Source organism: Lithobates pipiens, unplaced genomic scaffold (assembly GCF_037356315.1).
Source record: "Lithobates pipiens isolate NorthernLeopardFrog02 unplaced genomic scaffold, aLitPip1_a1.2 Scaffold_18, whole genome shotgun sequence".
Lineage (NCBI taxonomy): Eukaryota > Metazoa > Chordata > Amphibia > Anura > Ranidae > Lithobates > Lithobates pipiens.
In genome coordinates, this window is record NW_027507758.1 from 283,692,722 (window position 1) to 283,981,079 (window position 288,358).

General features: G+C 43.3%; 1 protein-coding gene across 1 annotated transcript; it reads right to left on the reverse strand.

Moving 5' to 3' along the window:
• Positions 1-44,476: 44,476 nt before the first annotated feature.
• On the reverse strand, positions 44,477-220,607 carry RFX6 (regulatory factor X6). The gene is made up of 19 exons (XM_077487064.1): positions 220,084-220,607; positions 218,074-218,230; positions 213,543-213,666; positions 176,402-176,463; positions 150,241-150,318; positions 149,774-149,801; positions 107,397-107,504; positions 94,827-94,904; positions 94,623-94,736; positions 94,481-94,530; positions 89,155-89,314; positions 76,993-77,137; positions 72,243-72,337; positions 70,158-70,275; positions 63,346-63,468; positions 61,596-61,805; positions 59,432-59,938; positions 49,441-49,659; positions 44,477-47,834 (listed from the first exon to the last, which is right to left on the reverse strand). Exons 1-19 carry the CDS (start codon positions 220,304-220,306, stop codon positions 47,650-47,652), a joined length of 2,784 nt encoding a protein of 927 aa, XP_077343190.1. The 5' UTR covers positions 220,307-220,607; the 3' UTR covers positions 44,477-47,649.
• Positions 220,608-288,358: the final 67,751 nt, after the last annotated feature.

A 288,358-nucleotide genomic window follows, 5' to 3' on the forward strand; every position in this document is an offset into this window, starting at 1 on the left:
TTTTTGACACTTTTTTGGTGAATGGGTAGGGATACAATGTACGATCCACGGTACCCCCACGCCATTTTTTTTATTTAGCATGGGGTTCCCCTTAAAATCCATACCAGATCTAAGGGGCCTGGTATGGATTTTGGCCGGGGACCCCCACACCATTTTTTTTTTATTTTGGTGTTAAGTTCCCCTTAATATTCACATCAGACCTGAAGGGCCTGATAATGGACGGGGGGGGGGGGGGGGTGCCCACGCAATTTTTCAAAGATTTTAGATTTGTTATGTATATTGCCAGGATCAGTCAATATATTACAGCCGTGAGCAATTTTAAATGAAATTTTTTCCTTTAGAAATATAATTTTGCTGCGGTACTTCTATAAACATGGGAGGTGCTACTTTACAGGCAGACTAAGGGGACCCCCAGGCAAGATATTTAAAGGAGTATTTCATTTTGATTGTTTCACTTTAAGCATTATTAAAATCACTGCTTCTGAAAAAAACTGTCCTTTTAAAACCTTTTTTTTTCATTGATACATGTACCCTGGAGCAGTACCTGGGTCCTCAAACACTTTTTGTGGCAATAACGTGCATATACAGTGCCTTGCGAAAGTATTCGGCCCCCTTGAACTTTTCAACCTTTTGCCACATTTCAGGCTTCAAACATAAAGATATAAAATTTTTATTTTTTGTGAAGAATCACCAACAAGTGGGACACAATTGTGAAGTGGAACGAAATCTATTGGATTTTTTAAACTTTTTTAACTAATAAAAAAATGAAAAGTGGGGCGTGCAAAATTATTCGGCCCCCTTGCGTTAATACTTTGTAGAGCCACCTTTTGCTGCGATTACAGCTGCAAGTCGCTTGGGGTATGTCTCTATCAGTTTTGCACATCGAGAGACTGAAATTCTTGCCCATTCTTCCTTGAAAAACAGCTCGAGATCAGTGAGGTTGGATGGAGAGCGTTTGTGAACAGCAGTTTTCAGCTCTTTCCACAGATTCTCGATTGGATTCAGGTCTGGACTTTGACTTGGCCATTCTAACACCTGGATACGTTTATTTGTGAACCATTCCTTTGTAGATTTTGCTGTATGTTTGGGATCATTGTCTTGTTGGAAGATAAATCTCCGTCCCAGTTTCAGGTCTTTTGCAGACTCCAACAGGTTTTCATCCAGAAGGGTCCTGTATTTGGCTGCATCCATCTTCCCCTCAATTTTAACCATCTTCCCTGTCCCTGCTGAAGAAAAGTAGGCCCAAACCATGATGCTGCCACCACCATGTTTGACAGTGGGGATGGTGTGTTGAGGGTGATGAGCTGTGTTGCTTTTACGCCAAACATATCGTTTTGCATTGTGGGCAAAAAGTTCAATTTTGTTTTATTTGACCAGAGCACCTTCTTCCACATGTTTGGTGTGTATCCCAGGTGGCTTGTGGCAAACTTTAGACAAGACTTTTTATGGATATCTTTGAGAAATGGCTTTCTTCTTGCCACTCTTCCATAAAGGCCAGATTTGTGCAGTGTACGACTGATTGTTGTCCTATGGACAGACTCTCCCACCTCAGCTGTAGTTCTCTGCAGTTCATCCAGAGTGATCATGGGCCTCTTGGCTGCATCTCTGATCAGTCTTCTCCTGGTCTGATACTCCTTCCATTTCAAAATGATCGCTTGCACAGTGCTCCTTGGGATGTTTAAAGCTTGGGAAATCTTTTTGTATCCAAATCCGGCTTTAAACTTCTCCACAACAGTATTACGGACCTGCCTGGTGTGCTCCTTGGTCTTCATGATGCTCTCTGCGCTTTTAACAGAACCCTGAGACTATCACAGAGCAGGTGCATTTATAAAGAGACTTGATTACACACAGGTGGATTCTATTTATCATCAGTCATTTAGGACAACATTGGATCATTCAGAGATCCTCGTTGAACTTCTGGAGTGAGTTTGCTGCACTGAAAGTAAAGGGGCCGAATAATTTTGCACGCACCACTTTTCAGTTTTTTATTTGCTAAAAAAGTTTAAATTATTCAATAGATTTCGTTCCACTTCACAATTGTGTCCCACTTGTTGGTGATTCTTCACAAAAAATAAAATTTTATATCTTTATGTTTGAAGCCTGAAATGTGGCAAAAGGTTGAAAAGTTCAAGGGGGGCGAATACTTTCGCAAGGCACTGTAAGCCTTTATAATGAACATTTTTTTTTTTTTTTATGTTTGTGTCCCTTAGACTTTAACGGTGTTCGCATGTTCGCACCAATTTTTTGCCTGTTCACATGTTCTGGTGCGAACCGAACCGGGGGGGGGTGGGGGGGGGGCTGTGTTTGTCTTATTACCAATATCCATACCTGGAATTCTTCTTAAACCACTAAAAGATCAAACTGTTTCTCCCCCTTCTGCCCAGTCCTTTTTTCAGATTTCAGTGCTGTCACACTTTCACTGACTATTACTCACTCATGCAACAACTCACTTTCTTTTGGTGATATTTAATCACCACTGGATTTTTATTTTTTGCTATATAAAGGAAAAAAGACCACTTTAAAAAAGAAAAAAAAAAAACTTTTTTATTTTTGTTATAAAATGTTGCAACTAAATATTTCTTCTTAAATGTAATAAAATGTAATCTGTTATATTTCTTTGGTACAAATAACCCAGATCAGTGTATATTATTTAGTCTGCCTCCGAAATGCCATATTCACTTGCCAGAAAATACAGGAGGCTGAAGAAATGAAAAACAAAGGAGTTCCTGTGGCTCCAGGAGTGCAGATGTCCACAATGGATGGCTGGGACTGGTGCCTCACAGGAATGTAGTCAGTCAGACGTGCAGATGGGCCAGTTCAAAGGCAGGTAAAAACATGGTCAGCAAACAGTCAAACATTCAGTCCAGACAACATGCAGAAATTGATTGAACTTCCTTTTTTAGTCCCGTTGCACATAATCATGTTCAAAACGAATGGAGTTTCGAATGGACTTAGTCCTTTCATGTGTGGGCAAGTCCATTCGTTCGGAAGGTCCATCGGAACTCCGCCGAAAGTCCATCGGGAAGACCGTCAGACCTAGTCTGCCAGAAAGTCCGGTCGTGTGTATGCGGCATAAGACTATTGTGGTGGCGATAAGGAACACTGGGCTCCAGTCTTACCGCATCCGAGTATGTGGTAAGATACTGCACAGCGTTTTTCAAAAAAAATTTTGATATTCACTAGGGATGAGCCGAACACCCTCCGGTTCGGTTCGCACCAGAACTTTCGAACGGACCCCAAATTCTAACGAACTTTAGAACCCCATTGAAGTCTATGGGACTCGAACGTTCAAAATTAAAAGTGCTAATTATAACGGCTAATATGCAAGATACTGTCCTAAAAAGGGTTTGGGGACCTGGCTCCTGCCCCAGGGGACATGGGTCAATGCCTAAAATGTTTTTAAAAATGGCTGTTTTGGTGGGAGCACTGATTGTAATGACGATTAAAGTGAAAAAAAAAGTGAAATATTCCTTTAAATATGGTGCCTGGGGGGTGTCTGTAGTATGCCTGTGAAGTGCCACGTATTTCCCGTGTTTAGAACAGTCCCTGCACAAAATTACATTAAACGGAAATAACACCATTTAAAACTGCTTGCGGTTTTAATGTTATATCTGGTTCCTGCAATATGGTTGAAAATCATTGAGAAAAATGGCATGGGTAGCCCTCCCTGCCCATTACCAGCCTATTTGGGTCTTGTACGCATATTAAGGGGAACCCTGTACCCATGTTAAAAAAAGGAAATGCGTGTGGCCCCCAGGCCCTATATACTCAGAACAGCAGTATACAGGCGGTGCAAACAAGACAGGGACTGTGTAGGTTTGTTGTGTTAAGTTGAATCTGTTTGTAATTTTCAACTGGTACATTTTTAAAGTGTAGCTGCAGTCAAAAAAACTATTTTTAAGCTTTTTGGAAAACATAGGGAAGGGTTATCACCCCTGTATAATTTGTTTTGTCGTCCATCTTTTTTCATCTCACTTGCTGTTGTCTCCTTCCGTTTGCAAGTAGGAGATGTTTGTAAATTGGATGTTTGAAAGTAGGGGCCTGCCCTATATGCTCTGCAGAAATGGCGGAACAAGGTGTTGGTTTTGCCACAACATTGTAAGCCCTCAAAGTGACTCTTGGTGGGCGCTGGAGCACCCTGCTGTGAACGATTATATCAAGAATTGTAATTACATGCCATTGTTGAACAGTGGTAGAAAAATTGACCTTTGGTGGTTGTGGTGCTGGTGCCACAACACTATAAGTCCTCACCGTTACTCTGGGTGGGCACAGGAAGGGGCCCTCCTGTGAAATATTATATCAAGAATTGTAATTACATGTCCCTGTTAAACAGGGGCAGAAAAATTGCACTGCAACCTCTTCCATATACTCTTGTTTTATTGCAGGAATTAGCCCTGCTGCAAAGCATTGCATCCAAAATTGTAATTAAACGCCCCTGTTAAACAGGGGCCGAAAAATTGGGCCTTAGGCACTGGTGCTGGTGCCACCACACTGCAACCTCTCCCATATACTCTTGTTTGAGTGCAGGAATTAGCCCTGCTGCAAAGCATTGCATCAAAAATTGTACTTAAACGCCCCTGTTAAACAGGGGCAGAAAAATTGTGCTGATGGCATCAACCAGAACCAGAAATGTTCTTCCAACATATCAGCGGAGGAGGAAGAGGATAGACAATCAACATAACAGGACAGTCACTCAGCATCAGCATAGGAAGTCTTGAAGGGATGTGATATTTCAAAAAAAATTATTCTGTTACATCAGCTTCAGGTGCTTGGTAGCTGTGGGTGATCCAAGACTGATTCATCTTGATGAAGGTCAGTCGATCAACTGATTCGGTGGACAGGCGCACCCTGTGATCGGTAACAAAGCCACCAGCAGCACTGAAGTTGCGTTCCGAAAGAACGCTGGATGCAGGACAGGCCAGTAGCTCAATTGCATACTGTGCAAGCTCTGGCCAGTGATCCATCTTCAAGACCCAGTAAGCCAGAGGATTTTCGGTGGGAAAGGTGTCCAAGTCTGACCTTGCCTCTAGGTATTCCTGCACCATGTAAATCAGACGCTGGCGATGGGTGCTGGAACAGATCATACCTTGGGGCTGCGGACTAAAAAATTGTCTGAAAGCATCAGTCAGATGGCCACCTTCTCCACCGCTCCTTCTGACCGATGCCTCAGCAACACGTTGTCCAGGACCAGGAGTTTGTAACCTCACAGTTTCCGGGAACGTGTTGCACAGACCTTTCTGCAAGGCCTCCCGGAGATGTCTCATCCTCTGCTCCCTCTGCGATGGCAAGATAAGGTCGGCAACCTTACCCTTTTACCGTGGATCAAGGAGAGTGGCCAGCCAGTAATGGTCCCTCTCCTTGATCCGAAGAATACGAGGATCCTTCCGCAGGCTTTGCAGGATCAGGGAGGCCATGCAGCGTAGGTTAGCTGAGGCATTCGGTCCGCAGTCCTCTGGGTCACTAAGGACAACATGATCCGCAGCTACATCCTCCCAGCCACGTACAAGTCCACGTGTTTCTTGGGACTGTAAATCATCCCTACAAGACTGCTGCTGCTGCTGCTGCTGCTGATGCTGAGTGCCAGCCTCCACCTCCATGCTGACACAATCATCCTCCTCCTCCTCTTCTTCCTCCTCATCCTCTTCCTGTGTGATGGGTGGCACAGCAGGAACACTGTCTGGATAAAGGGGGCCTTGAGAGGCAAGGAAGTCCTCCTCTTCCTGCCTCTGTTCTGCCTCAAGTGCCCTGTCCATTATTCCACGCAGCGTATGCTCCAAGAGGTGGACAAGAGGTACAGTGTCACTGATGCATGCACTGTCACTGCTCACCATCCTTGTGGCCTCCTCAAACGGTGACAGGACAGTGTATGCATCCCTGATCATGCCCCACTGGCGTGGTGAGAAAAAACCGAGCTCCCCTGACCCTGTCCTGGTGCCGTAGTCGCACAGGTACTCATTGATGGCCCTCTGCTGCGTGTGCAGCCGCTGCAGCATGGCCAACGTTGTGTTCCATCTGGTGGACATGTCACATATAAGGCGGTTCTTGGGCAGGTTCAACTCCTTTTGGAGCTCAGCCAGCCGAGCACATGCATTAAATGATCGGCGGAAATGCACACAGACTTTCCTGGCCTGCTTCAGGATATCCTGTAAGCCGGGGTACCTGCCCAAGAACCGCTGCACCACCAGGTTAAGGACGTGAGCTACACAGGGCACATGGGTCAGTTGTCCCTGTCGGAGGGCGGAGAGGAGGTTGGTGCCATTGTCACAAACCACCATTCCTGGCTTAAGCTGGCGTGGCGTCAACCACCTCTCGGCCTGCCCCTGCAGAGCTGACAAAACAAACCAGCGCAAGCACGGCATGGCATCATTTTGCCTGCGTACTTGCGTAGCCCCTGGAACGCCTACGAAGCACCGCTGGTTCTGAGGACAGAGCACTGGAAGAGGCCATGGAGGAAGAAGAAGAGGAGAAGAGGAGGGGGTGGAGGAGAGAGGTGTGTCACAACCAATAGTAGCATTTTGGAGGCGTGGTGGCGGAACAACCTCCAACACTACTGCACCTTGTCCTGCATCCTTCCCAGCTGCCAGAAGAGTGACCCAATGGGCCGTGAAAGACAGGTAACGTCCCTGTCCATGTCTGCTGGACCACGAGTTAGCGGTAATATGCACCTTACCGCTGACCGCCCTGTCCAGCGAGGCAAGGACATTGCCTTCCACATGCCGGTATAGAGCCGGAATCGCCTTCCGTGAGAAAAAGTGGCGTTTGGGGACCTGCCACTGAGGAACCGCACATTGTACAAACTCACGGAAGGGGGCCGAGTCTACCAACTGAAAAGGCAGCAGTTGAAGTGCTAGCAATTTAGCCAAGCTAGCATTCAACCGCTGGGCATGTGGATGGCTGGGAGTGAACTTCTTTCGCTGATCCAGCAGCTGCGGCAGGGACATTTGCCTGCTATAATCGGACGTGGGTGTACCGCTAGCAGAGTTCCCGGAAGCACTTGGCTGTGACACACCTAATTCTACACCTTCATTCCTCTCAGAGCAGATTTCAAAGAGGACTGAAGGTCTAGTGGGGTTGGAGATGCCAGCTGATGAGGAGCAAGGAGAGGTCCGCTTTGTTCTTTGGTGTGGGTCTTTGAGGTACGCTTGCCAACGAGCTGCATGGCAGGTCAACATATGTCTGGTCAAGCATGTGGTGCCCAAGCGGCTGATGTTTTGGCCACGCGAGATATGCTTGAGACATATGTTGCAAATAGCAGCGGTGCGATCTGATGCACTCGTCTCAAAAAAGGCCCACACCAAAGAACTTTTAGAATAACGCGCAGAGGCAGCGCCCTGCACAGGCGGAGCTCTGCGGTGTGAGTCAGTCGGTGTGCTGCCCCTAAGCTGGCCCCCGGAGGGCATCCTGCCTCGTTGGACATGTGCCTCCTCCTCCTCCTCCTCCTCCTCTTCCTCCCTCCTTCCAGGCACCCACGTGGAGTCAGTGCCCTCATCATCCCCTCCCTCTTCATCGCTGTAGCAAACCTGGCAGTATGCTGCAGCTTGTGGAACATGACTGCCAGATTGCTGTCCTTCTTGAGCATCCCCTCTCTCTGCGCTCACGCTACTGCCTTCCTCTAGCTGAGTGTCATCATCAGAGCCCACAAAACACTGGGCATCCTCCTGGAGCATGTACCCAACACTGTGCTCAAAGAGTTCAGGAGACTCCTCAGGAGGACGTGGTGGGTCTAGGGAAGGAGTCACTGATGATGACATTGAGAGGAGGGAAGACGCGTTGGCAGCTGCTTTGCTAGTACCCTGAGACTGGGTGAGAGAGGATGAGGAGGATGAAGAGGGCTTGATCATCCACTCTACCAAGTCGTTGGCATGTTGCGGCTCAACATGTCCAGCTGCCGAAAAGAAGGACAAGCGTGTCCCATGGCCACGTGCTGATGACAATGCACCGCGTCCATGACCAGCACTGTTGTCTCTAGACACAGAGCCTGCTTGCCCTCTTTTATCGGCTCGCGCCTGTCTGCCTCTCCTTGCTGGCCTTCCAGACATGGTAATGGCCTGAAGGGAGTTGGGTAAAAAAGCAGTTGGGTAGTGTATATTGTGCTAGAGGCACACAACACCCACTAACTCCTGCAGATGCCTTTATTATAGAACACCAGAGATAAAGGGGTATATACAGATGTATACTGTGCTGTGCTCGAGGCACACACAACTTCCAATAACTCCTGCAGATGGCAAGTGGGCTCAAATAGAGAACAGCTATGTAGGTGGATATAGCGGTATGTACTGGGTACAGAGCACGCAAACAGCACGCACTAGCTCCTAACACTACTGACTGCAAGCTCTATTATAAAAGATAGATCACTAGCTATATAGGTGAGGTGAATATAGCGGTGTATACTGCGGTCAGGGCACGCAGACAACAACCACTACACAACAGCAAGATCGAAAATCGGCCGAAAACGATCGGTGTGTACTGTGTTGAAGGTACACAGAACACCCACTGCTTCAGATGCCAACACACTACAGAAGGCCGCCGCGCTGGCGGCCTTATATAGTGTGGGGCGTGCACTACACAGCCTGAGCTATGATTGGCCACAGGCATCCTGCCTGTGGCCAATCATGGCTCTCCTCGCTGCTGGCACTGCGATTGGCCAAGCATGCGGGGTCACAGTGCATGCTTGGCCAATCATGAGCCAGCAATGCACTGCGCCATCGCAGTGCATTGTGGGCCATGAGCGCCACACAAATTTGGCGCAAACAGACCAAAATGTTCGGACTTCGCCAAACGGACGAACAGCCGATGTTCGAGTCGAACGTATGTTCGACTCGAACACGAAGCTCATCCCTAGTATTCACTAAAAAAAGGCTACTAAAATACAGCATGAATTTTTTTAATTAAGTCATGCGGTATTTTAGCATTGAAAGCCTGTGATAATTTACTGAACACAGGCTGTAAATAGCTGGTTGTTAAGAAGTGGGTGACCCGCTGGCATCCTTAACAACCACTAAATATCATGGTTGTTAAGGAGAGGGTGGCTGTCACATTTCTAAACAACCGATGAGTCCTTAGCTGAATGTAAAAAAAGAATTGTCAGCAATGAATAACTAAGCATAAAATGTAGTGGGCCCCCACCCCAATCCATGCCAGGCCCTTCAGTCTGGTATGAATTTTGTGGGGAACCCCCATACCAAAAAATGGAGTAGGGTCAGGGGTCAAGTCCTGGGGAAAAAGTCCTTCACTGCCAGTGTCATTTACACAGGAATCAGTGCATTTGTATTGTACTGATTGCTGTATAAATAATAACGGTCCCAAAAATGTGTCAAAAATGTCCGATGCGTCCGCCATAATGTCGCAGTTACGATAAAAATTGCTGATCACCGCCATTTAAAAAAAATATATATTAATAAAAATGCCATAAAACTATCCCCTATTTTGTAAACGCTATAACTTTTGAGCAAACCAATTAATAATCTCTTATTGCAAATTTTTTTACCAAAAATATGTAGAAGAATGCGTATCAGCCAAAACTGAGGAAAAAAAATGTTTTTTTTTATATATATATTTTTGGGGGATATTTATTATAGCAAAAAGTAAAAAATAATATGTTTTTTTTCAAAATGTTCACTCTTTTTTTGTTTATAGCACAAAAAATAAAAACCGCAGGGGTGATAAAATACCACCAAAAGAAAGCTCTATTTGTGGGAAAAAAGGATGTCAATTTTGCTTGGGTACAACGACGCACGACCGCGCAACGTTTTGGGCCCCCAAAGTACCTTGTCCCCATGTTGATGTGGACAAGGGCCTCTTCCTCACAACCCTTGCCTGTGGTTGTGGGGGTCCGTTGTCAATCACTATGCCTGCCACCACTGCAGACCCAAAAAAAAAAAAAAAAACACCACCCCTGATGATGGCTCCTACCATCTGCCAGCCCCATTTTTGGTAGTTGTGTATTAACTAAGGTGTGTTGCCACCTGGTGATGTTACCGGGTGGTACGCCCCCTTGTGACATCACTGACCAGGGGCATTCTGGGTCTGTGATGATTTAAGAACTATCAGACAGCAAAACTTTTTTTTTTTCTTTGAGTTGGCAGTGGCAGCAGGCATCCTGACTGACGTTGGATCTACACCAGGTGACATTTGTTTTTATTTTTAAAATAAAAAACCAACCTACCTACTTTTTTTTACACTAATGGGCATCACTGATTGGCATGCATTATTGTTTGGCACTGATTGGCATCCATTAGTACAGTATAACACCAATGCCGCCTATGAGTGCCCACCTGTGCCGCCTATGAGTGCCCACCTGTGCCGCCTATCAGTGCCCACCTGTGCCGCCTATCAGTGCCCACCCATGCCCATCTGTGCCGCCTATCCATGCCCATCTGTGCTGTCTATCCATGCCCATCTGTGCCGCCTATCCATGCCCATCTGTGCCGCGCATCCATGCCACATATCAGTGTCCATCAATGCCACCTCATCAGTGCCACTTCATTGGTGCCACATCATTGGTGCCCATCAGTGCCACCTTATCAGTGCCCATCAGTGTAGCCCCATCAGTGCCCATCAGTGAAGGAGAAAACTTACTTATTTACAAAGTTTTGAAACTGAAACAAAAAAACATTTTTTTTTCAAAATTTTCGGTATTTTTTTATTTGTAGCGCAAAAAATAAAAACCGTAGAGGTGATCAAATACCACCAAAAGAAAGCTCTATTTGTGGGGAAAAAAATGATAAAAATTTCATTTGGGTACAGTGTAGCATGACCGCACAATTGTCATTCAAAGTGCGACAGCGCTGAAAGCTCAAAATTGGTCTGGGCAGGAAGGTGTTTAAGTGCCCGGTATTGAAGTGGTTAAGGGAACCGGTGGCTGCTGGTTCCTTAAATATCGCATATCGGAACCACTACTTATTAACCACTTCAGCCTCAGAAGGTTTTACCCCCTTCCTGACCAGAGCACTTTTTACAATTTGGCACTGCGGAGCTTTAACTTGTAACTTGTCATGCAATGCTGTACCTAGCTTATACATCTTGACCCCATATCTGGCACACTTTCTGGGAAGATACTGTTTGTATGACAATCGGCCAGAAAATGTAATCAAGGACTCATCAATGTAGACAACTTGATCGGGAGTAAACAAGGCTGCAAACTGTTGGTTGAAGTGGTTTATGATGGGCCGAATTTTGTAGAGCCGATCGTATTCATGGTCACCCAGAGCACGACAGAGTTCACTGTCATTGAAATGCATGCACTGTCATTGAAATGCATGAACCGCAAGATCTGTTCGTATTGTGTCCTGGTCATGGAGGACACAGGAATATGGCGAATTGGGTCAGTGGACCAATATGACCACAACTCACTTTTTTAAACTATGCCCATGAGGAGGGATAGGCCCAGGAAGGGCTTAAAATCAGAAACCGTAATAGGTTTCCAATCTCTGGCAAGGGTCAACTGGGGATTAGTGGCGATGAATTGACCAGCATACAAATTGCTTTGGTCCACAATAGATCTATAAAGATCTTTTATGGAAAACAGCAAATAAAAATCAAGTGTAAAATCAACTGTTTCCTGAATTCCGGGTTGGCCAGTGAATGGGGGAAGTACGGGTGCTGCAGAAGTGGAGGGCTCCAAATTCGGATTGGCCAATGCAGCAAGAAGGGCACTATGGGCTCAACAGGCCTGTCTTTGTCTTCTTGGTGGCAGCAAGACACTAATTGTGGTAGCCACGTCACCAGCTTGATCTGCACTTATGGGACTTGCTACGTCACCACATAATACTGCAGTGCTGGTTTGACAACGACCAGAATGTACTAGGCCGCTGGTGCTTGCCAGTTCACCAGAGCGGCAATAGTACTGGCTCTCAAGTACCATACGAGAGCCCTGTGGTTCTTGCACCTCAACAACATCAGAAGAACAGGGTCAGGTACGCCTGACCTTGGCAGGGACCACAACTCCGTCATCGGAGCCACCTGTCAGGGTGCCGCTGCTGTCTACAGGAGTGTATTCTGAGCCTGAATCTGACAGATGGGTGACTTCCTCTTCACTTTCATCAGAAACGTGTAGGCCTCTTCACTAGTGTACCTTCAATTGGAAATTGTGGCCTCTAAATTTACTGGTACACTAGTGAGACTCACAGGAAAAAAGAGCACCCACTGTCCAGCGACTGCTTCAAACGCTACCGAAAAAACTGTTAGTGTTCGCAGGGATCAGGCCTGACTCTGCAAATGCTGCAGTTATGTGTTTAGTGTTTTGTAAGTGATAGTGATCAACTGATACTGCACTTGGATGGGCTGGGTGGAGGGGCTAAACCAAGATGCTAGCAGGTATCTGGGCTGATCCTGCTAACACTGTGTTTTTGGGAACACTAAACTACTAGTATAGATCTGATCAGATCAGCTATTGATTCGTTCAGACACTATACTACTAAGGGAGGTGTATGGTGCGTGCGTGGGTGTTAGCGCTACTGGTACTAATCTGATGCTGCCTGGGGCAGACCCTGACTGACGCTAAAACCTGACATCACCCATTGGGTGATCAGGGGGTTAAACCTTTATTTAGGTAATATACGGAAGGTACCTTGATGCTATAAAAAAAAACTAACTAACCAGTGTCTCCCGTAATACTAGTACTGTGATCACTGATGACAGGGGGTGATCAAGGGGTTAATCCTTTATTGGGGGGGTAGGGGGGTTAGGGGGGTACACTAAAGTTACCTGGGACTACCACTAACTACCCTAAAGCTGATTAGTGTCACAAATGACACCAGTATAGTGATCAGCGAAAGATCTGACTGTACTGGGTGACACAGTGACAGGGAGTGAAGCGGTTAACTGGGGGGGGTGACCAGGGAGTGACAAGTGTACCTACGTGTACTGGTGTTAGTGTAGTGTTGGTGCAACTTACTGTGAGATGTTCTCTCTCCTCTCTCTGGAACAAAAAGGATTCCACAGGGAGATTACATCAATTCCCCTGCCTGTGTTTTCACTTACACGGGCTTGGGAGGATTTCATTCACCAGAACCAATCAGCAGGTCCCTGGTGGCAAGAGCGTGCCCTGTACAGGTACGGGATTTCATGCAGCAGTGTCATTTTGCCACAGGAAATGTACGTGACACGGTCAGCAAGTGGTTAATCGCATGCATTTTTTTTTCTTTTATCTAGTGAATTGACTTTTACCCCTGTTTTGTGCGGTATTTGCCAAGCATTTTTGCCAAACATAAAGCAATAGTGAATTGACATTTGCAGGATTGATTGCAGTATTTGGGAAAAACCCTAAATACCGCATGTGATATGGTTCTATGAATGGAGTCCACTGTTGTTGGCATACACTGGTCTGGTGACACTGAGAATGGTGTGATGGTGATCAGAAAAACTGTTGCTGGCTGCACTGGTCTGGTGTGGTGGGAAAAGAGAGAGAGACTCCAAGCAGACCATAGTGTAGTAAAGCAATTTATTACGGTTAAAATAGACAAAAGTAAGTTGCACTCACAAACGTTGGATAATGAAAAGCATGTCTAAATAGTCAGTGTGAGAAGTCTGGCATCTGTTTGGGTGTGCTGGCCGGAAACCTCTGCAGCCTCATCAATACTCTGCTGAAGCCACTGTGTGGAAGCGTTGTGGAGATTGCTGAAGCCGCCGCTGGGAGACCCATGGAGCACCGCCAAGACACCTGTCAGGATGCTAGTGTGGGCAGGAAATGCTGTACATGTCACATATGTGTACATTGTGGTTGCTAATAAACTTGGCTAAGAGTTTTTATAAGTTAACTATGCTCTAAGCTGATATAACAAACTGTGGAAGAAAGTTTCAAATTTTTACTTCCCTGGCTCATGCAGTTTAAAGCTGATCTCCAGCTTTAGTTTCCAAGTAAATAGTTTGTTAAGACCAAGCTGACCCAAATTCCCTCACTAACATGTATGGTTGCTGGGTGTGCTGTATAAACTGTATGTAGCTGAGTGTGTTCCGATTGCCAGACAAGATTTTTCTATCTCACACCCAGAACAAAATAGCAAAGGTCTGAACGGCACTCTGCCCACCAATCAGAGACAGTTCCATCCCCCCTACAGTTAGAACACAGTTAAGCCCTTGATGGTCCCCTGGTGTTAACCCCTTCCTTGCCAGTGACATTTACACAGTAATCAGTGCATTTTTATAGCACTGATCACTGTATAATTGTCAATGGTCCCAAAAATGTGTTAAAAGTGTCCAATTTGTCCTCCGCAATATCATAGTCCTGATAAAAATCGCAGATCGCCACCATTACTAGTAAAAAAATAATAATAATAAAAATGCCATAAATCTATCCCCTATTTTGTAGACGCTATAACTTTTGCGAAAACCAATCAATATACGCTTATTGCGATTTTTTTTTTACCAAAAATATGTAGAAGAATACATATTCTAAACTTAGAAAATTCGTTTTTTTTTTTTAAAGTGGGATATTTATTATGGCAAAATGTAAAAGATAATGGGGTTTATTTACTAAAGGCAAATCCACTTTGCACTCCAAGTGCACTTGGAAGTACAGTCGCTGTAGATCTGAGGGGGACATGCAAGGAAAATAAAAAACATAATTTTTTCTTGTACATGATTGGATGATAAAATCAGCAGAGATTCCCCTCATTTCAGATCTTCCCCTCAGATCTACAGCGACTGCACTTCCAAATGCACTTGCAGTGCACTTGTAATGCATAGTGGATTTGCCTTTAGTAAATCAACCCCATTGTGCTTTTTTCAAAATTGTTACTCTTCTTTTGTTTATAGCACAAAAAATAAAAACCACAGAGGTGATCAAATACCAACAAAATAAAGCTCTATTTGTGGGAAACAAAGGACGTCAAATTTGTTTGGGTACAATGTCACACTTCTGTGCAATTGTCAGTTAAAATGAGGCAGTGCCATATCGCAAAAAATGGCCTGGTCATTGAGCAGCCAAATCTTGCGGGATTGAAGTGGTTAAATGAACTTGTAAGCCGCAATGAAATCAGCAGTGCAAATCGCACTGATTTTCGGCTTTGAAATCACCAGTTTGAACAGGGGCTTAAATATGTATTATTGAATACAGTGTTGCATTCATCTATGTCAAGTTCAACTATCCTGATTGCAGTGTAGCCAACCTACCAGATTGAAATTTACTGACACGACACCCAGAATTTACTGGCATTTCCAAAAAGTTACAAAATTACAGTTTTTAGTGCAAATTTCAGTATTTAGGCTACAAATAATGACAATATGCAATTAGCAATGTGATTTAAGGTAGATATTAAAGAAAAAAAGCATATTTCTTATTTTATTTTCAATATAGTAAGTACCGTATTTATCGGCGTATAACACGCGCATTCATTTTAAGAGGGAAGTTTCAGGAAAAAAACCTTTACATTTCAAATAAGGAACTTTGAAGCAAAATAAAGGTCAGTGCCCATCTGCAGCCTCACCATTGCCATCAATGCAGCGTGATCAATGCCCATCTGCAGCCTTACAAGTGCCATCAATGCAGCCTTATCAGTCCACATCAATGCAGCAGCCTCACCACTGCTATCAATGCAGCAGCCTCACCATTGTTTCAATGCAGCAGCCTCACCATTGCCTTCAATGCAGCAGCCTCACCATTGCCTTCAATGCAGCAGCCTCACCATTGCCTTCAATGCAGCAGCCTCATCAAGTAATCAGGAGACTGTCACTGTATGTAATCTGACGGCACTCATCCGGCCCCCCTCCCTGTCCCCTCCGAAGGCAGCTAAAATGGAAGTATTGGTGTATAACACGCACATGCTATTTGCACCCGATTTTCATGGGGAAAAAATGAGTGCTATACGCCAATAAATACAGTAAGAGGCTCGGGGGCAGGGCTCAGGAGGGCAGGAAATTAGAATGGATAGGCACACACATATGAAATTGAGCAGTGTGAACCTTCAGGTTACAATGTGGTGTATTGTACACTCCTATTACAGGTTCACAAGCAGCTCGGTATGACCCGGGTTTCGGATCATGCACATGAGACTCTGGCCGCTCCGCTTGGCTCCCTTGAACCATGACATCACACGATGCGCTTAGGCACCACCCCTGCCAGACCCGCCTCCCGCCAGTACCACCTGAACACACTGTAGTAGGGCACTTGGGTGGTCTCCGCCGACTCCGGACCTGTTCTGCGTATGAGCAGTTCCGAACCAAGCGTCACAGCCATATTTTTTTTACTGGCAGCCTTTTCCTCTTACGGTCATTTACTGGCAGCAGAAAAGTGCCCGTTTTTTACTGGCTGCCAGTAAAAATACTGACGGTTGGCAACACTGCCTGATTGGATTTTTGCCCATAATTATTTATTATCCTGGGATAAGGGTGGCATTAAAAGTGTCTACAGTAGATGCATGTACAATCCACTGAATCATTTGATTATGATCACAAAGTAAAAAAAAAAAAAAAAAAAAAAAAAAGGGATTGCTACATAGCCAGGTTAAAAAGAATACATATGAATAGTTAAAAGGCTGAAACGAAAGGTTTTTGATTGATTGCATTTGTGCTATAGCACTTATGTAATCATATCATCTCTTTATTTTCAAGGTGACAGGGAAAAATTAAATCTATGTTTAAAAAAAAAAAAAATGAATGCATGTGCTGCCATCTTTTTAAAATTGTGGCCTTCATGTTCCTGTCATTCTTTGTTGTAGCAACCAGAACTGAAGAGTGAAGAGAGCATGTGGTCCATTATTTGAACAAGGATAATATTCAACTAAGCCAGCAGCACAGCAAGTTGGTCCTCATATTTTGCCAGTTTATTGTAATCTTTATATGTTTTTCAAATGGTATGTCCATCTGTGCCATCAATAGAAGAGCTCAGCTACTGCCAGAAACAGCACTTGTGCAAGAAAGTAAATATAAAAAAAAAAAAAAGGTCAGTTCTTCTTCTGTCTAATGGATGTCAAGTCACTTATGTGGACCTTTTTACTGGAGAAAAATATAGTTAAACAAATGGTGATATTGTTTGCAATATGGGAAATATGACTGGTGCCACAGATGTAAGCTTGTAACACTATCATTTTAGTTTTACACACAGTTGTATTTAAATCATTGCTAACACTTAGTTTTTTTCCTTAGAAAGTCTATTTAAAATGCAGATATAAACTTAGCTAGCCGGTGGGTACTGCATGTAGACAGCCTATTTAATTCTATGGGGGTGCAGCGGCTGCACAGATACAGCTGCTCACCCTAAAGTGACAGGTGTGAAGGTGCAGGTGAGTGGCCGCCAAAAGCAGACACTGTGCACACACACACACATGCACCACAAATAAAAAGCTTACCTTGACCTGTCCATTTTGATGGAAAAAGAGACATAATTGAGTATTTATGTCCTTGTAAAACCTTATTGTGCATTGATGATTTGAGGTCTAGCATGCTATGCATGTCATTATTATAGTTGTTTCTGTGTTATTAAAGCATAATGCACTAGACCTGGCACAAATAACCATTGGTTACACAGTTTAACAAACTTCTGGAGGCAACTAATATTTCCACTGACAGTGCCCAAAACTAATTTGATCATGGGAATACACTCACGGGCCACTTTATTAGGTATACCTAATTCAATTGCTTGGTAACACAAATTGCTAATCAGCTACTTACAGGTCTGTACTGGCCATCGGGACTATCGGGAGTTTCCCGATGGGCCAATAGCTCAGTGGGCCTGTTTCAGTGACAGAAATGCACTGACACAGGCACAAATTGGGTCTCTCAAGTGAGATTTCCAAACTGGTAGCTAGCCACTTGTCACCTTGTGTGTAGCAACCAGTGACGTCAGGCAAACAGACACAGAAGGAGGCCCAGCATTCACAGCGGAGCAGGATTTAACTTTCTTGCTGAAAAAGCAGCCAATGGCTGTGCAGAAACAATGGTTTCCAGCCAATGAGGATGTAGCAATATTCCTGCATGATGTTAGCCCTCCTACTTCACTTGTTCGCTTGTTTTTGTTCATGTTTACAAAAATTAAAGTGGGCCGGTCAGGATGAAGTCCAGGGCCAAATTTTTGTCCCAGTCCAGCCCTGGCTAATCACATGGCAGCAACTCAGCAACGTGCTTGCTGAAGTTCAAACTGAGCATCAGAACATGGAAGAAAGGGGATTTAGGTGACTTTGAATGTGGCATGGGTCTTGGGCTGGTCTGAGTATTTAAAAAAAACTGCTGATCTACTGGGATTTCCACACATAATTATCTCTAGGGTTTACAGAGAATGGTCTGAAAAAGAGTGGCAGTTGTGTGGACGAAAATGTCTTTTTGATGTCAAGGGTCAGAGGGGGATGGGCAGACAGGTTCGAGATGATATAAAGGCTACAGTAACTCAAATAACCTCTCATTACAACTAAGGTATGCAGAATACCATCTCTGAATACACAACACATTGAATCTTGATGCAGATGGGCTACAGCAGCAGTAGACCACAGCGGATGCCACTGCTATCAGCTAAGTATAGAAAAACTGAGACTTCAATTCACACAGGCTCACCATGTTGGACAATAGAAGATTGGAAATACATTGCCTGGCCTGATGAGTCTTGATTGCAGCTGTGACATTCAGATGGTAGGGTCAGAATAGGTGTAAACAACATGAAAGCAAGAATCCACCCTGTCTTGTATCAACGGTCCAGGCTGGTGGTGATGGTGTAATGGTGTGGGGGAAATTTTCTTGGCACACTTTGGGCTCCTTAGTACCAATTGAGTATTGTTTAACCACTTGCTTACTGGGCACTTAAACCCCCCTCAGTCCCAGACCAATTTTCAGCTTTCAGCGCTGATGCACTTTGAATGACAATTGCGCGGGCATACAACACTGTACCCAAATGAAATTTCTATCATTTTTTTCCCACAAATAGAGCTTTCTTTTGGTGGTATTTAGTTACAGCTCGGAGTTTTATTTTTTGCTAAACAAACAAAAAAAGATGCAAAAAAAAAAAAAAAAAAAATCATGTTTTAATAGTTTGTTATAAAATTTTGCAAACGGGTCATTTTTCTCCTTCATTGAAGTGCGCTGATAAGGCGGCACTGATAGGCTGCATTGGTGGGCACTGATGGGCTGCATTGGTGGGCACTGATAGGCTGCATTGGTGGGCACTGATAGGCTGCACTTGTGGGCACTGATAGGCATAGTTAAGGCGGCACTAATAGGCACAGATAAGGCGGCACCGATGGGCACAGATAAGGCGGCACTGATGGGCAAAGATGGGCACAGATAAGATGGCACGGATGGGTGGCACGGATAAGTGGCACGGATGGGTGGCACGGATGGGCACTGATAGGTACCACAGATAGATGGGACTGATGGGCACTGATAGGTGGCACTGATAGGTGGCTCTGATAGGTGGCACTGCTGGGCACTGATGGGCGGCACTGCTGGGCACTGATGGGCGGCACTGGGGTGCAGCACCTTTGAGGCAGATTGGGTGGCACTGTGGGTGGCACTGTGGGTGGCACTGTGGGGTGGCACTGTGGGGTGGCACTGTGGGTGGCACTGTGGGGTGGCACTGTGGGCATTATGGGCACAGACGGGGGGCACTTACTTTTACTTTGTTATTTTTCAGGATGGCACTGCGGGAGGCAGGTGGGCACTGGCAGGTGGCATGTGGTGCCTGTCATTGCTGGCCGTGATCGGGACTGATGTCCCGATCACGGCCGCCGGTGATCGGCTTTTTTTTTTTCTCCTCGCGCTGTCAGCGCGAGGAGGAATAATAGCCGATTACCGGCTCCGTTCTATCACATGATCAGCTGTCATTGGCTGACAGCTGATCACGTGATAAGGGGTCGGGATCGACCCCTTACACGGATCGGTGATCAGGCGAGTCTCACGGACTCGCCGATCACAGAGCGCGCCGCGCGCGCCCCTCGTAACCAAGACGACGTCAATAGACGTAGTCCTGGAAATCTAGGTCCGCGCTAATGCCGTCATTCGGCAATAACGCGGTACCCAAGTGGTTAAATGCCACGGCCTACCTGAGTAATGTTGTTGACCATGTTCATCCCTTTATGACTTCAGTGTACCCATCTTCTGATAGCTACTTCCAGCAGGATAATGCACCATGTCACAAAGCTCAAATCAACTCACCACTGGTTTCTTGAACATGACAATGAGGTCACTGTACTCCAATGGTCTCCACAGTTACCAGATCTCAATCCAGTAGAACACCTTTGGGATGTGGTGGAATGGGAGATCCGCATCATGGATGTGCAGCCGACAAATCTGTAGCAACTGCATGATGCTATCGTGTCAAAATGAACCAAAACCTCTCAGTAATATTTACAACACCATGTTGAATCTATGCTACAAAGAATTAAGGCAGTTCTGAAGGCAAAAGGGGATCCAACCTGGTACTAGCGAGGTGTACCTAATAAAGTGGCCGGTGAATGTATATTGCACCTAACAGTCATATGTAGCCCCCTGTTCCTAAAATTGGGGCTATAGTGTATATTTAGTTTTTGGCTGAGCTGTAAACATCTCAGATTTGATTGTATATTTGGTTCTGTACTAAACTTGGCTGAGTTGTGCATTTCCCACTGTTGCCAGTAGGTGTCATCGGTACCACAGGACAGTGTGAGAATTACAACTAGGTTGAGCTGTAATGATTATTCTTTTTCCGGAAACAGCCCAGTAGGAGGTGCATGGCCACTGTGCATTCTGGGAAGGAGTATTTATTGGACAGAGGCCATGTGCTCTTGATCATTCGTTACCTCTGGGGCCCTCCTGGCCCGAGGATGTGCTGCTGCAAGTTCTGCAAGTGGGCCCAGAAGCCTGTCTGGGGTCCACTAATCCTGAGGTGGTCTTTAGGCTGTCTTACCTGTCTAGAAGAAGCCGAGCCAAGCTGAAGAGATCCAGCGGAGGACCCTTGCTGGTGAGAGCCAGGATGAAGGCTGGTCTCTCACGAGGGCCTGTTGACTCGTTTGGAGGATGCGCCTTTATCTAAACTACCCTTACTGTATCGCCGGGTTTGGCTTAAAGGTTCTGGTACTGTCAAGCTGTTTTACAATCTAAACTAGCTCCTGGTTGCTAAGTCTGCGAGAGAGACTTATCTAAGAGTTCTACTGGCTGCTAAGTCTGTGAGAGAGGCTTGTCCAGACATTCTACCAGTTGCTAGGTCTGTATGAAAGAAAGCTGTTTTGCCTTTAGATTCAAGGAGTCTTTAAGTGATCTGCTAAAAAGTGTATCTGAAACCTCCTCTAACCCTCTCTCCTATTACTTTTCTCAAGTTCTCATTAAAGCACTGGAAAATATGTGAATGGTGCCTAAATTCTGTTCTAACTTTCCATTATAGTCATGGATTCAGCCCTGTGGCGATGTAAGCTTGCTCCCTGTTTCTGGGAGTATCTCTTTGCTCCCAGAAAACTCAGGGGGGCGCTACACATATATCTGGGTTTAGTAATATTGAAACCTTAAAAGCAGTGGTAATAATATTTAGAATATCCTGCTAGTATCAGAAAAAATGTGAGAAGGTTTCCTATGGGGTTTTTGTACTGCAGAAACTAATTCAAGGTGGTTTAATAAAAAATATACATTTTAATAAATTGTACAAAAATATTCTACAAAATAGCAAGTGTCAGTCAGAGCATGAACTTTTATAATCAACACTGGAAGACATACATTGCATACAAAAGTGCCGTGTTGGATCAGTGTGATATTGCATAGGTACAATAAACCTTAAAAAATGGCACAGTGTCTGTAGAACATCATGTAATACCCAACGTGTTTCGACCACATGTAGTATAGGTCTTCTTCAGGGAAAAAAAAGACACAGATTTCTAAAAGATATATAATATTTAAAAAAGTATATTACAACAAGCCAATAAAATGTATTGGTTCCAGAGTAAAGTTACATTTCAAGGTTTTAAATATTTACCACTGACATCTGTGCATCGTAGCTTCCAGATTTCATGCCTCTGTTTGGAGCCCACCAATCCAAACCGCGCTGCAAAGCAAAAAGCACCCACACCACGGGAGAGTGTGCCCACCTGGCTAAACTGAAGACCTGCAAGAGGCTGCACTTACTACAGAAACCAGGGGGCAGATGGGAAGGGGAAAAAAAAGTAGAAAGGAGGGAGGGGATGCAGGAGCGGACTCAAATAGAGAAGGGGCACCAAACTGGCATTGCCAACAGGTCCCTGAATTTCCAAGATGCAATTCCCTTGATGCTGTCAGAATTCTATTAATAATATGAACAGACTAATGGTATCAAACCAGTGCTAAGAAGGAAAGAAAAGGTAGTGCTGAGAAAAGACAAAAAAAAAAAAAAACGGTGATCTATGTGAAAAGAAAGAGTAGATAAGTGTTAAATGGCAGCAATGGGTGAAAGGAAACTGCGATAAGAGATAGAGTTGAATTAAAGGAAAAAATACCGCAAATTAAAGATGAGAAACAAGAAAGAGAAAAAGAACAAAAGTAAATGGGAAAAGAAAAAAAAAACTATAAATTAAACAAAGAGGAACAAGTGAAGACAGATTCATATTGGGAAGTGTGGGAAATGTGGGGAGGGAAATGAAGGAAAAAAAGGAAAAAAGATGAAGGAAAAAATTGAGAAAAGTGAAACAAACTGCAAAAAGTGTGGGAGAGTGAGCGGGGTGAGCAACAAAGGGGAGTAAAGAGGAAAAACAGCAAGGGACAAAAAAAAAAAATAGGAGAAAAGAAACAAAAAAGAAAAAGATTCATAGGGGACCCCAGAGGGGACACCTGAAAAAAAGATCAAAAATACAGTGAATGAAGACTAACCTGGACGGTTAGATAAGTGATGAAAAACACTGTGTTAGGCTGGATTCACACCTATGCATTTTAGTGCTTTGTTTCCTATGGAACACTAATGTGTTCGATTGGAAACAATGTTAAATGGACTGCAGTGCAAATCTGCAAAATGCAAAAAGCACTAAAATTGCATAGGTGTGAATCCAACCTAGTCAATGGTGACAGTGCAAATGGTGGACAAAAATAAGGAGTGAAATGGAGGTGAAGACTGACTGAGTGATCCCCAGTAGTACTGACCTAGGTAGATAAAAAATGCAGACATTATAAATGATACCATATCCAATTTTTAGGTGCATCCCTCTCATTCTTTGATACACTCCCAATTAAGGGTCCTTTGGGACTTGTTCCCCTTCTCTTGAGGAAAATAACTACTTGATGAACATTAGGTATACATTTTTGATACCATCTATTTCACTGGTTATAAGTCTCTTCATGGGGTGTGGGTTTTCTTTATTTCTTTCTGCATTTTTTATCTACCTAGGTCCGTACTACTGGGGATCACTCAGTCAGTTTGCACTGTCACCATTGACTTTTACACACTGTGTTTTTCATCACTTATCTAACCGTCCAGTTTAGTCTTCATTCATTGTATTTTTGTTCTTTTTTCAGGTCTCCCCTCTGGGGTCTCTTATGAATATTTTTCTTTTTTGTTTCTTTTCTCCTCTTTTTTTTTTTTGTCCCCTGCTGTTTTTCCTCCTTGCTCTCCTTTGTTCATCACCCCACTCTTTTTGCGGTTTGTTTCACTTTTCTTACTTTTTTCCTTTAAGCCTCATGCACACGAGACGCAGTTAAACGCGCGTTCAGATGCAGTTGGACAGTTTTTTCAACTGCACCTGAACTCATTCAATGTTATCCTATGTGTCCATGCACACAGTCTCGTTTTTTTCCGTTTATATGCAGTTGCGTTTAATCTCGTTTTTCCAGAAGCAAAAAAATGCGTTCAGAAACAAAAATTTCTGCGTTTCAGACGCAAAACGCGGCAAAACGCGGTAAAACGCGGCAAAACGCCGCTACCGCGTTTAGCCGCGTTTGCGTTTATATGCGTTTTTAAAGGTGACCTTTTTTTTTACATTAAAAATCTCAAAAATGATTGCAAATGATGAAAAACCATTAGAAAAATATTTTAAACAATTGCAATTGCAAGTGGACAATCCACAACTTGTGGCAAGTGACGTGGCAAGTGGACAATCCACAACTTGTGGCAAGTGACATGGCAGGTGGCAAGTGATGTGGCAAGTGGACAATCCACAACTTGTGGCAAGTGACGTGGCAGGTGAAGTGGCAAGTGACGTGGAAAGTGGACAATAGACAACTTGTGGCAGGTGACGTGGCAAGTGACCTGGCAGGTGACGCGGCAAGTGACTTGGCAGGTGACGTGGCAAGTGGAAAATCAACAACATGTGGCAGGTGACTGGCATGTGACGTGGCAAGTGGACAATAGACAACTTGTGGCAGGTGACGTGGCAAGTGACCTGGCAGGTGACGCGGCAAGTGACTTGGCAGGTGACGTGGCAAGTGGAAAATCAACAACTTGTGGCAGGTGACTGGCATGTGACGTGGCAAGTGGACAATCCATAACTTGTGGCAGGTGACGTGGCAAGTGACGTGGCAAGTGACGTGGCAAGTGGACAATCCACTTGTGGCAGGGGACGTGGCAAGTGACGTGGCAAGTGGACAATCCACTTGTGGAAGGTGATGTGGCAAGTGACGTGGCGAGTGGACAATCCACAACTTGTGTCAGGTGACGTGGCAAGTGGACAATCCACAACTTGTGGCAGGTGACGTGGCAAGTGACGTGGCAGGTGATGTGGCAAGTAACGCGGCAAGTAGACAATCCACAACTTGTGGCAGGTGATGTGGCTGGTGACGTGGCAAGTGGACAATCCACAGCTTGTGGCAGGTGGCATGGCAGATGACGTGGAAAGTGGACAATCCACATCTCGTGGCAAGTGACGTGGCAGGTGATGTGGCAAATGACGTGGCAAGTGGACAATCCACAATTTGTGGCAGGTGACGTGGCAGGTGATGTGGCAAGTGGACAATCCACAACTTGTGGCAGGTGATGTGGCAAGTGATGTGGCAGGTGATGTGACAAGTGGACAATCCACATCTTGTGGCAAGTGACGTGGCAGCTGACGTGGCAAGTGACGTGGCAGGTGACGTGGCAAGTGACATGGCAAGTGGACAATCCACATCTCGTGGCAAGTGACGTGGCAGGTGATGTGGCAAGTGACGTGGCAAGTGGACAATCCACAACTTGTGGCAGGTGACGTGGCAGGTGACGTGGCAGGTGATGTGGCAAGTGACGTGGCAGCTGACGTGGCAAGTGGACAATCCAAAACTTGTGGCAGGTGACGTGGCAAGTGACGTGGCAGGTGACGTGGCAAGTGATGTGGCAAGTGGACAATCCACAGCTTGTGGCAAGTGACGTGGCAAGTGGACAATCCACAACTTGTGGCAGGTGACGTGGCAAGTGACGTGGCAGGTGATGTGGCAAGTAACGCGGCAAGTAGACAATCCACAACTTGTGGCAGGTGATGTGGCTGGTGACGTGGCAAGTGGACAATCCACAGCTTGTGGCAGGTGGCATGGCAGATGACGTGGAAAGTGGACAATCCACATCTCGTGGCAAGTGACGTGGCAGGTGATGTGGCAAATGACGTGGCAAGTGGACAATCCACAATTTGTGGCAGGTGACGTGGCAGGTGATGTGGCAAGTGGACAATCCACAACTTGTGGCAGGTGATGTGGCAAGTGATGTGGCAGGTGATGTGACAAGTGGACAATCCACATCTTGTGGCAAGTGACGTGGCAGCTGACGTGGCAAGTGACGTGGCAGGTGACGTGGCAAGTGACATGGCAAGTGGACAATCCACATCTCGTGGCAAGTGACGTGGCAGGTGATGTGGCAAGTGACGTGGCAAGTGGACAATCCACAACTTGTGGCAGGTGACGTGGCAGGTGATGTGGCAAGTGACGTGGCAGCTGACGTGGCAAGTGGACAATCCAAAACTTGTGGCAGGTGACGTGGCAAGTGACGTGGCAGGTGACGTGGCAAGTGATGTGGCAAGTGGACAATCCACAGCTTGTGGCAAGTGACGTGGCAAGTGGACAATCCACAACTTGTGGCAGGTGACGTGGCAAGTGAACAATCCACAACTTGTGGCAGGTGACGTGGCAAGTGACGTGGCAGGTGAAGTGGCAAGTGACGCGGCAAGTAGACAATCCACAACTTGTGGCAGGTGATGTGGCAAGTGACGTGGCAGGTGATGTGGCAAGTCACGTGGCAAGTGGACAATCCACAACTTGTGGCAGGTGATGTGGCTGGTGACGTGGCGAGTGGACAATCCACAACTTGTGTCAGGTGACGTGGCAAGTGGACAATCCACAACTTGTGGCAGGTGACGTGGCAAGTGACGTGGCAGGTGATGTGGCAAGTAACGCGGCAAGTAGACAATCCACAACTTGTGGCAGGTGATGTGGCTGGTGACGTGGCAAGTGGACAATCCACAGCTTGTGGCAGGTGGCATGGCAGATGACGTGGAAAGTGGACAATCCACATCTCGTGGCAAGTGACGTGGCAGGTGATGTGGCAAATGACGTGGCAAGTGGACAATCCACAATTTGTGGCAGGTGACGTGGCAGGTGATGTGGCAAGTGGACAATCCACAACTTGTGGCAGGTGATGTGGCAAGTGATGTGGCAGGTGATGTGACAAGTGGACAATCCACATCTTGTGGCAAGTGACGTGGCAGCTGACGTGGCAAGTGACGTGGCAGGTGACGTGGCAAGTGACATGGCAAGTGGACAATCCACATCTCGTGGCAAGTGACGTGGCAGGTGATGTGGCAAGTGACGTGGCAAGTGGACAATCCACAACTTGTGGCAGGTGACGTGGCAGGTGACGTGGCAGGTGATGTGGCAAGTGACGTGGCAGCTGACGTGGCAAGTGGACAATCCAAAACTTGTGGCAGGTGACGTGGCAAGTGACGTGGCAGGTGACGTGGCAAGTGATGTGGCAAGTGGACAATCCACAGCTTGTGGCAAGTGACGTGGCAAGTGGACAATCCACAACTTGTGGCAGGTGACGTGGCAAGTGACGTGGCAGGTGATGTGGCAAGTAACGCGGCAAGTAGACAATCCACAACTTGTGGCAGGTGATGTGGCTGGTGACGTGGCAAGTGGACAATCCACAGCTTGTGGCAGGTGGCATGGCAGATGACGTGGAAAGTGGACAATCCACATCTCGTGGCAAGTGACGTGGCAGGTGATGTGGCAAATGACGTGGCAAGTGGACAATCCACAATTTGTGGCAGGTGACGTGGCAGGTGATGTGGCAAGTGGACAATCCACAACTTGTGGCAGGTGATGTGGCAAGTGATGTGGCAGGTGATGTGACAAGTGGACAATCCACATCTTGTGGCAAGTGACGTGGCAGCTGACGTGGCAAGTGACGTGGCAGGTGACGTGGCAAGTGACATGGCAAGTGGACAATCCACATCTCGTGGCAAGTGACGTGGCAGGTGATGTGGCAAGTGACGTGGCAAGTGGACAATCCACAACTTGTGGCAGGTGACGTGGCAGGTGATGTGGCAAGTGACGTGGCAGCTGACGTGGCAAGTGGACAATCCAAAACTTGTGGCAGGTGACGTGGCAAGTGACGTGGCAGGTGACGTGGCAAGTGATGTGGCAAGTGGACAATCCACAGCTTGTGGCAAGTGACGTGGCAAGTGGACAATCCACAACTTGTGGCAGGTGACGTGGCAAGTGAACAATCCACAACTTGTGGCAGGTGACGTGGCAAGTGACGTGGCAGGTGAAGTGGCAAGTGACGCGGCAAGTAGACAATCCACAACTTGTGGCAGGTGATGTGGCAAGTGACGTGGCAGGTGATGTGGCAAGTCACGTGGCAAGTGGACAATCCACAACTTGTGGCAGGTGATGTGGCTGGTGACGTGTCAAGTGGACAATCCACAGCTTGTGGCAGGTGGCATGGCAGATGACGTGGAAAGTGGACAATCCACATCTCGTGGCAAGTGACGTGGCAGCTGACGTGGCAAGTGACGTGGCAAGTGGACAATCCAAAACTTGTGGCAGGTGACGTGGCAAGTGATGTGGCAGGTGACGTGGCAAGTGGACAATCCACAGCTTGTGGCAAGTGACGTGGCAAGTGGACAATCCACAACTTGTGGCAGGTGACGTGGCAGGTGACGTGGCAAGTGAACAATCCACAACTTGTGGCAGGTGACGTGGCAAGTGACGTGGCAGGTGATGTGGCAAGTGACGCGGCAAGTAGACAATCCACAACTTGTGGCAGGTGATGTGGCTGGTGACATGGCAAGTGGACAATCCACAGCTTGTGGCAGGTGGCATGGCAGATGACGTGGAAAGTGGACAATCCACATCTCGTGGCAAGTGACGTGGCAGGTGATGTGGCAAGTGACGTGGCAAGTGGACAATCCACAATTTGTGGCAGGTGACGTGGCAGGTGATGTGGCAAGTGGACAATCCCCAACTTGTGGCAAGTGGACAATCCACAACTTGTGGCAGGTGCCGTGGCAAGTGACACGGCAAATGCAAGTGTACAACTGCTCTCTATGCTGCTGCTGCTCACTCTGATCAAAATAGCAGAAATAGTTAAAAAAAATGCTTTGAGAGCTTGGGGAGGGTCTACATGATGTTATCTTTATAAACGCGTCTAAACGCAAACGCGTCTAAACGCAAACGCGTCTAAACGCGACATGCAAACGCGGCAAAACGCGCGTTTCTAAACGCGCGTTTCAGCTTTTTTTTAACAGAGGTTTCATCTGCGTCTCGTGTGCATGAGGCCTTATTCCTTCATCTTTTTTCCTTCAATTCCCTCCCCACATTTCCCACACTTCCCAGTATAGATCTGTCTTCACTTGTTCCTCTTTGTTTCATTCACTGTTTTTTCCTTTTTCTTCTTTTCCCATTTCCCTTTGTTCTTTTTCTCTTTCTTGTTTCTCGTCTTTAATTCATGGTATTCCACTTTATCTTATCTCAGTTTTCTTTCACCCATTGCTGCCATTTAACACTTATCCACTCTTTTTCTCAGCACAACCTTTTCTGTCCTTCTTAGCACTGGTTTGATACCATTAGCCCTTGTACACACGGTCGGAGATTCCGTCGGAATGTTTCCTATCGGAGCGTTTTGTCGGATATTCCAACTGTATGTGGTCTGCATCGGACTGTTTCCGTCAAAATATCCGTTGGACCAACTTTTCCAATTTGCCGGAAATATTTTCAGACAAAATGCTCCTATCAGACATACTCCGATCATGTGTAGCCTACTCTGGCGGAAAAAAGTGCCACGCATGCTCAGATCAAATTCCTAGACCAAAGCTATTGGCTACTAGCCTGAATGTAGTCCCGTCGTAACTAAATAACGTCATCACGTTATGTACAATCGGATTTTCCGACAACTTAGTCCGACCGTGTGTATGCAACATCACTTCCGGACCTCGTCCGGAATTAATCCGTCGGAATAACTCAGACGGATTTGGTTGTCGGAATCTGCGACAGTGTGTACAAGGGCTTAGTCTGTCAGGTTCTAGGTTTCTTATGGTTGATAAAATTATTAATAGAATTCAATTGTTTTAATTTCTGACAGCATCTTAGGATTGCATCTTGGGCCTTCAAATACCTTAGACTGGGCATTAGTGATGGACGAACTTCCGACGGGACGTTTCGCGAACGCGAAACGCGAACGGACACAAACGTTCGCGAAAACGACCGTTCGCCGCGGGCTCCATTGACTTCAATGGGAGGCGAATTTCGCAAACCTTTAGGTCGAATTTGCGGCCACGGGGTAATTATTAGGGGGTAGCACGTAGTCCCACCACCTGGACAATAGCATAATACATGTATGAGGTGAATTTGGGATCGATAACTACAAGCATTTTTTTTTTATTTGGGAAATTGTTCTGACAATTCAGGACTATGGAGCTAATGAAGGCAATGGAGGAGAGGGAAGGTCAGGGACCAGGGTAGGCAAACAAGAGGGTGCAGGAGATACAGAGCACTGACAGCAGCACCGTAATACAGAGCACTGACATCAGCACCGTGACATACAGCGCTGACAGCAGCTCCGTGACATACAGCGCTGACAGCAGCTCCGTGACATACAGCGCTGACAGCAGCTCCGTGACATACAGCGCTGACAGCAGCTCCGTGACATACAGCGCTGACAGCAGCTCCGTGACATACAGCGCTGACAGCAGCACCGTGACATACAGCGCTGACAGCAGCTCCGTGACATACAGCGCTGACAGCAGCTCCGTGACATACAGCGCTGACAGCAGCTCCGTGACATACAGCACTGACAGCAGCTCCGTGACATACAGCGCTGACAGCAGCTCCGTGACATACAGCGCTGACAGCAGCTCCGTGACATACAGCGCTGACAGCAGCTCCGTGACATACAGCACTGACAGCAGCTCCGTGACATACAGCGCTGACAGCAGCTCCGTGACATACAGCGCTGACAGCAGCACCGTGACATACAGCGCTGACAGCAGCTCCGTGACATACAGCGCTGACAGCAGCTCCGTGACATACAGCGCTGACAGCAGCTCCGTGACATACAGCGCTGACAGCAGCTCCGTGACATACAGCGCTGACAGCAGCTCCGTGACATACAGCGCTGACAGCAGCTCCGTGACATACAGCGCTGACAGCAGCTCCGTGACATACAGCGCTGACAGCAGCTCCGTGACATACAGCGCTGACAGCAGCACCGTAAGCAGCCCCAGGAGGAAGTCAGCACAGCACAGGGATGGTGTGATCCCCTCATAATAAGAACCCCCAGGAGGAAGTCAGCACAGCACAGGGATGGTGGGAGCCCCTCATAATAAGAACCCCCAGGAGGAAGTCAGCACAGCACAGGGATGGTGGGAACCCCTCATAATAAGCAGCCCCAGTAGAAATATGACACCGCTCAACCTCTTCAAAGAGGAGGGTAGGGGCATATAGTACGGTGTGCTTTTTTGGGTCAGGGAAGTGAGCCAAATGAATTAAGAAGGTCTGTGTGCTTGATTCCAAAAATTGTTTATAGACATATACATGGTCTACTGATCACATGTGTTGAATTCCTCCGAGATCCATGCCTCATTCATTTTTAGAAATGTGAGGTAGTTAACACTGTCGTGAGCTAGGCGAGTACGCTTATCGGTCACAATCCCCCCTGCTGCGCTGAACGTCCTTTCGGACAGGACACTGGATGAGGGGCAAGCCAACAGTTCGATTGCAAATTGGGCAAGCTCTGGCCAGAGGTCAAGCCTGCCCACCCAGTAGTCTAGGGGTTCATCACTCCTCAGAGCGTCCACATCGGCCGTTAACCCAATGTAGTCGGACACCTGACGGTCTAGGCGTTCCCTGATGCTGGATCCGGATGACACCTGTCGATGGGTCGGCTGAAAGAATGACCTCATATCCGAAGTCACCAACACATCTTCAAACCGGCCTCTTCTTGCAGGCGCTGTTGGATTGGTACCCGCAAATCCTTCTCTGGGAGTGGGAATTGCTCCTCTGCCAGCGCACGCAAAAGCAGAATGCAGCATTTCTCGAAGCAAGGCCTGGAAGTGCTGCATTCTGACAGCCCTCTGCGACGGCGGTAACATTTCCGCCATTTTGTGTTTGTACCGGGGATCTAAGTACGTTGCCACCCAGTACTGGTCCTTGACCCTCATGCTTTTTATACGGGGGTCCCTATTAAAACACTGGAGCATGAAGGCCCCCATTTGCACTCAAGCGGAAGGTATGTGGTGGTGGTGGTGTTGTTGGTGGTAGTGTCTTTGGGGGTGCACATAGCAGAGAGTGAAGAAGAGGGTGCAGATCGAGAGGATGAGGAGGGTGCAGAAGAATAAGGCTGAGTGAGCCACTCAACCAAGTCTGGTGCGTCCTTTAAAGTAATTGAACGCACCTTCTGCAACTTCCCACTTTGGCTCAAGGCTGTTGCTCCTGCCCTACCCCTACCACCCCTGCGGAAGGGCCTGCCTCTTCCTCTGCCTGTCATTTTTTAAATCACCCTGTGACAAAACTCTTAGTCCCTATACCGCTGAAGGACTGCTGCAGTATAGGGCAGCGGTCAGCAGTAGTGCACGTCAACCCTATGTATTGTGGACCGATAGCGGTCCTTACAGAACAGCAGACTGTACTGCACTCAGGCCTATGTACCGTAGCACCCTATACCAAGTTACCAGTCCTTATAAAAACTTTTGTGGACCAAGCAGGTTGTGTGTTAGTGTTTAGCAGACTGTGCGTCAGTCCCTATACCGCTGAAGGACTGCTGCAGTATAGGGCAGCGGTCAGCAGTAGTGCACGGCAACCCTATGTATTGTGGACCGATAGCGGTCCTTACAGAACAGCAGACTGTACCGCACCCAAGCCTATGTACCGTAGCACCCTAGACAGACCAAGTTACCAGTCCTGATAAAGAGCTTTGTGGAACAAGTGAGTTGTGAATGATTAGCAGACTGCAGCAGAAGGGCAGCAGTCAAGTATAATATTCTTTCTATATTTGGAAGAAAGAATATTATACGTGTACAAGCCTATTACCGTACCACTGATACCAGTCCTGAAAAGAACCTTTGTGGAACTAATAGTAACAGCAAGTCTTTAAAATTATCCTCACTGCCTGACACACTGCTTCCTGCCTGTCCCTATACAAATTGGCAAAAAAGAGTAGGCTGGAACGATTAGCTGGAATAGCTCTTTTGTGGACCTGATAGTAACAGCTAATGATGATGATGATGATGATGATGAAGAAAGACTAATCTGGCTGAGCTGTCCCTAAAATAGCAGCATACAGCGCTCTGTCCCTTTATCTAAACTGACAAAAGAAACTCAGGCTGCTGACCTAACACCTATACCAGTCCTGAAAAGAACTTTTGTGTACCAAATAGCTAGCGTTTTCTCTGTCCCTACTCCACACAGGATCCTTTCCCTACAGTGACAGAAGAAAGAATGTAAAATGGCCACCGGATCGGGTGTATTTATAGGTTAGGGGGAATGTCCAAGTGTCCATGAGCTGTCATGTCTCAATTGGTTGTCCTGTAACACATGATAAACGTGTCACGAAAGGTTAAAGTTCTTGTATACATTAAACACGTAAGTCCGCCGGGGCGAACGACGGAAAAAGGCGTTCGAACCCGCGGACGGCGAAAGTCGGAAATTCGCCGCGAAACGACCGCCGGGCGAAACGTTCGTCCATCACTACTGGGCATATGCTGAGGTTGGTTTATTTGTTATGCATTGACTATATTATATGCATTAAACGTGTTTTCTTGTGAAGGTTGTATATAATGGTTTGTAATAAAAAGCTGCTATGGCAATTCGACTCCAAATAAAATGTGTCCTCTGGTAATTTTAGAAGGAGGGATTGGTCAAGTGTTTAATGATTTATAGATAATCAGAGCCTCTACACTTTGCAGGTCCCTCAGTCAAGTACATGGCCTGGAGCTGAGTGAAACTAGGAGGAGGGCCAGCATATCTGGGGCCTGCATAAGAGGCAGAGTATTAGTGGGTGATTTTGATATGCTGCAGTCTGCTTAGCAGATTGAAGAGTTAAAGGCAGAGGGTGTGTCCTGTAGGGGGTAGAGAGGAGAAGGGTGTTGGAAAAGTACAACAGAACAGTTGTTTATAAACTGACTATATACTGCATATGCATTACGCCTGTCTAAGCAGCAGGTGGCGCTGTAGTATTATAGTGTATAGTTATGTTATCTATGATATAACAGGATGTTTGTCTATCCTCTCTCTATGTACTTGGATGCTCCTTGTTCCTGTGTTCATGTTTCTCCATTCTGTAAAGACATGCATTGATAAGCCATATTACTGCATACAACAAACTTCCAGCATGATTTCAATACTCTTCTAATAGAGGGGATCATGTCACAGCTCAGTCAGAGCTCATCACAGCATCAGACAGTTTCTCCCACCCTCCCTCCCTTGTTTTGGTTTGGGGGAGCCTCCTACTTTCTCAAGGTGCTGGGGTATTTGTAGTGAGTTTTGTTTTTTTTGTTAGCTTGCCATTCAATTTCTTGGTCCTTTTATGTTCTTGTCATAGCAGCAGGCAGGGGGTCTATTGGGTATTTGAAGACGGTGCTGGTTAAATATCGGAGGAAAATAGTGGGTTGGGCCCATCTGAGGTATGGGTGCACCTTCTTAACTGTGAAAAACAGTGGTTTGGGGCAATCTGAGGTATGGGTGTCCCTTCCCAACTGTGGAAAACTGGGTTGGGCCTATCTGAGGTATGGGTGTCCCTTCCTAACCGTGGAAAACTGTGGGTTAGGCACATCTGAGGTATGGGTATACCTTCCTACCAATACAGTGGTAACATCAGGGTAATAATTAGGTTGTATCTGGTCATACATAAGTGGTTAATTGTCCCTGAGCTGATACCTTAGACCGGGCATAAGCTGAGGTTGGTTTATTTGTTATGCATTAACTGTATTATATGCAATAAACTTGTTTTCTTGTGAATGTTGTATTTAATGGTTTGTAATAAAAGGCTGCTATGGCCATTCGACTCCAAATAAGATGTGTCGTCTGGTCCTTTTGGAAGGAGGAATTGGTCAATTGTTTAATGTTTTGCTCAGTAACACAGTTGACTTAGAAAAAAAAACCATGAAAAACTCTTATACGCAATTTTCCAACCTTCTGAACCAGTATAACATTCCTAGGCTCATTTTTCAGCAATGTCACTGAAAAACAGAACATCCCAGCTTCAGAATTATCTTGATAGCATTCCTGTATATTTTATGTGCAAAACAATGCAAAATGCTGCAGAATAGACTCAGATTCTTTGTGATCATTTTTGAAATTTTGCCCAAAAAATTTAAACTAAAAATATAATTGCTGCTGAAATTCCATTGGACATGCTCGTATTTTCATTTCTAAAAGGATTGATACATGACTCAAGCTCCAGAAATTCGTGCATTTTCAGCAAATGTGTTTTCTTCTGCTTTTCTCTATATTGAGTACAGATAACAATATGTTATTCACTTAGGATATAAATCAGTAATACACACTCTCGCCCTCCCACCTGTGTATCTCCACTGCGCTTATTTAAATCTCCAAAACTCCTGCTGTACAGTATTCCTACCAAACAGTGTGGAATAAGCGGTGCTAAATACTAAATAAGTGTACACCATTAGCATACAATGTGAACAATAATGTATCCAATAAAATAACAAAAGTATACAATGAATCACAACTAATCTGTCTATGAGGCCGCGTACACACGCGCGGACTGTTCGCCCAACTTTGTCCGTCCAACAGTTTCGGCAAACAGTCCGCTCAAAATTAGCATGGACGGACATGGCCACACACGACGAACGAACAGTTTGCTGAAACCGTGCGCGATGACGTGAATGGCACGTACGACGGGACGAAAAATACGACGTCCTATACACTGCATTATAACTTTCGGCGTGTAAATCCTTTCTGAGCATGCGCGGAACTTAGTTTGACGAACAAGCCTACACACGGGCGGACTGTTCGCTGAAACAAGGTTTCAGCGGACAGTTTTTCGGAAATTCCGTAAAACCTTGTTCGTCAAACTGTCCGCTGAAACTGTCCGCTGAAAGCCCACACACGAGCGGACTGTCCGCCCAAACACTGTTCAGCGGACAAAGTTGGGCGAACAGTCCGCGCGTGTGTACGCGGCCTAAGTGAAAACACCCTGTGAAACTGAGTGACTATCACCACTTCATAAATAAATACAAAATATAGTGTCCAAATTAAATGGTACAAAAAAGTGTCCAATTCCTAATCAAAATAAGTTCATATCAGTGTCAACGGAAAAGTCCATATCAGTGAACAAATTAGATGGCGACCAGTGAATCACTCGTAGTAATAATGCACAAATACTTCCAGGAACACTTCTCCACCATACCGCCGTGTCTGTGAATCCAATCCCCTTATGTGCTCACACTCACCAGCTGCATGTGCCTTAGCCCTTGTACACACTGTCGGAGAATCTGTCGGAATGAGTCTTATCGGACCGTGTCCTCGGATAATCCGACTGTGTGTGGTATGCATCGGACTGATTCCGTCCGAATCTCCGTCCGACCCAATTTTCCAACATGTTGGAAATATTTCCCGACCAACTGGGCCGGACGGACCTAATCCAATCATGTGTAGAGCATTTTCATCGGACCAAGTGCCACGCATGCTCAGATCAAATTGCTACATCAAAGCTATTGGCTACTAGCCTGAATGTAGTCCCATCGTAATGAAATTACGTCATCACGTTCTGAAAGATCTGACTTTTTGCCAACTTGGCCCGACCTTGTGTATGCAACAGTTTCGGACACAATCCGTCGGACTAAATCCGTCGGGCAAAATCCGATGGATTTGGTTGGCAAAATCTCCGACCGTGTGTACGTGGGCTTACACTTTTGTCCTTGGATAAAAGCGCTTTGACCCTCTTTTCATGGGGGTGAAATAGAGACCTCCAGTTAGAGAGTTAGTCCAGTTAGAGATAGGTGCACATTCCTTGGATTGTCCACTTAAAGAGCTCCACATGTAAATGAAAGAAAATGCTTCCGATAGTGTAGTAAAATCACACACTTTTATTCAAATAAAAAATCACTGCATTGCACTCACATGTATGAACTCAAAAGCACGCCATAAGAATAAGTTGCACAGCACTCCATGCATCAATTGCTGGATAATAAATTGCCACAGCGGACCCAGAGCATACGAGACTGCAGGACAATATCTCACCCCTCCTCGTCCCTGCTCCCACTAAGAGCTGATCGGTGTATGATGGTCAGCGTTCTGTGCCTAAGTCAAAAAGAACGCCAAGTAGCCACGCCCCAAAATGTTTCGTCATACAATGACCATGATTAATATTTATGAAGTGGTGATAGTCACTCAGTTTCACAGGGTGTTTTCACTTATAGACAGATTAGTTGTGATTCATTGTATACTTTTGTTATTTTATTGGATATATTATTGTTCACATTGTATGCTAATAGTGTACACTTATTTAGTATTTAGCGCCGCTTATTCCACACTGTTTGTTAGGAATACTGTACACAATTCACTTAGGATAGTCAGTAAATACAATGGCCACTGTGAGCCCACCCTGTTTTAGAAAGGTCGCTGGGTTATACATTCCTTAAAATTTTTGGCTCTTGTGTCCTACCTGACTATGGGCAATGGCAATGCACAGCATTACAGATCTTTCCAGATATCTGGCAGCAAACCTGCAAACATTTCAGCCCCATGTTTGTCATTCACGAATCCTGGAGATTTGATGCAAACCCACGGTAGTGGAAAACCTGATTCTTATTTGTAATGCTTTTCTAATTTGTACACACAAAGCATCAGAAGCATTGTTTGTGGCAAATGATTTCCTTTTGTGACAAAGCATTTCTCTACGCTATTTATTTTGTTTCACTCTTTTCTCTTTTCACTTTGTCAATGTGTTTTTTCTACTCTACCAATCATTTTTTTTATCTTGCTACAAGCCTTTTTTATATATTTATCCCTCATCCACTCCTCCTTAACCTTTCCATCTTTCCTTTCGGTCTCTTTCTCTCTCTGCTGCCAGTTTGTTATTCTTTTTTTCTTTTCTTTTTTTCTTTATTTGTCACAATACTATTGCCAATTTTGTGTCCACGATACAGAGACTTTATTGCATGACACTGTAACAGTTTCCCCTATATGAGTACTCACTATTAATAAAATGTTTTTGATGTACTGGCTTTAACCACCTAAGGACCGGGCCTCTTTTTTAGATGTGTTGTTTACAAGTTAAAAACTGTTTTTTTTTGCTAGAAAATTACTCCCAAACCCCCAAACATTATATATTATTTTTTCTAAAACTCAGTCTGTCACATTCTGTCACACCGTATTTGCGCAGCAGTCTTACTAGCAAATTTTTTTTTTTTTTTAAATAGACGTTTTTGAATTAACAAATTAGACAACAGTAAAGTTAAGTTTTTTATATTGTAAAAGATAATGTTCCACCGAGTAAATTGATACCCAACAGGTCATGCTTCTTAATTGCGCCTGCTCGTGGAATGGCGACAAACTTTTACCCCTTAAAAATCTCCATAGGTGATGTTTAAAAAATTCTACAGGATGCATGTTTTGAGTTACAGAGAAGCTCTAGAATTATTGCTTTCATTCCGCAGCGATACCTCCCACGTGTGGTTTGACCACCGTTTTCATATGCGGGTGCTCTTCACATTTGCGCTTGCTTCTGCACACGAGCTTGGCAGGACGGGGCACGTTTAAAAACATTTTTTTTTCTTATTTATTTTTCCTTATATTTTTAATTTTTTACACTGTTTTGAAAAAAAAAGGTGTCACTTTTATTCCTATTACATAGAATGTGAACATCCCTTGTAATAGAAAAAAATCATGACAGGACCTCTTAAATATGATATCTGTGGTCAAAAAGACCTCAGATCTCATATTTACACTACAATGCAATAAAAAAAAAAAAAAAAATTCCCTTTAAGAGCTATACAGTGTCATGGAGATGGGTGGGGGCCATATTCCCCTCACTCATCTCCATGCACAGCCACGGAAAGGATCCAATTGCCTCAGCAGCTGATGACTGCTCTGGTAAGCGACGGAGGGCACTGGATCGCGGTGGGAGGGGGCCCCCTCTCCCGCCGCCGATAAAAGTGATCTAGTGGTGAATCCGCCACAGAGACCACTTTTATCTTGTAGCCGACCACCAGCTGAATACGGGGATACTGGGTTTATGGCAGCTAGCTGCTACGATAACAACGATATCCGTCCTCAACGTGAGGACGTATATCGGCGTTCGGCGGTCAAGTGGTTAAAGGGTAACTAAACCATAGAACAAAAATGTAATATGTTGCAGCTTACCAGTCCTTCGATGTGGTGGCTGTATTAGTTTATTAGTACATTTCAGAAATGCAGTTACTTTGTCACTTTATGGTACAGTTTATTGAGGCCCCAACTAGGAATGATGCTCTGTTGGACCTGGTAATCTTAAACCATGCAGAACGTATTACTAATGTTCAGATAAAGGAACATCTGGGTAGCAGTGACCATAACATGATTTCATTTGATGTTAGCTGTAAGCAAAAATCACATACGGGAAAGATAAAAACACTTAATTTCAAGAGAGCAAATTTTCCAAGGATGAGGGCTGCTCTCCAGGACTTAGACTGGGAGAGAATATTGGCACCAATGGGCACAGAACAGAAATGGGAATTCTTCAAAAAGCTTGTTTGTGATCTCACGGCAAAGTATATTCCCATGGGCAATAAGTTTAAAAGGTTAAAAATAAAGCCGATGTGGCTCACGGCCAAAGTTAAAAAAGCTATAAACTATAAAAAATAGCTTTCAAAAAATATAAAAATGAAGGAACACTAGTGTCATTTAAATGTTACAAGGAATTTAACAGAATATGTAAAAAGGAAATCAAGGATGCAAAAATTCAAAATGAAAGACAGATTGCAAAAGACAGTAGGACAAACCCCATAAATTCTTCAAATATATTAATAGTAAAAAGGTTAAGTCTGAGCATGTAGGCCCTTTGCAAAATAATCTGGAGTGGGTGACTGGGGACAAAGAGAAGGCTAACTTATTAAATACTTTCATCAGCTCTGTGTATACAAAGGAGCATGGGGGAGCTCATGTCCACAATGGGGGTGGTACTGACGCAGCCCCTAATCCACAATGGCTCATAAGTGATATGGTCCAGAAATATTTGGACAGAATAAAGGTGGAGAAAGCACCTGGACCTGATGGCATCCACCCACGGATCCTAAAAGAATTGAGCTCTGTCATTTCAAAGCCATTGTATCTAATTTTTAGGGACTCATTAATGACAGGAATAGTACCACTGGATTGGCGCAGGGCCAATGTGGTGCCTATATTTAAAAAGGGAACAAAGTCTTTACCAAGTAATTATAGACCCGTTAGTTTAACTTCTATAGTTGGGAAGATACTGGAGGGATTAATAAAAGACCACATAGATGAGTTCTTGCAGAAGAAAAATATTTTGAGCAACAGACAGCATGGATTCATGAAAGACAGGAGTTGTCAGACAAACCTGATTTCTTTTTATGAGGTGGTAAGTAAAACCTTGGACAGAGGGGTGGCGGTGGACGTGATCTATTTGGATTTTGCAAAAGCGTTCGATACTGTTCCGCACACACGGCTCATGTGTAAGGTAAAGTCTACAGGTTTGGAAACATCAGTTTGTAGATGGATAGAAAACTGGCTAAAAGACATAATTCAGAGAGTAGTGGTTAATGATTCTTACTCTGAATGGTCTAAGGTTATGAGTGGTGTACCCCAAGGTTCAGTGCTGGGACCCTTACTTTTTAATATCTTTATAAATGATATTGGGTCTGGGATCAAGAGTAACATTTCCGTCTTTGCAGATGACACCAAGCTATGTGGTGCTATAACGTCCTTACAGGATGTCACCAATTTACAAGCAGACCTCAATGCTCTGTCTAATTGGGCGACTATGTGGCAGATGAGGTTTAATGTTGAGAAATGTAAGGTTATGCACTTGGGGGCTAAGAATATGCATGCATCATACACGCTAGGGGGAGTACAACTGGGGGAATCCATAGTGGAGAAGGATCTGGGGGTTTTGGTAGATCATAAGCTCAAAAATAGCATGCAATGCCAAGCTGCGGTTTCCAAAGCGAGCAAAGTCCTTTCCTGTATTAAGAGAGGTATGTACTCCAGAGAGAGAGATATCATTTTGCCCCTGTTAAAATCATTAGTAAGACCTCATCTGGAATATGCCGTTCAGTTTTGGGCACCAGTTCTCAAAAAGGATATCGGGGAACTGGAGAAAGTGCAGAGAAGGGCAACCAAACTGATAAGAGGCATGGAGCAACTCAGCTATGAGGAAAGATTAGAGGAACTGAATTTATTCACTCTTGATAAGAGGAGATTAAGGGGGGATTTGATCAACATGTACAAATATATAAGGGGTCCATATAGGGAACTTGGTGTCGAGTTATTCACTTTAAAGTCAACAAAGAGGACAAGGGGGCACTCTTTACGTCTAGAGGAGAAGAGATTTCATCTCCAAATACGGAAAGGTTTCTTCACAGTAAGAGCTGTGAAAATGTGGAATAGACTCCCTGCAGAGGTGGTTATGGCCAGCTCAGTGGATTGCTTTAAGAAAGGCCTGGATTATTTCCTAAGTGTACGTAATATAACTGGGTAAAGTTGATCCGGGGAAAATCCGATTGCCTCTCGGGGGATCAGGAAGGAATTTTTTCCCCTGCTTTAGCAAATTGGATCATGCTCTGCTGGGGTTTTTTGCCTTCCTCTGGATCAACTGTGGGTATAGAATTGGGTATATGGGCTGGTATATGTATGTGTGTATGTATGTATATATATGTATATATGTATGTGTATATGTATGTATGTATATATATATGTATATATATGTAGTATGTTTGTTTTTTTTTTGTTTTTTTTATTATATTTTTTTGGTTGAACTGGATGGACTTGTGTCTTTTTTCAACCTGACTAACTATGTAACTAGAAGCCTAAAACAATGTTTTATTTATTCTGTAGACTACTAATCTTCTCACCCTCATTAAGTGGAGATAAACAAGGGAAACATGTTTGAAGTCCAGCTTGGGTACCAATCTTGGCTCTCTGCGCAGATACAGTAACGTAGTGAGCACCCAGGGAATTGAAGTGCATCGATTTGCACAAATGGCAGGTAAAAATAATGGGAAGAACACTGGAAAAAGAAAACTAACAAAAGCACCTCATTAAAGGACTGATTAGCTGTGATATATATATATATATATATATATATATATATATATATATATATATATATATATAATTCTGTGTTCAAAATGTAAACACACTTTAAAGATTAGTGCATGCATAACAAAGCTACTGAAGAAGCATTCTGATCCTTGCACAATGCAACATTAACAGCTAGTGCTGCTTATCACCACTGTGGTTGTCTAACACATCCGAATGAAATAAAGTGGAGGATAATCTGACCAAGATTTTTTTTGAGCATATAGAATATCTTATACTATCTACAACATACAAAACCATTCACAACTCTGCCCCAAGTTACATCACCAAACTCCAAATATCACCCAAACCATCCTCTCCGCTCCTCTTAAGACCTTCTGCTTTAAAGCTCCCTTGTCACCTCCTCCCATGCTCTTCTCAGGGACTTCTCCAGTGCATCTCCCATCCTCTGGAACTCTCTACCTCAGTCTGTCCGGCTATCTCCTACTCTGGCTGCCTTCAGGCGATCCCTGAAAACTCATCTCTTCAGTAAAACCTGTCACTCCTCCAAATAATCTTCTATCACTTCCAGCAGCTCATTCCCCACAGTTACAACCTTTTGTACCACTTGCCTGACCCTATTAGATTGTAAACTCTTCTGGGCAGGGCTCTCTTAACCTTCTTGTATTTTATTGTATTGTAACTGTATTGTCTTCCTTTTACATTGTAAAGTGCTGCCTAAACTGGTGGCGCTATATAAATAATGTATAATAATAATAATCTTATGTAACTGACATGTCAAACTGTCCATGCTGAGTTCAGTTGAGCTGCATTATCACAAAGCTGCCTTGAATGTATGGATTGGATTTGTGATCTATCATGCAAAGAAAGAAACCTACACAGTACTTGTTTTAGTAAGTAGGCTTATGCCGTATACACATGACCGGTTTTCCCGTCTGAATAAATTCTGAAGGTTTTTCTGATGGAATTCCAACAGAATTCCGCTGAAACTGTCTTGCATACACACGAGCACACCAAAGTCTGACTGCCAAGAATGCGGTGATGTACAACACGTATGTTGGGACTAGAAAAAGGAAGTTCAATAGCCAGTAGCCAATAGCTTCCATCTCGTACTTGCTTCAGAGCATGCATCATTTTTGGTACATCGGAACAGCATACAGAAGAGCGGTTTTCCCGATAGGAATTGGTTCCGTTGGAAAAATGTTGAACATGTTCTCTTTCTAGGTCTGTCAGATTTTTCAACGTAAAAAGTCAGATGGGGCATACACACAATCGGAATATACGAAGAAAAGCTCCTGTCTGACTTTTTCTGTCAGAAATCCTGATTGTGAGTGTTGCTTTAGTAGTGTGTTTGGAGTCATTGTCCTGCTGGAAGGTGAATATCTGTCCTAGCCTCAAATTACACACAAAATAGTACAGGTTTTGCTCAAGAATATCCCTGTATTTAGCATCATCCATCTTTCCCTCAACTCTGACCAGTTTCCTAGTCCTGATTGCTGAAAAACATCCCCACAGCATGATGCTGCCACCACCCTGTTTAACTGTGGGGATGGTGTTCTTTGGGTGATGTGATAGACATAGCGTTTTCTTTAATGGCCAAAATTTAAATTTTAGTCTCATCAGACCAGAGCACCTTCCTCCATACATTTTGGGAGTCTCCCACATGCCTTTACGCAAACTCAAAATGTGCCATTTTGTTTTTTGCTGGCCACTCTGCCATAAAGCCCAACTCTATGAAGCGTATGGCTTATTGTCGTCCTATGTACATATACTCCAGGCTCTGCTGTGGAACTCTGCAGCTCCACCAGGGTTACCTTAGGTCTCTGTGCTACCTCTCTGATGAATGCCCTCCTTGCCCGGTCTGTGAGTTTTGGTGTGCGGTCATCTCTTGGCAGGTTTGCTGTTGTGCCATTCTCTTTCCATTTGGTTGTGATAGATTTGATGCTCCTAGAGATCATCAAAGATTTGGATTTTTTTTTTTTATCCTAACCCTGACTTGTATTTATCAACAACATTGTCCCTTACTTGTTTGGAGATTTCCTTGGTCTTCATGGCAGTGTTTGGTTAGTGGTGCCTCTTGCTTAGGCATTGCAGCCTCTGGGGCCTTAGAAAAGGTGTGTATATGTAATGACAGATCATGTGACACTTAGATTGCACACAGGTGGACATCATTTCACTAGTTATGCGACTCCTGAAGGTAATTGGTTGCACCAGAGATTTTTATGGGCTTCATAACAAAGGGGGTGAATACATACATGTCAATTATCATTTTTTATTTCTGAAAAATAGTTTTATATACAGTATATATTTTTCTAATTTTACTTCACCAACTTAGACTATTGTGTTTGGCTACATCACATATAATTCAGATTTTAAAAAAATTGACCCAAAGGCTGTAATGTAACGAAATAGGTAAAAAGACAAATGGTTAAATATTTTTGCAAGGCACTGTATATAGAAAACCCATTTATTAATAGTATCATCACTGTGACTATTATATGCAGCTTTCTGATTTCCCTTGCTCCCTACAATTGATCTTCATGGTGTACTTAATAGTAATTTTTCACATTCAACTGATCTTTTTCTGTAATGTTGAAGATGTTTCTCTCCCTGTGTGGATAAATAATGTAAATGTTTTATAGATAAGCAGAAACATTTTCTCCAATAAAAAAAAAAATATATTTTTTTAATTTTGAGTAACTACTAATGGCTATACCTTTTAGTTGTGGTGTAATCCCCCTCCTCACTTAAACAATTTATGGAGAGCAGTTCAATCAGCACTATCAGTTATTAGGTACCTGTAATAACCTAAAGACCATAATTTACTAAAAACACATGTAAATAAATCAGACTGCCATTCATGTGGAAAGAGCATAGTTTATTGAAGAGTAACAAGAAGCCTTATGAATTTGTAAACAATTCCATAGGAGGTAGAAAATGTATCCTGACGTTATGTCAAGTAAATTCTAGTAAACTTATTCTCTAGCAGTAATAAATATTGATAATATAATACATATCTAAATATACATATATTTTACAGGTAGACACACATATAGACACGTTAAAAATATATATACATCCAAAATGGTCAGATGTTATGATGGTTTAATGTATGCAAATGGCAGACACATCAGTGGTTGATGAAGAGCCACAGAAGTTACAGCCATGACCAGCCCAATGCATCATGTGGTAACATACCACATTCTATCAAAGTACATTCTTGGTACACCAGTGACTGCTTTCCTCTGGTCCTTTACCAACCTAGTTTTTCACAGCTTTGTAGTGGCAGGCTGACACTCATGCATTTTAAAAATAAATAAAGAGATGAAAAAAAGCAAACTATAGGTATTGTCCTCTATCTGTAATGTGCCACAGTATCAGCCTACGTTTACATAAAGATGGGTGATATCAAGGTAGAGAACAAGCAAGCAGCAGCATATTTGTATCACACTGGCTGGGCATACAGTTGAACAGTTTTTTTTTCTTTTTCTATTTTGCAAATCAGCATATGTTTTCCAGTTATCTGAAACATGTAGAGATGTGCACTATGCATGCAAACTAAAATTATTGGATATACTTAACAATTCAATGTAAAGTGCCAAAACTGAAAAGTGCAGTAACCAATAGCAGCCCATCAGAAATGTAGTTTTAATTTATATGAATTTGAGAAACTAAAATTTAATAGGCCTATTTGTCTTATATAGAGTCAAGCTGGAAATATATTAACACAAAAAGGGTTTCTTAACTTTGGCACAGTTTTTACTATGTAGACCAGACTTTTCAGCACTTAAAGTGACAAGTCAACCAGAAGGATAAAGACCCAACAAAGGTATGTCAAAACACCAGTGTGAAGCTCTGTGGGATCTACTTCTGAGCTTTGAAAACCATATTAGGTTGCCAGATTTCTATGAACATTAAAGCATGTCTAAAGTTAAACCTTTTTTCAGATTTTTTTATATTGTAGGAAATTGTGCATCTCTGAACTGGGCTGCACAGTGAAGAGTGCTAGAATGGGTGCAGAGTCAAGTATTGGACCAGGTGGTCTGCACTCGGGGGGTTGCCTTAAAGGACAAGTTGTACCAAAGTTAAAGCTGTCCAGTAAACATTTTATTTTAAAAATGTTAGAATATAAAAAATATACATATTCCAAATTCTAACTAACATGAGACCATGCGTAAGTGTGTAAATTCACTTGTATAAAACTCTTAAAGTTCCACATCCATGTTTTAATAAATATCATCAGCTGTCAAAGGATATCTGTTCACCCTCAAGATGCAATCCAGGTCAGCACTGGCCCATGCATCAAAGGACACACAATGGATATGATCTTCCTCCAGACATTGGCAATGAGCCAAATGATTTTCTCACAATTATATTTGTGAATAAATGTTGGAATATTCTAAAAAGAATAACTTACATTTTCTTGTGTTTTTTTCCTTCTTCGTGTTTATTTTAGGGGCTGTTTATTCAGTCAGCTAACTGTAACTATCTACATTTTTGTATCTAATTTTATACTGTAGGGCCAGGCAACAGGATAATATGTATATATGCTATGCTCATTACATATCTTGTTCTGTTATTCCTTCTAATGCCCCATACATGCGGTTGGACATTCCAACCACAAAATCCGTCAAATTTTTTCCGATGGGTTTTGGCCGAAAATTGTGTTGCATACACACAGTCGCACAAAGTTGTCGGAAAATCCAATCGTTCGTAACGAGGTGACGTACAAACGTACGATGGGACTACATAGAGGCCAGTAGCCAAAAACTTTCATCTCCAAATTTTTTCTGAGCATGCGTGCCACTTTGTGCATCGAAATTCTCTATACACGATTGGAAAAAGTCAAATCAGATTTTGTTGTCAGAAAATTTTAGATACAGCTCTCAAACTTTTTCGGTCGGAAATTCCAACGGAAAAAGTCTGATAGAGCCCACAAACGATCGGATTTTCCGACAAAATAATGCAATTGGACTTTTTCCGTTGGAATTTCCGACCGTGTGTATGGGGCATAATACCTGATTCAGTAATGTTTTATTTACAGTACCTATTAGCATGCAGACCTCCCTGATCAGTAAAACCAGAAAATTCAAGAATCCAGGCAATTCTAGTTCACAAATTGTATGTTTCTCTGCAGTTCAGAAAAATCTATATGTATATATACCAATGAATAATACATTTGAGGAAGTATCCCTATTGCTGATTTACAAAACCATGAATTCATCACTAGTTACAATACAAAGTTGTATGCACAATGAATATACATGTTCACCGCAGTTAGTAACAAATACAAAATTGTTGTACTTACTGTACAAAAATTGAACTAGATGGCCTTGTGTCTTTTTTCAGCCAGACTAACTATGTAACTATGTAAAATCTTTTTATTGGAGTTCATTGAGGGACACAGAACTGTAGAATAGTCTATGACACATGGGTTATACTGTTACCTTGGTTTGGATACTTGCAAAATACTAAAAAAGATAAGCCAGTCACTGTATAACCACACTTCTAACAGTCATGCCTTTGTTTTTTGAGCAAGCAATAAAAAAAATATAGAGGGGCAGAAAAAGATTTTACTGTAATTATATATTTTTTTTTATCATCCTTTGATGGACACAGGAATGTAGACTAAAGCCCCGTGCACATGGGCCGAATGTCGGGAGACATTGGCAGGTTCAGAAAAAAATGTCTGACATTCGGCCATTTGGCTGGCTTCTGTCAGACGAGCATGCTGGAAAACCAGCAGCAGACCAACTCCTGATCAGCGCTTTCAGCCAATGGCCAAGTGTCAGAACACAACAGCTCAGCAGAGGAGATTAATATAATAACTTTGCATAGCTTTTTTTCCATTCAACCCACTGGGCTGCATAAAAAAAAAAAACTCATAGTGTGTATCAGGGTTTATGTATGAGGCATGGTATGTTTAAAAGCAGTTGAACTTGGGGTGGGGGGGGGGCATCATGGTAGAAAAACAAAACATGGTGGTTAAACATACTGTTCCCAAAGCTGATTATCCCAATGTCTAATTTCCTTAATTTACAATACCAAAACTTTCAGGAATGTGGATAAAAGTATAATTTACTTGTGTAAAGTGTAGTTTTTACTTATTTTCTCAGAATTGACTTATGTATTTCCTGAAGACGTTCCCATGAAGACTGTATTGATTGGGGGTAAGGAGGACATCATCTCCCTCATGTCACTAGACTGAACATGGGTCTCCAGTGATTCTTGAGGGCCATATTGTTCTGTCATTCCATACATGCATTGGGAGGTGGGGGCAGATATCACGCTTTGCATATTTGAACCTGCTAAAAAAAAAAAAAAAAATATTTATTATGTGAGGTTCACAGTTAAGATGAACTTGTAACCATGCTATGGATATTCTTTAAAATATGCACCTTCTGATGTCTGCAGCTATAGCCACTGTGGAGCAATTCATCCTCAAAGTTCACAGCAGAAGCACTAAAGTCTTGTAAGTCCTTCACTTAGTAGCTCCACTAAGCCTGTCCCCTTTCCCCAACCCAGTTGTGACTCAGCAGCCTTTCAGCCTCTCATTTCTGTTGTTTAACCACTACAATACAGGGCACTTTCGCCCCCTTCCTTCCCAGCCCAATTTTCAGCTTTCATCGCTCTCGCACTTTCAATGACAATTGCGCGGTCATGCTACACTGTACCCAAATTACATTTTTATAATTTTGTTCGCACAAATAGAGCTTTATTTTGGTGGTATTTATTCACGACTCCGTTTTTTTATTTTTTGCGATATAAGCGCAAAAAAAGCGGAAATTTGGAAAAAAAACAATATTTTCTTTTTTCTATTTTAAAAGAAATCCAATAAAATCTAATTTTTGTCATAAATTTAAGCCAAAATGTATTCTGCTACATGTTTTTGGTAAAAAAATTGAGTTAAGTGTATAATAATTGGTTTGTGTGATCATGGACATATTTACGCAAATGATCATGTACAGATGTGTGCAGGTGATCATGTACATATGTGTGCAGATAATCATTGGAATATATGGTTTTAGTGGGACATATGTGGGGGACATGTGTTTTTTTATTTGGGGACATGTCTTTTTATTATTTGGGGACATGTGTGTTTTGGGGACATGTGTGGTGACGTGTATTGTGGTGACGTGTGTTTACACTGTGTGGTGATTTGTGTTTACACTAGACTGGTGATCAGTGAGTAAAAAGCTGTAAAAACAGCTCATACTCACTGATCACCAGCCGGCTCCAGCGATCTGCTCTCCTCTCCTCAGCGATGACTTCTGTGTGAGGAGAGGAGGAGCCCTTTGCCTAGCAACCAGCTGTTTGTTTACATCACATGATGGCCGTGATTGGACACGGCTGTCATGTGATAAGGAGGGCCAATCACAGAGCCCTCCTGCCGATCCGAGATGCGCCGTGTCCGGGTGACATGAGCACATTGGGATCGCGAAGCTGCGCGGACACGCGCACGCGCGATCCCCCTCCTTCTGAAGCACATTCCTGAATGTCCTATCAGAAGTAGAGAGGTCCCACCTGGCCGTATATGTACATTGGCCGGGTGGGAAGTGGTTAAACAACTTCAGCAAATTTGTTATAAATATCAAGGTTTGATTAGTTCATAGTGTCTGCAGCTGTAGAGGTCACTAGTGTCTTTTTTGCTTTTTTTTAAGAATATGCAAATGCTTGGATGCCCAAAGTCTGGCCATTGGCGCATTTTTAAATAGTGATTAGGGTTAGATTGTGGTCATTTATGAGGGGTCAAACCGAGAACTCAAAAATGTTCCTTCTTTGTTTTTAAGACAGTCCCTACACTCAGGCCCCAATGAAAAAGCATGATTTTTTTTATTTCTCTGAACTTGATGGACTCTATGGGTATCTTTATTCAACGTAGTTGCACATTCATGATCTTGGCACTTTACTTACCCATTGAATTGCGACAAAGAATAGCAGGTGATGCTTCTGTGTAATAAGATCCCAACTGCTTTCTTCCACTGTCTTCTAAAATATTCAGTGGATCGTGAATATCATTAAAAGAATGCAATGGACGTATTGAACTAATGCTGCTAATCACAGATACATGTTGGTCTATCATTGATCCAAGTCGATGGGACTCTGAATAGCCTAAATGATTTCCATAGTATCCTATAAAAAAGAGGGGACCACAATTATTTGTAGCAGATAAAAAAGAAAAACCTATCAGATAAAGCAGATAAACAAATCAAGTAAACTTAGGCTTAATGTACACGGGACATTTTTACAACCTCTCCTCCTCAATGATTTAACTTGACAGATAGTAAACCACATTTAAAAAGTCAGTTTTGCCATGTTTACATGCTGCGTTTAGCCTTGTTTGAGTTTAGAAGCATTTTTTTTTCAAAATAGCCAAAATTGAAAAACGCCTGTAAACGGAACGTGGTTAAATGCGAGTTACCGGGTTTAGCAGCATTTGCCATCTGAAACGCCAGAAACGTTGGCGTCTGAACTCATTTTTTTGCCTTCAAAGAAAAGCCTATAAACGCAACTAACTAAAAACGACATTGAACGAACCCGTGTAAATGTACACATAAGATGTACACAGAAGACATTGGATGAGTTTGAAAAAAGCATCAAACTGCCTCAGAACATCCGTTTACCAGCAGCAGTGTACATGAGGCCTTAGAAGTATATCTAAAGCCAAAACTATTATTTTAAGTTTTAGATGGAGTAGGAAATTCTTAAAATATTTTGTTTTGCCTCTGTACATTTGCAAAGCGTTTCCTTTACTTCCTATCACAAGACGTAATAGGAAGTGAAAGAAAATATCTCTAAATTAAGACAAATTATCTCTTAGACACTTGTCTCTGAAACAATTGAAAGATTTTTCCGCTAATTCCTGACCCAGTGACAACTCAAAAGATCAGATTTTTCCCTCACTTTCAGTTTAGGCAAATGTTTATCAGGAGTTCTTTTTCAATTCTTTGAGGTCACTTGAATGCCAAAACCCAGGAGGGCTTTTGACTTAAACTACTAGATATTCAGTTATTTGAATGACTAATATATACAGTATATCATTAGATATACATATTACATTTCCTAGTATTTAATTCAAAAATACTTTATAGATAACTATTCTAAAACATACTGAGGTTGATTTTCTAAAGTCAAATAGACTATGTACTTTGCAAGTGAAGTTGTACTCAATTTCCCCAGAACTTAGTATATATGCTGAAGTTTTGCTGACTTTCATCACCCAATCACGTGCAAGCAAAAATGCTGTTTTTTTTTTTTTTTTCCCTTGCACCTGATTGAGTGTTTTTTACAAAGTGAAGCTTCACCACATTTACGAAGATCTGGGAAATAATGAGTTAAACTGTACTTTCAAAGTGTGCAGTCTTTTTGCCTTTAGTAAATCAACCCCCATATCTCTTTAATATGCTAAGGGATGCACATCATCTTTGTAAATATACGGTAACCTTTTTGTTGAAGCATCTCTAGATATAGGCATTGTGAGATCTAATCACATCCCTAGGCCAGTGTAAACACTTCTCTGATAACATTTAGCTCTGCATCTGTACTAGAACTGTAAACAAAAGTTAGTACTAGTTAGCCACATCAAAATGGGCTTGTTCTAAGGCGGGAAGACATTTGGCCATTCATTCAACTTCTTCAGTTCTTATTGACAAGAGAAAAAAGTAACATATTAGGGGAAGTTATCAAAACTGCAGCAGCCAATAAGAGCAACACATGTCAATCAATCTGCTTCAATCCCCAGTTTGTTAGGATAGACTTTGAAAATGAAAGATAGAAATTGATTGGTTGTGAATGCGCATCTGCTCCAGATTCTGTCTGCTCCAATGTTGACAAATTCTCCCCATTGCCATGTTCGCTAGGTTTGATAATCTAAAAGAATTTAAGTCTTATGCTTAAAGCTCATCTCCAGGCAAAATTGTTTTTTTGCAGGGATGTTAATGACTTTTTGCCTTTTTATGATGTGTCCTTGCGTAGAACATTTTTTTCTACATTGTTCTGATATCTCTGTCAAAGTCACCCTACTGAACTATTTTTCCGATATTTTCTGTTCAGGAGAGCAGATAGCTGTGCCTGCTCTATGTGCAGCAGGGTGACTGGTCCCCATATTGCCCCTAGAAACTCCAATCGGTTGACATCATCACTCTCACACTGCCCTCAGTAGCAGTATCATTTCAGCATAAATGTGGAGTCTCTTTCCACCCAAACCCTATCTTTCCCCTTCTAGCCCCTCCTCCATCTGATATAATTCTTCTAATATGTGTCCTGCATTAGCTAGGGGCCCAGGACACTGATAGGGTTGTGTAAAGTATTGGCTGTATGGATGTGCTTGGTAATGTAATCAAACTTCTCAGAAGCCTCTTGCTGCCTGCTATGCTAGCTCTGCACATCCCTCTCCTGTAGCTCCTAATTGCCCAGGAGCTCAGGACACTGACCAGAAGGTATACATTTTAGGCCTGGCAGCCTCTTCTTCTCGCTGCCACAAGTCCTAGCTCAAGATTTTGATAGGGTGGTGTAAATCTTTTGGACTTCTGGTAACTACAGTCTCTCTGTTAGTTCTTCTGCTAATTGCCCAGGAGCTTAGAACACTGATAGCAATGTGTATGCTGGACAGATACTTCCTAAACTTTCTTACTATGCAGTCTTGTTTTATACAGTGAATAAAGCCACATGAAGGATAGTAAACATCTAAGCCCTTTTGCAGAGATATGCAATTAGCGGATCTCCAGCTGTTGCAAAACTACAAGTCCCATCCTGCCTCTGCCTCTGGGTGTCATGCTTGTGGCTGCCACAGTCTTGCTATGCCTCATGGGACTTGTAGTTCTACAATAGCTGAAGGTCCACTAATTCCATATCCCTGTCCTCTTGTTTTGCAGCTGTGTTCAATGTTCCAGTGTTGGCACATGAATAGGATCTGCAAAGCATAGGGGCTTTGCAGATTGCTATGCTGTTTGCTATGGGACCATAGGCAGAACGATTAAATAAATCAACTATATACTGTATTTATAATAATAATCATGAACCTAAAAACCCAATTTTGGATCAAAATGGTTGTGACCCTTTATTATGCTTTTCTTCATATAGAGGAGACCGATGAAAAGGGGACAGTATGTACAGCATCTACAATAACAAGGGAGTTTTCTGTTCACCTGTCAACACTCACAGTAATGCCCCCTACCACTCATCCTAGTTATCTGTTGATTTATGAAGATTTATGAGCACTATAATGATGTTGCAGATGCAAAACAGAAGCATATCATCCTAATAGAAAGAAGAAAGAAAAACGGGGACAAGCTCAGGGGGTGGTAGGTATGGGGAATATATTTGGATTGCCTGGAGTTCAGCTTTAACAAAGTAAATGTTCTTGGTCATGTGAAAGAAATATTAAAATACTGAATTTTTGCTTGCACACGATTGGCATATTAAAGTGAACACAACTTCAACTCATTTACAAAGCTAAGTAAGCATTCTCTTTGCAATTGTACATTATCTACTCTTTAAGTAGCAAGAGACAGAAATTACAAGTTGTTTTTTTTTGCAATTCACTTATGCAATTGCTGGAGACCACAAACTATTAGAAGCAGACAGACCCTGTATAAGTTGTGCTGCAGTGCGGTAAACACATCTTCAAGTCAAAGTTTAACCTTTTTTTAGTCAAGGCTCCTTTTAAAATAATGGACAGTCTCAAGGCTCCCCATTCTAAAATGTAAAAAAAACTATACTAATAGCTTTACATAATGCAACAACATCCACACGTAGGACACCCAATGCTAGAGGTGATATTTTTCTTCCAATGCAAATACACTTTTTCACAATGGTACTGACTAGTATCACAATGTTTCTTTTCTCCTTCAGTTTCTCTCCATTTGTCAGCTAATGCCACCCCGGTGCTGAGGGAGAGGAGCACAGGAGGGTCAAACAAGGATGCTGTGGAGGCAACAGACATCCTCCTTATTAACTGATGACGTATTGGTTGTTAGGATGCCAGTGTCTAGAAAGTGGTAATGGCGCATAATTAAAATCCGTGGCTTTGTGTAACGAAAAGGCAGGCTTGATCCACCGGCTGGCTTGTATACAATTTATGATTAACTGTGCCCCTGAAGTAACCTCAAGGCACCCTGGTTGAAAAAGGCTGCTCCAAGCCATTAATGAGAACATGTAAAACAACAAGTTTCCCTCTAAATGTCAATTTATTATTTTTACAACTGTCTGAAGATTATTTTAATGGGAATGGGTAGGGTTAGGTAAACTCACGCACAGGGTACATATTTCTAGCAGTTTGACATTTCCAGCATTTGCACGAGCATGCTGCAATAAAGACATCCTTACTTATGGCTCCTGACAATGGAGGCCAAAGTGTCAAACACTATGCTGTTCAATATTTTCATCAATATCACATGGTAAGGGTATCACCACAACACTCAATTCACATACCAAAATATCCCATAGGTTTGGTGTCACTACTTTTCAGAGTGAAATCATTAAACAGTAAAATACTTCATTTCTGATGTATCAGTATTTTATCTCCTGAAGCATTATTTTATTTGCCTCAAAGTTAAATTTTCTGGTATCCTCATCAGACACCTCCCTGCAACACCAGCCACAGGCTAGTGGTATTTTAAAGTGAGCTTGTTGCTATAGGGTCCAAACTAGTAAGTAAGCCAAGCTTGTAGAAAGGCTACTGTTTTTTGGTGGTCTGTGTCTTAAAATGATGCCCCGTGGCAGATACCTTCCTGTTTAAGGTATCTGACAGTTTCACCAGTGCAACTGTGGTTCCTCCTGCTGGCTCCTATATCACTACAGACTGTGGTGGTGTTTTGGACGAAGGCTGCTGGAAAGGTAGGTATACAACATCTTCTTTTATAGGATGGTGGTACTTTAGACTTGGCCCTATAGTAGTAGAGTAACTTTAACACACACAAACCAATTCATTTATTTATGTGAATTGACTTGCATGTGAAAAGTTGATAATAAGTCTACATGGAAGATTCTGTTGATCTATGCATACTTTTTTTTTTTTGTTTTATGCATTTGTGAATTGACAAGAGTTCAGTGCCATTGTTTTCAGTAGTACAGTCCTCAATTATGTATTTGTGAGATGTCTTTGCAAAAAAAAAAAAGAATCCTACTTACTGCAGTTTAGCATCAACAGTGATAAACAATAATAAATATAAAGCTTTATTCAGGCTATTCCTTTTCTGTGCCTAAGCCAATCAAACTGATTTCACCTCTAAATAATAGGCATCATAAATTCCCAAATCCTACCATTAAGTAGCAAACTTTCTGCTGGGTGCCATGTCTTCCATTAACCTCCCTGGCGGTATGATTCAGTCTGGATTTAGGTGCTGAAAGCGGTACAATTATTTTGCATGGAAATTTGGCGTTTTATATTGTAGTCCTTTAATTCTTAGAAATAACTCTCTTAAATCTGTTCAAACCAGAGTCTAGCAGACATCCCGGGTATGATTAAGTTTATAATATAATAAAGAATAATAAAAATTATTCAATAATGTAATCAAATCCTAAAACACTGAAAAAGGGATACTTTTTGGTTGCTATGGACAATCTCCAAATTTCAGGCAGAAAAAACAGTATTTATAATATAAAAGTGCATGCAGGGCATTGCACAGACCACTAGGGACAAAGGGGGTGTGTATTTTTTAATACAGTACTGTAATCTGTAAGATTACAGTGCTGTGTGTGTTTGGTGTGTTTTTACTTTTTTGAATTTGCCGCCGTTCTCCGCTCCCGTGTGCCGTAACGCTGCAGGGAACGGAGCTCGGCGGCATTCAGCACTGTGAATCGAGCGGAGGACAGCTCGATCACACAGCGCGGAGGACATCGCTGGATCCAGGGGACAAGGTAAGTAACTCTCCCTGTGTCCTCCCCTGCATCCAGCGATGTGATCCTGAGTCTGGCTCGGGGTTACCACTCCTGTTATTAAAATCCCAACCCGAGCCAGACTCGGGATTACCGCTAGGGGGGTTAAAACCCCAACTTGTGTAGAACAGGTTAAGTAGCCATTCCTTCCGAAAGAGACAGTACCCAAGCAAACAGCAGGTCCACGTTCTGCCCCATAAAGTGGCACATACTAACTTTGAAGCATTTGTACATTTGTTCTGATATGCATTTTAGATGTTTTTACTGGTTAGGAGGCTTTATGCTGCTGCATGCATTCAAATCGGTGGTGTACCCCAAGGTTCAGTGCTGCTTATTTTTAATATCTAGCTATGCAGTGGAATAAAGTCCTTACAGGATGTCTCCAATTTACAAGCCGACAGGCAGCTGATGTTTAATGTTGATAAATGTAAAGTTATGTACTCTGGGGCTAAGAATATGCTTGCATCATACATACTAGGGGGAGTACAACTGGGGGTATCAATGGTGGAGAGTGATCTGGGAGTTTTGGTAGATTATAAGCTCAATAATAGCATGCAATGGCAAGCTGCGGTTTCCAAAGCGAGCAAAGTCCTTTCTCGTATTAAGAGAGGTATGGACTCCAGAAAGAGAGATATAATTTTGCCCCTGTACAAATCATTAGTAAGACCACATCTTGAATATGCCATTCAGTTTTGGGCACCAGTTCTCAAAAAGGATATTGAGAACTGGAGAAAGTGCAGAGAAGACCAACCAAACTCATAAGAGGCATGGAGGAGCTCAGCTATGAGGAAAGATTAGAGGAACTGAATTTATTCCCTCTTGAGAAGAGGCAATTAAGGGGGGATATGATCACCATGTATAAATATATAAGGGGTTTATATAGTGAACTTGGTGTTGACTTATTCACTTTACGGTCAACACTGAGGACAAAGGGGCACTCTTTACATCTAGAGGAAAAGGGATTTCATCTCCAAATACGGAAAGGTTTCTTCACAGTAGGAGCTGTGAAAATGTGGAATAGACTCCCTCTAGAGGTGGTTCTGGCCAGCTCAGTAGATTGCTTTAAGAAAGGCATGGATTCATTCCTAAATGTACATAATATAACATATATATACATAATATAACTAGGTACTAACATTTATAGGTAAAGTTGATCCAGGGGAAGTCCGATTGCCTCTCTGGGATCAGGAAGGAATTTTTCCCCCTGCTGTAGCAAATTGGATCCTGCTTTTCTGGGGTTTTTCGCCTTCCTCTGGATCAACTGTGGTGTATCATTGGGTATATGGGATTGTAGGATATATATATATATATGTTCTTACAAACTACCAATGTAAGGGGGAATTCTTCCTGTTACTAATCACCAATTTAGGGGGGCCTTCTTCAAATGACCATAATGAACACCAATGTAAGGATCTCTCTTCCCACTGTCCTTAAAAGTAATGGGGCACTACTGCTACTGAACACCTGTGGAGGATTCTTCCCACTGACTAATAATGTAAATACTAACTGACTGATTACAATGTAAGGAAAAACATTTTCTTCCACTGAACCAACATTAATGTACAGAACATTTCTTAAACTGACCACCAGTGTAACAGGACATTTTTTCTTTACTGACCACCTTTGTAAGGGGCAATCTTTTTCCCATAGAATGCCCATTGTAATGGACATGCCTCCCTCCACTAAACACTAATGAAAAGGGTATTCTTCCCACCAATGTAAAATTGCTCCCTTTAGGGCACTCTTCCTGCCACTAACCCCAAGACTACACCGACCTGTCTATTCATTATAGAGGGTAAACGTCCAAAGACACCAGGGTAAGGGGGCTCTTCAATTTTCACTGTCTACTTTTCATTTCAGACCACGTTTTTATGTTGAATTTCATGATTATTACTGAAAATTATTTTGTCCTACAGAGTGGGGACATTAAAAAAAGATCCACTCTGGGCATCCAAAATGCTACGTAAGCCATTGTTGCAAATATTACCAGAACTTTCCCATATGTTATGTTATTTTTCCTCATACTTTGCATATAAAATTCAGTTTACAAAGATTAATGCCTAGGTTTTTGCTTACAATACCTTCTGACTGACAGTACAAGGAACTAATACACTTTGCAATAAAGACAATTGTGAAAAATAAATCAGTTTGATAAAGATAACCATCAGTGTGCTTTAATGTTTTGCGAACCTGGTTTTTATAAAATATAATAAATAAATATAGATCATGGAGCCAAATAGCAAATTTTAAATTAATCTTAATTTAAAGGAAAGGTAGCAAGAAAGATGTCAGCATAATCAGTACACTAGGTACCAGATTCATGGACAGAAGCTGTTAGGAAAGAGACGGGCATCAGTTCATGGAAATAACTGTCACCTTCATTTTACTCTGCCTTCAGTAACTCAGCAGTCTTTTTCAGCTTTTCCTCTCAGGACCTCAGCGTACATTCTTAACCCTCCCACCCCTTCCACCACCACAGCAAGCAAGTGCTGAAAGAGGTGGTCTAGAAGTAAAGTTAAAAACAAGGGTTGCAGTAGCAATAACACTGACATCACAATATTTTATATTTTGACATAATTGTTAGTACTATTGCACACAATTACTCTATAAGGCCCGATTCACACTGCCACAACATACATTTCTTGAAGCCAACATCCCAGCACAACTTCAGCATGACTTGCATATGATTTCTTTAACAGAAGCCAATGCAAGCCGTGCCAAAGTCAGATGAAAAGTAGTGCAGGAACCTTTTTCTAAGTTGAAGCGACTCAAGTCGCTGTTATTAGAATGGTTTCATTGCACTTAATGGGTGCGATATGTGATATGACATGTGCTCTCAAAGGCACAACGGCTGCCGGGGGTTTCTGTTATTCTGTCGGGTGCACATGCATGCATGGCCAGTAGAGCCAACTCGTCAAAATCTGCTTCTGGAGAGTCATTGGAAGTGGCGTAGTTGGAGATTTCGATGAGCTAGCTATTTTGACAGAACACCGGGCCTAACCATAATACAAACGTCTTTAAATTGTTTCTGTGTTTTTTTTGTTTTTTTTGCAGAACTACAAAAGCAGAAAATCTTATCACTTTTTAACTAGGGAGACACTGGGGGCTTTTTTAGCCTGGGAAAGACTGTGTTAGACATACAGGGTTAGTTTCATGACAAGAATATACAGAAGCACTGAGGGCAAAACAGCTACACTGCTAAGAGAGCTAAGCAGATCTTCTTTAAGCTGGCCATAAGACAGATAGAAATTTGGCTCATGGATCAGGGACTGGCCACATAAAAAAAAAAATCTATGGCCATTTCCATTTTTAGGAAGTCAGTGTAACGAATAACTTCTCACAAAGGTAATCTGTTGGAAAATGTAGCTTCAATCACCACATCAGAATACAATGGCACAGCGGGGAGAATTCCCATATCCACCTCAAATATGTGGATAGGGGAATTTGTTCCATTTTTACCTTTCAGAATGCTAGCTGAACAAGAAAACTGAGCCATCTATGGCCAGGTTTATTGGAAAGCCTGGAGCTGTATTTGTTTGGAAATGTCACAGAGGATACAGGGTTATTATTAACTGCAACCCTGCAACCTCTAATTATACTGTACTGGATTTGTGTGATCTACACATGCACACAGGTTTTTTATGTTTAATTTGCCTCAAGAGCCCTTCTAAATCAGGGCCCCCTTCCACCCCCAGGACCCATAGCTAAGATCTTAGCTCAAAAGTTTTAAAGCAAAATCATTTTAGTGGGTAATTAACACTGCCTCTCGTGTATAATCTACTGTATAAAACTTTACTCTTGATTAAAAAAAAAGTTACATAAAAATGCTGCAATAGCTAAAATATGTATATTGAGAAGAGCAGAAGGGGATAAAATAATACTATATGATTAAGTACAAATTAAAATGATTACATCTGTGGGCAAAATAGAAAAAACGTTCATAAAAATTATGCAAAGATCACATTACAAATATCTGTGGAAAAAAAAATCTATAATCACAATAACTATGGCAAGCTGTAAACACTACCATTAGGTGTGTTTGAAGAATAGGCTCCTCCTTGGCAGCTCCCGGAAACAGAACCATTTAGAAAATTGAATCCACTAGCATTCAAAAACTGCATGCTTTGAATTTCTTGAGGAGTTGATGAATTTCCATAATTTGAGGAAGGACGAGCACTAAATGAAGTCACTGCACAACTGTTGCTGAAATAATCTCGTGAAGCCTGCTGCTCATTTATCTGCTGGTAACGATCCAATCTGTGATGGAAGGCTCCAGGAGTAGTCTGAGCATGAGTTCGGAACATGGCTTGGTAGTTTGATCCAGGTGACAAGTAGTTCTGATTAGACTGAGGAAGGTTCTGGTAGAGTGGCTCAGAAAATGAAGAAACTTGAGAATGACTAGATACTCCTTGGCCTGCACTAGAAGGCCTCAAAGCCATTGGTCCTTGGTTTATAACACTACCACGATTTAACATAGCAGGTGACATTGGTGGGGTCATCAAATGAGCTGTACTTTGAGTAACGTCCATCTGATCTATAAACATAATTTGATATGGATAAAAAGGTTAAAATTATGCAAAACACATTATATATATTATCAACTAAATCAGCATCTTTAGTTTGAATTGCGTAGGGAAGGAAATGGTTAAACATTAATCATATTTTAAGTGCTTTTTTGGCCTGTTTGGGGAGATTTTACCTCACTTTTCTGTTTAACACCTATCAACTCCTCATTGTGGACATAACAGTAAAAAAACTGACACCTTTAACTTTTTTGCTGCATCATTAAACTTTTGGTAAGACATCCCCTTACACCTTTAAATGAACAAAAATAGAAAATAAATGGTTCCAGTGATTCTAATCTTTCCTTTTTCTATCCAAAACTAGGAATAAAAAAGTTGCCCAGATGTTGAGCTTTTACTTTGTTTAGGTTTCTAATTTCTGGCTACCTAAAAACAGAAAAACATTCAAACAGAAAGGTCACACTCATGTACCTAGACATTTTTACAATATATTCTAAAACAATACCCAAACAATAAAGTCTTGTGATCAGCTTTAAATAATCAGATGCAATTTACTCTATTAGATATTTTCTCCACATAGACAGTTAATTTACATAATTCCACTATCTTTTAAGGCATAGGAAATGTTGAGGTGTTCAAAGAGGAATTCCTGGTATGGATATTCTATACATAGTCCAAGCTGGACCAATGTAACTATGTAAATACCATATCTGGCTGGCACCCCTGGAAGCTGAAAATCATTAAAGTAGATATCACTATTCCAGTGATTTCCACTTGCTTCTGGGTCCCATGCTGAAATAAAGACTGCACTGCTGCATTCTCAACACAAAAGATTAGCCACTCAGAATGGGCACCATTAGGAAAATAGTTAGCATTTTTGGAATTCATGCAAAGTGTTCTATGATTGGATGGAGATGGATAGGCATGGCGGAGATGTCACAATCTCCACCTCACCCAGTTAGAGAACACTTTTCATTTATTCAGGAGATGCAAAGCATTCTCTGAATTGCACCTGTGCCAAGTGCCCAACCTCCAGCTGATCAGCACAGGACCTGGAAGCAAGTACTGTCTACTTCAGTGACTTCCAACTTCCATGGGCATTGGCCAGGTATGGTATATGGATATTTGCATTGGTCCAAGCTGTGTAAAGGTAACTATGTATAAACTATCCATACTTGGAATTCTTCTTTAAAAGCTGACATTTGGCCTAATGTAGGATAGTAACTTGTTTCAGGTTACTGAATGTTTGATTGATTTTGTTTCTAGTCTGTTTTTTTAATCTTATGTTAAAATTTAGTTTTTGGTCCCTCAGTAGGTGAAAAGCAGCTCTGGCGTTCTCTCTTTGATGCTTTCCCCCACAGAAATTATTTTTTGCTAGATATGAGAATATCCTTTGAATGCAGGGTCATGTGGACCCACCTTCTGAGGGGGTGACACTACAATGTCCCACTACCACATACAATAATGCAGGGAGTAGTGCGGAAATCATGTCAATACCACTTTCTGCATCAATGAGTACTGCCACCTCCTGTATTAGATCTGAATACGAACCTGCATGCTCTGGGAGGGAAGGGAGAGCATTGTGGAGGGGAGCCCTAAGCCGACAGTTAAACTTCAAACATTTATAAGCATCTGTCAGTCATCAGTTAGTTTTGTTATTAATTTTACCTGTAATTGGAATATTTTCGCTATCTTCATTCGAAAAGGTGTGCAGTCCACGTACAAGACCAATATGGTGTTCTGGTGACATTGCTTGGTAACCTTGTTCTTGCTGACACTCATTTTTGACAGCAGATTCATTTGGAAGACTACCAGATTTGTTGCGACTAGCAAGAAAGCAAGAGCTAGGAGATGCTGTAAATGTTGCTTTACTTGCATCTAGGTAGATAAAATAAATATGGCTCACTAAATAAAGTTAAGAAATCATGAAAGAAACACACATTTGTTATTCTTGAATATGGACTGAAAAAAAACAAGGATGAATAAAATGAGGTAATGGGCAAGTAAAGCGTAAGTTTAGGTATGGCAATTTTTATACATACATACCGTATTCATCGTCGTATAACACGCACCTTTTTCCCCTTAAAATTGGGGGAAAGTCATGGGTGCGTGTTATACGCCGATCCCCACTGTCTGTGAGCTGAAAATAGCGAGCGGAGCCAAAAAATACAGAGCGCCGCCGAAAAAGACCGAGCGCCGACCCTGCTGTTTCTGGAGCGAGTGCTGCCGACTGTGTACTGTACTGTGTACTCGGCTCCGGTCCACTCGCAGTCCCACCCACTGTACTGTGTACTCGGTGGCGCTCACTCGGTCTATCTCGGCGGAGGGAAATTTAAACGTGGGCAAGGCTGCAAACGGCGCTGGGCAAGCTGCAAATGACACTGGCAAGCTCCAAATGACACTGGCAAGCTGCAAATGACACTGGGCAAGGCGGCAAACGGAGCTGGGCAAGCTGAAAATGATGCTGGGCAAGCTGCAAATGACACTGATCATTCTGCAATGATGGACAAGGCTGCAGATGCACACTGATAAGGCTGCATTAATGGGCATTTAAATGTAAGTTTTTTTTCCCTTAAACTTCCCTCCTAAAACATTTTTCTTTAAAATGCCCTCCTAAACTTGGGGTGTTATACGCCAATGCGTGGTATACGCCGATAAATACGGTAGTTATGTTGGTCCAGCTAAGACACATTGGACACACTTTGGAATTGATTTACTAAAAGGAAATTGACTGTTCACTTTGTTAAGGAAGGAGCACTTTGTAAGGGAATTTCCCCCCAGAGCTTAGTGAATGTAGTAAGATTTTGCTTTGCAAAATATACTCAATCATGCACAAGGAAAATAATCAGAAAAAAAAGAACAACAGTATTTTTGCTTGCACATGATTAGGTGATGAAAGTCAACAAAGCCTCCCCTAATTTACTAAGCTATGGGGAAAATTCCCTAGCAAAGTAAACATATTTTTGCTTTTTTGTAAATCAACCCCTATGTACTTGGTGTAGATGGCAGAATAATGAAGATTTGATGATATTGATATATCATGATCACAAATAGTTTTAATCCAGGTTGTGTCTAGTATTATCAAAACCCAAATCTACATAAATAGATAATCACTTATTCAATTTAAAAAAATAACACATTAAATATGAATGTCTACCATATCAGAAATGAATTCTAATTTAAATTACAGACTAGGGCTGAAATTGGTCCAGTTAGTAACGTCCTTTTGGGTTCCTTTCAGCCCCAGCCTGTAGTTGATGTTTTTTGAGGTGCTTGGATCATGCCAATCTACCTGTTGGCAAGTCAGTGGCTAATTGGCTGATGGTAAGTTCCACAATTCCTTAGCATTTTTTCTTTATAATACTAAGTGCGGTCCTAGTTTTTTTTTTTTTTTTCTAGTTGGTTAATTTTAGTTTACCTGCATTCTTCATGTATTTATCTAACAGATTCTGAAGTTCTTGTTCTTTATCATTATTAAACTGTGTTTCAACAGCAAGTAGAATATATTCATCAAGAAGCATTCGTATTAGGTGAAATGAACCTACAAACAGAAAAGAGAGAGTGGAGTATTGATACTATCTTCATGAACATCTGACCACAATCTACAAGGGACAAGTGAAGGCAAAAAATAAACAATCGATGTACTTCATATGACCTACTAAAACCAACAAAGGATAGTTTCTAAAGTTAGATTTCTAATTCTAATCTTAGAATGAATAAACCACATGGTTAAATATATTTACTACCTCAAAGCACACAAATTAGATCAGAGACCAAGTTGATGAAAGCAAGACATGCCTTATACTAAAGGAAAAGCAAATAAAGTCATTCACAATAAGCCTGGATGACTTATATGTGTTTACTTTGTCTCTTGTCCAAATACAGCAAAGAACACCAAATCTGCAGGGCCCAGTCGAAGTATATGGACATTTGGAAACAAATTAACACCTTATCTAGCATTATTTACTTCCAGCAAAACAGCACATTAATCTGGAAGAGAGTGTTGTTTGTGTATTCTCTTGCAGTTACAGCTTTGTACATGTGTAGGGCTATTATCATTTCCTCTGTCATAATATAGTTAGTGCACAAATTGAAAGTGCGCTTCCACTTTTGAAGCCCAATTGTGATAACGCATTCTTTATATTTGTTACATGTTCAAATTCACATAGAATAACTTAAAAAAAAAAAAAAACATAAAAATGTCTGCTTACATTTTACTTGATCGTCTCTAAAAACTCCAAAACTGAAGTTTGCTATGCAAACAGCTGCAGCTCCCCTGCATAGAGGTACCTTCAATTGGTAACATCAGGAAGAAATGTACACACATGCAGTAATAGGTTGTTAGGGGTCAAATGATTGCTGCAGTAAACCATACATGGAGAATGCCAAACCAGGGGACACGTTTCAGTGACATGGATGGGTCAAGCAAAGTCGTTAGCTCAAAGGGAAAGGGGCAGAACTGCAGACATAGTACTTAGCAACTCAATCAAAGCGGAACTAAACTGTATCTAAGCATCATAAACAGAAAACACTATTTAATAATTTTTTATTATTCAAAGCAAACTCACCCTTCCATCCATGTCTCCATGCTTTATTTTGTAGAGAAATCACTGTGAGAAAAACACCTCCCTAGCGTTTCTAGTGATGGCCATTTAGAGTAAAGGCAGATGATTCATGTAGCATTTACTTCCTGATATCTATCTGCTCTTAGATAAGACATGCAGGTAGGATAGTGTGCTTATCTGAGAAAACAAGTAAGGCTGGCCATACATTATGCAATTTTCTTGTACAATTTTACTTTAGATTTACCAAAACTGTATAATATGAGGTCAAAACTAATATGAGGTCAAACCTAATCACTTTCAATTTCTATTCGGGTAGGCCCTTGCACTACATAGTTGAAGGTAAATCTAAAGGAAATTGAACAAGAAAATTGTATAATGTATGGCAAGCTTAAGTATAATATACCTTCCTAACTATTCACTAATGTTAGCAGCACAAGAATTAAAAATAGTTCATGTTGATTGAAAGAGTTTAGTTCCACTTTAAAAGACCTGGTTTTGTCACTTACTAAGACATGGGATTCTTGACTATCACCTGGAATCCTTCTGATCATCATGGGAATTCTTCTCCTCATTCTCTTTCTGTTCTTCTTCCAACCACATTGGCTTACCATATGTACAGTATGTCAGAAGACCCCCACTCAAATATAAAACAATCCCTCCCTAATATGCTTCACTATACAGTACATAAGCACTGAATGTAATCTACAGACCTAAGTCATTACTACAAATATATGTAGTGACAAAAGCTAAATACTGAAAGTAAAAAAGCTTTAGATACATGCAGGGCTGCTGTTAGAAATCACTGGGCTCCTTACAGCTTACCTGTACGGGTTTAAACAGACCCCTGACATCTCACCTTTGAGACAGAGAAAGGAGACAAGGACACAGATTCCCTAGTCCCTTTCTCTGTAGCCTCAGCTGCACTGAAGATGAATGGCACAGAAGCTCCTAGCTATATCTATATATCTATATATATAACTCCTCTAAAATAATATATGGAAACCCCCATAATAATATCTTGAGCCCGCCTTGTACACCTATTATTACGATGTATATGTATAGTTATGTCTGTGGCCCCTCTATAGTGATACATAGGGATGAATAGGGCCCCTCAATACTGATGTATATGGACCCCTGTAGCGCTCACCAGCTCAGTAACAGTCCTGTGCAATGATACCCTGCCATCTCCACTCCATATAAGCTAAGTGACATGTCTTGGTCCCCCCCTCTTCTCTCAATACAGCCTGAGTGACAGTGTCTGGTCCCACGCCCTCCTCTCCCTGTACAGGGTAAGTAACCATAGCTGTCCCCACCCCCATGCTCCTATTGGCTGTCCCCCAGAATCTGGTAGAGAGAAGAGGACAGGCCAGGAGGAGAGTGGAGGGATCAGTGTGGAGGATCTGTGCGTGCCCGGCCAGCTACTACTGCTGCTTTCCCTCGGAGGCCTCACCACACTGCTACCCTGCGGACTGAGCCTGCTGAGTCCTTACCCCAGAGTACTGTCCTTGGTCACCAGCCTGACCTAAAAGCACGTGGGGGTATTAGGGTGTGCGCACGCCTATGTGTGGGCAAGACAAGGAAGATGATTGGCACAGCGGGGCAGGAAGGGGGCAAGTACCGGAATGATACACTGTGTGTCTCTCCCTCCAGCAGCTAACAGTCAGCAGGAGGTAGAGGGAGAGAAACCGCCTTTCAGCTTCTGGAGGGAGAGACGCACAGTGCATCATTACTATAATTGCTCCGCTGCACCGATCCCCCTCCTGTCCAGGCCCCCCTGTGTGCTTGGTATCCCTACAGGAGGACCAGTGGTTCACCCCTATCGGCGGCTCTGGGAACATGAGTTAACCTATGTGGAGCGGGAAGCATATTGTTTTTAAAGGGTTCCAAAGATATTGCAACAAATCATATTTACTGAAACATTTATTCTGTTCAAAGAGGTATGCATCAATTAACATTATATTAATACTGCACATCAAGTTGCTGCATTAAAAATTTATTTTTATTAAATTCTAAAACTTTAAAATGTGATTTAAAATTAAATACAGTGGGTGTGTATATAATAAAATAGTATTCTTCAGTTTAAAGTATAACTAAAGGCAAAACTTTTTTTTTCAGTTTTGGATGGAGTGGAAATGGATTAGAACAACTATCATTTTTTATGGTCGTTTAAGCCCCTGTTAGGAAGATTTAGAGCCCTTTCACACTGGGGAGGTGGGGGCAGTAGCGGTAAAGCGCTGCTAGTTTTAATGGCGCTTTGGCGCAGCTATTTGGGTGGGAGTGGGGTGCTTTTAACCCCCTAGGACAGTGATGGCAAACCTTGGCACCCCAGATGTTTTGGAACTACATTTCCCATGATGCTCTGGCACTGTGCAGTGTAGTGGAGCATCATGGGAAATGTAGTTCCAAAACATCTGGGGTGCCAAGGTTCGCCATCACTGCCCTAGAAGGTGTTAAAAAGGCTTAAAGGCGCCTGTGTAGCATTCTAATTAGCAGGTGCGGTGCATACACCACTCGCAAACCGATTCAAAGATGCTGCATGCAGGACTTTTTCTAATGTCCTGCAAGTGCACCGCTCCAGTGTGAAAGCACTCATGCTTTCACACTGGGACTGCAGATGAGGCATTTTTCAGGTGCTTTACAGGTGCTATTTTTAGCGCTAAATCGCCTGAAAAACACCTCAGTGTAAAAGGGGTCTTACTCTCTCTATTTGTCCAGTTTACTGTTATCTTCGAAAGTGAAAGTAAAATAAAATCAGTTACACTTTAAAGAGGAAGTAAACTTCCAACTTTTGCTTTTACCTATAGGCAAGCCTATAATAAGGCTTACCTATAGATAGTGTAAATATCTCCTAAACAAGCACTCTTTAGGAGATATTTACTGTACATACAACCAGTGACATTGCTGGCGCATGTGCTCTGAAGGAATGCTGTTCCTTCAGAGCCCTGTGCCATGAACAGCGACTCCCGCGCGCATGTGCCAGAGGTACTTTTTTGCGGCTCCGGCCAGTCACAGAGCCAGAGTCCGCGAACCCGGAAGCAAGATGGGTGAAGATGGAGGAGGCCTTCAGTTTCAGGTAAGTTTTACATAATGTGCTAGTATGTGATGCATACTAGCACATTATGACATCACCTTGCAGGTAAGGAAAAAAAATGTCCAGTGGTATAGAAACACTTTAAGGCATAACTGAACCGAAGAACCAAAGAACAAAAAAATGCTTATTAAAAAGTTTATTGCAGCTTACCAGTCCTTAGATGTGGCAGCTGCTTTTTTAATGTTAAGGACATTTTCAGCAAGTATAGAATGTACCTGTTGATCTTGCCAGAAATGCATCTGTCCTTGTCACTTTCTGTGGGATGAACTGAAACCAAAAATTATGTTTTGTTTCTTGTGTAAATTATTAACCCCCATCTTTATAATGAAGGTGAACAAATTCAGCTTAGGTGGCAATAATGGCTCCTTCCAAATAGACAGTGGTTTGAATGTAGACAATGAAGGTCAGGAAAAGTGTTATTCCTGAGGTTACTAGGTAAAAATAAAATGGAGAAAAGGAGAAAAAAAGAAAATACTGTAGGTACTTCAACTAATGCCCGTTAAGCTGCAATATTTTAGATTTCTGGGGAGTTTGGGTGTAGCAGTTAGCAGCAGATAGGTGCTTTCAGCTTTTTTTTCTGCTGGCAAATCACTTCCAAAAATATTTTTTTTTCTGCTCCTAGAAGCTGAAGCTTCAAAAATAATTCTAGACTAAAATGGTGTGAATGGACACTCGGGATAACATTATTTGTTTCTTAAAGCAGAAAAATGCTGCTCAAAAGCTGCTAGGAGTGTTTTTTTTTTTAACCGCATAGTTTGGCGATGGCAGAATGGCTCCCCGTGCGAATCGCCGTAGCTGTAAGGGGTATAGGGGGCACTTGCACGCGCCCACCACGGTACTGGGGATCCAATCTGAGTGCCCAGCAGCCGCGATGTCTCCATGTAAACACACAAATCCACGTTCTGACTGGGGAGAGGAGACAGATCATGTGTTCCTAGTGTATAGGAACACAGATCGTTCGAATCCTCTAGTCAGTCCCATCCCCCCACAGTTAAAACACACTGAGGGAACACAGTTAAATTAGTGGCTATTTTTAGCCCCAAAAAAGTGTCAAAAGTGTCAGATTTGTCCACCGCAATATTGTAGTCCTGATAAAAATCACAGATCACCGCAATTACTAGTAAAAAAAAAAAATAATAATAAAAATTCCATAAATCTATACCCTATTTTGTAGACACATTAACTTTTGTGCAAACCAATCTGTATATACACTTATTGCGATTTTTTTACCAAAAATATGTAGAAGATTACATATCGGCCTAAACTGAGAAAAAAAATCATTTAAAAAAAAAAAAAAAGATTTGGGGGTATTTATAGCAAAAAGTAAAAAATATTGTGCTTTTCTCAAAATTGTTGCTCTTTTTTTGTTTATAGCACAACAAATAAAAACCGCAGAGGTGATCAAATACCACCAAAAGAAATCTCTACTTGTGGGGGGAAAAATACGTCAATTTTGTTTGGGTACAGCATTGCATATCCGTGCAATTGTCAGTTAAAGTGACACAGTGCCGTATCTCAAAAAATGGCCCGGTGAGGAAGGGGGTAAATCCTTCCTGGGTTGAAGTGGTTAAGCTACTGTGCATGGAACACTTTAAGTGATAATAAATACACAATGTATAATGGTGCAGCTATTTTCCCCAAACTGATACAATATTATATTAATAACAAGCCTATCTTCTATAACTCTTTTGTCCTGTACACACGGTCGGACATTCCGACTACAACATCCGTCTGATTTTTTCCAACAGATTTTGGTCCAAACTTGTCTTGCATACACACGGTCGCACAAAGTTGTCAGAAAATCTGATCGTTCAGAATGCAGTGACGTAGAACACATATGAAGGGACTATAAAGAGGACAGTAGGCAATAGCTTTCTTATTATTATTTATTTGGGGCATGCGTGGCACTTTGTTTGTCGGGATTGTCTACACACGAACGGAATTTAAATGATCGGATTTTGTTGTTGGAAAATTTTAGATCCTGCTCTCAAACTTTGTGTATCAGAAATTCCAACGGAAAAAGTCAGATGGAGCCCACACATGATTGGATTTTCTGACAACAAGATCCGATCGCACATTTATTTATCTAAACACTATGAAATATTTATATTAGACAAATCTTTCCCCAAAGTGAAAATCCGATCGTTCAGAATGTGATGACGTTATTTCGTTACAACGGCACTACCATCAGTCTAGTAGCCAATAGCTTTGATGTAGGAATTTGATCTGAGCATGTGTGGCACTTTGTCCGATCGGAATTCTCTACACACAATCGGAGTATGTCTGATCGGAGCATTTTGTCAGAAAATCTTACCAACAAGTTGGAAAACTTGGTCCGTCGGATACTCCGATGGAAACAGTCCGATGGAGACCACACACAGTCGGAATATCCGACAAAGCGGTCCGATCGGACACATTCCATCGGAATCTCCGACCGCGTGCACAAGGGCTAACAGGTCTAGCTGGACAAAACTGGCAACCTCCCACATACATTAACTTAAATTGTGTATTTAGCTATTGCCTGGAGTTCAGTTGAAAAATCTAGATTAAAGTGAAATATATTGTGATTCTTACCAAAGCTAGATGCGTTGTTTAATGTTAGGTTGTGCATAACTCTGGCACCAAAAAAACTCCACTTTAACAGGAAATCCTGGGCTCTCTTCTTCAGGGACTTGCCACTTTGTTTGCTCATCTGCTTAAAAAAATAAATAAATAAATAAAAAAGAATGCTAATAACATAAAATAGGCAATTCTATACATATGTACTATTAAGTTGAAGAAGACATAAGTCCATTAAGTTCAATTCATAGGAAAAATAAAAATAAATACATGGGAAACCTGCATCTACATATATATTTATAGGGCATTCATAAAGTATTCAGACCCCCCTTCACTTTTTCAACTTTGTTATGTTGCAGCCTTTCTCATGAATCTACACTCAGTACCCCATAATGACAAAGTAAATACAGAAATTTAGAAATGTTTGCAATGTAAAATGTAGGAGCTGGGAGTAATTTTAAGTAATTAAAAGTATCACATTCAAAAATTTAAAGGGGAGCCTTAGTGCCAGGATGCATTCTCACACTTTTTTTTCTGCATCAAAAATGCATGGAAAGTAGGTTATATGGTTTTCAGTGGCCTAGATGATACCAGTGCCCTCAGTTCCAGGGTGTTCCAGAAAAAAAGTAGAACATGCTGCATTTTTCCTGCACTGGACTGTACTGGAATGTGGTAAAACGCATAAAAATGCACCGGAATGCACCAGACCACAGTACAGTGAAAAGAAAAAGTGAAAAAAGAAGAAAGAAAGCATCTGGAATGCATCCAGAACCCCATTAAAAATAAACATGCAGAAATGCATCCAGAATAGATCTGGGGTGTGTTTTTGTGGTGTGAACCAGCCCTTAAAGTTTACTGAAAGCCAACGCATTTTTTTTTGTTTTGGAAGGAATTTGTGCAGAGTTAGAACCCTTGTTTGTGTTTATTATTGTCTGTGTCAACTCTGATTAATTCCACTGCCATTGGGACTGAAATGGAGAGAAAATTCTAAATTTGAAAGTGGAACTAAACCCATCAATTTAACAGTTTCATAAAACAGTTACATTCCTGCACGTGCCAGGAATGTAACTGTCACATTGTTTGTGCTCTCAGCCAAACTGTTAAACCATCAAATGGCTGGTGTCATAACTGATCATGTGCGCCATCATGGCAGTTGACAATCAAACAGAGGCCAAGATCGTAGCTTTGTTGTCTGAAATGATAGGAGGGTTCATTTCCGCTTTAAGACTCCTTTCACACCAGGGCGTTTTGCAGGCGCTATAGCGTTAGAAATAGCGCCTGCAATCCGCCCTAAAGAAGCTGCACCATTGTCTGTAGTGTGAAAGCCAGAGGGCTTTCATACTACAGTGGTGTGCTGGCAGGACGTCAGGGAAAAGTCCTGCCAGCAGCTTCTTTGGAGCGGTGAAGGAGCGGTGTGTTTACTGCTCCTCCACCGCTGCTCCCCATTGAAATCAATGGGGCAGCGCTGTAATACCGCCGGCAAAACGCCACTATTGCGGCGTATTGCCGGCGGTTTTAACCCTTTCTCGCCCACTAGCGGGGGGTAAAAGTGTCCCACTAGCGGCCGAAATGCGCCGCAAATCCAGCGGTAAAACGCAGCTAAAAATAGCGGCGTTTTACCGCCCACGCTATGGGCGGTGTGGTGTGAAAGGGGTCTAAGTCATCGCTTGAACAGAGATAGAAGGAAAATCTTCAAATAGGGGCACTTGTTTAGACAACTGCCTAAAAGAAGATTTTCCTCACGTTGATTTTTTTGCTGTGTCTATGGGACAGGAAGTTACATAGTTACATAGTTAGTCTGGTTTAAAAAAGTCCATCTAGTTCAACCAATAGAATAGAAGTGAAGGAAAGTGGTAAAAAAATTAATAAATAAACTGATGGGGTTTTAACCATGTCCTACTGTCCCCTTCCAAAAAAAAAAAAGAAATTAACATTTGGCTTTGGGTATACTTTAAAATGCAGAAAGAAAGAAATGCCTGCTCAGAATTTCAGTTGTATCCAAATATACAGTAGCTCTAGATATAGCACATCAGCCCCCTACTTTTAATTGCTGCCTCCTTATCCTAAATATGATTTGTACCTTTAAATTAAAATAATTACCTTAATAACTCTTTGCTCTACAACATTATCCAACCACTCAATGAAGGACTCCACTGTTGCATTTTTCTTCAAAAGGTCTTTTAGTTCATGAAAGACTGCAATATATTTAGGCACAATATGACATTGTTGCGGATGTCCTGGAACTAAAGTACACTTAGAATAATTGTCAGATACGTTAAAATCAATAGACATATGGGATAATAGCAGATACAGGTTATAAAAAGATAGAACAAAAGAATTCAAAGTTTTATGCCAAAGTATTTAAATTAAGATGTAATCTTGATTTTTAGTAAGCACATATATTTTTGTCGTCCATGTGATACACTATGAGAGTTGAATTACTACGAATGAGAAAAGAAAGAGGCTTTCACCATGTCAAAAAATCTATGTAATGGCCACATCCCTGGAATATGTAGATCAAAAGAATTCTTCCCCCTTATTTAGGACTTTAAAGGCCACAGACACTGACATGGGTAGAAAAAGATTTTATTACATAAAAAAGATGATTCAGGTCACAACAAATAATCAAACATTAAAAGATGTCTCGCATCTAATACTGTATGCATGTGATCAACATAACAAAGGACAATCCATAACAATACATATAAAATGACACTAGTACTCTCCAATGGATGGTAATCCCTGGTACCCAGTTTAACACCTTCATCAGGGTGTAGTATAAGTACGGTCAAAAGTAGTTTAGCTCAAAGAGAGTGACTCCATCCAGAAAGCAAATGAGGCAACAGTAAGGATGGGGGTGCAGTTAAATGCCAGCCGAGGATCAATATGAATTTAGAACTGTAGATTACCAAATCTGTTTAATAACAGGTGGGCACCAGCCACTGGGTTCCAGTGGTGTGATGTGGAAGGTACTGTATGTTCTGGCGAAGATAAAGACAGGATCTAGCTGGGGCTTTAAATAAATCTCCAAGATCAATGTATAGCGCCCGATAAACCCTGTCTTCATGCATACACCATATGTCTGAGATGGTGTGGATCTAAGTGGCTTCTCCCCTCTCTTTGCAATGCCTTCGACAGAACATATACTGTCTGCATCATGCCGCTGGAACCCAGTGGCTGCTGCTATTATTTTATAAACCATTTTATTTTATAATTATTATAAATTAAAATTTTATATTTTATAATTTTATAAAATTATAAACTATTTGTGGCCATAAGTATTTCTATTCTCTACCCCTGACAAAGGTGTTAAACTGGAAACGCGTTGGGTACCAAGGATTATCATCCACTGGAGAGTACTAGTGTAATTTTATATGTATTGTTATGGCTTGTCCTTTGTTATGTTGATCACATGCATACAGTATTAGTAGCTAGACATCTTTTAATGTTTGATTATTTGTTGTGACCTGAACCATCTTTTTTATGTAATAAAATCTTTTTCTACCCATGTCAGTGTCTGTGGCCTTTGAAGTCCTAAATAAGGGGGACTATGAATGAGAAAGTTCACTTAGCAAAGCATATCTCTTCAATAAACCCATTATGTTCATGGCAAATTCCTCTCCTTTAACCCTACACATGATTGGGTATTCAAAGTATACAGACTTAGCCTTCTGAACCTTAACTTTACATGAGCAGTCCTTATTCATTTAAAGAATAGCTAAAGGAAAAACTATTTTAAGATTAGAAGAGTTGTAAAGGGTTAAAACCACTGTCAGGCTTTTATTGCTATGTGTTCACTTCACTCATAGTTAGCTTCACTCTCTCTAATTGTCCTGCTCACCAATGTCATCGGGAATGAAACTGAGGTCATAACAACCATAATTGATCCTGCCTTCTATTCAGATGTCAGCTAACAATTCCTGGCTTTAGACGGAATATAAAGAAAAGAGACAAGTATGACCAACTGACATCACTGACAAAATATTAACAAAGCCATATTTATTCATATTTGGTCATTGGTCATGACCATATTTGGTCAATGACATGTTCATATTTGGCAACCATCCCCTGTCTATTTATTTACATTTCAGCTGTCAGTGGCAAATCTATCATTTAGTGGGGTACAATGGCAGGGTCATACATGCTTGCATTTTTTTTGATTTGGAGTCATCATTAATTGTGATTAAAGTGTAAGCTCAACATTATAGAAAATCTGTAAGGTGAACTTACACTGGACCCCCTTCCCATCGCATCCAGTCTCGCTAACATGGAGTCTGGCGACCCCCCGCACTGACAGATCGCATCGCCGCTGTATCAGTCTGGGGATTTGAAATCCCTGTGGTTTTCTCTCCTATTCGCCTGTGGAGATAGGATGGGCTACATGGGTTCAGATTGGTCGGCACCACCCATGTGATGGTGTCGACCAATTAGAATGCTCCTAAACATACCTCTTGATGAGGTACATTTTGGAGATTAAGCTGGGATGGATTTCTAAGTGATCACCTTGCTCTAGATCAGAGGTACTGGGGTGAGGTGGTCCTGTGTAAGTTCACCTTACAGATTTTTCTGTAAAGGTGAACTTACCCTTTAAAGGTTGCCCCAGTGACCATGTTCATTAGAACGAAATGTAAATAGGGCAGTAGGAGTAGCCGTGATGTCAATACATCTGCAGGGACGCCAGACGCTGTTCAGATCGATATGTCTGTTTTTATCTTACTCCTTGTAAGTATGTTTCTTTCTTAATAAAAACATTTCTGGATGTTGCGCAATGAGATTTTCCCTTCTTTTCCATGTGCAATATGCTTTATGTAGTGAATTGAGGAGTGAATATACGGTGCTGGCTTGAGGAGATGTAGTGAGATCATCAGCCTGGATTTGCCAAAAAGTGTCAGTTTATGCCTGAGGAGGTTTTCTTGTTTAAAGGCTCTGTCTGACCTGTTAAGGTCATATTTTCTGGTAGAAGGCAAATCCTTTATTGTTTGCAGTGGAGCACATTGCAGTGATTATTCTTATTATGACCTTATCAGGAATTAATTATACATTCTAAATCCGATTGGTTGCTGGGACTTTTTCTTGATCACACTATCGTTTTACGGGACTTTGTACAATTGTTTCTATATCAGCATGAACTTTCATTTATGTTATATATGTGAATTCCTCTTTCTAGGAGTTTTATGCATAATATACTCAGATATTTTTTAGAAATCTTTTATAGTTTATGTTTACACTATATTGCATGATTGATGATTTGGTTTTTAATGCATTATGTATTTTATGATTTTTAGTTAAGCGCATCATTTTTTATCTACTGTTTTAATTTATTGCTATGTGCAATATTCCTGATTGCTGCTATCCTTATTAACACATCATTTTTCCAGGTTGATCTGTCTATCAAAGTCCAAAGGGGTCGGGACTGTGAAATGAAAATCCGATAGTGATGTTCCTTTCACTCTGATGATCCTGTCGCCTGCTCTCCTCTCTTCCCCTCTGCGAGTGCTGGGAGAAAGACTCCCATACAACACACTTACAGAAAGGGCTGGACCCCCCCCCCCCCCCCATGCTTCCAGGCAGCCTGTCCTCAGCAGCCCTCGAAATCCAGTCGCAAAAAGCGAGCAGGTGAGTGGAATTTTTAAGGGCTGCTGTACTTTATACAGTTGCGGGAATGCTTCATGCTAATCATGCCACCGATACTGCCAGGCACCAAAACTCTGCCTAGTGTAATAGAAAAGCATTAAAGTAAATATGTCCCCAGTGACTGTCATATAATCTATGAACCCTCTGTGAATTCTGTTGAATTTTCGGTTCAAGACCATCTCCAGTTTTGGATTCGGATTGAATACCTGTCTGTGGTCTATTTTTTTCATTGATTGTATGACCATTTCTGATTAACTGCCACTAGGTGTGACCTTGCTTGCATTACAAAAGTTTGTTTTAAAATTGGCTAAAGCTGGTCACAGATAGATTTATATGGATCTTTTTTTTTTTTTGATCAGCTAGCCAGGAACATTGCTGTGTTTCCCATGGTGCAGGGGGATACCTGGATCCATTACTACCCCAAGACACACTCTACCTAATACCCTTTGCATTGGGATGGTGCACTGACCAGGAGTATGCATTTGTGAGATAATTTTCTTTCATACAGTTTTTGGACTGTGTTTTTGGTGCTAGTTTTGCTCTTCCTTTGCACCTCTTTGAGTGCCTTGGGTATATTGTTTTGGGCTTTGTATGGCCTCTGCAAACTGACCATCTGGATAACACCCATTTGGCACACCCCTGCCCCGAAGAAACACGCAGCGAAACACATTGTGTTTGAACTCCTCCACAGCAAATATCTTTATCTATTATGTAAAGCATACTGTATATGTCTAATTTTATTTAGGTAGCTTTCACTATGGCAGCTCCCGAGCTGGATAAATGTAATCTCTGCCATGCTGTGCATGGGTCTATACATATAGGGTTTGTGTTTTGAAGAATTAGATGTTATATATGTTTTTATTACTTTTACTTCCTTTTTAATGACACCTTGATGTTATAGTTGAGTTCAAATAATAAACAGTTATATGCATGTGCTTAGTCTTTGAGAATCTCATCAAACATTTTAGTGCCCTGCTGAGGCACCTGTTTATATGTAGGACAATAATTGATAAAAAGTGTCCAGCAATTTAAGGTTAACCTTCTGACTCATTGATCTCTATAGTAGCAAATTAATTCGTCTTTTGAAGTGTATTTAAAATAATTAAATTGCAGTACCAAGTTACTATGCAAGAATAATGAAGAAATAGATTAAACATTTTTTTATAAAATGTATGTATTTTTGAATGCTGCAAAAAAAGTTTGGTTGTAGACTCACGCTCCGTGTAGACATCACTGTCCGAATCAGCACCACTACAACTGCTAAGAAGAGCCTGAGATCCAATGCTGTACAAGTCTACCTTCTCGATATCTGCAGTCATGGAATTTACCACATTCTGATCAAACAAAGCTGGCCGTGCAATCTGATTAATTAAAATACAGGTTTTATATTAATGATTATTTCACTGGCATTTAGCAGTGCATTTAAAATACATATGAGCTACATTTTTTCACAGGATGCCTTTTTACCAGGGTTCACATGAGCATAAAGTATGAGAGGAAGGCCCCACCTTTTAGGCAATATGGATATCCCAAAAATGTTGGCCCTAATACAGAAATTCAAAGTAAATAAATAAAAGTTGAATACATACAAAACAAAATAGAATAAATAAAAAAATATATATTCAAACTTATTTTAGGACTTCACAAATAAATAGAAAAATGAATCAAATAGAAAAAAAACAAGTTAAAAATAGAGCCACAGAAAATGTCATTAAAAAAAATATCCATAAGTGTAATGACTATTGGTTGCAACTCAATTATATAGGAGACTGAACTTTCTAATATCTGCAATATGAATTTATACAGTTCCTTCAGTAAATACCATATATTACCCAGACTTCAATAGTGATAATCATCGGGTAGGGGAGAAATAAATCTTAATAACATGATAATAACATCCTTATTTGGAGGCAACAAATGTTTATGAGTTTACTCAACGTGAGAGGCAAAAAAGTAGAAGCCTGCAAATTCTCTAGAATTACTTCAAAGCATATGGTATAACACTGCCCAACTCCGGGTACCAAAATGAATACACTTGTAGTGGCTTCCCTGCATTTCAAGTTTCAAATGCTTGGTAAATCTAGGTGTAGAGAAATATACTGTAATACTTTTTTTCATCCTGGAGTTCAGTATTAAATGAACTATGGCGTTTCAGATCTTGCAACTCAGTAGTCATCAACTTTGTCCTGAGGGCCCACTAACAGGCCAGGTTTTATTTATTACCTTGGGGAGATGCAGACTAGAATACTACAATCACTGAGCAGCAAATTATATCACCTGTGATCAGGGCCGAACTTACTATTGGGCTTGACTGGGCTCAAGCCCATGGGCCCTGCCCAACAGGGGGTGTTCTCAGCTCTGCTCCGCTCACAGTCACGCCCAGTCCCACCCTATGATGGACATAACACAGGGACTGGGCGTGACTGTGAGCCAAGCCAAGTACACTCGACTACACTCGGCTCCTCTCGGGACTGCAAGAGGACCCGAGAGCCGCTGTAATATTCGGAGACCCATCGCAGTTTGCTACGGAAGTGATGTTTCCTTCGCTGCCATCTTACTACACCCCACACTCGTCCACAGTAAGGATACACTAAGAAGGGTTAAAACGGACATGTTGTTACACCCACCGGAGTTTTGGATTTTAGACGTATTATAACATTAAAGTTAGTATATAGTGAAATACAGTACTTACAACTCCGTCTGACTACTTAGATGTTGAATTTTAAAAGCAGCAAACTTCTGTCAGATTAGCAAACCTGTGAGATGAGCAGGGTTGCCGCTGCTTTTAAAATTCAAGATCTAAGTAGTCAGACGGAGTTCTAAGTCCTGTATTTCACTATATAAACTGACTTTACTGTTATAAATAAGTGTAAAATGCAAAACTCCGGTGTAACAACATCTCCGCTTTACCCCTTCTTAGTGTCTCCTTACTCCTTAATGAGTGTGGGGGGTACCAAGATGGCGGCAACAGAACGTCACTTCCGTAGCAAACTGCGATGGGTCGCCGAATATGTCGTTACACTGCCAAGAGGACCCGAGAGCCGCCTAGATACGCAGGACTCTGTATCTCAAAGGCGCCATTTTTAAACTTCAAGACTGCAATGACAAGACTGTAAAGACAAGGCTGCAAATGACACTGGGGCAAGGCTGCAAATGACACTGGGGCAAGGCTGCAAATGACAAGGTTACACTGACAAGGATGCAAATGACACTGACAAGGCTGCAATGACACTGGACAAGGCTGCAGATGGACACTAATAAGGCTGCATTGATGGGCATTTAAATGCACGTTTTTTCCTTAAAATGCTGGATCTGAGGGTCACATTGTTAAAGGGGGCTTCCAGATTCCAATAAGCCCCCCGCCCACAGACCCCCACAAATATTGGGCAAGGGTTGTGAGGATGAGGCCATTCTGCCCATCTACATGGGGACAAGGTGCTTTGGGGGCTTTTAAAGCAGTACACGACCTGACTCTACTATTTCAGAAAAGCAAGACGAATGACCTGATAGATCAGTTAGATCTGTATAAGTTGTTTTAAGATACCAACAAATCAAGACAAAATCCAGTTATCCTGTTTAAAAAACCTTCCACCTAATTTCCTTAATTGAATACAAATCTAACGCAGCTAGATTTTTGAAACAAACATTAAAAGACATTTGTAAGTTGCCACCCAAGAAAAACACTTCTCAAAATCTGTCTTTTTGATAAATACAGATCTTTGGAATCCCTGCGTAACAACGAATCGATCATAATAAAGCCATCAGACAAAGGTGGGTATGTTGCCAGCATGGACAACCAAGCCTATAAGTCGATGTGTCAGAAAATTCTAGACAACAAAGACTGGTATAGATCCATCCCGGTCAGGCTTACAGATAAACTTAATCAAGAATTTTACAACATTGTAGATCAAGCGTATGTGGGTGATACAATTTGCAAGGACCTATACGAATTTGTTAGGACCAAGTATCCCAGGGTACCTACCTTCTACAGCTTACCCAAAATACATAAAAACCCGGTAAGCCCAACTGGGTGACCAATAGTCTCCGGCAATGGAGGTATTTCCGAAAATTTTAGTAGAGTAATTGATGCATATCTTCAACCCTACATTCTGACCTTGCGTTCATTTATCAAAGATACCATTGACGATTGATGAATTAATCATCTCTGAAGATTCCATTCTTGTTACCATTGATGTGGAGGCCCTGTATAGCTCCATTCCCCACACCAGAGGCTTGGCAGCTCTATAGAGGATCCTCCAACAGGGCTCTCAACAGACAAGTGACAAGGCCCTTAATAAATTAATTCTCAGAGGATTGGAATATATCCTCAATCACAATTTCTTCACCTTTGATGGTTCCCACTACAGGATGTAGTGATGGGGACTTGCTGTGCCCCATCCTACGCCAACCTGTACCTGGGGGAGTGAGAACAATCCCTTCTCAGTGGCAAGGATTTTGCCGAGTATACGTGGCTCCTGTACATTGAAGACATCTTCGTCATATAGGAGGGGACAGAGGATACTCTTTTGGAGTTCTTTCAACAGATTAATATCAACAATCACCACCTAATATTCACCATGGTCCATGAGAAAAAAAACTATTACATTCCTAGATGTTCAGGTGAATCATAACTTGAAGGGAAAACTATGCAGCACTCTGTTTCTTAAGAGCACTGCTGGCAACAAAGCGCTGCATGGGGAGAGCTTCCATCCAACCCCTCTGAAAAATTTCATTCCACGTGGACAATATTTTTGTCTACGCAGAAACTGTTCCAATGATGTTCTGTTAAAAGAAAAGGCCGGTAAACTTCAAAATAGACTGCTAGAGAGAGTGTTCAGTTGTTCCTGTTTACATAAAGCTTACGACAAAACAATTCATTAATCACATCATGAACGTTTGCTCAAACACTAATCTAAAAGTAATTCTGATGTTGTCCTAACAAGAATAATCATGCGTTTTTCCAAACAGCACATGCAAATGAAGGAAATTATTCAAAGACACTGGACTATATTTACCGATGACCCTAAAGTCCAACAATTTGTGTCTGAAACCCCATCAATTACGTACAAACAAGCTACCTCTATCAAAGATAGGTTAGTTCAGAGTGAGTACAAAAGAGAGTAGAGAGTCCAGTAGAAATCACTGCCCACTTTATGTTTTTTTTTCCATGTGGACACTGCTCCTACTGTTCCCTCATTAGAAAGGAGAAATCCTTTTCTCTTCCCAATGGTGAGACCTTTAGACCAACACACATTGCCAACTGTCAAACACATGGCATAGTCTATCTAATGGTATGCACAGTGCCTTTTACAAAAACAAAACACTCACATCACCTGCCAAGGTAATTAAGTCTATTTTTGTTTGCACATTTTACTTTTTATTCTTTCACCTCCCGCCGTCTTTCAGTGTTTTTTTTTATTATTGTGGTTTTTACCTTAGTCATCAATACTTTACATTTATGGCCATACACCATAAATACATTTCCTCAACAATACATGTGATTTTTCTCACAAATTTTTTTCACATATTTTTATATTCTATATATATTTATATATATATATATATATATATATATATATATTGTTGGTTTTTTTGGAGCTTTAAATAAGACACACATACAAGTTGAATAGTGTGAAAAATATACATATATATATATATATATATATATATATATATATATATATATATATATATATATATATATATATATATATATATATATATATATATATATATATATATATATATATATATATATATATATATTACATGAACATATCTTACAATTAAAATCAATTAACATGAACAATACTATTCCCTTTTGTTGCTATTGGTATTCTCTGTCAGCACTACTAAAGTATGATTATCTATTACTTACTCATTTAAAGTGGTTGTAAACCCTTACAAACCACTTTGACCTACAGGTAAGCCTAGATTAAGGCTTACCTGTAGGTCCAAGAAATATCTCCTAAACCTATACGGTTTAGGAGATATTTACCCGAAGACAGCCACCGCTGTCTACGGCACAGGCGCACTGGGCAGACCGCAGATCATGGTGATATGCCGCGAGTGTCGGCTCCCGTGCGCATGCGCAGGAGTGACGTCATCGCGGCTCTGGCGAATCACAGCGCCGGAGCCGCGAGACCCGGAAGTCGCTCCGGGATCCATGGCAGCGGCGAAGAGGAAGACAGAGGACCACTTCGGGGGCTTCGTTCTCAGGTAAGTTATTTATAATGAGCTAGTATGCTATGCATACTAGCTCATTATGCCTTTGCCTTGCAGGGTGTGTTTTTTTTCCCTTTACTCCCTCTTTAATATTATTTGGATCTAGAATTTTTGGAACTAGATTCGGCCTTGGGTAGATGGGGACGGCTCATGGAGGCCTCTGAATCACTGAACTTCTTTTACATTTTTGGTTATAGGACTTTTTCCCTCTTCTACTCTCTAAAAATCACCCTGAAGAAGACCTTGACTACATGGGTCGAAACGGGTTGGGTTATTAATGTGGCTGGCATTCTGTAATGTAATGATTTGCTCCACTTTGTTAATATTGCATGATGTATGATGATGTATGATGGAACATGTCCTTTAATGTGTAACCAGAGCTCATATTTTAAACAAATTCATGAATTTGAATCCCATTTTGGTATAATAAAATACTTTTATTAAAAATCACTATTTCTGACTAAATCAATTTGCTGCTAAAAAATCCATTCCATATTGCAATTATCTAGGGTGTGCAGCCCTACTATCTCTCATGTGTGCCTTTCTATTTTCAGGTTATAAAATATCCCAATCTTTGAAAATCTCACAGAGTACTGTTCAATTCATCTTGGAAATGGAAAGAGTATGGCACAACTGCAAACCTACCAAGACATGGCCGTCCACCTAAACTGATAGGCCGGGCAAGGTGAGCATTAGTCAGCGAAGCAGCCGAGATGCCCATAGAATCTGTCCACAGGACAACTATTAGTTGAGCATTCCACAAATCTGGCACTGTATCTATGTGTATACAGTGGGTGTGTGTATGTATGTGTATACAGTGTGTATATGTATGTATATGTATTAAGTGGATGCGTGTGTGTGTGTGCACATGTGTGTATGTATGTATGTGTTTACTATGTGCAAAAGAGGGTGGTGGTGCAATGAATCATAGATGGTGCTCTGCACTGGGCTGTTTATACTTTTGACCCCTGCAGTGTGTTCACTACATATACCTGCATGTACTTTACATACTTCTGATCCCTGTACTATGTACATGACACACATTTAAATCCTGCACTCTATACATTATATACTTCTGACCCCTGCATTCTGTAAATCAAGTTTTAAGCTCCCCCCAATTTTACTAAGCCCAAAATTCCTCTTCTCTGGGGGGGTTTTTCTTGAAGAAGGAGCCCAAATTATGATCTTGAACACAGGCCCACTGCATTCAGAAAAACTCCCCTGGTATATCTCAAGGAACAGAATCCAAAAAAGTTTGCAAGAACCACAAATGTTTTCCTCCTATTACAACTCTGTTACAGAAACCCAGCTGAAGGACTTTGCTGCTATCCTTAATGTGAATAATTAAAAATTCACAAATACCTATGATCCCAAGTCCCTACCTTTATTGCTATCATAGTTTGTAAGAATAAAATTAGAAAATTGATCACTAGGTTGTACAGAAAACCTATGGTAATGGGCAGGATTCTCAAAATTACCCACATACTCCTTTTAGAATACATCCATACCCAATAATAGGGATGAGCTTTGAGTTTGAGTCAAACTCCTGTTCAACTCGAACATTGCCTGTTCGCCTGTTCAGCGAACAGTGAACAATTTGGGCTGTTCGCGGCAAATTCGAAAAGCCGGAACACCCTGTACAAGTCTATAGGAGAAATCTAAAGTGCTAATTTTAAAGGCTAATATGCAAGTTACTGTCCTAAAAAGTTTTCGCAGGTTTCCGTTACATCAGAGGGGGGCGGGGTCACCCATACGTCACTGGGGAACCCCTGGCTTCCCTCACCAGCGTCAGAGGGTGGCGGGGTCAGGTGACGGGAGGCCCCGCCCTCCTAATATAAGAAACATCAGCGCTGGGATCCCCGCAGTGTCTCCGCAGTGGAGACAGAAGACGGATGCATACATGGACAGCGCTGGACTGAAAATCACCATCGCTGGAACAGATCAGCCATCGCTGGACCCCGGATGATCATCCATCGCTGGATAGCAAGAGTGGATTACCACAGCTGGAATCTTTTATTTTTTTATTTTTATTTTTTTAATAAAGGAATTTTTCAAAAGTGTGCTTGTCTTTTTTAACCATTTTTTACACTTTCTTTGTGAAAAGGTAGGGGTACTTGTGTACCCCCTTACCATTTCAAATGGGGGGGCCAGGATCTGGGGGTCCCCTTGTTAAAGGGGGCTTCCAGATTCTGATAAGCCCCCCACCTGCAGACCCCCACAACCACCGGCCAGGGTTGTGGGGATGAGGCCCTTGTCCCCATCAACATGGGGACATGGTGCTTTGAGGGGTCACAGACGCCCAAAGCATCCTCCCAATGTTGAGGGCATGTGGCCTGGTATGGTTCAGGAGGGGGGTGGCACTCTCTCGTTCCCCCTCTTTTCCTGCGGCCTGCCAGGTTGCGTGCTCGGATAAAGGGTCTGGTATGGATATTTAGGGGGACTCCCACGTCAATTTTTTTTTTTATTTGACGCGGGGTTCCCCTTAATATCCATACCAGACCTGAAGGGCCTGGTAATTGAATTTAGGGGAACCCCACGCTTTTTTTTAATTTTTTTATCAATGAATGAATTGTCCGCTCCATAATACAGAGAACACTCATTGAGTGTTCTCTGTATTACGGGAGCCGACAATTGAAAGTGATTTTAAAATACTTTTTTTCCTTGCGAAATGACACTTTGTGCAGGGACAGTTCTAAGCACGGGAAACACGCGTCCCTTCACAGGCATACTATGGACACCCCCCAGGTACGAAATTTAAAGGAATATTACACTTTTATTGTTTCACTTTAATCATTATTAAAATCACTGCTCCTGAAAAAACGGCCGTTTTTAAAACTTTTTGTTTGCATTGATCCATGTCCCCTGGGGCAGGACCCAGGTCCCCAAACAATTTTTAGGACAGTAACTTGCATATAATGCCGCGTACACACGGGCGGACTGTATGGCCTACTTAGTCCGTCGAAACACATTTCAGCGGACAGTCCGCTCGTGTGTGGGCTTCAGCGGACTTTTTCAGCGTGCAGTCTGGCGTACTAAGTATTTCGGAATTTTCGAAATTCTGTCCGTCATACTTTGGTTTCAGCGGACAATCCGCTCGTCAGTAGGCTAGTTCGACGGACTAAGAATGGCGCATGCTCAGAAAGGATTTACACGGCGGAAGGTTGCATTGCTGTGTATTGGACTTCCTATTTCTAGTCCCGTCGTACGTGCTGTATTCGTCAAGCTTTCGACGGACTGTTTGTTCATCCGTGTGTGGTCAAGTCCGTTCATTCGAAAGTATGACGGACTGTCCGTCGGATTGTATGACAGACTAAGTAGGCCATACAGTCCGCCCGTGTGTACGCGGCTTTAGCCTTTAAAATTAGCACTTTAGATTGTGAACGTTCGAGTCCCGTAGACTTTAATAGGGTTCTAAAGTTCACACGAAGTTTAGGTCTGTTCGCTGGTTCTGGTGCGAACCGAACAGGGGGGTGTTCGGCTCATCCTTACCCAATAATCAAGTGTTATGCAAGGCAAGTAATTGAGTCAAGAAACAGGATTGTATTGATATGATGTGAGGATCAACTGTGATTAACTACCATATTTTCAATGCATAAAAAAAGGGTGTATTTATAATATATTTGCATGACAATTTGCCCAGTAAAAGTACATGTACACTTATCCTGTGCAAATGGGTCAATAACCTATTGTTATTAAGCAATTTCTTGTGCTGGACAAATGAATTTCATAGATTTCAAATGGAAATGACTTAATTTGGCCGATAGATTGAGCTAAGTGCAGCACTTTCCACTTTAACTACTTGCCGCCCGTTTTATAGCCGAAAAAAGGCTACAGCACGGGCCTTAATTGCTGGGAGGGCGTCCATGTACTGTGATTTATGAGACTCGGCTGATCGCAGATCAGAGTAAGGGGTCGATCCCGACCCCTTAGCAAAAAAATCCAGCCACCAGCTTCTCTCAGAGGGACATCGGTCCCTCACACAGAAAGCCATGGCTGCATTTTCAAACAAATAAATTAATTAATTAAATATCTCAAAAACAATGACTAAATCTATAATAAAAAAAGGCCTTAATGTATGAGTCCATAAATGCCAGAATATACTTCAAGATTTTTCATGAATATCTTCACACCAAGTGCTTCCAATAATAAATCTCACACCATGTAAAATAAATAATATAAAAAAAAAACACCTTGTGCTACCTCCAGGCTCCTGGAACTCTCACCTCCACTTAGGGAAAATAAAGCCTCTATAGATAGACTCTTAGGTGTCTAGACCCCCTGTGTGGGACCACTTCCACCTCCGTCCACTGAGGTCTCCCTTAGAACCCCACTAGATGCTTCCAAGGATAGCAGGGATACTGTTTCTTTAAAGCCGCGTACACACGAGCGGACTGTCTGTCCAACTTAGTCCGCTGAAACACATTTCAGCGGACAGTCCGCTCATGTGTGGGCTTCAGCTGACTTTTTCAGCGGACTGTCTGGCGGACTAAGTCTTTCGGAATTTCCGTAATATTGTCCGTCCAACTTTGGTTTCAGCGGACAGTCCGCTCGTGAGTAGGCAAGTTGGACGGACTAAGTATGGCACATGCTCAGAAAGGATTTACACGGCCGAAGGTTGCATTGCAGTGTATTGGACGTCGTATTTCTAGTCCCGTCGTACGTGCTGTACACGTCATCACGCACGCTTTCAGCGGACTGTCTGCTCATCGTGTGTGGTCAAGTCCGTTCATGCTAATTTTGAACGGACTGTCTGTCGGATTGTCTGCCGAACTTAGTTGGGCAGACAATCCGCCCGTGTGTACGCGGCCTTAGTTGGCCAGACAGTCCGCCCGTGTGTACGCGGCTTAAGACTTCTCTGGTGTGAACGGGAGCTTATTCATTGTTTTTGAGATATTAAATTCATTTATTGTTCTAGCACCAGAGTTATAAGTAGCACTACACCATATCATTTATCATTACAGTTTGATTGTATCTCAGTACTAACTAACAACTAACTGGACTGGTAAACCTGTCATTTTGGCAACTACCAAATTTGTTTCCCTGACATTTTGGAATTTTCTTTTGGAAGATTTGTTTTTTCCATGCTGAGTGAGAACAACAATTTTTGCAAACTGGATGAAGACTTTTGAGTCGTATCTGGGGACCTAGTCATATATCAATGATGCATCAATTCATTTATAGTATATGGCCTTTATGATGTTGCACTTTAACTGTATGAACTGACTCAGGAATCACATTTTCTTTTATATTACATGATATTGTAATCATGACCCACAGTTACAAGCCTTTATGCTGCATATTTAAATGAGATCCTGATTGGTGACACATTCATGAGTGAAGTGCATACCCTTTGGTGGTATGGGAAAATATTTCTCTCTGCAAACAACCAATATTACAGACAAACAGTATTGAAAGGAAATGTTGAACTATTGATGACTGTATTGATATGTGCAGATTCTTTTCATAATAGCAACCTGACATGTGTATAAGAAATGTTTTTTTGGCATTACATGTTTTACTTTGGGTTTGGGTATTAAGGTCATATTTTTGGGGATTTCTCTAGTGGGACAAATCATATTTTTTAGTGCCCTCTTGTTATAATGATCTAAGTACATATGTTAGACTAAATCTAACATAGGTAAAGTCACATGATGTCAGATGATGGCTGGACCCAGCATTCAATCTGCCTAAAACTTCCATTGGGTATGGATTCTGCATCTGAACTTCTGAAAACGTACACCGAATTTTCGCAGACCTGAACCCAGTACATTTGGTTCTTCTCTAGTCCTAACCTAGATTAGAATGTTAGAATATTATGTAAATAAATGTATAGGAGATAACATTCCCACTAATGGGCTTAAGAAAATTCCTAATAGTTATATAGGGATAAGGCACTACATTGCCTCTGCCATCTGTTGGCATAAACCTACTGTACCTGATAGTGAATTTAGCTTTGGTCAATCTTACACACACATCTAGTAATTACAACTGAACAAATCGTGAAAAATCTTTTAAAGGAAAATTATTTTCAGTAAAAGCTTTATATTAGAATCTCTAGATCCATAAATACAGTATCTCACAAAAGTGAATACACCCCTCACATTTTTGTAATTATTTTGTTATATCTTTTTATGTGTTTTATGTGACAACACTGAAGAAATTACACTTTTTTACAATGTAAAGTAGTGAGTGTACAGCTTGTATAACAGTGTAAATTTGCTGTCCCCTCAAAATAACTCAGTTTCACTTTTGTGAGATACTGTATATGCAATTGAAGTTATATGCAGATTCTGGCTTTTTTAGTAAAAGTTGTGCTTACCCCCTACCCTCAGGTTCATAGCTCCTATGAGTCCATGAAGTTGTTCTTTACTGTAAAGGACCAAGGTGTGAAAACGGGCAAAGCCAAGCTCAAAATATACACTCAAGATATGCAGAAAACGTAATCTCTGATTACTTTATCTCTGGATCTGCCAATTTTTCTCATATCCGATAACTGAAGACAATTTCTTCAGTGAAACTATTGTTCAGCACCCAATTTGTTCCTGTCTGAAATTAAATGCATGTGGAATCTTCTCAGGGAATCTGAAGCCTTTGGTACGTAACAGGGGTAGAGGAGAAAGGAAAGATTATCAGAGCCTAGCTGTTACTCTAACTCATAAATGCTTGTCAGGTGTATTCATCATCTTGGAAAAGGCATTTATGCACACAAGTCTCTTGTGCAAGACATGTTTATGTATAGTAATTGTAACATCATTACACAGTTGCCCATCAAGTTCAACCAAAATTAATGTAATCTTCTGAAATCATAGTTAGGAAGCCAATCCCAATCAAAATGATGTTTTGTGTTCCTAAGAGTGGGGAATTGTTAGAACTCCTGTTGGGATTATACTGCAGGCTGCGTCCACCCCAATGGGGGAGATTACCAAATTTCCATGATCATCAGAACACGAAGTGAGGAGAAACCTCTCCAACAAAAACACAGAAAGCAATACAAATCTGTAGGTACTGACCCATCCCTGCTCCATTCAACACAAAAAAAAAAAAGTATTGTATGGAGAGCCAGTCATCTCTATTATCTTAATGGTTCTGAGGTCTTTCAGTTCACTAGGAGGTAGACTATAGCCGAAGATGGAAAGTGATTTTGAGAACTTACTTGTGCTAAGTGCAAGAATGAAGTCTGTCTCTTCAGGGATGACACAAATCTTCTAACAATTGGCAGTTTCTTTTCTGAGAGTGATTCTGGAAGGTTTTCCAATGATGTAGTAACCCATTGCTCCCAGTGTTTAGCAAAGTTTCTTATGTCAGCTAGTAAACTACACAAAAAATTTGCCTTTAGATTGATACAGCAATATGTCACTAGAACAAATATGAATTAATGAAAAAAATAACATTCTTTTAAGATTTTAAGACCAAAAAGCACAGATGAAGTTGCCATTAAAGTGGACCTGACCTCCAAAGGTGAAGATTTACTATTTTAGAGGAACTATCCATAAATGTTAATTGTGTCTAAGCAGTAACCTGAAAATGTACTTGTTTTTGTTAATTCCTCCTAAAAATTAACAGTGCATCTTCTGACATGTTACTGTGCCTAGGTACCCCTGTTGTGTAGCCTAATGACTGTACATCTGCAGTGGGAGATCTAAGGTACAGTTGTCTCTGACTACTTAAGATAGTGTTTCTCATCCTTTCTAGTGCTGTGACCCCTTGATAAAATTCCCTCACGTTGTGGGGACCCCCAACAGTAAAATTATTTTCGTAGCATGGGTTGTCGGCACCCAAGGCAAGACAAGTAATTTGTGCCCCTAACACATGGACATTTAGCACTCAATCGTACAGTATTAAAAAACCCTTATGGTACATTTTAGGATGTACCGCTCTTTCTCTTTGTTCTCCTTTCTTTCCCTTTTATCTCTCTATCCTAATTTCTTGTTTTTTTGGGATGAGTGGCAGAGCTGGCGGGGAGTTGGGATGAATGGCAGTGCTAGCGGGGAGTTGGGATGAGTGGCAATGCTGGTGGGGAGTTGGGATGAGTGGCAGTGCTGGTGGGGAGTTGGAATGATTGGCAGTGCTGTTAGGGAGTTGGGATGAGTGGCAGTGTTGGTGGGGAGTTGGGAGCCAAGCTGGGTGGCCAGAGGCTCCAGGGAAAGCCCTGCTGGGTGGCTGCAAAAAGCCTGGGAGAGCGGTGTGGGCTCAAGGAACCCTGGCAAATCATCATTTGACCCCCTAGGGCAGTGATGGCGAACCTTGGCACCCCAGATGTTTTGAAACTACATTTCCCATGATGCTCATGCATTCTGCAGTGTAGTTGAGCATCGTGGGAAATGTAGTTCCAAAACATCTGGGGTGCCAAGGTTCGCCATCACTGCCCTAGGGGGTACTTACCCCCAGGTTGAAAACCACTAGCTTAGGAGATTTGGAGTGAGATTTGGTAATGCCACTACTGTGCTGCTCACTGTTCTCACTGGGGGCTTACTGAAAAGGAATGTTTACCATAGGACCCATCATATGAGGATCCTCCTTCTTCTGCTTCATTCTGTATCATTCCTACTCCTCTTCTGCTGCTTCTTGAATATTCCCCACCAGGCATTAGAGGGCTAGCTCTTATATGAGGAAGCAAAACTCTGTTCCTCTACCAAGATGTCACCTCCACACAGACATACAGGGGTTTATTTACTAAAACCAGAGAGTGCAAAATCAGTCTCACTTTTGCATAGAAACCAATCAGCTTCTGGGTTTTATTGCGAAAGCTTAATTGAAGCTGTTTGGTTTTCTGCAGAAGTCAGACTGATTTTGCACTCCTCGGCTTTAGTAAATAAACCCCATAGTGCAGAATAAGAAATGGTAAGTCAGTAAACAGTAAACATATCTATTGCAGGAAGCTTACAGGCAATACTGGTGACTAGTGTTCTGCTTAACTTTTTTGGACACAGCTTCCACATTTGATGCCCTCATTATTGCGTTTTTACTGAATTTAAACTGAATTTACTTGGTCTTACTTAGTCTCATGAACTAACCAAATTTAAACCTACCCAGAGATTAACTCTGATTATTGGATGCAGAAAAATTACTCCAGTTCTTAGTAAAAACATATAAATTTACAAGGCTAATTAATATTCAGGTCGGCTAGCTGCTACAGATAATACTATGACTAGTCTTTTGCTCCCTGTTTTCCTTCTCATAGGATGTGAACAGTTAAATATATGCAGCCTTTTTGTTGTGTGTTAAAAGGAATGTACAGTGTGAAAGTACATGATGGAGGGTTGCTAGTGACTACCTATAGGATCCTGGAATAGAAATATTGGACAAAAGGAATATGTTGAAAAAATATCTCCTATATATCCTGATACAGAATGAAACAGAAGACGGAGGGTCCTCATATAATGGGTCCTATGGTACAACTTCCTTTTCAGCACCTTTATTCCAATTATCTGCAAAAGTTGTGTATTCATCCAAAAGCAAGTGCTGCCAGGTGCTGTCATCTTGGATGTGATGTCACTCTGTAGTATTCTCCTTTTTTCTCCTCCTGGAACTGTAGCAGCTGAAGGAGTGAAGGTGAATATTATAGAATGTTTTACGCAGCAGCAGTGTCATCACTTTTGAATGTCAAACTCCCTATTCCCAATGTACATGCTCCTGAAAAATGGCTATGAGTATAAAATGGTGCTGCAGTGACCACTGGCTGGAAACTGAAGACATTCAAGTGAAAAGTATGTCACTAGCACATCAAGGTTTCAGAATAGGACCAAAGCTTTATTTGGTGATCTCATCATAGTTACAGAAACAACATTTCAGAGCCTCACAGGACCCCTTCATTAGGTATGTGACGATAGGTCACATTGCTTCTGTAACCTTGATGTGATTGCTGAATAAAGATTTCGACCCGTTCTAGAGATCCTTGGTGTTCTGGTGACATACTTTTTTGTTTTTGAATATCTAAACAAAGGAGGATTTTACTGGTCAGTAGCCTGTCTAAAAAAGGTTAAAATGATTGATTGTTGTTAAAATAAAATTACTGGCAAGACAGGGGTGGAGCAACAAGGCAATTACCTCACTGAGGCAAAACTAAGAGGGAAGGCTGTAGCAGCATGAGTCACAGATAGAGAGGTGCGCTGTAGCAGCCTTCCTCCTTAGTTTTGCCATGGTGTGTGGCAGAGGGAAGTAGTCCTGGATGGAGAGGTGCGCTGTACTGTAGCGCATCAGAACACCCACGGGGAGGTCACAAAGATCTCCCGTGAAGTTGATAAAAGTGTTAAGACTGCCATTGTTGCAGCTGGCCCTAACACTTTCCTTACTGTTTGCCAGGCCTCACTATTCTTCCCTACCTCCTCCGAACTGAAAGGAAGTGGCATCATTTTAATAGGTCACTTCCTCCCAGCCATATTGGAGGGAAGAATCGGGACACTGTCTGACAGAATTCCATTTCCAGGGATTGGCATTCTTTGCAGGTGCGGGACAAGTTTAAAAATAATTTATTAGAATAAAACTGGGGTGTTTTTAAAAATGTATGTAATAGAGTGAGTTCAAGTCATGAACATGTAGTCAAAACCCACCCATATAGCTTAAACAAAGTATGTCATGGAGTGCCAACCCTGCTTATATAATGGAAAAGGAAGAGAAAGAGTTGTGGACGTTAAATGGTCACCTCCAGACATATATAGTATTGCACAAAAAGTATAAAAAATATATATAATTTATTGTAAATAGAAAAAACATACAAGAAATAAAAATAAATAATATATATATATATATATATATATATATATGGGAAAAGGGCATCTAATAACAAAAGATGAAAATTCCTAAATGGAGCATATTACATAAAAGCAATCGACAGCCGCCATGTTTTGCGGTTGATATATATATATATATATATATATATATATATATATATATATATATATATATATCCGCTTCTTCGAAGGCTTGGTTGCTGTGTAATTTAATCAAAATCTACAGGCCGTCTGAGGCATCCAGACTAAGGGGAGACCAAAAAGACAGGACATGTCATGAGAAGAGTCCACACACCATGAACGGTGCCTCCAGAGTGTAAGATCCTCCCTTGAGAGAAAAAAAGGGTGCCAAAAAATATAAATAGTGGAATCTGATTTAGCAAGGTATTTTAGGAATCCAATCAGTTCCATGTATAGGTATATTCTGTTAACCATAATAGACAACAGTGGCATGCGAACTCCCGCACGTATGACTGCCCAAACGCAGTGAAGTCAGGGGAGGCACTCCCCCCAACATGGACTAAGACGTGCCATAAGTCTGGGTCTCCTGAGGATCCCGCACCTCAGCCTAGAGACCATGCTGCATATACTCTTCTCATGACACGTCCTATCTTTTTGGTCTCCCCCTTAGTCCAGATGCCTCAGAAGGCCAGTAGAATTTGATTAAGTTACATATCAACCAAGCCTTGAAGAAGCGCATATATATATATATATATCAACCGTGAAACATGTCGGCTATCGCTTGCTTTTATGTAATATGCCCTGTTTATGCATTTTTTTTCTTTTGTTATAGGGGATTAGTATGTTTTTTCTATTTACAATTATTTAATATATTTTTTATACTTTTTGTGCAATACTATATATGTCTGGAGGTGACCGTTTAACGCCCACAACTCTTTCTCTTCCTTTTTTTGCTATACTATAATCTATGTCTGCTTACGCAGTTAACCATGTGCATCTATCTAGCTAACAATGGGCTTGATTATACAAGCAGCGATGCTCAAGACTTTTAGCAAAATTTAATTTGTAATGCACTGCCACTCCCGAGACTAGACTCTGGATCCACCCCTGTGCCTGTGGAAAGAGAATATCTTTAAAATGCATTTGCTTTTTCAAGTTAATAGATTCACAAAATTTGCCAATCGAAGACACTAAGCCCTTGTACACACGGTCGGAGATTCCGACAACCAAATCCGTCAGAGTTATTCCGACAGATTAATTCTGGACGAGGTCCGGAAGTGATGTTGCATACACACGGTCGCACTAAGTTGTCGGAAAATCCGATTGTACATAACGTGATGACGTTATTTCGTTACGACGGGACTACGTTCAGGCTAGTAGTAGGTAAGTAAGGTCTAGGAATTTGATCTGAGCATGCTTGGCACTTTGTCCGTCGGAGTAGGCTACACATGATCGGAGTATGTCCGATAGAAGCATTTTGTCGGAAAATATTTCCGGCAAGTTGGAAAAGTTGGTCCGACGGATATTCCGACGGAAACAGTCCGATGAAGACCACACACAGTCGGAATATCCGGCAAAACGCTCCGATAGGAAACATTCCGACGGAATCTCCGACCGTGTGTACAAGGGCTTATACTTCTGTGTTAAAGCAACGCATTTGTTTTCCAACCAAACCACTCACACATAAAATATAGTAAAGCATATGCATTTCCTTGTGTTAAATGTCTGCCCTGTGTAATGTTTAACAGTAGATGAAATATAAATATGAAAACATGCTTTATTATATACCTTTCAGGCATTTCCTGCATTGTTGCTGGTATAAGGACATCTGTGAGAACCTAAAATAATAAAAATCATGTAACTGAAGCTCAAAATGTCAATAGAGGATTATATAATTTAAAAAAGTAAAAATAAATAAATACCAACTTACCTTGAAAAGAATAGAATCACAAACACAAAATATATCTACGATAACAGAATTTTCAAGCAAAGGTAGCAGGTGATCTGGCATCCCTTGCCAAAAATGCAGTAAAAAGTGCTGGATCTAAAACCAAAAAATTTAATAAAAAATATGTTTTTGTGATAATTGTATATAACACTGTAATATCCACCTCAATATATGTAAACATTTCACCTCCTCAAAATTTCCATTGATGGCGTTGTCAAGTATGCATTGACAGTGTGTTTTGTACATCATGATAAGTGTGTCTACCTGAGGAAAAAAAAAAACAATGGTTATATATAAGTAAAACATATACTTGTACATGAGATGTTATAGAAATTAAAATTAATTAAAACCTACAAAAGTGAACTAAGATGTTATGAATAAAAAAAAAAACAATGTCATTATTTACCATGATCATGGATTGCATTCTGTCTCATTTATATAGCTTGTGTCAGTAAATGGTTGATCTTTTCTCTACATTCTCTACTATCTAATAGCCTTTCAGTATAGTTTCACGCTGTGTTTACTTGTGAGCAAAATCAATTTTGTTTTGGAAAATGGAAACCATCACAGCACAATTATAATATATCTACAGAGGGATCATAGATGTTATAGCCCAATGAAATGATCAAAGAATGCCTAATCTGAGCTTTAACCATACTCCTAACACATTACTTAACCCTTAAAAGTGATGATTTACATATAAACTTGAGGTGAGTTGGAAATTCTGGACAGCCGCACTCCAAATGAAATTTATTGTGCCTTTATTAGAACATCAAGATCACGCTGTACATGTCACAGCAAAGTAATACAGAACCTTGCTGTGACATGTACAGTGTGATCTTGATTCTCTAATAAAGGTACGAGAAATTTCATTTGGAGTGCGGCTGTCCAGAATTTTCTACTCATCTTGATTTGCTATATGCGTTAGCTGGCACCTGAGGCTCTTCATTTCCTGGAGGAAAAACCTTTTCGTTTCAGCAGACCTACATGGAGCGGTGGAAACCCCATATCTTTACATATAAACTTGGCGTGAAATGCATAGAGACCTACCTGAGGCAAGTTGATACATGCAGTGGAATGATGTTATAAGGTGAAGACATCTACATTTGCATATCTGCAAAGTGGATTGGAACCCAACTTCCTCCATATATGATTACTTGACTGGAATGGGATGCATAAAGGAGCTACAATATTGAATTAAGGTGTCCTTCCCATTAGTCATGCTTTCAGGCCACTTTGTGGCCGAGGCAATCTGATGAGCGCATTTTGTTATCACTTCGGGTGAAGCACTTTTAGCAAGTTTACTGAAGCACGTGTGCACTTTATTTTCATGGTATTGAAGCATACACAAGAAGATTTGTTCTCATATGATTATTGTGGACATTTTTGATGGTTTATTTTTGCATTTATTAATTAGATGTACATTGTATATTAATAATTTGATATTTGATTTCTGTATTGTTTCATTTGCGTCAGAGGCATAACTAGAACCTTCAGGGCCCCGGTACAAGGAACCATGAAGGGCCCCCAGACCTCTGGTCCTGGGGCCCTTTTTAATGATCCTGGTGTCCTTTTCTCCCATGGTCCTGCAGCAGGACCCCTTCCTGGTGTCTTTTACACATTTGAACCGATTGGACCACAAACTGTTTTGTATGGGGATGTAAACAGACATGTCCATTTATACCGACCTGCATCCGCTCCAATGAAAACAGATGGATAGAGATCCACTCCCCATCCATCTAGTGGATTGAATGGCAGTCAGACCGGTCCATAGAGAACAGCAGTCCGTGTCCACTCTGTACAAGTGGAGCAGACATGGAGCTGTCATCCGAATGCTCAGTGGGGATCAGCGGAGTGATCCCCCACTGAGCAGGTGGATTTGCTTGGCAAAGTCTGCCCATGTGAAAGGACCCTAAGGGGGAGCTCTGTGGACTGTAATGTAAAGGGAAACTGATGTAAGAGGTGCTCTGGGAATCCTGATGTAAGAGGGTCTCTGCTCACCAAAGTCCCCAACGTACATCAGACTCCCCCTTTACCTTACAGTCCCTGGATTGGTTAGCAAACAAGACCTACTAGCCTATGCTATACATACACTAAGGCTACTTTCACACTGAGGAGCTTTACAGGCGCTACAGTGCTATAAATAGCACCTGTATAGAGCCTCTCCTGTCTCTCCAGTGTGAAAGGCAGAGGGCTTTCACAATGGAGTGGTGCGCTTGTAGGATGGTAAAAAAAGTCCTGCATTTTTGCATTGCTGTATACACCACTCCTAAATCACCCCTGCCAATTGAAATCAATGGGGCAGCGCCGCCAAACCGCTGCTGCAGTGACGCTTTGCGGGCACGTTTAATCCTTTTTCGGGCGCTAGCAGGGGTTAAAACTGCCCCGCTAGCAGCGGAATAATGCCGCTAAAATTACGGTAAAGCTGCACTAAAAATAGCGCCGCTTTAAAACAGATGCCCGGCCCAGTCTGAAAGTAGTCATAGGCTGGCAGAGCATGCTGGGGCTTGCAGTGCACCACACTAGGGAAACCTCAGTGGGTTGCTGTGTTGGTTGAGGGGCTCCGGAGGGGACAACATACTCAGTCCCATGAATGACTGACTCACCTGTGTGTTGCTCTCTTTTCAGTCACTGAGAAGTTTCATTAGGAAGCAAGTTGATTGGCTGGAGAGCTGTGGATCCTCTGTGGAGGGTTGCAGGATCCATAGTACAAGCTGGCCTTTCCTCCACTATCTACCTGCAGGCTGCTGGAGTTTCTCTTTGCAAAGCATGGAGCTGCCAAGGATTGGAATGTGGGCGGGGCAAGGGGACACACACGAGGGGAGTGGGAGGAGAAGATCCTGCTCTCTGTATCTCTTTCCTCTCCTCTCCTGTCCGACGTCCGTGCAGGGTCCGAGAAGTGTGACAGAGTGTAATAGACACTCTGCTCATAATTGCAGCCAGCAACCCCCGGAACCACATCCCGGGCTTTTGGGCCCCCCGCATGGGCAGAACTCCAGGGCCCAATCGCAAGTGCGATTGGTGCGACCCTGGTAATTCCGCCACTGCTTTGCGCCCTTTATATATATTTGTGCATTGCTATTAGTTTTTCACAAATTTTAGGTGCAGCATTGTTATTTAATCAACAAATAGATTTTTTGGATTGTGGCACCAAGACCCAACACTTTCCCTTCACTTGCTAATGGCCCTTTAAGCAGTCACAGTGTCCGCCTTCTTATCTGGATACTGTCAGCATACCACAGATACACTTTGCTAAGCAGGAATCTAAGTGCACCAACTAAAGTGGCTAGCCAAAGATCCAAGGCCTCATCCTTCTTCCAAGGGACTGAAGTTACTGGTTCCATACGGGCACACACACACATACAGGGCTTTGTATATGTAGTGGGTGTGTGGGATAGTTTACCTTGGGAGCTAATTCATTGAATGTTGATTTGAGTACAGTTGTCAGAGGATCAACAGACTTCAGCATCGGTGCTTCCCTGTGCACCTGCGGGGTAGACCAGCGCAGAGGCGTGCACGGGTGCGCGATACGGCGGGTTTGCACATCACCTGATCACTCTGGCAGGCCTATAAAAGGCAACCATTTGCTCTGTGCCTTTGCTGGTTTGTCTCCTCAGCTCACCTGTGTTCCTCTGCTTCCTGTTCCCGTTTACCACTTCCTGTTGTGACCTGGATTGCCTGAATACTACACTGATTCTCTCCTGACCTGACCCCTGGCTTGTTTAACGGACTTCCTGCTCTTAGCCTTGCTGGCTCCCGGACTGATACCTGTGTTTGACTCTCGGCCTGCCTCTGGATTATCCTCTGCACTCAGCCTTGCTTTCTCATGGACTGATTACTTGTGTTTGACCCTCGGCCTGTTTCTGCACTTTTCTTACCTGTTTTACAGACTGGCTTGCTACTTACCTTCTGGTCTGGTCCATCCTGCACGAGCCCTCTTCCAGACCTTCACACAAGTCAGGTGTTAGAACCCCTGCCGGGTGTTCTCTTCAAGTATATCCAAAGGCCATCTGCGCGGGCATCTCTTCCTTCAGAAGACTTCCGGCATACCAGTCACCTGCTGGCAACCTGTGACCCTTCGTGCCCTGTACCGGCTGTTCCACCCTCAGGGGTACTGTGCACCCAGTTGCAAGGGAAGCTGCTCTCAGCACTTCGGCCCCTGGTGAGTACCTGACAACAGTGTTGGTACTGTATTTGGGCTTCGGGTGTCAGGGGATAGGAGAGAGGGGTCTAGCATAAGAGAGGGTCATTCCTCTGCTCTCCTTCAGCCTGGAGTCACAAAATCAGGTAAGAGCTTATTCACATTACCCTAAACAATGCAGACTGTAAACGGTAATATCAGTAAATATAATGGACAGCTACTATAAACGGTAATGTGATTAACATAAACATATAAACATCCCACAATGGTTCAGTAACAAGGTAAAGTAGACACAACGCTAGTAACATCTCCAAGGGGAATAGTAGACAGACAAAAACAATAGGTAGCTCAATTAACAATGGGAATTCACACCTAGGAGGCACACAATAGGGAAATTATACCACGAGAGACACCTTAGTAAACAGATTATAGAAGGAGACCCCAGCATCGGGCTGTTTTGAGCTGAATATGTTAACATCTGCTCTGAGTCTGGGGGGGGGAGCGATTTGAAGCAGTCAATGCTGGTTTAGGCATGGAGGCCCCAAATATCCAGGTCCCAGGTTCCCAGAATCTGGGTGTTTTGGGGAGACGTGGACCCAAATATGAAGCAAAACAACTCCAAAGTTTCCCCCCAACACACATTTCCCAATGAATAAAGCCCCCTCAAAAGCCAGGGCCCATAGTCAGTATGCAAGAGGCTACTCTGCAGTACCCTCCAAAAGCCCCCGTCCAGGTTAAGTCTGTCACAAGGTCCATAGTCAATTTGTGATATATTTTCACTCACTGAGCTCTCAGATACAGACACATACTGTGCTGAGATAAGTATTGAGTACAGTTTTATACAGATCTGAATGCAACAGTATTGTATGCTATGAACTCATTCACACAGCTACATTTTAGTCAGTATTCCTCTGTAATTTTTAGCTGTGTAAAGCAAAACTAAAAAAATCTGTGTCCGCAGTCTACTGTTGACTGTATTTCCCATGCTACATATAAAAAGTTTTGTGTGAACACTAATGCCATGTACACACGACCAGACTTTCCAGCAGACTTGGTCCAGCAAACCGGAATCCGTCAGACAATTCGATCGTGTGTGGGCTCCAGCAGACTTTTTTTCCCCAAAAGTCAGACGGACCTAGAAATAAAACATGTTTCAAATCTATCCGATGGACTCAAGTCCGACGGACTAAAAAATTGGGAAAACCGTTCGTTTGTGTGCTAGTCCAACAGACCAAATACGACACACGGCAGTTATTGGCTACTGGCTATTGAACTTCCTTGTTTAGTCCCGTTTACGTCATCAAGTTCAAAACGAACTGACTTTCGAATGGACTTAGTCCGATCGTGTGTGGCCAAGTCCGTTTCGTTCAGAAAGTCTGTTGGAAGACCGTTGGACCTAGTCCGTCGAAAAGTCCGGTCATGTGTACGCGGCATTACTTGTGTGAAGTGTAAATGGACATGGCCATATGCACTGCTGCCACAACCTAGGGAAGTCAAGGCCAGAAGGAAGATGTAAACACAAAAAATGTGACTGTACAGACAGAATTACTTTTTCATTCAGTTATTCTGAATTACTGAAGGCTAAGGTCATTCTGCTCCTGTGCTGCCTATGTTACCTACACATTATTTATGTTTACATTTCCCCCCGGCCCTCAATTAGGCAGTGGTTGCAGTGCAGGCATCATATTAAAAATTATACTTCATTCAAATGCTTACAAGGGTTTTCCATAACAACAGCATGATATTGGATTTTCCACAATGAGTGCCCATTTTTTTGCTGGGATTGAATCAGTATGGGTGAAGTTCATTAGGTCAATGCCTTGCAACACGTTTTGTGGAAGTACAGCTCTCAGCACTCATTTTTTTATGGTGTGCTTAAATGGTTTTAACACATTTATGAGCAATTTCCAGCATTAACTAATTAAAATGCTTACAAAACCCTAATTAATTTCACATCTTTTTACAATAAAATAAAAACCAAAAAGCACATTATTGAAATTAGTGTAATAAATGACATGTATAATACCCCTGCCCCCTTTCCCAAAACAAACCCGGGTCAAAGGTAAAGAGACACAAGCACTAAAGGATAAGTTCACTTGAAAAAAAATGCTGGTAAAAAAATTTTTTTAATTTATTATATATTTTTTATAGGAGTCTGGAAAGCATTGCACTATGCAGAACTCCTACAAACCATCAGTGTAAGCTGTCTGCCCATATATCGTACAGACAGGCAGTTTCACAAACACAAGAAGAATCAATGAGCTAGTAGAGCACTCAATGGCCCCCTGGTAGTTCATTGAGAACTACAAGCTGACAGCCACTAAGGCTGTCGGTACTTGTAGTGCATTCATTCACAGAACTCTGTGAGTTATTGATGCGCTCTCTTCAAATAGTGACAGCGGGCATGGGGAGAAGATCCCTGTCCTGCTGTCATGGGGAGTGCGGGTATCGGGAACATGTTACACGTTCCACCCTAAAAATAGGTAGAAAATGTTGTCAAAGGTGAACGTATCCTTTAATCATTCTGCAAGGAGACTTACTGTGCATGGTAGATATGGTTTCAACCTCTGTAAGTGTATGTAAATAGTTCAGCAAGAATATTCCAACAGTATGCTACTGAACACATGAGAAATAGCTTTCTACTAGCTAAATTGCACAAAACAAGTGTTCAATTAATTTAGCTCTATTTTGTTAACAAAAAAATAACCCTTAAAGTGATTGTAAAATCATGTTTTTTTTAAATTAAAAATAAGAATAAAAATAACAATACTTACCTGCTCTATTGCAGTGCATTTGCACAGAGCAGCCTGGATCCTCCTCGGGTCCCTCTTTGGCTCTCCTGGCCCCTCCCTCCTGTTGGGTGCTCCTACAGCAAGCAGCTTGCTATGGGGGCACCCGAGCCGAGTCACAGCTCCCTGTGTCCATTCAGACACAGAAGAGGGGCCCTGCCCTCTTTCTATTCTCATTGGCTGACTGACTTTGATTGACAGCAGCGGGAGCCAATGGCACTGCACTGCTGTCACAGCCAATGGGGAGGCGAGCCCCAGATGGCCGAGACATCCCTACAACGTCGCTGGAGTTAGAGGGACCTCAGGTAAGTGTTAGGGGGGCTGAGGGGGGCTGTTGCACAAAGAACTTGTTTATCTTAATATCTTAATACATTCTGACAAAAAAAGACGCACGGAATGACATTTATACATGCTTTAATGTATTTTTAAACACAAAAAAATCAATTATCACATAGCAAGTATTCTTTGTTCTTCTTAGGGGTGAGCTGACGTTTACCCAGGCTTACTTGCAATTTTGTGGTGGCTACATTTAGTAGAAAGGTTCCTATGGAGCCCTATTGTAGCCACCATAATGTGCACATTCACCCCCCTAAACTACAATGGAAAGTCAGGTGCAGACACACACAGAGGACACATTGAGTGTGTTTGTTAAGAGAAACAAAATGTATTTAAAAAAAAATCCCCAAAAAGCACTTGTTGTCATAATTATAGTAATCAACAGAAACTCTCTGATTCATCATTGTGTATGCACATTAGCAATACGCATGCAATGCATCATGGAATATGCAGTCCTGTCATCAACCATGGGGAAAAGATCGGGTGCACACTCCGCAACCAGAAGTAAGGGGGAAACACTGAACCACAAGATGAAGGGTGGGAATTTCATTAAGGAAATATCATAATTTACAAAATGAATTTTTGAAAAGGAATTACATTTTTGACTATATTATGACATTTTAGTTGAGAATAGACATGTGCATGAGGATCAAATTTGTTTTGTTTCGATTCGTTAATCTAGTTATTTTGTTTTGTTAAATTTGGTTGATTTGTTCAATTCGTATTTGGGATTTGTATTTGTTCTCAAATTTACCATTTTTTTTATTTTAAAAGTTCAAATCAATACATTTTGAATTGGTTGAATTGAAAACTTTTTTTTTTTTTCGATTTGAATGTGGCAAAGTGAACAAACAAAAGAAAAATCTTCCACAAATGATTACAATTACTCTTTAAATCACCATTGGCTTAATTAAAACAGCATTATTTCCAAATGGTATTCTAATAACACACACAGTCTTTGATTTTCAGCAATATGTGTACAGTTACAATTGGACTGGAGTTCGATGTAAACTTTGATTAGAATTTCAGTCCGAACTTCCGAAATTCTGACAAATTTTGTTTAGTTACTCGGAGCATTCGGTAAAATTAATTTGTATTGTGATTCAGGTATTCAGATTTAATACTAATTTAAATTGATAATAATAATGTAAACTATCAACTTGTAAAACAACTCATTCCATTTAAAATAGAAATGAAAGACAAAACATTTTTGTATAGATATAAAAAAAAAAAACTATATATATATATATATATATATATAAATGTTGGAAGAACAACAACAATCTACTTACATACTGTGGCTGTGCATATGCATTATACCTATCTATCCAGCAGGTGGCATTGTAGTATAATAGTGTGTTATGTATGATAAAGTAATCAGAGGAAGTACCAACATTTATTGTGTGATATGCACTTGTTTGTATTCTCTTCCTGATTCCTAATGCTGTAAGACACGCATTGCTAATCCTTCATGAAAGTAAAGTATTCTCTGCATTCAACAAGCCTCCAAGGACATGATTCAGTAACCTGCTAATAGGTTATGGGTCCAGGTACCCAGGCATTGGAAAGGATACCCCAGGCATCCGACAGCACCCAGTGGCACTGGAAAGAATACTCTGTGAGTACAGCAAGTCACTGGATACTGTATACAAGCTACTGAAAGATGGCAAGTGGCTCAGATGTGAAGTTTGCAATAGCAAAGCTGAACAATGCCAATTACCAGCTATGGAAGTTTAATGTTTCTCACTAGGGATGAGCTTCGAGTTCGAGTCGAACTCATGTTCGACTCGAACATTGCCTGTTCGCCTGTTCAGCGAACAGTGAACAATTTGGGCTGTTCGCAGCAAATTCGAAAAGCCGGAACACCCTATACAAGTCTATGGGAGAAATCTAAAGTGCTAATTTTAAAGGGTAATATGCAGGTTACTGTCCTAAAAAGTGTTTGGGGACCCGGGTCCTGCCCCAGGGGACATGGATCAATGCAAAAAAAAGTTTTAAAAACTGCCGTTTTTTCAGGAGCAGTGATTTTAATAATGATTAAAGTGAAACAATAAAAGTGTAATATTCCTTTAAATTTCGTAGCTGGGGGGTATCTATAGTATGCCTGTGAAGGGGCGCATGTTTCTGGTGCTTAGAACTGTCCCTGCACAAAGTGTCATTTGTGCAGGAAAAAAAGTATTTTAAAATCACTTGCGGCTATTGTCGGGTCCCGTAATACAGAGAACACTCAATGAGTGTTCTCTGAATTAGCCGACAATTCATTCATTCATTGATAAAAAAAAATAAAAAAAACGTGGGGGTTCCCCTAAATTCAATTACCAGGCCCTTCAGGTCTGACATGGATATTAAGGGGAACCCAGTGTCAAATTAAAAAAAAAAATTGACGTGGGGGTCCCCCTAAATATCCATAACCAGACCCTTCAGGTCTGATATGGATATTAAGGGGAAACCCGCATCAAATTTTAAAAAAAATTGACGTGGGGGTCCCCCTAAAAATCCATATCAGACCCTTTATCCGAGCACGCAACCTGGCAGGCCGCAGGAAAAGAGGGGGGACGAGAGAGCGGCCCCCCCTCCCTCCTGAACCGTACCAGGCCACATACCCTCAACATTGGGAGGATGCTTTGGGGGTCTGTGACCCCTCAAAGCACCTTGTCCCCATGTTGATGAGGACAAGGGCCTCATCCTCACAACCCTGGCCATTGGTTGTGAGGGTCTGCGGGCGGGGGGCTCATCAGGATCTGGAAGCCCCCTTTAACAAGGGGACCCCCAGATCCCGCCCCCCCCCTGTTTGAAATGGTAAGGGGGTACAAAAGTACCCCTACCATTTCACAAAGAAAGTGTCAAAATGGTTAAATAAGACAAACACACTTTTGAAAAATTCCTTTATTAAAAATAAAAAAAATAAAAAAAGATTCCAGCGGTGCTAATCCACTCTTGCTATCCAGCGATGGGTCTCCGGGGTCCAGCGATGGATGATCATATCCAGCGACGGGGGATCTCTCAGTCCAGCGCTGTCCATACATCCTTCTTCTGTCTCCACTCCGGAGACACTGCAGAGATCCCAGCGCTGACGTTTCTTATATTAGGAGGGCGGGGCCACCCGTCACCTGACCCCGCCCCTCTGACGCTGGAGAGGGACGCCAGGGGTTCCCCAGTGACGTGTGGGGGACCCCACCCCCTCTGATGTGACGGAAACCTGCGTTACATCAATGAATGAATGAATTGTCGGCTAATGCAGAGAACACTCATTGAGTGTTCTCTGTATTACGGGACCCGACAATAGCCGCAAGTGATTTTAAAAGACTTTTTTTCCTGCACAAATGACACTTTGTGCAGGGACAGTTCTAAGCACCAGAAACATGCGCCCCTTCACAGGCATACTATAGATACCCCCCAGCTACGAAATGTAAAGGAATATTACACTTTTATTGTTTCACTTTAATCATTATTAAAATCACTGCTCCTGAAAAAACGGCCGTTTTTAAAACTTTTTTTGGATTGATCCATGTCCCCTGGGGCAGGACCCGGGTCCCCAAACACTTTTTAGGACAGTAACCTGCATATTACCCTTTAAAATGAGCACTTTAGATTGTGAACGTTCGAGTCCCATAGACTTTAATAGGGTTCTAAAGTTCACACAAAGTTTAGGTCTGTTTGCAGGTTCTGGTGCGAACCGAACAGGGGGGTGTTCGGCTCATCCCTATTTCTCACCAAGAATGACTTGTGGCAAGTGCTGAATACAGACAGACCCACATACAGAGACGGAGGAATGGGATAGGAAGGATGCACAAGCAAAATCGATTATAAGCTTGCTATCGAAAGATGACCAGCTTATCCACATAAGAACAGAAAAAACAGCCAAAGGTATGTGGACTTCATTACAAAAACTGCATGAGCATTCAAGTATAAACAGCAAACTCTTTTTGTTAAGAAAGTTGTACAAGATGAGACTACAAGAAGTCCAGAAAATGTGTGACCACATGAATGCTATGCTAGAGATCATAGAGCAGCTGCATGCCATCAGAGAGGACATCAACAATAACCATATTGTTGCCCTGCTCCTCTGCAGCCTTCCAAAGACATATACAGCTCTTATTAATGCTTTAGAAACCAGACCCGAGCAGAAGCTGACACTAGCATATGTCAAAGGGAAATGAATCGATGAATATGACAGAAGGAAAGAAAACATGTACCATGATGACAAAGCTCTTAAGATGTACAAAGGCACAAAGCACAACAACCATAAGTTTGTCTAGTCGAAAGAAAACAACTGAAGCTCCATCTTCAACTGAAGCAGTACATTGCAGCAGCAAATGCTTGTTAAGAAGACATATGGATTTGTTAACTTTTTGTGGACATTGGGATAGACATGTCAAAACCAATTCCCATTTTTGAAGATAACTAGGGTTGTATAAAGCTTACGCAATCAGAAAGGGTCAATCCTAGGATCAAGCAAATCGACCTCAAGTATCACCTACTGAGGGACAATCAAGAGCAAAATGTTATTGACATTCAATATTGCCCATCAGAGGAGACTGCCGATGCACTCACTTAGCTTTTGTTGAGAGAATGTCATAGTTATTTCCAGAAGAATTTGAATATAATTTGACAAAGCACATGCTGTTGAGAAGGGGTGTTGGAAGAACAACAGCAATCTGCGTACATACTGTGACTGTGTATATGGATTATACCTATCTATCCAGCAGCTGGCACTGTAGTATAATATAATATAATATAATATAATATAATATAATATAATATAATCAGAGGAAGTTCATCCTTATTGTGTTGTTTGTGTTCTCTTCCAGTTTCCTAATGCATTGCTAATCCTCCAGGAAATTAAAGTATTCTCTGCATTCACCAAGCTTCTAAGCGCATGATTCAATAACCTGTTAATAATAAATATATTTCCCTTTTTTTATAAGTTATCACATCCCCTCTGTTCTCAGCTGCATTAGGAAGCTGGGGTAAGGAGAAACAGCATCACAGTGATCTTCCCAGTGAAAGGTTGTGCAGGTTTGGGGGGGGGGGGGGTGTCAGGATAAGTCTGGTTATTGGAAGAGAGCAGCATAGTTAGAGAACTGATCATGGTGTGTTCTGCTTATTATGGTCAGTTTTTAATAGGAAAGTAAAGGGACTGGCAGGAACACCAGGGGTTTCATATAAAGGAAATCCCTGGTGAAATACAAAGAGAATAGAATCATTTTTCATAAAATGGTACAGCAGGTGCCTATAAATTCATCCTGAATTCATCTGAATTTAGCAAGGTGATTTGTTTTACCACATTAAATAATTAAAACTTCCAGATGATTAGTCTTTTATGGGGTGAAATGTGTCAAATGACGCAATAAACTGTCAAAGAAATATTTTTTTTGGTGTGTTCTTTTCTGTCCAGACAAGCAGGTGGTATCTAACTTTAACTTGGGAGCAGAAAAATCCCCAGGAAATTAGTTCTTTCATGGAAGTGTGGTATGCAGTTATTCTTACCTTTTCTTTAGATAAACATCCTTGTAACACAAGATGCTGTGCACTAGGAAATTCTGGTAGCAGAGTTCCAGTCTTTGAGCTAAGGGAATACTTTCTGGTAAAGCCACCCTGTGTATAATAAAAAATAAATTTGTGAGTTTGAAAAAAAATATATATTCATACTATTTATATGTTTTAAAGGATACTAAAATCTAAAACAATTCAACAGACAATTAGGAAAGGAACCCTTTTTACCATTTGTTTCACATTTGTTTCATATTATTGTTACAAATTTAGTACATTTTGTAAAACAGAAACATCACTGCATACACAGCTAAAGCCCAGGTAGAACAATGCTGTATACAAAAAATGCAGCGTGGTTAACACCAGATATAGTAAACATATGTAAAAAAATATTTCAAATATGTTTTTTGCAGATTCATTAGTGAGTTTATGCTGTGGGGCATTTGGAACTGAAAACAAGCAAACATGAGGGTATGTGTCCACATTTAAACTAGAACCCAAGCCCTCAAACTTAGCCTAACCTCTGAAATAAATGTATCTACCTGTAAATCCAAGATTACCATCTTGGATTTACAGCACAGATGTACCATTAATCTTCTATGGTTGTTAGGACCAGGAGAGATCCCAAATAACCTCCCTGGAAAACCCTTGTAGTAACAGATGTTAAAGTGTAGAAGGCAGGTCTTCCGACTGGTTTCCCGCATGTGTAGTCTGCAGGACTGCATTCCCTATTCCTTTTTCTCCCTCCCTGGAGAAGCCCTGAATACTGGCAAAATCAGCTATTTATGTGAGATCATCCACTGATTTTGTTTTAAAAAATAAGAACCACGGAATACATCTAATTGTTGTCACAAGCTCTATTCCTTGTATATATGTTGTATCTACACCCCTGAAGAAGGAGACTTTGTACTAGCTCTGAAACGTGTAGGGTGATTATACCTATATTGATCATGTATAGGCTTGTGCTTTCTTCATTGTTATAAATATCTCCTCAATATTTGTATGCAGATATTGTATGTATACTGTACATTATTTTTTATATCTAATAAAGTAAATTGATTTTTTTCTAATTTAGTTGTACCTGCCATTAAAATCCACCCCCAGGGGGTTCCTGCTTTATTCAACACATAACTGGCAGTCAATATCTAGAAGTTTCAACACTGTAGATTTTTGATCCTGAGAGTATATGATTGCCTTAGATCAGGAAAGAATGTTTTTTCTGTTGGAGCAGACTGGATAATTTTTGTGTGCCCGCCAAGACCGCCATGCTGGGAGACCTTGTGGCCAAGATGGTCACCAGAGGCGGAGTGCAGGAAAGAGCCGCCAGTTGTTTGGTCAGCTTAGGTTTGCCCAGAGACATGTAGTGATGTAGCAGCTTGAGCACCGAATGGACAGCAAGGGATCCAAGAACTGGGAGGGTAAATTGTCCAAAGCCATGCTATGTATGATGCAAGCAGGAAAATGTAGGAGCGGAGCTCAGCTGTCACATGTCTTATTTAGTTCACATCCTGGCTATGCTCCCAGACTGGATCATCTTATAAGGGATTTTTGCTTTCCTTTGGGTCAACTGTGGGTTGAGGATTTTGTGGATGTAGGTTTTAAGTAATTTATTTCTTGTCTTGGTTTAAAGAGATGGACATTTTTTTTTACCTATGCAACCATCTATGACTTAGAGTTAATGAAATAATGAGGGAATTCTTTTTCGGCCAGGAAAGAAATGTAAAACTGGATGCTTATTTCTGTTTTCTGAAGTCACTCTATAGTCATTGTTCTGTTTCTTTTTTTTCCTTCACTAGTAGAAGGCAAGTGTGAATTGATAATTGCATGTCTGTATTTGATTTCCCAATTATACATTCTTAGAACAAGTTAGCACTGACCCCAAAGTACATGTATATTAAATTTTTTTTTACATAGGTTCCATAAAGCATCACCAGAGAGCTACATGTATAACTTAAAACCACTAAAAACGAGACCAATTATCCAACGTTAATGTCTCATGTAAATGGAAAACATTTTAAATACACCTAACACTTCTGCCTTTGTTGGGGAAACAACATTACACCACCAAGACAAGACCTTGGTCAACCAATAGTAATAATGCAACAAATAGCAAAAAACTGATAAAGTACAGTGTGCTGGGTGAAAACGTCATAAATAAGGTGTTAAAATATTGCCTATTCATCCATATGCACAATAAGAGACAATCACCCCCAGAGGAAGTCACGATATTGTGAAGAAACCGGTAGGATGAGCTTGATCGACTAGCGAGGAAGTAAGCAAGGAGTCTCTTGCAGCACAGGCTTAGGACACCAGGATCTGGGGCTGCAGATTCGGTCTCCAGGGGATATTATCACCCCTTTGTCTATAAGCATACCAAGGCGTGTTTTTATTATGCAAAATGTTAGTGTAAATTTATGTGGATTTTAAGTTGCAATAAACCAGTTTTAAACATGATCACACTATTGCAAACTTCTATTGTGTTCTACATGTGTTAACCACTTGCCGCCCGCCCTATAGGCAATTGACGGCGGCAAAGTGGTTTCATAATCCTGACCGGACGTCATATGACGTGATCAGGATTATGAGCCGCTGCGCGCCCCCGGGGGCGCGCATCGCGGCGATCGTTGTTGTGGGGTGTCAGTCTGACACCCGGCAACTACGATCTCGGTAAAGAGTCTCCGATGGAGACTCTTTACCACGTGATCAGCCGTGTCCAATCACGGCTGATCACAGTGTAAATGGGAAGAGCCGGTGATTAGCTTTCCCTCACTCGCGTCTGTCAGACGCGAGTAGAGGAGAGCCGATCGGCTGCTCCTCTGACAGGGGGGGGTCTGTGCTGATCGATTATCAGCACAGCCCCCCCGAGGATGCCCACACTGGACCACCAGGGACGCCACCAGACCACCAGGGAAAAGGTAATCCTCCCTAGACCACCAGGGATGCCAGTCAGCACAATGGGTGCCAATCAGTGCCCATAATGGATGCCAATCAGTGCCCACAATGGGCATCACTGATTGGCATGCATTATTGTTTGGCACTGATTGGCATCCATTACTATAGTATAACACCAATGCCGCCTATGAGTGCCCACCTGTGCTGCCTATGAGTGCCCACCTGTGCTGCCTATGAGTGCCCACCTGTGCCGCCTATGAGTGCCCACCTGTGCCGCCTATGAGTGCCCACCTGTGCCGCCTATCAGTGCCCACCTGTGCCGCCTATCCATGCCCATCCATGCCCATCTGTGCCGCCTGTCCATGCCCATCTGTGCCGCCTATCCATGCCCATCTGTGCCGCCCATATGTGCCGCCCATCCGTGCCGACCATCCGTGCCAGCTATCAGTGCCAATTTGTGCCACCTATCAGTGTTCGTCTGTGTCGCCCATCCGTGTCGCCCATCCGTGTCGCCCATCAGTGCCGCCTATCAGTGCCGCCTATCAGTGCCACTTCATTGGTGCCCATCAGTGCCACCTTATCAGTGCCCATCAGTGTAGCCCCATCAGTGCCCATTAGTGAAGGAGAAAACGTACTTATTTACAAAGTTTTGAAACTGAAACAAAAAAAAACTTTTTTTTTTTCAAAATTTTCGGTATTTTTTTATTTGTAGCGCAAAAAATAAAAACCGTAGAGGTGATCAAATACCACCAAAAGAAAGCTCTATTTGTGGGAAAAAAATTATAAAAATTTCATTTGGGTACAGTGTAGCATGACCGCGCAATTGTCATTCAAAGTGCGACAGCACTGAAAGCTCAAAATTGGTCTGGGCAGGAAGGTGTTTAAGTGCCCTGTATTGAAGTGGTTAAATATGCGGAGACTACTGATAGCCAGAAGGAAACAGTGGCTTTTGATCTGCACTTCAATCAGGAGGAAGGAGTGATCCTTGTATTAGCATTTAAGCCAAAATTAGCCACCACATGAAAGAGGAAACACAGGAGGATCTTATCAAGATGATAATAATATTTATCACAGGCTTTCATATAAAGCCCTTAAGGTGAGGGTACATCTGGTGGAGGGTGTGTGCACACTGCATGAAGATATCATCACGTTTTATGTTTTCTTAATTAATTTTTGAAATATTATCATTAAGGATTTCTTTTGCAATGTACGGAGCACATTCACTTTATTTATATATATATTTTTGGACACTTTACCTTTGTATCACAGGGTACTTCATTATTAAGGATCTTTGTGCAATACACAGAGCACAAGCACTTTGGTATATTATTATTATTTTTTGGACATTTATTAATTACCCTTGCATCACAGCATATATTTTCTGGTTATTTGTTGTATTTGTGTTACACATGTATATTAGCTGTATAGCTATTTAAGCGCTGCGCATTTGATATATCCGTCTACAATAAGATAAACCCCCTAAATTATATTTACAAAAGATAGAGTATATATATATATATATATATATATATATATATATATATATACTGTATATACATACACACACACAAATGCCATAAATATTTGTAAAATATGCTATTTACAGTGAATACTGTAAAATGTAACCCTCAAAAAATTACTACTAAAGGCAGCACAGAGGAGATTCAGGCGCATAGGAAAACACAGGAAGGAAAAAAGAGTCAGTTGCTTGCCTGCATGGGATAGCACAAAGTAGCATAAATTATACAAATAGAGTCGGACAACAAGAATAAGTTTAAATGGTCATAACTGGCCACAGCGTTTATTTAAGGATAACCCAGGTTTAATAATTACAATAACCAAACTTAAATCTCTGCATATTAAAATTTTCATATGCCTCAAATGAGCAAATACATTAAAATAAATACCACTGTCCAGCCAGACTAGACTGGATGACAACCCCTCTAAACAACACCGTGACATAGGGAAGGGAGGGTCGGAAGGAACGTGGTCCATTCCTCTTCAGGTGGCTGGAGCGCGAGTGGAGAATCTGGCTTATAAAGGCTCCAGAATGTTGCGAAACAGACTCGCCAGAAGGCACCAATTAGCTGCTTGTTGCTGTGGGAGAAAAGGCGGGAGAAACCAATAACAACCTAAAATAGAAAAGGAAAGAAGAGCAAGGCAAAACTGCCCTTTGTACTCTCCCATGAGGGTTCCTGCTTATTGCAAGGTACCCAGACATGGGATAGCACAAAGTAGCATAAATTATACAAATAAAGAGTCTGACAACACCAATAAGTTTAAATATCATAATTGGCCACAGTGTTTATTTAAGGGTAACCCAGGTTTAATAATTACAATTACCAAACTTAAATCTCTGCATATTTAAATTTCCATATGCCTCAAATTAGCAAATACATCAAAACAAATATTGCTGTTCATCCAGACTAGCCTGGATGACAACCCCACCAGCCTAGGCCAGGCGTCAAGCGACTGACTGAGGACCCCCAAAAAACACAGTGGCTTGCTCAACAATGCTCTGCAAACCCATGTTGAATATATCCAAACCTATATTAGCTAAATCTACTATGTCTGGTCTAAAAAGACCTGGGATAAATCCATCTAACTCAAAATGACGGTACGGAAAACCAATAGACTGGATCAAAAAATTGTGAATTGTGCGATTCAAGCATCTACGCACCTTGTCTAAATAGAACAATTTTCTGAATGGCGACCAAAGTAATCTAGGTAGCATTTCAGAAAAAGCAAAAATGGTATGTGGAAACAGGACTTTAAAGGAGTATAAATCCTGTTTGATTTGGTCCCAGGTTTTAACCTTGTCCAGGTCATTATGATCAAGTTTGGATTAGGCCATATACTAGATAAATTAATTAGAACATTCTTTAAATTTCTCCATCTTAATCCTCTGATACCGTGCCAATAAATCTGGAATGCACTTTCATTTAAACCAAGAGTCTCAGTATAAGTCCTGGATGCTGCCCTCTTCTGGGCCCAATATATGAAAGAGTGGCCAACAATCCAGACCGTAATTTTTTGGAGGACCTGAAAAATAAAATTAATTGATAATTAAATCTGGATGAATGTAAATCTTATATCTGTTACTATCCTATCTACCCAGTCTTTTAAGTTCATCAGGGAAGTAGCTAGCCAATGTGGCAGCCTCTATCCTAAATGAGTGAGAGGAGAAGTGAAAACCTGAAAGGCCAAGATGCTTAAGGCAAGTGGAGAGGATAGAAGAAAATTGGTATCTGGTAAGGGGGAAAGATCCAAATGAATTAAAAGAGAGCCGCTAATGAAAGGGCTAAATGCAAGAAAATTCAAAATATTAGCGACTGGGCAAATGTCAATATTATAAGATCTGTATAAGGTGATAAAATGACCTTTACTAGCTTGATCAGATTTTGACCTTCTAATAAAAAGATTTACCGCATCAACAAAAATTGACACATCAGAAATTGACATATCCAGTAAAAAGGAACTTGAAGATTTATTGGGAGCTGAAAATTCTCCAACTCTTAAAGAGGAAGTAAACCCTGAGGAGTTTACTTCCTCTTTCATTCCCTGCAAAGGCAAAGCATAATGGACTACTATGCATCGCATAGTAGTCCATTATGTGTCACTTACCTGACACAGGAGCCAGCGAAGTCACCGCTGTCCCCTGTAGTCCGCCGCATCCATCTTCTCGGTGGATCTTGCAGCTCCGCCGCTGTTAATCTGCGAAGCTGCGATGACGTCACTCCCGCGCATGCACATGGGAGCCGAGACGCGCGGCATCTTCGTTATAGAGGATGCCACGCTCAGTGCGCCTGCGCGCCGCTGTCTACGGCGCATGTGCCGTAGACAGTGGTGCCCGTCTTCGGGCAAATATCTCCTAAACCGCATAGGTTTGGGAGATATTTCTTGGACCTACAGGTAAGCCTTAATCTGGCCTTACCTGTAGGTCAAAGTGGTTTGTAAGGGTTTACAACCACTTTAAGGCTCCAAAATGCAATAGAAAAGGCTTTTCTAAACAAAATTACTTCAAAAGGGGATAAACAGATGACTTCCAAAACCAACATTACTTTTATGAATTCAATAGAAATAGGTCTCCTACCATCTCTAACTGGGTTGAAGTGCCTAAAACCTTTGAGCACCTGACAAACTCAAAAAGAGGACAGTGGAGCGAGATTAAAGAATTTCAGAAACAATTAGACTCCAGCTAGTATTTTGATAATGGAAGATGCACTAAGACCAGATTTTAATAAGAAATAAACAAATGATAAGGTTGTATATTGATAATAAATACACAATTTTGACCAAGCTTGGAGATATTCTTCCCACGTTTTGGATGAGATAGAATTCTACCAAATGGCAGTAACTAGTCCCAAATCAAGCCCAGAGGTAAGCTGGGCATTGGGATTCAAATCAGGTCTGCTTCTGGTGCCAGCTCCCGGAATCTGGAAAACTGCAAATGAGACAATGAGTCTGCAATACTATTAGTCACAGTGTATTAGTGTTTTGCTTTCAACCATATATACCGAACCTCATGCAATGTAAAACTAAGAAACTGAGAAATTTAAAGAACAAACTTTGATTTTGAAGATAAACAATTTATGGCGAACAATATGCCTTCATTGTCAGTTTGGATAATTACTCGATTCATAAAAATCTCAGTTAGAGCTCAGTGTGGTTGGAGGGGATCTGCAGATCTGTGACAGCTCTCTGTGTGAGGAGGATTTTATACAGAGAGCTGTTACAGATCACCATAGAAAAGTACACCAAGCACCACTGATATATCCCTGTCCCTATACACATTTATTGTCCCAATAAAACATCTTTGAGTCCCCTATCACTGCCAACACCAAATAAACACTGATTTGGGTTATTTTTTACCAAAGAAATATAGCAGCATCATTTTTGGTCAAAATTTATCAAGAGAAATTACTTATTTGCTAAATGTTATAAAAGAAACTAAGAAAAATGCATTTTTTAGAAAATGTTCGTTTTTTTATTTGTAGCGTAAAAAATAAAAACCCCAGCACTGATTAAATACCACCAAAAAAAGCTCTATTTGTGTGAAAAAAAAGTATACAAATTTTATATGAGTGCAGTGTTTCATGACCGCGCAATTATCATTCAAAGTGTGAGAGCGCTGAAAGCTGAAAATTGGTCTGGGAAGGAAGGGTGTGAAAGTGCCCAGTATTGATGTGGTTAACAGAAGATAAGGGAATCTCACCAGATGTGTGGGTTGGAACATTGCCAAGTCTCTTCATGTCAGCAGAGGTGCCTGGCTGCAGAGTATTTTTTAAAGAGGCAGGAGCAGGGGTCCTGGGACTTCTAGGCTGAGACCTACAGCTGTTGCTATCATTCATGCATTCCTTGTACCTCAGGAATAGGCTGAGCTGGTACAGAGATGAGAGGTGAATAAACGGCAGGTGGGTTTTCTCCTAAACACTGACTGAGCCATTCTTCACCCCCGGAGCTCTCGGCCTTCTCTATCAGCCGGCAAAGTAAGGATTCCATGTTGTCCATCAAGGGTGGTCTGTTCCTCTTCAGGTGGCTGGAGCGTGAGGGCAGAATCCAGCTTATAAAGGCTCCAGAACAGCGCAAATACAGACCTGTCAAAAGACACCAATTAGCTGCTCCCTGCTGTGGGAGAAAAGGCAGGAGAAACCAATAGCAACCTAAAATAGAAAAGGAAAGGAGAACATAGCAAAACTACACTTTGTAGTCTCCCTTGAGGGTCCTTTCTTATTGCAAGGGACCCGGACATCATAAGGAAGTTTTATAATATAGCCAGACCCAATGCATAATATGGCCTGCAGCCACTACTTCAGGAGTAATAGGTAAACACCAATTTTGGTTTATACATATACAGTATAATTATAGGTCTTCTAGGTTGATGTTGGAAATAACACCAATGTAAAAAACATGGGGTTACACCTTGCATCCCAACCACAATAAAATGATTGTCCTGTATTGTTTCATTTTTACTCTGGTATTTTCATTTTTGGAATAATATATTTTCACTGTGAATAAATATATGTGTTGAAATAGAATGTTTGTATAGGAAAACAGTAATATACACAACCACAGTTTTTTTTTTTAATAGATAGGTCATGATTGTATTTAGCTGCTCGGCTCATTCTCAAAAAGAAACACCTTAATAAATTTAATAATTGCTGCTTTTGTATCAGGCATCCCACGTACAATATGTGTTCATTGTATCCCACCTGAGTGAAAATGTATGCTGTTGACAAAAGTATGTTGGTCTTTGTTTGGTCTATGTTGGTCTTTCAGAAATACACGCATAGGTTTTTTTCCTAAAAGCATAACACTTTAGGGGCAGACTGGCTTAACAAAGGTTGCAGAGTTTGGTTTCAGCTTTGGGCACTTTGATGCCAATACATTTGTTATGCACTGCCCCTTTACTGCCCCTTGAATTATGTGAGGGCACAGGCCAACAGATATTATACTGCATAAACATGTTCTGCCTTTACAAAAATCATGAAACACAGACCTAGAGTTGAACAAGAAGGAAACCTAATGCTTGCTACACACTAGTAGATTTTTGCACAAACTTTCGTATGAATTTTCCTACATACATTTGTACAAAAATTCTTATCAGTACATTCAATGATTTAATGAATACAGGTAAAAGGTACTTCAAAAAAGTGTGCTTCTAACATTTGATTTTGGAGTGAATGGACTGTCCCAAATGAAAATGTACGTTTTTGGGAAAGACATGGTGAGAGGAAGTAAGCACCTACTCTGATTGGAGATCTGAGTCATAAGGTGAGGAACAAAGGAAGAGGGTCCTAAGGGAGAGAGAACACCCTGAGCCCAGGTGTCCAGAAGAGGGGTAAAGGCATAGGTGTGCACAGCCTATTGCATTAGGGTGTGTACCTCAAAGCTCAAACACATACAGTATGTGTGTATTCATGGTATATATACAGTACTGACTGTGTCAATAGAGCAGTGGACAGTGCCAGTAGGGCAGAGATTTATGTCAGTAGGGCAGTGGATGGTGTCAGTAGTTTTTATTTGAATTATTTTATTTTTATTATTTTCTAAAATTGTATTATTTTCTACAAATTTATAAGGAGCCCATTAGGGGCTTTGATTAAATGTCAGGGGTTTAAACAGCACCACATAGGGTGATTAGGGTGTGCCCAGACACACCTGGCACACCCCTTGTCCACTCCTATGGGTAAAGGGTTGAACCAACATTACCACACTCCCAGTTAGGATATTTTTAGACAAGAATATCAAATAGGTAATGTTGTTTAAAGTCTACCAAGCAACTTTCTATTTTGTCATTGCAGCCAGTTGGGGTCTAAGCCCTTGTACAGACGGTCGGACATTCCGATCACCAAATCCGTCGGATAATATCCAACGGATTTAGTCCGGAACTGGTGTTGCATACACATGGTCGGACAAAGTTGTCGGAATTTCCGGTCGACAAGAACGCGGTGACGTAAACCGCATACAACGGAACTAGAAAAGGGAAGTTCAGCACCCCCCCCCCGGCACCCTTTGGTCTCCTTCTGCTGATCTCGTGTTTATCACGTGTTAGTAGAAGTTTGGTTAGAGACAATTCACGCTTTTCAGACTTGTGCTTCAGATCGTTACTGCTCTTCAGTTTGTGCTTGTGGGGGCGTATTTGCTTATCAGTGCGTGTAGTCAGTTCACATTTGTTGGTCATTGTGGACTATATCTTGGTATAGTACGCTTTGATTTTCAGTGCTTATTGTCCGCTCATTTCTGGTTTTCAGTTAGTTCTTTCAGGCCTTGCTGTTTATCGGTGCTTTCTGTTGTAAGTTCTGACTAGCCGACCGTTTTGCAGCCATGTTTTGTGTAGTACTTGTCGTAGAATTCATGCTGTGCAGGGGCTTGGTGTTGGGCTTTTAGCTTTGACACAAGCCCAGTCCATGAACAGGGCGAGGAGGAGTTCATGGAGCAAGAATTGGTTCCTCCAGCGTGACCAATTCTCACACATGCCTTTGCTTCGTGAGATCCGGGAGAATAATCCTGATGATTTCATGACAGACTGCATTTTTCACCATCTGCTAGCTTTGCTGTCCCCTTATGTCAGCAGGCAGGATACCTGCATGCGTCAAGCCATCACTACGGAGCAGAGGCTAGTTGCCACGCTGCAGTACTTGGTGACAGGGAGAAGTCTTCAGGACCTGAAGTTCTCAACAGGCATCTCCCCCAGGCTCTGGGAATCATTATTCCAGAGACCTGTTCTGCCATCATACAGGTCCTGCAGAAGGACTATATTAAGGTAAGTTTTCTCCTTTAACATCACATTCTATGTATTTAATGTTTGCTAATATATTGTATTTCTTTCCTCATTCCCTAATTACCATGATTGCAATATGCTGTAATTGATATGCTGTGCCCCTTTGTCCTCATGCATGCTGGAAGCTTTTAAAATTCATTTTTTGTCCTTCATGCTTATTTGCCTTCACTAACCTCCCCAGCATGCTCTTCTGGGCCCATACACCTCTAGCCTAGTCACTTAGCAATGTATTTTGTCAGCTCCATAGTATTGCTTCCCCTAAACACCCACTAAAATGTGTACAAATGTTATGTGTGTGCTTAAATTCATGCAGAGTGCCAGAGTTTTTTTTTTGGTGGGGCAAACTCATTAGGAACCCCTCCCCCCAACTGCTAGGTCAGCTGATAGCAATCCTCTATCTGCTGACTTTGCCAAACCCTATACACACTATACCTACCTCTTTTGTGGTCAGATTTATGGATGAATTCACCAAAGCATCTAGTGCAAGGGCCTGCCTCAATACTTTCAAATGCTACTGTTTAATGTGTTTTTTTTCTCCTATTATTATCTTGATAGGTAATAGCAGAATGTAAAAATGTGCTTCCATTTGTTCATTTTTTTATTTTTATTATGACACTTCTTACCTGTCCGGTAGGCAGCCAATAGTGTAAGTAAGGAGGGTCTGGCCAAAGTATCACACATTATTTATGCATTCAGCTCTCAATGAAGTGGAGAGGGTTATCTGTCCAAAACATCCCACCCCCTAATTTTTTGCAATGGGCCATCAGATGGGGGAATGGGGAGAGGGGATGAGGACTCTGATAAGGGGACATTATAGTTTTTGCTTTAAATTTCCAAAAAGGTTATACTGATCTTGGCCAAAAATGTTTGTGTCTAATCTGCTTGCAATGTTAATGTGCAAAATGACTATTTTTTTTCTTGTTTGACTCCACAGTTGTGGCTGAGGTGCAATTGATGGGAAACACGTCCGCATCGTCCCCCCCCCCCCAACTCAGGGTCCTACTATTATAATTACAAGGGGTACAATAGTATCGTGATGTTGGCGGTGGTGTCAGCTACCTACGAGTTCCTGTATGTGGACGTGGGGAAAAATGGCCGGATGTCGGATGGTGGAGTGATCGCGCAGACGGAGTTCTACTGGGGTCTCCAGAGTGGCAGTCTGGGCTTGCCACCTCCAGAGGAGAATGTGGAAGGACTCCCTTTTGTCTTCATTGCGGATGAAGCGTTTGCTCTGGGAAACCATCTGATGCAGCCTTTCCCGATGAGGACCCTCACCCCGGACCAGAGGGTCTTTGAGATAATGGCCAGCTGGTTCTGCCTATTTTTGACTCCAATCCACATGGCGGAATATAAACTCAATAATATTGTGCTTTCGTGTTGCATTCTGCACAATTTTTTGAAGAACCACTCACCAAACTATGTGGCCTCAGTTGGACCTGTTGCAGACTTACCAGAAAATGCCAACCTGATGGCCCTTGAAGCTGGCCGTCCTGGCTTGCGCCCACAAAGTCAGAACAAGATATATGGAGTACTTTGTGGGTAGGGGGGCCATTGATATGCCAGACAACGTTTGAAAGCATTTTTTTAATATTTTTTTCTTTCAAACTGCAATAATCTTTGTTTTCATTTACTGCTTGGCTTTGTTTTAGGTGTCTCCTAGGTTTTTTTGGGCCTTTTTCTACAACAGTGCAAACCCAATTTCTGTGCAAGATGAGAAGACAGTCTCTTCTTTAGATAATATTATTATGTTGTGGGTCTGCTACACACACACACCTTGTTTTTGTTGTTAATGTATGTAGTGCATTACTGACAAAAGTATTGCTAATTTTCAGCACCATGGCAGAAATGTGTGGGGTCATGAAAATGGCGTGATTGTGGAAATTAAAAAGCACTGTGGGTGTTATTTACTAAAGGCAACTCCACTATGCACTACAAGTGCACTGCAAAAGTGCACCTGAAACTGCACTTTGAGTGCAAAGTGGATTTGCCTTTAGTAAGTAACACCCATTGTCACAAATTTTTTTTACTCAAAGCACATTTGGTGTATATAAAACATTATTTTTGGTAACATTTAGATAACTTGGTGTTTTTGTGTAAACAGGCATGTATCAAAGCATAATATACAGAACACAGGAACTTACAAAGTTCAACTTTGAAAAGTGAAGACAATATCAGACATGAGTATGTACAAACTGTGTTGATATTGCCTTCATCACATGGGGTGTCACCCCTGTAAAAGCCAAATTTGGAAGATGCACACAAATTGTGAATCAAAAGGTGGCCATTTTCCTCTTGATCCTATGCCTAATGTCAACATGTGCCCCATCATGGGGTATCAATGTACATGTTTTGGGGGTGCAACCCCTTCATCTTAGCCACTTTAGTAGCAAGTAAGGGGTTGCACCCACAAAACGCATACATTGATCCCCCATGATGGGAGATAGCATATGTTGACACACTGTGTGCATCTTCCAAATTTGGCTTTTGTAAAAATATAAAAGTATTTTGGGTGTTTCAGATTCTCCCTAAAACATCAATGATGTTATTCATTTTTTTGTTGAACATCATTGATGTTTTTCTTGATATTATCTAAATCGCAATTGCACCCCATTATCTCCCCGATGAGGATCTGGGCACTTTCACTGGTAAAATATGATTCTTCTTCCACAGCATCCACATCACCTAAAAATAAACCAAAAAAACACAGTGTATTATAAATATGCAGGCATACATTGATTAGCTTACCTGAAGCTGTGGTCTCAGACACTCACATGTCGTGGTGCCAATTTTGCCAATCTCTACAATCTCTCCTTCCTCCTCTGCTTCTGGTGTTGGTATCCTCAGACGTCCCGAGTCTTCTCTCCCCTATGTGAATGTAAAAAAGGAATACTTAGCACACAGATATATGAGGGCAGAAATAGGAATATGAAACATTGCTTGGAAGTGTCATACAATTGTGTTTTTTGGCAGAGTTCAAAGCTGAAAACATTATTTTTGACACTTTCTAAAGCTGGAATACTTACCTGTTGTGTGAACGATGTTTATTACGAACGATTGAACCCATGAACATGAAAGTGGCTATTTTAAACTGTACTGTAAACATTAAATCAAAGCACATGGAGCAGTATGCAAGCAATAATAATATGAACACACGACAACTACTTACTTTTTTGAAGAACTCGCTTGATCCTTCTGTACTGATCGTGCTCCCTCAGTTTCAGGTCTGACCAGCGTTTTCTTAGTTGATCCTTGGATCGTCGTACCCCAAAATTCTTCTGAAGACCCTTCACAACTTTAGTCAGGATCTTGGCCTTTCTGACATTTGGGTTTGGGTAAGGTCCACACTTCCCATCATAGTCGTTCCTCTTCAATATGTCCACCATCTCCAACATCTCTCCCAAAATACATATTTGAGTCCTTATATCTCCTCCTCTGGGATCGGGACATTTCTGGCTCCAGGCTTTCCTCATCCTTCTCCTCGTTAGTGGAATTATCATGCCCCTGCTGTGTCTCCGCCATGTGCTCTCCCCACTGCGCCAAACGAGAAGGGGCAGGGAATAGACTAGAAAGAACGTCAGGGGCGGGCGGAGTTTCACGCATGCGCACTGTATATAAAACGCAACACGCGTGCGTTGTATGTACGATCTGTGAGCGGCGGAAGGAGCTGAAACACCAATCGTTAGAGCGAAGGTACAATTTGAACTTGGTACATCACTAGCTTATACTGCTTCTAGATTGAAGCTTATATTGGGACTTGATTATGAGAGATTAGTCTGACATTATTGGTGTTTGTCTTGTGTTATGTCTTGCAGAGAAGATGGATTCCTTCAAGGAACCACATTTTCTGGAGCTAATCATTGATATGCTCAGGGAGCTTCCCTGCCTGTGGCAGATGAACCACCTCCTTTCTAAGGACCTAAGAAAGAGGAAGGCAGAGCTGGAGAAACTGCTTGGTTTGGTGAAGATCATGCTCCCTACGGCAGACATGACCTATGTGATGGCCAAAATTGGTGCCCTAAGGAGTACATATCTGAGGGAGCTCAAGAAGTTATAGGATTCCCTGAGATCAGGAGATCCAGATGACATTTATGTCCCCAGGATGTTGTACTATGAGAGGCTGCATTGTGTGGCAGACCAGAGGGAACCCAGGCCAGCACTCTACAGTCTTCCTTCAAGGCTTCCTTCACCCCCAGTTGAGGCCTCCAATGTTTAACCTGGGCCTTCCAGGCAGCAACATGTGGATCGGCCCAGCTTGAGACAGGTATAGCATTGTTTAGCATATTTATTGTCGTACATTTAATGATGCTAACTAGATGTTATTATTGATCAGTAAGTTGTGATTTAACAAAGTGGTTTACATATCAATAGACAGTAGTGACCAAAAATGATTGGGACAAGAATGAAAAATGCTTGGCTCAGAACGATAGTCTGTTCTATTTGGTAACATTCAATTTGCAACAGTCATGAGCACAAAATTGTGTGATTTATGACCAAAAAACTAAAACTATGTCCCATTTTCATACACAGGAAGACCTCAGCCAGGGAGGAGGCTGTGGCAATTGGCACCCGGGAGGAGGCTGTGGCAAGTGGCAGCCAGGAGGTCAACCATCGCCCCCCTCCTCCTCCACCTCCTGCCACAATTACAAGAGCAGAGCCACAGCCTGGAAGGAAGCCTGGAGGGAAGTGTCCAAGGAAGACCAGAGAGTGATGGCCTGGGTTCAGTCTGGTCTGACAGAACATGCAGGCTCTTGTATGACCACAGCCTGGGGACATAGATCGTCTGCTCTTCCTGATCTCTTGGACTTCTGGACCAGATTGTTCTCCCTTTAGATATGTACTCCTCAGGCCACCAATTTTGCATTTAAAAAATAATTGATGTCTGCCCTGGGGGCCAAAGGCTTTGCCAAATTGACCAGTTTCTCCAGCGTTGCCTTCTTGTTGTTCCTGTTTGTTTGCTGTTTGTTTCCTGCTTGTTTATGACAACTAAATAAAGGTTTTTTTTGGTTCAAGAAATACTTGCCTATGTGTTTTACTTCAAAAAGGACAGTTTATTTGTGAGTAGGCAGGTACATTTAAAAATACAAAGTCGAATTAATAACAAGGGGCACCAACACCAAACAACCTCCTAGAGATTAAAAAAGAAAACAATAAAATATAAAGATAATAATGGTGTTTTATGAGCAAAATGTCATAAAAGGAGATCTAGATTAAAAAACCAACCACAAAATGTACAAAAAAAAAATCAAAAATGACGAATTAAAATATTGTATTCATGAAATCAGGAAAAAGAATAAAGAAATAAGTTTGGGAGAAGTGTGTGTGAATATGAGCAGCAAAACAACTTAGATGTACAACTTCTTGTAGCATTATAAAGAAAAAGAGAATGCGCTGCATTAAACAGCGTGACGAATGTGCTATATCGATGACGAACAGTAGTTTTACCTGACCGAGTGCTTCCGTCTCAGAATTTATTCTGAGCATGCATGGCATTTTATCCGTCGGACTAGGCTACACACGATCAGAACTGATGCGCATTGGATCATGTTGTCGGAAAATTTTATATCCAGCTCTCAAACTTTGTTGGTCGGACATTCCGACGGAAAAAGTCAGATGGAGCCCAAACACGGTCGGATTATCTGACAACACGGTCCAATCGGACATTTTCCGTCGGAATTTCTGACCGTGTGTACAAGGGTCCTTGAGGGCTAATATTTAATCAGGTTTATAAGAGATAGGCATCTATCTCAAGAAATGCACCCCTTAATTAAAGTACAGTTAAATTGGGATCCAGGTTTTGCATGTGTGGTGTTTATGGGGGAAATGCCCCTGAGTCATCTTTAAAAGGATAGAGGGAGCATCATGGGAGCAGCCTATCTGTAATGTTCTTATTGCACACTGTAGTGGTCCTTATTTTTGTCCAAAATGCATGCATGCCACAATCTTAAGTAGTAAGAGTTACTTTATTGGACAATATTACTAAAAGTATGGAAAAACGTAATATCTATGTTGCTAAGCCTGCCAGTAACACTCTTAGGGGTCCTGCACCATCACCAGAGGCCCATATGAACCATTCACAAATCCAGACCTACAGTTATTGCACAGAATATCAGTGGGCTAAGCATTAACAGTGCAGCCATCATACAGTATCATGATTATGTCATCCATCCCAACTTTCTATTCTTAAATAAAAAAACACAGCAAATGACAAAAAATTCCGTAAAAGAGTGGTTTAAAGTGGTTTTAAAGGCTAAAGGTGTTTTAAAGCATTCTCTGGATTGAAAACGTTTTAGGTACAGCACTCCACCCCCCCAAATGCTTACCTGAGCCCAATCTTGCTCAGTGCTGTGCTCAAGAGCAGTGGTGCTGTTATCCCTCCTCTCACTGGACTCAGTGAAAGCAACAGGAACCATTGGCTCCTGCTGCTGTCAATGAAATCCAGTCCAATAAGAAGGGAGCAAGGTCGAGCTGCAGTGTGTGTGTTATACATGCACACAATGCAACTCGAGATTTAGTATGCTCAAATATCTAAGCAGCTTGCTAATGGTGGTACTGAAAGGCAGAAGGAGGCAGGAGCGTCTTTGGGGGACCCCAGATGAGGAGGATCAAGGCTGCGGTTTTGTGCAAAACCATTGCACAGAGCTGGTAGCAATAACATGTTTGTTATTTAAAAAAAAAAAAAAAAGATCCTACTTATTAATTACTTTTATGCATATGTGTTACAGGAATAGAGATAAGGATATTGAAAGGGGGGAACATTAAGCACAGGCTGGAAAAAGATTTTACAATAAAACTTAACAAGCAAAACATGTATACTAAATCAATAGCCAATCAGTTAACTGTAAATATTAAGTTTTGTGTATATTGATAACATGTGCAATTAAGTAATTACATTACTCATTATGTGTATTAAAAGCAATGGAAAAAGACTGAGTGGCAAAGGGCTTCTTAATGCAAAGCATTTAGTAAAACTAATGGATTTACTTAGAATGTTTATCTGGTATATTGTACCGGTATATATACTTAAATTTTAACGCATGCCATCTGTCCGAAATTGTTCATTAGTGAGTAGATAAGATTAAAAGTCATTATGTTATATTATGATAATATCACTAATGACAAACAAGCAACATCATGATGTTACTGAATTTTAGTGATATAACATTCTGAAATTTGAATATGGATTAAGTATAGGTTTTGGTCTTCCAAATGTGCAAGTATATTTATAAAGTGCACCAGAGGATGTGATTGAAGGCCCCTTGACCTGCCCTGCCCTAAGGAAAGGGAGCCCTGACTGCTAGATGCTTGGCAACCAAGTGGGGCGTCAACTTAATCAGGGAGTCGGAGTGGCTCTGTTGGGATTGGCTACAATGGCAGGAGGTGACTGGGTGGACCAGGAACTGTAGAAAAGGCTATGCAGAGGCACGTCCCACTAATTTTAAGAGAATTTGTTGTCACAAGTGTTGCCCACTCACCTGCTCGTTGTATGTTCATCACAGCTTCATTGGCGGTTTTACCTTGCCAGCAATTGGTATTACTTTATAGGCTATGCATTCACATTAATTACAGGGTCAGTTTAATGCCTGTCTCTCTCTGATGGTGAAGATAGGCCTCTTAGACTATACGGTTTGGTTATAGATGCTCACAGTATAACCGTGACCGGCATGGTATTGGTATTTTGAAGGTTGTTATACTAAGTTGTTCAATAAAGCTGTGGTCTTGCCATACTTCCAACTTAAAGTGGTCTATGTGTCTTTTTGGGGGGCAAGGTTTTGTGGTGGTTTAAATAAGTGGGGGTTAAGACAAGACTAAGCTTCTCAGCAGTCATGTGATTAGATGATTGTAATGCCGCGTACACACAACCGGACTTTTCGACAGCAAAGGTCCGACAGAACAAATCCATCGGACAATTTGATCGTGTGTGGGCTCCATCGGACCTTTGCTGTCCAAAAATCTGATGGACTTTAGAAATAGAACATGTTTCAATTTTTTCTGCCAGATCTCTGCTGGACCCAGTTCCTATGGAGAAATCCACTCGTCTGTATGCTAGTCCGACAGACGAAAACCAACGCTAAGGCATCTATTGGCCACTGGCTATGAACTTCCTTATTCTAGTCCGGTCGTACGTCATCACGTTCAAATGCGTCGGACTTTGGTGGGATTGTGTGTGGCCAAGTCCATTCATTTGGAAAGTCCATCAGAACTCCGCCAAAAGTCCGTCGTGAAGACCGTTGGACCTAGTCTGCCGGAAAGTCCGGTCGTGTGTATGCGGCATAAGAACTTGGTTCCACATTGGACGGTTCCTATCGCAAAGTCTGAGCATATTGCATATTAGGAATGTGAATTCATTGCTGCCTTACTGTACACATTACTTACTGTATAGCCTGGCCATGCTATATTATAACCATTGAGGATCTCCTGGCTTATTACTAGTTATTTAGTAATAGATATACCTGCATTGGTGGTCCATGGTTTCATTTATTCTTCACTTATTTATTCCTGGGAGCCCCTCACTTCACATTGTATATATACAGTAATTCCATTATGAGTTTTTGGTACACGTCATCCATCTCAATGCTCCTACTGGTTTCTAGGTCATACGTACCTTTTATAGCTTCTGGGTTCCCCACCCATCTTTGGCATACCCAGAGACAGGTATATTTTAAGAGTGTATTCCTCCTCAACATTGCTCTTGAAGAAGTGAATTATTCATGAACCGAGATGAAGTATTCATTGGCCCAATAGAGGTTCACATATTGCAACTATACTGTTTGAATTTATGTAATCCTTACAGTATGTGTGTATGGGCCTAATTTAGAGGTGGCGTCTTTACATTTCGTGTTGTATGATTATATAGGTATAGTGCATTGTTGTAAGTGTTTTTTTACAAATCAAAGTGTCCTTGTATTGGCAGGGAAACTTGAATTTTAATATTTCAAGTGGCTGTTATTATTTATGTACCTAAAAACCACTGAATGGTACCTTTTTTCTGCTGAATATTTATAAAGTCAAGCATAGTGAAGGATGTGGATAAGGACTCATGCCACGTACACACGATCAGACTATCCAACGGACTTGGTTCGGCGGACCAGAGTTCGGTGGACCAGAATCCGGCAGACAATTCACCCGTGTGGGGGCTCTGGCGGACTTTTTCTTCCCAAAAGTCAGGCGAACTTTGAAAGAAGTCTTGACTCAAAATCAATCGGACTTGCCCACACACGGAGTAAAGTCCGTTCATTTTGAACGTGGCTCCAGGTAGACGGAACTAGCGAAAGAAGTCAATGTCGCCGCCTCCATCAGCGAGATTGACACCTCGCTAGACCCGTCACCTGGTATGGATTTAAAGGGGAACCCCTATGCTGAAAAAACTGGCGTGGGGGTCACCCTAAACTCCATAGCAGACCCTTATCTGAGCACGCAGCCCGGACAGTCAGGAAAGGGCGTGGGGACGAGCGAGCAGCCCCCCCCTGAGCCGTACCAGGCCACATGCCTTCAACATGGGGGTGCTTTGGGGAAGGGGCCCCCACCCCAAAGCACCTTGTCACCATGTTGATGAGGACAAGGGCCTCTTCCCGACAACCCTGGTCGTTGGTTGTTGGGGTATGCGGGAGGGGGGCTTATCAGAATCCGGAAGCCCCTTTAATAAGGGGGCTCCCAGATTCCGGCCCCCTACCCTATGTGAATGAGTATGGGGTACGATGTATCCCTACCCATTCACCTGGGGAAAAAAGTGTACATAAAAAAAGACAACACAGGTTTTTAAAGTACTTTATTAGACAGCTCCGGGGGACTTCTTCCGTCTTCATGGGTCTTCTCGCCGGGCTCCTCCAGTATCTTCTGCTCTTTTGCTAGCGGAGGAGCCCGGCTTTCTCCTTCGTTGCCCCCGCCATCCGGGGGTCTTGTCCCACTCTTCGGTTCTACTTTCCGGGCCTCGGCTTTCATCTTCCAGCTCTTTAACTAGCATTGGCCCAGTCTTGTCACTGTCGCCGCTGCCTTCTTCTTCTTCGTCTTCTTCTTCCTTCCGATGTTGACACAATGCTTTCTCCAGCCTTAATGGCAGGGACGCGTTGTGCGGCAACTTATATAGCGATAAGGGGCAGGATCACCAGGTGATGTCACATGAAGACTCTGCCCCTTATGATGTCACAGTCCCATCATCCTCCAGGAAATCGGGAAGAGGCCCTTGTCCTCATCAACATGGGGACAAGGTGCTTTGGGGTGGGGGGCGCTCGTCCCCACCCCCTTTCCTGACCGGCTGGGCTGCGTGCTCAGATAAGGGTATGCTATGGACTTTGGGGGGACCCCCACGCCGTTTTCTCAGCGTAGGGGGTTCCCCTTTAAATCTCGCCGATGGAGGCGGCAACATTGACTTCCTTCGCTAGTTCCGTGGAGCCGCGCTCAAAATGAACGGACTCCGTGTGTGGGCAAGTCCGTTCATTTCAAAAGTCCGGCGGAAAAATCTGGTCATGTGTGGGCGTGTGTGTGCAGGTCCGCTCGTTCGGAAAGTCCAGCAGACCTCCGCTGCAAAGTCCGGCGGTTTGTCCGCCAGACTAAGTCTGATTGTGTGTATGCGGCATTAGAAAAAAAACTTTAAGAACAGACTGAAGTTGGCAATACATGGCACAACAGTCCCACGTAAGGACTGAACAGACTACACAGGCTGAATACTATGGCAACAAACCAGACTTCCCCTTGCCCCATTATCCTATTATATGCATTTGTAACATGCAGATTTCTTATGCCACATGGGGACAAGGTGCTTTGGGGTGGGGGGGCCGCGCGGCCCCCCTTCCCCAAGGCACCCCCCATGTTGAGGGCACACGGTACGGCTCAGGAGGGGGGCACTCGCTCATCCCCCCCTTTCTTGGCTGGCCGGGTAGTGTGCTTGGACAAGGGTCTGATGTGGACCAGGTGGCGGGGCCAGCGACGCCTCCTGCGCTGGCCCCATCTACCTGGAGACGCGCTCAAAATGAGCGGACTTTTCTCCGGGCGGGAAAAGTCAGTTCATTTCAAAAGTACGGCGACTGGCATACACACGGCCGGATTGTCCGCCGAAATGCGAGTCCGACGGAAAGATTGGAGTGCAAAACTACTTTCTAAGTCCGCCGTACTTTTGGGTAATAAAAGTCCGCCGGAGGCTACACACGGGGGGATTGTCCGCCGGACTTTTCCACCGGATTGTTTGATCGTGTGTACGTGGCATTAAAGTATCAGAAAGATTTGTTAGAAGCAAACTACTCACTTAAATTCTGCAAAGGCCAACAGCTGTGGTTATAGAGGGTGAAACAAAAAATGTGTACATTGTTTTGATGAGCACATAATTATTATCCAGCCTTATCCAAATTGTGAGTGACCAAATTAAACAAATCCAAACATAAAACTTCTGTGCTGAGCTGGATTCTGCAGAGTGTAATGGAAGCAGCTGTGTATACACAGGCAGATGCTATCACTGTTTAACAAGCTTTTTTCATCTTGCCCCCCTTCAATGTGGGAGAGGATATTGATCAGGTAAAAGAATTGACCTATACACAGTGAAATTATTGATCAAAATAGCTCTAAAATTAGCAGTGCTCATTGAATCATTCTGAACCGCATGCTGGTTGCAGTATCAGGCTATGTTGATGTAGGAAAGTATGGACCCAATGTAAGCACTTCGAATGCATACAGTAACACATGATGGTTTTGTATGTATCCTCAGGTTAGTTACCAACATTGACATCAAATGATTGCCTGAGCAGATCAGTGCAGTATATATGGTAGGTTGAAAAAGTGTATTGGCTGACTTCCCTCATCCAATCATATGCAAGTTAAAATGCAGTTTTTGTTTTATTTTCCTTGCACGTGATTGAATATTGTTTGCAAAGTGAAACTTCAGTACATTCACATTCTGAAGCAAATTCCATTGCAAAATGAAGAGCCTATTTGCCTAGTAAATAATTTCCATGTGTCTACAGGCCACAACATACTCTAACTTGCACTATAAATAATTAAAACACATCCAGCTGACAAACATTTCTAATGCGAAGCACATGCTTTCTTTTTAACCCCTTTCACACCACACTGCCCATAGCGTGGGCGGTAAAATGCTGCTATTTTTAGCAGCGTTTTACCGCCGGATTTGCGGCGCTTTTCGGCTGCTAGCGGGGTGCTTTTACCCCCCACTAGCGGCTGAGAAAGTGTTAAAACCGCCAGCAATAGGCCACAATAGCAGCATTTTGCCGGCGGTATTACAGCGCTGTCCCATTGATTTCAATGGAAAGCCCAAGGGCTTTCACACTACACTGACGTCCTGCCAGCGCACCACTGTAGTGTGAAAGCCCTTGGGCTTTCACACTACAGACAATGGTGCAGCTTCTTTAGGGCGGATTGCAGGCGCTATTTCTAATGCTATAGCGCCTGCAAAACGCCCTGGTGTGAAAGGGGTCTATAAGTGATATTAAAGAATTGTTTTCTTTTTTTTGTTTGTTTTTTAACCACTTTCTGCTCCGGTCTATAGCAGATTGACGGCCGGGAAGTGGTTCAGATATCCTGACTGGGCATTATATGACGTCCAGCAGGATAACATTCTGTGCCATCCACAGTGCCAGCCAGTTGCCATCAGAGTGCCTATTAAGTGCCCAGTAGTAAAACCTGTCAGTACTTCATCATCAGTGCTGCCCATCAGTGCCAATCAGTACCACCAATCAGTGCTGACTGTCAGTGCCCATCACAGCCGCCTGTCAGTGCCCTTCACAGCCCACAGTCATTGCCCTTCACAGCCGACAGTCAGTGCCCATCACAGTCACCAGTCAGTGCCCATTAGTGCCACCTATCAGTGCCCATTAGTGCTACCTCTCAGTGCACATCAATGCCACCTATCAGTGCCCATCAGTGCTGCCAATCAGTGCCCATCAGTGCTGCATATCAGTGCCCATCAGTGCTGCATACAGTGCTGCCTATTGGTGCCCATCAGTGCTGCATATCAGTGCCACCTATCAGTGCCCATCAATTCTACATATCAGTGCCAACTCATCAGTGTCCAGCAGTACCGCCTCATCAGTGCCCATCAGTGAAGAAGAAAACAAAATTGTATAACCAAAACAAAGAAAAACAAATTCCCAAAATTTCAGGGTTTTTTGGTTTGTTTAGCAAAAAATAAAAATTGCAGAGGTGATCAAATACCATCAAAAGAAAGCTTTATTTGTGGGAAGAAAATGATAAAAATGTTGTTTGGGTAATGTGTAGCATGACCGCGCAATTGTCATTTAAAATGCAGTGGTTTTGCACAGAGGAGCTCTGATCCTCTTCTGTTCGGGTCCCCCGCCTGCACTCCTGGCTCCTCCTGCTCGAGCAGTGCCCCCAGAGTAAGCACAGGGGCACACCTGCGTGCTCACTTCCAAGCTGTTGCTCTGTGCATCCATAAGGCACTATGGGGTTGATTTACTAAAGGCAAATGGACGGTGCACTTTGAAAAGTGAAGTTGCACTCTGTAAGAGCAGTTGCTCCAGAGCTTATTAAATGAGCATAAGCTCTGCTGACTTCAAAGCAAAAATGCATTTTTTTTATTTTCATTGCACATAATTGGGTATTTTTTGCAAAGTGAAGCTTTACCCCAATTACTAAGCTCTGGAGTAACTGCCCTTGCAGAGTGCAACCGCACAGTCTATTTGCATTTAGTAAATCAACCCCATAAAGCCGTAGCTTGGCCCCTGTTCCGCTCTCTCCCCATTGGCTCACTGGCTGTGATTGACTGCAGTGGGAGCCAATGGGCCAATAGGCTCCCACTCATGTCTCAGCTAGTAATGAGGGAGAGTCCCAGGACAAAAAAAAAGTCCATATGTGGTTCCATCTTTGATATTTAACCACTTGCCGACCGCCGCACGACGATATACGTCGGCAGAATGGCACGGGCAGGCATATGGGCGTATATATAAGTCCCTGCCTGCCCGCGGGTGGGGGGCCCGATCGGGCCCCCCCCCGGTGCCTGCGGCGGTCGGCATTCCTTCGAGAGCGATCCGGGATGAGGGGGCGGCCATTCATTCATGGCCACCTCCTCGCGATCGCTCTCGACGAATGGAAATCCCCCGTGACATCACTTCCTCTCCTGTAATGTAAACACAGGAGAGGAAGTGATGTATTCTCTCCTCCGTGTCGGTATTTTTCGTTCCGACACGGAGGAGAGCGGATCGGTGAGTTGCACCAACACTCTACACACACAGTAGAACATGCCAGGCACACTCACACCCCCCCTTTACCCCCCGATCACCCCCCCAATTACCCCTGCCCCCCAGTCACAGTGACACCAATGTCATTTTTTTTTTTTTTTTGCATTGGTGTCATTTGTGACTGTAATAACTGTTAGGGCAGTTAGAGTTAGCCCCCTTTAGTTCTAATGTACCCCCCTAACCCCCCCAATAAAGGTTTAACCCCGTGATCACCCCCCGTCGCCAGTGTCACTAAGGCTGGGTTCACATTGCAGCGGTTTATGAGAACGAATGTGATTCGCACCGCACTGCAGTGCAAATCACATCCGATCTCTGTGCGATTCGAGTTCAGCCATTCGCCGCACCCGCCGCACCCGCCACACTCGCCGCACCCGCCGCAAATTCGCACGGGACCCTTTTTTTGGCCCGCAGCAGAATCGGATCGCATGGGTGTTCACACCATGCGATCCGAGTTTGCAGATCGCACTGCGATATGCGAACTGATCTGGGGGTGTCAGTAACATTTCACTGACACTCCCAGCAGTTCGCATAGGGCAGTGTGAACTGCCGCCGGGAGGCATGCGATGCGGGAACCCGCCGCGGATTTGCGGCGTTTCCGCATCACTCCAGTGTGAACCCAGCCTAATAAGCGATCATTTTTCTGATCGCCGTATTAGTGTCACAGGTGACGCTAGTTAGGCAGGTAGGTATTTAGGTTCGCCGCAGCTTTTTATAGCGCCAGGGACCCCCATATACTACCGCATAAAGCCCCCTGATTGCCCCCTAGTTAACCCTTTCACCTGTGATCACCATATAACTGTTACAGGTGACGCTGGTTGGTTAGTTATTTTTTTATAGTTTCAGGGCACCCGTCATTTATTACCTAATAAAGGTTTAACCCCCTGATCACCCGGCGGGTGTCATTTGTGACTAATAACTGTTAGGGCAGTTAGGGTTAGCCCCCTTTAGTTCTAAGGTACCCCCCTAACCCCCCCAATAAAGGTTTAACCCCCGTGATCACCCCCCGTCGCCAGTGTCACTAAGGCTGGGTTCACATTGCAGCGGTTTGAGAACGGATGTGATTCGCACCGCACTGCAGTGCAAATCACATCCGATCTCTGTGCGATTCGAGTTCAGCCATTCGCCGCACCCGCCGCACCCGCCGCACCCGCCGCAAATTCGCACGGGACCCTTTTTTTGGCCCGCAGCAGAATCGGATCGCATGGGTGTTCACACCATGCGATCCGAGTTTGCAGATCGCACTGCGATATGCGAACTGATCTGGGGGTGTCAGTAACATTTCACTGACACTCCCAGCAGTTCGCATAGGGCAGTGTGAACTGCCGCCGGGAGGCATGCGATGCGGGAACCCGCCGCGCATTCGTGGCGTTCCCGCATCGCTCCAGTGTGAACCCAGCCTAATAAGCGATCGTTTTTCTGATCGCTGTATTAGTGTCACAGGTAACGCTAGTTAGGCAGGTAGGTATTTAGGTTCGCCGCAGCTTTTTATAGCGCCAGGGACCCCCATATACTACCGCATAAAGCCCCCTGATTGCCCCCTAGTTAACCCTTTCACCAGTGATCACCATATAACTGTTACAGGTGACGCTGGTTGGTTAGTTATTTTTTTATAGTTTCAGGGCACCCGCCATTTATTACCTAGTCTCACTAGTGTACCTCTAAATTTAGGGGTGTCTACTTTCCAAAATGGGGTCATTTGGGGGGGGGGTTTGTGCCATCTTGGCATTTTATGGCCTTCAAAACTGTAACGCCCTTAGAAAGCCTGAAGGCGGTGCTTGGTTTTCGGGGCCCCGTACGCGGCTAGGCTCCCAAAAAGTCCCACATATGTGGTATCCCCGTACTCAGGAGAAGCAGCAGAATTTATTTTGGGGTGTCATTTCACATATGCCCATGGCATGCGTGAGCAATATATCATTTAGTGACAACTTTGTGAAAAAAAAAAAAAAAAAAAAGTTTGTAATTTTCCCGCAACTTGTGGCAAAATATAAAATATTCCATGGACTCAACATGCCTCTCAGCAAATAGCTTGGGGTGTCTACTTTCTAAAATGGGGTCATTTGTGGGGGTTTTGTGCCATCTTGCCATTTTATGGCCTTCAAAACTGTAATAGGTAGTGAGAAGTGAACTCAAAAATTTACGCCCTTAGAAAGCCTGAAGGCGGTGCTTGGTTTCGGGGCCCCGTACGCGGCTAGGCTCCCAAAAAGTCCCACATATGTGGTATCCCCGTACTCAGGAGAAGCAGCAGAATTTATTTTGGGGTGTCATTTCACATATGCCCATGGCATGTGTGAGCAATATATCATTTAGTGACAACTTTGTGAAAAAAAACAAAAAAACAAAAAAAAGTTTGTAATTTTCCCGCAACTTGTGGCAAAATATAAAATATTCCATGAACTCAACATGCCTCTCAGCAAATAGCTTGGGGTGTCTACTTTCTAAAATGGGGTCATTTGTGGGGGTTTTGTGCCATCTTGGCATTTTATGGCCTTCAAAACTGTAATAGGTAGTGAGAAGTGAACTCAAAAATTTACGCCCTTAGAAAGCCTGAAGGCGGTGCTTGGTTTTCGGGGCCCCGTACGCGGCTAGACTCCCAAAAAGTCCCACATATGTGGTATCCCCGTACTCAGGAGAAGCAGCAGAATTTATTTTGGGGTGTCATTTCACATACGCCCATAGCATGTGTGAGCAATATATCATTTAGTGACAACTTTGTGTAAAAAAAAAAAAAAAAATTTTTTTTGGTCATTATTCAATCGCTTGAGGCAAAAAAATAAAATATTCAATGGGCTCAACATGCCTCTTATCAATTTCCTTAGGGGGTCTACTTTCCAAAATGGGGTCATTTGGGGGGGTTTTGTACTGCCCTGCCATTTCAGCACCTCAAGAAATGAGATAGGCAGTCGTAAACTAAAAGCTGCGTAAATTCCAGAAAACGTACCTTAGTTTGTAGATGTGACAACTTTTGCGCAAACCAATAAATATACAATTATTGACTTTTTTTTTACCAAAGACATGTGGCTGAATACATTTTGGCCTAAATGTATGACTAAAATTGAGTTTATTGGATTTTTCTAATAACAAAAAGTAGAAAATATCATTTTTTTTCAAAATTTGCGGTCTTTTTACGTTTATATCGCAAAAAATAAAAATCGCAGAGGCAATCAAATACCATCAAAAGAAAGCTCTATTTGTGGGAAGAAAAGGACGCAAATTTTGTTTGGGTACAACATTGCATGACCGCGCAATTACCAGTTAAAACAGCGCAGTGCCAAAGTGTAAAAAGACCTCTGGTCATTTACCAGCAAAATGGTCCGGTCTGAAAGTGGTTAACTTGCTAGATTTTAGATATTTTAAATGTACCATTTTTGTTTTTGAAATGCAGACTAATACAGCAACCAAAGACTACTATTCACTACACAAATTCTGTTGGTATCATATTTTCTTTTAAACTACTGCTTACCTATGTTCAGGTCATATCATAGGTGTAAAATTTTAAAAGCCTTTCTTAAGAAAAGAATCAAGCATATCACTTAATTATGTTTAGCACACGCTACCCTACCTATAAATCACTGATATGAAATATATGTGACTTCCTCTGCACTTACTGACCTGTGTGCTAATCCTTTTTATTGATATGTGTTACATCACTGGGTCTGTTTGACTGCAAACACTGGAGCTGATTTACTATAACTGGAGAGTATAAAACCTGGTGCAGCTGTGCATGGTAGCCAATCAGCTTCTAACTTTAGCTTGTTCAATTAACCACATCCCGGAAGGTTTTACCCCCTTAACCACTTGACAGCTGGGCACTTAAACCCCCCTCATGACCAGACCAATTTTCAGCTTTCGGTGCTCTCACACTTTGAATGACAATTACTCAGTCATGCAACACTGTATCCAAATTAATTTTGTGTCCTTTTTTTCATACACATCGAGCTTTCTTTTGGTGGTATTTGATCACCTCTGGGTTTTTTATTTATTGCGCTATATATATATATATATATATGTATATATATATATATATATATACATATATATATATATATATAAAATTTTGAAAAAAAACTAATTTTTCTTTGTTTCTGTGATAAAACTTTGCAAATTATTATTTTTTCTTCAAAAATGTTGGCCACAATTTATACTGCTACATATCTTTGATGAAAATAACCCAAACTGGTGGCAATTATTTGGTCTTTGTGAAAGTTATAGCGTCCACAAGCTGTGGTGCAAATCATAAAAATTGATCACACCTGATGCACTGGTGGCCTATCTCAGTTCTTGCGACCCGAACAAGCCAGGAAAGTACAAATACCCCCAAATGATCCCTTTTTGGAAAGTAGACATTCCAAGGTATTTAGTAAGATTCATGGTGAGTTTTTTGATGTTGTAATTTTTCCCACAATTCTTTGAAAAATGAAGATTTTTTTTATTTTTTATTTTTTTCCCTGCTCTGTATGATTTTCTAGTCCAGCTCTGATGCAGCCACAAGGTGTCCCTTCTACCCCCCTTCCACCTCCGGCACCAGTCAGGGTCTGCCAGCCCCAGGTCAGTCGCGGCAACTGGACAGATTAGGATGGCCTATCTTTTCAGTAGGGGGTGGCACCATTTGTAACAACTACAATCAAGGTGGACGCTTCCATGGCCAGTGCAGGCTACTCCATGTCTGCACAGCATGCCACAAAGCACACCCAAAAGCCACCTGTCAACTGAAACATGAGTCCTGATTAGCCCGGATATAGGTCAGTTGGTTGGGGTTCTACCTCTCCACACACCCCACCCCCTCACTGGCCATATCCCTAGTGCACAGCTTCAGAGTGGGGTTCCACACCGGCCTCATCACCTTACACCTTGCAACCCACAAATGCAGGAACCTCAGTCAGCTATCGGCAAACAAGCAATAGACTTGTTACTGAAGACAGAATTGGACAGAGGCTTCATCATCAGCCCCTTACCTCAGTCACTTTTTCCAGTCTATTGAGTCAGCCCTATTGGGCTTGTCAAGGGCAAGTTCTCTAATAAACTCCGCTTAGTGTACGATTTGTCTGCACCTCATTCCTCTCACATACCGAGCTTGAACTCCCTGATTCCTTCCGAGGAATTTTCCCTCAAATACTCCTCAGTAGACATGGCCATTCAGGCCACCATCAGGATAGGTCCTGGCACCTGGCTTTCCAAAGCAGACATCTCAGATGCTTTCAAACTCCTCCCTATCGAGTCATCCCTCTGGTGGTGGATGGTATTAAATGGAGGGAGTCCTATTATTTTGCGACCAAGTCGACCTTCAGATCCTAAAACAGCCCTTGTTTTTTTGACGTCTTTGCTCAGGCCCTCAAATGGATTCTGCCACACCAGGCCCACTGTCAGACTGTCATCCACTACCTCAATGACTTCCTGCTCATTGAACAACCAGGCACACCCCCTGGAGATCTTGACAGGTTGAGAGTAGTGTTCAACAACCTCAATGTACCCATAGCCAAGCACAAGTGTAAGGCTCGGCCCACTCTATCACATTCCTAGGTGTCACTCTGGATATGTGTGCCCTGCAGGCTAGCCTGCCTCCTGACAAACCTAGCTCGCATCAGGATAGTTATCCACGACTTCACCCTGTCATACCGGGGTATCAGAAGGCAGTTGCAATCCTTATTAGGGATGCTCAATTTCACTCCCTGAAGACTCTAATATGGCAAAACATATGTCGGAGCAGAAGAGCCTCCATTCCAGGTTCTGATCTCACATCCTATCTAGGCTTGGCCTTAGGAGAGATGCAGACTTCACGCTATCCCTTCAGGATTAGCCAGCTTGCACATGCTGATTACACCTGGTGCCCGGATCACTACTGTAATATGAAAGTGTAATCGCCATTTGTTGTTGTCATTTGCTTTTATCTATTAAAAATTCTACACTGTGGGACCTTCCTCTATAGCTCTTGTGGAATCATTTTTCCCATCCTAGTTTCATCTTGAGGGGTCAGTGGAGTGGAACTGTGCTGACAGTGGAATCAATTGGTATTCCAGAAGCACTGTTTGACCTTCCCATAAAAAGGGGTCATTATTCTCTGGGGAGTGGCCACCCATCTCTTGAGCACTTGTGGTGAAGAACTAGGAATCCGATTTTGAGCATCACAATTTGGTGTTTGGATTTATCAAATATGGACTTTTAGCTTGCTATTTATTTGTATTTGCATTTTTGACTCACTGAACATCACTAGCACCTCATCCTTTAATATAATTTTCCAGCAGCATTTGGTGACCTGTTCAGTTTTAAAGGGGCAGCTTCCATTGTGTTTGTTCACTGATTTAACAGGGTGGCATTCATTGTTTTTCATTTTTCTATGCTCAATTTCGCCATTTTCCTCAGGGGTGGTCTTTTATATCACAGCTTTTAATCTTTCTCACATCAGTGCAAGACCCAGATCGAGTCCTCAGACTAGATCCAGCAGCAATAGCAAACCTATCTATGTGGGATGAGTTTCTCACTAACTGTAACAGCATTTCTATGTTTATCCTGGCAGCTTCAGCTCAGTCTCCACAGGTGGTCACCGATGTCGCAGCCTCTACGGGTTTTGCGGCTATGTTCAGTAGCCACTGGTTCGCTGGACCTTGGCCCACCAAAATCCCTTTTAATTCCTGTTTTCACACAGTCCTCATCTCTGTTTGAGCTATATCCTATTGTGGCAGCTGCCCAATCCTAGGGCCACACCTGGACAGGACAAAACGTGGTCTTCACATCGGATAACCAGGCTATGGCCAACATTATCAATAAGGGCAGATCCAAGGCACTTCTCATTACATCCTTCCTGTGCAGGCTTGTGCAGTTGTCACTCCATCACCAGTTTAATATTCACTGCTAGCATGTTCCATGCAAATGCAATACTGCAGCAGATGCGCTGTCCCATTCAAACTTTACCTTAATTTTTCAGCAGGATCCTAGAGGCGACCCTATCCCACTCTAGTCGTTGCTGACGATGGAATGAAGTTGTATCTCGCCAACGCCACCCAGCTCATCAACCACTCCTTAGCATGCAACACACTGAAGGCCTATTGCATGGCTTGGAACCCTTACCGCAAGTTTTTGGCCTCTAGTCCTGGAGCAGGGATAGGTGACATTAGACACCTCTTAGCCTTCATTTCATATTGCCACACGCAGCTAGCCCTTTATTACAATACCATCAGGCTATACCTAGCCAGAGTCCACCAGAGTCCAGCACTTACTGATGGTTTACTGGGATCCTGTAAGGACAGAATTTACTGCCCATACTGTTAGGTCTCTCCTATGGGGCATACAGAAACACCAGCCCATAGCCAGTGGCAAATGCCTACATGTCACAAGCGCATGCTTCAGAGGAATGTCTGAAATCCTTACCCATTGTCCATTTGGGCTTTTGCTTAGCCTGGTCATCTAAGCAGCCATCTACTTGGGCTTCTATGGTTTTTGGTGAATTTACCGTTAACGGCACCGGCAGTCAAACACTGCTCAGACCTTATCAAACTTGCTTTCAGGACTGCTACTCTCTGCATCTTAAGCTGCGTACACACGTAGCCGTCTGTCCGACGGACTTAGTCTGGCGGACTTCCGGCCAGACTGTCCGTCGGACTTTCCGAACCGGCTACTTGCCCACACACGGCACTTTTTCAGCGGACTAATACGGCGTACTAAGTCCGCCGTACTATCCGCCCTACTTTTGAAATGAACGGACTCGCCCACACACGCAGAGGAAAGTCCGCTTATTTCGAGCGCGTCTCCAGGTAGGCGGGGCCCGCAAAGGAGACAACGCCGGCCCCGCCGCCTGGTATGGACTTAAAGGGGAACCCCAACGCCGAAAAAAATCGGCGTGGGGGTCCCCCCCAAGTCCACAACAGACCCTTGTCCGAGCACGCTACCCGGCCGGCCAGAAGAGGGGGGGTGAGCGAGCGCCCCCCCTCCTGAGCCGTACCAGGCCGCGTGCCCTCAACATGGGGGTGCCTTGGGGAAGGGGGGGCTGCACGGCCCCCCACCCCAAAGCCCCTTGTCCCCATGTTGATGAGGACAAGGGTCTCTTCCCGACAACCCTGGCCGTTGGTTGTCGAGGTCTGCGGGCGGGGGGCTTATCAGAATCCGGGAGCCCCCTTTAATAAGGGGGCCCCCGGATACCGGCCCCCCACCCTATGTGAATGAGTATGGGGTACAATGTACCCCTACCCATTCACCTGTAAAATAAAAGTACAAAAAAACACAACACACGAGATAAAATACTTTATTGCACAGCTCCGGGGGTCTTCCGTCTTCGGGGGTCTTCTCGCCGGACTCCTCCGCTATCTTCATGTAGCTCTTTTGCTAGCGGAGGAGTCCGGCTTTCTTCCTCGCCGCCGGCCTCTTCTTCCGACTTCGGGGGTCTTGCCCCCCTCTTCGGTTCTTCTGCCGGGCCACCGCGCCTTCTTATAGCTCTTTTACAGGCGGTGGCCCGGTCTTCTGTCGCCGCCGCCGCCTTCCGTTCTTCTCTTCTTCTTCTTCCTCATCAACATGGGGACAAGGTGCTTTGGGGTGGGGGGGCCGCGCGGCCCCCCTTCCCCAAGGCACCCCCCATGTTGAGGGCACGCGGCCTGGTACGGCTCAGGAGGGGGGGGGGGCGCTCGTTCGCCCCTCCTTTCCTGGCCGGCCGGGTAGCGTGCTCGGACAAGGGTCTGTTGTAGACTTTGGGGGGACCCCCACGCCAATTTTTTTCGGCATTGGGGTTCCCCTTTAAGTCCATACCAGGTGGTGGGGCCGGCGGCGTCTCCTTCGTGGGCCCCGCCTACCTGGAGACCCGCTCGAAATGAGCGGACTTTTCTCTGGGCGGGAAAAGTCCGCTCATTTCAAAAGTACGACGGACTGGCGGATTGTCTGCTGAAATGCGAGTCCGGCGGGAAGATTGGAGTGTAACACGGCATTCTAAGTCCGCCGTACTTTCGGGTCAAAAAAGTATGCCGGAGGCTACACACGGGGGGATTGTCCGGCGGACTTGAGTTTGCCGGACTTTTCCACCCGCTTGTTTGATCGTGTGTACGCAGCATTACAGTCACCAAAACCCAACTAACTGGTCCCGGGGTTGACGTCAACCTGTTTCAAACTTGGCCAACTGCTGTCCCAGCTACCCAGCCAATCTGATAGTAGCATGATGCTACCCTTTCCGAATGCCCCTCTGAGTGGCAGTCAGTTCATCAGACATGTCAGGATACTTCTGCATCTCAGCACAGGGTTCCTGACAACGTGAACAAGAAATTAGGCAGATGGAAGTCCACTTTCTTCGCTACTTACATCCCAAATCCTCAGCTGGAAATGGCACAGACCTTCACCAAGCTGGCTCAATAAACCACTGAACCAATAAATAATTATTACCCTATCTGAGTCTTTTGCCCCCTTTTCTTGGCATACCAACCAGACCACCAAGGCACACCTCAGGCCTATTTATGTTGTATGTCTTGACATGTGTTTATGTGATCCATATCCATCTCCGTCTTAGGGCCACGACCATAAGAAAATGGTCAGTCCAGTGGCCTGAATTTATGGGAGGGGCCCGGGCCCTTCCCTTTTTTACGACACGTCTCAACACATCCTTCTCCATAATTACCCATTACCTACTTTGGCTATGGCCCCTTTTCTTGGCATACTGACCAGACCACCAAGGCACACCTCAGGTCTATTTATGTTGTATGTCTTGTTGCATGTTTATGTGATCCATATCTGTCTCCATCTTAGGGCCACGACCATTATATATATATATATATATATATATATATATATATATATATATATATATATATATATATATATATACATATACATACACAGTAGCTCCCAAAAGTGAGTACACCCCTCACATTTTTGTAAGTATTTTATTATATCTTTTCATGTGACAACACTGAATAAATGACACTTTGCTACAATGTAAAGTAGTGAGCATACAGCTTGTATAATAGTGTAAATTTGCCCTCAAAATAACTCAACACACAGCCATTAATGTCTAAACTGCAGGCAACAAAAGTGAATACACCCCTAAGTGAAAATATACAAATTGGGACCAAAAGTGTTAATATTTTGTGTGGTCACCATTATTTCCCAGCACTGCCTTAACCCTCTTGGGCATGGAGTTCACCAGAGCTGCACAGGTTGCCACTGGAGTCCTCTTCCACAACCTCCATGACGACACCACAGAGCTGATGGATGTTAGAGGCCCTGCGCTCCTCCACCTTCCATTTGAGGATGCCCCACAGATGCTCAATAGGATTTGGGTCTGGAGACATGCTTGGCCAGTCCATCAACTTTACCTTCAGCTTCTTTAGCAAGGCAGTGGTCATCTTGGAGTTGTGTTTGAGGTCGTTATCATGTTGGAATACTGCTCTGCGGCCCGGTATCTGAAGGGAGGGGACCATGCTCTGCTTCAGTATGTAACAGTGCATGTTGCCATTCATGGTTCCCTCAATGAACTGTAGCTCCCCAGTGCTAGCAGCACTTATGCAGCCCCAGACCATCCCACCACTCCCACCACCATGCTTGACTGTAGGCAAGACAAAGTTGTCTTTGTACGCCTCACCTGGTTTCCGCCACACACGCTTGACACCATCTGAACAAAATACGTTTGTTCATGGTCTCATCAGACCACAGGACATGCTTCCAGTAATCCATGTCCTTAGTCTGCTTGTCTTCAGCAAACTGTTTACGGGCTTTCTTTCTTTTGATGCAGTGTGCAGCATACTCTCTAAGCACTGACAGGCTGATCCCCCACCACTTCAACCTCTGCAGCAATGCTGGCAGCACTCATACATCTTTTTCCCAAAGATAACCTTTGGATATGACGCTGAGTACGTGCACTCAACTTCTTTGGTCGACCATGGCGAGGCCTGTCCTGAGTGGAACCTGTCCTGTTAAATCACTGTATGGTCTTGGCCACTGTGCTGCAGCTCAGTTTCAGGGTCTTGGCAATCTTTTTATGGCCTAGGTCATCTTTATGTAGAGCAACAATTCTTTTTTTCAGATCCTCAGAGAGTTCTTTACCATGAGATGCCATGTTGAACTTCCAGTGACCAGTATGAAAGAGTGAGAGCGATAATACCAAATTGAACACACCTGCTCCCCGTTCACACCTGAGATCTTGTAACACTAACAAGTCACATGACACCGGGGAGGGAAAATGGTTAATAGGGCCCAATTTGGACATTTTCACTTAGGGGTGTACTTTTTTTTTTTTTAGTATATGTCCTGCTGAAGCAAGGCCGGGGTGTACTTACTCTTGTTGCCAGAGGTTTACACAATAATGGCTGTGTGTTGAGTTATTTTGAGGGAACAGCAAATTTACACTGTTATACAAGCTGTACTTTACTCACTACTTTACATTGTAGAAAAGTGTAATTTCTTCAGTGTTGTCACATAAAAAGATATAATAAAATATTTTTAAAAAATGTAAGGGGTAAGGGGAGATACTGTGTATGTGTATATATATATATATATATATATATATATATATATATATATATAACAGCTGTAATATGTGCACATGTCTCCATGGTTGACATCTCTAAAATACTCAGAGATCCTGCTAGAAATCCAGTGAGAAAGACGCAGTTCGATTAGCACGAACTGCAAAAAGAGGTTACTTTTGACACCAAACAAAAATTCTTTACCTCCTACGAAAAGGTTAATTAGAAATATATCATTTATTTTAGATTTCAAATACCATATTCAACCATAATTTCATTAGTAAAAAACCCAAAGACCATTCATAAAAAATGTCCATTCCCAAAGTAAACCCAACATAAATCATATAAAACAAACCACAAACAAGACATAAATAACACACACCACAAACACACAGAAAATGACGCTGGTCCGGACCAATTGCTACCGATTGCCAAAAAATAGTTATTATAAACAGATTAAACCTGTAAGAACACTTACAATATCAATTAATATGTTTATCTGGCAATCAGCAGCAAGCATGAAAAAGAGACTAGTTTTAAAATAAAACTATTGCTATCAGCCTAATTTCACTAAATTCCTTCGTAACTGAGTGTCCATTCGATGATTATAATGATTTGGGAATGCCGTAACCCAATAGCATATACAAACAAGAAAGACGCAGTTCGATTAGCACGAACTGCAAAAAGAGGTTACTTTTGACACCAAACAAAAATTCTTTACCTCCTACGAAAAGGTTCATTAGAAATATATAATTTATTTTAGATTTCAAATGCCATATTTAACCATAATTTCATTAGTAAAAAACCCAAAGACCATTCATAAAAAATTTCCATTTCCAAAGTAAACCCAACATAAATCATATAAAACAAACCACAAACAAGACATAAATAACACACACCACAAACACACAGAAAATGACGCTGGTCCGAACCACTTGCTACCGATTGCCAAAAAATAGTTATTATAAACAAATTAAACCTGTAAGAACACTTACAATATCAATTAATATGTTTATCTGGCAATCAGCAGCAAGCATGAAAAAGAGACTAGTTTTAAAATAAAACTATTGCTATCAGCCTAATTTCACTAAATTCCTTTGTAACTGAGTATCCATTCGATGATTATAAATATATAGTCCATTCGTTATTGACAATGTTCAATATTACCAATTTGGAATGTTATCAGTTTGTATTTGTCGAATCGATTCGATAGTACAGATTTTTTTCCCCTTCAAAAACAGCTGTTTATTCACAAAAGCCACAAAAAAAACTAATATAAAATGAGGCAACTAGTTTACTTGATGGCTAAAAACTGTTCATTTCCTTTTAATCAGTGAATGCTGCAACTTCTCAATATGTCAACAGATAATTCCAAGAAGCCATAAGTTATGTATCATATAATACCATTGTTAGTTTCTCTGTGGAACAACGAATTGTTCGGTCCGGAAAGAATTACTTCACAAGCACAATATTTTTTGCTCTACCGGCATATGTTTCATAACATCCACACTATGTGCACTACTCAAGGACCGACATCGATCGTTATTGTTTTCGATATGGAGAACTTCCGGGATCCCAGAGACCAAAATTGTAGTCTGTTGTTCCTAATTCAGCACACGTAGCTCGCTTTGGTTAACGTGGGCTTACGGAAACCCCGATCACTCATTCGTGGAGATAGTATCGAATTTCTCGAAAGAAAAGACACTCCGTATATCTGGCTGCAGCCGCTGTCTCAAGCTCATGCAAGGTTCGTCCAGCGTCCGGATGTGACGTCAACGCGTTTCGCTGGCTATTAGCGTAGCTTCATCTCGGACGATTCGTACCACACCGTCACACGTCCTTTTGTAACAAATTACTCAGGTTTGTTCAATTGGTCAATCACCATTTGTCTCTGTCTGTGGTTAACGAAAATATTTGGTCTATCCTAAGACCTCCCTACATTGATACTACTTCTATGGGTCCTTCACTGTTTCTGTAGTTGGACATTGTAGGGAAATAGACGCATAGGATACTAACTAACAAAGACAAACAGATAACGAGCAATAACCAAAACAAACACACCAGACTCATACTTTAACGAATACCAACAAAAATACCACCCACAACTCTACAACCCACAAATTTAAAGAGGAAAAAAAAATTAAACAAATGAAAAAAAAATAAACCAAGAGAACTCTTTTTGTGTTATTAAAAGAACCCAGCTTATGTTCACACATATTGAAAGTAAAATAAAATAAAATAAAAATACAATCCTGACAGTTATATTGAAAAATACAACTATGGCAAGTCAGGATCTTATTGTGCCAGAAACACCTGCAAGTTGAGCTCAGTGTTCAAGCCTATAGGAGCAAGTGACTTTAATCGAAGAAACACCCACCACTTCTCTTTTTGCAGGAGGATGCGATCAAAGTCGCCCCTTCTGCTGGGTAATTTTAGGGCATAAATACCCTTTACTGTCATGCCCATTGGATTATGGTCATGATACATAGCAAAATGTTTAGCAAGTGGTTTCTCAGGTGGTTTGCTTTTATCTTTAATTTCGCGTATATGTTCACCAATCCTAATTCGCAACGTTCTTTTGGTTTTACCAACATATATTTTGGGGCAAGGGCAGGCAATAACATAGATGACTCTCATTGTTGCACAGTTAATCAAGTCAAGTCACTCAAAAGACGCTTGACCTGTTGCATCTGTGAATACTGCTGTTTGATACACATACGGACAAATTTGACACTTATTACAGGGAAACATTCCTTTAGCTCGTGGATACTCAGATAACCAATTTGGATCCAAGTCTTTAGTGAACTCGGAACTGATTAACATGTCACCAAGATTTCTTGCACGTCTCACTACGAGACTAGGAGATTGGCCGACTATTCTGGCCAACCCAGGTGAGTTAGTGAGAATGCCCCAGTGTTTATTCAGTATCAATCTGACCTTATCCCATTGGGATCCATAATTTGTTATGATCCTCACTGGCTCCGCTACTTTTTGTGGAGTTTTTGATGTCACTAGTGAATCTGTCAGAAGGCTCTTACTCAATGCCACTTTCTTTTTAGCTTTTTTAATTTGCCTGTGGGAATAACCCCGCTCACGGAATCTTGCATACAATTCCTTACTTTCGCGTCTGAAGTCATCAGTACTTGTACAATTCCGCTTGGCCCGTAAAAATTGGCCAACCGGAATACCATTCTTAAGCCAATAAGGGTGATGGCTAGTTGCATGCAAAAGGGTATTTGCTGCTGTTTCCTTTCGGAATGTACAAGTACTGAGTGGACCATCTTTAAGAAAAATGTGGAGATCCAAAAAAGACAACTTCTCCTGATCATAGGAGTAAGTTAGACGTATATTACGTTAATTTGAGTTCAACTCTCGCATAAATTGATGTAAGTGTTCCAAAGAGCCTCTCCAGATCATCAATACATCATCGATGTACCGCAACCACACCTGGGTGTGGTCGCGGTACAACGAGGATGCATAGACATCTTCTTCTTCCCATATACCAAGATGGAGGCCCGCATAGGACGGAGCCCATGCCGCCCCCATAGATGTACCTCTAATCTGGTGGTAGAACGTAGCCAGAAACTGGAAAAAGTTGTTTGTCAAAGTGAATTCCAACAACTCCGTGAGAAATTAATTTTGCGGTCCTGATTCTGGATAAGTCCTATCAAGGGAGTTTGATACTGCCTGTATTCCTACTTCATGGGGGATCGAAGTGTATAGTGATTCGACATCTATACTTACCAGCCACAACTCAGCTGTCTGGCTATATACCTCCAAGGACTCGATTTCTGCTAGCACATGTCTAGTATCCTGTACGAAGCATCGCAGTTTCTTGACTAGATCCTGCAAGAGTGAGTCCAAATAGCGCCCAACCCTTTCAAGAGGGCCACCACAGGCAGAGACTATGGGTCTGCCCGGGGGATTTTCAAGGTCTTTGTGCACTTTTGGAATGTTGTAAAAAGTCGGTATATTGTACTCACAAACTTGCAGATGTCTAAACTCGCGATCCGAAAGTAGTCCCTCGTCTCTGGCAAACGTCAATTTTCGATTTAATTCCTCAACCAATCGAGGGAAGGGGTTGGCATCCAATTTAGAATATATGTCATGCCATCTCCAAGAAGGCATTTAGCCTCCCGCTCATATTGTTGTTGACATAAAAGAACGACATTGCCACCCTTATCACTCTTTTTTTATTACAATATTCCGTCTACTTCTCAGATCACAAAGGGCCCACCGTTCACCCTCTGAAAGATTATCAGAGGAATGTTGAGACCAGTCAATTTTTTCTAAATCCGTATTTACCAAATCCAAAAAAAGGGTCAACCATTTGTTTCTAGATAATGGTGGCATTTTTTGTGACCTTATTGACAGATTTGCCGATCTTTTTAAAGGGACTGATTGCTCGGCAGGACCCTCATTTTCCTCAAGTAGGGAATTAAGTATCGCCAGGGCTTTTTGGTCCTCTGCATCTAGGATATGTGTCTTTACCTCCTGATCCGATGTATAAAGAGAGCGAAAGAATACTTTACTTAAAAATAAAGTGACATCTTTATACACTGTGAACTCGTCCATATTTGACACTGGGGAGAAGGTCATTCCCTTTTGGAGTAAGGTAATATGGTCTATTGACAATTTTAAGTCTGTAAGATTAATTATCTTTTTGTGCATCATGTCAAATTTTGTTGATATTGATGTTTGATCTATCACATTCTCTTTTGACTCCTTGTGTACGTACGTTCCTGTGATGTTTTTAACAGTTTTGTGTTTAAATACCTTAATAAGGACTCAATAAGGGCAGTTTTTGACTTAACCCTTTATTAGTGGACATATCTGCTTTTCCTTACTTTTCTCTTTTTCTTCTCTTTTTTCTTCCTTTTTTCTTTAGTTAAAACTAGAAATCCACTGAGCTGCCTTCCCCCGCTAAGCTGGAATATCAAGCTCTGTTAAGATCACATCTGTGGACTAGAGAATATTTACTCCTATGATATAAAAATTAGGAGAGGGGATACATGCTATAGTTTTTACACACATCCCATCTTAATGTGACATAGATCGAGTGTAATCATTGGTTACTGTCTCCCTAGGACAGGGAAAGTTTTACGGCAGGATCACTAGTTAAAAACAACAGAAAAGAAGCCTGAATAAAGGAAACGAATGCAGCCCCCACATCTACAGCCGGTTATAGATGGATCGAACTTTGTCTGGTTCAGCAGAAGATTCGATCCATGTATGGGCAGGCCGGTTGTACTGCAGTGGATCCATTGATCAACTTGAGTCAGTCGGAGTTATGGCATGCGATTACTGCTATAACCGCTAGCTGCTATAACCCCCCGCTCCCCTGCCCACACAACAGAATGGCGCTGCAGGAGGGATTCTTTCGATTGATTTTCTTTCCTGCAAACCACGGTTACAGGAAAGAAAATTGAATCATCTATGGCCTGCCTAAGGACTGGTAAACCACAATATATTTAATTTATTTTCTTGAGTTTTCAGTAGATAGCGTTTAAACAAAACAACAAAACAAGACTGTTGTTTCAAAGACAGCAAGATAAATTGACATACCTCACTCTTCAACTTGCTGCCAGAAAACCTTTATGAAAATAAATATGAAAAATTAGATAGTGAGGCATAAGATATATAGTGAGACATAAATATAAATATAGATGGATAGATAGGTCTGTTTATCCTAATCAGAGCCCTTTGTAACCCTATGTAGCCTGAACCCAGGGATTCTGTCCTTTGTGGTACACCCACTGCAGCATAGAGTCTGTAGTGGGTGTGTTTGGGAGTACCTCTTATACATTACAAGCAAGAGTTCCCAGATCACTAGGGCACTACAGTAACGACTGAATCAAAAAGTACTAACCAGGCAGGCAGTCTGTGCCACCTGCATGCAGTTTAATGCTTATTTTCAGGATGTATCTTTGACTAACAGCTTTTAAAACACAATATAAACGATGACTATGATGGCGATAAGTAGTTTTCCTAATATTATTAATTATATTGATCTATTTTAAAAACATTCATACCTTGTCAGCCCCTTTCCAGAGTACACTGAATGATAATATGCACTGCTTTCCTTTATGCCAATGCCGTAGTAATGATATCTGTACAAAGAAAAGAGCACATTTATGTGATAGGAAAAATAAATAATGAAAGAAACCTGCAGTTACTTTAGCCTAGGTTTACACTGATGCAGTGCAAATTGAATCCGTTTTGCAGTGCGATTTGAAGGAAAAGCTGCAGTGCGATTTGGTGCGGTTCAGATGCAATTCTAATACGATTTTGATGCAATTTAGATACAGCTGTCATTCTCTCTCTCTCTCTCTCTCTCTCTCTCTCTCTCTCTCTCTCTCTCTCTCTCTCTCTCTCTCTCTCTCTCTCTCTTTCTCTTGGAAAGACTTGCAGAAAACATACTTGAACTGTGTTACTTTAGGACAGATGAGCGGTTTTCATGCGATTACCATTCTAGTCTATGGACCTAAAAATCACACCACATGGGTCTAAACTCCCACAGGACCCTTTTTAAAATTGCATCGTATTCGCACTGTATATATGTAAATTACCTCCATAGAAAGTCATGTTATTACACTTGTCATGTGATTTCATGCATTCTGGATCATATCCAGAACTTCGGCTTAACCACAAACATGAAAATCACACACTGTTAACCAAACTGGACAGAATGTGGCTTTGTTTCCATATAATGCTTTTTAAATTGGAACTTACTGAAAGTTTTGAATAGAATAGGGGAGGGTTACGTTAATATTTAATCATATTAATGAAATAGACATATTTAACAAAATGGTATAACTTTGGTATAACATTCAACCTAATTATGAATGCATATAATTCTAAATGTCACTTTTTGGCTTCTTTAACCACTTAGCAACTACCCGTCCACAATGTACTGTGGACGGGCGGCTACTGCAGGTAAAGCGCCACTGCCATACTTCACTGCCTACTTCCGGGTTTTGGGTGCGCACATGCGCGCCCCTTTTTTCAATTGTTATGCAAAAAAAAAAAAAACCTGACATGTGAGAATTACTGACTCTCCGGAACTCGTTGCCTGAAACATAGCACCAACAACCAAGGGCCTGACCTCCCCATACTCCCACAACTGCCGTGCACCCCATGGGCAAAATAAGAGATCAAAGGCACATTTATTCCACATTTCCCGGGCCATGGACCTCCTGCACCATGTATCGTTACCTACTCAGGCCTGCATCCCCAGCCTCAAGTATTCAAGATGATGCGCAAGACCCACCAGAACAACACACGTCTGAGACAAGTACCTTCTTTGATATTCCCCTCACTGAAGCTAAGTGATCTCTCACCTCCCTAACAGCAGAAGTGTTATATGCAAAACTGCATTCTCTGCTTCAGAGCCTCACTCACAGTATTGCACAAGAGGTGGGGAAACTTGCTGAGAAACTGAGAGGGGAAATTGTACAATTGGGAGAGCGCACTGGCACCCTGGAGACAATGTTTGATGAACTTATACAGTATGTACAGGTCCTGGAAGAGGACCATGCTGATATAAAACATACTATCACCCAGCTCCAAGCCCAACAGGAGGACCTGGAGAATAGGGGGTGCAGACAAAATCTGTGGATCAGGGGTATCCCAGAAACAGTGGAATACCAGGACTTCCATCCCAATCTATTGAGCTTATTCATCATAGTGGCTCCCCTTCCAATATCACCAATATTGACTGGCGATTAGATAGAGCTCACAGGTCACTTGCTCCCAAACCCCTGGCTAGGGCAAAGCCACGGGACTTAATTGTCTGCTTCCATTATTACGACAGCAAAGTAGCTCTAACCATTCAACCCACAATAAATCCAGGCTCAATTTCAAAGGGTCCAAGATCCAGATCTTCAGTGGTCTTTCCCCTATTACTCGGGCAAAAAGAAGGAGCCTTCGCTCAGAGACACTCCACCTCCAGGCTCACAAAGTAGTATATAGTTGGAGTTCCCCCTTCTGCCTCTCTGCTTCCCGCGATGGAATACATTATTCTATACGTGATCTTCAGGAAAGTGATGCCTTCTTGCGCAACTTGGGCCTTCCATCCCTCCCCGAAGAAGATCCTGTACTGCATCCTGCTACTCCTAAGCCACCGTTGGCTTCAAGTTGCATCTGGACCTCATGTGACAGAAGCATCACAAATCTGCCTTCACACCTCAGAGGTGCCCATTGTCCAGATTCCCAACCTGCATATTTTGGTTATGATTTATAATTTTTTTCCTAGCCCCTGACATTTTTTATGTTGCCAGTGTCCCCATATCAGGTTTTTTTTTTCACCCCATGCCCATGAGGTACACCACTTGTTGCCCTAACTCTAAGCCTGGACGCTCAAAAAGCCTTTGATTAACTCAGATGGCCCTCTATATTTGTTATTCTCTCTAAATATGTTTTTAACAGCCCCTTTATGGAAGCGCTACATGCCCAATAATCCTGACCCTCCTCCCAAGTTCAGCTGTCCTCTTTTCTGTCACCATCGTTCCCTTTGACTAATGGCACCAGAAGGATTCCCACTATCCCCCGTGCTATTCATGCTATGTTTGGAACCCTTAGCCGAAGCCATCTGCACTCATCCTGACATTCATGGGGTCTCGCTGTGACAGAGAGAGTATAAATTTTCTTTGTTTGCAGACGACATCCTACTGACACTGACCAACCCCCATGCCTCCCCCGAATCTCTACGACTTGTTAAAAAAATTGGCCCAATTTCTGGGTACAAAACCAATATGAACAAAATGGAAGCCCTATCACTCCACATCCCCCCTCTGCTCTTGTTACATTACAACAGAATTACCCCTATTATTGGTACCCACACACTCTTAAGTACCTAGGGATACATTTAACCTCCTCATACCCTTTCCTCTACCAAGTCAATTTCCCCTAACCCAACTGTTGCACCATTGGGACACTCTTCCCCCCTCCCAATGTCCTTAAAGTGGGGTTCCACCCTAAAGTGGAACTTCCGCTCATCGGAACCCTCGCCCCCTCCGGTGTCACAGTTGGCATCTTTCAGGGGGGAGGGGGGTGCAGATACCTGTCTAAGACAGGTATTTGCACCCACTTCCGGTCATAGACTCCCACGGGAGTCTATGCCTCTTCCTGTCCACGGCACTGTCTGCTGGGACACACACGGGTCCCAGAGACAGCGCGGACCATTCCTATTGCTCTGCGCGACTCGCACAAATGTGAAGTAGGGAACCGGAAAGTGAAGCCGCAATGCTTCACTTCCTGATTCCCTCACCTAGAATGGTGGCGGCAGCAGCCGAGTGATCGATCGGCCTCGGGTGCCGACATCACTGGATCCTGGGACAGGTGAGTGGCCATTTATTAACAGTCAGCAGCTGCAGTATTTATAGCTGCTGGTTTTTAATAATTTTTTTTCCAGTAAAATCCCTCTTTAAGATGTCTATCTTACCAAGGCTCCTGTACTTTTTGAAACCCTGCCAGTCCCCATTCCAATGTCACAACTAGGGATGAGCTTCGTGTTCGAGTCAAACCCATGTTTGACTCGAACATCGTCTGTTCGCCCGTTTGGCGAATTCCAAACGTTAAGGGCCGTTCGTGCCAAATTCGAGTGGCGCCTCATGGCCCATAATTCACTGCGGCATTGCAGTGCATTGCTGTCTGATGATTGGCCAAACATGCACTATTGGCCAATCAAAGTGCCATCTGTACAGCGAGCCATAATTGGCCAAAGCTACCCCAATTGCTGGTGTTCTTCTGATCCTATACTGCAGGCAGCTGCAGTAATTACAGTTGGTGTACTGTGTACTCTGCACAGTGCACACTTAAAGCTACCCAAATTGCTGGTGTTCTTCTGATCCTATACCACAGGCAGCTGCAGTAATTACAGTTGGTGTACTGTGTACTCTGGACAGTGTGCACTTAAAGATACCCCAATTGCTGGTGTTCTTCTGATTCTATACCACAGGTAGGCAGCTGCAGTAATTACAGTTGGTGTACTGTGTACTCTGCAAAGTGTGCACATAAAGCTACCCCAATTGCTGGTGTTCTTCTGATCCTAAACCGCAGGCAGTTGCAGTCATTACAGTTGGTGTACTGTGTACTCTGCACAATGTGCACTTAAAGCTATCCCAATTGCTGGTGTTCTTCTGATACTATACTACAGGCAGGCAGCTGCAGTAATTACAGTTGGTGTACTGTGTACTCTGCACAGTGTGCACATAAAGCTACCCCAATTGCTGGTGTTCTTCTGATCCTATACTGCAGGCAGCGGCAGTAATTACAGTTGGTGTACTGTGTACTCTGCACAGTGTGCACTTAAAGCTACCCAAATTGCTGGTGTTCTTCTGAGCCTATACCACAGGCAGCTGCATCAATTACAGTCAGTGTACTGTGTAGGATACATGCTCCAGGAGGATGCCCAGCATTGTTAAGGCTCTGATTATGATACCCAGCTATAGGGAGGCAGTAACATGAGCATAGAGAGAGGGGGTGCCCAAGAAGGACAGCAATCTGGCATGCTCCCCCAGCTGCAGCATACTGCCAGGTTTGCTCCAGTGATGAGGAGGGAGCGGATGATGAGGTCACTGAATTCACACGGGTGCCTGATAGGAGAGAGGAGGGGGAGGCACATCTCCAACATAATTACTGTAGCTGCCTGCGGTATAGGATCAGAAGAACACCAGCAATTGGGGTAGCTTTGGCCAATTATGGCTCGCTGTACAGATGCCGCTTTGATTGGCCAAGCATGCGGGTCATAGTGCATGCTTGACCAATCATCAGCCAGCAATGCACTGCAATGCCGCAGTGAATTATGGGCCGTGAGGCGCCACTCGAATTTGGCTCGAACGGCCCATAACGTTTGGAAGTCGTCAAACGGGAACATGGGTTTGACTCAAACACAAAGCTCATCCCTAGCTGTGACATTGGAATGGGGACTGGCAGGGTTTCAAACAAGTACAGGAGCCTTGGTAAGATAGACATCTTAAAGAGGGATTTCACTGGAAAAAAAAATATTAAAAGCCAGCAGCTACAAATACTGCAGCTGCTAACTTTTAATAAATGGATACTCACCTGTCCCAGGATCCAGCGATGTCGGCAGCCGGCTGCCACCTTTGTTTGGCTCACGTCCTTAACTTGGTGGTGCAGCAGTTCTTGGGCAGGTACCCGGGCTTACAGAATGTCCTGAGGCAGGCCAGGAAAGTCCGTGTGCATTTCTGCTGGTCATATAATTGCCAGTGCTCGGCTGGCTGACCTCCAAAAGGAATTGAACCTGCCCAAGAACCGCCTAATCTGTGACATGCCCACCAGGTGGAACTCAATATTGGCCGTGCTTCAGCAGCTGCACATGCAGCAGAGGGCCATCAATGAGTACCTGTGCAACTACGGCACCAGGACAGGGTCAGGGGAGCTTGAATTTTTTCCCCACGTCAGTGAGCCATGATCAGGGATGCATACACTGTCCTGTCACCATTTGAGGAGGCCACAAGGATGGTGAGCAGTGAAAGTGCATGCATCAGTGACACTGTCCCTCTTGTCCACCTGTTGGAGCACATGCTGCGTGGAATAATGGACAGGGCACTTGAGGCAGAACAGAAGCAGGAAGAGGAGGACTTCCTTGCCTCTCAAGGCCCCCTTTATCCGGAGAGTGTTCCTGCTGGCCTGCTGATCACACAGGAAGAGGAGGAGGATTGTGTCAGCATGGAGGTTTTACAGATATTGGAGCAGATCCGTAGAATGGAATACCTTGCAGTGGTAATTTATGACTCACTTCCTCAGTTTTCCAAAATGTGGGATTTATGGGATAATTCTGAGCTTAACCCAGGAGCAATACTATTACACCCCATATGATCAGCATCCTTCCATGTTACCCTGCCAATCTTGTCATCCTAGACTTCCTAACTGTTTATATCATCTTCCCATGGTGCCCCCCCCTCCTTCTTTTTTTCCTTAAGTTAGGTTGCCTCAGAGTGCCTTGGTCTTTCAGTTTGGGTACTCTCAGAACCTTACGGATAGTTGATCCAGAGAGTAAAAATTCTTTTTTGTGTGATATATTGATGCCTGTTTGTTAGGCCTGCTCTCTTGGTCCACCCTCCCGCCCTCCTCCTTCCATTCCACCTCCTGAACTCTTTTGAAGTTCTATTATACTTTTGTATATGTATTATTGTATGGCCAATTTTATATCGTCTGTATTTGACTTATGACAATTTTGATAATTGCGACTTCCACAATCTACTTTCTGTTTTTCTTTTCCTGTATTTCCGTGAAAAACGTAATAAATATAAAATTTATATTAAAAAAAAGAAAGCTCCATTTGTGTGAAAAAAAATGTATATAAATTCTGTTTGGTTACAGCGTTGCATCACCAGTTAAAGTAGTGCAGTGCCGAATAGCAAAAAATGGCCAAAATGGGAGGTAAAATCTTCCACAGCTGAAGTGAAGTGGTTATTTAAAGAGCTATGAAAACAATATTGATATTTACTAACTGATAATATAGCCATATTGTGTAAACAAGCTTACGAGATTACTTGAGTTTTAGTTATAATGAGAAAAAATGTGTGGTTGATAACTGTAGAGGAAAAAGCTACTTTTTTGCCTTTGCTACCCATAGGTACAAGCCTAATGCCTAATGGTAAATGTAGTCTTAACCTTGGGCCTGCTATCACATGTCTTCCATTTCTGCGCTTTTAATCATTTTACTTTAGCAAGCATCAGTCTCAGTGTCCTCAAAATTTAATTCAAATGTATTTACTAGAATCCTCAAGAAACTGATAGTGATGTCACCTATGTTTTTTGAAGGGTTAAATAAACACCATTAGTATAATCCTTTTTTAGTCATATAGCAAATTAAAATAGGTCTCATCTTAAGTCTCATCTTAAATCCTATTACCTTAAAACACTTGAATCTATTTAACCTAAAGTATATTGTAAACTAAACATTGCTTATCTTTCCCACAAATATTTCACATTGCTCTTACTGCATATCACTTCAATTTACACAATTGTTAGTTTAAAAAGGAGGTTGATATTTAATTTGCAGAATTTATGGCTTCTTTATTTGAAAGATACTATACATTTCCTGCAGCATATGTTCACTTTTTGTGTGTGCACCCACAAGACCTGTCTTTATCATGCACTGCCACAAACAACCGCTGATAAGCAGATTGATATAAGGAAGCTATCTCCAGCCTGCAATAACATGTTATCACCAGGCCAGCTGTCATGCCATTTTTTCAGCATGTTCAATCACATCTCCTAAAAAAGGTTCTGCTATTTGTACTTCATCTCAAAAGAGCTAAAAATAATCTACATAAAGACAATAGCTAGATTTATCTAGCTGGTCTATCTATCAATGTCCCAACTAGTGGATTTACTGGAACTTTCTAACCTCCGCCTGAAAATTTCATTCCATGAGTTAAAGAGGAGTTTCCATAAAAAAATAAAAATAAAATAAGTCAGCAGCTACAAATATTGCAGCTGCTGACTTTTAATAATCGGACACTTACTTGTTCCAGGGTCCAGCGATATGGGGGATCGAAGCCCCGCTCGTCCCCCTCCCTGCTCGACAGCGCTGCCATTGCAACTGTGGGCACCCTGCTGTGGCTTCACAGCCGGGCACCCACTGCGCATGCGCAAGCAGCGCCGTGATTTCCCGCGCAGTCATCTGGGACCTGTCATGTGCTCCAGATGACTGAAAGGAGGGAGGGGGCAGAGCTGAGCCCTTCCTGTGCCAAGGGAAAGTGATGTCACCAGCCCAGGCACTGAAGGAGGCAGACTACGAGGGACCCCCTAGCAACAGGCATTTAGAGGTGAGTTAAAAATAAAATCTAAATCTTTTTTTTTTCTTTTTTTTAGGAATTTTCATGATTTTTTTTTTCCTGTGGAACACCACTTTAAGGAGAATGTACGGTGCATTCAAGTTTTTCTTTTTTTAGACAAACATATATGAAAAGGATCAGCCTCATGTGAATAATCATATTAATATGTACAATTGTGGCCAAAAGTTTTGAGAATTACATAAATATTAATTTTCATAAAATCTGCTGCCTCAGTTTTTATGTTGGCAATTTACATATACTCCATAATGTTTTTTTTTTTTTTAATACATGTTTAATGGAATACAAAAAGACAAAAAACAAACAATAACCAGAAGCTATGCAATGTTTCATGTAGAGTGGAACAGTTTTCCTGAGCATTTGATAACATTGAGAGGTCTAAAGTAAAAAGTGATGGATTCTATGCTCATGAGGGGACCTTAAAACGTGTGTAAGATGTTGATCAGGCAGGAATATGCTTCCAGATAAACATTCAATACCTTCAAAATGCATAGAAGTTATCAAAAAAAAAGAAAGAAGAGAAATGGGGAGAGGTGGGGAAACAAGAAAGGAAAGGGGGATAGAGGGGGAAAGGACGTTGGCATGCATAGCAACCTAATAACAATGAGAAATCTGAAACCATTGGGTCATGTAAGACAGAGTAGAGCTTTAACCACAGAGAAATCGGCCTACAGGTAAATGGAGTAATAAGAAGTGTTCAAGGAGACTAGTATTAGCCTCAAATTGTTTGCATTATGAGCTCCTTGTAACGAGGGGAGGATGTGAAAACTATCCACGGAGACCAAGTGAGAGTATGTCGTTGGGAAGTATTCCTGTTGCGGTGAGTAATGTCTTCCATGAGGTGGACGTCTGATATTTTCTGTAGCCAACTTTTCACCGATGGGGTCGTGGGTTGTCCCCAAAGGGTGGGTATTAAAGCCTTAGCCGCGTTGAGCAGGTGGGGCACAAGGGAGCGTTTATAAGTTCCGATGGGTTCCTTGGTAGCATGGGAGAGGATAATCCACGGATCATTGGGAAGATTGACGGCAGTAATCTGTTGTATAAACTGGATGATGTTGGCCCAGAAGGGATGAATAATTGGACACGACCACCGGATATGCGCGTGAGTTGCTATGTTCCCACAATTCCTCCAACACAACGGGGAATTGGCAGGGAACATCTGGTGTAGTTTTGAAGGAGTTTAGTGCCATCTGGTGAGTAGTTTGTAGTTGACCTCCGCCATTTTTGAAGCAAGAGACATGACGTGGGTTAACCGCAAGATTTTGACCTTCTGGGGCTTCGGAAGGTATGACGTCAAATCCTATTCCCATTTGGGCAGAAATGATGGAAGTGCATTATTCTGGTGTGTAATAAGAGCTTTGTAGAAGATTAAGATACAATGTAAGGGTGGATATTTTGGGTGGAAAACGTCTTCAATGCCGTTAAGATCTTGTAGTCCCCTCAGGGGCTGAGGTAGGGTTCGGAGGAAGCGTTGTAGTTGGAGGTACCTCCATTTGTCTAAGGATGTCAGGTAGAGGCTTAAGAGTATTAGCATGGAGGATATGATGTAGTAAAAGGGGGCCTTTCGGAGACCAGGCCTTAAAGCCTGGGTCTAGTAAGCCTGGTAAAAAATAATTATGGTTAAGAAGCGGTAGAAGGGGGGAGACATAGGACCAGCCAAGCTTCTTATGCAGAGAGTCCCACATATCCAAGGAGGAGGTAGTGAGGGAAGTGGTTGTTTCAGCAAGGTGTCTATGTGAGCAGGGTATACAAGGGGTAACAGTGAGATCAACACTGCTTAGGGAGTGTTCTAAGTGAACCCATAGTTTGGAGGTAACAGCGTATTTCCAATAGGCTATTCTAGATAATGTTACAGCATAATAATAAGCTTTGAAGTTCGGGAAGGCCAGTCCCCCCGAGTCCTTGGAGCAAAAAAGTATGAATGAATGAATGAATGAATGAAATACTTATATAGCGCACAATGCGAACTGAATCGCCTCTAGGCGCTGTGGCGAGCTTTGATCATCTTGCTAAAAGAGGAAGGTCTTGAGTTTTTTCCTAAAAGCCAGGTGATTTTCTTCCAGGCGGATGTTGATTGGTAGAGCATTCCATAGCCGAGGCCCTTGGACAGCGAATCTCCGATCCCCCTTGGATTTATACCGGGCTTTGGGCACGAGGAGGAGGTTTTTGTTGGCTGATCGAAGACTGCGGTTTGGTGTGTAATGATTTATTTTCTCCATTAGGTATTGCGGAGCTTCTCCATGCACGCATTTGTGGGTGAGGCAAAGGGTCTTGAACGTGATCCGATTTTTTACGGTTAGCCAATGTAAGCTCCTCAGTGAAGGAGAAATGGATTCCCAGGGTTTTTTTCCTGTTATCAGCCTTGCCGCTGTGTTTTGGATCAGTTGTAATCGCGCAAGTTGATATTGTGGTAATCCTATGTAAAGCGAGTTTGCGTAGTCCAGTCGTGAATTAATGATTGTTCCAACTACCACTGCTTTGTCATTCTTTGGGATAAAAGGGATGAGTCTGCGAAGCATGCGCAGCAGATGGTGAGATCGACTGACTACTGCTCCTATTTGCGCATCCATTGACATTTGTGCGTCTAAAATAACCCCGAGACTCTTCGCTTTGGTCTTTGGGGAGATAGTCTGCCCAAAGACGGTTGGTGGAGACCAGGAGGTTTTGGTTGCGGGCTTATGATTTGGGTGTAAGATAAGAAGCTCTGTCTTTGATTGGTTCAGCTGGAGGGAGTTGGTGGTCATCCAGTCCTCTATTGATTTGAGGCAGTTTTCAAGTTGTTGTTGGTGATCTTTTTTTCCATTGATCCGGAAATAAAGTTGCGTGTCGTCAGCGTAAGAGTGGAAGCAGAGATCTGAGCATCTGATGATTTGAAGGAGTGGGCGAATGTAAATGTTGAAGAGAACGGGTGACAACGGAGAGCCTTGAGGGACTCCGCAGGTGACTGCCCGAGTTTCGGAGAGGAATTTTCCTAGTTTCACTGTCTGTGACCGATTTCCTAGGAGGGACGCGAACCATTGGAGATCTATGTCTTGGACTCCGGCTACTTCTGTGAGGCGGACGAGTAGAGTATTGTGATCTACTGTATCAAACGCTGCACTTAGGTCTAGCAGTACGAGGAGACACGGCTCTCCGTCATCTGCCGCTTCGAGGGCGTCATCCCAAATCTTGAGGAGAGCTGTTTCTGTTCCATGACCCGGGCGGAAGCCTGATTGCAGCGGGTCCAGGAGTTTGTGAGTATCCAGGTGAAGTTGTAGCTGATGTACTACAGCTTTCTCCATGATCTTAGAAATGGTGTTGAGGCTTGTAATTGGCCTACGGTTGTTTGGATCCTGAGGGTCCAGGTTTGGTTTCTTGAGTAGAGGTTTGACGATGCCTTGTTTGAGGATGCTGGGAACAATCCCTTCGTGGAATGATCGGTTTATGAGGTGGGTTATGGTTGGAGCCACGATGTCGGAGCATTCTTTCAGTAGTTTTGTGGGGATGATGTCAATAGGTGAGGTACTGTCACGCAGTTTATTAATGATGTTTTTTGCGGTGTCTACAGTAATTGGGGATAGTGAAAATTTTGGCGGTTGCGGTATGTTGGTGCGGACATCCTCTTTATGTATTTGCTGGCTGAGGTTGGATGTTTTCTTTTGACAAATTGTTTCCCTGATGGTTTTGACTTTATCGATGAAAAAATCCGACAGTTTGTCACAGTAATCCTGGGATTCGCTTTCTGGGGGTTCTAGGCACACCGGATTCATTGATTGATTAACCAGTTTAAACAGTTCCCGTGGTTGGTTTGCGGCCGTTGAGATTGTATATGAGAAGTGGTCCTGTTTGGCTTTGAAGATTGCTTTCCGATAATTCTCTGTCAGACCTTTGTAGTTAAATAGGTTTTCCTCGGTGGGATTTCTTCTCCATGTTCTTTCAGCTCTTCTGCGTTCTTGCTTTAGTACGGAGAGGGAGCTATTAAACCATCCAGCATTTTTCTTCCTGATGAGAGCCCTGCGTTTTGGTGCTACCGAGTCTGCTGATTGCAGTAATGCCTTGTTCAGGGAGTTGAGTGTTTCCTCCGTAGAGTGGTTTAAGGTTATTGTAGATATTTTTTTGGACAGAGTGGTTTTGAAGGCTTCGGAGTACAGTTTTTTATGCGATCTGGTCCAGTGCGTTGTTACAGGTTTCCGTTTTGCGTTGGTGATGTTGGTAGTGATTTTGAATTTGATGGCGTGATGATCCGTCCATGGCAGAGTTATGTTGTCGAGTATGTTGACGTCGATGTTCTGTTTGAAAATGAGGTCCAGGGTGTGTCCTGACCCATGTGTGGGAGTCTTTATCAGTTGCTGTAGACCCAGTTCTTCTAGTTGATTGATGCAGGCAGTCGCGATGGGGTCTTTAGGCTCGTTTGCCCAAAGGTTGAAATCTCCGAGTGCCAGGAAATTTTTGAATTTTAGGGTGTGCATTGCAAAGGATTCCGTGAGAGGTGAAAGAAGATTGGACTTTGGTCCCGGTGGTCTGTAGCACAGTAGTATATGAGTGGTGTCATGGGGTGTTGGTTGAAAATGTAGCGTCAGGGTTTCCATAAAAGACACTGGGTTCTGAGATGATGGTTTAGTGAGATCCAGGTGACCTTTAAAGATCACTGCTAGGCCTCCTCCTTTTTTCCCTATCCGGTGTTCGGTTAGGATCCTGTAGTTTTCCGGCACCAATTCGGTGAGGATGGTGTTGCAGTCAGAGGTTAACCAGCTTTCGGTGATGAAGAGGCAGTCTACATTGTTCTCGATGATGAAGTCGTGTACTTCCAGTCTATGTTTGACTGCAGACCTGGCGTTAATCAAGGCGCAATCTAATTGTAGTGGTCGAGTAGATGTCTTCCTGTGGTTGGGAGCTGCTTGTCGTCCGGTTTTTAATAGTTGTTCTCTTTGAAGTATTTTTTGTATGGAAGATGGCAATGTGGTGTTGATGTTCCTTAGTCTGTGCAGAACTTCAGCTGAGTATTTGAAGTAGCACATGGTTTGTGGATGCTGTTGATGGTACTATGGGCCTAAGATTATGATCCTGATCAGGGTATTGATCCTGAGGTGGGGCTAGGTATCAGACTTGCCGCCGTGCTTGAGGCTATTAGCGCGCAAGTTGATCAGGGGATGCCTATATGGATGCGGAAGGAGTTGTTGTATTCGGTTGCTGGCTGTTCCAGCTGCCTTTACTTAAGGTGGAGGTCTCCGCTTAGAAAAGAAGTCTGGCTGTGATCTGGAATAGTCGTCCTAGGATAGCGTAAAAAATGGAAAGGAGGCCGGAGGTAGGGGGTAGGCTAACCTATGGTTGTTCCAGAGGAAGGCAAAAAACCCCCTGACAGTAGCAGCCAAATGCACCAGTGGGGCAAAAATTCCTTCCTGATCCCCGTAGGCGGTCGGACAGAGTCCCTGGAACAATCACTGGGGGGGGGGGGGGAGTGGAGGTGCGAGCTTACCTGGCTGCGGTTGTCCCCTTAAAACACTCTGATCCGGTGAATCTGGCTTGCTGTCAGCCTGACATTTCTGGAAAGCTGTCTGGTTGCCCCTTGCAGTGGGATCTTTAAAATGGAGGGGAGGATGGATGTAGGATAGAGGTTAGAGACTCCTGTCTTAACTCCTGTTTTCAACTCCTGGTTATTAACTCTCCACTTTAGTTCAAAAAAATCCACTTATGTTCAGAAAATCCACATGCAAGCCACAATCAGGGAGCAAGCTCAAGGGGGAGTTTATATAACTACCTTTATACACCTGTGAACAATTAACCCCTCCCCTAATTTGGGAGGAAGAAGGAAGGGAGAAAAAAAAATGCTGTTTAAAAAGTGTCAGCAAAAAAGGTCTTTTAAAAACTGCTAGCAAATGTATCAAATAAAGGAGGGGGAGAAAATAAAACACCCCCAAAAACAACACTTGCAAGCAGAAGCAGTCAAGCAGAAGCAGTTAAAGCACAACTCCTGGTTATTAACTCTCCACTTTAGTTCAAAAAAATCCACTTATGTTCAGAAAATCCACATGCAAGCCACAATGTCTCTAGACACTCTGGGGTGACTGTTCCGCCAAATTAAATGGGAGATCATAGATTGTAGTGTGGTAAAGAACCCTATTGGGACACCCAGTGGGATCATTTGAAAGAAAAATAAGATTCGAGGAAGAATGTTCATTTTAACAATATTTACTTTACCTAGCCAGGAATGTGAAAGATTGTTCAATTTCCTTAAATCATCTCTGACATTATTTATTGAGGGTATGTAGTTAAATTTGAAGAGGGAGTGAATGTTGGGTGTGAGATGAATTCCCAGATATTTCAGCAGCCCCAATAGCCTCTCTTCCCGTTCAGGGAGGTTGATGTTTAAAATTTCTGACTTGGAGAGATTGATTTTGAAGTTGAACAACGTTTGATAAGTAGAAAAAGTGGACATAAAGTTAGGTACGTGGTTGTTGTATAAAGAATAAAATGTCGTCCGCATATGCCACGTATTTGTGTGTTGTGTTATCTACTTGGATGTTGTGGATGTTTATGTTATGTCTAATTGTTGCCAAAAAAGGTTCTAGGGTGATTGCGAACAGGAGAGGAGACAGGGGGCAGCCCTGCCTGGTCCTGTTAAAGAGTGTGAATGGGTCACTGAGAGTGCCGTTTATACGGAGTTGTGCTGTGGGGTTAGTATAAAGGGAAGAGATACGATGAAACATCCGAGGGCCCAGACCGAAGTGCTGCAGGGTCAATTAGAGAAAGTCCCAGTCCACCCTATCAAATGCTTTTTCAGCATCAGTGGATAAGAGTAGGGTGGGTTGGGCGTACTTCCGCACATGCTGAATAAAGGATATTGCTCGAAGGGAATTATCTTTGGCTTCTCTGTGAGGTATGAAACCTGTCTGGTCAGGTGAGACCCAGCTAGGTATCAAGGGGAGTAAGCGATTGGCCATGACTTTGGAATACAATTTAATATCAACATTTAGCAGGGAAATCGGTCTGTAGCTGCTGCACTGGGCGGGATCTTTTCCCGGCTTGGGGATGATTGTAATGTGGTCTGCGAGAGATTCTGGGCGAAGTCCCAAGGTATGGGAGATTGAGTTAGCATATGCTGTAAGCCGAGGGAGCAGGATGTCACTGAATATTTTAAAATAAAGAGTAGTCAATCCATCTGGTCTGGGAGCTTTCCCTGGAGGGGAGGACTTCAGAGCCGTTTCAAACTCCTCAACAGAGAATTCTGAGTCTAAGTCTCTAAGAATGGAGTCGGATAATCTATGTAGGTTCACTTCTTTCAGGTAGGTGAGAATTCTGTTGCGCCTCTCTTCAGAGGTCAGAGAGGGCGAATCATGGGCCACATTGTATAGATCGGCGTAATACTCCCTGAAGGCTTTGGCTATGAGTGGGGTTGTGTGTACAAGATTGCCGTTAGGGAGTTTTATTTTGGGGATAAAGGATTTAGACTGCTTTGCGTTAAGGGATCTCACCAGTTGCCTGCTAGGTTTATTTCCCCACTCGTATAGTGTCTGTGAGAAGCGTTGGAATTTCCTTTTAGTGTCAAGGTCTAGCAGGGTTTTTAGTTCTGTGCGCTTCAAAGTGAGGGCCTTAAGGTGAGTTGAGTGTAGAGAAAGCTTATGTTGTTTGTCTAGAACTGCTATTTGGTGTAGCACCTGCTCGATTTGCTGACTATGCTCCCTTTTTTCCTCGCTCCTAATTTGATAGACCAGCCTCTCCTGGTAGCTTTGTGGGCTTCCCATACAATGGAGGAGGAAATAACGGAGGATGTGTTTTCTTTGAAATATTGTGTTAAATGAGAGGACAACATGGAGACCTCTGTTTGATCAGAAAGAAGAGAGTCATTAAGTTTCCAACTATTAGAGCGGTGAGTCAAAGTGGGCATGGCCATGCGTATCGACACAGGTGCATGATCGGATATGGTGGCGGTGCCTATGTGAGCAGAATGTAAGAGTGGGAGGTGGTGGTGTTCAAGAAAGATATTATCTATTCATGAGTATGATTGATGCATTTTAGAGAAATGTGAGAAATCTTTTTCTTTAGGATGTTATATACGCCAGACGTCATGTAATTGGAGGTCTAAGAGTTTTTTTTAATGAGCGTCAGACGCTTAAACAAAATACTAGAGCGGCCTTGGGAGGTGTCCAAAATGGGATCTAGGGGCATATTTATGTCTCCCGCCAGTATGGTTACCCCCTTGGCAAAGTGTGACAGTTTGGAGAGAATCTGGGAGAAGAAGGTGGGTTAATTGTGATTTTGGCAATAAATGTTAGCTAAAGTGCACTGGGTGTTGCCAAGAAAGCCCTTTAGAAAAAGATAACGCCCATGATCGTCCGTTTGCATCTCTGAAAGACGAAAGGGAACCTTGCCGCTAAAGTCTATGGCCACTCCTTTAGCTTTATTAGTGTCAGACAAGCTATAGTGCCACTGAGGAAATTGGAGTGAGGTGAATTTGACTGACGTTGTGTGTGTTAAATGCGTTTCCTGAAGGAAAGCAATAGAGCAGGCTAATTTCCGCAACTCCAGTGTAACCTGGTGACGTTTTGCTGCTACATTCAAGCCCCTTACATTATATGAAGTAATCGTGAGTGTGGCCATTATGTCAGCGGCAAGTAACCCTTAAGTACATTTTTCCATGCATGCCAACTGGGGGGGTGGGGGCGGGGGGGTGGAAAGAGAGGGTGGGTAAGAAAGGATAGGTTAAGAAGAACAAGTTTGTGTGGAGGATATAATCGTCCAACAAAACACTCATGAGGAATCGTAGTATGTCGCGCAGAATTCTGCGGTGGTCCCTGTGGGGAGAGAGAAAGCCGGCAGCAGCCCAGAGCTCCGAGGGGAGATCAGGTGATGCAACCTGGGGGCAACCCACTCCCACCAACCCCATAAGGAGGGGGGTAGGGGGTGCACCTTGTGAGAGGTACATAGGAGCATAATGTTCCGCCAGCATTCAGCTAGAAACTAACAGATGTTAAAAGAAATTAGTTCCAGTAACGGTAAATGGGAGATAAACACATTGGGTTAACAACACCATATAAACAATTGTCTTGCAAAATAAACAGTATAAAATAAACGGTATAACTTGCAGGCATACCCAACCAGTCTGAGAGGGACCCAGAGAGAGGGCACATCCAATATGACCCGAGGGCTTTGCAGCAAGGCAGTCATAGCGGAGGTTTGTGTGGGCACCCTAGGAAGGTGATCATAAACGAAAAATACCCTGGGTTTCTGATAGCCTGCAGTCAAGAGAACGAGCATGGCCCAGAAGGAGTATTGCTTAGCCGTGCTTTTGAGCTGAGTCAGGATTGGAAGTGCGCCTCTTCTTAGAAGGGTTTTTTTGCCACTTAGAATCCAGGATGGGTGTAAACTGAGGCATCTGGTCTTGCCAGCCCGGGAGTTCCATCGGTGGTAGGTTGAGGTCTAACTGAGCAAGCTCCTCGGGGAATCGGAGGGTGTGGGAGCGACCGTAGAGCACGAACGACTCGGTCAAATCGCAGCGGGTCCGTCACAGGATTTCCCAAGATTGTATTAAAAATGCCACGGATCGATGGTTCAAGGTCGTTGTCGCCTGTTGCCTCCAGCAGCCCTCTAAAACGTAGGTTGTTCCTGCGGTTTCTGTTCTCGAGGTCTTCGAGTTTGTATAATGAAGTACGGTGAGCGGAGGCAAGTTGGGTGACAGTCTCTTGTAATTCCTTTACGGCCGTGGCGTGGGAGTCTTGTCTATGTTCCGTGTCTTCCACCCTGTCCAGAATGTGTGCCATATGTGCTCTCACTCCTGTGATCTCCTTTTTTTGGATTTTTCCAGTCCGTGGAACATCCCAGCCAATTCCTTTTTAAGACCGCTCACCAGGGATGACATGTCGGAGCCAGTAGGGGACCCGGGGTCATCCATAAGGTTCGAGCAGCCTGAGGACGTGGGAGAGCTCTCCCTGATGGAGGCAGCAAGCGAGGAGGGGGATGCGCTTCATCTTGCGACCCTGGCCTGTCCGCTATGTGCCATGTGGTCAGATCTGTCAGTGGCCAGAAAGTGTTGTATGGAGCTAGTAGCTGCTGGGTTAATCACCGGTCCCTTCCCTGAGCTCTTGTTAGATGTGGAGCGGGACTTAGGTGTCTTCGCTGGCATAATTGGAACTGGATCGCTGAATGCTGGGCGGAGGTCTCCTTAATTACATCCACTCAACGCCATGTGTATAGTAGAACAGTGCAAAAAGTTAGATTCATTCACACACACTCCACTGCTGCAGGTAGGCCCTGTGTCTTGATGTGTATGTAAAAGGCAGTCCTCTCCTGTATGGGGTGGGCAGTAGGGCTTAGTTGTTACTAAACTGTGGAGGAGGGGAAGCAGCTTTCCCAGGGGGGACCGTTCTGGGCAAAAGTAAGGTGTAGCTGGAGGAGCAAGATGGCCGCCAGGCTCCACAGGTAGGCCGAAGCCGCAGCCTTTCCTAGAGACAGCTCCCCGCTCAGTACCGCCCAGATCAGTCCCTTAAATCCCCCCCCACAGCCCTCTGTGGTGTCCATGGATAAGAGAGCGGTGTACAGGGCAAATTATTGGCTGCCAGGTGGGGTGGGAAACAGCTCGCTTTACCCAAAATATGAGGAACACTCACCGCTCCAGAGACTGGCAGCCACTATTAATAATCTAGCTCGGGGTGTACATATGTCGCTTGCAGCGGGTGGCGGGGCCTCCACACAGAGCATCTCAAGCAGTCTGACCAGGCTCCGATAGCAGAGGGAGGAAGCGGCACAGGCCCGAGGCTCTGTAGGCCTCAAGATGGCATCAGGGAGCCTGTAGCGCGGACTACACCGTGTACCAGCTCTCACAATCCCCTCCTCGAATTTGGCAGACACCGCCAGATCAAGGACGCTGGCCTGCCCGGAGTGTCCCAGTGAAGCAGGGAATGCAGAGGATGCTTCATGGGCGAGCATGGCGGCGGATTATCCAGAGCAGCAAGGATCTTGGTAAAGACACGTCCTCTCGCATTCACGGCTAGACACGCCCCCCTACTCCACAATGTTATGAAGAGTGATCAGATGAATTGCAATCAATAGCAAAGTCCCTCTTTGCCATGAAAATTAACTTAATTCCAAAGAAAAACATTTCCACTGCATTTCAGCATCAGTTCAGTGATTCTTTCGCTAACACAGGTGACAGTGTTGACGAGGACAAGGCTGGAAATCATTCTATAATGCTGATTGAGTTAGAATAACAGACTGGAAGCTTTATGGAGGGTGGTGCTTGAAATCATTGTTTTTTTCTCTGTTATCCATGGTTACCTGCAAGGAAACAAGTGCAGTCATTGCTTTGCACAAAAAGGATTTACAGGCAAGGATATTGCTGCTACTAATATTTCACCTAAATCAACCATTTATTGGATCATCCAGAGCTTCAAGGAGAAAGGTTCAATAGTTGTGAAGAACGCTTCAAGAAAGCCCAGCAAGCGCCAGGCAGTGTTCATTTTTTCAACAAAAATTTTATTTGTCAGCGCCATTTTTATAGTGACGAAAACTAAATGAAAAGTACAACACATTTTCATCCACTGATCAAATCTGCTTTTGCTAACGAATGAAAACGGGACAAAAATGACAAGGAGGGACTTTTATCCTTGTGAACTAACTTCTGGTTTTCCTGGTGCTCTGCCTTCTTCCGCAGCAAAAAAGTGATTGTGTGCACTGTGAGTGCCAGGGATCAGAGCAGTACAGTGCAGTATGCAGTATAAACTGCCAAGCCTCCTGAGTCCCGATGAGACTGTCCCACTCCTGAGTTCCCACTCACGAGACGACCGCCAGCCAGGCACCCACATCTAGAGCAGAGAGCAGGGCAGACTGTGAGTTTGTAGTACATTTTAATCACAGCAGGCCTGAGGCAACCCCTCAGATCACCATCCAGCACTGTGCAGCATTATAGGCCTCCTCTGACCCCTTGTGGCATCCAGGGCACTGTGAATTATGGGCCATCCCTTGGGTGACTTCCATACAGCACTGTGCAGCATTACAGAGCTCCTCTGACCACTGGCAGAGGCATTTAGGGCACTGTGCATTACAGGCCATCCCTCAGACGACCACCATCCAGCACGGTGTATAGTGAGTTTTGAAATTCTAGAAAAATGCTGAAATAATGCATTATTTAACTAAACATATTCAATTTTAGTTTGAGGATGGCATTCCTGGGAGAGCGGCCCCATGAGCAAAGGGTGACTGAGTTGGACAGGCTGGTCCAGCAGGTAGAGTTGGATGATCTATATTGGGTTCTACAATGGCACGCAGAGCAGAGATATTTAGGGGGGACAAAAGAATGCTCTCCAGAGGGAGAAGACTTTGGTGGCCCTGGATTGCTGTGGGAGAGCCTTATAAATGTTTTTGTGTTTGGCGAACCTACCCTTGAGGACCTGCAAGAATAGAGAGAGGCTATACAGAGAGGCTATGCTCACTCTTGTAGGGGTCTCGGAGCTTAAACTGGACCTGGAATTTTTGCTAAGGAAGGAACAGCATCTGGAAAGGGAATACAGGGAACTGCTAGAACACGTTCAGCAGCATGCCAGAGAATCCACGGTGTAAACTCAGGGGATGGCCATCCCAAAAATGAAGTGCTAACAACAGGGCTGAGCTCTGCTAGCCTCTGCCCAGCACCGGCAGTAACAACTCCTGGGTTTCAGAGAAAGGAGATGGTGAACTTCTATCCCATGACACCAGTTCCAGAGACTGGGGATTTAATAGACTTGTCTGTTGAGGAGGAACAACCCAATGAGCCTATAGCAGAAGAGCGTGCATCCAGGCATAATGGTACTGACCTCTGTCTACTACACTCAGTGACCCTAGAGGAGTTGTGCAAGGCCACCGACTTTTCAGTTTACTTCCCAGTGGAACAGCTGGCATCGGGGCAGAACATTACTGATCTCTGCCCAGCATCAACAGCAGCTTCAGGCTTCCTGAGAAAAGAGGCAGCCTGCCTTCCTCCCACAACAGGGACATGGGATTTCCTGCCATCAGCATCTGTGGAGTTACAAGAAATGTCTCCAGCTGAAGTGCTGGCAACCAGACAGAGGGTCCAAGACCTCTGTCCCACACCAGCAGCAATTCTGGAGGCCCAGGATGAGGAGGTGGTGATCACTCCCAAACAGCAGATCAGGATCCAGGGGGAGAATGCAATCAGCACCTCACAACTGCTGCTTGAGCTGGTGTCAGTGGGTGGACCTGTGGTCTCCACTAATAGCAACCCAGCAGAAGTGCTGGCAACAGGGTAGAGTGCTACCAGCCTCTGCCCAGCACTGGCAACAACTGTGCAGTTCCAGGGAGCCTTCCTGCCCAGCAACAAGCTGATGTAGTGAAGATTCTACTCCTGTGAAAATATGGCTGAAAAACAACAGCTAGTAAACTCCGCGCCACTTATAAAAATGTGAAAAAAAGGAATAAAATAATAATCAGTGAATCAAATATACCAAGTGAAAACACTAATAGCTGCTCCCTAGAAACAAGAAAAAAACTTGTAGTGCTGAAAATAGAGTGATAGTAGGGGCGCTGAAAAATTATAAATATAAACGTCAATTTACAAATGTGAAAATTAGTAATCATAAAACACCTCAAGTGATAGTCACTATCACTATGAATTAAAAAACAAATATTGACAACAAAATGAATAATAATATACAATATGAAAAATAAAGTCCCACTTAGATACTAGAAAAAACAAAAATATCCACAGTCCAAGACAGTGATTCATTCAGTGGAAAACTCCATCTAAATCCATATGCCAGAAGGCGGCTGAAATCTTCTACAAAGTTGTAACACGTCCCTTCACCAAACTTTTTTTGGACACAGAAAAACACCCCAACTGTGAAGATAAAGTTGTCTTCTTACCAGATGCTGTTGACTACTTTACTTAAAAAGATAGTCAAATAGGCTTATGCAGGTGAATTCCCTGCTCACATGGAATATGCTGGACCTCTTATGGAAAAAACCTTCTCCTCATAGATTCAGACAGGTCATAAAAAAAGGAGAGCAAACAGAATCCATAGTGTGACACCGTTTAATAATAAAATAAATTAAAAAACATAAGGCCAAATGGCTGCTTACATATGCCGGTGCCCGACCTGGCACTGGGGCTGCTCGCTTAAAACAATCGTTTCGTAATGGATCACGTCGAGGCGGTACCTAGTCACGTTCGTACACGTACAGTTCCGGGCGTTTTTGGTTATCGGCTGTTTCTTGGTGGAACGCACGCCCTACACAACGAGGAACTACGCATCCATTACGAAACGATTGTTTTAAGCGAGCAGCCCCAGTGCCAGGTCGGGCACCGGCATATGTAAGCAGCCATTTGGCCTTATGTTTTTTAATTTATTTTATTATTAAACGGTGTCACACTATGGATTCTGTTTGCTCTCCTTTTTTTATGACCTGTCTGAATCTATGAGGAGAAGGTTTTTTCCATAAGAGGTCCAGCATATTCCATGTGAGCAGGGAATTCACCTGCATAAGCCTATTTGACTATCTTTTTAAGTAAAGTAGTCAACAACATCTGCTAAGAAGACAACTTTATCTTCACAGTTGGGGTGTTTTTCTGTGTCCAAAAAAAGTTTGGTGAAGGGACGTGTCACAACTTTGTAGAAGATTTCAGCCACCTTCTGGCATATGGATTTAGATGGAGTTTTCCACTGAATGAATCACTGTCTTGGACTGTGGATATTTTTGTTTTTCTAGTATCTAAGTGGGACTTTATTTTTCATATTGTATATTATTATTCATTTTGTTGTCAATATTTGTTTTTTAATTCATGGTGATAGTGACTATCACTTGAGGTGTTTTATGATTACTAATTTTCACATTTGTAAATTGACATTTATATTTATAATTTTTCAGCGCCCCTACTATCACTCTAAGATTCTACTCCTAGCTGAACCACTGGCAACAGGACAGAGTGCCGCTGGCCTCTGCCCAGCACCTACAGTGTCTCTACAGCTTCAGGGAGCTCGGGCAAATGGCCCCTCTCCCCAACAGCAGGCCCAGCTAAGAGACATAAAGACCGCCCTGAAAGGTCATATCTCTGAGTCACCTAGTCTGGAAATGATTAGTTAATTAGTTGATGTTAATTTAGGTTTCTGGTTACAGGTGTATTGCTAAAGTAATATGAGCAGGAGGTAGGAACCGCCTACTCAAATGTTTAAAAGTCTTTATTGTGTGTTCTAACAAACAGTTTGATATTCAGCAGCCGAAACGAGTACTGTCTAGTTATTGGTTGTCAACGCTTTGGAATATCTGATATCTATATTCAGACTGGAGGAAACGGTATATGACGAAAGCACTCAAGCAGAATGTGGGACGTTTCATTACAGTGGGCTCACTCACAAATTTGCCTAAGAATACAGCCATGAATAATGAGTGGTACAAAAACATCCTCCAAGAACAACTGCTCCCAACCATCTAAGAACAGTTTAGTGACGAACAATGCCTTTTCCAACATGATCGAGCACCTTGCCATAAGACAACTAAGTGGCTTGAGGAACAAAACATCAACATTTTGGGTCCATCGCCAGGAAACTTCCCAGACCTTAATCCCATTGAGACCTTGTGATAAATCCTCAAGAGGCGGGTGAACAAAAAGAACTCCACAAATTCTGACAACTCCAAGCATTGATTATGCAAGAATGGGCTACCATAAGTCAGGATGTGGCCCAGACGTTGATTAATAGCATGCCAGGGCGAATTACAGAAGTCTTGAAAAAGAAGGGTCAACACTGAAAATATTGACTCTTTGCATAAACTTTATATATATTGTCAATAAAAGCCTTTGATACTTATGAAATGCTTGTAATTATACTTCAGTATAACATAGTAACATCGGACAAAAAGATCTAAAAACACTGAAGCAGGAGACCAAAAAATGTATATTTGTGTCATTCTCAAAACTTTTGAACACGGCTGTAGTATTGTAATAAAAACCTTGTTTTTTTTGTATACTTTGTAATGATGTATATACATGAGGCAGCCATATTTGCTCATTAGACATGCAAGCCTCTTGTATTTTAGCAACACAATTCAATTCTATGGGGTTGATTTACTAATGCAGTAGTGAACATTCATTTCTGCAAAGTGAATGTTCACTTAGTTTAGCAAAAAAGGTCAAGCTGTGTTCATTTTAATCACCCGCTGCAAACATTGCCTTACTTACTAAGCTATATCAACATTCACTTTGCTTAGTAAATGGTCTCTATACCTAATAGGGGTTCATTAACTAAGACAATAGTGGCTAGTCTACATTTTGTTTACAGTTGAATTTGACGCTCTTCTGAGCTGATTCAAGCTTTCCTTGAATCACAATATATGCTCACTGAAAATACACTTTACTTTGCCTTGAGTGTTGTCTTCATATCTATTCTTTATGGTAAAACGTGGTGAAAGTTCTAAGCAGAAAGGTGCGCTTTCACAATTGCATAGATAGTTGGCATCATAATGTGCATTAAACACTTGCCTACTGGGTACCTTTAACCCCTTCTTCCTGTCCAGGCAATTTTCAGGTTTCAGCGCTGTCACATTTTATGACAATTGCGCGATCATGCAATACTGTACCCAAACAAAATTGTTATAATTTTTTTCATACAAATAGAGCTTTCTTTTGGTGGTATTTGATCACCACAGGGTTTTTTATTTGTTGCTAAACAAAGGAAAAAAGACTGAAAATATTGAAAAAAAACAAAAACATAATTTGTTATAACATTTTTAAAATTTTTCCTTTACTTATGTACGCTGATGAGGCTACACTGTTGGGCACTTATAGGCTGCACCTACGGGCACTGATGGGTACTGATGAGGTGGCAATGATGGTACTGATTGGTGGCACTGATGAGTGGCACTGATGAGGAGGCACTGATGAGGCTGCTTTGATAGGTGGCACTGATGGGCACTGATAGATGGCACTGATAGACAACAATGATGGGCACTGATAGATGGCACTGATAGGCAGCACTGATAGGTGACACTGATGGGCAGCACTGATGGTCAATGATTGGCAGCACTGGTGGGCATTGATTGGCAGCACTGGTGGGCACTGATTGATAGAACTGCTGGGCACTCTTGGGACTGCACTGATAATCAGGACAGTCCTGAACACAAAGAACATCCTTCAAAAGTGCATATACAAAGCAAATGCAGAAATATAAAAAAAAATAGATAAGTAAAAAAAAAATCGCTAGAGAATTAGAATAGAGGTTTGGGAGTCTGGTCCCCCACCAAGACCCATCAAGAGAAAGGAGCACTTGGACTATCTCGGTACACATATAGATTCTTGTGTGTATTTTGTATTTGTTATTGCCTAAATTACATTATTTTGTGAGGCCACCCATTTCTCGCTAGAGAATTAATATTAAACATATACCGTAAATAACAGTGCTTATGTGACCAATAATTTGTGCTTTTCAATAAAAATAAGAAAGTGTAATGTCTGAATAATCAATGAGTGTTGTGGCCAAAAGTCCATGCCACTAATCAGATCACATTAATCTCCCCTGTTCAAAAGTATTAAATAATAAATAAATAAAAAATAAAAATAGATCAATATGGTGCTCAAGATGCTCAATGTGGATGAATCCCTTGGGAGACTGCCTCCTCTAGTTAGTAATAACCACCAATGTTCCGAATGGGGTACATCAAAAGTTAAAAGCATGGCATACCGGGTAAAATCATCCTAAAAAGAAACTGAAAGCAGCCAACATAGTGTAATACCGCGAGATGAATCACTTTATTGTACACTGGAGAGGTACTTACAAGCAGATACGGAGAAAGCACAAGCAAAGAGTGGCACACTTCTCAGAGTCTGAGGGCATGATGACATCACAGGCCAAGCCCCACCCAATGCTTTTCACTCCCAATAAGCATCATCGGGGGATGGACCAACATGGAGGTTTTTTTTTTTTTTTTTCATATATTCAGACAGTTAGAGAGCTGTCTCCTATATTTTAAATGTACACCCAGCCCAAAAATATTTTCTATATATACAACACTTGGTAAACACACACTAACACATGGTTTGCAGCAGATGCCTTAATTCTGAATGGCATTCTAATGCACAAAAGCCTGACTTTAAACTATTTTTTCATCTGAACTGAACATCTCTTGTGTGGGCCCAAAACAGAACAAAATTAATACATGATCATTTACAACATCCACTTCCATCCCTGCTCTTTAGAATCCTATCTGATATTGAACAAATATTGTAATCTTTTTGTAAGTAACATAAAAAGCAACTGACTCTACAAGCAGTAGTTTATGTTGACTGGAACAAAGCCTTGCAATTTGTGGTTGGCCACTGTTGATTGGCTGAATTCTGCTTGTTTGTTGGGGGCAAACATAATCATTATGAAGCATTTATAAAAATACAGTTATAAAATACTGGTCTTACTTTGAATGTCCTCTGGTGCCCAGTCTTCTTGTGGTCAGAAGGGGAAACTTCTGTCGAATTGTCTAAAAACATACATACAAGACATGAGAGCCTACATTTTCCAGTTATGTTTTAAATGAAAAATACAGTACTGCTTTATTTTAAGTAACCAGAGCAATTATGCAATGGAGACTGTGTGGAGGTTGTACAAAGATAGGACTAATTTTTAAATATCAAGACAGCAACGAGATCCCAACATAAGTGCCAATTTTCTATAACTTCTTTCAATAATGTCTCCTGCTTTTCCCTTGCACACTTGTTTTACTTTTTTTTTCCATAGGTTACTTAGGATGTCCACTAAGGATGAGCTGAACACCCCCCTGTTCGGTTCGCACCAGAACCTGCGAACAGACCTAAACTTTGTGTGAACTTTAGAACCCTATTAAAGACTATGGGACTCGAACGTTCAAAATCGAAAGTGCTCATTTTAAAGGCCATTATGCAAGTTACTGTCCTAAAAAGTGTTTGGGGACCTGGGTCCTGCCCCAGGGGACATGGATCAATGCAAAAAAAGTTTTAAAAATGGCAGTTTTTTCGGGAGCAGTGATTTTAATAATGATTAAAGTGAAACAATAAAAGTGTAATATTCCTTTAAATTTCATACATGGGGGGTGTCTATAGAATGCCTGTGAAGGGACGCATGTTTCCTGTGCTTAGAACTGTCCCTGCACAAAGTGAAATTTCTGCAGAAAAAAAAGTCCTTTAAAATCACTCGCGGCTATAATGAATTGTCGGCTCCCGTAATACAGAGAACACTCATTGAAAGTCATTGATAAAAAAAAAAGCGTGAGGTTCCCCCAAATTCAATTACCGGGCCCTTCAGGTCTGGTATGGATATTAAGGGCAACCTCGTGTCAAATTTAAAAAACAAATTGACGTGGGGGTCCCCCTAAAAATCCATACCAGACCCTTTATCCGAGCACGCAAACTGGCAGGCCGCAGGAAAAGAGGGAGAACTGTCGGAGACACTGCGGGATGCCGGCACCTGACGTTTCTTATATGAGGAGGGTGGGGCCACCCGTCACCTGACTCCGCCCCCCTCTGATGCTAGTGAGGGAAGCCGGGCTTCCCCAATGACTTATGGGTGACCCCACCCCCCTCTGATGTAACGGAAACCTGTGATAAGTCAAATTGTACAGCCTGCTGACTTTCATGGACTGACAGTCCTTTCATTAATTGAAACAATATGTGGTTTATGTAATAATTAGGTGTCCATCAAACCCTATTATCATCCTATAGGGGAGAATGGAAGTGTTGTACTAAACACTGTGCCATCCTCATTTTTTCGAAGTCTTAAGCCACGTACACACGATCGGACTTTCCGACGGGAAATGTGCGATGCAGGCTGTTGGTGGAAAATCCGACCGTGTATATGCTCTATCGGACAATTGTTGGATTTTCCGCAAACAAATGTTGGCTAGCAAGTTTTAAAATTTTCCGCGGACAAATGTCTATTGTCGGATTTTCCGAGCGTGTGTTCACAAGTCCGTCGGACAAAAGTCCAAAGTACAAACACACATGCTCGGAAGCAAGGACGAGCCAGAAGCGGTCTTGTAAACTATCATTCATGATGGAGAATTAACATTTGTGACATGGCAAATTAGGAAATCTCAAAATGCAGTGCACATTTTCTTCTTTAATGGGATAATAATGAAGCTGCTTTGCTGGGGATACTGATGGAGTTATTGCAAACTCATTTCCAAGGGCTTTTTTTTCTAGTGTTATCAAGAATAATATTGTTATTTTTATTTTATTTTTTATTTGGACGAGACAACATTATCTCGTAGTTTTTAAGATCAAAGATACAACTATGTTGATGTCCCTTATCAATTTTACATTGTATATTTTTAAATGTAACTGCCTACTCCCAAACTGTCATTTGAAGTAAAACAAATAGCCAAATAAAATATATAATATATAACAAATAAAATTAGACATGCTATCTGCCAATAGAACTTAACCAAAAAGTGCATTCTATGCATCCAAAAATATAGAAAATATAGCAAATCAAATCATTATTCAACCAAAAAAATAATGTCAAAGCAATAACTCCAAGGCCAATAATAAATAACACGTTATCTCCTCTGATTCCGCAACATGGCTGGTTGACGATCAGCCGTTCAGAAACAAACTGAAAAGAGCAAACTGAAAAGCATGAACTGAAAAAGCGTGAAATGAAAAGTGTGAAATGAAATGCGCAAATCAACACTCACCAAACTTCTACTAACACAAAATTAGCAGAAGGAGCCCAAAGGGTGGCACTAAAGAGCTGAAAAACAATGTAGTATGTCACTAAGTTTGTATTTGTTGGCCAACAATTGTGTGGCTGTGTGTATGCAAGACAAGTTTGGGCCAACGCCCTTCAAACAAAAGTCCACGGTTTTGTTGGCCACCAATCCGATCATGTGTATGAGGCTTAAGTCTTAACAAAGTGGTTAGAAAATCTAATTTCTGCCCTAGGCATTCATGCTTAAAGCAGGCCACACACTATGAACATTTTAGCCAGATCCTGATAACTGAAATACTCTGTGTGGGTATCCCAGTGGCTGCCTGCCCATCTTTCAATTGCAAAATGGAAGGAGCCGAATTGAAAATATTTTAAGCTGAACAGTAGCTGCATCCAATCAGATGCAGTCACCGGTTAGGTAATACAATGGGTGCAGTGGGAGATTCATTCATTCACACTGTATAGCATGGTTTTAGAAATATTTTTGATTTTTTTCCTGGTCACACTAACAAATGAGAAAATAAAAATTAGTTAGACACCAAACATGCCTAAGACAAGAGCCCATAATTCTGATAAACTAGACTGAATTTACTCTGCAAATGAATTGTACTGTGCACAGAGTCAAAGGCTAGGCGCATATTGCTAAGTATTTTCATTTTTTATATAAAAAGTCATACAGTAGAGCAGTGATAGGCCCCTTTCACACATGCGGACATTATGTCCGTATTTCATCCATCCGTTTGCGGATGAAATATGGACATACATGCACCCCTATGAGATAGCGGGTGTCTGCGGATGAACATCCGCAGACACCCGCTATTGTCCGCCTCCGCTATTGTCCGATTCTGCAGACGGAGGAAAATCCTATTTTTCTATCCGTCTGCAGAGCGGATCGGATGAACATGGACAAACGGTCCGTGTTCATCTGATCCCCCATAGAGGAGAGCGGAGAGCTGACAGGGCGGTCCCTGCACAGTGTGCCAGGACCGCCCTGTTATCCGCCGACTCAGCGGGGACAACGGAGCGATCCTCGCTGAGGAAGCGGATCATCACGGGGCGGATCATTACTGATCCGTCCCGTTTGAAAGGGGCCATATGCAATTAGTGGACCTCCAGCTGTTGCAAAACTACAAGTCCCATGAGGCATAGCAAGACTCTGACAGCCACAAGCATGACACCCAAAGGCAGAGGCATGATGGGACTTGAAGTTTTGCAACAAATGGAGGTTCGCTAATTGAATATCCCTGCAGTAGAGGGAGTTACAAAGGTCAAATGTTTACCAAACATGATACAGATACAAAGGCATAAAATACCTGCGGACCAAAAATGCACAAATCATTATTCTATAACTTTAGAGGTACATCACATTTCAGTATATTTATATTACAAGCTGATAATTAAGTTGTCAGAAGGAAAATTTAAAAACTAACAAAAATAGGTGCACCCAAGTGTCTAAAAGATTGGACCATTTTAGGAAGTTGGAAAGGGGGGGAGGAAAACACACAGGATACCTTCTGTGTACCATTCATTATTTCAAAGGGCAAGGAAAAAGTACCATTACCCTTGATCTGAGCCAATGGCCTAGAGTATACAGCTCTGATCCAAATCATTGTCCATTTGCTGAGACTAATATGTTTGATAGTCAGTTCCATGAACGTCCAATCCATCAGGTCAAGTGCTTTTTCTGCATTGATGGAAAGCAATAAGATTGGAGTATGCTTTGATTGGGCTAGAGGACATTGAAGTAGAGGACATCAATGGTCTTGATTACTTTATCCTGGGCCTCTCTGGTAGATATAAAGCCAACCTGAGCATGATGGATAATTTTTTGATAATTTTTCAACAGTTTTACATCCACATTGAGCAGGGAAATCAGGAAATAATTAGGGACAATACAGGGAGTCTTTACCCATCTTGAGAATTAATGTGATGTGGGCCATCAATGAGTCCAATGAGTCCCCTCTGCATTGAAGGCTTTTGAGCTTCACATAATATTACAATGTCACAGGTATGGGGGTTGTTCTGTTTGAAATATTCAGTCATTCTTTATGCATCTCTGTCATTACTTGACAGTCCTGCAGTAAAGTGTTGTTTATTTGCCATGACCACTATTTGTTTAAGTATTTTTTAATTTTAAACCTGTCAATTTTAATTCTGTTTATTTTACTGCTGCTTATTGTCTGTTTTTTAACATCTTTACTGTAAATATTTTATTACACTGTTTTTCTTTTTCCATTAAAATTATATCTTACATATTTTACAATTGCTATGTTGAACCTCTGAGCGTTTAAATCAGAAATTAAATAATCTTTACCTCCATGAGGGCTTTGTGTAACTCTGTTACATTCCTTTCTGAACATGGCAGTGAATGACACAGACATTTCATAAAAGTTAGAACTGCAATAGCAAATGCTGTGAACTGTGTATTTCCATTAAAACACATGGTGGCTGCAACCACTTGTTTGTGTAAAGGATTAACTGTGGCGTTAACGGATGATTGCTGGTGCTTTGATTGTTTCCCTGCTACCTGGGCAATCTCTGCACAGGTTAAGGCTGAGATTTTAATATGTCCCACCCTATACATATGAACATTTTGTAAGATGTGCAAATATCATTGAATGTTCTTTTTCTGTACAATGCCAGCAAGAATTCCATATTCAGAAAATAGCATATAATTGTGCATTTTTCTAAGCAAGGGCACCAAAAATATTAGTATGAGCATAGCTAATTAAAGAAAAAACACAATATTTTAACGTTAACATTTTTAAACAGCCATTGCCAGAGATAGAATAAGAAACAACATTAAGGTCTCATGCACACTGGACGTTAAAATAACGTTATAGAAACGACAGTAGCTTTGCAATGAGTTTTTCAAATTTTTTCAACTTTTTTCAGCTTTTTTCAATGTTTTTGCAATAGCACTTTTTAGCGTTTATTGGTGCTTTCTAGCATTTTTCCGCTATATCTTTTTTTGTGGTTTTTATTTTTTTGAAGAATGGATAAAAAACTTTAAAAAACGCTGGTGAGCAACATTTTTGAGCATGGATCAACGTTTATCAGCATTTATCAGCTGAAAAACGTCTCTCAGAATCCACTCGTTTTGGGGGTTTTTTACTGCTAAAAAACACCACTGCCCAAAACTTCTGATAACAGCCCATGTGTGCATGGACAAATAGGATAACATGATGGAGAGTTTAATGACTGTACTGAATATTTAGTGAATGTCACAATCACTGCTTTATAAATATTCCCCACATAGTTTACAAATGTAATATTTATGTACACTACCAGCTGTTACTAAGCACAATAAAGCAATCTTTATCTGTACCATTACCAAATGTATTACAGTAAAAGCTCCTAGCTGTAAAGTAATCATTTCAGTGATTTTTACAATCATATTAATAAAATAAGTGCAGTAGAGCAGCCCTTAGTAGCTCTAACCAGCCCAGGTATACTTGACCTTCTGGCAAATTCTAAAATTACAAGATTTTCAGCCACCTGCCAACAGTTTATTACTTCTCTGCCTCTTATATTTAATTTCCTTTCTGACACATATGATATACCCAAACATGCTCATTGTTTAGAACTGAAAACCTCAGAAAAGTACAAACTAGGCAATTATTTGCTGCCAATATCTACTGACCTGAAATATTATTAGTTTGATCAGAAAAGTGACATTACATCAATGTCTTGGAGAAGTCCATTATCTAACAGAAACATTAGTCTTGCGTTAACCAGTTTTTACTTTTTGTCTCACGAGTACATTCACTGCTGAGTCTCTTTTTTCACTTAGTAAAAATCTTTAAAAAGTAGTCCTAGTCAGCACATATCACATTTCCTCATTCACATTGTGGGGCTGATTTACTAAAGGCAAAAATACTGTGTGCTTTGCTAAATGCTGTTGCACTCTACAAGAGCAGTTGCCCAAGGGCTTTGTAATTGAGCAGAAGCTCTGCTGACTTTCATCATCCAATCACGTACAAGCAAAAATGCATTTTTTTTCCTTGTATGTGATTGGATATTCTTTGCAGAGTGAAGCTTTACCTCACTTACTAAGCTTTGAAGCAACTGCACTGATGGTGTTTTTCTTCTAAGCACAAGAACAAAAATGTAATATATGCTGTGGAACTTCTTTCTTTGTTACTGCTTTATTATCCTTCTGCAATGTGGACAGGGTTAAACTGAATATTCATTAATGCAGAAGTCCAGCAGCCATCTTTTAGGAGACAAGGGGAGAAAAGCAGCACCTACTAAATGTTGTATTGAAGCACAACCCATTTATTCACATATTAAGTCTTGAGCATGGCATACCATAATGGTATCTTCTTGCTGTATCCCTGGTCAGTCATACTGTGTCCTAAGGTCAGCTACAAGAACGCTGAAAGGGTGCCACGGTTTGATAGGTGGCTGGATGCTGACACTCCAGTGACAGTTCAGACGTGGACCCGGAAGTGATGTCAGTGAGAGATCGCTCCCTGTTGATGGGAAGATACAGGGAGGGATATGGTCATAGGAAAGAGTACACATGCTCTGAACATGTGCCACACCCCTCTGATGTCACTCCCAGGTCCACATCTGAGCTGTCACTCGAGTCCTCCCACCCATCGAGCTAAGGAGCATCAGGAACCACTGGAGCACTGGGGGCACCCTGCTGGCATTTTTGTAGCTGACCTTATGACATAGTAGGACCAACCAGGGATACAACTGGAAGATACCATTATGATATGCCATGCTCAAGACTTTTAATATGTGAGTTGTTAACCTTCTGAATAAATGTGTTGTGCTACAATACTTCACTTAGTAGGCACTGCTTTTCTCCCCTTGATTTTTACAGAGCCGCTTCTACTCCTGCAAGCTTGCAGCCACGGTGTAGTTCTAGGATGAGTTCTTCAAAGACTGCCCCCCTCTTTTCATATTACAGAATGACTATCATCGAACCAACAAAAAACAAGAAACAAAAAACAAGAAAACCATACACAACCAAACTGAGTTAACTACAAAATGTATTGGGCATAAACCACTAAAAGATGTACATAAAAACGACAAAATGTCCTCATATCCCCGTGATCACTCAAGAAAAAAACACGTAAACTTCCACCCAAGTAAACCCCACCCTAAGACTGGGACCAGAATATACCATCCCTCACAAAATAAAATGAGGGGTAGGGGATGCAGTCCCAGCAGGGAGCTGAGCCCACCCTCCCCAAAGGAACTCCTTGTATACAGACCCTAAACCACCCAGCCAGGGACCATGTATGAACCCACTCCTAATGGATGCACTGCTTCACCTTAAAGCCACAATGGGTGGGTGAGGCACTGCCCCATAGTAGAGCAAGGGTGCATAACCCCGATCAAACCGGCCAGCTTACTTTTACCCCTACCAAACACACCCACAGTCCAACGTCAGTCAGTCAAAAGGGTATCAGTCAGTGACTAGTGATGGAGCCCATATGGCCATTATTGAATGTTCTCAAAAAGTCCTCCAGTGTCCTGCTGGTTAACGTTGGTATCAAAAGGTGAGTAAGTCAACCATGCACACAGTCCAGACTAATAGGGGTGTGGTGAGGAATAAAGGAGATAGAGCAGTATATATGAACGGCAGGAAGATGACTATCATTGAACTCACTATAGCTCTTTGCATTTTTTATCTCCCACTCACTGGCTTGTTCTCTTCCAGCTTAGCGCACCACTTTGTTGTTCTTGTAATGCTTTTTTATGGAGCGTCTTCAGTGAAGGGGCCAGCCATCTTGGCTGTGTCTGGAGCAATATCATCCTCTTGAGGTGAAGATTTTTTTTATACCTGATTGGACACTTTTTATGCACTGGACACTTAAAAAAAAAATACATATACTGTGTATATACAGTATCTCACAAAAGTGCGTACATCCCTCACATTTTTGTAAATATTTTATTCTATCTTTTCATGTGACAACACTGAATAAATTACACTTTGCTACAATGTAAAGTACTGAGTGTACAGCTTGTATAACAGTGTACATTTGCTGTCCCCTTGTCAGGGTTAGGCTCAGCTCTCCCTTCTTAGTGCTCAGGTTGCTCAGCTGTCGGTTAATTGCCAGCACTCTTCGTTCCACAGTCCCTCACCTGGTAAAAAGGAAAGTGAGAGAAAATCACTCCCCCATAGAATAATTTTAACGGAAGCATTTTTCTGTCACTGAGGTAAGCACAACCACAAGAAGGTATATCAAAAAATATAATTTATTACAAAGCGTACATGATTAAAAATAGATACAATAATAACATTTGTCATATGTGTATTAGACCAGAGTTGATACTCAATCCAAAGAGCTTGAACAGATGCTTGTGAATATGGATAGCCAGCCCATTTTACAGGCTAGTTATCTGCTTCTTCGGGGCTGTTCACCATGCATCTATATCATTGTCCAAGTTATAAAAAGATATAACATTAGTATCAAAATAGCAAAATGTAATTACCATATTCCCAATATTAACAATATTTTATTAAAGTGCTCACCAGTGGCCAGTTTGATTTACATTCTTGTGGTTGTGCTTACCTCAGTCACAGAAAAATGCATCCGTTAAAATCCCATTCCTCTATGAGGGAGTGATTTTCTCTCTCTCTCACTTTTCTTTTTACTTTACACAACTGGGATGTGGATGTAATATTCTGTCCCTAGAATCTGTCCAACAAAATCTTTTACATATATTCTAGTGGCACACCTGGTGTTCATTTCCTGCTCTTCAGTCCAGCCGACAGCCAGCTCCTTCTGGCTATTTAAACTGCCTGGCTCATTTATTCAGCGCCTGCGCCTTGGTCAACATATCTAGAGACTCTCTGCTGCGTTCCTGTTGAAGACTTGTCTGGCTTACGTCCCTTCTGGTTCCTGATCCTGTCTGTTGCCTCCGACCACATTGATCTTTGGCCTCCTGATTTCCTGGCTAGTTCTGACTATGTTTATTATTTGTACTATTTTTACCACTGTACACCTAAAGCTACCCCAATTGCTGCTGTTCTGCTAATCCTATACTGCAGGCAGCTGCAGTCATTACAGTCGGTGTACTGTGTCATCTGCACAGTGTTCACTTAAAGCTACCCCAATTGCTGGTGTTCTGCTGATCCTATACCACAGGCAGGCAGCTGCAGCAATTACAATCTGTGTATTGTGCCACCTGCACAGTGTACACCTAAAGCTATCCCAATTGCTGGTGTTCTGATGTTCCTATTCCACAGGCAGGCAGCTGCAACAATTACAGTCAGTGTATTGTACCACCTGCACAGTGTACACCTAAAGCTACCCCAATTGCTGGTGTTCTGCTGCTCCTATACCACAGGTAGGGATGAGCTTCGTGTTCGAGTCGAACGCATGTTCGACTCGAACATCGGTCGTTCGTGCGTTCGCCGAATTCCGAACGTTTGGGCCATTCGCGGAAAAATTCGTGTGGCCCACAATGCACTGCGATGGAGCAATGCATTGCTGTCTCACGATTGGCCAAGCATGCACTGTGACCCCGCATGCTTGGCCAATCGCAGCGCCAGCAGCGAGGAGAGCCATGGTTGGCCAAAGGCATCCTGCCTGTGGCCAATCATAGCTCAGGCTGTGTAGTGCACGCCCCACACTATATAAGGCCGCCATTAAGGCGGCCTCGTGTAGTGTGTTGGCGTCTGAAGCAGTGGGTGTTCTGTGTACCTTCAACACAGTTACACACCAATCGTTTTTGGCTGATTTACTATCTTGCTCTTGTGTAGTGGTTACTGTCTGTGCCCTGACCGCAGTATACACCACTATATTCACCTCACCTATATAGCTAGTGATCTAGCTTTAATAATAGAGCTTGCAGTCAGTAGTGTTAGTGCGTGCTGTCTGCGTGCTCTGTACCCAGTACATACCACTATATACACCTACAAAGCTGTTCTCTATTTGAGCCCGATTGTCATCTGCAGGAGTTATTGGAAGTTGTGTGTGCTTCCAGCACAGCACATTATACATCTGTATATACCCCTTTAACTCTGCTGTTTTCTGGTTATTGTCTGCGTGCCCTGACCGCAGTATACACCGTGATATTCACCTCACCTATATAGCTAGTGGTCCATCTTTAACAATAGAGCTTGCAGTCAGTAGTGTCACTCAGGAGATAGTGCGTGCTGTGTGCGTGCTCTGTACCCAGTACATACCGCTATAATCCACCTACATAGCTGTTCTCTATTTGGGCCCGATTGTCATCTGCAGGAGTTATTGGAAGTTGTGTGTGCTTCCAGCACAGCACAGTATACATCTGTATATACCCCTTTAACTCTGCTGTTTTCTGGTTATTGTCTGCGTGCCCTGACCGCAGTATACACCGTGATATTCACCTCACCTATATAGCTAGTGGTCCATCTTTAACAATAGAGCTTGCAGTCAGTAGTGTCACTCAGGAGATAGTGCGTGCTGTGTGCGTGCTCTGTACCCAGTACATACCGCTATAATCCACCTACATAGCTGTTCTCTATTTGGGCCCAATTGTCATCTGCAGGAGTTATTGGAAGTTGTGTGTGCTTCCAGCACAGCACAGTATACATCTGTATATACCCCTTTAACTCTGCTGTTCTATAAAAAAGGCATCTGCAGGAGTTAGTGGGTGTTGTGTGCCTCCAGCACAATATAAACTACCCAACTACTGTTTTACCCAACTCCCTTCAGGCCATTACCATGTCTGGAAGGCCAGCAAGGAGAGGCAGACAGGCGCGAGCCGATAAAAGAGGGCAAGCAGGCTCTGTGTCTAGAGACAACAGTGCTGGTCGTGGACGCGGTGCATTGTCATCAGCACGTGGCCATGGGACATGCTTGTCCTTCTTTTCTGCAGCTGGACATGTTGAACCACAACATGCCAACGACTTGGTAGAGTGGATGACCAAGCCCTCTTCATCCTCCTCATCCTCTCTCACCCAGTCTCAGGGTAGTAGAAAAGCAGCTGCCAACACATCGTCGTCCCTCCTCTCAATGTCATCATCAGTGACTCCTTCCCTAGACCCACCACGTCCTCCTGAGGAGTCTCCTGAACTCTTTGAGCACAGTGTTGGGTACATGCTCCAGGAGGATGCCCAGTGTTTGGTGGGCTCTGATGATGACACTCAGCTAGAGGAAGGCAGTAGCGTGAGCGCAGAGAGAGAGGATGCTCAAGAAGCACAGCAATCTGGCAGTCATGTTCCACAAGCTGCAGCATACTGCCAGGTTTGCTACAGCGATGAAGAGGGAGGGGATGATGAGGGCACTGACTCCACGTGGGTGCCTGGAAGGAGGGAGGAGGAGGAGGAGGAGGAGGCACATGTCCAACGAGGCAGGATGCCCTCCGGGGGCCAGCTTAGGGGCAGCACACCGACTGAATCACACCGCAGAGCTCCGCCTGCGCAGAGCGCTTCCTCTGCGCGTTATTCTAAAAGTTCTTTGGTGTGGGCCTTTTTTGAAACGAGTGCATCAGATCGCACCGCTGCTATTTGCAACATATGTCTCAAGCGTATCTCACGTGGCCAAAACATCAGCCGCTTGGGCACCACATGCTTGACCAGACATATGTTGACCTGCCATGCAGCTTGTTGGCAAGCATACCTCAAAGACCCACACCAAAGAACAAAGCGGACCTCTCCTTGCTCCTCATCAGCTGGCATCTCCAACCCCACTAGACCTTCAGTCCTCTCTGAAACCTGCTCTGAGAGGAATGAAGGTGTAGAATTAGGTGTGTCACAGCCAAGTGCTTCCGGGAACTCTGCTAGTGGTACATCCACGTCCGATTATAGCAGGCAAATGTCCCTGCCCCAGCTGCTGGACCGGCAGAAGAAATTTACTCCCAGCCATCCACATGCCCAGCGGTTGAATGCTAGCTTGGCTAAATTGCTAGCACTTCAACTGCTGCCTTTTCAGTTGGTAGACTCGGCCCCTTTCCGTGAGTTTGTACAATGTGCGGTTCCTCAGTGGCAGGTCCCCAAACGCCACTTTTTCTCACGGAAGGCGATTCCGGCTCTCTACCGGCATGTGGAAGACAATGTCCTTGCCTCGCTGGACAGGGCGGTCAGCGGTAAGGTGCATATTACCGCTGACTCATGGTCCAGCAGGCATGGACAGGGACGTTACCTGTCTTTCACGGCCCATTGGGTCACTCTTCTGGCTGCTGGGAAGGATGCAGGACAAGGTGCAGTAGTGTTGGAGGTTGTTTCGCCACCACGCCTCCAAAATGCTACTATTGGTTGTGACACACCTCTCTCCTCCACCCTCTCCTCTTCTTCTTCCTCCATGGCCTCTTCCAGTGCTCTGTCCTCAGAACCAGCGGTGCTCCATAGGCGTTGCAGGGGCTACGCAAGTACGCAGGCAAAACGATGCCATGCCGTGCTTGCGCTGGTTTGTTTGGGGGACAGGAGCCACACTGGGGCGGATGTTTTGTCAGCTCTGCAGGGGCAGGCCGAGAGGTGGTTGACGCCACGCCAGCTTAAGCCAGGAATGGTGGTTTGCGACAATGGCACCAACCTCCTCTCCGCCCTCCGACAGGGACAACTGACCAATGTGCCCTGTGTAGCTCACGTCCTTAACCTGGTGGTGCAGCGGTTCTTGGGCAGGTACCCCGGCTTACAGGATGTCCTGAAACAGGCCAGGAGAGTCTGTGTGCATTTCCGCCGATCATTTAATGCCTGTGCTCGGCTGGCTGAGCTCCAAAAGGAGTTGAACCTGCCCAAGAACCGCCTTATATGTGACATGCCTACCAGATGGAACTCAACATTGGCCATGCTGCAGCGGCTGCACACGCAGCAGAGGGCCATCAATGAGTACCTGTGCGACTACGGCACCAGGACAGGGTCAGGGGAGCTTGGTTTTTTCTCACCACGCCAGTGGGGCATGATCAGGGATGCATGCACTGTCCTGTCACCGTTTGAGGAGGCCACAAGGATGGTGAGCAGTGACAGTGCATGCATCAGTGACACTGTACCTCTTGTCCACCTCTTGGAGCATACGCTGTGTGGAATAATGGACAGGGCACTTGAGGCAGAACAGAGGCAGGAAGAGGAGGACTTCCTTGCCTCTCAAGGCCCCCTTTATCCAGACAGTGTTCCTGCTGTGCCACCCATCACACAGGAAGAGGGTGAGGAGGAGGAAGAGGAGGAGGAGGATGATTGTGTCAGCATGGAGGTGGAGGCTGGCACTCAGCATCAGCAGCAGCAGCAGCAGTCTTGTAGGGATGATTTACAGTCCCAAGAAACACGTGGACTTGTACGTGGCTGGGAGGAGGTAGCTGCGGATCATGTTGTCCTTAGTGACCCAGAGGACTCCGGACCGAATGCCTCAGCTAACCTACGCTGCATGGCCTCCCTGATCCTGCAAAGCCTGCGGAAGGATCCTCGTATTCTTCGGATCAAGGAGAGGGACCATTACTGGCTGGCCACTCTCCTTGATCCACGGTACAAGGGTAAGGTTGCCGACCTTATCTTGCCATCGCAGAGGGAGCAGAGGATGAGACATCTCCGGGAGGCCTTGCAGAAAGCTCTGTGCAACGCGTTCCCAGAGACTGGGAGGTCACAAACTCCTGGTCCTGGACAACGTGTTGCTGAGGCATCAGTCAGAAGGAGCGGTGGAGAAGGTGGCCGTCTGACTGATGCTTTCAGACAATTTTTTAGTCTGCAGCCCCAAGGTATGATTGGTTCCAGCACCCATCGCCAGCGTCTAATTTACATGGTGCAGGAATACCTAGGGGCAAGGTCAGACTTGGACACCTTTCCCACTGAAAATCCTCTGGCTTACTGGGTCTTGAGGATGGATCACTGGCCAGAGCTTGCACAGTATGCAATTGAGCTACTGGCCTGTCCTGCATCCAGCGTTCTTTCGGAACGCACCTTCAGTGCTGCTGGTGGCTTCGTTACCGATCACAGGGTGCGCCTGTCCACCGAATCAGTTGATCGACTGACCTTCATCAAGATGAATCAGTCTTGGATCACCCACAGCTACCAAGCACCTGAAGCTGATGTAACCGAATAATTTTTTTTGAAATACCACATCCCTTCAAGACTGCCTATGCTGATGCTGAGTGACTGTCCTGTTATGTTGATTGTCTATCCTCTTCCTCCTCCGCTGATATGTTGGAAGAACATTTTTGGTTCTGGGTGATGCCAGCAGCCCAATTTTTCTGCCCCTGTTTAACAGGGGCGTTTAAGTACAATTTTTGATGCAATGCTTTGCAGCAGGGCTAATTCCTGCAATAAAACTACAGTATATGGCAGAGGTTGCAGTGTGATGGCACCAGTGCCTAAGGCCCAATTTTTCTGCCCCTGTTTAACAGGGGCGTTTAAGTACAATTTTTGATGCAATGCTTTGCAGCAGGGCTAATTCCTGCAATAAAACTACAGTATATGGCAGAGGTTGCAGTGTGATGGCACCAGTGCCTAAGGCCCAATTTTTCTGCCCCTGTTTAACAGGGGCGTTTAAGTACAATTTTTGATGCAATGCTTTGCAGCAGGGCTAATTCCTGCAATAAAACTAGAGTATATGGCAGAGGTTGCAGTGTGATGGCACCAGTGCCTAAGGCCCAATTTTTCTGCCCCTGTTTAACAGGGGCGTTTAAGTACAATTTTTGATGCAATGCTTTGCAGCAGGGCTAATTCCTGCAATAAAACTACAGTATATGGCAGAGGTTGCAGTGTGATGGCACCAGTGCCTAAGGCCCAATTTTTCTGCCCCTGTTTAACAGGGACATGTAATTACAATTCTTGATATAATATTTCACAGGAGGGCCCCTTCCTGTGCCCACCCAGAGTAACGGTGAGGACTTATAGTGTTGTGGCACCAGCACCACAACCACCAAAGGTCAATTTTTCTACCACTGTTCGACAATGGCATGTAATTACAATTCTTGATATAATCGTTCACAGCAGGGCGCTCCAGCGCCCACCAAGAGTCACTTTGAGGGCTTACAATGTTGTGGCAAAACCAACACCTTGTTCCGCCATTTCTGCAGAGCATATAGGGCAGGCCCCTACTTTCAAACATCCAATTTACAAACATCTCCTACTTGCAAACGGAAGGAGACAACAGCAAGTGAGATGAAAAAAGATGGACGACAAAACAAATTATACAGGGGTGATAACCCTTCCCTATGTTTTCCAAAAAGCTTAAAAATAGTTTTTTTGACTGGAGCTACACTTTAAAAATGTACCAGTTGAAAATTACAAACAGATTCAACTTAACACAACAAACCTACACAGTCCCTGTCTTGTTTGCACCACCTGTATACTGCTGTTCTGAGTATATAGGGCCTGGGGGCCACACACATTTCCTTTTTTTAATATGGGTACGGGGTTCCCCTTAATATGCGTACAAGACCCAAATAGGCTGGTAATGGGCAGGGAGGGCTACCCATGCCATTTTTCTGAATGATTTTCAACCATATTGCAGGAACCAGATATAACATTAAAACCGCAAGCAGTTTTAAATGGTGTTATTTCCGTTTAATGTCATTTTGTGCAGGGACTGTTCTAAACACGGGAAACACGTGGCACTTCACAGGCATACTACAGACACCCCCCAGGCACCATATTTAAAGGAATATTTCATTTTTTTTTTTCACTTTAATCGTCATTAAAATCAGTGTTCCCGCCAAAACGGCCGCTTTTAAAACTTTTTATTGCATTGACCCATGTCCCCTGAGGCAGGAGTCAGGTCCCCAAACCCTTTTTAGGACAGTATCTTGCATATCAGCCGTTAAAATTAGCACTTTCCATTTCGAACGTTCGAGTCCCATAGACTTCAATGGGGTTCTAACGTTCATTACGAACGCGGGGTCCGTTCGAAAGTTCTGGTGCGAACCGAACCGGGGGGTGTTCGGCTCATCCCTAACCACAGGCAGGCAGCTGCAGCAATTACAGTCAGTGTATTGTACCACCTGCACAGTGTACATCTAAAGCTACCCCAATTGCTGGTGTTCTGCTAATCCTATACCGCAGGCAGCTGCGGTCATTACAGTCAGTGTACTGTGTCATCTGCACAGTGTGCACTTAAAGCTACCCCAATTGCTGGTGTTCTGCTGCTCCCATACTGCAGGCAGCTGCAGTACAGTAATTACAGTTGGTATATTGTGTCATCTGCACAGTGTACACATAAAGCTTCCCCAATTGCTGGTGTTCTGCTGATACTATCCGCAGGCAGCTGTAGCAATTACAGTCGGTGTATTGTGCCATCTGCACATTGTGCACCTAAAGCTACCCCAATTGCTGCTGTTCTGCTGATCCTATACCACAGGCAGGCAGCTGCAGCAATTACAGTTGGTGTATTGTGCCACCTGCAAAATGTACACCTAAAGCTACCCCAATTGCTGGTGTTCTGCTAATCCTATACCGCAGGCAGCTGCAGTCATTACAGTCGGTGTACTGTGTCATCTGCACAGTGTGCACTTAAAGCAGGGGTGTCCAAACTTTTTTCAAAGAGGGCCGGATTTGATGAAGTGAACATGGGCGAGGGCTGACCATTTTGCCTGACATTCTTTGAACCGTTAAAATTTGGTCTAAGTGTGTTCGTTCGAGCTCTAATACACTGCCCAACAAGAATTCTCTTGCCTTTGTGGCTGTGTGTGGGAAGAGATGAGCTTGGGCGTATTTGTACATACTGTGTTAATTGGCGTATAACAAAGCATATATATCTTTTGTGGCCCCGGCCCCATTTTTTTTTCCTGAAACTTTCCTCTTAAAGTGAAAGTGCGTACCTTCACTTTAAGAGGGAAGTTTCAGGAAAAGAAAATGTTTAAATAAAGAACTGTGAAGCAAAATAATTGTCAGTGCCCACCAATGCAGCCTAATCAGTGCACATCTGCAGACCCACCATTGCCAAGAATGTAGCCTCACCATTGCCAAGAATGTAGCCTCACCATTGCCAGGAACACACCCACCACAGCCAGGAATGCACCCACCACAGCCAGGAATGCACCCACCACAGCCAGGAATGCCCCCACCATAGCCAGGAATGCCCCATCATAGCCAGGAATGCCCTATCATAACCAGGAATGCCCCATCATAGCCATTAACGCCTCCCCATTGCCAGGGACGCAGCACCATTGCCAGGGACGCAACACCATTGCCAGGGATGCAGCACCATTGCCAGGAATGCCTCACCATTGCCAGGAATGCCTCCCCATTGCCAGGAATACCTCACCTGGAATGGCTCACCATTGCCAGGAATGCAGCACCATTGCCAGGAATGCCTCACCATTGCCAGGAATGCCTCACCATTGCCAGGAATGCAGCACCATTGCCAGGAATGCAGCACCATTGCCAGGAATGCAGCAACATTGCCAGGAATGCAGCACCATTGCCAGGAATGCCTCACCATTGCCAGGAATGCCTCCCCATTGCCAGGAATGCCTCACCATTGCCAGGAACGCAGCACCACTACCAGGAATGCAGCACCATTGCCAGGAATGCAGCACCATTGCCAGGAATGCAGCAACATTGCCAGGAATGCAGCACCATTGCCAGGAATGCCTCACCATTGCCAGGAATGCCTCACCATTGCCAGGAATGCAGCACCATTGCCAGGAACGCCTCACCATTGCCAGGAACGCAGCACCATTGTCATGAACGCAGCACCATTGCCAGGAACGCAGCACCATTGCCAGGAACGCAGCACCATTGCCAGGAACACAGCACCATTGCCAGGAATGCACTGACGAGCGCCAAAGGAGAATTTTCCTGTTTACACGGCGGCTTGTTTAATAGAAAGTCCCACCTCCTTTGATGGACAGAACAGTCGTCCAATGGCAGTGCAGGAGAAGGACTTCCTATTACAGAGGCCGTCCGTAAACAGGAAATTCTCCTGTGTACGGCGCTCGGTCCTGTCCTCCCTGTACCTTCCGAAGCATATATATCTTTTGTGGCCCCGGCGCTGGGAGATCGTCGGGGGCCGCAAAAGATATGTATGTCCAAATAACCAGGCGGGCCGTTCAAAACCGGGCCGCGGGCTGGACTTTGGACATGCCTGACTTAAAGCTACTCCAATTGCTGGTGTTCTGCTGATCCTGTCCGCAGGCAGCTGTAGCAGTTACAGTCGGTGTATTGTGCCATCTGCATAGTGTGCACCTAAAGCTACCACAATTGCTGGTGTTCTGCTGATCCTATACCACTGGCAGCTGCAGTAATTACAGTCCGTGTATGTGTCATCTGCACAGTGTACACCTAAAGCTACCCCAATTGCTGCTGTTCTGCTAATCCTATACTGCAGGCAGCTGCAGTCATTACAGTCGGTGTACTGTGTCATCTGCACAGTGTGCACTTAAAGCTACCCCAATTGCTGGTGTTCTGCTGATCCTATACCACAGGCAGGCATCTGCAGCAATTACAATCGGTATATTGTGCCACCTGCACCGTGTACACCTAAAGCTATCCCAATTGCTGGTGTTCTGCTGATCCTATCCACAGGCAATTGTAGCAATTACAGTCAGTGTATTGTGCCATCTGCACAGTGTGCACCTAAAGCTACCCAATTTCTGGTGTTCTGCTGATCCTATACCACTGGCAGGCAGCTGCAGCAATTACAGTCAGTGTATTGTGCCACCTATGCAGTGTACGCCTAAAGCTACCCCAATTGCTGGTGTTCTGCTGATCCTATACCACAGGCAGGTAGCTGCAGCAATTACAGTCGGTGTATTGTGCCACCTGCACAGTGTGCACCTAAAGTTACCCCAATTGCTGGTGTTCTGCTGATCCTATACCACAGGCAGGCAGCTTCAGCAATTACAGTCAGTGTATTGTGCCACCTGCACAGTGTGCACATAAAGCTTACCCATTTGCTGGTGTTCCGCTGATCCTGTCCCTAGGCAGCTGTAGCAATTACAGTCGGTGTATTGTGCCATCTGCAATGTGTGCACCTAAAGCTACCACAATTGCTGGTGTTCTGCTGATCCTATACCACTGGCAGCTGCAGTAATTACAGTCCGTGTATGTGTCATCTGCACAGTGTACACCTAAAGCTACCCCAATTGCTGCTGTTCTGCTAATCCTATACTGCAGGCAGCTGCAGTCATTACAGTCGGTGTACTGTGTCATCTGCACAGTGTGCACTTAAAGCTACCCCAATTGCTGGTGTTCTGCTGATCCTATACCACAGGCAGGCATCTGCAGCAATTACAATCAGTGTATTGTGCCACCTGCACACAGTGTACACCTAAATCTATCCCAATTGCTGGTGTTCTGCTGATCCTATTCGCAGGCAACTGTAGCAATTACAGTCAGTGTATTGTGCCATCTGCACAGTGTGCACCTAAAGCTACCCCAATTTCTGGTGTTCTGCTGATCCTATACCACTGGCAGGCAGCTGCAGCAATTACAGTCAGTGTATTGTGCCACCCATACAGTGTACGCCTAAAGCTACCCCAATTGCTGGTTTTCTGCTGCTCCTATACCATAGGCAGGCAGCTACAGCAATTGCAGTCAGTGTATTGTGCCACCTGCACAGTGTACACCTAAAGCTACCCCAATTGCTGGTGTTCTGCTGCTCCTATACCACAGGCAGGCAGCTGCAGCAATTACAGTCAGTGTATTGTGCCACCTGCACAGTGTACACCTAAAGCTACCCCAATTGCTGGTGTTCTGCTGATTCTATACCACAGGCAGGCAGCTGCAGAAATTACAGTCAGTGTATTGTGCCACCTGCACAGTGTACACCTAAAGCTACGCCAATTGCTGGTGTTCTGCTGCTCCTATACCACAGGCAGCTGCAGCAATTACAGTTGGTGTATTGTGCCACCTGCACAGTGTACACCTAAAGCTACCCGAATTTCTGGTGTTCTGCTCTCCTATACCACAGGCAGGTAGCTGCAGCAATTACAGTTGGTGTATTGTGCCACCTGCTTAGTGTACACCTAAAGCTACCCCAATTGCTGGTGTTCTGATGCTCCTATACCACAGGCTGGCAGCTGCAGCAATTACAGTCAGTGTATTGTGTCACCTGCACAGTGTACACCTAAAGCTACCCCAATTGCTGGTGTTCTGCTGCTCCTATACCACAGGCAGGCAGTTGCTGCAATTATAGTTGGTGTATTGTGCCACCTGCACAGTGTGCACCTAAAACTACCCCAGTTGCTGGTGTTCTGATCTTATCCGCAGGCAACTGTAACAATTACAGTCGGTGTATTGTGCCATCTGCACAGTGTGCAACTAAAACTACCCCAATTGCTGGTGTTCTACTGATCCTATACCACTGGCAGCTGCAGTAATTACAGTCTGTGTATGTGTCATCTGCACAGTGTGCACTTAAAGCTACCCCAATTGCTGGTGTTCTGCTGATCCTATAATGCAGGTAGCTGTAGTAATTACAATCGGTGTATTGTGTCATCTGCACAGTGTGCACCTAAAGCTTCCCCAATTGCTGGTATTCTGCTGCTCCAATACCGCAGGCAGCTGCAGTAATTACAGTCGGTGTACTGTGTCATCTGCACAGTGTGCACTTAAAGCTTCCCCAAATGCTGGTGTTCTGCTGATCCTATCCGCAGGCAGCTGTAGCAATTACAGTCGGTGTATTGTGCCATCTGCACAGTTTGCACCTAAAGCTACCCCAATTGCTAGTGTTCTCATACTAATAATACTATAGGCAGGCAGTTGATTCTGCTAGCTGCAGTATATCAGTATACATCCCAGCTTTTTGCAGCTACATCTCCCTGCAGGCTATTAGTATGTCTGGAAGGCCAAAAAGAAGAGGCAGACAGTCACGAGCCAATAAAAGAGTGCAAGCAGGCTCTGTGTCCAGAGGCAACAGTGCTGGTCATGGACACGGTGCATACTCATCAGTATATGGCCATGGGACACACTTGTCCTTATTTTTGGCAGCTGGACATGTTGAGACGCAACATACTGAAGACTTGGTAGAGTGGATGACCAATCCGTCCTCAATTCCTCACCCTCTCTCACCCAGGCTCAGGGTACTGGCAAAGCAGCTGCCAACACAGCCTCTTCTCTCGGCTCAATGGCATCAGTCACTCCTTCCCTAGCACCACCATGGACTCCTGAGGAGTCCACCCAAACTGTTTGGGCACAGTGTTGGGTACATGCTCCATGAGGATGCCCAGCGTTTTGAAGGCTCTGATGATGAAACCAAGCTTGAGGAAGGCAGTAATGTGAGCCCAGAGAGAGGGGATGCCCAAGAAGGACAGCAATCTGGAAGTCATGATCCCCCAGCTGCAGCATACTGCCAGGTTTGCTCCAGTGATGAGGAGGGAGGGGATGATGGGGTAACTGACTCCACATAGGTGCCTCATAGGAGAGAGGAGGAGGAGGAGGCACATCTCCAATGAGGTAGGATGCCCTCCAGGGGCCAGCTTAAGGGCAGAACACCGACTGCATCACACAGCAGAGCCGCAGGGTGCTGCCTCTGCGTGTTATTCCAAAAGTTCTTTGGTGTGGGCTTTTTTGAGATGAATGCATCAGATCGCACCGCTGCTATTTGCAACATATGTCTCAAGCGTATCTCGCGTGGCCAAAACTTTAGCTACTTGGGCACCACATGCTTGACCAGACATATGTCGACCTGCCATGCAGTTCATTGGCAAGCGTACCTAAAAGACCAACACCAAAGAACAAAGCGGACCTCTCCTTGCTCCTCATCAGCTGGGATCTCCAACCCCACTATACCTTCAGTCCTCTCTGAAACCTGCTCTGAGAGGAATGAATGTGTAGAATTAGGTGTGTCACAGCCAAGTACTTGTGGGCAATCTGCTATCGGTACACCGACGTCCGATTGTACCAGGCAAATTTCCCTGCCCCAGCTGCTGCACCATCGGAAGAAGTTCACTTTTTCTCACGGAAGGCAATTCTGGTTCTCTACTGGCATGTGGAAGGCAATGTCTTGGCCTTGCTGGACAGGGCGGTCAGTGGTAAGGTGCATATTACCGCTTACTCATGGTCCAGCAGGCATGGCCAGGGACGTTACCTATCTTACACACCGCATTGGCTGACTCTTCTGGCAGCTGGGAAGGATGCAAGACAAGGTGCAGTAGTGTTGCAGGTTGTTCCGCCACCACACCTCCAAAATTCTACTACTGGTGATTGTGACACGCCTCTCTCCTCCACCCCCTCCTCTTCTTCTTCCTCCATGGCCTCTTCCTGTGCTTTGTCCTCAGAACCAGCGGTGCTCCATAGACGTTCAAGGGGCTACGCAAGTATGCGGGCAAAAAGATGCCATGCTGTGCTTGTGCTGGTGTGCTTGGGGGAGAGGAGCCACACTGGGGCAGATATTCTGTCAGCTCTGCAGGGGCAGGCTGAGAGGTGATTGATGCCACGCCAGCTTAAGCCAGGAATGGTGGCTTGCGACAATGGCACCAACCTCCTCTCTGCCCTCTGACAGGGACAACTGACCCATGTGCCCTGTGTGGCTCATGTCTTTAACTTGGTGGTGCATCGGTTCTTGGGCAGGTACCCGGGCTTACAGGATGTCCTGAGGCAGGCCAGGAAAGTCTGTGTACTTTTCCACCGGTCATATAATGCCAGTGCTTGGCTGACTGACCTCCAAAGGGAATTGTACCTGCCCAAGAACCGCCTAATCTGTGACATGCCCACCAGGTGGAACTCAATGTTGGCCATGCTGCAGCGGCTGCACACGCAGCAAAGGGCCATCAATGAGTACCTGTGCGACTACGACACCAGGACAGGGTCAGGGGAGCTTGTTTTTTTTTCCCCACGCCAGTGGGCCATGATCAGGGATGCATGCACTGTTCTGTCACCATTTGAGGCCACGAGGATGGTGAGCAGTGACAGTGCATGCATCAGGGACACTGTCCCTCTTGTCCACCTGTTGGATCACATGCTGCGTGGAATAATGGACAGGGCACTTGAGGGAAGAGGAGGACTTCCTTACCTCTCAAGGTAATTTTTCAGACAGTGTTCCTGCTGGCCCTCCGATCACACAGGAAGAGGAGGAGGAGGAGGAGGAGGATTGGGTCAGCATGGAGGTGGAGCCTGGCAATCAGCATCAGCAGCAGTTTTTAGGGATTATTTACAGTCCCAAGAAACCCGTGGACTTGTATATGGCTGGGAGGAGGTGGCTGCGGATCATGTCGTCCTTAGTGACCCAGAGGACTCCGGACCAAATGCCTCAGCTAACCTATGCTGCATGACCTCTCTGATCCTGCAAAGCCTGCGGAAGGATCCTTGTATTCGTCTGATCAAGGAGAGGGACCATTACTGGCTGGCAACCCTTGATTCACATTACAAGGGTAAGGTTGCAGACCTTATCTTGCCATCGCAGAGGGAGCAGAGGATGAAACATATTCGGGAGGCCTTGCAGAAAGGTCTGTGCATCGCGTTCCCAGAGACTGGGAGGTAACAAATTCCTGGTCCTGGACAACATGTTGCTGAGGCTTCGGTCAGTCACAGAAGGAGTGGGGGAGAAGGTGTCTGTCTGACCAATGCGTTCAATTTTTTAGTCCGCAGCCTCAAGGTATGATTGGTTCCAGCAACCATCGCCCGGGTCTGATTTACATGGTGCAGGAATACCTAGGGGCAAGTTCAGACTTGGACACCTTTCCCACCGAAAATCCTCTGGGTTACTGGGTCTTGAGGATTGATCACTGGCCAGAGCTTGCACAGTATGTAATTGAGCTACTGGGCTGTCCTGCTTCCAGCGTTCCTTCCTTCCTTCCTTCCTTCGGAACGCACATTCAGTGCTGCTGGAAGCTTTGTAACCGATCACAGGATGTGCCTGTCCACCGACTCGGTTGATCAACTGACCTTCATAAAAATTAATCAGTCTTGGATCACCACCAGCTACCAAGCACCTGGTGCTGATATAACCGAATAGTTCTCATATTATGTCAGATCCCTTCAAGACTGCCTATGCTGATGCTGAGTGACTATCCTGTTATGCCAAGTGACTACCCTCTTCCTCATCAATGATCATGCTGATAGCTTGTAAGAACATTTTTGGTTCTGGGCCCAATTTTTCATCCCGTTTAACAGGAGCATGTAATTACAATTTTTGATGCAATATTTTGCAGGAGGGTTCGTTGCTGCACTCAACTACAATATTTGTGAGTGGTTGCAGTGTTGGGCTCATTCCTGCTCTCCAACTAGGGTTTCTGTGAGGTGTTGCAGTATTGTGGCACCAGTGCCTAAGTCCCAATTTTTGTGAACCCGTTGAACAGGTGCATGTAATTACAATTCTTGATATAATATTTCACAGCAGGGCCCATTCCAACGCTCCCACCAAGAGTAACTGTAAGGACTTACAGTGTTATGGCACCAGCACCACCACCACCACCACCACCAAATGCCCAATTTTTTAGCCCCTGTTTAACAGGGGCGTGTAATTACAATTTCTGATCCAATACTTTGCAGCAGGGCTCATTCCTGCTCTCTAACTAGAGTTTCTGTGAGGTGTTGCAGTGTTGTGGCACCAGTGCCTAAAGCCCAATTTTTTTACCACTGTTCACCAATGGCATGTAATTACAATTCTTGATATAATAGTTCACAGCAGGGCATTCCATGGCCCACCAAGAGTCACTTTGAGGGCTTACAGTGTTGTGGTAACACCAACACCTTAGGCCCAAATTTCTGCAGAGCATATAGGGCAGGCCCCTACTTTCAAACATACAAGTTACAAACGTCTCCTATTTGCAAACGGAAGGAGACAACAGGAAATGAGATTAAATCTACCCCTAGGAAGGGAAATTCTCTCCTGTAAGAGTTGATATGGGAAAAACGTGTCTCCTCTCCACTGATGCTTTATCCTAATCCTTGTTTTACTAAAAACCATACATTTTCAAAAAATATTTGTCATTGGCACAGAAGGTGAGGTGAAATCTTCTGAAGAGGTGCACAGACAGTGTTACAGGGGTGATAACCCTTCCCTATGTTTTCCAAAAAGCTTAAAAATTTTTTTTTTGACTGGTGCTACACTTTAAAAATGTACCAGTTCAAAATTACAAACAGATTCTACTTAACAACAAACCTACACAGTCCCTGTCTTGTTTGCACCGCCTGTATACTGCTGTTCTTAGTATATAGGGCCTGGGGGCCCCAAGCCTTTCCTTTTTTTAATTTGGGTAAGGGTTCCCCTTAATATCCATACAAGACCCAAAGGGGCTGGTAATGGGCAGGGTGGGTACAAATGCCATTTTTCTCAATGATTTTCATCCATATTGCCGGGACTAGACATTTCATTAAAACCGCAAGCAGTTTTAAATGACTTTTTTCCATTATAAATGTCATTTTGTGCCGGGACTGTTCTAAATACTATAGACACCCCCAGGCACGATATTTAAAGGAATATTTAACTTTTTTTTCACTTTAAGCGTCATTAAAATCAGTGCTCACGAAAAAATGGCAGTTTTTAAAACTTTTTTTTGCATTGATACATGTCCCCTGGGGCAGGGCTCGGGTCCAAACCCTTTTTAGGACAATTAGGCCGCGTACACACGGGCGGATTGTCTGCCCAACTAAGTTCGTCAGACAATCCGACAGACAGTCCGTTCAAAATTTGCATGAACGGACTTGACCACACACGATGAGCAGACAGTCCGCTGAAAGCGTGCGCGATGACGTGTACAGCACGTACGACGGGACTAGAAAAACGACGTCCTATACACTGAAATGCAACCTTCGGCCGTGTAAATCCTTTCTGAGCATGCGCCATACTTAGTTCGTCCAACTTGCCTACACACGAGCGGACTGTCCGCTGAAACCAAGTTTGGACGGACAAAACCAAGTTTGAACGGACAAAATTTCGGAAATTCCGTAAGACTTTGTTCGTCAGACAGTCCGCTGAAAAAGTCCGCTGAAGCCCACACACGAGCGGATTGTCCGCTGAAACACGGTTCAGCGGACTAAGTTGGACAGACAATCCGCCCGTGTGTACGCGGCCTAACTTGCATATTAGCCTTTTAAATTAGGACTTCGAGCGTTCGAGTCCCATTTACTTTAACAGGGTTCTAAAGTTTGCGCAAATCTTCAGTCCGTTCGCAGGTTCTGTTGCGAACCGTACCAGGGGTTGTTCGGCTCATCCCTACACAATACATACAGTGCACCCATAGTTACTATTAGACTTCTGGTCATGTACACAATACTGTGCACCCATAGTGCAGCTGCTACTACTTTTCTGGTGGTGTACACAGTACACAATACAGTGCACCCATAGTTGTTATTACACTTCTATTGGTGTACACAATACCGTGCACCCCTAGTGCAGTTGCTACTACTTTTCTGGTGGTGCACACAGTACACAATACAGTGTAGTGTGGTTTTGCTAAACAAAATTTACAGCATGTCCGGAAGGCCACCAAGGAGAGGCAGATGCTCACAGGCCACTCAAAGAGGGGAAGCAGGCTCTGTGTTTACAGTCAACAGTGCTGGTCACGGTGCATCCTCAGCACGTCGCCGTGGCAGACGCTTGCCCTTTTTTTCTGCAGCTGGCCGTGTTATTGAGCCACAACATGCAGAAGAGTTGGTGGTATCTATAACAAAGCTGTCCTCATCCTCCTCATCCTCTGTCACTCAGAGTAGTTTGCTTGCCAATGTGGCCTATTCCATTGGCTCCAAAAAGGACAAGAAGCTGCAGCATACTGCCAAGTTTGCTCCAGTGATGAGGAGGGAGGTGATGATGAGGTCACAGACTCTACTCGGGTGCCTGATAGAAGAGAGGAGGAGGAGGCACATCTCCAATGAGGCAGGATGCCCTCCAGGGGGCAGCTTAAGGGCAGCCACCCTATTTCATCACACCGCAGAACTAAGCAGGTGCAGGGCGCTGCTGACTCCCCGCATATTTTGAAAATTTCTTTGGTGTGGGCCTTTTTTGACACATGTGCAGCAGATCGCACCATTGCTGTTTGCAACATATGTCTGAGGCGAATCAAAGCGTGGCCAAAACAGCAGCCGCTTGGGCACCACATGCTTGACCAGACATATGACATATCCCATGCAGTCCGTTGGCAACAGCACTTAAAAGACCCACATCAAAGAACAAGGTGGATCTCTCCTTGCTCCTTTTTAGCTGGGATCTCCAACCCCACTATACCTCCAGTCCTCACTGAAACCTGCACTGAGAGAAATGAATGTATAGAAATAGGTGTCCCAAGTACTTACGGCCAATCTGCTAGCGGTACACCAACATTCGATTTTAGCAGACAAATTACCCTAGCCCAGTTGCTAAACCATCAAAAGAAATTTGGGCCCAGCCATCCACATGCTCAGCGTCTGAATGCTAGCTTGGCCAAACTGCTAGCAATGTAACTACTGCCTTTTCAGCTGGTAGACTCTGCCCCCTTTCGTGAATTTGTGGAATGTGCGATACCTCAGTGGCAGGTTCCCAAACACCATTTCTTTTCACGGAAGGCCATTTTGGCTCTCTACCAGCATGTGGAAGGCAGTGTCTTGGCCTCGTTGGACAGGGCGGTCAGCAGTAAGGTGCATACTACTGCTGACTCATGGTCCAGCAGGCATGGACAGGGACGCTACCTTTCCTTCACAGTGAACTGGGTAACTCTGCTGGCAGATGGGAAGGATTCAGGACAGGGTTCAGTATTATTGGAGCTTGTTCCGCCACTACGCCTCCAAAATGCTAGTGGTGATTCTGCCACAGCTCTCTCCTCCACCCCCTCCTCTTCTTCTTCCTCTATGGCCTCTTCCTCTGCAGATTTGTCCTCTGAACCAGCTGTGCTCCATAGGCATTCAAGGGGCTATGCAAGCACTCTACAGGTGCTTGAGCTGGTCTTCTAAGGGCACAGGAGCCACACTGGGGCAGAGATTCTGTCAGCTCTCCAGGGGCAGACTCAGAGGTGGTTGACACCACGCCAGCTTCAGCCAGGAATGGGTGTATGCGACAATGGTACCAACCACCTCTCTGCCCTCTGACAAGGACACTTGACCCATATTCCCTGTTTGGCTCATGTTGTGAATTTGGTGGTGCAGCGGTTCTTGATCAGGCCCCTGGGCTAACAGGATCTCCTGAGGCAGGCCAGGAAAGTCTGTGGTGCTCGGCTGGCTGACCAGTGTTCGGCTGGCTGACCTTCATAGGGAATGCAACCTGCCCAAGAATTGCCTCACTTGTGACATGCCCACCAGGTGGAACTCAACATTGGCAATGCTGCAGCAGCTGCACATGCAGTAGAGGGCCATCAATGAGTAACTGTGTGAGTATTGCATCAGGACAGGGTCAGGGGAGCTTGGCTTTTTCTCGCCACGCCAGTGGCTACTTATCAAGGATGCGTGCACTGTCCTGTGACAGTGCATGCATCATTGATACTGTCCCTCTTGTGTTCCTGCTGAAGCACACGCTTCGTGGAATAATGGACAGGGCACTTGAGGCAGAACAGCGGGAGGAAGAGGAGAACTTTCTTACCTCAAGGCCCCTTTTATCTAGATAGTATTCCTATGGGCCCACTGATCACACAGGAAGAAGAGGAGGATGATTGTGTCAGCATGGAGGTGGAGGATAAGCCTCAGCATCAGCAGCAGTCTTCAAGGGATCATTTTCAGTTTCCAGAAGCCCATGGAGTTGTACAAGGCTGGGAGGAGGTAGTTGAGGATCATGTGATCCTTAGAGACCCAGAGGACTCAGGATCGAATGCCTCTGCAAACGTATGCTGCATGGCCTCCCTGATCCTGCAAAGCCTGCGAAAGGACCCTAGGATTTGCGGTATCAAAGAGAGAGATCATTACTGGATGGCAACCCTTCTTAAACCACGTTACAAGGGTAAGGTTGCAGAACTTATCCAGCCTTTGCAGATGGAGCAGAGGATGAAACATCTTTGGGAGGCCTTGCAGAAAGGTTTGTGCAATTAGTTTACAGAGCCTTGGAGGTTACAACTTCCTTGTGCTGGACAACATGTTGCTGAGGTTTTGTTCAGTCACAGAAAGAGCGTTGGAGAAGGTGGCTGGCTGACCAATGCTTTCAGACAATTCTTCAGTCCTCAGCGCTAAGGTCTGATTGGTTCCAGCAACCATCGCTAGCATCTGAATTACATGGTGCAGGAATATCTAGTGGCAAGATCAGACTTGGAGACCTTTTCAACAGAACATCCACTGGGTTACTGGGTTTAGAGGATGGACCACTGGCCAGAGCTTGCGCAATATGCAATTGAGCTACTGGCCCAGACTCTGTTTATCATCTCACATTCATAAAAATGGATCAGTCTTGGATCACCAGCTACCAAGCACCTGATGTTGATGTAACCAATTGATTTTTCTATGGATGTGGGATCCCTTGAAGACTGCATATGCTGAGTGACTATCCTATTATGCTGAGTGACTATCCTATTCCTCCTCGATCTTCATGATGATAGTTTCTAAGAATATTTTTGGTTCAGGGCACCACCACCACTACTTGAGGCCCAATTTTTCTGTCCCTGTTTAACAGGGACACATAATTAAAATATTTGATCTAATATTTCACAGCAGGGCCTGTTCCTGTGCTCAACAAGAGTATCTGTGAGGCTTTACAGTCTTGTATCACCACCACCTAAGGCCAAATTTTTCTGCCTCTGTTTAACAGGGGCATGTAATTACAATTTTTGCCCTACTATTTCACAGCAGGGTTTGTTCCTGCGCTCAACAAGAGAATCAGTGAGGGGTTACAGTGTTGTGGCACCACCACCACTGCCTAAGGCCAAATTTTTCTGCCCCTGTTTAACATGGGCACGTAATTAAAATTTTTGATCTAATATTTCACAGCAAGGCCCGTTCCTGCGCTCAACAAGAGTATCTGTGAGGCTTTGTAGAGTTGTGCCACCACCTAAGGCTCAGTTTTTCTGCCCCTGTTCAACAGGTGCATGTAATTACAATTCTTGATATAATATTTCACAGCAGGGCCCGTTCTAGTGCCCACCAAGAGTAACTGTAAGGACTTACAGTGTTCTGGTACCACCAACTCCTAAGGCCCAATTTTCCCGCAGAGTGTATATGGCAGGCCATATAGTATATACAGGCGGCCCCCTATTTTCAAACATCCGTCTTACAAACGACTCCTACTTACAAACGGAGGGAGACAACAGGAGGTGAGAGGAAATCTACCCCTAAGAAGGAAAATGCTCTCCTGTAAGGGTTAATATGGGAAAAAGGTGTCTCCACTGATGCTTTATCACCAATCCTTGTTTCCCTAATAACCCCAAATTTTCAAAATCCAATTGTAATTGGGACAGAATGAGATGAAATCCTCTGAGCAGGGGCACAGACAACAAAACAAATGTTACAGGGGTGATAACCCTTCCCTATGTTATCCAAAAAGCTTAAAAATATATTTTTGGGCTGAAGCCACACTTAAAAAATGTACCTATTCCAAATTACAAACAGATTAAACTTAAGGACAAACCTACAGTCCCTATCTTGTTTGTAACCCAGGGACCGCCTGTATACTGCTGTTCAGAGTATATAGGGCCTGGGGGCCCCATGCTTTTTTGAGGGGGTACGGGGTTCCCCTTAATATCCATACCAGACCTGAAGGGCCTGGTAATGGGCTGGGGGCGGGGGGAGACCCATGCTGTTTTTCTCAATGATTTTCATCTATATGTCTTTTATTCCTTTAGAAATTTCATTTTGTGCAGGGACTGTCCTAAACATGGGAAAAATGTGCCACTTTACAAGGATACTATAGTCACCCCCCAGGCACGATATTTAAAGGAATATTTCACTTTTATTATTCACTTTAAGCATTATTAAAATCACTGTTCCTGAAAAAACTTTAGTTTTTAAACCTTTTTTTTTGCATTGATAGATGTCCCCTGGGGCAGGACCCGGGTCTCCAAATACTTTTTATGACAATAACTTGCATATTAGCCTTTAAAATTAGCACTTTCGATTTTTCACGTTCATGTCCCATAAACTTTAATGGTGTTCGCATGTTCACACAAATTTTTTGCCTGTTCACATGTTCTGCCACGAACCGAACTGGGCGGTGTTCAGCTCATCCCTACTTTCCATACAATACAAAAAAATATAGCGACTTCTAGTATCCGCTTGTATCTGTCAGGTAAAATCAACATCATTTGCAATCAATATAGATACACCTCTAGAATATTAATCAATATAATCCGTGCAGGCTGGTGATCCACATGAGGCTGGTATAGCAATCCCAGAAGAAACAATACAAAAAACACCTCCAGAATATGAGTGATATTGCATGCTAAATTGTGCACATTTTAGGTAGTTTAAAGTAGACAGATTTAGATGAGTTTCCTGTAGGCAGATAATAGAAGGAGAAAACTGTCTCAGAGTTGTAAACATACTGTAGCTTGTCTCTTCACTGGATCACCAATACCTCTAACATTCCAAGATATCAGAACTTTCTTTTTAACTGACATAGTATAATAATATCAGCTTTAAACTGCAATTCCCCACTTCTCTCAATACAGGTTTTTGATTTTTGCTAATAAAGTCCCTCTCAATCCTACAGTGAATGGAAAAAACCTTGTAATAAGAAAAATGAAAAATCTATACAATTAACCACGTGCCGACCGCCGCACGACGATATACGTCGGCAGAATGGCACGGGCAGGCATATGGGCGTATATATAAGTCCCTGCCTGCCCGCGGGTGGGGGGCCCGATCGGGCCCCCCCCCGGTGCCTGCGGCGGTCGGCATTCCTTCGAGAGCGATCCGGGATGAGGGGGCGGCCATTCATTCATGGCCACCCCCTCGCGATCGCTCTCGACGAATGGAAATCCCCCGTGACATCACTTCCTCTCCTGTAATGTAAACACAGGAGAGGAAGTGATGTATTCTCTCCTCCGTGTCGGTATTTTTCGTTCCGACACGGAGGAGAGCGGATCGGTGAGTTGCACCAACACTCTACACACACAGTAGAACATGCCAGGCACACTCACACCCCCCCTTTACCCCCCGATCACCCCCCCAATTACCCCTGCCCCCCAGTCACAGTGACACCAATGTCATTTTTTTTTTTTTTTTTTTTTTGCATTGGTGTCATTTGTGACTGTAATAACTGTTAGAGCAGTTAGAGTTAGCCCCCTTTAGTTCTAATGTACCCCCCTAACCCCCCCAATAAAGGTTTAACCCCGTGATCACCCCCCGTCGCCAGTGTCACTAAGGCTGGGTTCACATTGCAGCGGTTTATGAGAACGAATGTGATTCGCACCGCACTGCAGTGCAAATCACATCCGATCTCTGTGCGATTCGAGTTCAGCCATTCGCCGCACCCGCCACACCCGCCGCACCCGCCGCAAATTCGCACGGGACCCTTTTTTTGGCCCGCAGCAGAATCGGATCGCATGGGTGTTCACACCATGCGATCCGAGTTTGCAGATCGCACTGCGATATGCGAACTGATCTGGGGGTGTCAGTAACATTTCACTGACACTCCCAGCAGTTCGCATAGGGCAGTGTGAACTGCCGCCGGGAGGCATGCGATGCGGGAACCCGCCGCGGATTCGCGGCGTTTCCGCATCGCTCCAGTGTGAACCCAGCCTAATAAGCGATCATTTTTCTGATCGCCGTATTAGTGTCACAGGTGACGCTAGTTAGGCAGGTAGGTATTTAGGTTCGCCGCAGCTTTTTATAGCGCCAGGGACCCCCATATACTACCGCATAAAGCCCCCTGATTGCCCCCTAGTTAACCCTTTCACCTGTGATCACCATATAACTGTTACAGGTGACGCTGGTTGGTTAGTTATTTTTTTATAGTTTCAGGGCACCCGCCATTTATTACCTAATAAAGGTTTAACCCCCTGATCACCCGGCGGGTGTCATTTGTGACTAATAACTGTTAGGGCAGTTAGGGTTAGCCCCCTTTAGTTCTAAGGTACCCCCCTAACTCCCCCAATAAAGGTTTAACCCCGTGATCACCCCCCGTCGCCAGTGTCACTAAGGCTGGGTTCACATTGCAGCGGTTTGAGAACGGATGTGATTCGCACCGCACTGCAGTGCAAATCACATCCGATCTCTGTGCGATTCGAGTTCAGCCATTCGCCGCACCCGCCACACCCGCCGCACCCGCCGCAAATTCGCACGGGACCCTTTTTTTGGCCCGCAGCAGAATCGGATCGCATGGGTGTTCACACCATGCGATCCGAGTTTGCAGATCGCACTGCGATATGCGAACTGATCTGGGGGTGTCAGTAACATTTCACTGACACTCCCAGCAGTTCGCATAGGGCAGTGTGAACTGCCGCCGGGAGGCATGCGATGCGGGAACCCGCCGCGCATTCGTGGCGTTCCCGCATCGCTCCAGTGTGAACCCAGCCTAATAAGCGATCGTTTTTCTGATCGCTGTATTAGTGTCACAGGTGACGCTAGTTAGGCAGGTAGGTATTTAGGTTCGCCGCAGCTTTTTATAGCGCCAGGGACCCCCATATACTACCGCATAAAGCCCCCTGATTGCCCCCTAGTTAACCCTTTCACCAGTGATCACCATATAACTGTTACAGGTGACGCTGGTTGGTTAGTTATTTTTTTATAGTTTCAGGGCACCCGCCATTTATTACCTAGTCTCACTAGTGTACTCCTAAATTTAGGGGTGTCTACTTTCCAAAATGGGGTCATTTGGGGGGGGGTTTGTGCCATCTTGGCATTTTATGGCCTTCAAAACTGTAACGCCCTTAGAAAGCCTGAAGGCGGTGCTTGGTTTTCGGGGCCCCGTACGCGGCTAGGCTCCCAAAAAGTCCCACATATGTGGTATCCCCGTACTCAGGAGAAGCAGCAGAATTTATTTTGGGGTGTCATTTCACATATGCCCATGGCATGCGTGAGCAATATATCATTTAGTGACAACTTTGTGAAAAAAAAAAAAAAAAAAAAAAAGTTTGTAATTTTCCCGCAACTTGTGGCAAAATATAAAATATTCCATGGACTCAACATGCCTCTCAGCAAATAGCTTGGGGTGTCTACTTTCTAAAATGGGGTCATTTGTGGGGGTTTTGTGCCATCTTGGCATTTTATGGCCTTCAAAACTGTAATAGGTAGTGAGAAGTGAACTCAAAAATTTACGCCCTTAGAAAGCCTGAAGACGGTGCTTGGTTTTCGGGGCCCCGTACGCGGCTAGGCTCCCAAAAAGTCCCACATATGTGGTATCCCCGTACTCAGGAGAAGCAGCAGAATTTATTTTGGGATGTCATTTCACATATGCCCATGGCATGTGTGAGCAATATATCATTTAGTGACAACTTTGTGAAAAAAAAAAAAAAAAAAAAAAAGTTTGTAATTTTCCCGCAACTTGTGGCAAAATATTAAATATTCCATGAACTCAACATGCCTCTCAGCAAGTAGCTTGGGGTGTCTACTTTCTAAAATGGGGTCATTTGTGGGGGTTTTGTGCCATCTTGGCATTTTATGGCCTTCAAAACTGTAATAGGTAGTGAGAAGTGAACTCAAAAATTTACGCCCTTAGAAAGCCTGAAGGCGGTGCTTGGTTTTCGGGGCCCCGTACGCGGCTAGGCTCCCAAAAAGTCCCACATATGTGGTATCCCCGTACTCAGGAGAAGCAGCAGAATTTATTTTGGGGTGTCATTTCACATACGCCCATAGCATGTGTGAGCAATATATCATTTAGTGACAACTTTGTGTAAAAAAAAAAAAAAAATTTTTTTTTGTCATTATTCAATCGCTTGAGGCAAAAAAATAAAATATTCAATGGGCTCAACATGCCTCTTATCAATTTCCTTAGGGGGTCTACTTTCCAAAATGGGGTCATTTGGGGGGGTTTTGTACTGCCCTGCCATTTTAGCACCTCAAGAAATGAGATAGGCAGTCGTAAACTAAAAGCTGCGTAAATTCCAGAAAACGCACCTTAGTTTGTAGATGTGACAACTTTTGCGCAAACCAATAAATATACAATTATTGACTTTTTTTTTACCAAAGACATGTGGCTGAATACATTTTGGCCTAAATGTATGACTAAAATTGAGTTTATTGGATTTTTCTAATAACAAAAATTAGAAAATATCATTTTTTTTCAAAATTTGCGGTCTTTTTACGTTTATATCGCAAAAAATAAAAATCGCAGAGGCAATCAAATACCATCAAAAGAAAGCTCTATTTGTGGGAAGAAAAGGACGCAAATTTTGTTTGGGTACAACATTGCATGACCGCGCAATTACCAGTTAAAGCAGCGCAGTGCCAAAGTGTAAAAAGACCTCTGGTCATTTACCAGCAAAATGGTCCGGTCTGAAAGTGGTTAATAGTCATACAGATATTACCGCCAAGCAAAAAACTCAAAACTCTTTATATCTTCACATAAAAAGAAGCTATTTGTAATCACATTGAATATGCACACCAAATATCAAATGTAATTGTAAAGAAAAAAAAAATATATACAAAACTCACAAAGAGCCATAAAAAAACCACCACACAGGGGCTAGTACCAGATAAACCAAAATCAGTATTATATATATTTATTTATATATATATATATATATATATATATATAAATATAAAGAAAACTTAACACCTGGCTATTATAAAAAAAACATAAATACAAAAATAACCTCTATCCCAGCCCCATCCAAAAGCACCGGAAAAAGATTGAAAAAAAACTCCAACAAATCAACATATAACAATAATAAAACCAAAGGGCATGGACATTTTCATGCCGTCTGGTTAACTAAAAAAAAAGAGGAAAAAAACAAAACAAACACTCCCCGCGGGAAAAAAAGAATAGGGAGTCCATTCTAAATTTGAATGGACTCACTCCCCCGACTCTATCAAAAGGAATATATTCCAATACTTCCCATTTAATCAAGTAAATAAGCTAGTAAAAGAATATTCTTCCCCTTTACCCCCAATCCCTTTCCCCCTGCATCTATAGATACATAAGCAATATTATGCACTATAATCACTATTTATTGTAGTGCCTATCTAGCCATTCAGTGGTGGCTTGCGGAGTATCAAAAAAATAAAGTCCATATTCATATCAACATTGCAGAATAACGTAAATAAATGGATCTTCTATATACTGTATACTCCAATCACCATGTTATTACTAAAGTGCAAAATTGCTTGATATAAAGTGCTTATATATATAAGCGCTCACCAGATTACATCAGCCACCAAGTGACCACCAGGCATGTAGTAAAGAGCATACTTGTTTCATCCGATGTACTCATTCATAGATCTTATATATATATATATCCTTTGTGAAACCAGCTCACATCCAAATCATCTGTAAAGATGGCTCCTCCATGAAAAGCCACAGAAAGGCATGGATAGTGTAATAAAAATTTTTAATAGCTTAAAAAGCAGCACTTACAAAAATCCATGATCAGTATAAGGCACAGCAGAAATCAAAGATACAGCTACAAAGGAGAGTAGAAGCCCATCCGACACCATTTGAGTGTTCGTAGTGCTCGGTGTGCGTCTCAGCTGTCTACGGAAGTGCAGGTCTCGTGTAATGCATGTCAAGCCTCACTTTCAATGCATTTCATGCTCAAGCGTGCGTCATCAGGCATTTGATATTACATTTGGAACTGAATCCCACCTCCCCATTTAAAATGTTTTTGAAAACATTGATGAACTCACCCTAAAATATTGCACGCCTTTACCAAAGTCACTTCCATTATAAAAAAAAACTTAATTCCATGTATACAATCTTCCAAATATAAGTTGCTGAGTTGACACATAAACAGCAGAACATAAACTGGATCCTTAAAGTTAGGATACCTATGGATGTGACATGAGTGTCATCCTAGAGCCCACTCCTACTGTCCCTCTTTACTGTGCATCTGACCTTACCCATTAAATCTGCAGCCAGTTCTAAAACTCAAAAACACTAAAAATAATGTCAAACATGGCATTTTGCTAACCACAGAAAACATTACAATGGGAATCCTTGCAATGTCTATAACTTAGCAGGAGAGAAATGTTTAACAAAAGTTGCACAAACATGTAAAAGAGGCCATTATTGCTTCCAGGCCTATAACTACTAAACCAATCTATTTCTAGAGTGTATATGAAAAACAACATACCTTTCCAAAAGTCGCTGCACAAGCTGGCTCCAATTTCTCCTTTCTGCAGAAATCTAGATAATGTGCGTATAGTATACACCTTGGCAAGCATACCCCTTCACATACAATGTAGTTTTCTTCCAACCTGTGATGCAAAAGTCATACTTTTCATTTGTATTCATCTCACTCCTTTTAAAAGGCATACTACATTTGTTTGGATTGAACATACTGGGGAGATAATTTCTTTGTAATCTTATCAACATTGCTTTCTTTTCTCTAGCTATTTATCAATGTTACAAAAAAAAAATTTGTAAATGACTATATTTAGACATTTCTTTCATAATTTAGTAATTGAATAGAGAAATGTTTCTATGGGCACTGTGTCCTGTACATCGTGAATCTGTTCTTTGTTAATGTGATTGGAACCGCCAGGAGCTGTGTGCAGGCGGCCTATGTAAGTCTATAGGGATGTAGTCACCATACAGAAGCTAAGTTGACAGGCTTGCAGGGGTGGACACGCAGCCACAAATACTGAAATACTGTGGTTGTAAAACGTGTATTATGTGGAAAATCGTGGTGATTTAACTGCACTTTTGCGGCTGCCGGTTAAAATGTTCCTATCATGAACACGATTCTACCGTTTCAACAGAGGGAGGTTAGGGGAAGTTGAACCTCCTCTAACCTCAGCAGCTCCTAAACGATCCTTAAAGCCTACTTAAGGCTCCTTTTGTCTGAACTGGACTTTGGCTCTGTGCAGCTGCTGGAGCAGAAGAAGCTGCCTTGTGTGAGTCATGATTATTAGTTTACATAGGACTATGGACTCACCCAATGTAAGAATGCTGGTGCTTGATGTTTGGCCCAAAGCTGTCACATGGACTCAGTCACATACTCTTCAATATCCAAAAGTATGAGGCAGTTTCTTTGCTCAGTGTAAATAAATAGTTCAGTTTAGAGGGGGAATGAAGGAAGGTGAATCTGTATTGGTGGGGAGCAGGGCAAATATGGGCAAATATTTCAAGGTCAATCTATAGTGTATTTTTGGAAAATTTCATAAGATTTTACTTGAAAGAAAATGTTTGTTTAATGTTTTACTTTCTTTTTTCCCCTTAGCTCATACTACATTTCATATGCAGATTTGTAAACATCCCCTCTAGTGTCCTTCTGTATTTCAGAGAATGTAATCAGCCTCCTGGAGATAAGTTCAGTTAAGTCAGTCATAGACGGTTCAAATCTCGGCTGGTTCAGCAGGAACCGAACTAGATTCAAACCATGTATGTGTAGGCTGAATGTACCCAAGTTGATCGATCGATCAACTTGGGTACAACCAGCCTACCAGATTTTACATGTGATTATTGCTAGCGGCTGTAATAGCCACTAGCAATAATCACTGTGTTTTCCCAGGGGGGCATTTGCCCCGACCCCACCACCCCTGCCAGGACAACACCCAACCATAGTAAATTTCTTTACTGCAACCACAGGTTGTTACAGGGGAATCCCTCCCGCTGAGACATTGGGTTCTCCCAGTAGGGATGGCTTCCCCCACCCCCGTTGGGAGAACACAATGGCTCGTGGGAGAGATTCCCCTGTAACAACCTGTGGTTGTTGCAGAAATTTGCTTTGTCTATGGTCGGCCTTAGTCCTATAGAGATTGTATTGTTTTCAGTCTCTCCGATCTGATTCACTGACTTTAATAAGAGAAAGGGACATTTAAGCTGGGTATATACGTTACGTTTTTGTTTTTTTATCCGTTCAACCAGCAGATTGAATAGAAAACAAACTGACGGGTCCCAATATCAACACAATGATGTGTGGTGCAGGGATGTCTCCCACTGAGCAATTGTATTCTGACAGGGGGGACTTTCTCCCCACCCAAAATACAGCTGCAAGGACTGATCGAATGCTGATTTTCCAGCAAGACCATTTGACAGAAGCTGGATATTAGACCGGCTTCTGTTAGACAGTGGTACACATGTACCAAAAGTCGCATAGTTCCTGCTGTTTGGGTACGTGTGTGTGGGCTTTAAGCAAACATTACTGGCAGCAACTGTAAGCTGGAAGCACATGTAATGAGGGAATATAGCTGCTTTATGTACATTTTAGTTTACAAACTATATACAGAAATACATTTATGCTAGATTCACACTGCTGCAATCCAATTTTAATCCAATTTTCAGTGCCATTATGTAGTGCAAATTGGATGGAACTTGAATGTAGTTTGCATATTCTATGGGGCCAAAATCACACTCGAATTGCACCAAAGTATTATAGGAACCTTTTCCAAAAGCACGCAGTGTGAAAGGAGCCTTATCAAAATATACAATGATGTGACGATTTACATTAGGCTAATTGCATTCTGTTATAGAGTATATTTACTAACTTGTAAAAGGTTTCTGTAGAAAGTAGGTTTTACTTCTTCCAATATTTTTTGTTTTAAGTTAATAACCAATTGAGCTGTTCAAAAGTACATACAGACATAGGATATTTAAACTCAAGAACCAAAACATAATATATTGCAAGCTTTATACAGTATATATTTTCAGGCTAGTTACATTTTTGCAAGTACAGATAATACCTGTGGTGGTGTTTGCAGTGCAAGTTGGAAGCAAGCAGCCTAAAGTGACCATGCTGCTCATCCATAGATGCAGTACATTAAAGTGGTTGTAAACCCTTACAAACCACTTTGACCTACAGGTAAGCATAGATTAAGGCTTACCTGTAGGTCCAAGAAATATCTCCTAAACCTATACGGTTTAGGAGATATTTACAAAAAGACAGCCACCGCTGTCTACGGTGCATGTCCTATAGACAGAGGCGTGCAGGCGCACTGGGCAGGCCGCAGATCACGGCTATATGCCACTCGTGCCGGCTCCCGTGCGCATGCGCGGCAGTGACGCCATCGCAGCTCTGGTGAATCACAGCGGTGAAGTCACTCCGGGATACATGGCAGCAGTGAAGATGAAGCGGGAGGACTGCTTTGGGGGCTTCATTCTCAGGTAAGTTATTCATAATGAGCTAGTATGCTATGCATACTAGCTCATTATGCCTTTGCCTTGCAGGTTGTATTTATTTTATTTTTTTAATAGCCTTTACTTCCTCTTTAAGTGAGCTTTGTCATCCTAGGAAATGTATTACTAACAAGATGACCAGGTGAAAATAAACGTAAGAAAGCCTGATAAAAAAAAAATGCATCTACCATGTATAAAGACTGGTAATCTGCAATCAGTTACACTCAAAGAAATCAAATATGAAAAAACACTTTCTACAAAAATAAATATTTATGTTACTGAATCCACAAGCATTTTTAAATTGAAGGCCCATTCCACACAGGGCAGGCTCTGTTGGAGCCCGCCTGATCAGCAGGGAATCTTTCCATTGATCCCCACTGAGCAGGCGGACGGCTGGTTCGTAACCACTGTTGATGCAGAGCAGACACAGCCTGCACTCCTCTATGGGCAGTCAGATGTAAACGGACCACCTGTCCCTTTACACTCGACCCCCATTCAAACTGATCTGCCAGAGAGATGGGGAACAGATGTTTTTAGCAGACAGGATCGGAATTGATGTCAGCAGGTGCCAATGGGCACATGTCTGTTGACACCCACCACTCCATAGAGGAGACTAGAGGGTGTGATCGGGTCTGCCTGAAAAACTGACAGACCGAACCGATCGGTTCGCCCATGTGAAAGGGCCCTGATCCTCAAGCACCCAACAATGGAAGAGAAAATTTTATGTTACCACAGTTCCTTGCTAAACAGGAATCAAGAGGGATGCTATGCACTGTGAGTTATTCTACCATTGCATAGTGCTACTTAACAGGTTTTCAGGCACTGTGAGCTGGACAGAGAGACTCACAACATCCAATAAATAGGTGAGTGGGGGCGGGGGGTTTACTAAAACTGGTGCACACAGAATCTGGTGTAGCTGTGCATAGTAACTGTTCAGCTTCTAACTTCAGCTTGTTCAATTAAGTTCTGACAATATGCCCAGGTTCACACTGAAGCATTTTGACATGTGATTTGACATGTCAAATTGGATGTCAAATCAGCGGCAATTGCCACTAATGGCACCGTCCTAATCAGTGCAATGCCGTATCTGCGACATCGCACCAATTTCAAAAGGAGTTTCTGTACTACTATTTGCAATTTTGAGCTGCAATTTACATTGGCATCTGTGCAGAAACCTGCACAGATGTCTCTAAAAAAGCTGCCGAAATTGGGACTGACATGCGGTAGTGAAATCATTGCTCAGTGTGAACCTGGGCTAAAACTTGAAGTTGATTGGTTTCTGTGCACAGCTTGCCCAGATTCTGTGTGCACCAGTCTTAGTAAATCCCCTCCGATGTCTTGCTATTATTACTGGGGTTATTCATAAACATTTTTGGACACTTTTAACCACTTTTGAAAACACTGAAACTCTTTTTATGATCAAAAGTAGGTTGATATTACCATAACATTGCTGGATTCATGGACACCATTAACATTTTCTTACTTCTTCTTCATAGTATAGAGAATCAGAAGAAAATTTAAATTTCATATGAATTTATTATACTCACCATTGTAAAGTGAGCTGTGTCTGTTTCTTCTTATCCTTAATAATCTGTGTGATTGATTTTTTCTGTGCTGCTTTATTGCAAATAACTCTATCCTTCCTATAAATGATATCAAGATCTTCATCTTCTGATGAACACGTGTCATTCGTCAGATGTATCTCTGAATACAAACAGTAAAAAACATAGGATATGTAAATGTATGTATCATTCATATTCTTATCAATTTCTTCATATAGATAATATCACTAAAAACATATTTTTTTCTGGTCCTTGTAAAAATAAATCATATTCTCTACTTTATTGATGCCATGGAATAAAAATGATGTATGTATACAGTAAAGATATTATGTACTTCATATACAAATATTCATGTAATCGAATCAACATGACCGTCAAGTTTTTTTCTTGGTGACGACTCGTTTGACTGTTCATTGACTAGTTTCGGCTTTGGTGTGAGTGTTCCCACATTACTCTGACCTTTAATATGTTCCAAAAGTATTCTTACTGTATGAAATGTATTTGTCAAAGCATATATACTTATAATCTTTATTTGTATTTTAGTACCTACCCCCTCTGTATTCTCCTGAAGAAGTGGGCAACCGCCAAATATGTTGAGAAAATCTGATGGCCTACCAATAACCCCCCCGGAAGAACGTCTCTGCTAGAGTTGACTCCCGTGGTGGGGGTGTAGGAACCGTCAAGAGGGAATTGTTTGCATACCCCTTTTTGTCCTGATGGACTGTTTTTACATTTTGTATCTGTATGTAAATAAAATGTATTGATTTTAAACAAACCTTGTAATGAACCCTCAATGGTACCGAGAAAACCATGCTGCCCCACTCTATCCAAACTCTCTCTTGTGACCATCAAGTAATTACTATATTTAAAAGGAGAGGTTGGCACTGGCAGTAGCATCCTCCAAGCTCTTTCACTACAGTTTTCCTTGATGTAATTATTCCAAATGACAATTCTTGTAGCTAAATGTTGAACTCAGTTGCAAATGTATGTAAGCATTTATAACAAACCCACATATACATGCATTATTTGCATTGATATATGCTTGCAAAATGACATTTTTAACACATATATAAATTTATATATATTTCATACTATTATTTTATTCTATTAGATTGTAAGCTCCCAGGAGCTCCCCCTAACCCTGTTGTATTGAATTGTATTGTCGTACTGTCTACCTTAAGCACTGCATAAACTGTTGGCTCTATATAAAATCCAGTATAATAATAACAATACTATGTAAATAATAATAATAATCTAAATAATGTTAAATTTTTACCAAAAGTACAATATACAACGTAGCAGTCCTGAAAATTGGTGTTTACTTCAGTTTTACAAATAAACTGATAACTATGATATTACATTTGATTGTTTGAAGAAAATATGACATCTCAGGACTGAATACAGAGAAAAGAAGTGTGTTGCCAGATACCTACACCTTTGGAAGATCTTTAGAATTGGGCTGTGTGTGGATTGTAATCTTTAAGTATGTTCTCTGGGTACAAAACCATTGTTTACATTTGAACTTTTTTGCCAGTAGCTTATACTTCTATATTAGCTTTGCAGAGATATTTTTTAATGCTGAGGTTCAGAGTATGTGCCCCCCCCCCCATGTAATAAAACTCTGTATGTGTATGTGAGCATCAGATGCATAACATGAAATGTAATGGTTATGTAATTTATTAACTGACTGCTGTATTATATTCATTGACATTTTCAAATGTATGCCCTATGTGCCTATCGTGAGCATCAGAAGTGTTCACGATCACCTACCAATATCCTAAAAAATTCCAAAAATGTATCATTGATCGCTGCCATTTTTTAGAAACCAATAAAATAAATTTCTGGAAGGGGCCCGTTACTTCCCAAAAGTGGTCTAATCAGGGTATCTTCTAGTGCAAAGAACAACTAGATAGGTATACCATGCACTGACACCCATTTTCTGTGAAAGATCTGCCTATCAATGGTCTAAATATTATATAGAGCTGGAGTTCATACCTGTTTTTATTCCAAGACCAGTTGGAGTTTCTTCCTCATCTGGTGTAAGCATTATTCCATCATTCCTCTCCGTGCAGAGACTCTCCTGTGAATAAGCCATAAGCTCTTTCTCCACCATAGACCCATAGCAATCCGGTATCCTTGTGTTACTTTTTTTGTGTGGATCTCCAGTTTGAAATGGACAGTCTCCCTCTTGTGTCTCAGAAAACTGTTCAATTGGCATTATATAAATGTACAATTATTCCAGCTCATCAACTGTCAAAGAAACTCAGAAGACAAATTCACGATTTCAGTCTAAAAAAAATCCAACCAACATCCCAGGTGTTATAGAATAAATATAGATATGAATTATAAAGAAGACCATGTAAAAGTCCATGTGGAGCGTATTGCTTGTCTGGTCCTTCACGAGCTTCATACAATATTTGCTTTCTGGTCTGACAAATGTTGCTCTAAAAGCTTTGACATCACTGGCTATTTTAAAGTATAGCTAGAAGCACACCCTGTTGTTGGCCTATATCTCCTATCAAATGAAAGGCAGTTGTTCATCTAAAGGTTGGAGCCTAGATTTCCAGGTGCTTTTATTTTGACAAAAAGTCACAGAGGGGTAGAGATAATGACTCTGGATGTGACGTAGCCACAGTAAATTGGGTTATCTGTTGTCTCAAAAAGATAGAAAAAATGGTGGTGATCACATCAACCATATTAATGATTAACAGGTTGAAACAATCCTGTCAGATTGTGTGAGGCAAAGGGATGTTTGTTTATTATGTGTTTCCATATCTAGAGCTGCTAGAGTCAAATATGTGGTCTTTACATCTCTGAGACAGAATAAAAATCAAAGGAAAGTGTATGGAAAAAAATATATTTAGAAACCAAAAAGGAAAAAAAATCAGAATTTATCAATCTGATTTTTTACCAAGAATCAAGAATGAACAAAGTTATCCCATTTACCTGTGTATAGACATATAAATAATATGTACAGTAATGAGAACTAATACAATATTATATAATACAATATTCATATACTGTATTGGTGTATGTGGATGAATCTGCTGAAGTAATTTCTTATAACATGGTAATTTCACTTTTTTTTCTCTGAAATCTGCACTTTTGGTTAAGTTATTTCAATTTTTTTCCCTCTTTTCTCTAATTTCAGATTTTGCCTATGTGTAGATCTTTCAATGCTTTTTTATCATTTCTCCATCATTATAAAGCAGTAAAAATGTTTACACTTCAGAAACTACTTGCAATTTTTTTCTTTGATAAACTTGCAAACATTAATAATTTATAATGTAAGTGTCAGGTTTTCTCAGAGTATAAAAATGGAAATTACAGCTGCAATTTTTATAGACATTTTCTCCAAATTTACTAGTTCAGTGTCCCCTCTCACCTATATATAAAACTGTAGCATAATTACTGGCAAAAAGGTTAACAATCCTAATAATATTAAAAGCTGCAAAGAGAATTATTTTTGAAAGATGCCCCCTATGTAGGCATAAAATTGAATTTTATCTAAAATATAAAACAATATTATTTTGCAGCTGTGGAGGCCCCATCATCATAATCAAGAGTGAAAATCTGTTCAACTTGGCCAAAAACATGAAATGTGTTTGGTACACAGTAAGTTACATTTCTCACATGTTAAAAACCACATTTCCTGTGTGTATTTGTTCCATAAGAATAACTAAAATTCCAGGACTGGTTCATGCACAGGCTGTGCTATGGAAAGCAGACACTAGATGGCTCTGGTCCAAATCGAGAAGCATAAAACAACATGAAAAAAAGAACAAAAAGTAACAAAGGTTAAAAAAAAACAAGTGTAAAAAGTCTACAGTAGAAAGACAAAGTGTGTTCCCTACTGGCAATTCATGCTGTCCATTGGGGTTTCCAACAGTTATCTATCAAAAGAAAAAGCCAAGTTCATCGTCATGGATCATCCAGTATTTCCTAACATATATGGATTTTCTAAGATCCATAAAGGTTTCTCTCTTTTAAAATATCAGCCTATGGTATCCGATTCAGGCTGCATAACCAAATTTTTGGACCAAATTATTCAACCATATATGGTTGATTTTCTATCCAAATTATTTGACATGGAACTTACCTCAGATTTTTCCATAGCCAACATGGATATCAGCTCCCTATACCTTAACATTCCAGACCAGAATAGCTTTGCTGCTGTTAAAAATGTATTACCTAAACAGACTTCTGTTATCCCAACAGAATTCATCCTACAGGGTTTAGAACACATTCTTGAAAACGACTATTTTCGATTTGAAAATTCCTTCTGCAAGAAAATCCGCTACACTGCAATGGAAAGCTCTGTGGCACCTGTTTGGCCAATCATTTTGTGGGACTCATTGAGAAGAAGCATGTTTTTCAGTCACATATGTATCAACACCATGTACTTACTTGACATCGCCAAATAGATAACATTTGTCTTGTGTAGACAGGTACCCCCACTGAATTATATATGTTTGTTGATTTTTTATTTCTATTAATTCTAGCCTTGAATTTCATCATTTTTTTTCCCAGAGGCTCATGCTCCTTCCTCCATGTGTCTATATCCATTGGTGAAGATGATAAGATCTCTATTACTTTTTTGCCCAAACTCACAGACAGACCTCTTTTCCAGTGTGCATATCAAACGCCTCCTAATATCTCAGTTTATTCATATTTTTTTAATCTGTTCCAGTCAAGAGAACAATATGCAATTTGCACACATGACATTCTAAGGTCACCCCTTACATATTCTAGGCTCTTAATAAGGCATGAGAGAGGTTCACTAACCTTATCCAGCACACAATGCCAAGAAAGGACATATATTTTGTTCAAACCCACAATTTCCTTTCTGAACATATAAAAAAGATCGCTAGATGCCAGGCATACATTCTGGCTGGAGGAAAAAACTCTACAACCACCTTTACATGTATACAGATGCAGTAAAAACCCACAAGATCTTATAGTTAAAGCTGACTACAGGGACAACGTTTGAAATTCTGAACTATATTGTCGGATAAAACAGTTTGTTACAAATTTTTCAACTGTAATGTCCACTAGTCCCCTTGTTTTCCTAATAAAAACTGACCACATCAGCAGTGACCAGGCGCCACATTCCCCTTAACATCTATACCAGACCCAAAGGTTCTTAAAGGGTTTTATCTGTATTGCCAGGAGGCGGCAATACATTACAGCAGTGGGCAAGTTTAAATTATTTTTTTTTCTTTAGAAATGTCATTAATACTGCAGCATTTTCTATACATTTTACAGATGCGCCACTTTACAGGCACACTACGGGAACCCCCCAGGCATGAGATTAAAGGAATATTTCATTTTTATTGTTTCACTTTAAGCATCACTAAAATCACTGCTCCTTTAAAAATTATTGTTTTTAAAACTTTTTTGCATCAATACATACCCGGGTCCCCATACACTTTCTATGGCAATAACTTGCATAAAAGCCTTTAAAATTTGAAATTGAAATGTTTCATATCCCATAGACTTTATTAGAGTTTGCATGCTTTCTAGAAATTTCTGTTCAAGATGTTCTGGTGTGAACCAAAACGGGTGCGCGTTTGGCCCATCCCTAATCCTTGGTAGTTTTCTACCCTTGTAAGCTGAAGGCAACAAACTAATAAAAGTAAACCAATGTAACATAACATAATGCTAAGTGCCACTTATGACTCTTCATTACACAGTATGTTACAAAGTATGTTGTATGTGTCCGGGATCCTTCGGGAAAAGTTACACCATACAAATAGAGATTTGGATACCAGTTAGGGTGCTGACAATGACGATAGGCTGGTAAGTTAATGTTACTAACTTGAGACTGATTCAAATGTTAAAATATTTCTCATGGATTTGATTAAGTCTAGGTTCACATCTATGCGGCTACGCTTGATACATTTTTCAGGCACCTTTTGCAGTGCGTTTTCATTTTTTAAACCCTCATTTTGTACGGCCGCCAGAAGACGGCTTGGGGAGAAGGTGGCACAGGGAGAAGCTGTTTTTTTTAATAAAGGACTTATCAAAAGCTGGCTCTTGTTTTTTTTTTTACATGTCACTGCTTCTTGGGGTGAATGGGTAGGGGTATGATGTACCCGATACCCATTCACATGGGGGGGGCAAGAACTGGGGCTCCCCTTGTTAAAGTGGACTTCCAGATTCCGATATGCCCCCCGCCTGCAGACACATGACAACCACTGGCCAGGGTTGTTGGGAAGAGGCCCTTGTCCCCATCAACATGGGGCCTGGTATGGTTCACAAGGGGAATGCTCGTCCCCTCCTTTTCCTGACATGTCAGGCTACATGCTCCGATAAGGGTCTGGTATGGATTTTATTTGTTTTACATTCAGCTGTCAGAATCCCTCTGACAACTGATGACTCATCAGTTGTTAATGACGCAGTGGCCAGCTTCCCGGCTCCTCCTTTGCAACCAGACAAATAAAAAACACACAACACATCAAAAATTGTATCACAAACACAACACTTGTGTTTCTGGTGCGATTCAGTTGAAGTCTATTACATGCATAACGTGTAGGAAAAGTCCATGACTCTTTCCAAAAACACACCGACCGCAAAACGCATAGATGTGAACGTGTACCATAGGAAACCATGTTAAATGGACTGTAGTGTATTTCTGCAAACTGCAAAATGCACTTAAAACGCAAAAGTGTGACCCTAGGGTAACATACAAGATAAACACAGACAGTGAGGCTGATGCCATGAAATGGTTGATGGATCCGACAGACTGTGTTTGGCTTGCCCATGAAAAACCTAATGCTTGCTAAGCTACATAATAATGATATCATGAATAAATAAGTGTAATGGCCCCCAGTGGCTTTATCGGCTGGAGTTTCAGAATTTTTCCCAAACAGATTGATAACAGCACAACCAAAGCTCCAATAGCAGCAAATCTCACTTAATCGCAAATGGGTCTTTAAACTTGAAGTATTCAATTGCTCTGTTTACACAATGAGCGGTTCCATTTTTTGACCACTGGCTGAAGGAGCATTGCTTACATTCAATCATACCTGTAAAACAAAAATACAGTGTCAGTTTTTATAAGGCACTTCTTGTGCGGTGGTCTGACTAAAAAAACGAAAACCCATAAGGGAAACACACACAAAAAAGTGCACTTAAGGGTGTGCTTCTTGTCCACTCCTCTGAAGTATAAGGACCTTACCCTAAAACCCTGCGTCACAAGGCTCCTCATGGGGACAAGGTTCGACTCGATATGGAGTCATGCAATGCGGACTTGCTGCAATTGTGCAACAAACTTGTGAAGCCTGGCAAGTCTAGCAATAGCTTAGCAAGTAATTTTCAAACTTGTATTGTAGCACAATTTCTTGCTATTTGGTTATGCATTCATGGAAAACCTTGATGGGATGCATAAGGTTGGTATATTTGTGAGGGTCCTGAAAAAGGATTATTATTATTTTTTATATAGGATTTATATAGCACCAACAGTTTGCGCAGCGCTTTACAACATGAGGGCAGACAGTACCATTACAATACAATTTAATACAGGAGGAATCAGAGGGCTTTGTTCCTTTGAGCTTACAATCTAAGAGGGAGGGTCAAGTGATACAAAAGGTAATAGCTGTGGGGATGATCTGATGCAGAATATAAATGTACAGTTGTTAGGTGGGGGGCAGAATAAGCTTCTCTGAAGAGAAGGGTTTTCAGGGGTTGTCTAAGTGGACAGAGCAGGAGATAGTCGGGGTAGGGAGTTCTATAGGCTGGGAGAGGCTAAGGAAAAGTCCTGGGGGGCGAGCATGGGAGGAGGTAACATGTGAGCTAGAATGCAGGAGGTCTTGGGAGGAGCAAAAAGAACAATTAGGTTGATATTTTGAGACTAGGTTAGCGATATAGCTGAGGGCCGAGTTGTGGATGGGTTTTTAAGTTGTTCTTAATATTTTGTATTTAATTGGTTGGGTGAGCGGAAGACAGTGCAGGGATAGAAAGAGAGGAGTAAGAGAGGTCCAAGAACAGAACCTTGGGGGACCCCAGAAGAGAAAGGAAGAGGAGAGGAGGAAGTAAAATTCTAAGTAATGCTAATGGTGCAGTTGGATAAGTAGAATGAGACCAGCAAAGAGTACAGTCACAGAGACCATAGGCGCAGAGTTTTCTGAGGAGGAGGGGCTGATCCACCGTATCAAAAGCAGCAGAGAGGTTCAGGAGTAGGAATACAGAATAGTGTCCATTGGATTTAGCCATTAGCAGATCATTTGTGAGTTTTAGGAGAGCAGTTTCAGTGAGCAAATTCCAGACTGAAGGGGATCAAGAAGGTTCTTCTCAGTTGGGTGGTCACTTTTGGATTGGTCGTGACTGGGGCAGATGGTAATTAGGGATGGACAGTGATTTTGCAAAAGAGCCACTAGGTGTATTAAAACCTAATCCCCAGGGCTGAAATCTAGGACTTGCAAGAGGAAATATATATTACCTTTTACTTCCATTCGCTTGTCAGTAGGGACCTCCCTGATTACAGACAGAAGCATTCTGCAAAACATTACATCAGGGTCTGTAATATTACGAAATTCATCAGCTACTTCTGACTTTGAGGTATGCAAATGTTTTTTTTTAATTCTGCAAGGCAATTAAAACAGTTTTCAATAGGGGACTCTTGCTGAGAACTGCATTATCAACATTTGCTTGTAAATAAAATGAAAATACTTAATAAGCTTATCTAAAAACACAACACAAGACGCCAGCTGTCATTTTTTATGAAGTTGTCAACAATACCATTTGTAAGTTCAGGGTGGTTCTCAGGACCTAGATTTCTATGAATGTGACCCGACAGTGTTTTTTTTTTTTGTCCTGAGTAACCTACGATAAATTCATCTTGAATTAGAAATACCCTAGCTGTTTGAGTCAGTTCTTGATTTTCTTTAGGAGGTAATTTCTCTTCATTTGTTTATTTGTTTCTGCTTTCATTCCATTGCCTTAAAACATACTTGCATGTTTTTTGAGACAGTTCTGCATAAACATGACAGCATAGAACTTTAAGGATGTAAAATCAGGATTCCTGAACTTTTTTTTTTCAAACGACATGGGCAAGGGCAAATAATAAGGTACATTTGACATGAAGTTATCTTATGAGTAGGCTGTATTTGCGGTTTATTGAATGCAAAAAATACAACATAACATTACTTACAGGCGCGTCTCTGTGGTGCATTTCAAAAATTACAAGACCTCTACATGGGGGGTTGGTCTATGGTGTAATGCAGCAACTCCACTTCTTTCTGCAGACCTCTCGCCGTTGAGTTCTTTTTGTAGCCATCACCCAGGTACCTCCTTGTCGATATCTTCTTTCCTACAATATATTCTATTTGAAAATATTGTAAATATGTCAAACATGACAGGTGGAACATTGAGTAATCATAGAAAACAATGAGCTTAGAAAAAATGCAATTGCTATTTTTTGTTATGGTTGCTATGGGCAACTGCTCCTGTGTATGTCTACTCCTTCCCACATCCATAATTTAACCCTTTCACTGCCAGGTCCGTAAGGTGTACAGACCTACAGCACTGCTTTCAGCTGGCGAGGTTTGTACGCCATATGGACCTCATTTCTCCTTCTGCTATAAGTCCATGGTTACTCCAGTGACCATAAACTTACTGCAGATATGTTCAGCAGACAAACCTATAGCTCTGATGAGTGGATTACAATCAGCTGATCAGAGTTTTTCACCTCAAATGTAACCCCTCATGTCTCTGCTTCCCTGTCTCCAGCCTCTCCACCTCCCGCTGCTCCCCTTCTTCTAAAATGACTCACACAGTCTTCTTTCCTATTTCCTTCATCCCCTTCCCCCCCAGCACTGATTTCCTCCCCCAAACTGATCCAACCCATACCCAATCCCCTGCAGCTACATTTGAGCTGCTGGCTTCCCTCCTTTGCCTCCCCCACTAACTTCAGGTGCTGCAGGGGCTTAAAGGGGATCAAGATATGTCCCTCCCACCACTCCCATCACCCCCCCTGCAATGGCCCTCGCCTCGCCGATCCATCACTGCTGGGTGGCATTCCCTCCTTCCCCTTCAGCCACCTGCAGCTGCTGACCGGCAGTCAGCTCTAGCAAGATGACAGGCTGGAGAGTGGAGGGGAGAAGTGCAGTGTGGGGGTGGGTGAGGTTGGGGCTGGGGGGGCTTGGTAAACATGTGTTTACCAGCCTCCTCCCTGTACTACAATGGACACAGGCAACAATCACTACCAATTGCTCTTGTGTCCACTGATACAGTAACTGAGCATAGTAAATTGTGTTTACTATGTGTCAGTTTATTAATGAATAGGACTGACTCCTTATTCATTCATGTCATGTGCAGCTTAGGCTGCAGAGAAAGGAACTGTCCCTTTCTCTGTCTCAAAAAATAGATAGTGGGGTCTGTTTAAACCTCTGATATCTCACCAAAGACAAAAAAATATATAAATAAACACAAAATATTAAAAAATATAATTGTAAGAAAATGTTAAAAGTAAAAAAATCAAAAAAAAAAACATAGCAAGGACCCTTTTACATGGCGTGGACACCGTCAAGCAGATCCACCTGCTTAGAGGGGGATCTGTTTGATGATCCCCACTGAGCAGGCGGATGACAGGTCAGTGTCTGCTGCTCTGATGCAGAGAAGACACAGACACAGCCTGCTGTTTTCTATGGGGTGGTCAGATGGATCAGTGAGGCGGGGGCAATTACAGGGGCACCGAACTGGAAAAATCAAAAATGCCCACTTTGAAGGCTTATATGCAAGTTATTTGTCATACAAAGTGTATTGGGCCTGGGTACTGCCTTGGGGGACATGTAACAATGCAAATAAACTTTTAAAATAGATTGTTTTTAAAGCACTCAAAAGTGGAAGCTCCACTTATCCCCCCCTGTTTTTGACAGGTATCCATCCCCACTTCCAAGAGATCTCACCGCAGTGAGATCACTCTGAAGTTTGGCCCCCCCTCCTCCTTCTCCCACCACCGTGCCATTCAGGAAGTGCAGTAGGGAACCGTCTGTGAAGCCCCAAGGCTTCACTGCTGGTTTCCTTTACAGACAATGGCAGCAGCAGCACTCGAGAGACGATGGAAACATTGGCTGGGGTGCCGACATCACTGGATTCCAGCACAGGTAAGTGTCCTAATATTAAAAGTCAGCAGCTACAGTATGTATGTGTGAACTCCACTTTAAAGGAGTAGTGATTTTCATGATGCTTAAAATGAAACAATAAAAATGAGAAATTCCTTTAAATATAGAACTTAGGGGTCTTCTTAGTCTGCCTGTAAAGTGGCGCATCTGTATTGTGTATAGAACCTGCTGCTGCTAAGTGAGAGGGCAGAATGCTCACTCTTGCCCCCCCTTCCTGACTTGCCAGGCTGAATACTCAGATAAGGGTCTAGTATGGATTTTGGGAGGCCCCACGTTGTGTTTTTTTTATCTTGGCATGGGGTTCCCCTTAAAATTCCTACCATACCACTTTACATGCAGACTAATGCCGCTTACACGCGATCAGATTTTCCAATGGAAAATGTTTGATGGGAGCTATTTGTCAGAAATTCTGACCGTGTGTAGGCTCCACCAGACATTTTTCATCGGAATTTCCGAGACACAAAATTTTAGATCTGGATCTCAAATTTTCCGACAACAAAATCCGTTGTCGGAAATTCCGATCATGTGTACACAATTCCGAAGCACAAAGTTCTATGCATGCCAGGAATCAAGCAGAAGAGCCGCACTGGCTATTGAACATTGTGTGACCGTGTGTATGCAAGACAAGTTTGAGCCAACATCCATTGGAAAAAATCCCATGGATTTTGTTGTCGGAATATGCGATCTTGTGTACGCGGCATAAGGGTGCATCTGTACCATGTAAAACTGACATATACTGTATAAAGGAAACAGTGTAGTGACAAGTAATAATGTATAATTTTCTGATTGGCCAAAGCATGCACCAACCTGTATGCTTTGGCCAATCACAGCACAAAGTACTGTGAGAGCCATGATTGGTCAAAGGCAGGGTGCCTTTGGCCAATTATGGCTCAGGGGTTAAGTCCGTGCACCACACTACATAAGGCTGCTTACATGGTAGCCTTGTGGATCATATTAGTGGAAATTAGGCAGGGTAGTTAGTGGATGGTATATTTAGTCAGTTTAGTGCAGTCAGTGTAGTGTTGTGAATAACACAGTGAAGTGTAGTATGAATAACACAGTGTAGTGTAGCAGCAGGGGTGTTGGGATTGGCAGCTGGAGGGGCTTCCCGCCCAGTGCAGCCTGGTAAGTCACTGTCTTTTCTTTCTGCATCTTTACAAACTGCTGCTGTATCTTCGTGCCTAATGTTGGTGTGTGGGGGGATGATCAAGGTTCCACGGGACAGGGTGGGATGCCCAGATGTGGGGATAGAGATGGGGGTCTTTGGGATTCTTTGCGGGACCTGTTGCACCGCTTGGACAATGGAGCATCAAGGGACTCTGCCCCGGTTAGGCCATGCCCCCCCCCCCCCCGGTTAGGGAGTTTCCTGCCACTGTTAGTGCTGCCACTCAGAAGGAGCTATCATTGGGGGACGCGGGCACTCAGATGGAAAAAGACGCCAGGGGAGGAGTCACCATAGTGGCAAACAAGGATAAGGATGATAAAAAGGTGCGCTTGGCAGGTGCGGCGAGGTGCATCTTAAGAGGGAGGTTATGTAAAAGATTTGGAAGGACGAGTTTGCGGAAATATTTGCCCTGCTGCTTAAAAAATTCCACTTAGATCGGGTCAAACTAGAAAGCAAGAAAGAGGAGGAGGAAAAGAGGAGGTATTGGCTTATTCCGCTTACTGGCCTTTGCAAGCTTTCACAATATTTGCCAGTGTGATCGGGGAAAAAGCCCTGTTTAACCTTGTTTTGCTTAGAGACAATTAGTGAGGCCCACAGGGTGTACGGAGGCCTGGCGTGCCTCCACTATGATGAACAATTTTGTCAACGAAAGGCCATTCGCTCCTCCATTCATTGGGACCACAAGGATATCAGCCTCTGGATGAAGTTGATGCTCCCTTTCCAAGGTAGATATCCTGATAGAGCGGGGGCTGGTCTTTTGGAGACGGAGTTTAGGGAAGATTTTCGCATTCCGAATGGGTTCCTCCCGTCTCCGGGAATTTACACTCAGCACTTTTGCATCAGGAGGTCGTGTCAGCCAAGTTGCTTTAGGTCACATGGCAGGCCCGTTTCCAGTCCCGCCTTTACCAGGGCTAGTGGTATCCCCATTGGGTGTGGTTCCAAAGAAGGAAGTTTAGGATGAATCACCATCTTTCTTACCTCAAGGGTGGCTTGGTGAATGATGGTATTGACCCGCACGTCTGTGCGGTTACCTATACATCATTCAATGCCGCCGTCTCTTGGGTTAGGAAGTATGGTAGGGGATCACTCATGGACAAATCAGATGTTGAATCAGCATTCCGGCATCCGCAAAGTTTTTGTTTGTTAGGGTGTAGTTGGCAAGGGTCTTATTTTGTAGATGCCTACAGATGGGTTGTTCGATCTCGTGTGCCCTGTTTGAGGCCTTTAGTTCGTTCCTGGAATGGGAAGTTAGGGAGGTAGCAGGGGTGAATTCAGTTATCCATTGTCTGGATGATTTCCTGTGCATTGGGGCCGTCTGAGTCCAGGTGTTGCGGGATTGCTGGGGATGTTAAAACACCTGGCCGAGGTGTTTGGCATTCAATGTAGACTGCCTGATGACAAATTAGTAGCACTACGCAAGGAAGTGAGTGAAGCAAGAGTAGGGCAGAAGATTAGATTGAAGGAATTGCAATCCTTATTAGGCAAGCTAAATTTTGCCTGCAGAATTATCCCCATGAGACGGATTTTCTGCAGGACGACTGTCGGCGGCCACGTCAGACGCCAAGGTCCCCAGTCACTATGTTCGGCTGTCCAGGGAGCTACGGGCTGACCTCCAGATTTGGGACATGTCTCTGGAATTGTCTGGAATTGCCATTCCTTATGGCAATCAGGACCGGTTAGCAATACAGACTTGGTCCTTTTCATGGACGCAGCAGGGTCGGTGGGTTATGGCGCATATTTTCAGGGAAAATGGATTGTGGAGTCATGGCCTGCAGATTGGCGGGAGGCTGGGTTTTTGAAGAACCTTGTTCTGCTGGAGCTATTTCCCATAGTCCTGTTAGTAGAGCTTTGGGGTGAGGCCTTTAGGAACAAGAAAGTGCACTTCAATTGTGATAACCCGGGGGTGGTGTCGGCGATTAACAACATATCGGCCTCCTCGCCTCCTGTAGTTAGGCTTTTACGTTATTTAGTGTCAAGTTGTTTGCGGATGAATATTTTTATCTATGTGCATATCCTAGGGCAGTGATGGCGAACCTTGGCACCCCAGATGTTTTGGAACTACATTTCCCATGATGCTCCACTACACTGCAGAGTGCCAGAGAATCATGGGAAATGTAGTTCCAAAACATCTGGGGTGCCAAGGTTCGCCATCACTGTCCTAGGGTCTACCAACAAATTAGCGGATGCTCTGTTTCGTTTCCAGTGGGCGTGTCCCAGGTGCTCCTGGAGAGGGGCTAGGCAAATACATGTTACAGATAGCTGCTAACACAATATTGTTGGGTGCAATAGTAAGAATAAGGGGTAAAAGGTGTAGCGCTAAAAAATGGTGGTAATAAACAAAAAGTTCATCAAAAGTATACATTTTGATAAATTAATCAAAAGCATAGTCCATCAGAAATACTCAGAAGACTGAAGAGAGAAAGCTGTCACCAACCCCCAATATAACTGACTCACCCCTATGCTTCGGCTTATAGATTGCAATAAAAAAAATTTTTTTATTGAGTTAACGTTTTATTGATTCTGTGATTTATTGTTATCATAGTTTGTTTTGCAGGTATGCCATTTGACAGCAACAGGGTTTGCTCTCACGATAGTAAATCCGTGACTCTAGCCCTGTAGGAGGTGATTTCACCACCACAGTTAAAAAAAAAGAGCATATATGAAGAAGCATAGGGGCAAGGGTAGACATAGGGGTGGATCATCCCTATGCTTCGGCATATATTTTTATTTTCTTGGCAGAGATTTCTTCTTGGGCTGAATAAAAAAAAAGAACGGTGTATGTATGCTCGTTCTTGGCAGAGATTTCTTCATCCACATCAATCAATGTGAATGGAGGAATCTGTCAAAAAAAGAACGGTGCATGTATGCCCATCATTAGAAGTGGGTGGATGCAGGGCAGTATTCTAATGGTGGGCATACCACCAATCGATCCATATGAATGGAGGAATCTGTTAGGTTGTCTTTTTTCATGTAAACCACAGGCTGTAGGAAAAAAATGAATAGTTAAAAAGAGAAAAGAAAATTAAAGCACCCCATGCACGTGCGCAAAGGTGAACACAAGAATCAGTCTTGTGTCATATGTAAACAGCAATTGCACCATGCATGTGAGGTATTACTGCGAACGTCAGATCGAAGGCAGTGATTCTAGCAGTAGACCTCCTCTGTAAATCTAAAGTGGTAACCTGTAAAGGCTCATCCTTTATATTTCACCAAACATTTGGGAAATATAGTGTGTTCATGTACATTAAAAAAAAAAAATTCCCAACGCAAAAATCACTGCGCAAATACTTTCTAAAAACAAAATTTGCAACACCTACAATTTTAATCTGTAGTGCTTCTGCTTTAAAAATATATAATGTTTGGGGATTCAAAGTAATTTTGTAACAAAAAAAATATTTTTTCATGTAAACAAAAAGTGGTTGAAGAGTGGGTGCTATGTAACATAAGCTTCTAATGTTGGGCATAAAATGCCAGGACAGTTCAAAACCCCCTGGACTCAATATGCCTCTCAGCAAATAGCTTGGGGTGTCTACTTTCCAAAATGGGGTTATTTGGGAGAGGTTTGTGATATCTTGGCATTTCATGGCCTCCAAAACTGTAATAGGTAGTGAGGAGTGAAATCTTACGCCCTTAGAAAATCCTGAAGGCGGTGATTGGTTTTCGGGGTCCGTACGCAACTAGGCTCCCAAAAAGGCTCACAGATGTGGTATCCCCATATTCAGGAGAAACAGCAGAATGTATTTTGGGGTGTATTTCCACATATCTCTCCTGTCCCAAACTTGCTGACCGCATATTTAGTTTGTAAGGTTGAATGAAGGCCACGCTAGATTTTCAAGCTAGCCCTTACCTATATCTTCCAAGCAGTCCTGGCATAACTGCCCCAAAGGCTGCCACCCCTCTAGTCAAATAAGCTTGCTGTCACGTACCTTCTACCGTAGTAGCGAGCCCGGATTGTGGAAAGAGGCCTCCCTTACGACTCCCACTACCGGTTTCCTGGCAATGTAACAGGGAACACAGGAGTAAGGAGGGGTACAGGTGCCTGGCAGGATCAACAGATGAGAAGGATGGATAGGTGAAGTTCAGTGGAACAGGTAATCTCAGCAGATGAAAGCAGTGCAGAGAAGCAGGCACTTGTAACAGACGAACGGTGTAATATAGCAGGTACTTGCAGCAGATGAACAGTTCAATGAGATAGGTAACTTGTAGCAGGTGAACAGTTCAAAATAAGCAGGTACTTGCAGCAGGTGAACAGTTCAATGAGATAGGTAACTTGTAGCAGATGAACAGTGCAATATAAGCTGGTACTTGCAGCAGGTGAACAGTTCAATAAGACAGATAACTTGTGGCAGATGAACAGTGCAATATAAGCAGGTACTTGCAGCAGGTAAACAGTTCAATACAAGCAGGTTACTGGCAGCAGATGACACAGTTCAATATAAGCAGGTTCACCTTAGCAGACGGATGGTCAAAGCAAGCTGGGTCAGATATCAGACTGGAAGCGAAGTACAAGGGAACAGGCAGGAGAATCGTCACAACAAGCTGGGGTCGGGTGCAGGTGGATAGCAGATTGGTCACAGGTAAGCCGGGTCAAACAGGAACGAATACTACGGATCAGGTCTCACAGGTATAACGCTGTAGAGCAGACAGCAGAGACCATTAGGAAAGGGCTGGTTTAAATAGGCCGTTTGGCGCCAACACGGGATCGCGCACGTGCCCGCGCACGATCGCGCTCACCCGCGGTGAAGCCCCCGATCGAAAACCAGAAGACCTGGGGGTCAGTCTCTTCATGCGACTTTCATGACACTTGCAATTGTTTCAGAGCAGAAAGGCCTACTTCCTTCATGTCAATCTAATCACCCTGGCAACCCAAGAGTGGGTGACTCTTGAGGGCCTAATGGCTAAATGAAAAGATTGTATACTTTGCTCTTTTTGACCAAGTACACTGTCATTAATTCAACCATGTGTAAGAAAACTGAAGTCTTCCTGCTGTACACTCAGTGCCTCTCGTGTGAAAACTCGGAGGAACTACTTGCCCGTTCTTCTGGAAACTGGATACCACTTTAAAATTTAACTTTGGAGATAGACATGGCATCCCTATCTCTAGTAAAAAGGAAAAGAAAAAAAAGACACCAAAGAGCCCCAGCAGGAAAGTGTTGCAATATTCAACATCCTTCTGTTTGAAGTAGTTGCTGTCAGGAGGACTAGTTTTACCGTGAAGTACTTCAATGGAAATGAAACCTATTGGAGAAAAGGGTGCTGTCATGTACCTTACAGCAGAGTCAGACTGTTGAGGGTGGCCTCTCGCACGGTTCCGGTCTCCACACCCCTGGAGGTGGTAACAGGGAGCGTGAAGACAACGAAAGGGTGCAGGTGCCTGCAGGTGGAAGTTGAAGACCTGGAGACGCTGGGTCCTCACGGAGGAAGAGGTGTAGATTGGTCACGGAGGTAGGCAGCGGAAGTTCAGCAGGTATGCAGGAAGCACTGCACGTCTAGAACAGGCAAGGTCGGCAACTGGCGGGCAATGCGGTACAGGATCGAGAGGCAGGTGCGTAGTCAAGGACGAGCAAAGGTCTGGTAACGTGCTAGCAAATGAGGTACAGAATCAGGAAGCAAGCCAAAGTCGAAAGTCCAAGCCGAGGTCAGTGGTAGTCCAGGAGGTCCTAACAAGGGGTATCCAAGGAATGGGTATTAGGAACAAGGTCACAGGAACAAGGTCACAGGAACAACGATCAGGTCTTTCAGGAGTAGCTGAAGACGATCCAGCACTGGTGTCAGGCCAGGATCCTGTTTATATAGAGAGGAGTGAGCCAGGATTGGTGGCTGTCCGTGCGTGAGTACGTACATACGTTCAGTTTGTGCGGATGCCTCCGCGTGTTTGGATTGGTGTACGTCCACATGTTCGGATTAGCGTGCGTCCGTTCGTCCCGGAACTCGTACGCCTCCGGCGGGGACACCGCACATGGCACCTAGAACGAAGATGAACTGCTGCTATACAGGGATGGGCATACATACGGTGAGTTCCCTGACAGTGCCCCCCCCTTAAGGGCAGCCTCCGGGTGCCCCTTTGAACCGACCTTTGAGAGTGATGAAAAGCCCGTATAAGCCTCTGGGCATGAAGATTTGCTTCGGGTTCCCAGGAATTTTCTTCAGGACCAAAGCCTTTCCACTTAATCAAGTATTGGTTTTGTCCTTGACGTTTCCTGTAATCCAAAATGGCTTCGATCTCGAACTCCTCCTCCCCATCTATCAATATAGCTTCTGGAGGGCCTAACTCCCGATCTGGAAAGGAATTGGGTACATCAGGCTTAAGTAGAGAAGTATGGAATACAGGATGGATTTTGAATGAGCCAGGAAGTTCAAGTTCATAGGCCACTGAATTAATTTTCTTTTTAATTAAAAAAGGTCCCAAATATCTGGGTCCCAATTTTTTAGAGGGACACGCCAGTTTCAGGTTTGCGGTTGAAAGCCATACACGATCACCGACCTTTAAATCCAATTCCCCCCTTCTTATCTTGTCAAAAAATTTTTTTATCGTCCTCCTGTGCCTTAGAAAGGGTTTCTTTAAGTACCTGATTGTTGGTAACAAAGAAATTTAGCCTATCCTGGACGGCTGGTACAGGAGAATCCAGTATGGATGTTGGCAGGAAAGAGGGATGAAAACCATAGTTAGAATAGAATGGTGACTGGTTTGTGGCAGAGTGAGTAGAGTTATTGAATGCAAATTCTGCCAAGGGTAATAATGAGGCCCAATCCTCCTGAGAAAAGGAAGTAAAACAACGTAAGTATTGTTCCAACGTCTGATTAGTACGTTCGGTCTGCCCGTTTGTTTGGGGATGGTAGGCTGAAGAAAAATTTAATTTGATACCCAGGGCTTCACACAATGACTTCCAAAATTTTGACGTAAACTGGACTCCACGATCAGAGACAATATCACTGGGAATTCCAGGGAGTCTAACAATTTCTTTAATGAATATTCTGGCTGTCTCAGTTGCAGATGGTGTTCCCTTCATGGGAATGAAGTGTGCCATTTTGGAAAAGCGATCCACCACCACGAAGATAGAGGAGAATCCTTCAGAGGGAGGAAGCTCAACAATAAAGTCCATTGCGATCTTATCCCATGGTCTTTCAGGGATGAGTAATGGTCTCAACAATCCCCAGGCTTTATTTTTGCTATTTTTATTCCGGAGACAGGTTGAACAAGAGCTAACATAGTTTCTACAGTCCTTTGCAAGGTTTGGCCACCAAAAGTGTCTTTGAACTAAATTTATAGTCTTGTGACCCCCAAAGTGACCGGCCAGGGGATAGTCATGACAAGCCTGTAGAACGGAGGTGCGGAGGTTTTGAGGGATGAATAGTTTACTCCCTCGCCAGAGGAGACCATCTTTTTCTTGGAGGTTAGTATCTGGAGGGACTGATGCTTCTCGGGATGACTGCCGAACCTGTGATAGAAAACTGGTTTGTGTTAGTAAAAAGTTTCCAGCTTGCAAAGTAGTGTCCGGAGGGGATGAGGCTTCAGTTTCAGAGAACATACAGGATAATGCGTCAGGTTTACTGTTCTTGGATCCTGGTCTGTAGGTTATATGGAAACTAAAGCGGGAGAAGAAAAGAGCCCATCTTGCTTGCCGGGGCCTGAGGCGTTTGGCTGTTCTGAGGTATTCCAAATTTTTATGATCTGTATAGATCAATATTGGATGTGTTGCCCCCTCCAGGAGATACCGCCATTCTTCTAAAGCCAATTTGATTGCCAGAAGTTCCCGATCTCCTACATCGTAGTTCCTTTTCAACGCACCTAGTCTTTTGGAAAAGAACGCTACGGGGTGCATTAATGACTTAGGCCCTTGGCGTTGGGACAGAATGGCACCTACAGCATTCTCTGAAGCGTCCACTTCCAGAGTGTAAGGTAGAGCAGGGTCAGGGTGTTTAAGTATTGGGGCGGATGTGAATAGTCCTTTCAGTTTATCGAACGCAGCTTGAGCCTCAACAGTCCATTGAAAACGGTTTTGTTTGCTGGTGAGTTGCGTGATGGGTGCTATAACACTGGAAAAGTTTCTAATAAATTTCCTGTAAAAATTGGAGAATCCAATGAAGCGTTGTACCCCTTTCTTGTCAGTTGGGGGTGGCCAGGATAAAATGGCTGAAACCTTTTGAGGATCCATTTCTACTCCCTCTGTTGATATCACCAGACCAAGGAAGTGAATGGTCTGACGTTCGAACTCGCACTTCTCGGCTTTTGCATAGAGCCCATTTTGCCTTAACCTCAGAAGAACCTGTTTTACATGGTCACGATGGGTTTCTAGAGAGTTTGAGAATACCAAAATGTCATCCAAATAAACAATTACGAACAAATCCAAAAAGTCCCTGAAAATGTCATTAACAAAATGTTGAAAAGTAGCTGGTGCGTTGCAGAGTCCGAATGGCATGACCAGATACTCAAAGTGGCCAAAGCGTGCCTGAAAAGCCGTTTTCCATTCATCCCCCTTACGGATTCTGATTAAGTTATAGGCCCCTTGTAAATCCAGCTTTGTAAATATTTTTGCTGATCGAAGTCTCTGGAATAATTCCAGAATCAATGGAAGGGGATAGCGATTTTTAATCGTCACCTTATTCAAATCCCTGTAATCGACACATGGGCGAAGCGAATGGTCCTTCTTTTCAACGAAGAATATTCCAGCACCGGCTGGAGAAGAGGAATGTCGGATAAATCCTTTCTTGAGGTTCTCATCGATATATTCTTTGAGGACCAGAAGTTCAGATTCCGATAAGGGAAATATCCTTCCGAACGGAATTTCGGCTCCAGGCAATAATTCGATTGGGCAATCGTAGACCCGGTGAGGAGGGAGCGTGTCCGCCTTTCATTTGTCAAACACGTCTAGGAAATTATGATATGTGGTTGGGACCAGTCTCTGGGCCTCAGATGTAGGGCCTGAACAGGCAATGACTGGGACCAGGTGGTGTGAGATCTTGATGCAATTCTGCAGGCAGTAAGTGGACCGAAAAACTACCTCACCAGTTATCCAGTTTATTTGGGGATTATGAGCTTGTAACCAGGGCATTCCCAAAATGATTGGGAATAGTGGTGAAGAAATGACATCCAGGCGGAGTAGTTCTTGGTGATCGGATAGGATGTTGGCGGACAATGGTTGAGTCTCATGGGTAATGGAACCCGATCTGATGTTGGATCCATCCGCTAACCGTATGGAGAGTTGCCGTTGCTTGGGTATCAATGGAATGTTGTGTTGCAGAACGAGAGCATGGTCAATGAAGCAGCTACAGGCGCCAGAATCAATTATAGCTTGAACCTGGAGTGTTCCTTCTGGAAGCTGTAAGGAAAGGGGAACAGCAATATGAATTGATTTTGTCAGAGGTAATGCATTGGGTTCAAGAGATGAGTTTTTGAACTTACGGATCTTATTTGGACATGTATTTGCATAATGACCGGCTTCCCCACAATAAAGACAGAGATTGTTCTGGCGTCGGCGTAGCTTTTCCTCCGAAGATAACGGTGAACGAAGCAATCCTATTTGCATTGGCTCTGGAGCTTCGGAAGTGGTAGCTGGTGTGGAAATGGGAGGATGATTCGGGACCTTGGGTAACATCCATGTGGGACGAATCTGGCCAATTCTCTCAGATCTCCGTTCCCTGAGACGGCGGTCGATTTGGATTGATACCTGTATGAGGTCCTCTAAAGAACTGGGAACTCCGATACGGGCCAACTCATCTTTTAATGGCTCGGAAAGTCCAATGCGGAATTGGTAACGTAGGGCGGCGTCGTTCCATTGAGTATCAGAACTCCACCGCCTAAAGTCCGTCACATAATCCTCTACGGGTCTGCGACCCTGTTGCAGAGCATGGAGACTGGCCTCAGCAGTTGTGGCACGCTGAGGATCATCATATAATTTAGCCATCTCGTTCAAGAAAGAGTCCATTGTATCAAGCAGGGGGCTGGCCTGTTCCAATAGGCGGTGGGCCCAGGTCTGAGGTTCCCCCTGAAGCAAGGAGACGATGAACCCCACTTTTGTGCTTTCCAAGGAGAAGGTGCGAGGCTGTAGCAGAAAGTATAATTGGCATGCATTACGAAAGGCACGGAATTTGCTGCGATCTCCGGAAAACCACTCTGGAGTAGGAACTCGAGGCTCAGGGGATGGCACCACTACTGCAGGTATAGATGCTGAGGTTGCCGGACTGGCGGACCGGGATGCTGTGGCCCCTTGGGAAGCAGCAGTATTTGGCGTTAATGACTCCACTCTCTGCTCAAGTTGGTGGTAACCATCTTGCAGGCCCTGAACTGCCTGGGTAAGGGCAGAGATCTGTTGGCACAAGGCTTCCAAAGGTGAGGCCCCCCTGTCTGACTCCATTTTTCTGGCTGGATCGTACTGTCACGTACCTTACAGCAGAGTCAGACTGTTGAGGGTGGCTTCTCGCACGGTTCCGGTCTCCACACCCCTGGAGGTGGTAACAGGGAGCGTGAAGACAACGAAAGGGTGCAGGTGCCTGCAGGTGGAAGTTGAAGACCTGGAGACGCTGGGTCCTCACGGAGGAAGAGGTGTAGATTGGTCACGGAGGTAGGCAGCGGAAGTTCAGCAGGTATGCAGGAAGCACTGCACGTCTAGAACAGGCAAGGTCGGCAACTGGCGGGCAATGCGGTACAGGATCGAGAGGCAGGTGCGTAGTCGTAGACGAGCAAAGGTCTGGTAACGTGCTAGCAAATGAGGTACAGAATCAGGAAGCAAGCCAAAGTCGAAAGTCCAAGCCGAGGTCAGTGGTAGTCCAGGAGGTCCTAACAAGGGGTATCCAAGGAATGGGTATCAGGAACAAGGTCACAGGAACAAGGTCACAGGAACAACGATCAGGTCTCTCAGGAGTAGCTGAAGACGATCCAGCACTGGTGTCAGGCCAGGATCCTGTTTATATAGAGAGGAGTGAGCCAGGATTGGTGGAAGTGGCCGTCCGTGCGTGAGTACGTACATACGTTCAGTTTGCGCGGATGCCTCCGCGTGTTTGGATTGGTGTACGTCCACATGTTCGGATTAGCGTGCGTCCGTTCGTCCCGGAACTCATACGCCTCCGATGGGGACACCGCACATGGCACCTAGAACGAAGATGAACTGCTGCTATACGGGGACGGGCATACATACGATGAGTTCCCTGACAGGTGCTCTCAGATCCAAGCCTAAGACCCACAGAGGGAACACAGATTTCCCTCAAGGTCATGGATTGTTATCTGGAAGAAGCATTAGGTCACTGGCTTTTGCACCCATCTGCAGCCTGTGAAAAGATAAAGTAGAGATCTGTACCTTAAATGGAGTTGTATGCCAGACCAACCTATAGTGCTGACTGTAAAATGTCAAGGATATTGGCTAGAGCAGGGAACACAGGAGAGAAAGCTTTTGCTGAGCAGACAAAACCGACTTCTTTCATATCCTCCTATGTAGCGTTCATGGATGATCTTCTGGTCACCAAGGTCTGAACAACCTTAGATGAGACAAAAACGAGAAAGGGCAGGAAGTGGGACTTTATATGAGGTGACGAATGGGTAAATTCATCTACCTCCATCCCTGTTATATGCAAAGAATTTGCAACATTGGCAAGAGGAATGTTGGGACTTTATATGAAACACAGCTAAGAACATAAAGGTTAAAATCACGTGATCATGGGCTCCAGACATATAAACATAACGTCAGAAAATGTATAATAATAATAACATAATAGTCTAGTTCAATAGAATCTAAATAATTTAATTATAGATAATGAAGACATAATACATAAAAAAAATATAAAATATAAATAGTAATGACAAGATGATAATATATCATAATAAACAATTCATGGACAACATGATTTAGTTGATGATAATGAAATATACAATCAGTCTATAGGTAATCGAAACGTTGGTACACGATGAATGTAGTTATGTAAATTCATAAACAATCATGTAAACAATAAAGAAATAAACAATAGGAATAAATAAATACATGAAGGGAAATGAGTAAAAAAGTGATAATGAAATTAATATCACTGATTACAGAGTCTCAAGATCACATGATGTTGAAGATGTAGCATAAGGCTAAGGCTCTACGCGTTTCGTGGGGACTCCCACTCATCAGGAGCAGTAAACAAGTATAAAGGATCTATAATGAAAAGGTAGAAGGTCACAAAATGAACAATTGCTGGACAAAAAGGAAGGAAAGGCAAGAGTGTACTCAAAAACATTCTTACCTATAGTTGCATAAAAAGATATAATATACTATAATTCAAAATGGAGGACGGACTGGGAGGGAACAGAGCCTCCCCCGGAGCTGAGGCTACACAGATAGGGCCACATCGAGGCACAGGGCAGCAGCAGAAGGAGCACCAATAATGAGTGTGTCATGGTGAGGTGTGTGGATGCCATTGAGTTGCGGGTTTTCTGTGGAAAGAGTGATGGTGGTTAGTGTATGCAAGTTATCAATGTGCCCAAATTTGCAGACCATTAGAAGAAAACCCAGTGAAAAAATGGTGACCAAAGAGTGTATATTAGGTGACCTAAGAAAATATATTATGTTTACCTTAAACATCCCAGTAGGACAACATCAGGGTCAGTGTGTGTGAAGAGGGAAGGGTAGTGTGGTGTGTGCTCCGTCAGCACACCGTCCTTTAGCCCAGAAGCGACCATGGTGTGCCGCCAGCACCACGCCGCGTTATGAAGCCGAGGGAGGAGGAGCAAGGCCAGCCCCTGGACGTCTATCGTCACTAGGCAGCTGGCGCTCCACGTACTTCCTCGCGTCACACGCAGATGGAAAGAACAAAGCACACCAATGCGCATGCGCCCAACAACGCCGCCCAAACTTGCGCGGCGTCACGTGGAGCCACACCTGGCGTGCATGTAACGTGGTGCCGATGCGCGAGTGGCGGCACCCGCCACCTCAAACTCGTAAGAGGAAGGTGGGGGGGAGCCAGAGCATGCATCGCAACTCCCGGGGATGCCGCGCAAGTTTGGGTGGCATTGTTGGGCGCATGCGCATTGGTGTGCTTTGTTCTTTCCATCTGCGTGTGACGCGAGGAAGTACGTGGAGCGCCAGCTGCCTAGTGACGATAGACGTCCAGGGGCTGGCCTTGCTCCTCCTCCCTCGGCTTCATAACGCGGCGTGGTGCTGGCGGCACACCATGGTCGCTTCTGGGCTAAAGGACGGTGTGCTGACGGAGCACACACCACACTAACCTTCCCTCTTCACACACACTGACCCTGATGTTGTCCTACTGGGATGTTTAAGGTAAACATAATATATTTTCTTAGGTCACCTAATATACACTCTTTGGTCACCATTTTTTCACTGGGTTTTCTTCTAATGGTCTGCAAATTTGGGCACATTGATAACTTGCATACACTAACCACTATCACTCTTTCCACAGAAAACCCGCAACTCAATGGCATCCACACACCTTACCATGACACACTCATTATTGGTGCTCCTTCTGCTGCTGCCCTGTGCCTCGATGTGGCCCTATCTGTGTAGCCTCAGCTCTGGGGGAGGCTCTGTTCCCTCCCAGTCCGTCCTCCATTTTGAATTATAGTATATTATATCTTTTTATGCAACTATAGGTAAGAATGTTTTTGAGTACACTCTTGCCTCTCCTTCCTTTTTGTCCAGCAATTGTTCATTTTGTGACCTTCTACCTTTTCATTATAGATCCTTTATACTTGTTTACTGCTCCTGATGAGTGGGAGTCCCCACGAAATGCGTAGAGCCTTAGCCTTATGCTACATCTTCAACATCATGTGATCTTGAGACTCTGTAATCAGTGATATTAATTTCATTATCACTTTTTTACTCATTTCCCTTCATGTATTTATTTATTCCTATTGTTTATTTCTTTATTGTTTACATGATTGTTTATGAATTTACATAACTACATTCATCGTGTACCAACGTTTCGATTACCTATAGACTGATTGTATATTTCATTATCATCAACTAAATCATGTTGTCCATGAATTATTTATTATGATATATTATCATCTTGTCATTACTATTTATATTTTATATTTTTTTATGTATTATGTCTTCATTATCTATAATTAAATTATTTAGATTCTATTGAACTAGACTATTATGTTATTATTATTATACATTTTCTGACGTTATGTTTATATGTCTGGAGCCCATGATCACGTGATTTTAACCTTTATGTTCTTAGCTGTGTTTCATATAAAGTCCCAACATTCCTCTTGCCAATGTTGCAAATTCTTTGCAACCTTAGATGAGAATCCCTGCACCTCTAGTGTAGCCTGTTCCATAGCCAGGCTATTAAAAGTAGTCTCATTGTATTGGGGTGCTGTTACTGACCTTGCCATAAAAGATTTAATTTGACCAGAGACAAAGATCAAACAGAAAATTCCATGGAACTGTGAACCGATCTTGTATGACGGAGTCTTTGCATTGGTATCCTGTTCAGTGAAGTCTCCCTGAGAAGTACTGCTGGAACACGCCATAGGGCCAATATGAGGCACGTGTTGAAAAAATATTCTGCCTAACCAAACCAATAATTGGATTTGCTTCCCTGCAAGAAGACCATCAACGAGCGCTTTACGCTCTATCCCTGTGGGAAAAGACCATCCTTCATCAAATAGCACTTTATGTTCTATCATCATAAGAAAAGACCATCCTTCATCAACGAGCGCTTTACAGTCTAACATTATGGGAAAAGACCATCCTCCATCAAGGAGTGCTTTATGCTCTATCATTGTGGGAAAAGACCATCCTTCATCAACAATTGCTTTACACTCTCTCATTATGGGTGTTGCTTGTGGTGTGGATATTTGGAGCATACTTTCTGCTATAGCCACCTTAATAGGGCTTAGAATTTTTCATAAACCACATCCTTGTTAGGCAACCTGTACAATTTAATTTCTCTGCATGCAGGCCCAAAATGCACCCCGAGGTTGGTGAGGAATTTTCTATCATGCTGGCATAGATGCATGTGCCAATTTCCTGGATCCTGTCCCTTCACAGGGTAAGTGGAAACGACTCCTTTAGAGTGTATTGACCACATGCCTAATGTATGTGAGGTGTCATCGTCCTAGTCAGCATAAAATGTTTGTTGGCGGGTCCTATGTTTTTTGAGCATTTGCATTCAGGGTTTCTTCTCCTAAAATAATGCAAACCACTTAATTTGCATAATTTCCTTAAGCACTCTTTTAAAAACCATTGCCACGTTGCCCCCTCCTACCTTTGCTAATCTACTGTGCCACTAACAAGCGTGGCAAGCTCATATTTGCACAAAATATATGGACAGGAGCTATTACCCCTCACCAAAAAACATGGTACTCTGTCTCCTTCAGAGCCATTTGCCTTCCTCCATTCACTTCAAAAGCAGCCAAAGATGAGCCCAGGCAGCACTTCCAAAGGCAGACAGCAAACACAGTTATGCCGTGTACACACAATCGCACATTCCAACAACAAAATCCATGGGATTTTTTCAGACAGATGATAGCTCATATTTGTCTTGCATACACAATGTTGTCGGAAAAATTCTGAACGTCAAAGACAGCGGTGATGTACAACGGCACTAGAAAGAGGATGTTCAATAGCCAGTGTGCCAACCTTTGGGCTCCTTCTGCTAATCTCATGTTAGTAGAAGTTTGGTGAGAGACGACTACTGTCTGACCAGAAGAGTAGGGAAGAACGCTTTTGGGATACTGGCCAACCGGTTCCGCCTATTCCTTACGCCAATCAACATGGCGTAATATAAACCATAGAATCCTTGCATGCTGCATTCTACACAATAAGTAGAAATTCAATGAACTATGTTGCCTCAGTTGGGCCTGAGGCCGTACTTCAAGAAGAAACCCTGACGGCGCTTGAAGCTAGCCATCGTAGCTTGCCCCTCCAAAGTGCCTGCAAAGTAAGACAGAATTATGTTGAGTACTTTGTGGGTAAGGGGGCCATTAATATGCCAGAAACTGTTTACGAAACATTTTATCCAAAATGTTTTTACTTAAACTGAAATAAGATTTCCTTTGATTTACTGCATGGATTTCTTTTAGCTGTCTCCTAGGTTCTCCAATGGGCTTTTCTTTCCATCTTCTTCAATAGTGCAAACATCATTTATTTGATACATGAGGTGACAATCTCTTCTTCAGCTAACTATTATTATGTTGTGGGTCTGCAACACATGCATCTTGTTTTTGCTGTTAATGTATGTCATGCATTACTGAGAAAAATATTCATAATTTTCAGCACTATGAATGAATTTTGGTGAGTCACGAAAATGACATGATTGTGGCAAATTATAAAGCACTGGGGGAGTTATTTCGTAAAGGAAAATTCACTTTGCACTCCAAGTGCACTGCAAAAGTGCACATGAAACTACATTGAAAGTGCACTTGTGGTGCAAAGTGGATTTCCCTTTAGTAAATAACCCTCATTTCAGTGTAAACACCAACTTAGTCCAAAAAATGATATCAAGCCTTGAAAGAAGAAGCCACACATTGTTGAGTAGAAAACTTTTTACTCTGTGCACATTTACATGTGCGTTAGAAAAGGGTTTTTGAACCAACCAAAATATTTTTGTAAGAATATTTTTGTTTTTGACAGTACAAATAGCCTTTTTGTGTTAAAACAGGCATGTTTAAAACCATAAAACAATACACAACTCAGGAACTTACAAAGTTCAACTTTGACAAAGTGAAGACAATATCAAACATTAGTATGTCCAAACTGTGTTGATATTGCCTTTATCAGATGGGGTGGTGTCACCCCTGTGAAAGCCAAATTTTGAAGATGCACACAAATTGAGAGTCAAAATGGGGAGTTCCCTCCTGATCCCATGCCTAATGTCAACATGTGCTAGCTCCCTTCATGGGGGATCAATGGATGTGTTTTGGGGGTTCAACCCCTTCATCTCAGCTACCATAGTTGCGAGGAAGGGGTTGCACCCCCAAAACACATACCTTGATATCCCGTAATGGCAGATAGCACATGTTGACACACTCTGTGCATCTTCAAAGTTTGGCTTTCAAAATTTTGTACAAAAGTTAGAAAAATAGAAATAATTTTAGAAATGTTGGTGTGTTTTCGATTCTGTCAAAAACATCAATGATGTTTTTGAGTATTTTTTTCAACATCATTGATGTCTTCCTTGATCTTCTGTGAATCCTGATTGCACACCATGATCTCCCCGATGAGGACGTGTACATTTGCATTTGTGAAATGAGGTTCTTTTTCCACAACATCCACATCATCTAAAAGAAAAAAACACACCATTCTTTAGAAATATGCAAGCATATATCTATAACCTGAAGCTGTGGTCTCAGACACTCACTTGTTGTGGTCACTATTTCGCCCATTTCATAAACCTCTCCTTCCTCCACAACCTCTGGTTGTTGTTTTGGGATTTCCCCTTCTTTAGAAGGTTGGGGGTCCCTGGTGACCTCAGAAACCCCGAGTCTTTACTCCCCTATGTGAATAAAATAAAGGTATACTTAGCACACAGAAACAGTATTTTAGGCAAGAAAAAGGAATATGAAACATGCTTGAAAGTATCATACAATTGTCTGTTTTGGCAGAGTTCCAAGCTGAAGACATGATTTTTTCACTTTATTAAAGCTGGAATACTTAACTTTTTGGGTAAAGTTTCACACATGGAGACACCCCTAGTACCCACTGGAGCACCTGTGTGGGATACCCTAAAAAGTTTGTTCTGGTGTCCCACACTAGTGCTCCTGCGTCTAGATGTGTAAACAGCTGCTGAGTATCCTCTCCTTATACTGAATCAAGTTTAAATTTCATTCTAGTTACAAACACATCTAGACATAAATGTCCTAAACTTGTTTTCATACAAATAGGCATGAACAAATGTAGTTAACCTGCATTTGACAAAAACATTGTCTTAGTAGGTGAAAGAACGATGTTTACTACAACCGATTACTGTGCCCACGAACCAGAAACTTGCCATTTTATATTGTACAACAGTAAAGAAAAGCACAAGGAGCAGCACAAACGTAATAAGAAGAATAGGAACACACAACAATATACTTACTTTTTTGCAGCACTCTCTTGATTCTTCTGCACTGATCCTGGTCCCTCTATTTGAGGTCTGACCATCGTTTCCTCAGTTGATCCTTGGATCGCCGTACCCCAAAATTCTTTGGCAGACTTTTCACAACTTTAGTCATGATCTTGGCCTTTCTCACATTTGGGTTTGGGTACAGTTGTGTCTTCTGTTGTGTCTTGCAGAGAAAATAAAGCTATTCAATGGTGAGGACTTTATCCCCATATTCATTGCTATGTACCGGGAGCTGCCCTGTCTGTGACAGGTAAACCATCCCTTTTATAACAATAAACCAATGAGGAAGGCAGCACTGGATCAATTGCTAGAATTTGTGAAGCCGGTGATCCCCACGGTGATCCCCACGGCAGACATCCCCTATTTGAAGGCCCTAATTGGTGGCATGAGGTGCACTTATAATAGGGAGCGCAAGAAGGTCCAGATTAGGAGCTGCAGCAGATTACGTTTCTGTACCCAGGCTGTGGTACTATGAGAAGCTGCATTTTCTGGAAGGCCAGACTGAACCCAGGCCAGCACTCTCCAATCTTCCTTCCACTCTTCCTTCTACCTCAGCTGAGGCTTCTGACGTCCAACCTGGGCCTTCCAACCAGGAAGAGGTGGAGGAGCCCAGCTTGAGCCAGGTATAGCATTGTAGTAGCACAGTAGTAGCCACAGATGATTTGGACAAGAAAAAAAAAATGCTGGGGTCAGAAGAACAGTCTTTTCTATTTCTTGAACATTCAATTTGCAACAGTCATGAGCTAAAAATTGTGTGTGATTGATGAACCAAAAATGAAGTCCCTTTTTTATTACACAGGAAAGTCTCAGCCAGGAGGAGGCCGTGGAAAGTGGCAGCCAGGAGGTGACAGGTGTAAATGGCAGCCAGGAGGTGGCTTTGGGGGCCCAGTAGCCTGCCCGAATCCCAGGTCCCTCCCCTCCGCCTTCCAAAACAAAGGCCCAGGAAGAGGGGTATCTTTGAGGAGGCAGCACTTGGCTTATTTTGGAAGGCTATTGCAGCCCTCAGAACCCCTCCAATAATGAAGACGACTATGCCTACATGGTAGCCTGCAAAATGCAGGAAATGGAGAAGGGCCAAGCCCCTTATGTGAGGACGTTATGTTACAAGCCCTAAATAAGGGGTTGAAAGCGAACTCACAAGCCAAAACCACGTTTGTGAGTTCAACCATGGTCCTCCTCCTCCACCTCCTGCCACAACTCCAACACCAGAGCCACAGCCTCGAAGGAAGCATGTAAGGAAGACAAGAGAGTGACAAAAGACGCAGGCTGTTGTAAGACCACAGCCTGGGGACAGATATGTCACCTGCTGCTGTTCCTGATCTCTTGTAGTCCTGGACTGTATTGGGCTCACTATTATATGGACTCCTTAGGCCAACAATTTTGACTTCTAAAATAATTGATGTGTGCCCTGGGGTACAAAGGCTTTGCAAAATTCACCAGTTTCTCCAGCGTTTCCTTCCTCTTTATTTTGTTAGGACCCATAATAAATGGCTATTTATTTTTGATAAATACTTGGCTATGTGTTTTACTTCAAAAAGGACAGTTTGTTTGTGAGTAGACAGGTACATTTCAAAAATACAATGTGAAATTAACAAGGGGCACCAACACCAACCAACCTCTATGAGGTTAAAAATTAAAAGATAATAATGGTGTTAACTTGACATAAAACGAAAAAAATAAAAAATTATGGAGATCACTATATAAAAAAAGAAAAATAGGAGACCTGGATAAACAAAAAAACACTATAACCAAAAATTCGAAACATTATTATGGAGATCTGACGAAAACAAAAAATAAAAATATTCATGAGATCACAAGAAATAATAAAGAAATTAGTTTGTGAGAACTGTGTGTGAATATCAGCAGCAAAACAGCTTCATTATTCTAGCATTCTAAAGAAGAGAACGCGCTGCAATAAAAGATTTCAAAATGTGCAGCGCGACAAATGTGCTATCTCCATTAGGAACGCTAGTTTTACCAGACCGAGTGCTTCCATCTCGTAATTGATTCAGAGCATGCATGGAACTTTGTGCGTCGGAATTGTGTACACACAATTAGAATGTACAAGGACGGATATTGTTATCGGAAAATTTGAGATCCAGATCTCAAATTTTTTTGTGTCGGAAATTCCAATAGAAAATGGAGAATATCCGACAAAAAGCTCCCATCAAACATTTTCTGTCAGAAAATCCGACAGTGAATTAGAGTCTGAGACAAAAAACAGTCAGACTGTCAAACCCACAGAAGTACACAGCATACCAGGGCAGCACATCCAGAGGCAGACAGGAGACTCAGTCAGAATCTGAGGTAAGTCCTTTACCTGTCAGGACTACAGAGAGGGAGACCTCAAAGGCCATTTACACCATTGAATGGCGCCTGGCAGTTCCCATCCTGTGCTGCCCATCTCCCCACACTCTGACACTATTCACAGATGCTCTCAGACTGACAATAAACCAGGAGAGCAGTGCAGTGAGCTGCATTCAAAAAGACAGAATAAAACCCCAAGGGAGAGGCAATAATGACATTGCAGAGCTCTTATAATACTACACCTATACAATATCAATGCTGTTTAAGCATCATTTTGCCCGCCACCCTGGCACAAAAAAGGCACCCAGTTCTTAGAAGGATTTACCTTCAGCATTTAGGGTCTCCCAACTCCATTTGTGGCTGAGCATGGAGGAGTATGTTCAGCAAGGTGGATGCAGACAAATTACTTACCAACTGCAATCAACATGTGGCCTGGAGCATGACCAAAAAAAGGACATCTTATTTGGGGGGAGAGGCTGTCTTTTATTCAGCTTGGAGCATGTGGTCATATGGGGCTCTAAAGGAGCTGTTAACATGTTATATGCCGACGTGAGGATGAGCCAGGAAATCATTTTTTTTTTCAAAATTTTCAGTGTTTTTTCATTTATATCTCAAAAAATAAAAATCCCATAGGTGATCAAATAACAACAAAATAAATTTCTACTTGTGGGGAAAACAGGACACAAATTTATTTTGGGTACAGCATTGCATGACCACGCAATTACCAGTTAAAGCAGTGCAATGCCAAATTGTAAAAAGTGCTCTGGTCATTAAGGGGGTAAAACCTTCCGGGGCTGAAGTGGTTAAGTATCTCATGAGGATAAAATCAACCCCACTGTCTCAGGTCACATCAAACTAAGCTATAAAATAGTATATAAATAACCAGTATGGTCTATGGAATCCACATACAGTAAGACAATAATTCAACTGCTTGCACCAGTTTCATACATTTGAATCCAAATTTAAAAAGCTCATATGAATGAGTCCCATATCTACTGCCTCTTCACTGGCAACCTATTCAATCAATTGTATCTATTTGAGATGTGGCTGGGGAGATGAAGGAATGGAATTTTATTTTAATCTGTAAATACACATACACCTGTATGCATATATTTTTATAGTCATTGCACCATCTAGTGGTAAAGAAGAGAATGTTCAATCTGCAAAATTGGCTGCAGTTGGACCGTATCTACTGTGTAGACCAGTATATATGTACATAAGTGTGCATAAGCAAGCAGAGGAATGTCTAAAGTCAAATAAGCTTGTATGCAAGCTAAGATGTGCAGCTATATAGAAACCCATATCTAGCAGAGTACTACCCCTATAATATACATAAGGACTATTTAGGTTTAAACCATCTTACTATTGCTGTCATAGTAAGATGCTAGCATATACAAATATCACAAATATCACTGATAAATATTTTTGGTAAATATCACTGATCCCAGCGCTCTAAAAAGGATGTTATATTTCAAGCTGCTATCATAAAAAAATCTCATAGCACACAAATATATAATATAATTAATTCCCAAAGCTGTAAAGCTGCACAGTCACGTGCATGGAGTTCTTTCACACTGGCAGTTTGGTGAATGGCTTGGAGATGGACTTCTTTCCTTTCTTATGAACATTAAGTTGAAGCTCTTTATCCACAATTCAGGATTCAGCACACCGTTTGAATTTATGAACTCTTTTGATTTTTATCTTTTGATTTAGTCTCATTTCATGTGTTTAGCGCTGTCAATATAGTATATTTTTTGCTGCGATTTTCTTGGGAATTAATTATATTATATATTTGTGTAAGATGCTATCATAGCAAAGTTCTTTTGCCCATAGCTGTAAAGGGGATGGGCAAAGGAAAGATTGTAGTCAAAGGAAAAGGTTTTGAAAATATCATGTGTGTGTGGGTTAACTATACAGGGATACAGTGCATCCGGAAAGTATTCCTCAAAATTCTATAAACAATACTCCATAATGACAATGTGAAAGAAGTTTAGTTAAAATCTTTGCAAGCTTATTAAAAATAAAAAACGAAAATAACCACATGTACATAAGTATTTACAGCCTTTGCCATGATATTCAAAATTGAGGTCATCCTGTTTCCACCGATCATCTATGAGATTTTTCTACAACTTGATTGGAGTCCACCTGTGTAAATTCAGTTGATTAGACATGATTTGGAAATGCACGCACCTGTCTATACAAAGTCCCACATTTAACAGTGCATGTCTGAGCCATGAAGTCCAAGGAATTGTCTGTAAACTGAAACAGGATTGTATCGAGGCACAGATCTGGGGAAGAGTACAGAAACATTTCTGCAGCATTCAAGGTTCCAATCAACACAATGGCCTCCATCATCCGTAAATGGAAGAAGTTTGGAACAACTAGGGCTCTTCCTATAGCAGGCCACCCAGCCAAACTGAGTGATCGGGGGAGAAGGGCCTTAGTCAGGGAGGTGACCAAGAACCCGATGGTCACTCTGGCAGAGCTCCAGCGATTCTCTGTGTAGAGAGGAGGACCTTCCAGAAGAACAACCATCTCTGCAGCATCCACCAATCAGGCTGTATGGTAGATTGGCCAGATGGAAGCCATTCCTCAGTAAACTGGAGTTTGCCAAAAGGCACCTGAAGGACTCTCAGGCCATGAGAAACAAAATTATCTGGCGTGATGAAACAAAGATAGAACTCTTCAGCCTGAATGGCAAGCATCATGTCTGGAGGAAACCAGGCACCGCTCATCACCTGGCCAATAGTATCCATCCAGTGAAGCCATGTTTTTCAGCGGCAGGAACTGGGAGACTAGTCAGGATCAAGGGAAAGATGAAAGCAGCAATGTACAGAGACTTCCTTAATGAAAACCTGCTCCAAAGCACTCTGGACATCAGACCAGAGTGAAGGTTCATCTTCCAACAGGACAACAACCCTAAGCACACAGCCAAGATAACAAAGGATTAGCTATGGGACAACTCTGTGAATGACCTTGAGTGGCCCAGCCAGAGCCCAGAGTTGAACCCAACTGAACACCTCTGTAAAGATCTGAAAATGACTATGCACTGACGCTACTCATCTAACCTGATGGATCTTGAGAGGTCCTGCAAGGAAGAATGGGAGAAACTGTTCATTCATTTTCTTCTATATTAACCAATTTTATTACAAATTGTAGCGTTCATTAAATTAACAGAAATATACTGTAGCTTGTGAATATCTATGTACAAAGCAGCAGCCATAATTTTTAGAAAAACAAAGGATGGAAACACTGCACACTGGAACCAAGCTACCAGAGAGGTAAAGAGGAGTTCGGCCTAACCTTCTCCTGGCCATGCTCTTCTGACATGTTTTGCCCTGCCTGTGAAGCTTAATCATAAAGATGAGAGGGTAACTGAGATAGCAGGTGTAGCCAAGGGTTTGCTACTATAGGTATTACAGTTATTGTCATTTTAAATGAGTTTGGCTCCCTCTAGTGCCTGCTGGGCTCTTTTAGGATTTCTCCTTATTCCTGAGAAGGAATGCAGCAAAGTATTGTGGTAAATCTGGTGTGGAGGAGAAAGTGTCTCTGTAAGCTGGATCAGCCCTGAACTACAATACAGACAATACAAAGTGCACAGCACTGCCAGCTGGGAACAGTGATGAAAGGGCCAGCGTGGCCTGCTTTCAGCCTCTCTGGACGCCATTCAACACTTGCCAGCAGGAGGTCTGTGTGTGTGACCGGGAGTGAGAGACTGCAGCCTATATAGCGTAAAGAGCCAGATCGCCTGCCTCTGAGGGATCTCGGAGTACAGCCTTGCCATCCTAGAAAGTGGACCAGCCTGCGCTTCAGAGAAACTAGAAGCCCCTGCACTTCAGCCCAACGGGAGTTGCAGCACGGCAGCACCATCTTCACCAGACAGAGACATCAGGAGGGTATTCTGGATGGAGCCTCACAGCCATTGGAGTCCATTGTGGTGAGAGGGCACCTGCCCACTTCAGTAGAGAGTACAGTATTGCTGAGTGAGTTCTTTCAACAGGCTGCTGATGAGACTTGTAGTTCCATGGAGGGAAATCTACTTATTCACAGGCATCATACAGCTGAACTTTGGGGCTTTGCCTCCCCCCCCCCCCCCACGCTGTAAAGTCAGTACTGTATTGCACTCACATATAAGGGGCAATCTACCAGACCAAGACCTGTAACCGAGTTGAGATCTTTCCTGGAATTCTACTCCTACTACTGACGATTTTTGGCCAACTTTGCTAAGATTGCTTGACCCTTAAATGAGCTGTTGCAAGTGGTCACAGTAGAAGGAGAAGATGGAGTCAGACCCAAGAAGAGTGATGTCCGCAAGAAAGGAGAGTCCGTCCAAAGCCAATGGACCTCATGTGAAAAAGCATTTTGGCAGTTGAAGAAGAGTCTCACAGAGGCCCCAGTTTTGGCCTACGCTGACCCTGGTCTGTCTTATGAGTTGCATGTGGATGCTAGTAGAGAAGGATTGGGAGAGGTACTGTATCAGGAACACAATGGAGGATTGAGACTGGTGGCCTATGTGAGTAGGAATTTGTCATTCAAGTGGACCTTCATGGATACATTGAGAGACTATTTGTATGCAGCTGAGTTCATTGTCAAGATTGACAACAATCCATTGACCTACATCTTGAGCTCGCAAAACTGGATGCCACAGGTGGCTAGCAGCTTTGCAGGGTTCCGGATTAGTTTGAAGTACCTGCCCAGAGTTGGAAACCGAGATGCAGTTGCTTTGTCCCGCAGGCCTCATAGGAAGGAAGAAGACCAGAAGGATGTAACTGAATGAGTGTGAGCCTTGTGTCAGGGCTTGGACCAGAAGATGAAAGGAGGAGTGTTTGCTGAATACATTGGGGTTCACCCATCTTGGATACCAAGACGCTACTGTGGATTGACACAGGTGAGAGGAGAAGGCCTACCCCAGCTGACAAAGAGAGATTTGAAGAGATACCAAGAGCAGGACCCATTGGGTCGTTTGGTGCTGCAGTTTTTGAACAAACAGGATCCCGGACTGTTGCTGAAAAGCCACATAAAGGGAGCAAAGACACTGCACAGAGAATTGGACCGGTTGCAAATCAGAGTGTTATACTGGAGAAACGGAGGAGAAGTGGCAACTGTTCCTCCCGGAAAAACATTGTTCTACTGTCTTAATGTCGTTACATGACGAACATGGCCACTTGGGAACAGAAAGGACATTTCACTTGATTAGAGATAGATTTTGTTGGCCCAATTTGAGAGGAGAGGTGGAGAGTTACTGTCACTCTTGTCTGACTTGCATCCAACAGAAAACTTTGCCAGTTAGGGCCACCCCAATGGGTCACTTACACGGTCAGGAGCTGTTAGATCTGGTTTGCATTGACTTTCTGTGCCTGGAACCCGATACAGGTGGAAGAAACAGCATCTTGGTTGTGACCGATCACTTCACCCGCTATGCACAGGCTTACCCTACTAAAGATCAGAAGGCCAGCACTGTGGCTAAGGTACTTGTGGAGAAGTTTTTCATGCACTATGGGCTACCTGTACGAAATCATTCAGACCAAGAGATTTTGATAGTCGACTAGTCCATCAGCTGTGTTCCCTATTGGGTATAAAGAAGTCTTGTACTACACCGTATCACCCCCAAGGAGACCCTCAACCTGAACGATTCAATCACACTTTACTAAACCTGTTAGGAACTCTAACCCCAGAAAAGAAACAGCATTGGGGTAATCATGTAGCAGCGCTGGTGCATACTTACAACAGCACAGAGAGTGATGCTACTGGTTACTCTCCCTACCGTCTTGTTTGGAAGAGAAGCTTGTTTCCTGTTGACCTGGCTTTTCACACCTCCCTTGATGACACTCCTTTAAGATCTCATAAGGGTTATGTGAACAGATTATGGAAGAACTTACGACAAGCCTATGAGAAAGCTATGGAGCATGCTTCTACCAGAGAATCTTGGAATAAACAAAATTTTGATTTAAGAGTGAAGATCCAGGACTTGCAACCGGGTGACCGAGTATTACTGAAAAATCTAGGAGTACCAGGAAAACATAAGCTAGCGGATTGTTGGAGGCCACAACTCCCTGGCTTGCCCATGTATCAGATCAGACCTGATGGAGAGAAGGGACCATTGAAGATGTGGCACAGGAATCACTTGTTACCACTATCAGATGCAGTGAGGGTGCCTCAAGCACCTCTACAGCCTTCCCCAAAGCCAACTTCATCTCGAACACGCTCACAAAAGGAAATGTATCTTTAAATTAGATGCATATAGAATTTTATCATACTTTATTTATTTATTTCATGCAATGGTGACACCACAATCAATTAATGATTTATAATATATTTTAAATGTTTATTGTCCATACATGATCTTATTAATTATAATGTTATAATTTTTTAATTCTTGTTAAATATTATGTTTATCTATCATTCTTTTTTGCCCCCCCGTCCCATTTCCCCTTATTTCCTCTTATTTCCCTTTATTTCCCTATTTCCATTCTTCCTCCCCTTATTTTGTCACATAATTTCTTGCTGCTATTCTGTAAGATGCAAGTATATGTTCTTTACTGCATCCACTAGATGGCAGCAAATATAAGGCTGTTCACAGCCTATGTCCCCTAAGCTTGAAAAAAGGAGAGTGCCTGTCTGTCTAGTCAGAGCGCATGCTCTGAAACGTCATTGCGACTACCTGTGACATCACCACGCCCGATGCTGCGGTCCATCACTGACCAGAGCCTCCACCAAGCCTCGGTCCCAGCTCTCCAAGTCATCTGGAAACCCTACTGGACAGGATTCCCCACATGGACAAGCTGTCACAAGGCTAAAGCGCTGGACGGACGCCACACTAGCGTAGAGAGGACATGTTCCAGAAGTCTCTTTCTTTTATGTAAGTGGATTAATCCACCTGTAACTTATTAAATGCAACTGGTTCTAACCTGGAGGAGCCTCTTCTGTTCTTTTTGCATCTTCTGGAGTCTGCTCTCAACTTCCCCTTGAAGGCTTGCCCTGGTGCATGGACTTGTTGCTAACAATACACGTTTTTTTTTCCTTCCCCTTTTTTCTCCCCCATTTTCCTGTTCTTTTTAGTTTTTATCCCTCTTCATTTGCACAAATAATTTTATAACAAGGACTTGATTGATGGACTTTTTTTCATTCATACCAAGTATCAGCGCCGCCACCCCCTATGTTTTCTTTGATGAGGATGGAAGCTTATATAGCATTGCCACCACACAAAAAAGAAACAGCTCAGATGATACCCCAATGGCAAAAAGAAACAGCTCAGATGATACCCCAACGGCCAAAAGAAACAGCTAAGATGGTACCCCAATGACCAAAAGAAACAGCTAAGATGGTACCTCAATGGCTAATGGAGACAGATAAGATGATTCGTAGGTCCCTTGGACCAGAGTTCAAGACATTGCCACCTTTCAGAGGGGTGGACACACCCAAGGCCGAAGGAGTTGTCCCTGAACAAGAGACTAGGGATCTGATAGACTTCTCTAGTGAGTTGTTATCAATCCCTGATGTTGGTGAACCTTCATTGACTCTTGAGACTGCCAGTTGAAACCCTGATGTTGGTGAACCTTCATCAGCCTCTGAAACTACAAGTGAAAACCTTTCCCCAGAATTGGATGTTCTGATTAGTGCTAATGAAACAACTAAATATTTGAAACAGACTGCTGGAATGTCTTTGCCAATGCGGTTAAGGCGGGATGTGCACGCTCCTAAGAGACTCACTTATGACACTGGGAGAGAGCTCTGAAGAACTTATTCATACAATTCGCAGATCAGGTCCTGATGCTAACACCCCCCCCACTGTTAATTGGGTAGGGGTCGACTCTGCCTTAACCTCTGACACCAATGGGTGGGACATGGCATTTGCCCTGGCGTGTTCAAAGACTGATTTTGATCTAACTGAAAGTGTGTATAGATGGTCCCAAAGAAACGCAGATGTGTGTCAGTATTTGCTAGATTTGGATTATGGTTAGTGAAAAAAAAATCATCAATAATTTATTCCTTTTTACCTCAGTAAAGTGAGTAATCTGTCTTTGGGGACCAAAGAGTTCAAGTGAAGGTGTGTAGCCAAGGGTTTGCTACTATAGTTATTACAGTTATTGTTATTTTAAATGAGTGTGGCTCCCTCTAGTGCCTGCTGGACTCCTTATTCCTGAAAAGGAATGCAAAGTATTGTGGGAGATATAGTTTGGAGGAGGAAATGACTCTGTAAGCTGGATCAGCCCTGAACTACAATACAGACAATGTGAAGCACGCATCACTGCCTGCTGGGAGCAGTGATGAAAGGACCAGCGCGGCCTGCTTTCAGCCTGTCAACACTTGCCATCAGGAGGTCTGTGTGTGTGACCAGAGGTGACAGACTGCGGACTTTACAGCGGAGAGCCAGATTGTCTGCCTCTGAGGGATCTTGGAGTACAGCCTTGCCATCCTAGCAAGCAGATGGGCCTGTGCTTCAGAGCCACTAGAAGCCCCTGCACTTCAGCCAACCGGGAGTTGCAGCATGGCGCGATGGTGCCATCTTCACAAGACAGAGGCACCGGGAGGGATTCTGGACAGAGCCTCACAGCCATTGGAGTCCATTGTGGTGAGAGGGCACCTGCCCATTTCAGTAGGGTACAGTATTGCTGAGTGAGTTCTTTCAACAGACTGCTGGTGAGACTTGTAGTTCCACGGATGTGAATCTACTTCTTCACAGGCATCATACAGGTGAACTTTGAGGCCTTGCCTTTTCCCCCTGCGCTGTAAAGTCAGTACTGTATTGCACTCACATGTAAGGGGGAGTCTACCAGTGGTGATATTTCTTCAGTTAAGCAACCATCTACGTATCTTTTGTTCTATAGTCATTTATTTTCCTTTGCTTTGGTAGATTACAAATACTGCAGTTTAAACATCAGGCTAGCTGAAAATTTCCGGAGTTAAAAAAACTTTCACCATCTTCCTCTTTTACCAAGCATTGCTGTTCTACTTATAAACTGAACTCTGAATTATAACCTAGGGGGAGCTATTGAGTATATGCTAGACATTACACTGTGTTCTTGAATGTAAGGAATATTATACTGAATTTTGGTCTGTGTGTTGAAGCCTCAGTATTTAATATATGTTTTGAAAATATTGAGTACTTATTATCTAATATTATCTTTCCAGGAGTATATGTGAACAGGTGTACAGAGGAATAAGTCCTTTATATCTGCATTAAGAGATACTGACTGTCAATTACAATTTGTGTTTATTCATGCTTTTCGTTGTGTTGCATTATTTGCTTTAGTAAACTTTTCTGAGTGGCTCAGTGATATTGTGTGAGTTTCTCATTGCTAAGATCATATTGCAGAATGGAACCCAAAGTTTCAGAGGTAAGAGAGGATCTGCACAATCAGGGTGGCCAGTGGGGTGTACAGTCAATCAGCAGCCCTCACGGGGGTACCACTACACAGGCTTTTTAAAACATCAGCCACATGAATGTAATCATGCCTCACAAGTCCTTTTCCTTTTGTACTATCTGGACCAGAACAGTACCCACCAAAAAAAGGCAGCTGCTGCTCTATGCACACACAAAGACATAGATATTAGATATTAACCTATTTTATTAGAAATTTTAGAGTTAATTAAATTAACAGAAATATACTGTGGCTTGTGAATATCTATGTACAACACAACAGCCATAATTTTTAGAAAAACAGAGGGTGGAAACACTGCGCACTGGAACTGAGTTACCATATAGAGATGTAAAGAGGAGTTCAACCTGAACTCCTCCTGGCTATGCTTTTTTGCCCTGCCTGTGGGGCTTAATTCTAAAGATGAAAGGGTAACTGAGATAGCAGGCTTTTATACAACATCAGCCATATGAACGGAATCATGCCTTACAAGTCCTTTTGTACTATCCGGACCAGGACAGTACCCACTGAAAATAAGGCAGCTGCAGCTCCATGCACACACAAAAACAACCACAGTTGTCCCTACTTACCATTAGCGGCATATACAACCGCATTTGAAAAAGGTGGTACATAAAAGTTTGCCCAGCTTTTGCAGCTGGCTTATAAAGACTACCATGGAAAAAATGCACCCTACAGTTTAAGTATGGCTGGTATACTCAATTTTCATTGTGTTTGTAGCTGATTTACTGCATTATTTAATAACTGAAATTTTGAAAATTTGAGATAAACATTTTTATCAACTCATGTGACTCGGACATCATGAGGGCTAACATTTCCAGGGGTTTTGTCACCCTGGAATTTTTAACTGTTATCACAAGTCAAACTGTCACAGGACAATTAGTGCTAACATGTACCTCCTATCTAATATAAATATACAGAGGTAGGTGGTGCTGCCACGAGACTTAGTAATATATTGACCAAAGCGATCTTGAAAAAGTGCGAAAGTGAATTCATCAATAAAAATAAAGAATAAAAAGTGGTTTTCAAAACTACAAACACTCTCATAAAGGTGCTCTTAAACTGGCCATACATTATACAATTTTCTTGTACAATTTTCCTTTAGATTTACCAAAACCATATAATATGAAGTCAAACTTAAATACTTTCAATTTGTATGCAATCAGCCATTTAGGTTTTGTGCTGCCCCAGGCCTGAGTACACTCATTCACCCCCTAATTTAAATATGACCACCCCTTCCTGTCAAGGCCACACCCCTTCCTTTTTAAGAACTGCCCTGTCATCTTCATGGGATGAGGATAGAGGGGCGCTATGAGTGGATGGACACCATGGGAGGAGATACAGAGGGACGCCATGGAAGGAGGGACAGAGGGATGCCGTGGGATGAGGATAGAGGGACGCCGTGGAAGAAGGGACTCTGTAGGATGAGGACAGAGCATGCTGTGGGAGGAAGGACAGAGGAATGCTGTGGGAGGAGGGACAGAGGGACGCTATGGGAAGAAGGACAGAGGGATACCGTGGGAGGAAGGACAGAGGGACGCTGTGGGAGAAGGGTGGCCGTGGGAGGAGGGACAGAGGGAGGCCATGAGAGGAGGGACACTGTGGGAGGAGGGACAGAGGGACTCTGTGGGAGGAGGACAGAGAGACGCCATGGGAGGGGGGACAGAGAGACGCTGTGGGAGGAGGGACAGAGAGACGCTGTGGGTGGAGAGACAGAGGGACACCGTGGGAGGAGGGACAGAGGGACGCCATGGGAGGAGGGACAGGGGGAGGCCGTGGAAGGAGGGAGGCCATGAGGGAAGGGACAGAGGGACGCCGTGGGATAAGGACAGAGGGATACCGTGGGAGGAGGAACACCATGGAAGGGGGGACAGAGTGATGCCGTGGGATGAGGACAGAGGGATGCCATGGGAGGAGGGACACCGTAGGATAAGGACAGAGGGATGCCGTGGGAGGAGGGACAGAGGGACATCATGGGATGAAGACAGAGTGATGCAGTGGGATGAGAACAGAGGGATGCCGTGGGATGAGAACAGAGGGACACCATGGGAGGAGGGACGCTGTAGGATAAGGACAGAGGGATGCTGTGGGAGGAGGGACAGAGGGACATCATGGGATGAGGACAGAGGGATGCAATGGGATGAGAACAGAGGGATGCCGTGGGATGAGGGACAGAGGGACGCCATGGGATGAGGACAGAGGGACGCCGTGGGAGGACAACAGAGTAATAGTAACTTATTCATTTTAATTCCATAAAACTTTAATAAGAAATGAGAGCAAAAATGCATGCAATCAGTCGCAGAGACAATTAACACAATATTATAATAACGACTAGGGAGGATGGGTCTGGGGGGACTTTTTTCATGTGCGAGGGGGAGGCTTTTTTGCCGACCCCTCAGAGGGCCGCCCTACGCCTGGACCTTGTTGGCCTAGGCCAAGACACAAAACTAACCAGACCACCTACTTCCACATGTTTGCTTTGTCCCCCACATGGCTTTTCGCAAACTACAAAAAGGACTTCTTATGGCTTTCCTTGGACAATGGCTTTCTTCTTACCACTCTTCCATAAAGGCCAAGTTTGTGGAGTGCACAACTAATAGTTGTCCTGTGGACAGATTTTTCCACCTGAGCTGTGGATCTCTGCAGCTCCTCCGGAGTCACCATGGGCCTCTTGGCTGCTTCTCTAAATAATGCTCTCCTTGCCCAGCCTGTCAGTTTACGTGGACGGTAGGGTTGCCACCTGTCTGGGATTCACCCGGACAGTTGGGGTTTGGAATCATGCATGCAGGTTTCAGACTGCATGAAACCCGGACACATGATTCAGACCAGACTATGGCTTCCCAGCAGGGTTGCTGGCTGTAGTTGTGTAAGCCGATAGTGTCTGTTACACTCCCCTTCACACTGCCCAAAGCCAGCACTAACAATTCCCCCCCCCCCCCCACACACACACACACACACAGATGGGAGAGGAGAGAGGGCTCGATCTACTCCTCCTCCTCCCACTCCTACCCCTCTGTGTCTGCCCACAATCCCCCGGCGCTATGCCTCAGAAAAGGAAAGTGGGGATGGGAAATTTGAAGTCCAGCATGCCACAGATACATCTGGATGAGAGGTGCTGACTGCCAAGATGTTAGTGAGCTCACCATCAATCCCTGTCTGTGACTGAAGTCTCCCCCTTATCTCTGCTATCTCTGAGTGAGTACACTAAGGTAAATCAGGCTTCTCAGAGCACCCCTTACATCAGAGTTCCCTTTTACATCGGAGTTCTCAGTTTTCCCCCTTAAATCAGGGTTTCCAGAGCATTCTTTTGTTAGAGTCCCCATAGTTCACCCTTGCATCAGAGTCGGCAGAGTCCCCCAGAGGGAACTCTGCAACTTCAGATGTAAAAAGGGAACTCTGTGGATTCAGATGTAAAAGGGGAACTCTGTGGACTATGATGTAAAGGGTGACTCTTGTGATTAACCTAATATGATGATTGAAATGTTATTTAATTGCAAAATACATAAATGTATAGTTCATACTATATTAAAAAAATTGCTGTGTGCCGCTAAAGTGTTCGGTTTGACTTGAAGAAAAGGTGGCAACCCTAGTGGACGGGCATGTCTTGGTAGGTTTGAAGTTGTGCCATACTCTTTCCATTTTCGGATGATGGATTGAACAGTTCTCCATGAGATTTTTGAAGCTTGAGATATTTTTTTTATAACCTAACCCTGCTTTAAACTTCTCCACAACTTTATTTACTAAGGTTTACAGCTGTATTTATACTGAGATTAAATTACACACAGGTGGACTCTATTTACTAATCAGGTGACTTGCAGGTGAAGGCAATTGGTTCCACTAGATTTTAGTTAGGGGTATCAGAGTAAAGGGGGTTGAATACAAATTCACACCACATTTTTCACATATTTATTTGTAAAAAAAACTTTGAAAAACTTTTCGCATTTTCCTTAAACTTCACAATTCTGTGCCACTTTGTGTTGGTCTATCACATAAAATCCCAACAACATACATTTACGTTTGTGGTTGTAACATGACAAACTGTGGGACATTTCAAGGGGTATGAATACTTTTTCAAGGCACTGTAGGCGCTTCTCTTTAGCCAGTGCATGACGTGGATTTTTGCCAGTAAAACTAACATGCTTGTACACCTAGCTTACTGGTCTATGTTATCTAAGGATTTATCTTGTAAATTTGATTGCAAAACAAGGAGTAACTTGATTTGTGCTTTCTGCTGTCAAGAGCAAAACTCGTGGGGTTGTTTTGCCATCAACAGAAACCCTGGCAGGAATAATATTCTGTGCTTATGTATTTTTAAACACAGTTTTTTGCTGCTTTTCATGGGTTATCAGGTAGCTGCCAGTTTTATTCGTTTCTTAGGTCAGCATCAAGCCTCGGCCACTTCAGTTCCTATGTGTATATACTTGACATTGTTAAAATAACAAATGTTGGTGTCATACTTCTGCAGAATACACAGTGAAAACAGAGGAAAATTCAGCCAGAAGAATGTCCCAATTTCATTATGGCCATTAGAGGGCATCAAATACAAGGAACTGATCTGCAGAGAACTTATTGCTGAAGTCTATGTGATATACACTGCCTACTGCAGTGTTTCTCAAACTTTTTTCAGTCAAGGCAACCTTTAAAATTATGGACAATCTTGATGCACCCTCCAAAATTATGGACAGTCTTGACTCCCCCTATTCTAAAATGTAAAAACTATTCTAATAGTTTTACATAATGCAGCAACATCATTACACATGGAACACCCAATGTTAGAGGTCATTTATTGTTCCAAAGCAAATACATTGTGCAAACTGGTACTGACTGATGTAGCACCCTGATGTTCAGGCAGGGTTGCTAGTAAATGTACTGCCAAGTGATAGCTTCCTTGGCCAATAGTCAGGAGGTCAGTTGACTTCACCCCAATTCTGGAATTGCTGCACTTCTCTCTTCTGACACTAGATGGCTGGGTATCTGGTGGCACGAGATAAGACAAGGGCATTTCAAGGACAGATTAGGAATAGATGGGGTGTCTCAGCCAATGGGCAGGGATTTTCTTGGGTCCTTATGCCAGCTGGGAGAGCGTTTTTATTTGGGTGAGGTCAGGTGATTGGGGTTCTGTGCCACCTGGACGGTTATCTGGGTGGACGTGTATTGTGCTGCCCTGGGCTGCTAGGCCAGAGCCTGAGGCCTATCCCGGGCACATCTGGCTGTTAGACTGTCTGAGGGCCTATCCAGAAGCAAGAGAGCAGTGTAGGATTGTGGAGAATTGCGGCTTGCAGTCGAACCAGAAGGGATGGTTCTGCTGGCCAGAAAGCCTGTCGTGGTCAGAGGTAGAGGAGAAGCTGTTGCCACTAAGGGACAATCCACCTCATTACCAGGGACCACAGTGAGTAGCTGAAGCAAGTACTGGAGCAGTATTCTCACCAACTGGGGATGGTGAAGAATTGGGAAACTTCAGCAAGCTTGAGCTTTACCAGAAGCGAGCTTGACCAGAAGGATGGAGATTTGGTGTTGCATGATTTTTTTTCACCTTTCTTCTTTTCACCTTTTGGCAGTACATGGTAAATTTATTTTTTTAATTTAGTTGTATCTCTAAGCAAAACTTTTGTTTATTATTTTGGATGGCACAGGGAAGGTTTAGGCCCTCTGTCAACTTTCAAGTTTTTACTGTTGTCTGTTTCCATTTTAGGGAGATTAACCACTCTGTCTTGGTGACTATTATCACTGAAAAAGAAAGGGGAAACCCAACATTTTAGAGTTTTCCCCAAAACAAAGGGTAAGGGGAAATCTTCCCATGTGGACACATATTCTAGGGACAACTGTCTAAAAAGGGGATTTTCCCATTGGCCAGGAGTCTGAAGACCCGATTGGCTGGGAGGAGAAGCAGCAACCATCAGGACACAAAGGAGAGGGTGGGGGAAAGCTGCAGCCGTGACCTGGATGGAGGAGACGGAGGGGGAAAGCCCCAGCCGTGATCTGGATAGGGGCGATAGAAGGGAAAGCTGCAGCCACCACTGCTGGATCGGGTAAGGGCTGATCGATCAGCCAGCGAGCGAGCCCGGTGGGGTGGGGGGTTGGTGTGGGGTGGTGGGCTAGAGCGACGGGGGAGGGGGGGTAGATGTCTCAGGTTTGTTTGCCCCCCCAACCGATGGAGCAGCAGCCGCCACTGAGAAGGAGCTGAAAGTTCAAGTTGCCAAGCTTACCATAGTGATTTAGAGAAGGTCTGTAAAGAAGAGTGTACCAAAATCCCTCCTGAGATGTGTGTAAACCTGGTCACTAACTACAAGAAACTTCTTACCTCTGTGCTTGCCAACAAGGGTTTCTCCTCCAAGAACTAAATCATGTTTTGCTCGGGGATCAAATTCTTATTTTACTCACTGACCTGCAACTCAATTTATAACATTTGTATCAGGTGTTTTTCTGTATTTTTGGTTGATATTCTGTCTCTATCATTTAAAATAAACCTATGATAAAAATGATACATCCTTAATTTCTTTGTAAGTGGGCAAACTTACAAAATCTGCAGGAGATCAAATAATTATTTTCCCCACTGTATATACTGTGGCAGTGCGAGGCCCAAAATTGATTTGTGCAGAGTGCAGAGTGTGGGGCCTTGGATTATTAATTTTCAGTGGAGAACACTAGTTTTTCACTTTTCTCCTTGTTTCTGTAATATAGTATAGTACTGTATATACCGTATATACTCGAGTATAAGCCGAGATTTTCAGCCTCTTTTTTGAGGCTGAAAGTGCCCCCCTCGGCTTATACTCGAGTCATCGCTGTCTGCCCGCTCGATCAGCGTGTCGAGCAGACAGACAGCAGCCATTCTATTCAAAAGCCGCGCCTCCGGCTCCGCCTTCGCCTGTGATAGGCGGAACACTGAATTTCCCAGCAGCCTGTGTTCCGCCTATCACGGACGTCGTATCATCCTCGTACTACGGACGAGGATGATACGACGTCTGTGATAGGCGGAACACAGGCTGCTGGGAAATTCAGTGTTCCGCCTATCACAGGCGAAGGCGGCGGCGCAGCTTTTGAACTTTACAATGGCCGCCGACGAAGAGGGCACGGGACGGCACGGCACGGGACGGGACGGGACGGGGGCAAGGCAAGGCACGACACGGGACGGATGCAAGGAGGCAAGGCACGGCACGGGACGGAGGCAAGGAGGCAAGGCACGGGACGGAGGCTCGGGACAAAGGTAGGCTGGACACACACACACACACACACACACACACACACACACACACACACACACACACACACACACACACACACACACACACACACATGGATGGAGACACACACAGGGATGGATGGATGGATGGATGGAGACACACACACACAGGGATGGATGGATGGATGGATGGATGGAGACACACACACACAGGGATGGATGGATGGATGGATGGAGACACACACACACAGGGATGGATGGATGGACACACACACACACAGGGATGGATGGACGGACACACAGGGATGGACGGACACACAGGGATGGACGGACACACAGGGATGGACGGACACACAGGGATGGACGGACACACACACAGGGATGGACAGGCATGTCTCACCCTCGGCTTATACACGAGTCAATAAGTTTGCCAGTTTTTTTGGGGGTAAATTGGGGGCCTCGGCTTATATTCGGGTCGGCCTATACTCGAGTATATACGGTAGTATAGCATCCCTAAAAAAGAAAACCTAAAATCACAGGTGTGCTGGATTGAATCTAAAAATGAAAAAATTCAGAATCAATGTGCCTAGCATTTTTGTCTGCTGATAGCTGTTGAAATACATGAAGCCCTCTTTTTTTGGGGGGGTTTGAGAAATGGCCCTCCCCAAACAGGATATTGTGTTAAACCTGTTGGTAAATACGAGAACTAGAACCTCTGCTAAGTGGAAGAATGGGTTTGATACCTCCACCCAGGACAGGGTCTCTATAAACAGAGGGGATTCTCTTCTTGGGAAATTAATCAGTAATCTAAACAAAGTAATTGGGAGCAGAGGAGCTACTGCAACCAGCATATAACATTACCCATAAGTATATAGATACACAACAGTATTGAAATAATACACACTTTATATAAGAAAAGATTAGTAACAGTATGCAGTGTACAAACAGGTATTATCAGCAAGAGGCCTCATAGGAGTCCTGATGGAATTGTGCACATATAGGGTATAGTTATTATAGTTATTAATAGATGTACCTCCAGATGAATGTTGCAGCAAAGCTCAGTTGCAGGGGCCCTTGAGGATGATTTGATCATTTTGACATCCGCCTTTGTGTCAGAGACCTGAAGACAATATCAACGGTAATGAGGAGATCCTACAGCTGTTGTCCAACCAGCCTGGAATGTAGCTTTTCACACACAGAAACTGTGGTGTGGGACTTGAATTTAGAGTCAGCCTACCTACTCTGTGCTTTAGTCCCTCCCTAGTAGTTTCTAATCTCAGATGAAACCAGACCTCTAACTTTCTAGAAGTGACCATAGGATGTCTAACCTGGCTTGAGCTTAAGCTTATTGAGCCCTAAGCTAAATCTAGCTGTAGAATGCCAGACCAGAAGGGACAGGATTACCAAAAATAACAAGGGCTGAATATAACCTAATAACAGGAACTGCATATTAAAGTGGTTGCATTCTATACATTAAGAAAAAAAGCTTTCTGTGTATAGTAGCCCCCCTCAGCCCCACTAATACTTACCTGAGGTCCAGCGATGTTGCAAAAGTAAAAAATAAAAGAAATATCTGTGCTGAAAACAGAGCACGATAACATACAGCATCTATACAATATAAACCAGATAGTAGGCAAAAAGCAAATATATAACAAAAAAAGTGCAGCGCTATTGAAATAAACTAATGATAATAAAAAGTGACAATTAATATAGCTGACACATTAAAGTGCATTAGTGCAAACATCCAAAATAGTGAAACATACAAATCAATGACAATAATTATTTGAAAAAAGTCCAGTATGTCAATAATGCACAACATATTTATATGATGATATATTTAAATAAGTGACATCAGTTCATAAGGAAACTGGGTGCATTGTAAGGCGAATCATTCATAAATAGTGAAATAAGAAAACTTGACCAGGTGAGACCACCACCACAGGTAAAACAGGAGGCTTACCAGAAAGCCAGTGACCCCCCTTATTCGGGGGGGGGGTGATATAAGGCTTGTTGGATCTGTGATCATCCAATGTACTGAGCTCTCACCTCTAGAGGCCTAGAACGATCATCCAATGTGCTGAGCTCTCACCCCCAGATGATACTGGGTGATACTGCACTCCAATCCATGGTCAAAAGTGCAAGTGAATATAAAAGAAAAAAAAGGAAAAACTCCAATAGTGCAAAAATGCTACAAAGAGCGCTTTATTGAGGGGAGATGCACTGTTGCATAAAAACAAAATGATCCACAAACAGGTCACTTGAACGGTCAAGTAAATAGTTGGAATTCCAGATAAATAAAATCACACCAGTGTGTGATGGCAATCGCATATGCACAGAGCGCGTTAGCATAGGGTCCCGACGATCGTTTCGTCATACGTGACATCATCCCACACGCCTGCACCAACGCTATAAATAGTCCTGGACAGTACAAAGAAGCACTGCCATTGGTTTAGCACAAATAGTCAGAAGCTGCTGGCTAAATGAATGAAAAGCCAAAGCACAACAGCTGCAGTAATTAGCTAAATTGAAAACTCAATAGCACCTAGACCGTCCCACTAGACCAAATTTTTTTGGTGACTTGAAGGGTTACTATTTGTGCCAAACTTACACTATAAGAACATTTATTACATGCACCATGAAGTGTGTGGTCAACCTTCTCAGGTGCCCTTGTGGCCTAGAGTATGTGGGGCGCATTATAAGCATAATGTTTCAAAGCATTATGCTTTGAAACATAATTTTGACTCTAAAGGTACCACTTTTGTGGCTATTGAAAAATATGTACCCCACTGGTGGGGTAGTAATGATAGGCGTAATATCTCTAGAACTGAAACAAGCTGGATATTTAAAATGGGGTCACATATTCCTGGGGGCCTCAATGTAGAGTGGGACATCAGCTGCTTTATTAATAATAGTTGATGTCCCCCCATTGAATTCAATTTGAGATTTATATTTCTCATTTTTTAATTTCCCCTTTTTTATATATGCATTTTTACATATATAATTTATTTTATAATTTTATTTTTATATTTTTTAATCACATATTTCTTAATCATATATTGTGTTGTACTGTGGATTGGCTAACATACTGTTTGTACTCACTGATTTGATTTTATATTATGGTATAACATGTTTTCCTTATTAGGGCAGAACACTATTGATATATTATTATGTCTTCTCTAAACCCTTGTACACACGGTCGGACATTCCGACAACAAAATCCGTCGGATTTTGTCTGACGGATTTTGTCCGAAACTTGTGTTGCATACACACGGTCAGACAAAGTTGTCAGAAAATCCGATCGTTGGTAACATGGTGACGTTATTTAGTTACGACGGGACTACGTTCAGGCTAAAAGCCAATAGCTTTGGTTTAGGAATAGGGATGAGCTTCATGTTCGAGTCGAACATACGTTCAACTCGAACATCGGCTGTTCGCCTGAATTCCGAACGTTCGGCGAATTCCGAACGTTATGGGCCGTTCACGCCAAATTCGTGTGGCGCTCACGCCCCACAATGCACTGTGCCATCGATGTGCATTGCTGGCTCATGATTGGCCAAGCATGCACTGTGACCCCGCATGCTTGGCCAATCACAGCGCTGGCAGCGAGGAGAGCCATGATTGGCCACAGGCAAGATGCCTGTGGCCAATCATAGCTCAGGTTGTGTAGTACACGCCCCACACTATATAAGGCCGCCAGCGCGGCCTCCTTGTGTAGTGTGTTGGCGTCTGTGGGAGTTAGTGGGTGTTCTGTGTACCTTCAACACAGTATACACTGATCGTTATTGGCCGATTTTGCGTTCTTGCTCTTCTGTAGTGGTTGTTGTCTGCGTGCCCTGACCGCAGTATACACCGCTATATCCACATATATAGCTAGCTATATTTCTCTTTTTTAATAGAGCTTGCAGTCAGTTGTAGGAGATTGTGCGTGCTGTCTGCGTGCCCTGAACCCAGTATACACTACTATATCCACCTATATAGCTAGCTATCTTGCTCTTTTTAAATAGAGCTTGCAGTCAGTTGTAGGAGATTGTGTGTGCTGTCTGCGTGCCCTGAACCCAGTATACACCTCTATATCCACCTATATATCTAGCTATCTTGCTCTTTTTAAATAGAGCTGGCAGTCAGTTGTAGGAGATTGTGCATGCTGTCTGCGTGCCCTGAACCCAGTATACACCGCTATATCCACCTATATAGCTAACTATCTTGCTCTTTTTAAATAGAGCTTGCAGTCAGTTGTAGGAGATTGTGCGTGCTGTCTGCGTGCCCTGAACCCAGTATACACCGCTATATCCACCTATATAGCTAACTATCTTGCTCTTTTTAAATAGAGCTTGCAGTCAGTTGTAGGAGATTGTGCGTGCTGTCTGCGTGCCCTGAACCCTGTATACACCCCTAGATCCACCTATATAGCTAACTATCTTGCTCTTTTTAAATAGAGCTTGCAGTCAGTTGTAGGAGATTGTGCATGCTGTCTGCATGCCCTGAACCCAGTATACACCGCTATATCCACCTATATAGCTAACTATCTTGCTCTTTTTAAATAGAGCTTGCAGTCAGCGTTAGGAGATTGTGCGTGCTGGCTGCGTGCTCTGATCTCTGAGGACTTCCAGAGTGGTGGAGGAAGAGAGGGAGCTGATGACTTCAGTAAGCCCAGGCCAGGTGCCTGTTTCTCAGCCTAATGAAGGACGTGGAGCCCCTAAGCTCCTGGAGCTCGTCAAGGAGGAGAGGTTGTTTTTGGAGAACCAGCTGGATCTTGCAGATTGGTCTCTGAGACAGCCAGGAGAGGATGCGGAGAAATCTGCAGACAGAAGGAAGAAAGCTAAAAGCTTAATTGTGAAGGCTTCCCGCAGCTACTGCGAGAAAATGAAGGTCCTGGCGGAGCTAAGGAACCGGAGAGACAGATCGGGTGTTGTAAAGAGACAGGAGTTCAAGATGGTGATAGACGGGTTGAAGAAGCAGTGCAACTTGATGGGTGAGCTGTTATCCAACCTGATTGACAGTGCTTCTAGTGAGAAAGAATTCCTATCTAATGTGGAGAAGGCGGTGAGAGTAGCGTGTGACGAGGGGTCCCAGGCAGGGAGACGCCGCAGACAGCATCTAGCCCCAAGCACAACGCAAGAGGAGGAAATGGCGGGTCCCTCTGAGGAGGCCACCCGTGAAGAGACAGAAAGAGTAGTGGAAGGAAAGATGGACGGTGAGAAACCAGTGAAAAAGACTGTGGGTGTGGGAAAGCCATTGACCTGCAAAGAGACAGTCCCAGTGCGTAAAGGTGCAGAGAAACCTGGAAAAGTGGAAAGTGTCCCTAAAGACAAAACGGGTAATCAGCCTGTGTGTGAGGCTGTGATCCCGGGTGGCGTTGTAGGTCCCAGTGAAGCAGAAGGAAAGCAGCAAAGGAACAAGAAAGACTCTAAAAAGGTGAAGACACCAGTGGTGCAGTTAACAAGACTGAAAGACAAACAAGAAATGGACTTACCTTGTATGCAGTCCCCAGTGATCCCGGGCGGTAGTTGTAAGCAGGGCATGCCGTCAGCAGAGCTGTCGGCTGCCGCTGCTGCAAGCCGACCTCAGGGAGAGGGGAAGGGGGTTGGTGGTTGTAATGGTGGTGTAAAGAGCCAGGCCAGCTTGGCCGCCGCTGTGGGGAAGGTTACAGTGACGGCCGGCGGCAAGGCTCCTGGTGGTGCGGTAATGGCGGCTGCTGATAGCAAAACGCCGTCTTTTCGCGGGCAAAAGGGCGGGTCTGTTGGGCGTGAGCCTAATGTAAAGACAATGGGGGAGGGGTGACGCGCTTCCGGTAGGCAGATCGGCCTCTTGCGGGGTTGATTCAGGGCCGGAAGTGATGTCAGCGGGAGCGCAAGTTGGCCATGGAAAGCATTTCCGGCCGGTGGTTAACACAGCTTCCGGTCCAGCGCTTCACGCAAATGTTGTTGACAGTTCTAATAATATGGATATGTCTGATAGTTTGGAACTTGGTCAGGGGATTGCATGGGGAGATTGCCCAATGGGGGAACTGGATGAGGGTAATCCAGCACTGGACTATATTAGAGGTCTAGAAGGATCCCAAAGTGAAGGAGGACAAGTTCCAGTAGACTCCTGCGGGGCTCATATGGAAGTAGAGTGGAAGGAGGTCTGGAACGCGCTTCTTTGTAGTTCAGAGGATGAGACCCCTTTAGGAAATCATCCGAGTGTAGAAGGGGTGGAGGGTAATGCTTCTCGTGCTGGGGAGATAGGGGTGTCACCGTCTGCTCCCCCCTCTGTACCTGTGACAGGAGCCCCTCCCCCTGAGCCTATTTTGTGGGGTTCACCAGAGATAAGGTTACTAACGGCCTTAAGGGAGAAACGGTCTTATGCTAAAGTAGCAGGAGCAAATGTGGCTCTGGACCACATCTATCACCAGTTTGGGGCCGGGAATTTCCGGGTTCCCCCGGCTGATCAGTCCTCAGGGGCCAATTCTTGGTCAAGAGGGACTGGTGGTCCGGAGCGTAAGAGGAGAAATGTGGTACAGTTGCGTTGGGAGGGAGGTGGTCAGTGCCCCACTAGAGGCCAGGTGGTAGATATGGTCCTGTCCTTAGGTATTAAGGTAGAGGAACTTTATGCGGTGATTCACCCGTCTGGTTCCCCTGATTTTGATATCAGCTTCATGAACGCGGTCATCATGGAGCTGTTTATCACAGCCTTTGGCATGATTAGGGGAACCGATCCCTGGAAGGGGTTTCGGGTGATCCCTCTAAGTAGGCAGGAGGATATTAAAACTCTTACAATATTGGTAAGAAATGAGAGTTTGCCCCCAGAGGACATTGCGACTTGGTTGGGGAGATACGGCCAGTTGCAGTGTCCTCTAAACAAGTGTCGTGATGAGAAGGGGGTCTGGACTGGAGCATGGAACACTAGGATCAAGCTAAAAAGAGCTGGCAGCACAGTTGCGCATGTCCCGGGCAGTGCTTTTCTGGGAAGGGACAGGATCCTAGTGTTCTATCCAGGACAGCCCCGTTGGTGTTTTAGGTGTGGGTGCCCGACCCATTTGAGTGCTGACTGCACAGTGGTCCGGTGCATTAAGTGCAACAGGTTCGGGCACTCGGGGGAGGCATGTGATCAGATCTGCTGCAACCTCTGTGGCCAGATGGGACATCCATTTAGTAGATGCCCTAAGGCCTACAGAGGGGAAACAGCAGATGGGAATAAACCAAACAGTAGTAAGGCTCCGCCTCCTGCTGGGCGGGGTCCTGGGAATAAAAAACAAAGTGCTGACCCTGAGGCTGGGGTGAGACGTGGGAAAACCCAGCCTCAGCAAGAAGGTAATATACCTCAGAAGGTTAAAGAGGTCAGGTCTGTGCCTGGGGAGGCTGCTCAAGCACCTGTAAATGAGGTGGAGGAAGAAGGGGTGGTTGGGCTTCCCCCCTCGGAGGGGGTGGTTCAGGTTCCAGCCCCCCAGTCTTCTGGTCCTGTTCCCCTCCCTCGGAGGCGGCGACCAGGTGGACGCCCAGTTAGGGTCTCCTCATCTGACTCTTCGGCAGGGGACAGTCAGACAGGGGAGGAGGAGATGGAGGTTTCGATGAAGGGTGCCCAAAAGCGCCCCAAGGAACAGTCTGATGAAGAGGGGGAGGTTAACTGGGTAACAGTTAAAAAGAAGAGTGGGAAGAAGAAGAAAAAAAAGGCCCCACCCCTTGAGGTGGAATCAAGGCCCCAGTCAGGGTCTAGTAACAAAGGGGATGCTGCGCTTATACTCTTCTCTTCGGGAGAAGAGTATAGTGATGAGGATATGTAAAATTTTATTTCCTTGTATAGCCTAGTATTTTTGTAAGTTTGTATTATGTTCAAGTGGATGTAAACTAATGTTTGGTTTTCTTATGTAAAGTATTGTATATTTCGGTAGCAGTTTTGGATTAAAAAAATATCCACCTATATAGCTAATAGGGATGAGCCGAACACCCCCCGGTTCGGTTCGCACCAGAACTTGCGAACGACCCCTGCGTTCGGTACGAACGTTAGAACCCCATTGAAGTCTATGGGACTCGAACGTTCGAATTGGAAAGTGCTCATTTTAACGGCTAATATGCAAGATAGTGTCCTAAAAAGGGTTTGGCGACCTGCCTCCTGCCTCAGGGGACATGGGTCACTGCAAAAAAAAGTTTTAAAAACTACCGTTTTGGCGGGAGCACTGATTTTAATGACGATTAAAGTGGAAAAAAAAAAGTGAAATATTCCTTTAAATATGGTGCCTGCGGGGTGTCTGTAGTATGCCTGTGAAGTGCCACGTGTTTCCCGTGTTTAGAACAGTCCCTGCACAAAATGACATTAAACGGAAATAACACCATTTAAAACTGCTTGCGGTTTTAATGTTATATCTGGTTCCTGCAATATGGTTGAAAATCATTGAGAAACATGGCATGGGTAGCCCTCCCTGCCCATTACCAGCCTATTTGGGTCTTGTACGCATATTAAGGGGAACCCCGTACCCATATTAAAAAAAGGAAATGCGTGTGGCCTCCAGGCCCTATATACTCAGAACAGCAGTATACAGGCGGTGCAAACAAGACAGGGACTGTGTAGGTTTGTTGTGTTAAGTTGAATCTGTTTGTCATTTTCAACCGGTACATTTTTAAAGTGTAGCTCCAGTCAAAAAAACTATCTTTAAGCTTTTTGGAAAACATAGGGAAGGGTTATCACCCCTGTATAATTTGTTTTGTCGTCCATCTTTTTTCATCTCACTTGCTGCTGTCTCCTTGCGTTTGCAAGTAGGAGATGTTTGTAAGTTGGATGTTTGAAAGTAGGGGCCTGCCCTATATTATAGCGGTATGTACTGGGTACAGAGCACGCAGACAGCACGCACTATCTCCTAACACTACTGACTGCAAGCTCTATTATTAACCACTTGTTAGCCCAATGTTTGCATAAAGTGAAAGATGAAGTTATGCTGAGTAAATAGATATCAAACATGTCACTCTTCAAAATTGCACATGCCCGTTGAATGGCGCCAAACGTCGCTACTTAAAAAATCCCCATAGGCGACGCTTTAAATATTTTTTTACTGGTTACATGTTTTGAGTTGCAGAGGAGGTCTAGGACTAGAATTATTGCTCTCGCTCTAACATTCTCGGCGATACCTCACATGTGTGGCACATGCGAGCACATGGGGACATGGGCGCTTTAATTTTTATTTTATTTTTTTATTGTTCATTTTACTTTATTTATTTTAGTTTGACATTTTTTTTCCCAAAAATATATTTTTGATCACTTTTATTCCTATTACAAGAAATGTAAACATCCCTTGTAATAGGAATATGGGGTGACAGGTCCTCTTTACAGTGAAATCTGGGGGGTCAATATGACCCCACATCTCACCTCTAGGCTGGGAAGCCTGAAATAAAAAATAAAAAAAAGATTCTGGCTTTGATCGTACTGGCGAGTTGGTAGAAGCACCGGAGGGCGGTGAGGGGTGGGGGGCGTCTATGGCTGGGTATTTCAGGGTATCACCGAGTATGGCTGGGTATCTCTGAGTATGGCTGGGTATGGCAATTTATGGCAGGGTATTACAGAGTATTGGCGGGGTATTGGCGGGGTACTACAGAGTAATAGCAGGGTACTGCACTGCAGAGTAATGGCAGGGTACTGCACTGCAGAGTAATGGCGGGGTACTGCACTGCAGAGTAATGGCAGGGTACTGCACTGCAGAGTAATGGCAGGGTACTGCAGAGTAATGGCGGGGTACTGCAGAGTAATGGCAGGGTACTGCAGAGTATGCACTGGTATTGCAGAGTATTGGCAGGGAATTGAGGGGTTAAATTCGGTGAGCAGCGATGTGGGCACTGCAGATGCAGCCCACATCGCTGCTGACACCGATCTCTTTCCCCTCCGCTGTACCGATCGGTACAGAAAGGGGAGGGAGGAACAGGCGTCATAACATGACGCCGGTTTGTTTCCAAGTGATCACTCCGTCATTTGACGGAGCAATCACGTGGTAAACGGCCGCTATGAGTGCTCTCACGGATGCTCTCGAGTGCGCACACCTCGGGGCACGCGAGAGCAGAATTCTGGGAGGCCGTTAATTAACGGCCTCTCTGAGTTAAACAACCGCCCTGAAGCCGTTAATCGGCAATGGGCAGTTGTTAAGTGGTTAAAGCTAGATCACTAGCTATATAGGTGAGGTGAATATAGTGGTGTATACTGCAGTCAGGGCACAGACAACAACCACTACACAGCAGCAAGATAGGAAATCAGCCAAAAACGATTGGTGTGTACTGTGTTGAAGGTACACAGAACACCCACTGCTTCAGATGCAAAGTAACACACTACAGGAGGCCGCCTTAAAGGCGGCCTTATATAGTGTGGGGCGTGCACTACACAGCCTGAGCTATGATTGGCCACAGGCAGGATGCCTGTGGCCAATCATGGCTCTCCTCGCTGCCGGCGCTGCGATTGGCCAAGCATGCGGGGTCACAGTGCATGCTTGGCCAATCATCGGGCAGCAATGCACTGCGCCAACGCAGTGCATTGTGGTCCGCGCGCGCGTCACTCGAATTTTGACGCGAACGGCCAAAACGTTCGGAATTCGCCGAACGGCCGAACGGCCGAACGGCCAATGTTCGAGTCGAACGTACGTTCGACTCGAACACGAAGCTCATCCCTAATAGCTATTAGCTAACTATCTTGCTCTTTTTAAATAGAGCTTGCAGTCAGTTGTAGGAGATTGTGCGTGCTGTCTGTGTGCCCTGAACCCAGTATACACCGCTATATCCACCTATATAGCTAACTATCTTTCTCTTTTTAAATAGAGCTTGCAGTCAGTTGTAGGAGATTGTGCATGCTGTCTGCGTGCCCTGAACCCAGTATACACCGCTATATCCACCTATATATCTAACTATCTTGCTCTTTTTAATTAGAGCTTGCAGTCAGTTGTAGGAGATTGTGCGTGCTGTCTGCGTGCCCTGAACCCAGTATACACCGCTATATCCACCTATATAGCTAACTATCTTGCTCTTTTTAAATAGAGCTTGCAGTCAGTTGTAGGAGATTGTGCGTGCTGTCTGTGTGCCCTTGCTAGCACTTCAACTGCTGCCTTTTCAGTTGGTAGACTCGGCCCCCTTCCGTGAGTTTGTACAATGTGCGGTTCCTCAGTGGCTTGTCCCCAAACGCCACTTTTTCTCACGGAAGGCGATTCCGGCTCTCTACCGGCATGTGGAAGGCAATGTCCTTGCCTCGCTGGACAGGGCGGTCAGCGGTAAGGTGCATATTACCGCTAACTCATGGTCCAGCAGGCATGGACAGGGACGTTACCTGTCTTTCACGGCCCATTGGGTCACTCTTCTGGCAGCTGGGAAGGATGCAGGACAAGGTGCAGTAGTGTTGGAGGTTGTTCTGCCACCACGCCTCCAAAATGCTACTATTGGTTGTGACACACCTCTCTCCTCCACCCCCTCCTCTTCTTCTTCCTCCATGGCCTCTTCCAGTGCTCTGTCCTCAGAACCAGCGGTGCTCCGTAGGCGTTCCAGGGGCTACGCAAGTACGCAGGCAAAATGATGCCATGCCGTGCCTGCGTTGGTTTGTTTGGGGGACAGGAGCCACACTGGGGCGGATGTTTTGTCAGCTCTGCAGGGGCAGGCCGAGAGGTGGTTGACGCCACGCCAGCTTAAGCCACGAATGGTGGTTTGCGACAATGGCACCAACCTCCTCTCCGCTTTCCGACAGGGACAACTGACCCATGTGCCCTGTGTGGCTCACGTCCTTAACCTGGTGGTGCAGCGGTTCTTGGGCAGGTACCCGGGCTTACAGGATGTCCTGAAGCAGGCCAGAAAAGTCTGTGTGCATTTCCGCCGATCATTTAATGCCTGTGCTCGGCTGGCTGAGCTCCAAAAGGAGTTGAACCTGCTCAAGAACCGCCTTATATGTGACATGCCCACCAGGTGGAACTCAACGTTGGTCATGCTGCAGCGGCTGCACACGCAGCAGAGGGCCATCAATGAGTACCTGTGCGACTACGGCACCAAGACAGGGTCAGGGGAGCTCGGTTTTTTCTCACAACGCCAGTGGGGCATGATCAGGGATGCATGCACTGTCCTGTCACCATTTGAGGAGGCCACAAGGATGGTGAGCAGTGACAGTGCATGCATCAGTGACACTGTACCTCTTGTCCACCTCTTGGAGCATACGCTGCGTGGAATAATGGACAGGGCACTTGAGGCAGAACAGAGGCAGGAAGAAGAGGACTTCCTTGCCTCTCAAGGCCCCCTTTATCCAGACAGTGTTCCTTCTGTGCCACCCATCACACAGGAAGAGGATGAGGAGGAGGAGGAGGATGATTGTGTCAGCATGGAGGTGGAGGCTGGCACTCAGCATCAGCAGCAGCAGCAGTCTTGTAGGGATGATTTACAGTCCCAAGAAACCCGTGGACTTGTACGTGACTGTGAGGAGGTAGCTGCGGATCATGTTGTCCTTAGTGACCCAGAGGACTCCGGACCAAATGCCTCAGCTAACCTACGCTGCATGGCCTCCCAGATCCTGCAAAGCCTGCGGAAGGATCCTTGTATTCTTCGGATCAAGGAGAGGGACCATTACTGGCTGGCCACTCTCCTTGATCCACGGTACAAGGGTAAGGTTGCCGACCTTATCTTGCCGTCGCAGAGGGAGCAGAGGATGAGACATCTCCGGGAGGCCTTGCAGAAAGGTCTGTGCAATGTGTTCCCAGAGACTGGGAGGTTACAAACTCCTGGTCCTGGACAACGTGTTGCTGAGGAATCGGTCAGAAGGAGCGGTGGAGAAGGTGGCCGTCTGACCGATGCTTTCAGACAATTTTTTAGTCCGCGGCCCCAAGGTATGATCGGTTCCAGCAACCATCGCCAGCGTCTGATTTACATGGTGCAGGAATACCTAGGGGCAAGGTCAGACTTGGACACCTTTCCCACCGAAAATCCTCTGGCTTACTGGGTCTTGAGGATGGATCACTGGCCAGAGCTTGCACAGTATGCAATTGAGCTACTGGCCTGTCCTGCATCCAGCGTTCTTTCGGAAGGCACCTTCAGTGCTGCTGGTGGCTTTGTTACCAATCACAGGGTGCGCCTGTCCACCGAATCAGTTGATCGACTGACCTTCATCAAGATGAATCAGTCTCGGATCACCCACAGCTACCAAGCACCTGAAGCTGTTGTAACCAAATAATTTTTTCTGAAATATCACATCCCTTCAAGACTGCCTATGCTGATGCTGAGTGACTGTCCTGTTATGTTGATTGTCTATCCTCTTCCTCCTCCGCTGATATGTTGGAATTTTCTGCCCCTGTTTTACAGGGGCGTTTAATTACAATTTTTGATGCAATGCTTTGCAGCAGGACTCATTCCTGCACTACAACTAGAGTATATGGGAGAGGTTGCAGAGTCGTGGCACCAGCACCAGTGCCTAAGGCGCAATTTTTCTGCCCCTGTTTAACAGGGGTGTTTAATTACAATTTTTGATGCAATGCTTTGCAGCAGGGCTCATTCCTGCACTACAACTAGAGTATATGGGAGAGGTTGCAGTGTCGTGGCACCAGCACCAGTGCCTAAGGCCCAATTTTTCTGCCCCTGTTAACAGGGGCATTTAATTACGATTTTTGATGCAATGCTTTGCAGCAGGGCTCATTCCTGCACTACAACTAGAGTATATGGGAGAGGTTGCAGTGTTGTGGCACCAGCACCAGTGCCAGCAACCCAATTTTTCAGCCCCTGTTTAACAAGGGCATGTAATTACAATTCTTGATATAATATTTCACAGGAGGGCCCGTTCCTGTGCCCACCCAGAGTAACTGTGAGGACTTATAGTATTGTGGCACCAGCACCACAACCACCAAAGGTCAATTTTTCTACCACTGTTCAACAATGACATGTAATTACAATTCTTGATATAATCGTTCACAGCAGGGTGCTCCATCGCCCACCAAGAGTCACTTTGAGGGCTTACAATGTTGTGGCAAAACCAACACCTTGTTCCGCCATTTCTGCAGAGCATATAGGGCAGGCCCCTACTTTCAAACATCCAACTTACAAACATCTCCTATTTGCAAACGGAAGGAGACAACAGCAAGTAAGATGAAAAAAGACGGACGGCAAAACAAATAATACAGGGGTGATAACCCTTCCCTATGTTTTCCAAAATGCTTAAAAATAGATTTTTTGACTGGAGCTACACTTTAAAAATGTACCAGTTGAAAATTACAAACAGATTCTAGTTAACACAACAAACCTACACACTCCCTGTCTTGTTTGCACCGCCTGTATACTGCTGTTCTGAGTATATAGGGCCTGGGGACCACACGTATTTCCTTTTTTTAATATGGGTACGGGGTCCCTTTTAATATCCGTACAAGACCCAAAGGGGCTGGTAATGGGCAGGGAGGGCTATCAATGCCATTTTTCTGAATGATTTTCAACCATATTGCAGGAACCAGATATAACATTAAAACCGCAAGCAGTTTTAAATGATGTTATTTCCGTTAAATGTCATTTTGTGCAGGGACTGTTCTAAATACGGGAAACACGTGGCACTTCACAGGCATACTATAGACACCCCCCAGGCACGATATTTAAAGGAATATTTCACTTTTTTTTTCACTTTAATCGTCATTAAAATCAGTGCTCCCGCCAAAACGGCCATTTTTAAAAACATTTTAGGCATTGACTCATGTCCCCTGGGGCAGGAGCCAGGTCCCCAAACCCTTTTTAGGACAGTATCTTGCATATTAGCCATTAAAATGAGCACTTTTAATTTCCAACATTCGAGTCCCATAGACTTCAATGGGGTTCTAACGTTCGTATGAATTTGGGGTCCGTTCGAAAGTTCTGGTGCAAACCGAACCGGGGGGGGTGTTCGGCTCATCCCTATCTAGGAATTTGATCTGAGCATGCGTGGCACTTTGTCCGACGGAATTCTCTACAAACGATAGGACAAAGTGCCATCGGACCATGTTGTCGGAAAAATTTATAGCCCAGCTCTCAAACTTTGTCGGTCAGATATTCCGACGGAAACAGTCCAATAGAGCCCACATACTATCGGATTATCCAACAACACAGTCCTATCGGACATTTCCCATCAGAATGTCCGACCGTGTGTACAAGGGCTTATACTGGCAGCGTATAGAAGCAGGTTGTTCCAAATTCCCTTCTTTTTACTTTGTACTCGGAGTCAATCTGTGGATAGTATGGCAAGGAACAAAGAGCAACAAAGAACATAGTCCTGAAGTGTGCCGGGGTCACGTGGTCAGTATGCGTAAAAGGGGGCATACCCAAGTATAAAATATAATGAATGAAATGAAAAAGGGAATGGGTGGGTGGGACATGAGAGCCGGCGTCCACGAGAGGAGGAGGCAGAGGAGGGCAGGCTTTATGCAGCCTGACTCCTCCTAGAAACACAGGCTGCCCTGCGGTCAGCCTTACCTTTGTACTCAGAGTCAATCTGTGGATAGTATGGCAAGGAACAAAGAGCAACAAAGAACATAGACCTGAAGTGTGCCAGGGTCACGTGGTCAGTATGCCAAAAAGGGGGTGGCGGCAACGAAAGTATGAACCTAGCTGCAGAAAGGGGGAGCGCTAGGAAAGGCAGCAGAGGACCATCCTAGGGTTTGGCAAATGTAACACACAAGCTGGTATAAACCAACCCGAGCACCACACCTTACTAGGCTCCAAGAACCTGATAACAGAGCCACCCCCGAAAGCTGAATCTCGAATATAAAGATGTAACAGAAAGCCGGGGTGCAAATCAGTTGATTGACTAAAGTAAGCGAGACCTTGGGCCAGAAGCACCACTCCCCCTGGCCCTAGGAACAACAAAACAGCTATAGCCCTGCCTTGAGCACCAGGCTGGTAACCAACGCACAAGGAGACCTGAGAGTATGACAGATATGTCACGAAAATAAGACCCACAATGGGAAGTCGGCTGAGCACAGTTGGGGGACTACTCTGCTGGATCCCCTGAGGATGGCTTCAACCGGAAGTGCCGAAAATAAACCAACTTGATCGGTTACCCAACCTGAAATGGTGAAACTCAACTCGATCCAACCTGAAAGTGCCGTGGCCTGATACGAGCTGGAAGAGGCCAAAAAGAAACAGAAAAGCAAGTAGGAACTGGATGTTAACCATCAAGACTGGAAACCTAGACCGGAAAACATGCCAAGCAGTGACATGAGACAAACCTAACCTGTGACAAAAATGTAACCTGCGTGAAGGAAACATGACTGAATAGGAAACATGAGTAGCGTGAGCTGATACAACCGAGAGCAGCAAAAGAACTGAGGCTGCAAGAAAACACCATCTGCATAAGAAACGCAGTTTGCATGAGAAGGTGAATTGATGAAACAACGAGAAAAACTTAGGAAAAATGAGAGAAACCTAGGGACAATGGGGACACGAGAGGGAAACCTGGGGACATGAGAGGGAAACGTAACATAGCAAGAGAAACGTAACATAGCATGATAAACGTAACATAGCATGAGAACCATAATATTCCACGAGAAACAATTGCATGAAAACTTACCTGCATTAGAACAAACCGCATGAGAAATGTGAGTTAAAAAGAAATGTGAGTGGTGAAAGAACAGATGAGGAGACTTGCCACCGAACAAGCCAATTAAAACGATCACCTCAATCTGTTAAACCCATGAGCGTGATGGGTAACCCGCGGCAAAAGAACATGGACAGCCCAGCTGTGTGAAACAACCAGAGAACATAATAGACCACCTACTCATGACATAACCAGCCCCCTGGTATCTGCTAAATATAAGGACGTGGGTGTTGAAATGACAGGACCAACAGCGCATGAATGTGACCCTAATGACACCACCCTAGTGTATGCAGAAGTGAGCCCCAGCAACCTGCAGCGCTAAGACAGGGAATTAAAACGAACACTCAGGGCTAAAGTACCCACAGACCGTGGTGGGTAGTAGAAGAGGTATAAAGGCGAACGTAAAGTATGACGTACGGACTACAGGCGAGAAGATTGTGGGACGACAATCAATCAATAACGAAACCTCAGCCCATAAGGACCTGTAAACGTGACAGACCCTGGATGCAAGCACCAGCTAACAGAAAAGCAGCAAACGAAGGGCAATGACAAGAAAAGCATAAGACATGAAACGTGCGGCATATGGAATATGTAAGAAACACGAGAAAAGGCAAGAAAACATGAGAAAAGGCAAGAAAACACAAGAAACAAAAGAAATATGGGAAACACGATAAGATGCATGAGACACGCAAATAGCATCAGACACGTACAATACATCCGACACGTAAAAACCATGAGGAACGTAAAATGCCTGAGAATCATGAAATTAAACAAGGGCAATGACATGAAAGGCATAAGACATGAAACGTGCGGCACATGGGAAACACGTAAGGAAACACAGGAAACACGTGAATACGTCAGAAAACGCTTGAAAAACATGGGGAAACGTCAGAAACATGGGAAACGCAAGAAGTTGCATGAGACACGTAAATTACAACAGACACGTACATTGCATCTGATACGTAAATTGCATGAGAATCGTAAAATGCCTGAGAACCATAAATTCATGAGAACCATAAATGCGTAAGAACTGTAAAACGTTTAAAAACCGCCAAACGCACGAGAAACGCAATTTGTATGAGAAACCGTAAAATTGCATGCAAAACCGTCAATTGTATGAGAAACACCAACTTCATAAGAAAAGTAAATCACATGAGAGACCCAAATCGCATGAAAAACAAAATTGCGTAAGAACCGTAACTTTCATGAAAAACATCAATTGCATGAAAACTGTGAATTGCATAAACAGTGAATTGCATGAGAAACGGCAATTGCATGTGAAATCGTAAAAAACGATTAAGAAACGTGAACACATAAAGCATGAGAACGTCAAATCGAATGAGAACGTAAAATGAAACGAGAACATAACTGCATGAGAACGTAAAACGAAACGAGAACATAACTGCATGAGAATGTAAAACGAACGAGAACATAACTGCATGAGAACGTAAAACGAAACGAGAACATAACTGCATGAGAACGTAAAACGAAACGAGAACATAACTGCATGAGAACATAAAACGAAACGAGAACATAACTGCATGAAAACGCAAATGCAAGAAAACGCAAATGCATGAAAACGCAAATTAATGAAAACACAACTGCATGAAAACGCAACTGCATGAAAACGCAACTGCAAGAAAACGCAACTGCTTGAAACGCAACTGCTTAAAACACAACTGCTTGAAACACAACTGCTTGAAACGCAAATGCATGAAGACGCAAATGCATGAAAACGCAAATGCATGTAGACGTAATCTCTTTGAGAACGTAATCGCTTTGAGAACGTAATCGCGTGAGACTGAAATCGCATGAGAAAACCATAAAATGCACAAGAACGTAAAATTGCATGAGAAAATCGTGAATAGCACGAGAACATTAATGGCATGAGAATATTAATAGCATAAGAATGCAAATTGCACAAGAATGCAAATTGCCCAAGAACGCAAATTGCACAAGAACGCAAATTGTACATAGTACGTGGAGCTCAGGCGGGGGGAGGCCCACCACGTGGAGCTCAGGCGGGGGGAGGCCCGCCACGTGGAGCTCAGGCGGGGGGCCGCCATGTGGAGCAAGACCCACCACGTGGAGCTCAGGAGGGGGGGCTCAGGAGGGGGGGTGACTCACCAGAGGAGCTCAGGAGGGGGGAAGACCCACCAGAGGAGCTTGGGGGGGGAAGACTCACCACACACAGAGAAGGGTCGATAACATGGACTAAAGACCAGTTTATCAAACATGCAGGCTAACGCGTCCTCCCCCCGGCAGAACCCCCGGGAGAAAGGAGGCGGGTGGGAGAAACGGCTCCCCCACAGCCACCCAGCGGACCAACACCCTCCCCCTGAGGCAGGCTAAAGCATCCTCCCCCCGATGGAACACCGGGAGAAGGAGGCGGGTGTGACGGACTGGGGTTTATATGGTCACAAAACAGACACCCCAAAGCAAAGTACATATTCATTTTTTTTTTATATTTCTAAACATCTCCCTTCTATTCTATTAATAACCAGTAGATGGCAGAGAAGGTACACAAACAGAGTCTATATAAGGCCACACACCATGTGACTGGAAATTAAACTACTTCCAGCCATAAAGTCAGTGGTCATATCTCATGTTGTTTGTGTGATTCTTTGCAGGTATGTACTCTAAATTGTTCCTAATCTGTATTAACCTGTGATAGAAAGATTCCTAAACATCTTGAGCAGATGCAGAAAAAGTCTCAGCAGATTTTATGCTATAGTTTTGCTGTAATTAGAAGTTTAGAACAGCATGTGTGAGAAACAAGGGAAAAGTGCATAAGAACATGAAAATACTGCATTAGTCAAAACAAATGTCTACGATAAACACTAAACCTTTCTAAATAGGTATATTTAAACCTGATTTATTGGAAATTGCATAGATTTATAGAAGCACATGTTTTCTGTTATTTAATATAGAAAAAACCTATTGTATGTAAAGCTTATGTATTGCATCATACAGACATGCAATGTGCACCATCTAGTGGTTAAAAAAGAGTACTACCATGAAAATATTTGTATTAAAGCAATACATTGCTAGTATGATTATTGCACACTTAAAATGTACCAGAGAGATAAAGATAATTATCTATAACACTGAATAACAGGGATATATATGTTATTAAATTTAGTAATGTTCATTGTTATAACTACGTTTTAAAATACTTTAGTTAAAATCGGTATTATATATATTGTTAATGGTTATAAACATGTGACTATAAAAATGTAAAAGATGTATTGTTATGTAAAAATTAAACTACTTCCAGCCATAAAGTCAGTGGTCATATCTCGTGCTGTTTGTGTGATTCTTTGCAGTCCACGCCAAGCTGATCACCTTATCTCATCGCGTCTACAATCATCGGCTCTCTTAATTCACATTTTGAGGCCGGTAACATTTTGGGGGCTCGTGTGCCGGGATTCGTTGTGTTACCAGTGAGAAGGAAGTGCGAGACAAGCGTGAGCCTGCTACAGAGCTACAAGGAGAGTCGTGAGAGTCGTCTGCCTCGTGAGTGCAAGTCTTCAGATTGCAACAGAGATGGCGTCTCCTCGTCGTGCGCTGATGTGGGATATCCAGAAACAAATTCATCTGCTTAATGAAGAACAGCTGCATAGCCTCGCTATTACGCTGGAAGATGAAAGAGACGTGGACGTTCCATCAGTGACTGGTACCAACGAAATGGAACTTGTTGAATTTATTGAAGACTACTTGAGAAGTGATCAGCTGGAAAAGTTGGAAGATCAAGGTATGTCTTACCTACTCATCATCCAAGACAAGATCAATGAACTAAAACTTAACAAGGAAAGTACACCAACTGTGGACATTGCAACCGCGGCAAAAAAAATAAGTAGTGGAACTGCAAGGACTGAACAGGTATCGGAGGTGGTGAGATTAACTGATGTTGTTGCTTTATTGCCACGTAGAGAATTTAAAATGCATGGTGGTGTAATTTCAGATCATGGTTCGGACATGAGTTACAGTAGCGTGTGCAGACAAATTGACGAGGGTCTAACAGAAAAATTCCCTGAATCTGAAATTATACGCACAGTGTTGAGAATAATCAAACCTGGTAATTTTAAAGATATGTTGACTGACAAAGATGATCTTACTGTTGCTGAATTGAAAAGGTTTTTGAAGTCACATATGAGAGAACGAAGTGGTAATGAGTTATTTCAGGACCTTAGCAATGCTGCCCAGCAAGAAAGAGAAACAGCACAACAATTTGTTTACAGGCTAGTGGGGTTAAAACAAAAAGTTCTGTCTACATCACAACATGATAGGCGAGAGCTTAACTATGACAAAAAACTGGTGCAAGGCATATTCCTTCATACACTGTATCAGGGACTAAATGAGAAAAATTCTAATGTTAGACGAGATACCAAGCCTTACGTGTCTGATTTGACAGTAACGGATGACTTTATCATAGAGCAAGTCACCAGATCAGTTGATGAGGAAACAGAAAGGCAGAGACGCTTAAACAGTGCTCCTAAACATAAACCTCTTACTGTTCATTCATCCCAGACACCAGGGAATAGCGAAAAAG

What these genes read in the sequence shown, in the direction of transcription:
- RFX6 (XM_077487064.1), bottom strand. Translation starts at nt 220,306, where the DNA reads ATGCCAATTGAACAGTTTTCTGAGACACAAGAGGGAGACTGTCCATTT. An exon ending in TAAATACATGAAGAATGCAG is followed by an intron (nt 61,806 to 63,345) that starts GTAAACTAAAAT and finishes TTATCTACCTAG; the next exon opens with ATGCAAGTAAAGCAACATTT. An exon ending in TTCTTCAAACACACCTAATG is followed by an intron (nt 49,660 to 59,431) that starts GTAGTGTTTACA and finishes TCTTTTTTATAG; the next exon opens with GATACTATGGAAATCATTTA.